This window comes from Taurulus bubalis (genome assembly GCF_910589615.1).
Source record: "Taurulus bubalis genome assembly, chromosome: 5".
Taxonomy (NCBI): domain Eukaryota; kingdom Metazoa; phylum Chordata; class Actinopteri; order Perciformes; family Cottidae; genus Taurulus; species Taurulus bubalis.
In genome coordinates, this window is record NC_136593.1 from 10,297,755 (window position 1) to 10,586,112 (window position 288,358).

The following is a 288,358-nucleotide window of genomic DNA, read 5'->3' on the forward strand; positions in this document are numbered from 1 at the left end:
ATTTTGACGCAACGACTCATCATCAGCTCTACACTTCACCTCAGATCAGATGATAATGACCCATTTATCACCGACACTTGCTGCCCCTGTCATTCTTAACAGCTCCCTGCCAAGACAGAGGAAGCTTTTACTGCTGTTCCTGAGATGTCGCTATTGTCTACCAATACACAAAGACAAGGTGTCCTGATGGCCCCTGATGGCCCCTGATGGCCCCTGCGTTGAATCCCCGGACGGCCCTTAGTTGCACCACTGAGGGTTTTCTCGCTATTGTCACCCCGGCTGCAATCATGGGGCATGGCCTGAGTATGGAGGTGCGGGTGGAGGGGTGTGTGGGGGGATGTGGCTTGTATGGTTGCTTTGAAAAGATGTGTGAAATAGGAGTATGGGTATTAAGGGTCTTGGCTCTGCTGGGGGTCCATTGTGATGAAGGCTGAGCCCCCTACTGGCATCCATGATCTCCTCCATTGACACAGAAGCTCCCTGTGTGTTTTTTTGTCAACGTCTCTCTCACTACTCCATCTCCCTCTCTCGCTTTCTCTCACTCTCTTGTCCCTTTACCATCAGCTCTCTTTTTGCTCTGAGCCAGAGCCAAAGAAGCTGGAGAGCTCTCTCTCCTATCTGAGTTAACTGGATAACCACAGATGCGTTAAATTGGCTGTGAATGGTTATCAATGCAGGCCACTGTAGCTGTATTTAACTGCTACTTTATCTGTACAATTAAGAACATATGACCATAAGTATGTGGACACCCCTGTCCTTAGTTAGGACTTAGTATTTTAGCAACTCTGAAATTAACTCACATCTTCCCAGCAGAATCCATCACCAACCAAACAATGTACAAAATGAGTATTCAAAAAAAAGGAAGCCTCTCTTTTGCAGGAACCCTCTGATCACATGTGCACAGTCACACACATACACATCTGGAAGCTGCCCAGTTCAACCACAGTCTGACCAGATGGCCACTGAGCAACGCAACTGGAGCAGTTGGGGTTAAGGGCCTTGCTCAAGGTGTGTTGTCAGAAGATATAAGTCCTCCTCATGTCACTAAACACCTCAAACACATGGGACTAAAGACAGGACATCTGTGTCCATAGTGGTACCTTGAGTCCTGTTTTAGTTCCAGTTAAGGAAAACTTTTTCATTTGCTGCTTCTAAATGAGTGGTAACAGCTAATAGAGAAGGTGTTTTTGTTTTAACATGAAATGCACAAAGCAAGGTCCATGTAGTGGTTTTTTGTGAAAGAACAAAATATAAATTCCCGTGTTCGCTCAAAATCTCATGAAGCGTCCACGAACCTTTAGACCTCATAGACTGTGTCATTTCTTCTCATGTGCATCCCCGTTCATCCCTCGAGGTGTTTCAAGGTTGTGTGTGTGTTTCGGACAGATTGGGAATGTGTGTGTACCTACACCTATTTGCACAGCGTTATCCAGCTTGTGTGAGGCCAACAGGAGTCGAGCAATTGTCAATAGCAGAAGTCAATAAAAACCCGTCATCGACAAAGAGAGAACAAACAGCCGCGGTTTGTTCAGGATTTCCTAACAAACACTCTTTGAGAATAGAGACAGACAGAGAGAGAGGGGAGACGTGCAGACTCGACTCTCCATGAAAACATCAAATCAAACGGAACTGTCAAACTCATCAGAGAGAAATTATTACAGTGACTGGATGCTAGTCGAACCCTACTCATTAAAACACAAAGTAACGACAGTGTTAAAGTACAAGTGCTTCAGTATTATCAGCAGAATGTACTTAAATATTAAAAGTAAGTAATGACCCCTTTTAGAGTGTAATTTGATATAGTGTACTATTGGATTATTAGATTACTGAAGCATTAATAAGTAAGCACCATTTAAATGTTGCTTATTGTGCTTCTGGTGTAGTATAAAGTAGTATAAAGTAGCACGACATGCACTCATCCACCTCTGCAAACATACTGTATATTACCACGAGGGTCAAGAGTTCACTGTGTCGTTCGGTTAATGACCTTGTTCTATAAATTGTTTGCACTTAAATCCTCTCCATAAAAAAGAAATCAAGATGTTGTCTTGTAAATGTCTTCTCCTGGTTCAGACCAGTCAGACTGGAACAAATGTGCAAGCTGACCACCTGTAGCCTGCGGAGAGAAAATGAGGACTGTGGGACCTCGTTAATAAATTAAAACAAAGGAAATCTATTGCTTTTACTCTTAGCACTGCGATTACTTCCTGTAATTTCCTTAACATACTTATTTCAGTGGATAGCACACTTGCACCTCCCACGACAATATGCTTTTACTCTCACTTTTTCATGGGTATTAATGCCCTTATTCTTGCTAAGAGAATCTGCTAATAGGTAAATGTGTGAAATGTGAATGACAACAGTGTCCCTGGCTTGCACTGTCCCTCGGGATAAGCCACCACAATAGGAGCACAACACTAGAGCCCTTATGCAAACAAAGTGTTCTTGAATGAAGGAGGCATTTAAAAATGATCGCACTCCACAAACAGAATGCGACCCTCCTCTCTCTGTCCTGCATCCCCCCTCCTTCTCCCTAAACTCTCTCTTTTTGTCATTCTCGGCTTCACTCTCTCTCTCTCTCTCTCTCTCTCCCAGTTCCTGTCTGTCCCCGTGCCTGTTAAACACATTTGGCCAATGCTAAACATGGAGTGACAAATACTCGCTTCCTCTCGTCATCAAAGGGCTATATCTGTGTCCTTGTTTTCTCAGCGCTTTTAAGGCGGTGATCAGTGGAGGAGTGGTAAGGGAAGAAGGTGATGCAGTGCTGGATATAAGTTGGAAACAGGGAATGAGTGGCCGGACTGGGGAATGAGATGGAGAGAATGAGAGAAGGGGAGGGGGGGGGACTGAGATCGGTGGTGGAGAGTGGAGTGATTAAAATTCATCCCACGGTGCAAACAAAAGAAGGAATGAAAAAGCGGGAGAATGCAGCAGAGAAGAGAGAGTGAGGGTTGGGGGCAGAAGGGGGGGGGGGGGGTAAGAAAGATTTGGGGTGAAAAGAAGATTGTAAGCCTCAGCAGATCCCTGAACAGCCCCCCTCCTCTAAATGACTGCCTTTGACTCACAGCACAATTATCCTCTGAGACAACGGAAAACAAGGGAAGAAGGGGGGTGGGGGTGGAGAGGAGTAGGAGATAGATAGATGAAGAGCAAGAGGGAGAGAAGGAGAGAGAACATTAATTATTCGGCAGGCTTTTCCTTGCAAGGTTTGCAGAGGCATGCTGAACGGGGTCAACAATTGACTCAATTACAAGACAAACTTTCCAAGGGCCCTACACCACCACTCACTGCGGACCCTGCAGCTCTCGGGCAGGCTGTTGTTTTTTTTTCTCCCCTTCTTTTCTTTGCCGGTAAATGTTTGCCCCTCTTCAGGTGCCCCTGGCAGACGCAGGAACTCCAACCCTCGGCTAGACTTTAACCTTTGCAGCCAATGAATGATTCCCCTCTTGCTGCATGAGGAGTTGGAAGGAGAGAGGGAGCGAGGGAGTGAAGAGGCAGAAGAAGGGCTAGAAGCGTTTTCTTTGTCAGGCTTTATAGCTGGTAATGAATAAGAAACGTCTGGTGACCCAAGAGGACCGCTTTTTCTCTATCACACAGGTGGAATTTTCTTATTTATTCTAGTCGGCCAGAAGCAACATGAATAAGACTCTTACAGACGCGGAAGAAATTCAAACAAATTAAACGTCTGTGCAAAATGCAAAGGGGATCTTACATATAAATGAGGGTTTACAGTATGTGTGTATTGTTTTTACACCGGCAGTTTCTGTTTGTGCAGCTGCAGTAAAACCCTGTAATCTTTTTGTTTGTCTTAATAAACTTAAAAGTGTATTATTCAACTGAAATATACTGTATAGCTTAAATTAATGATTATAATTAATTCGCAGTACGTTTCTAGAAAAATAAAATATGTAGATGAATGCACTGAAAGCATTATTATCATTAAATCATCATTAAAGTCAGAGAATAAATCCAAAACACTTAAAGTGATACTCTGGTGATTTAATGATCGGCACCCAGAAGAGACTGAAAAAAAAGGTTAAAATGTCATCAGCTGTAGTCGAGATGTTCTGACTTTTAGTTTTGGATCAAGCTCCACAAATAAACTAGATCCTACAATTCCCATAATGCAACTCAAACGCATCTTTCATTAGAACCTCCCTGCCTCTTTCAAACTCTACACCTTCAGTTTGTAACTGATGTGTTAAAAAATCTTAAGCTGCGATATCCATGATGACATCATCAATATTATTATTGGTATTAGAGGTCCAAACGACATCATGTACTTTTTCTTGATTCCTAAAAAGTTTTACAGAAACAACACCTGCGTTCTCTGTTTGCGGTGACACTGAACAAATGGGAACGTATGGGAGCGTTCTCTATTGTTCCCGGTGACCCTGCATTTATAAGGTCGGACAATACAGTGAGGAATGGGATTTCAACAATAGGTCTCCAGTCCCTCTCTCCACAGTCAAAAGGACTGCTCAAGCATAGTGCCGCTCAACACTGCTCTCTCTCTCTCTCTCTCTCTCTCTCTCTCTCTCTCTCTCTCTCTCTCTCTATCCCTCTTTTTTTCTGTTTCTTCCATCAACTTGTCTTTTCTTCACTTGTTTCTCTTTGTCACAATCATTTTCTCTACCTCTGCATTTCTCTCGCTTTCCATCCCTTCTGATTCACGCCATCCCTCCTTTGTAAAAGAGAAAAGCGGAGCATGAATACCACACACACAGAGACTGTGAGTCGGCCGCTGCACAGCAACTTTACTTGCCAGGTTCTTTCCATCTCAAGTGAATCACGCTAACTCCTTTTTTTTCTCGACAGGAAACAGTGGTAAAATTGGGCTTTCCTTGCTCTCTTTTTATCTTTAATTTTGATTTATTGAGGATTGTATCCCGGGAAATTATGCATACATGTAAATATCAACATCTCTTAAGATGAATTCAATTGTGTGTTTCTTCTTATTAGAACTTGTTTTTAATTACAATGACACTCCATGGTCGAGATATCTTTTTTTTATTGAATCAAAATGATAAAAAGTTACATAAGACAACCTTAAATCCTAGCTAACATTGATGACAAGCTATTGTCTCAAATACGATTTACTGCACTCCTTAAAGTGTATTATACATAAAGCTTTGTTTGGTAAATCGGTTTTCTTCGGGGGGCAATTGCTTTATTTCTGATGTTTCTGTGCAGTGGAGAGAATGACAGTAAATGAAGGGAAAGAGCGTCGATGTTGATATGCAACAAAATTCCCGTCCAGATTCAAGCTGGATAGGTTAAGGTTACGTGGTACGATTGATGTCTGTTTATAATGAGTGGCTCTGTTTGCCAACTTCAGTTTGCCATTGTTGTCTCACTGAATCAGTTGAGCGGCTTTAAGAGTCTATTTTTGCTATTGTTAACGCTACGTATCAGCGTGTCTCAGATAAATGTTGACATGCTTTTACTACAAGAGTCAAATAAGCAACAGCCAAACACATAAAGAGATGTTTATTTCCTGCTTTTGGTGTCGTTCCACTTGCTTTTCATTCATATCATAATGGGAAAGATGCAACTCGGATCTATTGAGTTTCAGAAAAATCTGATTCCCCCATTCGATTGTTGAGGATGACTACAAGTCAGAAACAGTTTGTTCATGGTTAACGCTGCATTAAGTAATTGAGTAATTGACTCTTGAGAAAGTTGGGATACTCAACCTCATTGTCACAGAGGCCGCTGTTGCAAAATCTCCCATGTCGATGAAAGCTCCAACAAATTAAAATGGCCTTGCCCAGAAGGACAGTTTGAAAAATCTTCCAGTAAAATAGCAGGACAGACACAAGGTGTGTGCGTATGTGTGTGTGTGTGTGTGTGTGTGTGTGTGTGTGTGTGTGTGTGTGTGCGTGTGCGTGTGCGTGTGCGTGTGCGTCTGTGTGTTTGCATGTCTTTAGTGAGCCATTCACAAGCTGCTGACACAAATTGTGCCCTTCTTATTGTGTTTGTTACATCAGGTCCCTGGGTCATCGAGGCTGTCAGCCACCCCCTCTCAATTCCCTGTATGTGTGTGTGTGTGTCTGCTTGTATATGTGTGTATCTGTGTGTGCATGTCTTTTCAGTCTATGTGAGGCAGTTTATGTGTAAATAAGTGAGCCTTGTGTACAGTTTGCCTTTATATGCTTGAGTCTGTGTATCAGAGAGAGTGTTTATGTGTCTGTATGTGTGTGTGTGTGTGTGTGTGTGTGTGTGTGTGTGTGTGTGTGTGTGTGTGTGTGTGTGTGTGCATGAGTGTGCGTGCGTGCGTGCGTGTGTGTGTGTGCATGTGCTCCCTGTGCATCGCTGAGCACTGCTTGGAGATAGACTGGAATTTAGGGCTGAGACGCAGTGAAAGGGAGCCCCTTCCTCATGCATGAGATAGGATCAGTGTTTACATGCACAAATAGCAGAAAGCTTCTGTGATTGCAAAACAACTCAAACACTTTTCTGATGTAAACTGCAGCCTTTGACAGCCTTTGACCAAATGTTAAAGGAAACCAATACGATTGATCAACATTTATTGCGTGTGGACAGTTATGCTTTGACAACTGGTTATGTTTCGTGAAATGTACCAATCCTTACCATTAGTTGTTTGCAGTTTCAAATCGCTGACTTATCTGCTAGCTGACAGTTGTTGTGGTCTTTATTAAGCTTCTCGGGCCACACCACTACGTTTATTTTAAACAAAAAAACAATCTCTGTCCAGACAAGCGTTATTGGCACAGTTTCAGAAATGATCCCTGACCATAATACCAAGTCTGAAAAATACATATCACATGATCACATCCACCATACTCTATGAGGGGCTGATAAAAGTGCTGGAAACGGGAGTTGTCGCAAAGCGTTCAAATACCAGTTTTCCTCCGGTGCATCTATGAATTAGTTGCAGAAACAAAAGGTCAGCGATTAAGGAAATAATATTAACCTCTAGTATTCTATGTTGTTGTTGTTTGTTTTCTTACGGAAAGGATCACGTAATGGGTACGTGACGAATAAGGAAAGGACACGTCATGACTGATAAGATCCAATCAAGAAGTTTTATGGGTATCTGCATCATCGTAAGAAAGGTCTCTGTTTCTTTCTGTCCAGACTAAAACGCAACCCTGGAGTTTTCAAACTGAATTGACTTCAGCAGCGTTTTCACACGACTAAGTGTGGACTCCTAGTTTTGCGTTTAAAATAAAGACGTAGTAGTGTGAACGTTGCATCAACCTGTTGTGGGTCTTTGTGAGGAAAGTGTTTCAGTGCAAACCGTTGCTTTTATCTCTTCCTCTACCTACAGCTCACATCACTGGTTCCGTGGCCCACACATACACGTTGACAGCGCCGTGCAAAAAAAGAAAAGAAAAAGGAAACACTACGAACCATTTGAGATTTGATGTGGGAACCGGCCTGCATCTCCTTTTTGTACGAGTAGATAACTCTGTCTGTGTCTGGCGCCCATTCTTACACACTTCACAGCATGTTAAACGTACGTTTTCACTTTAAACAAACACTGTTTTGTTTTCATTTTCCATTTCTCGGCAGAAAACATTGCATGTATCCTTAAGGCATAAAACACATTGAATGCATTACATGTCACATTTGCAAAGAGCTTTGAATGCTTTGAAACCTTCTGGTTTAAGTAGGGATGGTTCTTCTTCTTCTCCTCTATTATTGTCGCTTTGCTACCTTTTACAGGTGTGCTTATGACGTGCACAGCTTTTGTTATTCTTTATACAGCCCGATGAATAACTGATCATGGATGTTATGGAATAAAAACTCGTACCAGCTTTATATTCATAGCTTGGATACAAATCATGATTTACCTGTAGTCAGAAGACACACAACAAAGACCTGATGAATTATTCATAACATTTACTGATGGGGATATTTTTCATGGTACTCACTGATCCGACACTCACAAACAAAAGTCCTGCAAATTGCACGAACGCTCACCTTCAGTTGTCACTCATTATATTCTCCATCCTTTTGTTTTCTACTGAATGTGTAGTAGTGAGCACAAAACATATGGTGGGAGACTTCTGTCACCAAAAGTGGCCAAGAGAATCCAAAGACGTTTGAGTGACAGTTCTGAGATCAGTCTGAAATCTTGGTATTGTGTAATGTGAATGACATACAATAAGTGACAGTTTTTCTTCATATGTGAGGCCTCCCACAACTACAAATTAGTAAAATGTGCTCCCAACTAAAGGATTGATTTCACCATCGAAATGAGCAACAGCTCAGATTGTTGAAGTTCCTCATATGTTTTACATTTTGCAGGTTTGTGCATCTGTTTATCTGAGAGCAAAACCTAAAATGTGGTTTTAAGAAGTGTGTTTTAATTTGTCTGTGTGAATGTGTGCAAGCGTCAGTCTCTGTGTATGTTTTTCAGCTCTTCAGCCCCATCCAGTTCACAGCTGATTAGCTCATTTGTTGCCTTTTAGTTATGTTAATGCCACTTAATTACAGCCCTGGTGGGAACTAAACACACACGCACACACAAACACACACACACACACACACACACACACAAAAACGCGCGCACACACTAACAGTCACCGTGCTTGTGTTGATGTGCAATTTGTGATTTGATTCCCCTCTCCATCTTTCTATAGTATGCGTCTTTTTATTTCTCACTATAATAGTCAGCTCTTCAGATATCATGGCTGCTGTTTGGCGTCAGTCGGTCGTGGGATCTCCAAGATGTAACTCTGTGTGCGTGCGTGTTGTCTGCGTTTGTTTAGTTTGTAGACTCCACTGGACGACCATGACTCGTCTCTTCCTAACAGCATATGATCCTGAACCCAGCCAAGCCTTTCATTCGTTCAGGGAAAGTGTGTATATGCGCCTGTCAGTGTGTGTGGGGGCGCTTTTGCCTCTGTGTGTGTGTGTGCGTCTCAGTGAGTCACATGCTAAGCCCCAAACACCGGCTCAGGGATCCCAGCCAATTAAAAGCTAACGCAGGCCCCGGATGCCTTGCCCCTACCAACATCTGGGTATTAAACTAAAGGCCTGCAATATATTAGTTATGAAGTCAGCAGCTCTGAGAAGGACCACACAGGAGAAGTGCACAACTTATAAATGTCTATGTGTATATGATCCAAATAGCTGCTCTGTAATTTTCTCACTGTGTAAATTGATGAGGATTGTTTAAGTTAATGACAAGCAGATAGAAAGAAGAAGAACATATTTTTCTTCCCTACTGTTTTGCATCAACGGATCGCAGCAGTCATCAGTTCTCATATGAGCCTCATATGATTTAGAGTTTACTGCAGATTCCCAGAGGGCACACGAGGGGGATGAGTTGGAGACAAATTTGAGCACAAGAGGAAAGCATGTGTTGTTTCGCATGTTGAAGTTTAATAAACTATTCATCAAAATGAACCAGTTACATGTACAACGGCAGAAATTGTTTTTCTTTGAAACTTAAGGAAGGTGAGATGAGTTGACTATTGGGAGTGAATACAAGGACATGGGGTCAGAGGGAGAGGATGCAAGTTTAGGGGAAGCACAAGCGTGAAAGTGATGATAGAACGCGGTAAAATACAATGACCCTGATCAAGGCTGTACACACAAACACAGAGAGACGCACACAGACGCACACAACTGTGTGAACAGAGGAAGACAAGTCTCCACGTGTGTGTTCAGCTACTGGGACACATTTAAATACAGTTTACACCCTGAGGAGAGAACGACTGCTTTGATATGTAGAACAACATGATTTGTTTATGATGTTTAAAATGTGCAGTTAAGGTGACAGATAAGACTTATTGTGTGAAGGCTAACATTTTTGCACATGGCCAGGCCCAAAACGAGAGGTGACAAAGTTGGCATTGACTCCTTGGTCAGATTTGAAGTCTTGTTCATTTCGCCCTTAATCAGATTTGTTCTGTTTACACTAGGAACCATTTTAAAAATAGCTGCTTGTGTTCAAGGATTTTACAATTGCTTTGGCCCATCCCAACAATATTCGATATTCCCCCAAGGTACTGAAAAGCACCACCACATATTAGTATATAAATATTAGCATTCTATGTTTGGGTGAGGAAATTCACTGAGAACATAATAATTGATTTTGTGAGGAGGAGTTCACATGGTAGGAGCCGGTCTCTATATGTCTGTCTTCTCCATCAGGCAACTTGTCTGAGCGTCAAGCTCTTTATTAGTGTGTCTGCGTAAACATATGTTTAGCTGCCGGTCGTTGCAGCGACAGGATCTGTCTTTCCAAGGTTGACCTGCCTTGACATCGACACATCTCCTCTTTTTGAAGCATGAAGCCAAGTTATGAAAAATGCGCAGTGAACACATTCAACGTGTCTCGATTAATCCCGCCCAGTAGATTTTTTTATAGTTGTGTGATGGTTGTTTCTCTTCTGTGAGAGGCTGTCGTAGCTGCGGTCGCTGTGTGCGTCTGGTGGCCTGCAGGCCTCGTCTGCTGCTGTGGTCGTTTGGAGGAGCCGAGCAGCGGTTTCTCCCACACACCGAATACAAAACACACATAAACACTCTGCCGTTTTTCTCTCTGCTTTTCTTTGTCTGTCTTGCTCCTAGCCACACACATGCGATGGGTATCCGCCCACACACACACACACTCTCTCTCCCCCTCCATCCACCAGAGCCCCTCTGCCTCCCTTTCCTCTGTCTCTTTTTCCTCACGCGTTTTCCACCTCCTCTCTCTCCTCTCTCACTTCCAGCTGTGTTATACAGCGAAGGAATATAAGTAGCAGCAGGCCGGCTATAAATATCGTCTGCCCACCCAAGACTGTTAGGATTATTATTTTTCTTATAATCACTGCGGTCTTTCTATAAACCGAACAGATTATTATCTGTTTTTTGTCCCTTTTTCAATGCGCTGCCAGCTGCAGTGATTTTGTGCAGTCGACATATTCTTTTTGCTGGTGTCAGGGAGATGATTGACTGTAGAGGATTTACATGGCCTTGAATTGTACTTTAGCTTATGGACCAAAACCAGGAGGAGAAATGACGTAGGGCTACAAAAAGGGATGGGAGGAAAAGAGCAACACGCAGTTGGGTGATGTTCATGAGTGCTGGTGGAGGTGAAGAGAAGTGCTTAGCTGGATTTACAATGACAAAGCTCTGTTCTTTTTTTTCTTGAAAATGGGGGTTGGGCTCCTAGTTGTTTATAGATGGAGCATTTTCTACGCGCTGCCTCGGCTACAGCTGGGAGCCAGCTGTGTGAATCAACCTCTCCTCATCTGCTTTATCCATCCATGCTTCGCTCCCTTTTCCCTCCCCCCCTGTTTCCTCCACTTCTCCGCCTTAAAAGGAGCTCAAAGAAATATTTGTGGTTGTGGCATTAACTACCTGATACACAGACATGCAGCAGTAGTAGAAGAAGAAAAGGAGGAGGGGAAGACAAGACGAGAGTTTGATGTTACTTGGTAGACAGAGAGGGGAGGAAAAGAGGCTGGAGGTAAGAAGAGAGCAGAGGAGAGGAGGGGAGGGAGCGGGGTACAGGAAACCACAGGTATGTGCAGGATGGCGGGTGGGTGGCCTGGAGAGAGGACAGAGAAAAAGTGGGATTGTGGAGGAGTGAAGGAACAGCGATGTTATGGGGGAGACTGAAGAGGAAGGAAACACTCTCACATGCACCACGTCTGTCCTTCTGATAGAGTTGTTGGTTGAAATCCCTGAACTGACAAATGTTAAACATCTAACTTCCTTTGAGAAGCTGCTCAGCAGCCAGAGGTACAACCCTGTGCTTGTGCAGGCAAAAATGAAAACAAGGAGAGGCGAACCGCTCCTAATCCTAAACAAACCCTATCAAGTCGCTGACTGATCAGGCCAACAGTTAGAAAGCTTGAGTGAACTACGGTACTTTGTGAACCAAAGAGGTTCTCTATCAGTGAATTCGGTTAGTATTTTCAATGATTTGTTCTTCTCTACTGCTGCTTTGAGCATAACTTTTCATCAAGTTGAATAAAATGATGGCTTTCAGCTTCTTTAAATAATACTTACTTAATAAATAAGTTCAGTAAAAGCTCATCAGGCGCTGTTTTCCACTCTTTTTTTACCGGTCTAGCGTTGCTCCAGCGTCTACTGTTTTGTAGTCATGTCGAGCTGCCGCTCTCCAGCCCTCTAGTGCCCTGATGTCTGTCATCAGTCACTCCGGCTGTGTAGCAACAAGGGATCAACGTTTCATTCTGCCATTTTGACAAGGTGAGAACCCCAGTAGTGAGACATCTCAGCACCGCAGCTTCCTCAGCACACAGTTTACAGTAGAAGGTTACGTGAGGTGTGAATCAGCGGGGTTGAAACCCGGGCTACGGTGTTGACTGTATTAAACCACAGTCATAGTTTAGTAAACATTAGTTTAGGGCTTCAGGGATTCTTCTTTCTCGTTCCAACGTTTGTAGTCATGTGAGGACAGTTGCTCATTTTTGGGGGTGTCAATGGCAGACAAAAAGTTTACTGATTTATTTAAAACGTTTCGTATATGAGACTACATGCAATACTATATATATATCATATAAGGCTAGGTGATTTGGATAGTATTGATATCACTTTATTAACAGGAAAAATGACATGTTCGCAAAGTGTAAGAATAGCCATTGATGTTCCATGCAATGACCTTTATTTCTACGGTTTTGCTTTGCATTAGACCAAACTCTTTACATGTGTCAAACAAGTTCTTTCAATAACTCATTTAGTCAGTTTTTATTTACAATTTTCTCAAGAAAATATTTAATTACTGAACACTGTCAGCACTAGATATAAGTATGGAACCCCTCATGTAAAAACGTTTGACCTAAACTCAATACAATATACAATACAAAACAATATTTTTTTGAGATGCAGGATTTTATTTTCCTTCACACTGTCTACTAGGCGTGAAATAGACATCACTAAATTAAACTTTTGCTTTGGTTCTGATATATTTATGAGATTACAACACATCAGACTGAAGTTGGATGATAAAGTCTGAAACTTATTTCTACCTGTAGCCCTGACAAGCTTGTATTACATCATCACAATAGCACTGTAAGTCAATATACATTTATTTTGAATTAATTGCCAGCCCTCTGAGTACCTATTGTTTGTCTGCTCACAGTGATGCTTATTTTTGTTCAGTATTTTTTTTAATTGTCCGTCTTGGCGTAAGAACAATTAAAGCTGTTTAAACGAAACTCAAAGTAGCTGTTCAAGTAGATATGACATTAATCTTCCCTGCAGCAGGTCAGTGAATAGGGCTTATTGTACATTACAGTGATGTCTCCAGCCCTGTGGCCTTTCGGTGGTCACACCATTAGCCCCCATCAAATTACAGCAGCTGTGAGGAATTTACAAAGTCTGGGTAAAAGGGGTAAAAACACAGGGGAGGGTGTGTGGGGGAGAAAAGCAGGGAAGGAGGAGAGTCAGTGCTGGGTTGGGTGGGGTGGTGGGGGCGTGGGGGTTACAAAAACAAAGCCAGAATTTAAAAACAAAGTTTACCACTGAAGGAAAACAACGGGGCTAGAAAAGGTTGATGGGTTAGGAGAGAGGGTAAGGAAAGAGAGAAAAATGAAAAAGAAAACGAGGTAGAATCTGAACTGTGGTTGGCTGACGGCCCTCCTCCCGCCTTCGTCCTTCCCCTCCTCCCTCCCTCCCCAGCTCAGTCTCCAACCCTAACACAACAGAATCCCCCACAAGCCCAGCCACATCAGGAACGGCTGGCTACATTATAGCTGCCATTATCGTCTCTCAAGTCATAACAGCCAGAGAACACCCACCTCGACTGCAGCTCCGCCAGGAGGGGGAGGGGCGAGGGAGAGGTCGCAAGAGCAGGAATGAGCCGGGAGAGAGGGAGTGAGGGAGAGGGTGGAGGCAGCGGGGGAGAAGAGGGAGAGAGCAGGAGATAGCCAGAGATAGAGAGCAATAAAAAAAGGAAGAATAAGAGGAGGGAAGTAGGGAACGAGGGAGAGGGTGGGGGAGAAAGAGAGGAACAAAATAGTTTCAGATGGGTGTTTATACTGCAGGACATGCTCCAAAGATGTGTGCAGAGTTTGATTTCGGCTGTTTTGTATTGTCAAAGAAAGAGTTTATCCAGCAAACACACACTGTGTACTCACATTCCCATCTGTGAGTAGAGAAGAAATGAGGTTAAGAGGAGAGGGGCTGTCATTAAATGGCTCTTTCTACATCGGATGGGGAGGGGGAGGCATGTGCGAGCCCCAGTTTAGTGTTACACCCAAGAGTAAAGGAGTGGAGCGGCCGAGAGGAGTGGGCCTGGATCAGGCCTTTTGTCTGACACAACCAGTGACCTGTGGAAATGTCTGTCCTCTCTGGAGACTTCCTCAGAGGGAGGAGGACTGACGCTTTATGGGAATGTCACAAATGGCCAAACCCTGCAAGACTAAACAATGTTTCTCTTTGTATACCACAAACACAAACTTTTACCTGAGAACTGAAGTCTGTGGGACAAATACGTACCAAAAATCTGCAGCAAGAAGGCTGCTTCGTCTGTGAAGCGTACGGTGTTGATTTGCTGAGTAATAGTTGAGATAATATTACACTTTAATGTCATCAGAAATCATAAACATGTTCGCTCAGCCATGTTCCTGTCAACTTAGCAATGCAATGCAACTTCAATTTATACTATCACATTTTTTAGAAAGTAAACACATTTTTCCAGCCTTACTTGGTCTGGTTTGACCAGTCGCTTATGTTGGCTAATGTTAGCTAACTTTGATTAGATTTGGTAGAATGAGACTTTTCAACTTATTGCGCTACGTCAGCATTTATATTGTCCTATAACAGAGTGTAAATAGCGTTGATCCACCTAAAGTTTGCCAACATAAGCTCACATTAAACCACTTGAAGCTACAGGTCATACCAGACCCAGGAAGGCCGCAGCAACAAAATAGCTGTGTGTTGAACTGAATAAGGGTTTATTTCTTGAACCCAACTTTTGATTTTTAACGACAAAGAATATATTAGATATGCAGTTGTGCTTAGTATCAGCTTTACAGTGTTGGGTTTCTGACAGTGAATGAGTAATAGATCACTTGGGATACAAAGCCATATTTTATTTATTGCTGGTAAGCTGTTGGTTGGCGAGTAAGTAGGTTAACTGGAATGGAGATTTATGAGGCCAGACCACAGCCAGGACTTCTTGGGCTTGTTTAAAAAATATCCAGTAACTGAGGTAAACTCCTTTCCATCCAGGATACTATCTTCTAGCACTAACTTAACAAAAAAAAGATACCCATTAGTTGGTCTCTCTGATTTTTTTTTAAAATGCCTCAGAGTCATGCTTTACATGTTCTTTTGAGGTTCTTAAAGTTTTCACCTGTAACACCCAACATATTGTTGCCAGAGACTGGCAACCTCCACTTCCCTCAGAGGTGGTTTAAGCACAAAGATGTTTGGCTCATGTCTAATCATTCAGAGCTGTGATACCCAAACACAAAATGACAACATCCATGAACATTGTATGTTATGCCACACGATGTAAATAGTGCTTCTCCACTCTCTTCTGCCGCTTGATTTCATCTTGTACAAAAGGAGGAGACATAAGCGGACACATATACACCTTGTTTATGTTGTGGGGCTGTACATTGACCTGCAACTGTCTCCGGTCCCCAATCTGATGTTATCGCGACCCTCAGGGGCGTCACAACCTCGAACAAATTTCTTAATTGGTGATATTGTGGAGGTCACTTTGGGGTCTTCATACACCAAAATATGTGATCTTCCAGGCATTTTTTTATTTATTTTTTGTCAAAACAGGATGATTTTCTATATTCTGCTCACGCAATACAACAAACCTCAAACACTAGAATACTTTAATAAAGTGATAGCTCAGTTAATTCAATTAGTCGATGAGACATCACTGGCGTCTGTGATCTTGATGGCTTTTTGTCAACATTCATTGTTTAGAATAAATGATTAAAAACATGTATTAGCTTCATTTCTACAAAGCATGCAACTCTTCTTATTAAGGCCTACTGTTTGCCACATACTAATTATATATTCATGTTTTTTTCGCACTGGTTCCATACGATTTTTGACAGTTGACGATGCCAAGGCCAAAGTGGTTGTGTGAGGTTAGAGACGTCTTGTTTTAGGTGTGGCTAACTTGTGTGGGGTGGAGATGTAGCAGGCGTGTGAACTTGGAGTGTTTGAATGGAGAGGTTTTGGGTGTAGAAAGTGGCTGAACATCCTGTCCTCATCCTCCTTGGTTCCTGCCCGGCTCACTGTGCCGCAGCGGAGCAGACTTGTTTGGTTAGCCGTTTGATTTATGGCCTTGGGGTTTTTAATATGTTTCTGCCCCATCCGTCTAAAACCCAGCACCACAAAATTACACCGGGGACCAAACTCCCTGAGAGTTTCTCACAAGATATCGACCTAAAATAGCATAATGCTACGACACCTGTATCAGCAGCGTGCATAATGTATTCATCCATCTATATGTGCTGACACACTGTATACAAATAGATGTATAAATGCATATATGTCCACATCCAGCACATAGCCCTAGGTACATTCCTTATGATGCAAATTTAAAAAGTGCACTACAGGAATGCACATACTGTTTTTGTTTTGTTTGCTATGTTGTTCTTGTGTTGAAAATGGTCTGCAACTACATTTTGTTGTACATGCCTGTGTTACATAATGACAACAAATTAATCTTTGAATTTATGCAAGTGTTTACACATTTATACATGGAGTTTGTTCTTTGATGTTTTGCAAACATGTTCAGTATCAACATTTTGCAACTTGACAGATATGTCAATGTGAAACATTTCTGAACTATACTGATAAAAGATGTCATCTTGATGCATTAACTGCACATATTTAGTGAATAAACATCATTTTTAGATGACAGGGATGCTCAGACTTGGCAAACATTAATTATGTTGACTTATTCTATGTGTGCGCTTGCTTTACAGTAATTGACTGAGAGCACACTCTATGTTCCATGCAGATGAATTACTCAACACACAAATAAGTGTGTGTACACAGAGCTATACAACAGTCACACTCACACACTCACTCGCTCCCTGGAGAAGCACTCGCAAACATATTTTTCATAGGAATTCCAGCTCACTCACTCATGCACAGGTGGTCTCATACATTATTCACTCTTACTCCGAGATCTTCTACCATTTATCATGTCAAACACACACATCTCGAACACACACACACGCAGGCGCGCACGCACGCACGCACGCACTCTCTCTCTCACACACACACACACACACACACGCTGCGCTCCAAATACACTTGTCTCCAAAATTCTCTTCTCATACACACCTGCTACTGTGCACAGTACAAACTGCTTCGGTATATTCAGTCACACTCACTCTTTCACACACACATGCACACACACACGCACACACACACACACACACACGCACACACACCACACACACACACACACACACACACATTCTCTACAGACTTGGTGGCCACTAGATTATTATGCTACCCCCTGGCAAGACTGACAGGTGTGTGTGTGTGTGTGTGTGTGTGTGTGTGTGTGTGTGTGTGTGTGTGTGTGTGTGTGTGTGTGTGTGTGTGTGTGTGTGTGTGCGTGTGTGTGCGTGTGTGTGCGTGCGTGCATGACAGGCTGTCTGGCGACCCCTTCTCGGTATTTATGGGTTCTGGACAGCTGAGGTGCTCGGTGAGATCTCTATTTAGCACTTCCGGCTAATTATCATACACACATCCTAGGCAGGCGCTGAATATATGCAATTAGCCCCGGACCGCCCACATCATTTAGCCACTCGCTAACTCTGCGTATCAAATCCCCCTGGTGGCTTGTGGGCTTAAATAGGTCCCTACTGCCCTTTTAACACTTGTGCTACTACATAACTGGCCCGGCAACAGAGCTTTCATCTGCAGTGGACAGGAGCGGCCCAGTTTGGGTTGAAGCACTTGTTACATGAAAAGCAGCAATAGGACATTTTGATCAAGCAAGAGTAAAAGAATAGTGCAAGATAGTCAGATTTGTTTCCTCTTTTTTCCAAAACATTCCTAAACATTTACTGTTGCATTTTCTTTAATTATTTTGCGACAGATCATTCAAAAGAAAAAAATGTACACCCATGTTTATGATTACCATTTGTGGTCAACATGTAGTTGAAATCAACATGTAGTATTATTTTTTGTCCTAATTACCTGTGTAAGCATGTAAGAGCCCACAGTCTATTAGTACCTCCACTGATGTGGTTGGATGTAATAAGCAGGTGCTTGTTCCAAAGACCTCTCAGCTAGAATTACCTTACACATGCGCTCCTGCTGAGAGATACCATCTCAATATGAGTTTCATACAAAAGATCGCTTTGTTCTACTATCATCTTTCTCCATTTCTTTTGCTACCATCCTGCAATTTCTTTTTTTTTACGCTTTGAGGCAAACCCCAGAATTTCTTCTTCTGCTAGTCTTTACCACGGCGATTGCTACTTTCCAGGATGGGTTTTTAGTGTCATCCAGCAGTGTTTGAAGTGCACGACTTTGTTTGGAGAAGAGAGATTACAGCCAAGCCCACTGTTTGTGTCACAGGGTTTTGTCTTCTCTGTGGGAGTGTGTCAGGGCACATCAGTACCACCACATGACCTGCTTTCAATTTGTAGCACGTACGCCATTTTATGTTGCTATTTAGGGAACATTAATGTCAATTTTATGAGATCATATGTACTTAAGAATATTTCATTTATCCAAATGGCGCTTTAGATGCTTATATTTCTAATCATGTACGACTGCAGAAGGGCAACTCTAGCATTGGTTTCTCAATTCTCTGACATAAATGTATACGTAAACTACCTCGTAAGTGAGCTTTAAATCACGTTAACTGTCAACACAGCTGTAATGGGGTTTTCCTCTAGTACACCTGCAAACAGTATCTCATAACGTTACACATTGTATGAGACCGTATGTCTTTGAGAAGTGTTGTAGCTTTTATTTATATATGACGGAGTACAGTTATGAAACATTTTGCAATTCATATTTAATATTCCAAACATGAACTAATCCAATGAAATATGATGGATTGAAGCAGGTATAGAACCACCATTATCATTGCTCACTATGAGTGCTGTTGGTTTTTATTCTTACCTAAATAAACTACTTGTAATAAATTACCTGTAATTTACTTTATGCAAGTTATATTTGAATGCAAGACTACAGAATGCATTTTTATGATGTTAAACTTTATTTCTACTGTGGTTTCTACATTTTTACTTTTACTCGAGTGATGCATTTAGTTCTTTGTACTGGCTTTGTTTAGAATAGGTATGACTCAAGCTTTTCACAGGGAGATTGTTTTACCCTGAAACGGTTCGGTTTGGTTCGGTCTGTTATTAACAACCTACATCATCTTTTTCTCCTCCACCCAACCACAATTGTTTTTGTCCATTTGCCTTTTCTCTGCAGAGTAGTTTAGTTTAGTTTGGTGGGGTTTGTTTGGGTTTCCTCATTTCACCCTAAGCGTGTCCTTGTCTTTGTGTGTCAGGTCCAGGCTGTACGGGGAGCAGTAGGTCTCGGAGCTCCAATGCCAGTGGACATGCAGCCACACCAGGGGCTGTACCACTACGAGACCTCACCCAGCCAGCCCTCCAGAGGGTAAGACAGTAGTCAGCGCATTGCTCACTCATTGCTCTGTGGCTGCATTTTAACCTCCATTTGTCGTGGCGACTTATGTGAAAACAGTTTCAGAAATATAAGGAATAGTGCAACATTTTAAGAAATTCGCTTATTTCCTTTCTTTCCAAGAGTATCAATGATACGATTGATACCCCTCTCAATGAGAAGTACACAGCTAGTGTGAGGTTATCTTAGTCTATCTCAGCATATAGAGGGGAGGTAGGGGGGAAAGCAAGCTTGGTACTGTCAGCCTAAAGAAAAATATGTTTTTGTTATTATTGTTTTGGTTGTGCAGTTTTATTATTTTTTTATATTTGTATTAATATTATGAAGAATGAAAATGTTATCTTTTTACATGATCATTATATTGACATGACAAATTAATTTATCGCAATTATTTCGTGGATGATATTTCGTCCAACAAAATCTGTAGTAATATTGTGACAGACATAAACATACACAGCAGTTTCTGACAAAGGGTTGATTTTCAAAACCAAGATACAAATGTACTAAGTGTTAAAGCTAAACAAACTTTCAGTGCCATATAGAGGACACACGTGTAATGGTGACAATGTTGGAGTAACCTCATAAATATGCCAACAAATACAACACTAACAATATATATATGTGAGAGTTAATATCAGTCAACATAGGGGCCCAGCAGATTAATACAGGCTGACAGTTCATCCAGCCATGCAGCACTTCTATTGCGTGTGTTGACAGATATGGTCCACACAATGGTATAAAACCTGGCAAACTCACTGCGATAACAAGACTTCAACAAGTTGTGCACAGTGAACTAATAGCACTCCCCCCTAAAATCACAAATTGTTGTTTCTGCAACGTGGTCGACATCGTGACAATATACTTTCTAACTGTGGACAGAGCCAGGCTAGCTGTTCAGAAGCTGTACCTATTTTAATCACACAGATATTCTGAGGGTGCAGGTCTCGCTGCAATTGTTGTGGACGCAGCGCTAGCTCAGGCCCTCCCTCCTCCCCCTCTCCTCCCTCCCTTCCACATGCCACCCAGGTTGCGGGTGGACTCGGCCTCTCTCTGACAGCTGCTAATTACAGGCTGACCAGGCCCCGCTGCGCTCTGCATGACTGCCTCGCGCCCCGCTCAGGTTACCCAGAGTGAGGGAGAAACAGAGAGAGATGGAGAGAAAGGTGGCTGGTCAGTACAGAAAAAGACAGAGGAGCAGGAGGGAGAAGAAGGGAGGAAGAGGAGATAGAAAGTAGCAGAGAGAGAGAGAGAGAGAGAGGGAGGGGGAGAAACAGAGAAGTGGAACAGAAGGGGTGAATGGGAGAAGAGAAAGGGAGAAAGGAGTGAGAATGGGAGGGAGAGGTAGAGTCGGGGGGAACCAGCACAGTGGATTAGAGGGGACAGATTAAGCTCCTGTGTGGAATACACGTTGTGGTGAAAGAATTAAAGACCTGAAAGGACGACTTAGGAGGAGGTGGATAGATGAAGTCTGCCCCTCTTAGGAGAGGAGCGAAAGGGACAGAGGGAAGGAGAAAAAGAAGAGGAGAGACAGATTTTGAACTGACCAGTGAGACTGAGGGTAGGTCAGAGAAAACATTGAAATTCATGTGAGGGCTGGAAAGTTCCATTAAAGCTTCCCTTCTTTAGTTTGGAAGGGGAAAACCCAGATGAGTAAATTTCCACAGTGAATACCAGTATGAGGACTAGACGCCATCTAGTGGCGATAACCAGACATCACAAGGCAGCCCTCTGTGCAACACCTCTAAAGTTACTATAAATGTTTTAGCAAATAGATAAGGTGGTATTTATAGAAGCTTTTCAATTGGCACAATTTTTTTCCGCATTTATCAAGGCCCAAAAGTTCCATTTGATTATTTATTTATTTTCTGTATTTTATTTTATTTTAAAAAAATCTGCACACCTACCACTATTGAATATGTTCCTCTATGATGCTTCCTGCCTGTCAGATAGACTCTTAACGCTCTACTTCTATTTTGTAAAAAAGATTTAAGTAAAAAATGTTTCACACCTAAATTGTCTCTTCATCATGTTCAAGAGTAGGAAAGGAGAAACAGTAGTGTTTTAACATTCTGTTATTTCTACTGCTCCTATCATGTCTTTTTGCAGTTGCCATTTTTGACAATAATTGTATATTAATGATGCATTTCTATGATGTCTGCAGCCTGGTCCCATCAGACCAGTCTCCCTACACTGATGTGTCCTCGCTGCGTGGCCCGCTCCACAACGGCCCTCCCCAGGACTGCCGCGCTATGTATAATCCCATGACTCCCAGTATGGCTCATGGACCAGGACTAGGACAGGGGATTGGCCACTGCATGGATCAATATATGAGGCCCCCGCAGGCCCCGCCGCCACTCAGTATGATGGGCCACAGGGGCATGCCGCCCACAGAGGGTGAGTCAGAGTATCTTTTACATCTGCTTAATCTCACAGCTGCTACTGATTTGGATTTAAAGATACCTGAGAGACTGAGGAAGAAACAGAGACTACCCAGATTTCTACAAAAGGAAAGATCCAGTCAACAGAAGGCTGGTTGTACTGCTGAGATATAATGTGTTACTCAGAGAAACAGCAGCTTGTGCTAGTCTTAATCACTCAGTTAATTCACTTGAAGCGAACCTGATGAAGCAGCATGCGAAACGCGAATTTCACCCTTTCTTATTTTTTAAATGTAATTTGTCAATAAAATAGTGTCTATACCAGAACCCTGGTGTGCGCTGGCATTTTTATTTTATATAATTTGGTTTACCCTGCACCAGCTGCCGCCGGGAGAGAAGCATTACTCGAGAGAAGACAAGCACCGCTGTGCACAGGGTATCTTCAGCTTTTTATAGAAAATATACCCTTTAAAAACATAATATGTAAATAGTGAATCAAAGTATGAATATTGAAGAGATGCCATTCGATTTATGTTGCAGTGTCTTTGTGTCAATTCTACTTTACTTACTTTACCAGTTTATCCTTATTTTTTTCCTCAAAAAAAGAGAAAAAAACTCAGAGAAATGAGTCTAGACCCTAATAAATTGCAGGGCAGTTACTCGTTACTATTCCTCACTTGCCATTACATGAAAGCTAGATTTCACAAGTGCTTTTTGCTGCTGTACCTAGAGTAAACCTTCAAATGACTGATTCACGTGCAGCCAACCTCAATGCAAGTGTCTATCTATTCTTGCTCGACCATTCAGCTCTTGTCCGGTGCACAAGGCTGCAGGGAAACACGGTGCTTTAAACATGGCCACACGCAGGGCTACACTGTGAGTCACAGAAGCCCAGAGGCTGACACACTCAGAGATGTTCATGTGAATACTTGCAATGGTGTGTTTCAATATTTTTGTCCTTTATGTCCAACAGGTGGAAATAGCACCCCCTACTGTAACCAGAACAACATGATGTCCTCTCATCACAACTTTTGCCAGTTTCAGCCTGGCTCTGATCAGATTGGCTCAGGTGATGGTGAGTTAACACTCCGGACCTTTTTCTCCAAATACAAAGCAGGTCTCTAAAATGTGTTGTACCATCAACGCTAACCCTCCTGCTGTCCTCTGTTTCCCTTCAGGCTCGAGGTTCTCCACACCTCGTTCCATACTGAAGCTGAGTAAAAAGAGAGCGCTGTCCATCTCTCCTCTGTCTGATGCCAGTGTCGACCTGCAGACAGTGATCCGAACATCACCCAACTCCCTGGTGGCCTTTGTCAACTCTCGCTGCAACCCGAATGGGGCCAGTTCCTACGGCCATCTCTCTGTGAGCGCCATGAGGTCAGATATTTGATTTATTCCACCAAAAGCAATATCCATATCTGCTGCACATTCCATGATTTTAAAATAGCATCATGATATACAATGTTTTACTTTGAGGCATGAAGTTTGATGCTATCCTCTCCCCTCATTTGGCCACATTAGCACACCAATATGTATCACCTAACATCATCTTCTACATTTAAACACCATCTAGCCTGAGCTAACATATTTCAGTATTAAGAGAAAACAAGATTACCGGTGTTTATCCGTCCATGATGAATGTCCAAGTTCACATACATATTTTCATATTTCAATGGTTTCATTAATTGTGATTAATTTTGAATATCTCACCAGTTCCATCATCTTTTATGCTCCTAAAGTTGTCCTAATATTGTTTTCTCTGTTACTCTGCAGCCCGTCCCTTGGCTATTCCAGCAATATAAACTGCCAATCCAGGCAACATGTGACCATGTATGGAGGAGGCGGGGGGACCCCTCATGGTGGACACACACCAGGTCCCTGCCAAGCCTCCCGCTTACCGGCCCACAATCCTCGGCTCCACGCTCCACCCAAGCATGGACACGTAAGACGGCCCTCCCACTCACTTTACAAAGCACTCAAAGCAATGCATCAGTGTAAACAACACTTGATATTTCCCCGGAGAGGATGGATGGGAAGAGGGAATAGGAAGCTAAAACAGATCTATGACAGGGAGGATTAAAAATGTGTGTTCATTTTATGAATGTTAATGTCTTTGAGAGACAGAATCAAAAAGGTAATATGATGTGTGTTTTTGTTTTTGTAGCTGAAGACAGAGCCAGGGCTGGGAGGCGTGATGGATGGCATGCATTTAAAGAGCCTGGAGGAGAGGTCAGAGGGAGATGTGGCCAGTCCTTCTTCCACTGGCACTCAGGTGCAGAAACAGTCTTATTCTCACACCTTCACACGCTTTACATTTTTGGCATTATATTTGTGACATACACATGCTACATGTCAATTACTCATATTTGTCTGATATGGGGCCATATTGCAGGTGTTGTCTTGCTGACCATTTTCTAGGTATTACAGTCAGCATGCAAAAAAAGTACTTTGTTTGCAGCTTTCATGATCTGATTTCATCTAGCAATAGTTCATCAAGAAAGAACACAACTGGCAAATATGTAGATTCATCCGTTATATATGAGTTTGCACAGATGCAAAACCAGTTACACACTTTTCCGCTATTTCACATGTTCCACACAGTTTAACACAAGTGATAATCAATCCGACTGAGCGTATACCTGTTTTCCTCAACTCGCTATTATACTGCGGCCTAATTCCCCGTTTGTATTACCATGTTGTCCTGCTGCTTTCATGTTTGGTAATTTTCTTTAAAAATGTGTTTTAGATCATCGTATCATCTCCTCCAAATAACACACGGCAAACCAAAAATATATTTTACTTCGCACAACTGTAAGTGAATGACGACTTGGCAAACAGCCAAGTAAATTGCAGCGGGGCAACTGGTAATCAGCTTTACTTGTGACAATTTGTGATATTGCTTTCATTGCCAAAGAGCTTGGGCATTGTGGTTTTCCCACACCCTCGAGTGCCTCCCGACCCAAACTTAATTACACCATTATAAAACTATTATATCCAGCCACTTGTATAATGTGGTAGGATAATGATGAATAAAAACAGGAAATGTAAGACTTATTTAATTATATTAATTTCCAGCCTACCTAACAAACAGACTTTTCGGTTACCAGAAGGTGGGATTTACTTTATTTGTACACTATTTCCTTCATCTTGAGACATAAACTTCTGGTTTGAACCTCTGTATTTCTTCAGGACCCTCTCATGGGTCTACTGGATGGCAGGGATGACTTGGACAAGGATGACGGGAAGCCTGAACCAGAGGCCATCTATGAAACCAACTGTCACTGGGAGAGCTGCATCAAGGAATTTGACACACAAGACCAGCTAGTTCATGTAAGACATAGATTTACTGATTGAGAGCCAAAAATGCAGAAAAAATATATTATATTTTTAACACTTTGATTTACCTATTTTATTTAACAGCACATCAACAATGAGCACATCCATGGAGAAAAGAAGGAGTTTGTGTGTCACTGGCAGGAATGCTCTCGAGAACAGAGGCCTTTCAAAGCCCAGTACATGCTGGTGGTTCATATGCGCAGACACACAGGAGAGAAGCCACATAAGTGCACTGTGAGTGTATCTTTAGTCTCAGTCTATGTACTTTTTTTCTTTCTGTTTCTATATCTGTTTTCATTTGGCTTTAAGAAGTTGTGCTCTTTATTGGAACTTGGCTGTTGTTGTAAAACTGTTGTGTCTTTCTGTTTTAGTTCGAGGGCTGTAATAAAGCCTACTCTCGCCTGGAGAATTTGAAGACCCACCTGCGCTCTCACACTGGAGAGAAACCATACGTGTGTGAACATGAAGGCTGTAACAAGGCCTTCTCTAATGCTTCAGACCGGGCCAAGCACCAGAACCGAACTCACTCCAATGAGGTATTGTAATGTGCACCGTGGAAAAGTAATAAAGTACAATACACTAGTTTGAACATTAACTTGACTTGAGGCTTTTTAGGGTACATTACCTGTAGTAAACCATACTTTATCTTTTCAAGGAAAACAGATGAGTGCTTTATGTTTTTGTATTTGGTTAGTTAATATAAAAATAATTAAATAAGTTAATATACAAGTCTTGTAGATATTCACGCTACAATATTTTGGATGTCCATAATGTGTCAGTTACTGCAAATTAGGAAAATATACCAGGATTAGTTTGTATTGCGCAAATAATGGTAAACTTCTATTTATGAGAGACACTTTCATAAGTTGCAGTAAAGTCTGTTTTGGAATGCAAGACTGCACACAATCAATAATTTGTGTATTGACAGATGCTTTTCTCTTTTACAGAAACCTTATGTATGTAAGATCCCCGGCTGCACTAAGCGGTACACAGATCCAAGCTCTTTGCGTAAACATGTGAAGACGGTACACGGCCCTGAAGCCCACATCACCAAGAAGCATCGTGGAGACACAGGACCTCGACCCCTTGGTTCAGCTATGACCCCTGGGGGCCAGAGCTCTGAACTACTACTGGAGAAAGAGGAGACACGCAGGGAGGACTGCAAGCTGTTGGCTCCTGAGACTGCTCTGGTGAGTGATACATTTGATCTATGACCTCCTCTAAGATTCTTTAAATATAAGAGAATAACCAACGCTCCAATGTTAAATGATCACATTCATGGTTTGGTTAGAAAAGGGCTGTCATAATATTACTGTCGATCACTTCTTTCAGAAATCGCAGCCAAGCCCTGGTGGTCAATCATCCTGCAGTAGCGAGCGTTCTCCACTGGGGAGCGCCAACAACAATGACAGCGGGGTTGAGATGAACCTAAACGCAGCTGGCAGTCTGGAGGATCTCACAGCACTAGAGGATGGAGTTGCAGGTGGAGGAGGGGAGCCAGTAGGTGTAGGAACAATGGGATTGTCTGCTCAGGCTTTGAAGAGGCTGGAGAACCTGAAGATTGACAAACTGAAGCAAATCCGCAGGCCAACCCCTCCCAGCCGCTGTGCAAATAACAAGCTACCTGCACTTCCTGGTATGTCTGTGATTAAATAGCATATTGATATTCAGAACTCTGTTGTGGGCATCTTAGTTTATATTGGTGAAGTCTGAATTGTTGCACAAAATAGAATATTTCAACTTGGCTAAAGAATCTAAATTCACATTCTTCGTTTGTATTGACAAACTGCCTCTTCTGCCGTTTCTTCCCTCTGGATGTTCTAGGTCCGGGAGAGAATATGGGAATGTGTGCGCCTTCTCCACTGCTCTCAAATCGCAGAGTTATGGAGCTGTCCAATCACGAGTTAGGAAGTGGCACATCGATTGGCTGCTCTTCTAATGACAGGAGAGGTAGCGGCACCAGCAGCCTAAGCTCTGCATATACCGTCAGTCGTCGGTCCTCCATGGTGTCTCCGTACTTGTCCAGCCGTCGCTCCAGTGAGGTCTCACAAATGGGAGGAACAGGAGGGGGAGGATGTCACCTCCTCAGCCCAGAGCATAGTGGGGGAGACCCCCTCTCTCCTGAGACCAATCGCAGAGGTGCTCCATGTCCCGTAGGAGGAGGATTGCCAGGGCTTCCTAACTTAACACCTGCCCAGCAATACAGCCTAAAGGCCAAATATGCTGCAGCAACTGGTGGACCACCACCTACTCCTTTACCCAACATGGAGCATCCGGGCACACCTGCTAGAAGAGGTGTTTTGAGTGAGTACCAGGGACAGCCTCTGCCTCCCTTCCTTCAGCAAGGTGGTCCACGTCGGCACAGTTCCAACACAGAATATGGCACTGGTGTTATCTACCCTCACCAGGCTCCAGGTAACAACAGCAGGCGAGCCAGTGACCCGGTTCGATCAGTAGCAGATCCACAAGCTCTCTCCAAGCGCTTCAATAGCCTTAATAATGTAGCCATGATGGGCAGAAGGAATGCGCTGCAACACCGTGGCTCTGACAGCAGCCTTGCCCGCCACCTGTACTCCCCTCGGCCACCTAGCATTACAGAAAATGTGATGATGGAGGCCATGGGTATGGAGCCTCACCTTTCCCCTGTTGATGGCAGGGATCGTGCTATGATGCTGCCCCCTGGAGAGAGGAACTTCATGGCATACCAGCAACAGCAGCAAACTATTGGAGGAGTTGGAGGTTCTCTTGGAAACCAACTGTCCCCAAGCCATGACTCTCTGAGCTGCCCAGACCAGGGTTACATGCAGGGGCACTACCAGAACCAGGGAGGGGAAAACACTCCCAGGGCTGGTGGGAATCCAATGGGCCAAGCACGGCCTATTCCCTCAGAGGGCATGTCTAATACACTTCTCCAGCAGGCCGAGTACAGTATGAGCACCTGCCAGCTCAGTCCCTCAGGACCCCACTACCCTAGCATAGGCCAGGGTGGTGATGCTGGTGGCCCTTGGACTGATTCCCACAGCCAAATCCAAACTCCCAATCATGCTCTCCAAAACCAGCGAGGAATGCAGTATTCAGATCCTAGCCTGCAACCTCAACAGACACAGGCGCACTTCAACAATCAGACAGGCCTCTACAACAGTCCTGATGGAACCCACAAACTCATCATCAAGCCGGAGCAGCAGTTCCACCCTGGGATGGGAGGCGGAAATGCCTGTCAAAGTGCAAAGCTCCAACAGCAGCGGATGCTCCTCCAGCAACCTCAGGGTTACCCACAACAAACAGGCCAGGTCCTGATGAGGAACTCTAACAATCCCAGCTGTGAGTTTCAAACGCCGAACCAGAACTCCTTCCCCAGTGGAGGGGGCTTGAGCTTGGGCTGTGCTGGCACTGCACTCTCCGATGGGCAGAGGTCAGAAACCCCAATGATGCAGGTGAAGGAGATGATGGTGAGGAACTATGTACAGTCACAGCAAGCAATCATGTGGGAGCATCAACAAGAACAGCAGCAGCAGACTGGAATAAAACCTCCTCCTCTATCTGATAATATGGATATGAGTGCCCAGACAGCAATGTTGCAGCACAGTCCACAGCACCAAAATCAGAATCTTTACTCAAGCCAGCCCTACCCATCCTACCCCAACCAGAACCTGGTCATGAGCCCTCCAGCCCACAGCAGAGGGCCCAGCTCTGTGACACCTAAAGACCAGCAGCTGACAGCTCTCCAAGCCTCATGTTATGGCCAGGAGATGGTGGTCCCCAGGCCACCTCAGGGGCGTAAACCTCTCAGCCGTCAGAACAGCCTGTCACAAGTAGGAGGAAGCTACCTCGGTAGCCCACCCCAGCTCAGCCCTGTCCACTCCACTTCCAGCCCCAGGCGAGCGGTCCGACTTCCTCCCGTTCAGCATCCACAGCACCAGCAAAATGAAATATTCTCTCCTTCCAATAACAACATGTACTATTCAGGTCAGATAAGCATGGATATGGACAAACACATGGACCCTCAGAATGGACCTTGTCTCAACCAGCAGCACAGTATGGGGTCCAACCTGGACCCAACAGGGGGCACAAAGCCTGCCCCCATGACCCCCTATCCTGAATCTGGCCCCATCTCCAATGCCTTAGAAAACCTGGACCTGGACAATGCTCGCATAGACTTCACCTCTATCATTGATGATGCTGAATCTTCCTCATTCAGCCCAATCAACAATCCCCTTCAGGGGTCTGCCTCCCAGGCCTCATCCCGCCTCACCACCCCCCAAACTTCTATCAGCCTAGCTGCAGGCTCGGGGCTGTCCAACATGGCTGTCGGCGACATGACGTCCATGCTTACCTCGCTGGCTGGGGAGAATAAATATCTGAACACACTGTCTTAGAAGAAGACCTTGGGGCATTGTTTCCCAGACTAGCAATCAAGTCGAGGCCTTGGCCAGTTCTTAATGTTTTAATTGAGATCCCACGTGGAAATGTATGAAACCCAGTATTCAGGGGTAACCGGCAAGGGGTTTGAAACACTCAAATGCTGTTGCTTACGGGATATTGCAAGAATGTTAATTTTGGGTAAGACAGATAAACTTTTGAAAGGATCATTTCATATAGTGGATAATTATTCTGGGCTGTTTTATACATCCCTCATAAGCCTTCATACGTAAGTCCATCACATTAGGCCTTATTTGAGCCAGGCTCCTGAACTAAGGGGAAAGGGGTCTGTTGCAACTGGATACCAGGAATAATGATATGTTGTCATGCATTTTGGTTGCAAGTTGAGACAAAGCTATTGAAGTGATCCCATCACAGGTTTAAAAATTGTAAGAATCCCCACCCGAAACCTTGAAACCAAAGGTGCCTGATCAACCTCCCTCGCTATTTTGTTCCTTCGGTGCCTTGGTACTTGGTATTATTCTGTGCCTTTCTGTAAGACACTGAACTTTTTCCAAACAGGCATTCCAGTCACATGGTGCTGTGGCAACAGTGGAGCAGAGAAGGATGCTTGTAAATACGTTTTATATACATTTATATATGTTGTGTATATGACAATGAGACAGTGGATACATCATCACCCGTCTTGTGAGAGACTGCTTGGATTCTGAAGGCCCAATGTTCAGGCGGGAGTTTGTAAGATGGTTGTTTGAAAAGCTGAGTGAAGAATTTAAGTTGTGCTTTTAGTGATTGAGAAATCATTTCTGGGTGCTACTAAATATGAATCTGTATTGCAAGGGATTTCTTCCTTGTCATGAGCAACACACTCTTTATAGTGGCATATCAGTATTCCCATACCTGCAGAAATGCAGTCACAGACACACACGTAGTCCACACACAGACACTCAGGACTTGTTGGTGTTTGAATCTTTGGTGTTCAGATTGCATATATGTTGTAATTGCCTTTCCAGACAGAGAGTTTGCACTCCATATGTTTACTGTAGGTGTTCCTGAAGCAGCTGTGTACTTGTTTTTTTTTTAGTGGTGGTTATAACTGCAAAACAGAAAGTTCCTTGCTCTTGCAAAAGGTACACTCACAGGGGATAAAGAGTGAGGCTCAATTATAATAGGTGTGCAGCATTCCCGTCTACATTACAGTTGGTCTGATGTATTCAACCATTAACCTGACCCACAACTCGTACATGACTCATGCTGAGGATGGTGGCTATTTTGAATGAAACCCGAGTCAGCTGGTTTGTATCTATTAACAGATCTGTAATAGTTGCCCATGTTTGAGAAACTGAGGTGCATTCATAGTACAGTGCTGCTGCACTTCGGCTCTAATCCCAAAGAAGAGTTATAAGGAAAATGTTGCATAAGGGGATCACGAAGCAGAAGTTTTTTCAATCGCTGCCACTGTAGTAAAATACATATTGTCATGGGTACAATGAGGTACTTTTTTGCGACTATTGAGCTGTTTTACACAGCGGAAAGCTGCAGCTCTTGGTAGGAGAACTCATTTTACACTGTGGCTTTGCACTGACTACAGCACTGTGTGGAAACGTCTCTGTCTCTTATGACTATTCACAGGAACCTCATTTTGATAGCGATAAAGAATTATCACAGTATTTTTTAGTAGTCATTCAAGAACACATCCGAGCACAGCTAGACGTATTAAAGCCACATTAACGTATTGCGGAAGCATTTCACAAGACTTTTCAGAATAAAATAGTCGCGTCACTTCAAAGTTTACTAAGCATTAGCGGGAATGAACATTTCTTCATTTTGGAAAAAGTGTACAACCTACCAAAGACACCTTAAAATGACTGAGAAAAAGATGCACAAATAGTCTATTTTAACACAACACTAACACTAGCAATAAGGGCATGAACATTGACTGGTAGTGCTGTTCCTTAGAATGTATGAGATGTTTTGTATAAAATTATCTTTTTATATTAATGAACTTTATGGATGTTTCTATCTATGTGTGTGTGTTTTTTTTTTATAACTGTCATCCTTCATTCTGACTTTTTTGCTGGCAAAAGAATAATACCTTTAGCAACTAAAAGCTATAATAGTAGCATTAACTACAATAGACAAAAAGCCAAGTGTTATATTTTGTGTACAATTTTCTACATTTTTATACAAATGTGCTATATTTTACCAGTTTATGAATAAAGATGTTCAGCGGGATGGATGCAGAAGGTTTGTCAAACTTTTCTTTTTGTAAAGTGATGTTTTGATCCAACATGCAATCAATCGCTGTGATGTGCCAAATCTGCACATGGTTCACATTTAGGAGGTTTAAAGGAGAGACTTTGGTATAACGCCTGGATGACATTTGTTTCTGTGCCCGGTGGATTAATGCAGTGACGTCGTTCCTCCAATAGAGTGCAGTACAGCCTGAGAACAAGCAGCCAACAGCATTTCTCTTTCATTCACAACAAATGAAGCCCCGCAGCTAAACATGAATGCTGCACACACTGTCATCTATCACCCCTGTAAAATAAACTATAAACTATTTTCTGTGAATATGTTAGTTAAAGAAACAACTAATGTTCCAGCTGCTATAGACACATGAAACTTTGAAGTTTAAAGTTGTGCTTTCGATGAACCAGATTATCAGTACGCCACAAATAATCCATGTAAGCAGTTAAACTCTATTCTGCATAATTGTGATCCAACATTATCCCCCAAAATGATTGAAAGTCTAACCAACCGACCAAGCAGATGACATTTATCCGAAATCATCCTTCATTTTGTCCTTGTCCTAATTGGAAAAACCTCTTGTTATGACTATGATTTAGATCTGCATGTTACTGCAGTATATTATGAGCCACAGTGATCTGCTAGGCCGCTACAGTACGTAAGTGGATGAGCATTAAAAATGGCGGCTCCTGGTGACATCAGTTCTGGACGGGCTCTCTGTGGTCGGTGGGGACTGGCACTGTGGGCCGCTGGGTGCTGTAAGAAAGAGCAACAACATAGGGCTCATAAAATATTATCAGCATGACATCTAAAAGACATGAAATAAGAGAGTGGTGGGAGCGTAGTTTTATATGATACTATACAGCAGGGGTTTCCCAATATTTTTGGCTTGTACCTAAAATTAAGTCATGTTTATTTGTGACTTCACATCACAGGATATGTGGTGTGGAAGTAAGTTATGCGCAGTGCAACCAAAGAGATTTTTTTCAGAAAAAGACTAAACTTACTGTTGTGTATTTCTTCTCTCTGTCTTTAAGGCAGAAACATGTATGTACACTTATTTAAACTAGGACCATCACGACAAAGTAAAACTAATGTTCTAATTATAAATATTTACAACCTAATTAAAATTGAGTGATTACACCATGTCTACTGAAAATGTCCCAGGTCTTGTGGAGCACTTTGGATGGCAAACATAGTCATGGTCAATCATCAAGTTGTATTAATTGTCTGTAACCATAGCAACTTAACTTAACCGCAAGCAAACGTAAGAAAAATACATCCTAATGATTTGAACACACCTATGGTGAGTCACAAGACACTCAAATATGAAATCCCCTGAATAACAATATCCTGATATAGAAACTGAGAGACGTTTCCACCTTGTGCGTCCTTTCGGCACTTTGTACGACACCTCGTTGTGTGCTGACGTTGAAGTTTAAACTGCTGTGTTTAGTGAACTTTTATAGTAACTTCTTAATGTGATATTTTTAAAACAGTATCACCACCATTACTTTTTACAGCGCTGGCTCATATTTGGTTCAGGGGCCTCAGTGTGCTTGGACTATATTGGCATTGTGGTGTTGTGGCATGGCACAGTAGACTCACGGCAGCCACTACAGCCTGGCAGGGATGCTGAAGTTGACTCATTCGCTCCGAGGGAAGGGGAAGTTCTCCTAACAGACTACTGATCTGCAGTCTGGCATGTCCAGATTTGTTATTTAAAACAATAGCTAGATCTCCACAAAAGGGTCAAATAGAGTGTCTCTATAAGCTGAGAGGAGATTAGAGGGAAAATAACACAATTGAATAATTTACACTTTTATGGTTGCATGTTGAATACACACATTTGTGAACCTATTAGTGCAAGAAACCAAGTTAGAGATAATATCTATAGGCCTACATCTTGGTATGAAGAAGTACCCTTTAGATTTACCAGATTAATATATAAAGTTAGGCTACATCACACAGATGTTCACTCATTTGAAGCTACATTCCCCGTAGCAATGAGGTCAAACTTAAATAAATCAGAGTGGGCCGTGTTTTTATAGAAGAAATGATTGATGTAAATGTTGAACAGTGTTGCTGTGTTTGTTTAATGTTTAACGTAGCTCCTTATTTGACATAATTACATACATTTCAGATCAAAAGCACACTGACCATAACTAATTATTTTCCTTGAAGCATTGTCTTGTCTCTTGCCTCAGGCCAAAGTAATTGTTACGCGTAGCTTCTTTTTTTAGGGATAGTGTGTGTGTGTGTGTGTGTGTGTGTATGTGTGTGTGTGTGTGTGTGTGTGTGTGTGTGTGTGTGTGTGTGTGTGTGTGTGTGTGTGTGCGCGTGCGCATGTACTGTATATTTTCAAACCATAGTCTTGAACAGGTTTGAGTGAGTCTCTAATGTAAAAAGTTAAACGCCATTGATGCAATAACAGTGTTTTTGACTCGACAATGCGATCTCCTCTTTTCTGTGGAGTTACAAATGGAAATGCCAAAATAAGAGTTTTTTTCAAATGCAAAGAAGTGGGCAGCATAATGACTTTTCTCTTTTCTTGTCTTGCCATTCAGAGGGAGGCTTTTCTTTTCCTTTGTCACTTAGGTTGGCATATAATTAACTCCTGCTTAATATGCTGTTTAAGGGCTCTCCTCCCCATGCAAGAAGCTTTGAACCCATAGACCACAGTCAGGGACAAAACCCCAGTGGGACTGCTTCCTCCTTGCTCCTCCTAGTGTGCGTGTGTGTGTATGTATAGAAGAAGTAGTTGTTTTAACAAGACGGTAGAAAGCTAAAGCTACCACCGCTGCATACTTATTTTACACTGCACAACCATTATACCAAAATAAGAATGTGCACACACATTCACTTTAGGCCATCAGTAATCAAATGAGTTGACACTTCAAATGGTGCACAATTAATTGCATCGGAAAGAAGTGTATTTGAGTACAGGTGAGTAGTCGATACATGAACATATGTTATCTTTGATTGGTTACACCCATCATTACAATACAGTATTGCAACTTTTAGGTGGAATAAAAACCAAAACCTATGGCTTGAAGTTACATGTTGCATGTAACAAGTTGCAATTACTAAACATTAAAATAAATCAGGTCTTAGTCATAAATGTACAGTTTGATAGAACTCAATTTAAATATGTAATGAAAAACACTTAACATGAAGAACTGATAAATTGTGTTGCAGCATATGACCATAACTTTTTTTTTAACCGCTCCCAGGACCTCTAAAGCACCTCTGCACCTCCATGACCCTCGCCTGTAGCAAAGTTTATTGCCCCCCTCCTCATCCACCTCCTCGCCTCCCTCCTTTTCTCCTCCCTCTCCTCTATCCATCCCTCCACAAAGAGCCGTGATGACCCTTCTGTCCTTGTCTTTCTTCGGCCCTCCGCTCCCTCCCAACCTTCAGGATGCTTTCTCTTCCAGAATCCATTAAGAGACAAACCCCCAGCAGCCATGATGGGCAAAGGAACCAAGAGGGGAGAGTTTTGTTTTTCCACCATGAGCCGATAATTTGGGGAAAAAGGTTTTTAGTTCAAATGTGACCCTGAACTCATGCAGTGTTGTAAAACTAACATGTTTGAGGTGGTTGGAGTTTTAACCGTTGTACGGAGAGGCCATTTAATTATGATATGAAGTTGTATTTTTATTGATTTACTACATTGGTGTATTATATATAAAGATATAATAGATGCTAGACTATTTTATGAGTTACATTTTATGAGTCTAGTACTTTAAGGAATATACGCAATCATTTAGTATAGGCTTTTTAAACTAATCTATATGCTTTGATAGTGTAGTCAACACCTACAATCATTGTATAATTATAATCTGGGCCTCTCTTTGTGGGGGATTTGTGTTTTCAATTGAATCCTCATGCCTCTAAGAAATCCGTGCAGGTAATCGGTCTTTCACTTCTCTAATCTGTTTCACAGTGTCAGATCCCCGTTTGTTTACTCCGCTCACCCTCGACAGCAGGACACATTATGCGCCATGAAGAGCTACCCGGCTCGCCTTTATTATCTCGCGGAGTTAGGAAGAGGTGGGGGGCCCCTAGAAAGCCAAGGTGGGGGTCCTGAACGCTGCGCCAGAGTTTTATTTCGGATGTTTTTTTCAGTTGCAAAACAGATTACGGGCCAGGTTGCAACACAAAGGATCGTCAATGCACCACTTCCTACAGCCATCCAGGGGTGAATGGTGCGCAGGACGGGGTCCACTGCAGGGTACTCGAGGCGCAGGTGCGACGTGCATAACAGTCAAGCCATAAAGCATGAGGGGAGGGCCGGTGGGGGGGAGGGGTGCACATACCTGTAGTAGTAAAAGTAGTGTATTCCCAAACCAGGACCCGCTGGCGAGTCCACTGAATTGGGGGACAATGTTTTGTCAAAGTACATAACGGCGTTATAACCGGTGCACTTTGTGAGCAGGTCTTAGCAGCATGGACTAATTTGTAGAGGAGGAGGAAGGTGCACGCTCGCGATGCCAAGACTGACCTCAGGGCCAGCCTCTGCTGCTGACATCACTCCGCCTCACGGCTCGTCGCCTGCGCTTGGAGTCCCATCAAGGTCTGAGTCTCCCGCTGTGACCGAAGGCGATGCCTCATCACCATTCATTCTCCGGCAGGCACTCGGGGCAAACACACACTCGCGCACCGCTCCTTGGACAACTTAAACGTCATAATAAACAGCGAAATACAGCGTTATGATGACAGAAGAAAGCAGGGGCAAGCGACGGAAACAAGCCAACCCCAGGAGGAACCGAGGTAAGAAACCGTGCAGCGCTAAAAAGTTTTAATAAGTTGGGAGATGATAAGGCGGCGGGCAGAAGCCCTCACGAGAACCCACAGGATTTATTCTGCAGTTTGTAGAAAGACTAATTCTACGTGTTGTTAAATCGCTGTGTAGTTAGGTTGACTAGATTCATGTTTCAGACTCTATAATATGTTCTGCGTCCATGGCTTGTGATTGTCCTGCGGCGTAAATTGCAGAGCAGAGAATCATTCTGGTTTTCGTCAGGTTGTGTTCACTGGGATTATTCCACCTGGACACAAACACCTGAAATAAAAGCACACGAACCGATACACTCGTTCAGGGAAATCTCGTGAGCCGTGTGTGTTTTATACACCTGAAAATTCATTTTTGAAGTAAATTGTCATTCATCAATTATTTAGAAGGATCCACACTGTTTAAAACCTTCCAGGGAATCAGCTTTGATTTGATTATTTTAACTAACATGTTTTTGTCAAGCAACTGTCACTACTTCTGAGTGACTTGTATATTTTCGTTTTGTTGCTTCACCTGCTATGAGACTGAAACTTTCCAGGATCTTGTTCCCTCGTTATCTTCGATGTCGTGCTATGCAACCTGATTTAACTTCACGTTTTCTTGAGTTTGATCCTGTTTCATGAACATTTTTAAATAGAAAGTAGAAAAGTAATGAGAAACACTTTAGGTTAGATTATCAACTGATATGAACCCGAGGCTTATCTTGAACTTCATGTAAAACAGTTCTTAAAGTTAAAAAAAAAACCTTCAAAATCTAGATAGTAAAATAGAAACCTTTGTATTTATTTTGAAACTTATTTTGGCTATCTAGTTTTTCTATAAAATATAAGGTTTCAAAATATGATGCATTTATTTAAATCAGCCCTTCATGTGCATGTGGACTAATTTCTTCAGCACATTTGGACTTTTTTTTAACATGATTATCAATCACCTTATCAAGAATTAGTGGAAGGCGTTAGATGATAATATATATACAGCTTTAGATGATGTCCGTTAGCAGTTTCTGTGTCTCCTACAGCAGTGCTGAGAGGAACATCTATACGCTGAATTAAGAGACATTGTTCAACGGGCATCAGGTTGTGCCTTGTTTGTTTGTCTGTTTGTGTGTGTGTGTGGCTCTGAACTCACAAACAGAAGTTAGGATACACACATCTGTGCATGGATGCAATTGTACACAATTGTTCTTCATCCTGCTGATGAGGACTGAACATTTATGTTAGAGTCAAATCCCCAAATAAACAGAAGTGATCCACAACACGCTTGTTTAAGCCTAAATTTAACTTGCAACCCCTTTTTAAATTACTTCATGTAAACCTAAACTTAAATCCATAAAATCAAACCTTTTTTCTAATGGGGTTCCTGGATGATGTGTCTCAATAGTGCAAGGTTGTTGGGTGAAGCAGGGAAAGCTAAGAGATATCCTAAACATATATATCCCCAATGCAAACAGCGCCGTAAATCCACAAAAACACAGAATCACGTTGATTTCTAATGTTAATTTTTTTTTGCCATTGCTATCAGTGAGAGGATATTTTGACATACAAAATCACACAAATGCAAACATTACGGGCGTTATTGTGAACTCTTGCAAACCATGCAGAGTACAACCGCCATAAACCTTTTGTGAGTGCTCACTGTATTTAGTTTATTAGTTTGCTGTAAGTGTTTCCTCATTTTATTCAGAGAGGTGTGAAGCTCAGCAGAGTGTCCCCAGGGTGAGAAACTTCACTGGCTGCCTGACATAACGGGTAGTTGTGTGTGCATGCGCACACACGCGCACACACGCGCACACACACACACACACACACACAAACACACACGCACACACTCACCTTTGACTGTCATGTAGCAGTTTGTCGACCGACTTCACTCTACTTCACAAATCAGCACCGTCACACTACCGTGAAAGCTATCAGCGAACAGGCACACTTACTGACAAGGACCTGTCACTTATTAGAGCACCAGGAAAAAACTGTCCTGTTTTTTAAACTCCTGCAGTGACCTCAGAGGTGAGATAGACATCACCTCTGGTCACTTCCCAGTAACTTTGACCATTAATGATGAGTTTTAAAAGTGAACGTAAAGGCAAAATATTTATCTAAGAATCTGAAAACGGTAAAAAGTCAAATTCTACTATTATCTTAAATATATTCTCAAATATATTATCAATAAGTTCAAGTGACTTTTTCCCCGAATTGCACAACGACCTGTTAGTAATTTTGCGTGCGTTTGTGCCTGCGTCGATGAAGTGCTCATACTTAGCACACATGTTTGTCACACATTTGTCAGAGCATGTTTAAAGTCTGTGTGAGTGAGACCGTGTTGCGTGTGCATCCTCGTGTCAGAGTAGAAGTGTGTGTCTTAAAGCTCTGTGTTGGATTTGGAATGTGCTGGGCTGGAGGCGGCTTTGCGAGCGGGGAGTTAAAGGTCCTTGATAAAACCAAATGAATTTGGCAGGCCCAACTCATAAGACAGCGATTTGGGGATCCCTTCCAAACCAGAAGAAAGAGAAAAAAAGCATAGGCTGGCTTTTCTTCTCTCTCCAAGGCGCCTATTGATTATGTCTCTGTCTCCCCCAATAAAACTGTCAATGTTCCCCCATCTTAAGCAACGTGAGGAAATTACTACCCTTCGTTCCTGGCAGATTGAAAACAGCCCTAAGACAAAGGGAGGAAACATATCCATTTGAAGCAACGAGCCGTATTTACTGGCTGTGAGTGAGATATTTGAGTTTCAAAGAGTGTGAATTAATTAGCTGAGCAATGATAGCCAGCGGATCAACATCCCCCCATCAGGCCTGTATACACAGTCAGTTGAACCAATGCTTTCTAACACCATGGGTGGAATTCATTCCATGCTCAACTGTACTTACACTTTTTAAATTCTCTAAAATTACTGTCTCATGAATAGAGGAGAGGATTTATCTATTTCCCTCAAAAAATATGCTCCGGTTATTTTTTTGTTTCACAGTGAAACACATTCATGAAGAAACTGAAGACAATAATTTAAGACTCATTCCTGTAATTGGAAGAAAACTTGAATGAAGCAACCCTTTATAATCCATTCTCGTTCTTACTGATCTTCACTAAAGCCGTGTTGGTGCAGCACTGTTAGCATCTTAGCAAAATGCCCTTTATTTAAAGGCTTCTGGCTGGTGTTATGTGCAGGCTTTCCCTTTGCCTCAAACTCAGCAGGCATCCTCTGACATGCGATGAGAGTCATTCAAACCCTTGTTCTTTAATCAGATGTAAGTTTGCATTTTATGAGCACCCTCACAAACATATTTAGTCCCGTTGCCTTGCGCTTTATGTTTTGTTAGTACATGAAAAAAACCTCACTCTGTTGTTGAGTCGATGTGTCTTTTTAAGAGAGAGCTTTCTCTCTCCCTGTTTCCCTCATTCTCGTTTTTCTTCTTTTTTCAAGTGCCAATTTATTTAAACTCCTTTCCCCTTTTCTTCTTTCTCCTTCATTGATTTCCAAACCCCAGTCTTTGTATGCAGCTGGGGCCCAGCTGTGTGTCTGTGACTGTGTATGTGTGCGCATGTGTGTTTGTGTGGGTTTTTCTGGCACAGTGCTGCCACAGTAAGCATAGCACACTGTACACAAAGGACTTGAGCAGCACAAAAAAAAGGGAGAGAAAAAGCGAAAGAGAGAGAATAGGGGGGAAACATTTGAACGTGAACGACTGACGCGCTCGTACAGTACAGAGTGGAGGGGCCGGGCCGGGCCCCGTTGGACTGGGCCTACTTTAACGGCAGATGTATCGGCGCTCTGGGATGAGGGGTGGGGAGAGCGAGACAGCAATGAAGAGCCCAGGCACCACAGTTTATTACCAGGACTCTTCAAGGGGCTCAGCTCAGGCGTCACAACCAGCGGGTGGGAGGGACAGTGGAGGAAGAAAGGAGAAGAGGACGACAGAGATGGGGAACTGATGGGGTTGACAGGGCTGGAGACAGTTCCTCGGCGTCAGAAGACAAGAGATGGAGGGGCTGAGGGGGTAGAGACGGAAGAGACGGACGGGCGACAGAGTGTGGGATAATAAGTGCTTCCTCATTTGTTCCTTAACGTTCCCACAGCGCCAAATGTCACAGATATCTCCCATCCCCGGTCTGTGTGTGCGATGCCAGATCTGCACAGCAGTAATGGGGAATCCCTTGATTGAGTCCCTCTGGTATTTTTTACATGTTTATTCGATTATTGCTTCTTTGCGATGTTTCAGATTTAGCCACAGCAGTCCCATGTCTGACTGTACATTCCTGCCGCGTGGCTGCCACACTGTTGATCCACTCAAGAAGGAATTAGTTGGAAAGTGTTCAGTGCCATTGCAGGATTGATACACGCAGAGAGGGGTTTTCTGCCATATTCGCTGCACATGACTGTTTGGAGTTGGAGGATTTCTTTTTTCAAGATGTTACAGCTAACAAACAATTCTGATCTGATCTCTTTAGGTCAAATCCAGTGTAATCACCAGAAACTATTTAAAATATGGTCCTAATAGACTAAAATGGTTCAATGGTGAACACACGTCTTCATTATGAGGATCACACTCCATCAAACTGTAAGATCACGCTTATAGCCACAGAGCTCATGAGGTGTGTATAGGTGCGTGCGTACATGCACTTTTCACACTTTAACACTGTATTTCTTGTGGCTTCTCACTCACATGCAGGCATTTCTATTTTTCGCTTCAAAGGCGTTTTATCTGATAAGGTTCACGTGTATAGTTTGATGTTGCAAATTGATCCCTTTTAATTCTCCACAAAAGCCATTTGAAGCGCTATTATTGCATTCTTTGTCGTTGCTTTGGCAAGAGTCGTCGTCATTAAGTCTATTTGTGGGTCTTCCTTTTAGTGCAGACGGCCTGGATATTGAGCCTTTCACATGCTGCACATGAAAGAAGTTAAAGCTATCCAGATAGGCAGGCTCTCTGCACACAATTTATAGATATGTGCTTTTTTATCACACCTCAAATTAAATGTGGAAACCCTGCTTCAGCTGTCATGTATTACAAGGCCCAGATGGGTGGCAGAGAGCGAGAGAGGAGAGAAAGACAAAGAGACAGGGAGAGAGACAGAGAGACAGAGAGACGGAGGCAGACCCGCTCAGCTGAGAGTGTGCGGCCAGCGAAGGGTTCGACGAGGCAGAGCTGCAGGTTGAAAAAGGAACAGTTTGATATGTGGTGTGTGTGGAGTGTCATTTGTTGAGAATCTCCCTTTATCATCTATGACAGAAGACATCAGACCTGCTGTTTTTGGTGTTTAACACTCTTTATTTTGTTGACATGCTTCTCATCTCTTTTCTGTCTTTCATTCTCTTTAAAAAAAATCTCACACCAAGTCCAAATCCATTTTCTTATTTTTGTTAGTGTTTAAATGCCAAACAATGAGTTTCTCTTCATCTCGTGTATCTGTGTTTCCACTTAGCATTAGCACAACAAACCACTGTAACTCACTGAAAAAACACTGTAGAGCTCAATAGCTGTAGCGAAAGAAAAAAAAAATGCAGTTAAAATGTTAAGCTGTGCACTGAATTCACTTTCTGATGTCTGACAAACAAAAGGATCTTGTTTCTAAAGACCAGAGCACAGCGCTCTCACTGGATCTCACTGGTTGGGAGTCTGCGGAGTGGGCGATATGGTAGAATTGTCTTTGACTGTATGTAGTTTCATGATACCATTTACGGTGCAAGCTATCAGCGAACAGGCACACTTACTGACAAGGACCTGTCACTTATTAGAGTACCAGGAAAAAACAGTCCTGTTTCTTAAACTCCTGCAGTGACCTCAGAGGTGAGATCACCTCTGGTCACTTCCCAGTAACTTTGACCACTGATTTGACCATTAATGATGAGTTTTAAAAGTGAATGTAAAGACAAAATATTTATCTAAGAAGCTGAAAACGGTAAAAAGTCAAATTAGACTGTTATCTTAAATATATTCTCCAATATATTATCAGTAAGTTCAAGTGACTTTTTTTTTCTTTTCTTACCTCTGGCTCACACAAAAGTGGAACAACATCAACTGGTTGAAACTAACTGTTGAACAGAAGCTGAAAGAATAGTTCATGCAAAAGTGGTAAAGTGATCTCAAAAGTCTGACGTCGTGTGATATTTAAACAGTTTAATTAAATTGAAAATGTGTGAAATGTGAAAACCAAAAGTACAGGCAGGCTTTTTGTACCTTAGTGAAGATACACAGGGCTGGATAGGAACAAGAGGGTCTGAAACCCTTGTGATGACAATTACTTGGAAGACAAGTATCATATTTTGTTTGACTGAATTTAAGCATAATGAACGACACCAACATGTATAATTATTATTATGTTTAAACTGCCCGTCTTTTGTTTAAATTATTAAACTAAATAAATGTTGTTATTCCAATCAGATGCTATTGTTTTGTTATTGTGCCGTTTGTGCTCCATACCATGTGATCATGGTCCTGAGCCATATAAATACATTTAAAAAACATAAATCGTACAAGCCGATGATGAATTAACTGTCCAAAGACCAAATGTATTCCATTTACAGTGATATTAAACAGATTAAAGCAGCAAATCCTCACATTTGAGAAGCTGGATCCAGGGAATGTTCGGCATTTTTGCTTGATGAATTACTGAAGAGGATTAATACGATCTCAAAAATTGTTGACGATGAATCTTCTGCTGATCGAGTTAATAAGCTGCAGGCTCTAAACCAGATAAATACACATCAATGCAAAATTCTGCTATTTTTCTGTATCAACCTGCTCTGTCCTCCATCACTTAAAACTTGGACAGACAACAAGAAAGTCATGGGAGAGGTCAGCCAGCCGACTCCCCCTCTATCCCTCTGTCTCCCTGTACCTGTGATCACCTGGCACCACCTTCATCTGCACATCCCACTCACACACACACACTGCACATACACACACAAGTTACCTGGAAGGGAGTGAACACATTCCACGCTTCACTGATCTTTCGGCCCACCTGTAAAGGCCGAGGCTTTAGGTCTTACATTTTACACGCAGCTCTGTCTATCCGACTCCCCTTTTCTCACTCTTTTTTTTTGTGTCTCTTGCTGGTAGCGTCTACTTTTAACACTTTTAGGGGCCGTGAAGACATCGCCCTTTCAAGTTTCACTTCGGCAATAAATGTGTTCATTCATTAAGGCATTCATTAGTGGCTCATTTACGTTAATACCAGATAGAAAAACATCTTATCGACACGAGTGACAATGTGAGAGTTTTGCAAAGTAATCAGAATGCCATTTTTGTAATGGTTTATGACTGGTCCAACTCCAAGAAAGAGCAAAGATGTTGATGTTTGCTGGCTGCGTGCAATATGACTTCTGCAAAATGTATCTTTGGTAGCTCAGGTATGATAAAGAACAGGATCCATAAACCGGATGTATGTTTTGCTCGAAAGGAAGCAATGCGAATAATGTCAGCGATCCGCTCCGTCATTTATCACCGAGTAACAATCTAGTAAATAGTCTTATCTCATCTTTTTGAAAGAATTTCTTATGGTCCGTGACAGGTCATGTTTTTGTCGGTATTGCAAAATGACAAAACCTGGGAAGGTTTTTAATTAAAAAGGTCAGTCACTAATAAAAGAAAATGAATAGGCAAGGAGAACAAAAAAACTTTCTGAACTTGCACGGATTCAATTTCTTTTTCCTCCTTGGCTGTGCGGTCGACTTCGGTACCTCGGGGAAACAGTGCAGTTATGATTATACGGTACATGTGTCCAGCATGCAGGAGGGATGGAAGGGGAAGTATAAGTCATAAGGCAGCCTGGCAGCATATCAGAGGGAGGTAACGTCATCTAAATGATACAAGTACGAGGTAGGTGTGAATGTGTCCAGGCCTGATATTGGGACGTGGCTCTGAATTTCAGACACAGATCTTGAAGGTTGACTTTATTATCACTTCTTTTTTTAACTTTCCTTATTTGCAGCTTTTTCTTGCTCTCATCTGTTGCCTGTCTTTCTTCTCTCCCTCTTTGTGTGACTCTCTCTCTCTTTCTGACTGTTTCATTGTTCTGTCTTCTCCTCTGCCTCTGTCCTCGCTTTAATTCTTCTTCTCCTCTTCTTTGTATCTCAACTCTTCTCAATCTCTACTTCTTTCTCCTCCTCTACGTCCATCTATCCATCCTCGGCTCCTCAAGTCCTGTACGGTCGCCATCATGCCCCCTCCCCTTCTCTCCCTGAGCACCTCCCCTGTCCCACTGACACCACACGCTGCTCCCATCCCCCGAAAACCACTTCAAACAGCCAGCGCCATCAAAGCCCACAGTCAGTCAGCCAGGCAGCCAGTCAGCCAGCCTTCTGCTTCGACTTAAAATTACTGTCGTCCCAGTCGCAAGGCTGCTTTCCTCTTCTGATACACATCAAAGATCCTCTTAAACTCCCGAAGTTTGCTTTTTAAACCTTTCTTCTTGTTGAGTCTTTTTTTATATATACATTATTTCCCTGGCTGAGGTTTCTCTCTCTCTCTCTCTCTCTCTCTCTCTCTCTCTCTCTCTCTCTTTCTCTCTCTCCCTCTTCTTGCCATCATTTCTTTTTTTCTCCAACTGGGCCAGGTCAGTAATGACATGCACACACTCTCTTGTGCGGTTCTGCTGTCTTTGCATTTTTCTCCATAACTTTAATTAGTTTCTTTTTTCAAGGCGTTGGTTCAGGCGCCACATTCACAGCACACGCGTTCTCGCTCTCACATGCACGCAAAGTGCACCAAGCTGTAACTAACATTCATACAGATGTGTGTAAATTAATATGCAATATGACTCATACGTCTTCCTAATCAGAACTGCAAACCCACAAAAGAAACAGTTTAATAGCCTAGTGTGTGTGTTCTCTTTTTGTTGCTTGTATTTCTTTATGTGTGCGTGCTTAAGGCGCAGAAAAAGTGACGAAAGTAAGGCAGAGAGAGAGAGAGAGAGTGGATGGTGTGAGCAGACATGGGAGGGACAATTCAGCGAGAGACAAAGAAAAATAGAAACAGAGTGATACATTAGAAAGGAATCTTTTCTATGTTTCAAAGCCTCGGAGGTCACATGTGGTCACTTGAAATGCTTCGGTGTATCATCGTCTCCTGTGTGGAGGATGTAATGTCAACACACGCCAGAGGATGGCGCCCCGTCTGTAGTTTAACCAGGCAGGACGGTCTCATCTACGGGCTGTGTCTATTAAAACAACATTTGTCATTGTAAAACAACGTATATTTAGATACAGTTACATGCTACACTTTCTAATTTCACTGAATGAGTTGTCCAGCAGCAGTAGATACAAGTCTGTTGATGTCTTTTCATGTGTTTTGCTGACTATCAGGGCCTCCCCATGGTTTACATTTACATTTTTGTGGAATCAGTGTGAATAATTATTATTGTCAAGATTATTTAAGAGCTGTAATGGTAGTGGAATTGATGTTGCTGCGACTGCATGTGTAGTGAATACCTTCACATGCTCTGATCTTTTTATAACTTAATGTGGGTTTCTCAGAATAGTTATATCTTGTGTTTGAAATCAGCTTTGAGTGGTGAGACTAAGACATTTGGGGGTTTAATGCAGTAAATTGACTTTTTCAAGAACACCACATCACGGTAAACACCTCTAACAGATCTTATAGACGCTTGAAGCAGACAAAGTCCGTGGGATACCAGGCATATTTGTTTTACCCTCAAAACAAATGTCCCGTAGTGAGTAACTGAAAGTTATAGCTTGAGTTGAACTAACCAAATCCCACATTGTATAGCTGTTAAGCTCAAAGAGAAGTTTTATTTAGCATGCACCCCTATTAAAAAACTTCAGAACCTTTGTGCTCCGTCAGAGAATGTTTTAATATTCGAAAGGAGCCACTATTGTGTGGTTTCTTGAGCCAACGTACAAAATAAAGAGCCACATCACAAAGCTGGAACAGTCCCTGAGCATTTTCATGTGTAAAGAAAAAAGAGGGAAAACAAATTTGGAGGGGGGAGACAGGGGTATTTATAGAGTGGTGTGAGAGTCTCTGCAATGACAGGAGCCTAATGAAGTGGAGTTTGGGTTTTGATTCACAGTGCGGTGAGTGCGTGGGTCCCTCTGTGACCGTTACTGCATTCCAGCACCGATCCCTCGCTACACGGAAACCAGTGCGGGCCACAGGAGGAGGCGGAGGGCCAACTCGAAATAACGTGTTCCCTCTAACCGAGCTAACCTTTCCCATCAAAATCAGTCCTGCTTCCAGCGCAGCAGATGCACACGGGGCTCGATGGCACTGAGCTCAGACACGGCGACAAGAATGTAGTCGTATACGTACAAGCTCTCACACAGCAGCGCAGTATAGATACAGTAGTTAAGTCAAGGTGTCACTGCTGGTGAGTCATTGACACAGCAAATGAGTCAAATAACACACTTCAGCATGACATAATGTAGGGAAGTCCAGAAAGATATCAACAGTGTGTCTTATTTCATCTTTATTAGCAGTGGAAATTGTACTTTTTGTGAGTTTATTACAGATGTGAAATTAGGAAGCGAGAATAAGACAATGAATGAGATCAGAGGCTGCATGGAAGTGATCATCGTATGGTGTGGATGTTGAGTTGCTGATAGAACAACTCTAGAAAAATCATAAACTGTCGAAACAGGTTTTTCCCCTATGGCTTAGATAATCCAATTGAAAATACTTTATGATCTTTCAAGAAATATAAACTTTCTATATAAGGTCCAACAACAGACTCATAAAATATTGTCCTTTGTGCTGTAATACTGGTGAGAACACTTTGTAAGCTGCCCACAAAGTAAAAGAAAAAAGAGGCACTAAAGCAGAAAGCCACACGCATCTACTTTGAAGTAAAGGCCAGGGTTAAATACAGCTATACTTTTTGACAAATGTCACTGTGGTGGTCGAAAGGACAGGTGAATATGGCGGCAAACATGTAGGCGGCAGCATACAGGAAACCTCCGGAGGAAGAAGACAAGCAACCACAAGGGCTCTTTGCACACCTCTTCTCTCACACCTTGCCTCATTTGTGCAAAGAGAAAATACTGATTGCTGCACCTTTTTGCATAAAAAATGTATTCTCTGTGAAAGATACGCTAATTATCATTGCCTCTTTAAGCTCTACCTGTGAGACATGTAAAGCTATTGGTTTTGAAGTTCCTGTGGAGGCCGTTGAAGCTGAAATCATTACAGGCTACAAAAATATAACACGGCTGTCTCGAGGCGACTCGCCACAATCTAAGAATATATAGCTTGGGTGGGAATCTGCACGAGGGGATGAAAGTATGTAAGTAAGAGTGTTTCTCCGTCTTCTTTACATCGCCTCTCCATGTGTGTCAATAGCTGCAGTTCAGCGTACTGTACCTCTAATTTAGTCACAGCCGTCTCATCGTTTCACCAGCACGAATATGCACCTTCTTGGTGTGATTACTGGTGTAGGCCACAAGTTATTTGAGACTCCTTTCCTGTCCATGTTCACTCTAACTGCTGATTTATTTACTTCTGTCTCTGTCTGAAAAGCAAAAACACACACAGTACGACATCTTTGAGTTGTTTTTTTAATCGCAAAACAATACACATGGTAAAAAGAAATCCCATATGTTTGGCAAATTAATCCTTAAAAAAAGAAAAATGTGTTCAGCAGTCTTCATGAAGTAAATTCACACAAGCAAAGATGATACAGTACGCATGGTTAAAGTGCACATATGAGTAGGAGGAGATTCAACTTATCAGATGTAAAAACAAATACATTTAGTCTTAGACTGACGGTGAAAGATAACATCTGGCAGAGAAGTCAACATCCTCACAGTTTCATCACGAGGTAGCTTGTCCTGCACTAAGTTACAGCTTTCACATATATGTCTTTTTTTGGTGGTTTTGCTGTATTATTTTTGCTTATCTGCTGTTGGTTTCATCTTTTGAAGTCGCACTAGAGCCAGCTTCCACTAAGCAAATGTGGTTCACTGTTTGGTGCGGTGATGAGTGATGCAGATAGAGAATAACAGATCAGTGACTCTGATCTCACTCGATTTTCAGATGCCTGCGCCCTTTTTTTTCAGAGCGGCCATGGCAGCTGTACACAAGCCCACAGTACGAAACAGCCGCTGTCTTCGGGGGCTGTGCTTTGATTCGCAGCGGCTCCTCTGAAATCGTATTCACGCATGTGAATAATGAAACTTACACCGGCGCCCAGTCACACTAAAAGCGCAACTTGATGACAAATCAACTTTGTGAGTGTGGTATCAGTGAATAGCTTGGTGGCTTTGAGGCTAATAAAATGCCGAAAGCGATTCTGTTTTTTGGTGTCACAAGGGCCCTAATTGAACCGAATCATTAAAAGCCGCAGTGAACAAAGGCAAAAGGAGTTCCAGCGCGCTGTTCGTAGCCAGTTTTAAAGATCACTGCTTCGCGTGCAGAGTTGCGCTGCAGTTGTGCACACTCTTGTCTTTGCAGAGCCTTTATCAATGTGAGGAAATTGGCTTGGTGTTTATTTCTTGAGCTGATTGTTCTGTGTGCCTGTGAGTGTTTCAAAGTGCAGATGTTGCCACTGGGCTGCACATTCTGTGGTGGTGGTTTAAATGCTCTGACAGGGTGGTGTCTCCTAATGAGCGGGACATCTAAAAAGGCACAGGGCCGTGACTTTTCTGCTATGGCACAGCATGAGTTTTAACTTTTCCATCTCTGACTGCTTTTCAGATATTCATGGTGTATAACACACGCACACACACACATGCACGCACACACTTTCTTTGCTGTGTTTGATCATGCTGTAGCCCTCTGCAGCAGCAGCCCGGTCTTGCTCCCCATTTGTGCCCACAATACAAGTTGTGTTTGTTTGTTTTTCTGTGTTTCTCTGTACCCTAGTTTGTGTGAGTGTGTGTGTATGTGTGTGTGTGTTAAGGGAATTTCCCTCTGTAGCGTGTTTTTCACAGTTCAACATCAGTTGGAGGATTTGTGTCAGGGACAGTTTGACACTGTTATTTTCTGTCTCTTTCTCTTCTCTAATTCCTCCACTGTCTTTCTTTTAACTCTCTCTTTCTCCATCCCTTTTCATTCTTAGTCTCTGTGCAGTTCATGCACGGTTGCAGTGTTCCTCATTCACTGGTGTCTCTTCACCTCTGTCTCACTCTTGTCACCCCCTTTCTCGAAAGAAACACACCAGAGAGCACTGTGTACGTATGATGTGTTGCAAGAATGCAACATATCACACTGCAGCATACATCACATTCAAGCATCTCCTCCTCCACACCAATATGACCTTTATAATCCCCATCACAGTGTCATGATTTCAGTCTAATTCATTCTCACCAGCAGTCATTTGCAAAAGTGTTTTCTTTTGTGGCTCGCTGCCCACCAACTAAGAAATGACTGTAATCAATTGAACTAGAACTTGACTGTGCAATTTAGACTTTCATATCAATGTGTTTGTGGTTATTTTCACCATCATTAGACAAGAATGTTTGCACTTCCTCTACCCTGGCAACATAAATGCAATACAAGTGCAGCAAAACATCACATTACCACCATTCCTATTGGTTAACATGTCATTTAGAGCATTTAATCCTCAATTTGCTGTCAGCATTCATGATATAGGCTCACCTGTAAAACATTGAGATTAATTTAAACTAAGATGAGACCACGAAAAGCAAAATTCAACAGTGAATTTTCTATTAAGTAAATTAAACTCGCTTTGGAATAGTATTGTTATCATATACTCTTTCACAACATTTTGAAAAAAAATCCTCTATTTCTTTTTTTGTTGCAGAACGTGTCCAGGGTAAGACAGTGTGTTCATTATGTATTTGGTGCATGTGCAATAACACAGTTAGATTTAAAAAAAAAATAAAAAATTGGCCCATAGGCATCAGTGTTGTTAGGGCAGGTCAAACCAGAACAGGCCAAGGTTCCAACGTCATGAGGAACCACCACCGTAGAGAGAGTGTGAGTTGCTGCCACTATGGAGGAGATCAGGTGGGCGGTGTTTGCTCTTGGTTGTGGTCCTCCCCTGACTCATTCTACAAATGTCAGACAGCAGGTACGAATAGGAGAGCTGTCAGAGAGAGAGAGTTTTTTGCGATTTATTCAAGGATGGGTCATTGTTGGCAACATGAGCGAGTTCTGCAGATGAATGGGGATTTAGATCGTCTCTGAACTGCTCTCACAGGTAAAATGATAATACGCACATCTTCCTGAGCTTGCTTGTTGTTTAGCGTGTGGGTGTCCGTGACCCTCGTGGTAATTTATTGAGTTCAAAATAGCAAGTGTTGGGCTTCTTTTGACACCTGTGAAACCAGGACTTTTTTTAACAGCATGAAATACGTTTTATATCATGCATTAACTAAAACCAAATCATTTAGAAATATTTTTGGAAAAGCTTTTTTTATATAAAAAAGTTACTAAAAAAAGAAGTTTTTAGTTATGCCTCAGTGTATTCAGTTGACTTTTGCTTCTGAGTTTTACCACCTAACATTACCACCAAATATGACTGTGATGTGACAATATGTCAAATTAAGATCTACGTGGATTTCAATAACTCTTGATTGATAAATCACTTTAAAAAGTGATTTTATGTCAAACATGATCCTAGAAAATGAGAGTTGCACCCTTAAAAAAAAGAAAAATATCTTCAAATTCCCCACTTTTTTGTTATGTGTATTTAACGGTAGTTTTAATGCACATGGTGCATGGTTCTAATTTGTCTACTGAACTTAATCTGTACTTTTAGGACCCATTTAATTCAGACAAAAGGTATGTTTGACACAGTAGAAAAAAAATACTATTTATTGGGTTGTCTTTGTCTCATCTGAGAAATGAAAATCTAATAAATATTGTGATGTATAGCGATCTAAGAATCAAGAGAACGGTAACGATTACGTGGTGTGGTAAATTGGGCCTGGCCTTGTTAGTTGCCTTTAAATCCAAAATAAACAAACAAGGTAATTTCTAGGTAATTATTCTGTGTTTACCATTTAGCCACATAATTACTAAGTCAATACCAGATCACATGTGTGTGTCGTAAAATAAACTGCAGCTTAGCTTAGTTTTGCTGTACAGTAGATGCCCTCTGGGATATAAACAGTGAAACTGTCTGTGCTGTTGGGAGCCAGTGCAAAATTATTTCTTTCTTTCGGGTCTTTTTCTGTTGTTGTTGTTGCGGTTTGTATTTCACTGTAGTTGTGTCAAGATTTTCTCTGTTGGAGTATGTGCTTTTGAAGATATTCAGTTGTGCGTCTCTGTAAATATTATAAGAACCACTTTCGATGATAATTTTTTTTGCTTCAGATCACATTCAAGACGGATCACAAGAACAGTGATGTATTTTCTCCCCAGGCCTCCTAACCTGAGAACAGAAGACTTCTTTCTGGCAAGCAGACCGTCAGTCTTGGATTATAAATCACTGTCAGGCAGGGAAAGCGACAGATTAAAATAGTGTTGCAGTGTTCGATCTGATCACTGTTGTCGTCAAACCATCAGAAACAGTCCCCCAGCAGACAGAGTGAGCGACATCGTCAAGCATGATGCAGCACAGTTCGGTTACCACTCTCTGGATATGAGTCACATTCTTCCCACGCACACTACAGTGCATGCACACAATAGCAGTGTACTGTTTTCTTTACCCGAGCTCTGCTTTGTGTTTTTGGTGTTCAGCATCTTCCAACAAATTACACATTTGGAAACTCTTGCACATTGCATGAATTCATCACCCCTTTGTACCTTGACATACAATCTCTATTTGCAGGCAATCCCAAACCCCCTGCCCTGTTCAAAGATTTAGCTGTCCTGCTCCAACAACCTTTTAAAAAAGAGCAATTTGAAGGATGCGGTCGCTATCCAAATAAATAAATCAACAGGCCCGATAATAAAAGCCATCCCAGCGCGGTGCCGCTTTAATGACAGCACATATAGGCTCAGTGTCACTCACTGTCATGGGAGAGGGGAATTAAGGCCAATTTGATGCTAATCCGGACCAGATTGTTCTCTTTTCGGGGCCCAGCGGTATTTCCTATCAACCCAGAAAAGTGATAGGTCGACCTCAACTACATCATAAAACTTCATAGCTGTCTGTTGTAGGGAAACACATTTGATGACCAATTTCACCCCCCATAAGAGCAAGTCATTCCTCCCCATGTCAGTGGAGCAGCGAGGAGCAGCAGCTTGGATGAATCAGAGTGTTTTGCATGAGCTAACATTTTTTAGAGAGGTGTAATGAAGCTGGGGAAAGACATGCAACTTGATGATACAAGAAAATAGGTGTTGCACTGAGCTAATATGCTCATCAGGAGAGTGTGTGTCCATTAAGTGTTTTAGGTGTTTGTGGGCCACCCCTTCGGCAGCGCTGGGCCTCTTTTTGCTCTTTCAGTCACATAGTGAGTGTCTGTTTGTGTCTTCTAGCTGTAAAGTAGACAACATAGATTTGCAGAAATGTCTTTGCCGGTGTAGAACCATCTCTGGAATTTGTCATTGTGAGCTGTGGGCCGTGACTGAATGTGTCGAAAGCAAAATACTCATCAATTATATTGTGTCCACCAGCCAGTGAGGGTGTATGTGGAACGGCTCACACACAAACGGCAATCTTTCAAGAGTGACTGAGTGTTGTTTTGGCAGTTTAATGAATAAACTGTGTGTTTTGTGAAATTAAATGAGCCATGAAACCTTATTTTCACTCTGATCTGATGAAAAAAGGACAAAGAGGGAAATGTATTTAAAAATAATAAGAAGCATGTCGACGTAGTTTTGTGATCCTCGTTGGAGGCTCATCAGAAACCTTATTTTCAAAACAAGACAAAAAGAAGAGTTGGCTCTCTGTGTGTTGGCTCAGTCCAATGGTTTGGCTTCCTCCAATGATATATTCTTAAATGACCATTACTTGGTGGTGATTAGATATTGCCAATCAGGGAGAGGAAAACAGCAAGTCTTCAAAAAAAGCCTTGGAAATAAGAGCCTACAGCTGAAATCCCAGGCATGTGTTTGTGATTGTCATTTATTGTCTTTGCCATGGGAAAAAGTAATGCGCCTTTCCAGTTGTGCTGCAGTCTGGGCACCGAGGGTACACTTTTAAATTACAATATGTTATTTATCTTTTCTCCGTACTGCTGCATTACATCCCTGCCTGTTGCACATGTGTGACACATGTAGATGCACATTGTTCTACTGTCAAAACTAATTGTGTTCTTTAAGAGCAATTACAGGTACAAAAGTTCAAAATAACATTTTACCATTTGAGACAAAGAAAACTGAACGGCAAATGTTGTAATTACAATGATTAATACGAAGATAAAAATAATCTGTATTTTACTGCATTGGAGTTTGATCAGCAAGATTACACCTTGACAAGTTGGTCGTGACCGTAATCAAATCATTAATTGATTAAATGCATCTATTTAAATATATGTTCAGTTTTCATGAAAGCCACACACTCTAAGAGTAAAACCATCCCTTTGGAAATCCCACTGAAATTGATCAGAAATGACGATAAACATGCTCTATTTCTTTGTCTGAAGTTATATTTTGTGGTCATAGCTCATATAACTTGTATAGCTTAGGTTGGGAAATAAGTCGGGACCCCTTCTTTCACTGTTCTGGATCTCCTTTGCACAAAAAGTGTATGTTGCATGCTGAGCGTGTCTGCTTGTATTGATCCTAATCCGCACATCAAGCCACACAAAGGCATATAAAATATCTCATGATAAGAAACACATTGAACAACTTCACATGGGGACAATATAATTCCTCCTGCTTACAGAGGAACAACACTGAAAAAACACTCAAACAACATTTTGCAGTTTACAAAACATTTGTGTCTTTTTCCCCTGTTTGGTTTCAGTTACTGGCATATTTTTTTAATTATATAGCATTGTCTCTGGGTTTTTCTGGTCATTATCTACAGCTGAGACAAAAGGAAACTCAAAGATGCTGCATTTTGAATCATGTTTAAAAATAGTAAATATATCTATTTGGCTTCTCATTAAATGTAGCTTAAACAACACACATTTATGATTTCCAATATATTTAAAAAAGCTTTATATTCTCTATGATCATACTGTCTGTTTGCAGCATGGCATTTAAACAGGACTTGTCAACATGAGTCTCCTTTGTCTCCCCTAAAATGTGTCTTTGTCTGTTTCTGTCCTCCTCACAGTGGATGCTGAGCAAGTGAGTTCACTGGGATCTGAGGGGGAGGATGAGGTGGGCCTGTGGAGCATGGAGCCCCAGGACTGCCAGGAGAGCCTGGACAAGACAAGCTTGACACCTAGCGAGGGCACGGAGGAGCCTGTTAGTCCTGCTCGCTCCACGCGGCCGCACAGCCTCAGCCCTGGCAGCAGGAGCTACTGGCCGCAAGTGGAGCAGGAGGCCGAGGCCGCAGAAGAAGCCACCGCCGCATCTGCCACGGACAGGGAGGGAGACCAGCAACCATTGAGGATGTACTGTAAGTTCTCAACAAAGTATACAAAAACTGTAAAACGTTTGCCCTTTCAAGTTCAGTCTTTGTTTTCTAAACGATTTCTGAAGAATGAAGGCCGGGCCAAGAAAGTGTGTAAAGTGTAAAAAACTCGGAGGTGGAAAGAGGAGCCTACTACAATATTGTTAAGTTAAAATACTTTCACTCACACACAGAGTACTTGTGTATAAATGTGCTTCAGTAAAAGTAAAAAGGAACTCAGATTAAACATTACTGCGTTACATTTTTAAGGGGTGGGTGTTGATGAATGATACGGCTGGTAAATTAAAGAGTAGGCTACAAAATAGATTGCATTAAATGTCAACATACACAAGTGGAACAACATCATCAACCAACCAACTGACGGGTCTGCAGTCTGTCCATATAACTGATTATCAATGTTATATCAATTATAAATATACTTTTTTTTTTCTTCCTTAGTGCAGCCTGACAAGAATTACCAGAAGCAAGAGAAAACTCAGACAATTAAACAAAAATGACAAACAATAAATAAAAACGAGCGGCTGAAACCTCTTTCAGAATCAACAGTAGAATAAAACATCAATAACACTGACCATGTGGACATGTAAACAATAGAAACTAGGCAACGCTATTCCTCAATTTGAGTGTACTTGGAGTGCTGGGTCCGGCTCGCGAACTCGGCAGGTGAACGCAAAACATTTCTAACGTTTTATTTCCGGAGGGTCACCACTATGGACCTCCTTTATCTCCTTTCTTCATGAGACTTTTGTTTTGAATTTGAATAAATGTAGCGACGTACAACACTTATGATTAAATACTAGACTACTTATGTCCCCGTAAAATTTCAGATTCAAAAAATACTTCAGTTCACTTCAAGTTCAAATAGCCTACACATATACTGCATGAGACTGCTGTGTAGGACACCACTGTACAGTACAGTGTTTTTCTGATGCAAGACCTCGGCAGTCTCATGGTGCCTCTCACAGCCCTCTAGATACACCTTCATATCAGCTCCTTGTGAAACCATGCCTTCCCTACAAGCTGTTCCTTTTTTTTTCACTCTTCTCTTTGAAAAAGGCAACCTTCTGAAAGCATGACAAAAGAACTCTTCCCACACAATGTCACAATATTTCCATGCATCAAAGAGGTGACGTTACGGTACTGAAATCAGCACTGTGCGACGCGAGGCTTTCCCTTTTATTTAGGAGAGATCAAAGGCTCACGCGGCTTGCCTACTAACAATCACTTAGTTCCCTCGCCTCGTGTGATTTGGCCTTGCCTGATGAAGGCAAAGCTGAGTTTTTACAACACTCAACCACAAAGGCTCTTCCCTTCACCACATAAAAAAACAGCTCAAAATATGCCAACATCTGCAAACATTTGAAAAATCTTCCTCAAAGTCCCCTGTAAGCTGACGGGCTTGATTCATGATAGGAGACGCCCTCTCTTCTTCACGTGGCTTTCTTTCTCTCTGCCTTCCCTCCTGTCACTGAACTCAAGGACACAAATGAGAAAGAATTATTCGAGTCTCATATCTGGCCAGCTAGTTCCCCAAATGCATTGTTTTTACAGTCAGTCTTTAAGTAAACAATTTAGATAAATTAGATTTAATTAGTCACTTTACGATTCATCCCCACTCGCGCTGCACACATGACTAATTAAGCAAGACATGTATATTCACACAGTCAGAGAGCAAATGATTTCTCAATAATTTAATTTAACACATAGTTAATAAAATTGTAACAGCAGCAAAGGTTCAACCTCACTGACAAGAGTACTGACCAGCTTTAAAAATGATGAATTCAAAAGGAGAGGTCATAAAAGTGCTTTATATTAAACTGTCAAAACTTATAACGGGAAATTGTTTATGGTCTTTTATGCAGCGCGTGACAGTTATATTAATCTGTTTTTGTTTCCGGCATTGTATTTATTTTCGGCTTTTATGCCACCCTCGCTGCCTGGATTTTTATTTCACTTGAATTAATTAAATGGGAAAAAAATGGAATACCAATATTTTCTTGCAAATGTAATACAAGTGTCCGTGTATCCAGATTATGCTTTCTTTTTTATGAATAGCCTTTTAATTCATCTCAAATAAACATATTTCCTATTATTGATACAGTAATCTTTTTCTGTGTTCGCAGGCAAGAACTCGGACTCCCAAAATACGTTGGAGGACCTGGCCCACTATGAATTTCTAGCCCAGTTGAGGAAGGCCTCTACCTCAGCCAGTCTCTTGGACCATCTGAACCACAATGGCACGGCAGCGGCGTACTACCCGGGAAGCAGTCACGAGGAGCTGCCACCTGCCATCTGGTCACCAGGAGCTCAGCACCGCTCACCCGAGGGAGCAGGTAGGCTGATGAGGGAACGGCTGCAATGATGCTCAATAGAAAATCAACAAATCTCAAGTCACTGCTTTTGAGCCAAGCAGTATGTCGTTCGAGTGATGAACCGCTCAGCTGCAATAGCAATTATATGGCACATATCAGGTTGTATATGATAATATTATTCAGAGAAAATGGAAAGGAAGCGCTTTTAACACATCAGCTCATGGTTCAACAAAGGGCCTTCGACAAGACAACGCATTATTTTACACGTACATGTTCAAGCAATTAATTCATGTAACAGCGTGTGTTGTCCCACAATTTTTATATTTTGCTTGTGGTTCAACATTGTATATCACGTATACCAAGTAAATATAAAAGGTTATGTCGTAATTTAATCGTCATTAGCAAAATGTCATATTAAAAGCGTACGAAAATAGCTTTAATATAATATAACTCTTTAGACAAATAGCTAAAATTACAATGTCATTTTACTAGTACACAACATACTTAATCAAGACTTTCTTGTCTGTCCCTTTAAATAGTAAGTTTACCAAATACGTGAATGTACTACATATGATACAAAACATGTTTTGTGGTCTTCTAAAAAAATGTCACCTCTCTCTGGACTCTAGATGCAGGGAGGACCCAGCAGGCATGTCCTTTTTGCCACAGAATGTATCAGCGAGGCGCCTCTTTGAGGGACCACATCAAGTACTGTCAGGAGAGGGAGGGGGGCCACATGGTCTGCCCGCTCTGTGGATACACTGCCACCCTAAGGGCACAGATGGAGCGGCACCTCGCTTTTCATAACCAAGTGCAGGACAAGGTGAGATACAAACACATAGCAGGAGAAACTTTACTGACATGAGGCAAATTGTCATAACTATATTCTATGACGTTTAGTGTTTCAAAAGTTATTTATTTGGAACTTTGTGTTGTTACAAGTGACAGTCGTACTTGATCGCACACTGAAATTCATCCCTACATGTGTTAGACTAATAACATTGTCTTATCATCGTAGAGCGTCATCACTTTGGATCAAGGCATCGAGACCAGGAAGTTCAAATGTCTGCAGTGTGGGAAAGCCTTCAAATACAAACACCACCTCAAAGAGCATCTCCGCATCCACAGCGGTGAGACAAAATAACATCAAAACAGATGTAGTCACCCATCAATTTTCTATGTATTGTTTCGACTGTATCACAAACCCTTACTTATTGTGCCAGTTATATGGTATGAAATTATACCTAATTTGATGTGTTGACAGGAAACAAGTTATAAAAGTCTATGAGAGGACAAAATAATTATGAAACATGTTGAAAGTATTTTCAACCCACCCGTGGCATCTTTTGTCTAATATATCCCGCCTGCGTGTCATCCTTTAGGTGAGAAACCTTACGAGTGCTCCAACTGCAAGAAACGTTTCTCTCACTCTGGCTCCTACAGCTCCCACTTAAGCAGCAAAAAGTGCCTGAGTGGCGGAGGAAATGGAGGGGGAAGCGCAGGAGGAGCCAGTGGTGCATTTAATGGACATCACCACTCATTTCCAACATCTCCCTCTGCAGGTGTGGGGAGAAACAGTACTGACAAGGGCTCCCCGTTGGCTTCACCGACCCAAGATCTTACCGGGCCTCTATGTAGAGGCCCAGAGAATCCTCACCAGCTTTCCCTGCAGGACCCTACCCACAACCCCGCCAGAGCGTCAGACCTGGCTCGGCTTTGGGACCCCTCAGCAGAGCTCTCTCTGAGGGCCAGTATCCTAAAAGGGACGACCCTGCTGCCTTATCTGCACTCTGGGACCAAGTTTGAACAGATGCTGCAGGAGATGCTTCACAGGGAGGTGAAGAAAGAGGAGGAGCTGGACAGAGGGGTGGGAGCTGCAATGGAGGAAAGGAAGGTGATTTACAACGGAGGAGGGCCTGACAGGAAAGTGTCGCCTGACAGGAGAAGAGTAGCAGTGAGATCAGGTGAAGGGGAGAGAGGTGTGCTTGGGATGACGTGTCGTTGGTGCTCCCAGATTTTCCCCAACGTGGCGATGCTCCTGCAGCACGAGCGCTACCTCTGCAAGATGAACCGGGAGGTGGTGGAGGTGCCCGAGGGTCTCCGCAGCAAAGACCATCCCTCGCCACCTTTATTCTTCCCCAGATCTTCTCTCCAACCGGAGAACAGCAAGCCGAGTGAAGTAGCCAACGGCCTGTCTGGAAACAAATCACCATTGCAGAAGCCCAGCTGGCACTCTTTACCGCAGCAGCTTTTGGTGGCAATGTACTCCCCGCCACATCCCAGCCATGATGCCCCCTCCTCTCGAGTGTACTGCTCCAGCCAGGAAAAAGGAAGCCCAACCAAACCAATCCACCACTCCCCAGAGCTGTCATCGCCTCGAGTCAGAAGGAGGGTTCCTTCTTCAGGTTTCAGTTCTCCAGTCTGCATGGACCTCCCCAGCTGTCCTCCTGAACTGACCTTCCCTCATAACCTGGCCAGCAGCACCTGGTCTGCACAGAACGAGCCTCTGGACCTCTCCCTGCCCAAGCAGCTCTCCGACCAGGAGGGGAGGAACAAAACTGTAAACGGCAACTCAGGCAGAAGAGAGAGGAGGGAGCACGGGAACCAGCAACTCAGGAGACAAAGTCCAACGTCACACCTCTCCCTTCACCACCACCCGGTCTACAGTGGGGCCGGAGCTCACATGTTTCCAGGTTCCTTATATAATGGATTTCCTATCTTCAACCAGTCTGGTTTAGGGCTTTCAGGACATGATGGCATCACAGCGATTCCTTTCAGCCAGCAAGCTAATAGCCCAGGGTTTCTCTCTCCGATGGCTTACATGATGGATGCAGACGCAGAGGCGACCCTGAAAAAGATCCACCAGGAGAGACAAGCTCTCATGGTGAGTAAAGTTTCTCTTTTAAGTTTGTTTAAAAATGATGATGTGTATTTGCTGCAGAAGAACAACCTCAAAATGAATGCAGAAGCAGCAAGAAAAATACATTCAAATATCTGATCATATTGCATAGTGAATTTGTATAATTAGATTTATAGGAGTTTAAATATATCATGATTTTCATGTTTTCTCTGCAGGGTGAAGTATTAAGCCACGGAGCTCTCGACTACCTCTCCCTCATGGATGAAGGACTGGAGGGAGAAGGGGGTCCCGGGAGGAAAAGACTGAAGAAGACCAATGAGGGTCTTTACGCTTGTGACATTTGTGAAAAAACCTTTCAGAAGAGCAGCTCTCTGCTCCGACACAAATACGAGCACACAGGTCGGCAAGATTTACACATAAGTTATATGCCATTCCCTATAATTTATAGATAACTACAATACTTGTTAAAAATGTTTTAAGAAATCATTTTGGATGCTGATTTGATTTCTTACTGACAGATGGTGGTCTTACCTTAGAATAAAGCCAGGCTGGCTGTTTCCCCTTGTTTCCATTCTTTGTGCTGAGCTAACCGGCTGCCAAATGTTTATGATAATATCTTCTCTATTTAAAACAAATTACTTTTTTTTATTTTATTGAATATCATAGACAATTTCTCTGTATTTATTCCAGGTAAGCGTCCTCACGAGTGCAAGATCTGCAACAAGGCCTTCAAGCATAAGCACCATCTGATTGAGCACAGCCGGCTGCACTCTGGAGAGAAACCCTACCAATGTGATAAGTGTGGCAAACGCTTCTCTCACTCCGGCTCATACTCACAGCACATGAACCATCGCTATGCCTACTGCAGCAAAGACCAAGATCCAGACCAAGATAATGAGGAAATGCCTTTCAACCCAGAGGTGGGCAGAAATATCGAGGGCCGCCTCTCTGACGAGACCCCTCTGTCCATGGAGGACACTCAGACGGCGCACTCCTTCCTCAGCGATTCCAGTCTAGATGGAGCTGCAGAGGCCCTTAAGGAGGAGGAAGAGGAAGAAGAGGAGGATAAAGACGCAGGGGTTAGTGATGGTCATGTGGAAAAGGCACTAGAGGAGGCGGTAGCAGAGGAGCTGGGAGGTAGCACCATCCTTGGATCACCTACAGCGGAGAATGGAGTGCAAAACGAGAGAAATGGTTATGATGTGGGAAACCACATTGATGAAGCAGAGAGACAATTCTGGGACAGAGACACTGAGGGCCAGAATGGAGACTTGGACCACTGTGAACTTAGCCTGGATTTAACAGAATTACCCAGAATAAAAACTTAAGGTGACTTTAACAAGCCAATACAATGCATATACTATCTAAATATATATTAAGAATTTTTGATACACTTTTTCTTTCATGTGTCTATATATATATAAAACTGCTTAAAACAATTTACATGAGAAAATGCACAGAACCTCCAAAGCAGATGGCCTTGAAGTTGATGAAGCCATACAATACAAATTATAGTGTTTTATCATGCAAAATAGACTTAATGTACCTACAACGCCTTTTGTTTGTCTTTGTTTTGTTGTAATTGTTTTTGTTTGCCAGGACAGCTAAAACACATTTGGGTTGACTCATCTGAGGTCATGTATCCAGATGTGACATTGCATAAATCTCACTTTTTATTCGCTTGCTGCTGCTGACTGTTGCACAACCCATAAAGAAGAGGCCTTTGTATTTTTATGTCCAGGATCCAGTTTGCTTTGTTTGAAACATTTTGACTGTTCACATGTAGATGTACACCTGTGGGTGAATGAAAACACCAGGCTGTGCAGGAGAGGATTAAATGCAGTAATGGAAAGACATCTAGTATTACTTTAGCATGCCATTCAAGTTAGAGCTTAGATGTTACAGATACAGTCATATCAATCAGATTCGCTTGATGCTCAGTTATTTATTTAACAGTCAATATCCTGTGGTATTATTTCATTCATAAAACCCATACCTCTATTTTAAGAAGTGAGCAATAACTTGGAACATGTTTGACATGAAAATACACACATGTAGCTATTACTTTGTCCCAAAGCTATTGAGGGCTTGAGATTGCATGGAAGTACTCTTTTGTATCATTCATGCTGTGAAATAACAAGGTACAACCACCTCATCTCTTCAGGTTAATTAAGTTGCTCAGTGACTTTGGCTTATCAGCAGTCATTTTTCGCGGCAATTTTAGTAGTTTAGAGCAAGCAGTAAAAAGAGGAAGAACTGGAAGGTGGTTGTTTATTTATTTTTTAAACAAAGAGCAGAGGACTGCAGCTTTCAAGTGGTATGCTTCGCTAAGGGACAGTCATTTGTGCATCTCAGTATGTTAAAGGGAGTAAAAAAAAAAGGAAGTCAGTTTTGGGGGGTTTCCTTCGAGGAAGCAATCTAAACGTGCACTGTTTGTGGAATAATCACACAGAGCTGCTTCATTTCATCTGATGCGGAAATATCACCTATTTCTCGTAATCATTTACATGTGCCATTTTCTCACCCCCTGGAAACGAAAATAGGCCACACATTTGGGCTGCCTGTTGAGGTGTGGCAAGAGGGTCAAGACTCAGGACACATACAACAGCTCTTAACTTCCTCTTTCTGGCTGCAGTGTAGTCGGCGTGAAAAGTGCCTCAGATGTACTCAAGACACTGTGAGTAATCCGACAAAGCCTTGGTACGACGAGATAAGACGGTGGTGCATGAGGTGTGACTAAGCCTCTAGCATTTATGCATACCGTGACACATTTTGGTCATAATGTGTGTGTGTGTGTGTGTGTGTGTGTGTGTGTGTGTGTGTGTGTGTGTGTGTGTGTGTGTCTGTGTGTATTTATCACCAAAGATATGCAAACTGGACACGCCAACTGCCATCTTTCTCGTGCGTAGTTCCTTACCTGTTATTTCTATGTCAAAATATAGTCAAGAAATGGTTTACTTTCACTCAGTCGGCAGTCTGCACACTTCTTTTTATAATGTTACAAGCAGTGTTTGTTTTTTAATATCTTTTACTGGCACCCATGCAACTTTTGTATTCACTTATTATATATGTTTTATAATGAATATAATAAAATTGTACATACCTTGTCACAATAATGTTGTACTTTTCTTTTAAAATATTATCCTTAATCGGCATTTTCTTGTGTTTTAATGAAACACTTCTTGCTGTAGCTTTATATAACTGTAAACATAAGATCATTCAGTGGCTATGAAATAGATTGAATTATTAAGTTAGAGGGCAACAATCCGATGTGAGGTCCCGGGACACGGATGTCGTATGTGTACAGTTTGTAAAGCCCTCCGAGGCAAATTTGTAATTTGTGATTTTGGGCTATACAAAATAAACTGAATTGAATTGAAAATGATCACTCTTAAACTACTACTACTTACAATTCAGTGTAAAAACCTCTTGAAGCACAAGACCCTTCTGAAGCTTAGCAGAGGCCTGGCGACTCAGTTTCCCATCACAGTCAACAGTTTCCATCACCACTCATGAGCTGCAGACTGCTCTGTTTCACAAATGTTTTCTTTCGTGGCTTTTTGTATCTGTTTGCAAGATGATTCATCAGATGCGCTGCTTGGTGCCTGTCAATCTGTGGATGTGGCGAAGGCATTCAGGGGTTGAGCAGCTCTGCTCGTATTTGATGCACTAAGCTTTAGGTTAATGGTTGGTTAAGTAAACAATCGGCTAACCGTAACATTAACAAACCATAACGGGTGACGTATGTCCGATACTTTTGGATGCTATGCATCAGCAGCATGAGTCAGCTGTCGCCGCACCAATAATTTGTTAATGTTTTGACCTTTTCCTGAGTAAGATGACATTTAATTAATAATGTATTTGTCATATCAGCATCACTTGCAAGATTGCTGCAAGTCGCATCCACAAACAACAGGTTTCGGATTAGTTGCTGAGCATTTCAAAGTTTCGATTCCCCGTACCAACGGTGCAACAGAGCCAGCAGGCCTGCGTGTAAAGAATGAACACAGCGACACATGTCTCTGGTGGGCAGAGAAACTATTTTTCAGTTATGCGACTTATGTGTCTTTTCTTTTCTCTTCTCAAATATATTGTAAACAACATAAAAAAGATAAAAGCCATGATATGCAGTAACAAAAAGGCCCGCTGTTTGCCATGTGCCATCCCGGCTGTATTTCTTACACAAGAACAAAACATACAGTTTCATTAACATACAGCTGCTCAAGCAAATTACAATAAAGTGCACTTTCTAAAGTGGTTTGGACTGTGATATGTAAATCAGTCCTGAGAGTTACTTGGATGGAAAACATCTAACAGATGAACCCATTTCACAATCTTCTCGTTCTCTTACCTCCACGATTTCTTTATAAATGCACATTTAACGTACTACTTATCATACAGGATTTATATTTTGCATTGTTCTAGATTTAATAAGGAATATTCAGTCTGCCGTTAAAAATCACATGTGATTAATATGTCAAAGAAGAAAGAAAGAAAGAAAAAAGTGCAGCATTAAAAGACAAAGTAGAGTTTGACTTCCCCTGCCAACACTCTGCTGATTAGAAGCGAGTGTTTGATTGTGTCCCTGACGGACTGGTTCTATTTTAGGGAGTGATTAGCGCCCTATCACCAAGTGAAATAAAACACATCACAGAGCGAGAGGCTACAGCAGCTTAATGCCACTGAGTTTTTATTGAAGGAGAAATCCCTTCAATTTCAGAATTTGGCGAGAGAACAAAAGATACGGTATAAACACTTAATACTCAATATTTTATTATTTTGAGGGGTTAATATTATCTTTACACATAATATAATGAATGAAAACATTCAATCTAATGTGAGGAGGCTCTGGGACACTCAACTGTCAAAAGATCATAAAAAAAACTGGGAAACCGCAGTACTGAATGAGGGATACATGTATAAACTGTGATGATACGTTCATACAAGCATTTGGATCAAATAAACAAATGTGGCTGTTGGAGAAAAAATAATCTGTGCCAATCAAATATAAGGATGACCTTGGACGCACAATGATCAAAAGTTCAGATTCAGACTCCCCATCAATCAGCGACACATCATTTTAGCCCCTCCTCAATCACTCACAAGACCTGAAATAATATGAACATAAAAATGAATAAATACATCTAATAAAACTGCAACATCTGAGTGGTTTCCTACCCTCCCTTGTCCCTCTTTTCTGCTCTTTTTTGTCTTTTGCCAAACCCACAGTCAATATAAAATTACCAAAGCCACAGAGTAAGATGGTTTTGGGGGAAATCCACATTTTGAAAACATATGCATTTCTAGTTCCTCTTTTGTTCTGTTATTAAAAGCAGCATTTGCACCAATCACAGGGGATGCCTCCGCCCACTGCGCCTCAGGGACCCACATACCTCCACACACTTCTACTATCTCTCACGCGAACCCCTCACTCGGTGCAAACAACCAGACACATCCAGACCAAATGTCGCAACAATCAGTTTTTCCATTTTTCTTTTATTGCAGGAGAGTTAACAATCAGGTCCAAGCAATATTATAGCAGTTTGATTTTGGCTAAATTATAATGTTTAGGTTACACACTGAATGCAAAGTGCAACTAGTTGACAAAGACAATAAATTCACATATTTACAATGTCATATTTTTTAACTTAATCTGAGGAGTCTGAACTAATAAAAAATTTAAGACAGACGCACATTTGTACAATAAGGGAAACTTCAAAGGTCCACACTCACTACAACGTACTGTTTGGTACAAAGGAACATTTGCTGCCCTGTTGGCACTGAAATCATGCTTTTATCTTTATAGAGTTCCCTGTTGAACTTTACCTCTGAAGTCTGAAATACACAAACTTTTCATCGAAACACTGTATAACCTCAGCGGGAATGCGGTCACATTTACACGCACAGTTTGCTTCCTGCTTGTTTGCATATTTTACAGTATCCTCTCCTTGCCAGTGCAAGTGGGATCTGTCCAGTCTTTCTGCAGGAGGTGCTGGTGCATGTGCTTTCACAGTGAGATGGTTCTGCCGAGTTTTGTTTCAGTGCCACGTTAAGACGCATCCTTCGTCTAATATCAGACAGATTAATACTCAGCTAGCTGGAGGAGATTAATCACTTTTATGGCTTTTATTTATCCTGATCGAGTCTGAAACATAAAGGAAAAGTGACAAGGAGGCGTCCAGCAGTTAAGAACACCAGGGCTGCACTCCACATCTGCAGTAAAAAACACAAGTATTGCAGCTAAATTTGGTTTGTTTTACTATTATTGTTTTAACATGGCTTTATATGGAGGCCAGATGTCATGATTAGCAGCTTTCTGTCCTGGTTCTTTTTATCCAGTAATTATCTTTTGATGTGAAACCCATTTTACACCACATGAGTCAACGGGCAAAGGGGACAAACGCTGCACTACTTGTGCTTTCGACGGCTCTGGAGGAGCTTTTTGGAATCCCCCCACCCTCCAATCCTCTGTCCGAAAAGATCAAGAGGGGCCTCTTGTTCCAAAGATGTGGTCAAACTCGCTGAGGATGAGTTCCACCGCTTGGTTCTGGTAAACCATATTCACCGCCATGTTGCCGTTGTCCCGCTCTGGACGCATCAGGGTCGGTCCGAACACAATGCCGATGTTCTGGGTGGTCATTCGATTGGAGCCTGAACACTCCAACACCCTGTTGAGGGATCAGACACCGAGTGTAAGAGATAGGTTTAATATCTAAAATATCAACAAGAAATTAAAAGAACTAAAATTGTTAGATTGTTGAATTGTTGCAGCTTGTGGATTTTAATTTCTAGTGGTGTTAGCAGGATGGATCGAGGGATGACAGACCGCTGCTTTGGGTCCAGTGTGAAATATCTCAGCAAATGTTCAACTTTAATGATCTTCAGATGATGTATTCTAATGACTTTTGTTTTTGTTTTGTCCCCTGACATTTCCTCAAGCACCACCACCATGAGGTTGACATTTGTGGTTTTTGAGTGAAATGTCTCAACATTGGATGGATTGCCATGAAATTTGGTTGACACATCCAGATGCCCCTCAGGATGAATTTTAATAACTTGTAATAACACTTTTTAGCATGCTAATGTGTTAAACTACGATGGTGAATGTGGTAACATTTAAACCTGCAAAACATTGTCATTGTGAGCATGTTAGCATGCAGACGTTAGCACTTAGCTCAAAGCACCCCTCACAGAGAAGCTAGCGTGGCTGTAGGTCTTTGGGACTGCAGGCACAAAGATGACTTCTAACTGTGCATTCAGCTTTATTCTTGCAGTCAGCATGTGACATCTTTATATTCTTTACAAACTCAAGACAACAACTAAAAGAATAAGCCTCGACCAGTGAGATCTTTTATTTGCATGTATCTGCATTTTATAATCTAAATGTGTACACATAATAGGCTAAATCCACCGCCTGTATCCACCTATGTTGGTGTGTTTGAGTGTGTGTGTGTGTGTGTGTGTGTGTGTGTGAGAGAGAGAGAGAATGAGAGAGAGAGAGAGAGAGAGAGATTGGGGGACGCAGGAATGGGGTTAAGCCACAGCATGAGGCATTCTTTCTAAAAATGCCATTCCCACCAAGCCACAGAAGCAGCCAGCAATTGCTCAAAACTTCCACATTAAAAAGAGAGGAGGAAAAAAAAGAGAGAGAGAGAGAGAGAGAGAGAGAGGAGCGGGTAGAGAGAAAAGAGAGAGGTTCCAGTGGTGGCGGCGGTGGTGTTGGTATGCCTTCCAGCAGACGAACCACAAGGCTCCCATGGGACCTTCGAGGCAAGGAGGAGAGCGCGGGGGGACGGCGGAGGGAGGAAGAGGGGGAAGGAGGAAGGGATGGAAAGAGGAGGAAGAGAGGAGGAAGAGGAAAGGGAGAATACAAAGAAGAGAAGGAAGAGAATGAAGAGGAAGTAAAGGAAACGAAGAGGAGGCGGCAGGGTTGATTGAGCGGGGAGATAATAAATGAGAAACAGAGCAGAGGGGGGAAAGGAATGACATCGGGGAGAAAATGAGAGAAGGACACAGAGTTGACATATTCATTGAGCCCACCACACCCTGGCACAAACATCGGCCTCAGAACACGAACGCTCTCCCCTGAGTGGAAGGAAAAACCATAGGCGGTAAAAAACACACATTTTATGTACTGTAAAAGGAACTGGCTCGCAGAACATCGTACACCATTCATCTTCCTCCAGGCTTTTCATCTTCACAGGGACCCAAACTTAACAACAGTGTGATGCTGGTACAGCACTGGCATACTTTGAGAGCTGTGGCCAAAGAATCTCTGACAGAAAATGACTGAGACTGACAAGGAAACTACCCCCTCTTGTGGTCAGATTTACAAAGCAAAGTTACGAGGCGGAGATATGTTTTCCTACAAGGGGCATCTGGTTCATTCCTTTGTGCTGGAATATCCCAGAGGGAATATTCTGCATTATGAATTGTGCCAGTTTCAGGGCAGAGAGAAGTCGAAGACTCAGACAAATGCATGCGGTTTTATTTCCGCCCTCTCACCGTTTGAGATGGCAACACATGAACTGCAGCGTGTCGTGGTTTGGAGGAGGCAAGTTAAGCACCAGACACTTCAAACGATCGACTTTGTCCATGTAGTCAGACATTTCTGCAACACAGAGCAAGAGACGTGTCAGATCACAATACATGTCATCATTTCACGAGCCTAATTAGCATCGCTCGCAGACCTGATTTACACTGATATCACATGTACTCTATTAGCATCCACTATCTAATCTGATAAAGCAATATGCAGTTATCAACAATCATCACTGTGGTTTGATGAGAAACGGTCCCATGGATTGATAAGAAACAGGCAGTTCAAGTACCAAGATGCATTTACATTTGTTATCATGTATTCCTAATATGCAACTTGTCTTACTGAATGTAATTATTTTTTTAAAGCCAGATTAGCTACAGTTTTAGGATAAGTAAAAGATAGTATGATACACTGCTGCATCACAGAGGTTTATGCAAAAATAATTGATAAAAAGGAAAAGTTTGGCGATTATCTTTTTTTTATGGTCAAAAATGATGATCAGTGAATTGATTATATTAAGAAGTGTTGTATTGAAACTTGATTTGGTTTGTTCTTAAGTACAATAGAACAACAACGTTGTTCAAAACTATTAAAAACATAATTGAGCTCTACTGGACGACATGCTCCTTTATTGTGATGCCGTAAATAGTCACCAGAGCTTTAAACTAAAATATTATTTGGCCTTTAAAAAAAGATTCTGGCCTGTCCATGAAGGTAAAGTCTGCTGGATCGCCATGATCAAGGTAAGGAAGTCGTAAAGTAGGAAAACATGGCCTGACAAACTGTTTGTTTTAGACAAGAAGAAAAATATAGAATAACATGTATGAGTGGAGGATTATGGGAGAAGCGTGAAGAAACTGTAGCTAACGTGAGGATTTATATTGTGAGGCGTTTTTGCGCAGAACAAACTCACTTCAGTTAAATTCAATACTGCTCAATAAATTTCAGTTTTGTCAGTCTGTAATTATTCTTTTCTTGTGTTGGAACTTGACCAAATTTCTTTTTGAGAAGCATCATTATATTTGACTGTGTCCATATATCTTTCATGATATATGTGGTGTTGTGAAACTTTTCCTAGGGGTAGAAAAGTGCTGTAATTACAGTATATTCCATAATCACGAAAATGACTTTCACCACAGTTTGAGAAAGTGTGAAAGAATTCAAGTTGAAGTCTTCCTTTTTTTCCCTGTGAAAGTTTTTTTTTTCTATTTTGGGGGGCAGTTTTTCCTGATCCGATGTGAGGTCCCGGGGCAAGGATGTCGTATGTGTACAGATTGTAAAGCCCTCCGAGGCTAATTTGTAATTTGTGATTTTGGGGCTATACAAAATAAACGGAATTGAATTGAGGTTAAGAGGGGAGTAAACTCTCAAACCCAAACTGTCCTGGTTTTTAAAAAAAATAATAAGGTGAGATTTTTAAGTATTATATTATATGCAGGCATCCTCGTGGCTTAGAGGTTAAAAGATGGCGATCATGCAATTGCAACATTCCCACTTTGAGGCTGGCCCGGGACTTTCATGCATATTATCCCCCGTCTCTCTCTTTCCTCTCATTTCCTGTCCGCTGTCTACCACACAGAATCAAAAAAAGGCCAGATTAAGAATTGTATTTTTACTTCATACAAACTTAGTAAACCGAAGGAGTGTTGTAATTTCTACCTTGGATTGATTTCAGATGAGTGTCACTATGTATGAAGGGGGGAGGTTTATTCAGTAAATATAAAATAAACTGGGGCTGAAGCTTGTCACTCACTGACTGTCTCCACGATGTCGGTGAAGAAGCCGAAGGGCACGAGGGGCTCAGGAAGTTCACGAAAGAAAAGTTTCAAAGCTCCGGTGATGACATGAATGTCCTCCCATTCACTGTGGTCCAAGTTCAGCTTCTCCTCTGAGAGACATGGAGGGAGGAGGAGGAGAAGACAGACAGACAGACAGACAGACAGACAGGGTTAGAGGACGTGAACATAAGGCAAGGCAATGTGGAAAAGAGAGACAAAGAAGTAGTTACAGTCACAGTATTGGTTTAGCGAACGACATCAACAGAGCAGAGTGTGAATTCACGTCAGTGCTGAGGCGTAAAATGAAGGCTTGTAGCTGCAAGAGGGAGATAGAAATGGTCTGTGAAAGTCAGAGAACACACAAAAAGCACAAACACATGTAAAGCACACTGTTTCTTAAAGTCCAGGCCTGACCAATGCTTCTCAAATGGCATGATGAGAACCAAAAAAGAAGAAATTAAAGAGCTTAAATTTGACCTCAGAGTCAAGAAGTTCAACATATACGATACAAACAAATATCTAATGACGAGAAACATTAGTCAGTGAGATTAAAACACTACACAAGCTGCAGCCGATCCTCTGTTTCGTCCACTTGGTGGCAGTCATGCACCGCGTGAGACGGCGCTGTACAACCTGCTGCGTGTTATTACATCAGAAAACTTAAAGCAGAAAAGCCTAAGGGACACACATACATTAAGCAAATGGTAGCACAGCCAGCAAACTGCTCGGTGCACGCCTCAGCTCTGCGTGTCAGTCTGTGTGTGGGGAGTTTTTGACATTATTAGACACGTAGGGCACAAAAAACAAGCAGGGTGAGTAACACGTGAAAGCGTCTGTTTTATCCTCGCCAGTCTGAATCTACCTTGTACAAACTCCGCCGGGAACATGTAACGTCCGTCTGTAGTCACCGCTCGTTCTGTAAAAACCAACAGTTACTCGGTGGGCTTTCCTCGGCATCCACTTTATCAAAAGGAAGTCATGTAGTGGGAGTGAGGCGATCAGGTTTCAAGAAGGTGTACAGTGAGTGTGTGTTGGGGTTACACAATATCATATGTAATCAGAATGAACAGCATCCGATGGCATTTGTCTTGATTTTAAGCAGCTGAAAAAAAAGGAACCTGCCACCACTTCTCTCCTCCCACAACATGTCATTCATTGTCAGAGACTAAATCAATCAGCATTCATCATCTATAAAGATCTTTTTTTCCCCCTCCTCCCCTTCATCCTCACCGTGGTCCACCAGGAAGCGTAGTTTTTGAATCACTGCCAGGTTCCCTGACACTCTGTAGATGCCGTCAGTGTCCAGTCCTGCAACATACCGCTGGTTAGATCCCTCGTGTGTCTGAGCATCTATTAACACTTTAGAAGGTCAACATGAAAACTAAACTGACATTCATTGCATTATTTAAGCTCGACTGCTGATATAATTGTTTAACTTTTCTGCACATGCATAATTGAGTGTGCCTGGGAAGTTTGTTTTGTTGCATAAGTGCCCAAAAGCATGTGAATAAAGTCAAGCAAAAGCACATCTTGGCACATTTAGATATAAAAAAAGACTAAAGACTAAAAAAAGCTTAAAAAAGTAACGTTTTGCATGAACACGTGACCCCCTACTTCCTCACAACATTTTATAGCGTGATGTTTGATGAAGTGCAGTCAAAGTTCTGATATGACATTGACTTTCTGCTTTGTCCTCAATGTCAGACTTTGTAGAACAAGTCAGGCCCATTGATTATTAACATCCTCATATGGTAATATTCTGTGTTTTTTTCCACTTTGTCCGAAATGTTTTTCAGTCAGTCGACGCCTTGAATGTAAACATCTCAATCTGAAACAATAAGACAAGCTCCTTGTGGTCCAAACATTGATTTTTTTTGTGAGTATAAAATATGTAGTTGCAGCATTTTTTCTAAACAGTTTCTGAACAACTCCATTTTCTCTCATTTAGATCTTCTCCTCGGCTGGCAGCTGTCACAACTTCCTCTCTGTGTGTTTTTTTGTTGGCTCTCTGTCAGGCAATCACAAACATTTCCAAGTAAATGTTTGTCACGTGATTTATTTCACGGAGCTGAACAGTAGGTGCACAACTGCTGTCAAGTGACTGATACTCAAAACAGGATTGAGGAGTGTTTCCTCATGTGTCCCCTTTAAGTTGGGAATCCCATTAACAGGAGGCGGCTGTGTGTTTGCAGTGTTTGTACCTTTTTTCTCCACAGCGTCAGTACAAAGTCTGACGAAGCGAGGAACGGTGTTCTTCTCTCTCTCACAGAGCATCTCCAGGCGACAGCCAAACACCTGATCTGAAGGGTGATGACGGATGGACACAAACACAGAAACAAACACACTTTTTATGTCTGTTCAGTAGTTTTTCTTTTGCTCTCTCAGATAACTGTGCCAAGACATGATGTAAGAGCACAAGCTCAAGTTGATCTCGAGATAAATTTACTGTTCACTGGAATGGAATGGAATGAAACCTCAGTGTTCCCAGCGGCGATATAAGCGCCCCCTTGATGATGCAATGCAACATACACTGCACTGTATATCCTGAAGGGTGAGAATAAATCATTGGCAACCCTTCACTCCAGAGTATGCCGGCCTTATGTCATTTTGTGTTATCTCTGTGACGTACTTGCTTGTGAAAATGTCATCCAGTCAGTCAGTTTGACCACAACCTGAGAGTAGTCATCAATGTTATTATTAATCTGCCTCTACTTCCATTCATCTAAGCGTCTTCTTCGGTTACGCCTCCTAGTGGATGTAGTTAAGGTGACACAGGTGACACATGTCAAAGCTTTAAGGGAGCTGTAGCTTTTCAGTGCTAACCAAATAATTGACTGCTGGCCTTGGGATCGCTGAACATGTGAATGCAACATCCCCGGTTTGAGTCTGGGTGTGAACATTTGCTGTGTGAATTTCTTGCTCTCTTTCTGTCACCTCATTACTGCTCGCTGTCACATAATACAAAAAAATGCCAGACAAAACACTTTTCTAAAGTTACAATAAGAGCAAGTGTTATAAGAGAGCTCATGTTTGTTACAAGACATATTTCACCTTCTTCTTTTTCTCCTAAAGTGAATAGTTTTATTTTGCCATTTAGATCACTTATAATATTCCTCATTATTTAAAGATGCTGCTTTGTCTCAAAGCCTTATGGAAGTTGAACGTAAAATAATAATTATTTTACGAGTTATTGTTAAAAAAGTTATGAGAATAAGGAACAGCTATTCAAAAATACACATGCTAGAGGAAGTGTTATAGAAGAAGTTATAAAGGAGTTCATGCACAGATCGGTGATGAATTTTATGACAACATAAACAACATAAAGATGGTTAGTAAGCTGTTGTGTCACCATGAGTGTCTGAACTCCACTGAAGGGATGAACAACTTCCTTACAAAGAATATTCCCTCATTTGGTGCCGTCTGACACAGTAGACCAAAATCTTCCTGAGGTATTCAGTTCGGTTCCGGTTTGAGTCTGAAGGCAACACATAAGTTAGATTCTGATAAAACTATTAATAAAACCATTCAGTGACCCCTGAATGAAAGTATCTGCATTCATTGTGCTCCTCCACTAATATAGTCAAGTTTTTCCTTTAGTTTGTCACCCATTTTTATCTTTATTTGCTTAGAATATAGAAGAAAAAGACAAAGGAACGTTTCAGCTTTTAAGAAAGATCAATAAAAGTGATGGTTGGTACGGTTGTGGTTGAAGGCACTTATTGCAAGTCGCTTTAGATAAAAGAGTCGACTGAATAAATGTAATGCAATGTTACCGTAGCATTGTAATCAGTAGACAAGCAGTATGAAAAACGTCATGTTTTTGGAGAAGCTCTTAATAAACAGGCGAGGAGGATTGCGATGCATATTCACGAGGGGATGTGGCATCACCACAGCATAAGATCAGATTTCCAGCCAGCCATCACAACTATGATGTAGCTAACTCAGTTAAACAGCAAAATATATTCAACTTTACTCCAAAAGTTCAGTGTAGTCTTAGCTTCAGAAGTCTTAAAGTAAAATAAGGACACTGGCATTTGAACAGTGCAAAAGTTCAAAAGGAAATCTCACCTTTAATGAGCCCTTTCTCCTGCAGCGCCTGCAGAGGAGGTCTCCTTAGGATCAGCTTCTTCAACCGGGTCTTCACTCTCTTCCTCTCCGTGTTCTCCAGGTTGGACGACGAGCGAGGGACTGCAGAGGGAGGAAAGGAGGAGGTGGAGGAGGAAAAGGAAGAGATGGAGGAGGAGGAGGAGGTCAGTGCGGGGCGTTGGGCTGCGGCAGGGCAGGTGAGAAGATGAGACGGGATGGTGGTGAGGATGAAAAGCGGGAGGGCCGGGCGACGACGGAGGTGAGACAGGACTGACGGGGGGATTATTTGCCACGGGGGCCGCGTGAAAATATAAGTGGGCTGGATGGAGGAGAGGATGGAGGAGAGGATGGAGGGATGCAAGAAGCCTGTGTGGAAGTTTAGAAAAAAAAGAGTGATGATGACGATGGAGTGAGAGTAAACTGAGGTGGAGGGCAGGGGCCGATTCTATGAGAATGAAGGAAGTTGGAGTTGAGCAATGAGAGGCGTCGCGTTGTTACGACTTACGCGATGTTCTCCTGTCCTCCTCGTCTCCGCTGTGTTCCAGCATCTCCACGCTGCCCGCTCGCCTCAGAGAGTACAGGAGGACATTGTCTAACGGGTTTTCTCGGTCCTGGAAAGCAGGCAGAGTGAAATACACTCGTTGTGTTAACTGCGTCACATACAAACATGACACCACATGCTGTTTAAAAGCATCTGTTCAAAGTGGCTCCTCCAAAGTCCAACAGAGAAACACTTACACACCGACATTAAAACCCATCAAATAAAAAGAGAAGTGTGTAATTTGACCAAGAAACCAAGATTATGCTGTAATTCAGAGTTTATATGACACTTGATTTGTTTTGGCTGAGATTAGAAAGTCTACATCTGATCTAAAGAAAAATAAAGAAAATAAAAACATAAAGAACCAGTCAGGAAGGAGTTAAATTATCTGAGTTTAAGGTAAAGTAAAAGGCAGTGGAGATAAACGTTATATTCTGAGGTATGACTGATCCACAGGGAAAACATTTAACCGCTTATAGAGAAGTGGTACATTTAAATTACAACTGTGTGTGTGTGTGTGTGTGTGTGTGTGTGTGTGTGTGTGTGTGTGTGTGTGTGTGTTGTGAGTCTCACCAGCCGGTCGATGACGTTCTGGATGGTGCTGTACCACTCTTTGATAAGAGAGTCCGTCTCCGACTGCAGCAGGAACTCGTTGCCCGTCACTGTCCTCAGCTACAAAACACACATTTACAAACCATGTTACCTCAACGAACCGTCCGCACATATTTTTCTTATTCAATTCAGCTTTTCAGATGTCATGTGTTACACTCAATTATCTGAGATCTGACTTTTAATATAGTACATCCCTTAAATGTCATCTGCCACATTTCACTGGAATTTGTTTTACTGCTTCCTCTTCCTCACTGTGGGTCATTGGAGAGTGAACGGGTGAACGAAAGCTTCCCACTATCACTTCCCTCACTGATAAGAGGTTGACAAAAATATAATTCTACATTGTACTGCTTATCTGTTAGCACATCCTTCTCATTGTCCATCAGCTCACTGCAACGGTGTGAACAATAAAAAAAAACCTTGAAGACGTTCTTCTTGCTGGACAGGTCGTTGGCCCAGTGCAGCTGTGCTCCTCTTAAATCCACACTGCTCTCAGGGCGACTGTTTCCTGGTTTCTGTTTTGTTAACAAACAGGTACACACACACACACACACACACACACACACACACACACACACACACACACACACACACACACACACACACACACACACTCACACTCACACACACACACACACACACACACTCACACACACACACCCACACACACACACAAACCATGTATTATTTGGCTGAATCAACCCATATATGTTTCTAAAAATGTTTTACCCCCATTAACTGACGCTTACATAGTGGCCAACTTTCACACACAACACCTGCAATACTTGTTGAGTCGATGTGTGTCATTTCACCGCAAAAAAAACATGCAGAAATTGTGTGCAACATAGCGCACAGAAATATCCAGCTCTGTGCTCACTTTCTGGGTTTGTCAAAAGCTACTGATCTGACGGGAGTCAGCTGGCTTTCAAAAGTGACTTCACAATGTTTAAAACTAAAATTCACCATGCTGAAAAAAATGTAAATCCCATCTACACTTGTTTTTGCAAATATAATACCTGGACTAAAAGCATTAAACACAGAGTTTGTCTGAGCTATTACCCAGCTGGAAGGTGTCTGTGATTTAGGATCTTTGAAGAAAACCAGACTGTTCCCGACCAACACCACCCAGGAGGGGCTCCAATTCTTCCTGCAACCCAACAAACACATGCATACTTTTTCAGATAGGATTCATCCCAGCGAAGCATTCTCACTATTAATTTATTCAAACACTATAGAGGCAATCTAATTCAACTTGTTTTGTCCTTAATGGGAGCAGGCCCAGAGACGCCTCACCTCAGTTTCCGGCCTCCTTCTGCAATCTTTGTCTTGTTCAAGAGGCCGGCTTTCTCCAACTCCTGAGAACACATGAACAGCGTTTAAAGCACGATCTGCAACATTCAAGCAGTAATATTTATACTGTCACACCAATGCTTTCACTCAGGGTAGGCATGAAAGGCTTGAGTAATGAAATGTTAACAGTAAAGTAAAGCAGAGGGCTTTTCCTCTGTGTAATACACTGCATCCTGAGCGAAGCCATTTAGCTTGAATGTTGCATCATTAAAAAAATAGCGGGAGGGGAGTTGCTCTAAAATCTCCCACTGCGGTATGGCCCTGTTTAAGGTGTAAGAGAGAAGAATTAACACTAGCTATGAAGTCATAAGTGTTGAGTACAGCATATAAAGACAGAGGAACAAAGTGAGGAATAGCAGGAGTTTTAAAGATATACCAGAAGAAGAGAAAGGCTAGTGGTATTTAATGTATTTTATCTTAACAGGAATGAGATATCCACCGCTGATAATTAGTTTATTCGCTGTGCTCAAAGAATTAAAGAAATGCATTAGAAAAACTCAAGTGCAATGTATTTTTTCAAAATACGATTACCTACATTAATCCAAAGACCTCGCTGTGGATGGTTCTCTATTTCTTTTCTTTTTTTACTTATAGTTCCCAATTAAATCTTTTACCTGGGATGCCTATGGGATGTCTATGGAGTTACTGGATGACTTCATGACACCCGAGTTCATTCAAAATGATGGTTGTATAATTATTTTTTACTTCATAGGATTTAGAGTTGAAAAACAGGATGAGAATTCAAAACATTTCAGTTTTAAGTATTTTTTTAAATTGTATTAGTTGAAAAGGAGTAATTTAAAAGTTAAGAATGCAAAGATGCTAAACGACATCTTGTGCCCAAGCTGTGCCCAAATATGAAAAAATAAAATCAATAGAAGACAGGTATCAAAAGTAAAAGGCAGTGTTTTCTCACCGGTGTGCAGCCATCACTGTCTGGAGAGCTCTCAGGAGACGGAGGCTCCACGACGATATTGGCCACATTACAGGAGTAATCTTTGCACTGCTGGACCAGCTGAAAGACAGAAAGTGGGTGACATCAGCGGTGTTCGATTTTCTGTATGTGTATATGTGCACATGTCCAGTGTTTTGTATGAAAAGTGTGAAAGTGTCTCTGCAATTCCTCTTCCCTCTGCATGTCAGTGAATACTGTACACGCAGTTTGTGCTCCGGAGGCGAGTACCTTGCCGTTCTCAGGCAGGATCATAGATTGAGAGTGGCTGAGCTGCTGCTTGACATCATGCAGTGCGGCAGATTTATGGCTCTGGGCATCGGCATTGCTGAACGCCATTGTGCTTATGGTGTCAGAGGAGGCGGCGCGCTGCATGCTCTTTAGGGTTAAAGGTCGGGGTCAATGTTTGGGACAGTGGTGAACAAGGGAAAAAGCAATCACTATACAGTAAATACAATATACCACAATTGTATTTTACCATCTGTGGCTCCTATGGGAGCTGATACGTGTTGGGTTTCTTATAAATAATTCTACTGACACTATTGAAGAACCATAACTATATATTTAAGTATTTAGCTGATGCTCTTGCCTAGAGCAACATTAAATGAGTGCAACCGTAAAATCAGCATATATTTTGAAACTATTAAAATCACAAATAAGCAACAGAAAGGTCAAGGCCTTTTCAAAAGTTAAGCATGCAGTCCCCTATTTTCTCATTGGAGCTACGGCTGACATCTGCTGTTTCAAATTGTCTAAGGATGAGGACCGTTACTCTCCAGTGGGACTATTATCTCATTGGATCATTTTAATACAGTGGATGTATTGATGATAGTTTTGTTGCTCTGATTGATGAACAGCAGTGTCCACACTCAGGGCACTGGATTCCGGCTTGCAAATCATACCTGCATGGGTTTTAAAGGTCACCTCACCTCCCACTGCCATTGTGAAACATTGTGCAATGTCAGACTAACTCTGATTTAAGCTGCAACAGTTTTAAATAATCCCTCATTGGAGAAGAACAACAATTCAGCAGCAGCAGCACTACTGTCTGCATCATTACTTAATGTACATGTATGAACTGAAAATACGAACTGAAGCCTTCTGGCACGAGAAGAAATACTGACTGTAAGCATGAGTGCATATCCTGAGCAGTTCACACACAGGCAAATGAGGACAAATGGCAGCTTCCTTGATACATTTAAATAGCTTTTGCTTCGCCTCACAGGAGGAGCATAGAGGCAGATGCTTGTAGGTGCATATTTACTTTTATGCAAAATATGTATCTTTACAATCCCATGCACGTACAAATACAAGTGTGCATGTTTCAACTTCAACTTTTCATGCAGCAGCAGCCATAATTAAGTACCTATCCCAATCCTTGTAACCTAGTTTCAACAATCAGACTAAATATCCATCCTAATGTTTGCCGTCTTTTCATGCAAGGAGGATTAGCACTAAGAGCCAAATCTTCTCCGTTGCTAAGAGGAGGCCTTTAAAAGGGCTTACACCAAGCGCACCCACACCCCACTGTGATGCAACATGTTGCAGTAAGAACTGCTTGAGTAACAGACTTTCTTTTACCACCATGAGTTGCTATTTCACCACCTTAATATGCATAAATGCTGATCTCTGAGAATCTAAAGAGCATAGCTGGCATTACTTTAATGTATTCTACAGTAATACAGTGGAGATGCAGTTTTTGCAAATGTAACGACTTGGGTTCATTGATTTTCATGAGGAAAATACCCTCCATCAAAAGCCCTTTAAGCGCTCATAAAAAACTGAGGATTACCCTCCCAGTCAGGCATGCAATAAGAATAACAAGGAAAGAGTGTTCAGCTTTAAAGAGAAGAATAGGAAGTCTATGTTATCAATACTTGTATATAGACAGTTAATGATTCTGGTGCTGAATCTGCAAACATAATAAGTAGCAGGACTTTTTATTACACAGTGCAGTGTCAAGGTGGCAGAGTACTCCACCAGAGCTGTATGGTGTTTTGTTAAGCAAATGCATCCTGTTGTGCAGGAAGAATATTTAAAACCGGTCAAGGCCGATTATCGTTTACTTTACTCTTTGACGGGTTTTACAAGGTGAAACTCAAGATGAATAGCACTAGCCCTCTGGCGCTGAAAGAATACATAAGGGAAAAAAAGACAGGTTTCACCTGTTTCATCTGCCAGCCACTGCCAGTATTCCTCTGGTGGGTCCCGAAGAGGAAATCAGGTGACAGCTAGAGACAAAGACCGAAAAATAAGAAGACAAAGACAGGAAAATTCAATGATCAGGTACTATTTATAGTTAATTTGAATTTAAAAAAACAACTCAATTTTCTGCATAATAAATCAAGGTATATTTCACTTTCAGGCTTTCTGGACTTTTTATCTAAAATGTAAAAAAACAGGATGCTGTTCACTGTTAAGATAAGTCCTGATCCTGGGCTAATGCTTGCACCAACAATGAAACTACGCTTCTGTACATCCTGCTAGCTAAAAAAGCTCCTTGATTCACCCTCACAGCACACACACTAACACACTTACAGACACACTCATGCTCGTATTCAACTGATGTTAATGAGAGGCAGTTGCTTCCGTTGCTCAGTAAGACTGAAACACACGCTGCATGGTACTACTTTGAGTCAGGCTTGCTGGTTTTCAGTTATTGAACTGGAGCCACACGTCCACATATATAACCTGTCGTGAGAATGTCAAAGTCAGGATCAACACCTCTCACAATAAACAGCCAAGTCAGTGAACTATAGTAGCATGAAAACCTCATGAAACATATTCAGCTACATATTCCAAGCAAGACATTATCTACGTGCTGACAGAATCCCCCACCGGTAATGACATGGAATGAACACGACAACACAATAAAATAATTACTACTGTGTAAGAAATGAATATGAACTTACGACATAGGTCATTATCACGGATCAATACAATCCAGGTCAACTCCTGTTTCTGAAAGCTTGTTTCTTGTCCAGTTTGAGTGCTCAGCTGCTTGTCGTTTCATATCATGAGCCTTTTTCCTCTGAGTGTCAAAGTGTAAAAAACATTCATCTGTCCCTCTCGTCTCAGCTTGCTTCTACTTCCCCATTCTAGAGGGAAGCTGTTTTTATCAGCCAGTACAATCAGTCTCATGCATGACAGCTCAGAATAATTGTACCACAACTTTTCTGACATTCCCACCTTAACCACTGTCCACACTTCTGTTTGCACGTGTGGAGGCAAACATCATGGAACGCTTCGGTTCAAGAAACGTATAAGACGGTACTTAAAATAATCCTTTACTAGTTTAATTTTAGCTTACTTAAGCAAAGAAGTAATGTGCAAAAGAATAACCAAAAATACAAATTGGTGTAAGTTACAATAACCAATACACTACAATTACTAGATAAGACTTTAGAAGACACGCCTTGGACTGTCACATTTAAACAAACAGAGCCCTGCTTGTACAAATCTGCATAAATATAAGACAGGTCCTTATTTGCAGTGCATCTCCTGAAATAAAAATAAAATTGTGCCAAAACGTTTTACCCAAAATTAAACTTGAGAGCACTGCTTTCACTTTCACATTGAGCTACATTCCTGCTGATGAACACATCTTAAAACAGACTTAATAAGGCAGCATGACAGCTCCCCAAACGTGAAGCCTAAACAGCTTAGTTGCCCCCTGGTGGCTGGCTGCTAGTTGAGGAAGTGCTTCTTTTGATTTGCACTAGAGTTTTTCGATGAGCGGATCACATCTTCGAAATGTCAATATTGGACTTGATTCATTTTAATGAACCACCCTACCAAACAGTTGAATATTTAGTTTGAAATAGTAAAATAGCAAATCCTCACATTTAAGAACCTGAACAGCTGATGTTTTTACTCAAACATTAAACTTAAACTGACGATCAACTTTTTTTTTCTGTTGATTGACTAAGAAATTAATCATCTAATCGTTTCAGCCATGCTGTCAGAGTTAAAAGTACAAAATGTCCCTTAAAATGTCACATCCTACAAGCATGAAGTTAAATGGAATTACAGCTACATTAATGTACTTGTACACTAACATTTTTAAGCATAGAGTAAAGCTCACAAAGAACAAGCAGAATATAAACATGAAATACAAATCTAGACTAGACACTGTGTGCAAACAAGTAATATGGGCCACTCAGACGATGAACACCTGGGTCATTAACTTCTGTGGCATGCAGTATGCATTATATATCATTTCTGGAGTTCCTGTTTAATGCATGTACCACTGAATAAAAAGTGACACATGTAGGTCAACAGAAAGCATCTCAAAAGGACTTGATGGGGGAATCACTGCTTTGATCATGTGGGTATTTTTTTGATGAGCAACATTACATTTGAAATACTGACGCAACATTGAGGCAAGCAACCTTGAGATGCAAAATGCTTATCTCTGGCAATCTGGATTATGCAGCCCGCGTCGCTTTACTACGTAGATGTCGTTATTGATTCAGGTTCTTTTCGGTCACCAATGGCCCCGGCAAAAATTCCCAAAACCCTGACGTCAGAAACAACAGATTGTCCCTCGTGGATTAGAAACACTGTTGTAAAATTAAGTTTGCAAAAAAGGGGGAAATGAATGACACAGTGGAAGTTTGACCACGACAGCATCTGTGAGGTCAGAGAGGGGTTTAACACTGATGAGAAGTTTCATTGAGTGGTTTAAATTTAGCAATGTTTTGTAACGATTTGGATTTAAAAGAGTCCTCTGCCTCCCTCTGCATGGCCTTAATGGCTTCTGCTCATCTGCATCAGATCAAAAGGCATTACCTTGTTATTCCCTTCAGGGATTAGCCCAACAAAAACACCATTTGAGAGGAAGTGTGTGTGTGTTAGTTCACAGATAGATAAATAAATAAGGCAGTGAGACGGTCAGTAAACAATGGGGCAACTAGAAAGATGTAAGCCCCTTTTTAATTTGGCCTCTCTCAGCATTTCTTCCTGCTTTAATCTGGAACACAGTTCAGGTCTGGACAGCGTGTGCACTCTGGAAAACAGATAGACGCTAACAATAAATTAATTTGCATGAAACCAGCCAGAAGGCGTGTGCTTTTTATCATCTCACTGTGGTTTGTTCTGTTGCCAGTTGCCAAGCACAGCTGTTTGCACTGAAGCAATGTTCCATTGGAATGATTATTTAATACTATTGATACTCTTTTTCATGAGAGCACAGAGCAATAGGTTAAGAATTTAAAAGCATCCTGACAGTTTTGAAGAACCAAAAGGATGATGGGAAAACACTAAACCAACCAATTAGATTCACTGACTTGGCACACAATCATAGACTGTATTTAAGAAATGGACGTGGTCATTTGACGTCACGCAATGGTGTGTGGACTGCCATTTTAAAACCTTGAGCTCGGCGTTTTGGCCGTCAACATTTTGTTTTGTTTTTGGAACCAGAAGTGACACGAGAGGGTGGAGCTCAAAGAAAATGCTACAATTAACTGTAATGAACTGAAAACACACAGTGAAAGGGTTAAAGATGAAAGAAGAAAAAAAGAAACAACCACCAGACCAGACAACGCTGTGGTGGCAGCCTGTCAATCACAAGGTAGCCACGCCCTAAAGCAAACTCTGTTTTATAATCTATTTAACTCTAAATGGGACCATCATTTACAAAATGAACACCATGATGTATTGAAGATGACTTGAAACTAGCGATCAAAACCATAATGACAATATTTACTGAGGTAATGAATCAAGAAGTAGAGTCATTTTCTCATAGACATTTTCTCTCGCCCCCTGATGGCCATTAGAAAGAATGCAACTTTAAGGCACTTCCGCATTGGCTTCACTTTTCAGACACGAAGGTTGAAAAGTGATCAACACACAGTTGTGTTGATCACTTTTAACTCATAACTTCCTTATCACAATGAAGTTATGACAAGGAAGTTGTTTAATTTGGCAGAGCCAGGCAAATTGTCTAAACTAAGCGAAGCAAACCGCCTCATCAACATATTTCTCAAATTCTCACCAGCCATAACTTCCTTGTGACAGGGATCGTTGAATAAAAGCTAAATGCAATGCCCTTTGTGTGGTTGGATTTTAAAATACATAATTTAGCTAATTAATTAATAATAAAACATGAAGATATCATATTCCTTTAATATTACAATATAATATGATAAATGCATGTGATATTCAGTGGGATAAAAACAACACAGGTGATTCAAAGTGCTCAACAGCGCAGAGGCAAAGCACAAAAGAAAGAACAAAGAAAACAAAATATACTCAAAAGGCCAAGATGCTTTTCTTGGGTGTGCACTTTCTGTGGTTACAGGTGAGGGTGGAGAAAACAACAAGAGCCAAGTCTTGTGACATCGTTGTGTAAGTGGACAGTTACAGCAAACCTCATCCTCATCTCATCACCCCTAAATATATCCCAGAATTACTGTCGTGAAAGATGTTGGAATTACGATTGTAGATGATGTAAAGCTAGCTAAATCACTTAAAATGTCACACTGCATGCTGAATTGGACCACTTCTTTAAAATTGTAGTAGTCTCACCGTGTGCCTTGTTCCATTGCCAGCTTCAGGAAGTGGCAGCGACAGATGGCTGGTTTCTCTGGGTAACGTCTGAGGTTGAAATGGATCGGCCTGCTGGAGAAACAGAATGTGAAACAGGAAAGGTTTTAAGGATAAGGATACATTATTATCTATTAACTACAGCCACAAATTAACTGTATTGTTGAACTGTAATGTTGAATCCACAAAAATATTTAAGGAATAGTTTGCAATTATGGCCACTATACTGTTCACTTATTTGCTTTCTTTCAGAGAGCTGGATTAGAATATCAATACCACCCTCATGTCTGTCCATTAAAGGTACAGCTACAACGAGCAGCCGGCTGGTTTAGCTAAACACACACTAGCATCTAGCAACTAGCATCTCTCTAACATGTAACAAAATCCGCCAACCAGCACCTCTGAGCACCGTTTTAGGGTGGGTTACGATTTCTCGGCTGAAAACTTCAAGGACTCTCTGGTGGTTGCCTGAAAACTGCTCGTGCTCAAGGCTATAAACCTCCCATAAAACAGTAAATTGTGTTTTTTCCGCTTTAGTTTTTGTACGGATTAAACAAATAACGTACTGTATAACCTGTTACTGTGTGAGCTTTGAGGTGCTGGGAGGTATAGTGTTTCCCTTTGACAGAGCCAGGCAAGCCGTCTAGCTAAACAAAGCGAAGCACACCGCCTCATGGCTGTAGCCATATATTTAACGGACAAATATGAAAGTCGGATCAACCTTTTCATCTAATTTTCAACAAGAAAGCAACAAAAAAAACACATCACTATAAGTGTGTGTGTGTGTGTGTGTGTGTGTGTGTGTGTGTGTGTGTGTGTGTGTGTCCATATCAGTGACATTGGACAGTTACTATGTAATATTGAGGAACTCTCCAAGTGTTAAGTTCAATGTGACCCCATCCCAAAGTGAGCATACATGAGTGACTGCCACTCAAACTCATATACGAGTCTCCCCGCGTGCTTTTGACTTCAGCTTCCAGCTGTGGAAACCTGCCCTGTGATCACTGTGTGAGCAACCTTCCCTGCGTCACCTCATGTGAAGAGAAAATATGCCAGTCAGGGTGCTCTTCTTTAGTTCTTATGAAGTTCTTTGGCTGAAAAGGTCTCTTTTTTAGTGCTGATCCAGTCAAACTATGCAAGCATATTAATGAGCCGACTATTTTATTCTCCACCTTGACCTTTTTTTATCCTTCCCTTTGAGAAAAGAAGCTTTCATGCCGCTCTAAAAATGCCTACCTAATCAAATTTAAAGTAATTTCAGTGAAAGACAAAAAGAAAAACACGGATTAGTAACAAACATCGGCTGTGTTGGCTGCTTTACTTTGTTGGGGTTGTGTCCGCGAGCCCGGCGAGGGGGTTTCCAGGACCTCTCCTTGGTGATGCTGTTGACGTAGTAGACTCTCCCTGTGGGCAGGTCCGAGTACTGCTCCCATAGGTCCTTGACTTGGAGAGGCTGCTGACCTGGGCCGGGGTTCGGGGGCTCCGGCTGCGACAGACGTTTCTCTGGCTGCATTTCAGTGTAGAGAGGGGAGTCCTGCCAGGACAGCTGGGACAGATAGGATTCTGTTGGGACCTTGAAGGGAGAAAGAGTAAAGAGGGAAAGGAGAAAGAAAGTCGTGGACATGGAGGGAAAGAACAGAGTTAAATGCAAATGTAAAATGTATATAACAAAATATAAAATAATATGACTCATCAATTTATTAAATACATGTTCAATGATGCTAACTGCGACTTAAAGGAGAAAGATGGCGGCATTCTATATTTTTCTTTTTTGTATTGAAACAGGACATAAATACAAAACTTAGTTTTTTGAAATGTCTAAATATTTCTTTTAATAGATGGATTGATGAACTTTATTAATCCCAGATTGGGATATTACTGTTAAACATCTGAGTGCAGTACTATTGAGCGAAAGCTACTTCAAGACTATTTTCAGCTGCGGATCAATACACACTTGGTGCGCTAATGAGTATTTAGAGCAGCAGGATTGTGAATAACAATAAGAACAATATTGAATATTACCGGCAGTATTTTTAAATTAATGAATGAGTAAATGTATGAATATTTGTTATTCTTTTTGTGCATTACTACGGAAATGTGAGCACATGGTTCTGTGTATGTAGTACCACAACTACCACGAGAAGCAGACAGCAGTGACTCGTACAAAACCATCATCTCAATGTGTAAAGAAGAGACAGAAATGACAAAGAGAAACAAATAAATCCCTCCACCTCTTATATGTAATAACCCGTCAGACTTTGGATTAAGACAGAGCTTATAGAAACGCTTGTGCTCACACAAGAGAGGACATCTACAAATCCAATGAAATTAATTGAAGAGATATGCATGGAAGATCATCTTTCCACGAAATATAGCTGAGACATAATTCACTAACTGATTGACTGGCTAGCTGGTTGATCCCTGTTATATAAGACACAGTTGTTTCAGATAATGACTGAGGAGACATAGTGTAGAAATGTGTGTGTGTGTGTTGAGCTTCCTCTTTCACTGTTTCCTACCATTCACCTCAGTAGCTACATTTAAACAGTATGCCAGTTCTACTTCACCCGCTCACAGTTTGCAGAATGCAAGCCAGCATGGTTTTCTACCAATTCTGGCCCACAATCATCTGCACAACAATTATATGAGCAAGAGGGTCAAAGTTAAAGGTGCAATGTTATGACGAAGTAGCTTTTCCCAATTGAATGAATAATGCATGCATCAGTACTTACTTTGTAAGGGCAGCTGCAGTATGTACTAAAAGTAAAACGAAAATGTATGTGATTCGGAACGCAGTGAGAGTTTCTCAAAAGGATCAAATGGGGCCATGGCTGAATACAAATATGAAATGTAGAGCATTTTAACATCATATCAAAATTATAATTTGTCATAAATTATGAGTTTCTTGAGAAACTGGAACAAAACCTGTATAATACTGGCTATGATCTGCTGCCATAACACCAAAGGGATGTACTGTTCTGCAAAATTAGTCTGGGAAAAAACGTTGATAGCGTTGCATAATGTAAGGAAGTTACTGTTTTTTTGTGTGCATGTGTATTTGTGTATGAGTTATTGCCATTCCAAAATCGTTTTCACCAAACCTAGTTTGCAATTTGTATTTTGGCTGCATTAAGAAGGACATTTGTATTTAAATTTGTATAAGTACCTGAGGACGCAGATCTAAAATTCAAACAGTGTATTCACACTCAAATAGACTTTAGGCAGTCAGAATCTCTTCGGTGATGAAGGTATATTAATAAACCGGTCAAATAGGATATAGCTATAAAGAATGAAAAAATATTACAATAATTACTTCCTGAAGTAGGACTCCAGTTACAAATGAACAAATATGGAAATGATATGATTTTCACTGACATCATCACCTGTTTGTTGTTTCCAGAATAACGCAACCACTCTGTCCTGTGTGTGTGTATGTGTATGTGTGCGTGCGTGTGTGTGTGTGCGTGCGTGCGTGTGTGCGTGTGTGTGAGAGAGAGGTTCTTCCGGTTTGCTATTCTCAGCCTAATCAGAGCTATATGTTTATTCAAAGTTGTTTGTCGGCTTTTTGTGATTTTACCACAAAATAGAATGAGCAACACAGAGAAGCTTTATTCTATAGACCAGAGAACTGGTCGGCGTTGAGCCAACATAGTAATGAAAATATTGTGTTTAGACCTAGTTTCAAGTGTGAACTTGTATTACATTTCATTACTCTCTTTCTCTGCATGTGTCTCTCTGTCATACACTATATGGCCAGAAATATGTGACACCCCAATCCACATCATAGTACGGTTCTGGGACACTTTGTTCCAATTAAGGAACAGTTTCTAACTTTGTGGCAACAGTTTGGTGAAGGCCATTTCCTGGTTCAACATGACATTTCCACTGTGCACGAAGTGAGATTCATAAAGATGTCTGGCGTGGAGAGAACTCAACTGACCGGCACTGAGCCTGGACTACTAAACAATACAGCACCTTTAGGATGAATCTGAGTGGACGTCATGGACGACCTCACTACTGCTCTGAAAGCAAATCCCTGCAGCCAGGTTCCACAATCTTCTCAGAAGAGTAGACGCTATTATAGAAGAATATTCTCATAGCAAATTCTCCAGCATATGCCCAAGAGATGTTACTTATTACTCATTGGCATACTGTTCAGGTGTACACACACTCTCTTGGCCATGTGGTGTATTAACAAAGGCAAAAAAGTGCCATAAAAACAACTTTTGAAAAATGAATATGAGTCAATTTGATCTCTTCAAATTCAAATGGGAGTCTGCCCCCTGGAGGACAAATATTAAATATAATTGAAATGCAGAACTGTGTGACAGAACTTAAAAAAGACCTGGTACAAATTAATGTTTTCTGGTTGTTGTGGCTTGGATGTTTCTGCCATTATCCTGCTCACTGAAGGCTAGAGCGAAGAAGGTCCTCAGAGAGAGGGACCGATACAGCAACAGACAGGGAGGAAGAGCGAATGAGAAAGATAAAAAGGAGCACTGTCATTTCTACTGAGATCACAGCGATCCGAAGTCGGAAGTCACCGTTGCATGCACGGTTCAGTGGAAGCAAAACTCGGCTGTGGGAGCTTCCCTCAGCTGAGAGACCTTATAACAGATAACCTTCAGTATTTCTCTCAACAACGACGCCTTGTGTAATCCCCTCTGATGTAATACAGGGAAGCGCCGACGTCACTACAATGACAACTTGATTGCTGCTCTAGGAAGATTACAGCGGTCAAGTACAGACGTAAATCAAATACAACCTCTGCTGCCACAGTCGTCTGGTGGGACCGCGCAAGGTCTTTTAAAAAAATATTTTAATCAGTTTTGTAGATTTATTTGTTTCCACCTGAAAAAGCTTCTCTGATTGAATGAAATGAAACAAATATCTCAATATGTATGCTAAGATCTAAAGGCAAACACAAACTATATTATACAATTAAAAAAATGTGTTTCTCAAGTTATACTTTGCACAGTTAAGGCTAAAAACTAACAGCTGGTTTATTACAGTTTGGGTGTTATGACTTGTAAATCCATCAGATTAGGGAATTTGCTTGTGAGAGGAAGTCAAAATGAATCTAATCCCACATTTCCTCAAACACCAGCTACATGGGATGGATTTGTTCGACCTATTTTCCATAATTTACCTCACTTTAAATTTAGGATCAGAGGAAACAGGAAGTAACAATTGAATATACAGTTGAGACTTTTGTTCGACCATTTTCCAGTGAGTTATTGCTGCGTATCAGATGGAAATATTCATCTCCTTAAACCTGCAACACCTTGATTTGAGATATATTTGTTCTACCTTTCCTGGTGTAACTAAAATCAGAAACAGTTTCATTACCTTGTACGTTTGTGAGTACAATAATTGTGTCCTGCAGTTTTGTTGCATAACGATAAATACAATGCAAAGTCAAGATATTGATATTTTATCAAATAGAATATATATATATAGGAATCTGTTTTTAAAGTGGAAGAACTATGTCATTTGTTTAGACATGTGTAAAATATTGACCAGGAGACGTACAAAAGTTCACAGTATCACAGTATAAGGTACAAAGAATATGTGCATGTGGGGAGATAGTAGAGATGTAACGGAGAGCGTCGGATGTGAACACAAACTGACCACAGTCAATATATGCAAATGAATAAAACACCTGACATGACTTCAGGGCATGAATTTGTGTATGGATGAGCATAAAACATCACTGCTACATTTTGCATATTGTGTTGTTTGCTTCATTGCTCTGTTGCATTGCATTTATTGGGGGCAATCAGTACTGTGAGCAGATCTTTGGTCAGACTTCTGCTGTCAATTATTTTGTGCAAGGTGTTGATCTCACTGGGACAAACATAACTGATGTGAACATGCCATCCTAACATGGTAATTGTCAACCATACGTTTGTCAATTAAGAATATTGGTCACTATGATTTCTAACTTTTTCTCACCGCCTTTGTTGTAAAGATTTGGAAAACACGGCATTCAACTTGAATAACATTAGAATAACACTAGAGGAAAGAAGCGTCAGCCACTAGCAGCTTTGCAAAAAAAACATCAAATCATCATAAATCATCTAAAACACCCGCTGAAGTTAAAAGTAGTACCCATGTTATAAAAATGAACAAAAAAAATAACCAGATATTTGAGTAACATCTGTTGGAGGTTTTGGGGGGGGCTTGCCTCTTCCTACCTGTAGATGGGTTTTCTTGCTGGCGGCTCCCACCATGTCCCATTGGCTACACGACTTCTTGGGCATCCTGTGGATGACGCGGCTGCTTAAGCCGCCGCCTACCTCGTCGTACGGGTTCTCCATCAGGTTTTCAGGCAGGTTGCTGGAGCTCTGGCTCCGAGTGATCATGGGGACCGCCCTGGGGTGTGGTGGTGCTTTTTGTTGTGTCATGGAAGTTGCAGGGCACCCAGGGACCATGAGGTGGCCTGACTGGGACGTGGGAGCGTTGGGGGTGAAGGTGAAACCAGACCAGAGGGGCAGGGTGGGGAAGCGGCCTCCACCCCTGCTGGTGTTGTTGTCCAGCCCCTGGAAGGCACTGTTGGAGTTGAGGTTTTCCATGGAGCGGAAGAATGGTTTGTTCACTGAGGGAGGAAGACAAAATACATTCTTAATTTACACAGATCAATACGGAACATGTTTCCCTTTATAATAAAAACAACAAAAAACATCAACACACAAGATATATTACAGAATTAAACTGAGTAATGTATTGATTATCTATCAAGACATCGTGATTACGTCATCTACATGGCTGATAACAAGCACATGCTTTTTTTTCGTTTTGCACTTAACTTTAATAATGAGAAAGTACTTTTCATTTGAAATTACATTTACTATATCCAGATAGAAGATTTCTGCCATATCGCCCCAGCCTAAAATGAAAAGCACACACCAGATGTCTCCTCTGTCGTCCCCTCACATGTTACCTTGACGCTGGTCATGATAGGTCGTCGCTTTTGGGCTGGGAGAAAGTGACACTCTTGGCAGTATCCTGAGGTTGGTGTTGAGCGAGGCAGATACGACCAGGCGCTGTGGCGAGGGCATCGGTGCGATGGGCACCTCTGTCACATACGTAGCAGGAACATACAGTGGCTTTGTTTTGCTGGCCGCACCGATCCGCCGCACCTGTCAAAGAACAAACAGATTTCCAAATGCTATTTTCTCCCACATAAATCCACTTAGTTCAACTGAGCGTCAACCAACACAGCTGAGGCCTGAACGCTGTGCAGAAATGTGTTACAGTTCCTGTCACGTCCGACAGATGCAACGAGAAAACCCACTACTTCTCTTTTGAAACACATACAGTAGTTTCTCTTTTTTTTCACACGAGACTTTAAGGTCTCAGTGGTTAATTAATGTCACTTTTTTAAATGTGTTTCTGCAATTTCATAGATAGATATTTGAGAGATTTTGGAAAAAGTAATACACACATCAAATTTAGATCCAAAGTTATTGGAAAATAATAACTAGATATTTTTTCAATTTATTTGTGGTACGAAATTGAATGTTTGATTGAAGAATGTGTCCATATTAACCCTATTTAAAAGTGAGTGTACTTGATTGACAGGTGTCTCAAGCCCCCTTTCACACAGCTTGTTCAAGGCGTGACTGTTACGCCGACATTTTTGCCTCGCTGTTCTGTATGGAAAGAACGGCGGCCCTAAGTTGGGACAGAGTTGTTCCACCACTGAGCTGAGGTAGTCACAGAGCCGAGCTGGTACAGCCGGCACGGCAGAACGGGTGTGACGTTTAGACGAGGGTACGGGCTAGTTGTGCTTATTCCTCTCAAAAACTGCCCAAAAACGGCAAAGAAAACATCAGTGATGGGTGATCATGTTTCTTTATTCAGATTAACAAAGACAATGCAGTTTATTTTAAGTCAATACACTGCAGTACTGCCGTAAATACTTGCTTGAGACGTAAATCAACAAACAAATGCATTAAAAACAACTGGAGCTGGAGTCCTTTTGTAAGAGTGTAAGTATACGTTATTGACTGCTTTAAGTATTTACGTTAGTAAGAACAAATGGACTTGGGCATAAATAGGGTACAGCCAGAAAGTATTGAGAGACGAATCGCATTCATTGGTCTTGGTCTTTTCATGGGATTTGATGACAATGAAAACATTTCACATTTTTGGTGAATAAGTGCAGTGTTTTTATTTCAAATTCAAACTCTGAAACCTCCCTCCAGAAACCCATAATGCGGAACGGCAGATGCTACGTCCATGTTTTTGTTTTAATGTTTTTTTTAAATGTTTTCTCACCTGCCACCAGTCAGTGTTGGTCTTTTTCAGGAGAATAAACCGTTCGCCCTCCCTGATGCAGACCTGCCGCCCATCAGCGCCGCGGTAGTTGTAGTCATACTGGGCCTCGAGGACCACCGTGCCGCTGGGGACCCCGCACACTGTTGTGCTTCTGGGGGTCACCACAGGTGCTGCAGCAGGCTGCTGGTGCCCCACCGAACGGCGCCAAGTCCCAGACAGCATGGCTCTCCACACAGTCCTGTTCAGCAAGCTGTTCTGGAAGCGTGCTGATGGTTGACACTGGGGATACTGGTCAGTGTAGTACAGGGCAGGTGAGACTGGAGCCAGGCCAGTGCCATGCTCTGAAACTGAGGAAAGATAGAGAGCGAGAGAGAGCGAGAGAGAGCGAGAGAGAGAGATTACTGAAGCTGTCAGAGAACAATGAAAAAATGTAACCTGGCTGTTTGCCAGTTCAAAGGGAGAGAACATGAATCCATTTAGTGCTAAAAATGGAAGTTTATCTGGGGGAAAACGGCAACATGTATGACAAGTTACATTGGAAAAGAAGGTTGGAAGAAGCGTATTTCCACAAATGTTGAACATTTGCTCTGATCAACTCATTGAGAAAATTAATTTCAAATTAATTAATAATGAAACAATCTTTAGCTCCAGCACAATGAATGAATCAACCATATTGGTGGCAAGCTATAACTACTGCGTTATAATTATAAAATGACTGACCCCTCTTTGTACGAGGTTATATATATATATATATGTATATATATATATGTATATATATATATACATATATATATATGTATATATATATATATATACATATATATATAATATACAAAGAGGTGGAGCTTCTACAATTATTTCCATTCACCCATTTACAATTATATAAAACAGAGTAAATCAGAAAATCCTCAAATTGAAGATACAGAATGTGTCAATCTGTGATTTCTTCTTGATATATGACTAAAACAATGAATTCTCAAAAGAATGGACTATTAATTTTCTGCAGATCGACTAATCGACTAAGTAACTGACTGCTTTTGCCAATATTTAATAGCTCCCAATCTGATTGGACTTGACAGACATGAGGATAAAATGTCACTGCACATATTTGCACAAAATCCCTTTTCTATTGTCCTTTCATCCTGGTAGAACTAACAGACACGTGTGAGTGAATAACTCATGCGTTTGGAGGATGTTAGGAGCGCAGTATACCCAAAATAGCATCTGTCTCCATCTCTCCACCTGAGCCAGCATCCCCAAGCTAAACCCTTGCTCTACCCAGCCAAGACTCGCTTACATAAGAGAACATCTAACTTTCTGCCAGACACATAGCAATAAAGCGTCACACAGTACATACACACCCACCCCCACACACTTACAAAATACACACACACACACACACACACACACACACACACACACACACACACACACACACACACACATCGCAGACATGGGAGCATCCCTAGGCGCTCTTCAGTCACAGTCAGGCCCAACCCATCTCAGTCTGGGTGAGAAGAGGAGAGGCAGCAAACTAGAGAAATACCAGAAATGAATAGAGACATGCCTGTTTATTACTGAAGGATTGAAGGGAATTTGAAATTGTAGATGGACAAGACTAAACAAAAGAAGGAAGGTCTGAACACCAGGGGTGTACCAAAATGAGTGCAAATAGAGCAGATAGGCAGGACTAAAATAAAAAAAAATAGAGAAACTGAGACAGAGAGGGCTGGATGAAGCTGGATGGAGCTGTGAGCCACGTGAAGGCGATGGCAGAGAGGGCAGGGTTAGCTGCTGAACCTTGATAATCCCACTGTTATTAAAGCACAGGAATGAATCTGTGAACCCCACGGCTAGAGAGAATTACAGTGAAATCCCTCAGAACCAGCACACAGGCTGAAGCACTGCAGGCCTGTTTGGCCAGCTCGCTAACACTGGCACAGTGGAGCATTTCCAAGGCTCTTCATGAAAATGTAATGAATCAGAATAAATACCATTCTGCATTGGGAATACGTATACGATCGACTAAACTGGCATCTGCTGAGGTCTCAACACTTAGGAGTACAACTGACATAGGTTGTGAGGTAGCTGCAGACCCATACATGGATGAACTTAAATATCAAGAAGGATGTGCTGGATAAAAAAAATTAAAAAAGAGAAGAAACAAACAAAAGATCTGCACAGAACATGCTTCTATGAAAAAGGAACTAAAATCACGTGATCTCTACCAGTCAAGCATATATTAAATATAGCATACCAAATACTTAAAGTGTTCAAAGTACTCACTCCAAAATAAAAAATAAAAATTGTAGGTATACTAACAAGTTTAATATCATAATTGGCAGGATGTGTATTGAATTGTATTACCTACAGCACAAACAAGAAGGAAAGACAATGAAACAGGAGGTTGCGTCAACATAAATTAACCCCTTAGGACCCTGTAGGACAAAAAACAACAACAACCATGCTGCATATTCACTCTGATCAGAAGTGTATTTATTGCTCGTCATTTATTAAAATAAATATCTAAACGTTTTCAGCTGGTTCACAGCCGAGTCGTGTGGTGTGCAGAAGCCGCTTCATTTTTTGTAAATGCTTCTATCACTTGCTGTAACACTGAATGTCACAAAATGACCTTTTGTATATCAATCACTCACACTGTGTTACCGGGAAACTTTTGTTTTTCTCGCATGCCTCCACAGTGATCAAACCGAGAAATGTCTTCATATCGTAAAGTAAACGTTATTTGAATCTTCATTCAGGTAAAAAAAAAAAAAAAAAGGCTTCTTCAAGAATTTAAAATAACATGGCCGAGTAATTGATGTACAACAATTCATTTGGTGGGTGAAGTATTCCTTCGGGAACGAAACTGAATACACTGCAGCTGTCTATGTTTGTAATACTGTGCGCTTAATTTATTCATGTGTATTCTTCCTGTTCATGTGAAATAGAGAATGCTTGTGACGCAAGACACATTTTAAAGTGTAATCTGATCTAATTTAAAATAAATGCAGCGTAGACCTTGTTCTAGGGAAATTACAATAAAGCGCTCAAAGATGTTTCTGTTGAGGATCTGTTGGTGCTCAATAGCGCTCTTCTAAGAACTCCAGGAGGGACAGAGGCATAGGTCAGAGGTACAAGGCGAGCAAGCAAACAGGAAACTCCACAGACGCAGCAAGGTTCAACCACAGTTTGGGTCATTTCCTCTCTACCTTGCCATTTGTTCTTCTGATGTGAAACATCTCAGGCAGTTTAGTTCCAGTCTGTAGCCAATAGAGTCTGTTGTGGTTAAATGCAGTGAGTTTTCTCTGTTACGCCATCTGACTACTGTGCATCTTTTTGAGAAGCATTTCTGACTACCAAGCAGAGAGATGTGTTTGGCTTACCATTGCTGTGTGGCTTCAGTAGTGTATAATGCACTATTTACATTGTCAGGGAAGAATTACATCATGCCCTGGGTTTGAAGAAAGGAATATTCATACAACCTGTCTACAATATTTATCATGAGTTCTTCTCCCCACACAGACAGGAAGAGCTCTTGCTGCACACCTGTTTGTCTTTTCCTGTCTCTCTTCACTGCTCAAAAAAACAAATGTCGATCAATAATCCCCAGCTAATGTTGTTGGGCTTTATCTCACTTTATCTAAAGTAATATGTGTTGAGTTATGGCTGAAGTTAGACACAGTTGCGGGGTTTGCTCAATTCATCAGCACAGGTACAAATGTTCAACACGTACACAGGAGGCTTTATTGAGTCATGTGCAAATGAGGCTGCTACAGCAGGGTTAAAGTCCCTTGTTGTATTATTCAGAGTTTAGGCACTTCAAAAAAGATTCCAAAGGGCAACGGCTCACACTGCTTGCTAAAGGGTGACAGGATAAGTCAGGAATTGTGCAACCTTTCTTCGCTCTGTGATTTAATTATAGTATTTGTGTCGGATTCACAACCTAATTTGCTATCTGACTATTTTACCACTAAAAGCAAAAGCAAAATCCACCAACGGTGAAAATGAGAAGAAAATGAAAAGAAAATGAAAGAATAAATTCTGATGATGACAAATTAGGATCTGCAAAGGAAAAATTAGGCCAGACTGTGTTTCCATTTGCAGGTCAGATGGCAGCGGACAGGGCGCTGGCGTCACATGGCCAAACACACAGAGAGGCCCATATGGTGTCAGAGACAGACTCAGGCACACCGCCATGCCTGTTGAGAGGGAATGATTGTTTTTGCCAGCGGGCACAGGACTTAAGTTGTTGTGTCAACAACACAAATGGAGTGAGGGAGTAGAAAACATGGAGGGAAGGAAAAATGAAACATAAGAATGGTAAGAAATGAGAGCAATAAAGGCAGAGGAGAAAAACTTAGAGAGAGCTTCATGTTACAGTTTTTGTCTGTCTGGCTTTGTTTAAAATCTTTCACTCCTACGTGTGCACGCAAGTCAGACTGAGCTGAAGAAATGGAGAGTATACAATTTGTGCAGAGAGAGAGAGAGAGAGAGAGAGAGAGAGAGAGAGAGAGAGAGAGAGAGAAAGAGAGAGAGAGAGAGAGAACTAGCAACTCACCATGGTCCTGAAGTGAGATAGTTAGTCAACAAGGTCACCAGCTCACTCTGCAGTCAAATCCATACATGCAACCCCATCGGTAAACCTTAAAAACAAATACAAAACCATTAGAAAAGTATTCAAATGGATTTGATCGGCTACCCTCCAGCACAATAGAAAAAAAGAGTCATTGCTGCCGGGCCTGACAAAGAATAGAGAGCAAACACAGGGGGGTTATGGAAAAGGTGGGGGAGAAAACCACAAAAATGGACAGAAGCTTGCAGCTCCTTCCTGCAGACAATCACTCAATCTCTCTATCACTCACACACACACACACACACACACACACACACACACACACACACACACACACACACGCACACACACACACACACACACACACACACACACACACACACACACACACAGTTAATCCAATGTAGCGAAATTATCCTGCCTCTACTCATTGAACCCCTGCTAACCTACCTTCCCCCATTTAGCCAGCACTTTGCCTGGGAGATAAAACCAGAGGAAGTGACAGAGAGAGAGAGCGTCAGCTGGTTGATTCATGCAAATAAACCACGTTTGAACTTAAGAAAGAGGAGCATAGCAAGAGTGGGAATCAGAGCCAAAGAGATCTTGTGCGCTGACCAAACAAAAGCAACCAGCAGCCCAGTGTATTGATTGGACCATCGACCCCTGCACAGAGCTGGCTGTTCAACAGAGCCACTCATCAGAGATCCAGCACACAGTTAGCGCATCCAAATGGACATTATGTTCACCCAAGTCATCTCAGGCTTTGTATACTTTTAAGTTTCAATATAAAGTGTTTCACATATCAGATACAATCATCAGTACAATGAATGTGATGCTTTTCAACCAACATTTTACATTTTTAGTCAAACCAACTTTCCTAAAAGGCCACTAGAGTAAATACTTTAGGGAGGATTATAGGCCTTCCTGGTGTTTTTGCATGTTTTAGTCAACCATTTTCCAAAGCATACATTCATTTTTCGATTTACTTCACAACTTTCAGGCAGTCATGGCTTTTGGCTCTTCCCACAATGGGAAAACCCACTTGAAGCTTACTTGAGATTGATAATCCATCACAGAGTGAACATTTAGGTTAAAATATTAAAGATACCTTCCAGACATGTTTTTGAAAATATATATATATATATATATATATATATATTTATTTTTTTTAACAATAATTTGGTTTTAACACAGAAAGAGTTTGATTACGTATGAATACGCAAATTTTCATTTAAAAAGTTGATTCAAACAAGACGTTTCCTACTTTACTTAACAGCAATTTATTTGTGTTTATGTTGGGTTTCACGTTTCCACATCACACTAACCAAATCCTGCTGGTCTATGTGCACATGAGAAACTGGCCCCTTTCAGAAGATTCATGTGAAAACAGCACATACAACAACAATAAAATACACAGCACACACAATGCAACCTTCTGCACAGTGAAGGTCAACCATCCATGTGAAGTAATGAAGAGAAAAATACATTTCTTTGTGAGAGGACTCAAAGTAGCAGTATCATCACACTGTGCAACAGTTAGGAGCAACTTTACAGGCAGCCTGAGATTTGAGGGAGGTAAAAAAAACTGTTATCAATATGTAGCTTAGGGGCTTAGGCATGCATGCAAAACCTCCTTAAGATAACATTATCATGACATTGTGTAAAATACCCCAAGGCTGGAGGACACTGAGAGAGAGAGAGAGAGAGAGAGAGAGAGAGAGAGAGAGAGAGAGAGAGAGAATGCAAATTACCATGTAATAAATGATATGGCTGGCGGATGAAACGAGCAGCTGATGTTTCAAAAACATTTACAAAGCTGACAAAGGACACAGAGCAGCTGAGATGGTGCCAGAAAAAAAGGGCAGGACCACAAGCTTTATCAATAAAATGACAAAGAAGTTGCGACGTTCCCCTGCAGCTCCCTATTAAGCAATTTCATAACTACTCCAAATAGCGCATGCGTTAAGTCCCTGAATGACAAGTTTAGCGCCAACAGAGACTGTTTAAGATGGCATGGCCGATCAAACTTCACCACACAGCAGGACGGAAGAGGAGGGGAGGGTGTCGGACGTGGAAAGTTTGGTGTCATATCATATCCATATTCATTCCATACGTTTGAAGTGGAAAGAGGGCAGCTTTAATAATCATGGCTACATGGTCTTCAAAGAGAGATGAGACATGGGGAAGAGGAGCATAGAGTGAATGAGGAACTTCAAAGGGCTGTTGCGTGCTCTCCCACATCCGTATACACTTTGCAAACACACACACACACACACACACACACACACACACGTAGACTGTACTGTATTTACATATGAATGTCTATAACCAAAGGGTTCGCAGGAAAATGAGAGAAGAGAAGTTGCTCCACATGATACACACTGTTCAGTAACTTTAATCACCACAAAAATAAGTGCACCACTTAAAACTAACAGGACTGCTGATTTAATATCTGTGTCAGCCAAACAGCTGCTGCTAGCTTTTTACAGTGACATGATGAGTGATGCTGCCTGTGCATGGTCTCCATTGTTTCACATACAAACAAGCACCCAATGGTTTGTCGGTTATGAGCCCCAATTTAAAGCCAGGTAAGGCTGTGTGAGGTGAAGCCTTGCATCATGTGTCCACATCATTATGGGTCAAACCCAGTTGGAACACAGCAGTATATCTTGGATATTAAGCACAGAAGTGCCTTGGAACTTTTTGTAAAATTATTAAAAAATTGCGCCATTGCCTATACGACTAAGCCACACCTGAAACAGATTAAATGATCACAAAATGAAAACTTTGAGAATACTTTGAAATTCGCAATCAACAACTTTAATGTAAACGCTGCTGCACTAAAAGTCAAGTCAAATTCTTCTAACCTCTTTGTCTCAGATGGCTTTACAGTATGTACAACGCACAACACACTATAATTCTTAGATCCTCAATACAGACAAAAAAACATAGTATATATATATATATATATATATATATATATATATATATATATATATATATATATATATATTTTTTTTTTTTGCTGATATAAACAAATTAAAACTATGGTAAACATTTAGGCTGACATTAGTCCCCCATCTGCTTCAAACACATCTACTGAGGACAGCATGGAGAGCCATTCACTTTGTCTATGGTACAGTTATAGCTACTAGAGCTGATGTCTCTCTCTCCATATGAGACACATGCCTCAAGCCAAAACAGCCTTTCATCCTCCCAACGCCATGCATTATTGATGATTAGACCAGAGAGAGACACTGAAATACACACTGCTTTTCCCAGTGTGACAGCTAGCTGCCTGTGTGAGCGTGTGTATGAATTCATTTATGTGTGTGTGTGTGTGTGTGTGTGTGTGTGTGTGTGTGTGTGTGTGTGTGTGTGTGTGTGTGTGTGTGTGTGTGTGTGAGAGAGAGTGTGTGAGTGACTACACAGGTGGGCTGGATTCCTTCAGTGATTAGCTGTGTAAATTGTCAGAGAGCCAATCAAAAAGCAGATGATGACAGTAAAGCAGTCATTGGCTCATGCTCTCTACTATCATCATGACAACAACCTCTGTGACCAACTACCATCTCCAGTGTCTCCAGTATGTGTGCTATTTGTTTCTTGTTGCACATAACAACATTTCATATGTGTGATGCCATCATTTCAAGCATTTGCTGACGCAACACTTGTGTTTACAATGAACCCTGCAGCCTGCATCGACACATAGCAAACTTCTTCAGAGAGTTCACTGGTATAATATTCAAGTTCTCATTCCTCTCCATTTGAACATTAGCAGCAACCACAGACCAGCGCAGGATTGCTTAGGGGGCATTTTAAACTCTGGAAAGAATTAATTCAAGCATTACATTTTTAATTAGCTTACACATTTTATAGAAAAAAATGGAAGGCGAAAAATATGCTGCTAGAAATTTGCTTGGGAAAAATGCTTCTTATTTTTATAAGCAGCTTTTCCTTTGTATGTGGAAATACAGCATAAAACATGTCACCTAATTTTGAGAAAGAATTCTACAAAAAATCTACAAACTGCTTTCCAAGATGATTGAAACATAAATTAAAAGATTTTACTGATTATCAAACTTTTAAGCAATTTCTTTCTGCTGTCAAACAACTATTCGTTTCAGCATTAATGGAATGATTCATTTTTTCAAGATTTTTACCTTCACGCCCTACTCAAAATAACTAAGACTATTTAATGACTGAATATAGGACCAATCTTGCCATGATATGGATTCTGCAGTGCATTCATTTCTGTCTGCAGCAGTCAAAGAGAATAAGAAGTGTTACACATATTTGTTATTCTATGTGATATAAATCGGAATAAACAATAATGTTGTATAATGTTTCATTCACATTTAAGGTGATGTCTGACCAACATGGTGCACGTTGTTGATAATAGTTTATCAAGTATCAATTAATGGCAAACAAACTATTCCTCTTTCACCATTTTCTCACAATATTCTTCAATTAAAGAGCATAAAATGTTACACAGAAGTCAAGAAGGATCTTTTGGAGAATAACATTATAAAGCTTCACTCTCTGACTGGGCTGGAGGGTTGTTGCTGAGCCTGTGGGAATGTGCGGTACATTGATGTTTCTAATGAAGAGCGCTGAGCTCCATTGATCCACCGGGGATGAGAGTGAGCTGTCAAAAGCTATCAGGCAAGTCAAAGACCCACTTTCAGCCGTGTGCAGCTGAAGAGAGCACGATACTGTTGAGGGACAAGGAAGAGCAGCTAAACCTCCCAAGGCAAACACCAGAGGCACACACGCAGACACAGCTTTGATGCTTCCACAGGGTTATGAGCTATGTGTTCAATAAAGGAACATTACACAAATAACAACAAGGGGTTAGTATGTGTCAGGCATTGGAGGAGTGTTTACCCATGGTGTCTTTAGGTTAATTCAAGTATTCAATGTAATTATTTTTCTAAGAACGATTTTCCTTCAATTTTATTTCTTCTTAAAGATATGATTGTTAATTTTGAGAAGCTAGCAAGAGAACACTAGATAAACAAAAGTATCTCAAACTCAGTGTTGCCAACACTTTTTTATTGAAAGCAGGAAGAAACCTCCGGTTCTGACAAGTGAAACCAATGCGGAAGTGTCTTAAAATGTGCATTCATCTTCTCTGTCATCTTCTCCTCCAGCTGAAAAGAGTCCAACTGTGTGGAAGTCAATGAGAAAATTACCCTACTTCGCACTTGATTTATTATCTCAGTTAACATGTTAAACATGAATTTATGGAGTCAATCGCTAGTTTCAACTCTTCAATGCAGTATGATGTTTATTTAGTAAATTATGGTCCTGTTTAGAGAAAAATAGACCATTAAGCGGCGTATGCTTTGGGGCGGGCTTACTGTGATTGACAGGTTGCTGCCGTTACCAGAGCTGTATACGGCATCTCTACGTCACTCCTCCACGTATCAAATATGTTAACTTCCGTTCATTGGTTGCAAAAACCGAAGATGTTGGCGGCCGTAATCCAAGATGGCGACGGCTAAATCGCCAAACTCAAGGCTTCAAAACGGCGGCCCGACTACTTCTTATATACGGTCTATGATTGAAAGTAGTTAGCAGCACTAGCTCTAAATGTGGCTAACGCTAACGCTGAGAAAGGTGGCAAGTTGAAACCACTAACGCGTCCCTTCAGGCCTCCTTCCAGGCCTCCCTCCAAAGTCAGTCCTTCAAAATGATCATAATAAACGTAAACTACAAAGATGGCTGTTATTAGTACGCACAGCTGTCAAGCTAGCAGCTTGTCGAAAACTCCAATGAGGTGCAATGAGTGCATGGGCAGAATGCAGGCAGGTAGACAGCCAGGTAGCCCAACCAAATCAACTCATTGGACGGGCTCATTACAGTCCTGCAACAGCCAGATAGCAGATTTGTTTCTTTTCCAAAATATTTTCTGTCGATTAACTAATCACATAATCGACAAATCATTTCAGTCCTGACACAAACTTTGTCTCATTTTAACATATGAGAAACAGTGTGGCCATTGATCAAATATGTGAGTGCTGTTTTAGTCTCACAATGTCTGACAATAATATTTATCATCATCTCAATTTCTGGGTTGATGCATATATAGCCTTTGCATAATGCTAACTAATAAAAGCACTAATCATTTTACGGATACAAAAAAAAAAAATACTGGATTAAACTGGATTAAAACAGAGCACAGATGTGAGTGTAGGTTGAGATACACTGTACCGTAGTTGTGACATGGTAAGCTGCTTTCGTACAGTAAATAGGAGACCGGGTTTAAGTACTGCAGAGCTGTTGTATTAAACTGCATCAGTTATAGCGAGGTGTACTAAATAAACCTGCAACTGATTTTACATACTGATATTTGTGGTATATTTTAAATGACAATTTATAGTTTTTAAACATGGCATAAGCTTTATACAATCTGTCCCCCCTTGCTCTTGAAAGTATGCCACATGACAACTTTGGGTGACGAGTTCTTTTTTGTGACAAAGAAATGGGATCACAAGTTAGAGAAGGTTGAGAAACTGTAGAAAGATCAGATGTCATTGACAGAAAGTTAAAAATGACGTTAATCACAACTACAGTACACTGGGGGAAAAGGCCACAAAAAAAAGTTTTTAAAGAATAAACAAACAATGAATACAAGGTGTTTTTGCTTTTAATAAGTAAAAGGGAAATCCAAAGGAGCAAGGGACAATTTGCTTGGTAAGATTTCTTCATCAAAATGTAATTTTTAGGCCTTTCGAGATAAAAAATAAATCTTGAAATTAGCTGGGAAAACTCATTCTGATCGTTATTTTACTATCAGGAAGTTAGCCTGTAAAGCTCAAAAGATATTCAAGATGTATTGTCTAAAAACAAGTCAATACATATCACTGAACTGTTATTTTTAGATGATTGTGTCTTAATTAAATGTTTTATGAGATAGTTTGACAATGCGATCTGACAATGCGATCTGACAATGCGATCTGACAATGCGATCTGATGAGACAAACGAGTACATCAGTAACAAAAAAAAATCTGCCAGATCAGATGTGGTAGTTTTTAGTTTTATTTTGAAGGACTAAATGACGCAGAACTGCATGCAGAGACACAAATGTGTTGTGTCTGTCACCTGGTCTGTGTAAACATCTCACACCAGATAGACCAGACTTGCTCAAATAGCCCAAAGCAGCAGAATAATCTCACTGGCAACACACCACTATGTAAAACGCTTCAGTCTCTAAAGCTGTCTTTGACGCTGTATCCACAGCAGCAGTCTGTGAAGCACACTAGCAATTACAGCCGACTTGTAACCCTCCTGCTAATACTGCACTGCACACAGGGCACTTTTAATCAGCAAAAGTTGCAACTGGAGAATAATCTTCCAAGCCAGTGTCGACACAGGCTGGCGAAAAGGGGAGCAAATCTCCTGCTTTGCATGGACTTAAGAAAGATTATGGAACAGTAAAAATGCAATGCGTCAAACAGTTTCCATCACACCCTGTGGTTAACCCATCCATGCACTTCCTGAGAAGCATGTAAAGGCGGAAACACGCTCATAGTACCATCTAAATGTGTCTGTATGGCAAGAGGTCTGTCATATGTGTAGTGCTGAGATCAGCGATTATTATCATTGTGACATTAAATGACTGGGAAATGGAGATGACCACAAATGAGGTCATGGAGTCAGCACCATTGTAGTGATGAAATACGTGAGAATACATCATCCTCTGAAGGATTAGGTATACAACAATCAAAAGAAAGAACAAAATGCATTAGATTTTCAAAAAGTCTATGTGTATATATATATATATATATATATATATATATATATATATATATATATATATATATATATATATATATATATATATGTGTGTGTGTGTGTGTATATATATAAAAGGTGTTAAATGGTTGGAGGTGTTTTAAGTGCATGCTGGGTCTCAGTTGAGTTTGAGCGGTTGTGACAGTCAAGGCTACATGTGGTTTGATGTGGAAAAAAAAGTTGTTTTGGAAAAAGTTGGCTTGCTGTCAGATTTGAAGCATTGGTCTAGAATGTTTTTGCACAAACTTTACAGTAGATTGAATAGATCTTCATATTGTAATCATATTATAATTGTATCCACTGAAGATTTTAAATAAATCAGTTCGTTCTTTTAGATAAAGCAACTTCCATAAATGTCCAGAATGGTGATAATAAATAAAAGGACGCGTTGCGACAATCGTTTTCATGCTGATAAAAGTTGCTTCTGAATGCCTGATTAGTTTGAGTGATAATGTTGTTGTTTTCTAACCAGTGGCCACATGTGGCACGTGATAAAATACTGTGCTTTAACTTGAAAAGTATTTACTTAAATATATCTGCATCACATTTCAGTGTACTATTTATCTAATGAATAACCTAATTTACACATCCAGCCCATAGTTTATACAGTTGTCCTAACAGTATAATAAAATACCGATGGTGAGTGGACAACAGCAGAAAACATGTCCTGCGGTGGTGTGATATTTCGCAGCAGAAAACAAGTTATCTGACCAAACAAATAGAACATACATCTCATCTTTGCATATCAGGGACACTGCATCACTCACCTTGCAGCGACGTGATGACAGCTCAATTGAATGTTTTGGAGTGAACTGCAGAGAGAGCAGGAGTTGCGCCTTTTCTCGTATAAATATTGATAACTTCACATAATTTAGATAAACGGGAGCACAGAAGAGAACTCCGTCGTGCACTTTTGCACATTAACAGTCATACATTGGCACTAAGTTGCCCGGTGCAGCCCATGATGATACATCCTCCTGGCGCTTTAAGCGGATAAAAAATAGCTTTCGCTGTGTGTGTTTGATGGTTAAAGATTGGCTACAAGCGCGCGATATGATTTTACACACGACCAATAAGATCGCAGGCGGCGTTGTGGTGCGCTTATTTAAAAACAGAGCGTCGCCCGGTTTGTAATGCACAACGCAGGCGACGCATCCCGCCCGGCGCTACTAACGGGCAAAGAATAAAACGAGCACATCTCGGAAATGACGAAGTTACGATCTACGCAATGGTTTGTGGGAGATGTAGTGCATTTGACAGACAGCTGCCGTTTCTATGCACGACACAGACAGAGCTCAAAAACTACATCTTCGCCATTTGTAAAAATACCAACTGTTCTTGCATCAGCGTGTGGACCACACTCACCGGCAAAGTTATAGTTCAGCTGCTCCTTGTCCTGTTTTAAAGTCAAATACATATTGCCACCGTTAAAGCCAGTAATCAGTCCAAACATCCATCGGCCAGATGAAGCTCTTCGTCAGTGAAGGCAACCCGCACTGCCTGAAGGTGTTAGCTGCTTTAGAAGTGACCGGAGTTCATTGTGACGTCCAGTATGTCAACCACGAAGGTAAGACAGCATGGTTAGCCAAACATGAAACCTAATCTAATTATAATGGTGACTAATAACTGATTATAACGTATCCTTAAGCATAAGGGGGTTTGTCAAGTTTGAGCTGAGTTTGTGCTGTAACTGACGTTTATATCTGTAACCTTTAGGTTAGCTAGTTAACTAGTTGAAGTCCTGATCAAGCGCTAACCTAGCTGTCAATATCGACCTCCATCTGAGAAGCAGCGAGAAAACGCTCTTCCTGCACACCACTGCTTTGTTTGTTTTGTTAAAGTGCAGTTTTTTTTCGTGTAGCTTTTGTTTCGCAGTGCAGACCAACATATGTTGACATCCAACCTATCCTGTAAACAACAGCATGCCTTTCATGCCTGGACCAGTCCCGGGTTTACTTTGATTGGGTAACACTGTTAACTTTCAGTTTTGTGTCAGACACAATCAAATATCTTGTTGTTTTTTCCACCTGGTACCTTGACACGAATAGTGTGATTATCTCTGAATGATCATTGTTGCATTCAGGTTATTACACTAATGACACATTTGGAGAATGACACATTGATTCATTCTCTGTTTCTTTCAGTCAAGGCCAGTCCTTTTTAAAAAGGGGAACATTTGCCACATTTTATGTGGATGTCCAATCAGGGCTGATGAAAAATGTAGTCCACTAAAGAAAAAAGTGCTTGCTATATTGATAGAGAAGGTGTATTTCTCTTGCTTTTGAACCATTCTTGTGTTGTGCCAAGAACTGTTTTCCCCAACCACGGCTATGATTTCAGCAATAGGCTCTGCCTATATGTACTATGATGTATTGTGTGCTAGGGGCGAATTCACTTCCTCTAATGAACAAAATAATCTCACAAAATGTAAATTAAGGATATATCAGTACACCAAAACAGAAAATCCTGAATCCAAGTTTCTCTCCTGCACCAAATGAAGACATACTTATGGCCTCTTTAACTCGTTAGCAAACTTTCTTCAAACTCGACAGAAACAAAATAAAACTCGCCACTAACAATAATCCGTTAGTCTTTCCACTCTTCCAAACAATCAGCAATTCTGGTTTGGTCGAAGTACATCTTTAATTCACGGAGTAAAATTAGAAAATAAGTCGGCTCTCCACGCTGTTTTCCCGCGCTGTTTGTCTGCAGTAGTGGCTCATTGGCGGCTCTCGCTGCTTCTTCAAAGGCGGACCATTAGATTGGAAACACACAGTGATAAAAGGCCCACCAAAATCGATTGTTTTCTTTATATTTGTCAGTTTGCACTACGTATTTGCAAAGTGTCTTTTCAAAATAGACTTCCGTCTCCAGAGGAAGTTAGGTTTAGGCTACAAAACAGCTTGGTTTGGTTTTGGGAAAAAACCTTGGTTGGCGTTAACTTGACTAACCAATGACTTACATCATGATCAAGTTTGTAACTTAGCACAAATGGCAAATTTTACACAAGTGAAAGGAAACATTGGAAGAAAACCAATAACTTTTTGTTTGCGCCACACAGCTGTCAAAGCTAAAGTAGCACTATGAAGCTCAAAATATGTTGTTCTTCCTTGCCTCCAACGATGTCAGTGGATGGAGGAAGAACAACAGATTTTGCAGCTTTGCCAAGCCCCAAGGAAGAGCACCAGGCCATACCATGGATGTAGAAAAAGAAAACTTAGTTGGAGGCGGTTCGCCATTTTAATCCTACGAAAGTTGCTCAGTGGTGCATGAAGCAAAAAAGTTTGACTTCCATATTAATAAATTATCTAGACCTTCCAAAGATCTTCTGTATGTAAACATTCGAAATAGTAGCCAACCCGTGGAAATACAACTTCCAGGTCTGTCACGTAATACCATTGGGTCCAAAAAGTATTTTTCCCATAGACCTACATTCAGAAGCTCTGTAAATCAGCGGTAAATAAACTTCCCAGTAAGAACACTTAAATAATTAGGTCCTAAAAGCTGTAAAGTAACTATTACATAAAAGTATCACATTAATGGTTGAGTGAAAAGTACAATATTAGAAGTGAAAGTATAAAGGGGCATCGAATAGTAATACTCAAGTGAAGTACAATTACCTTAAAGCTGCACATAAATACAGTGCTGGATGTTATGTTAATGTACTTAGTATTTTCCACCACTGGTCAGGCCCAATAACTTGCATGTTTAAAACGTTGTACCACTTAAACTCTACGTTAAACACAAGTTTGCAATGCTGGACTTTTTTTCACTTAACCATATATAAAAACCAAACAACAAAAAACATTTTCTTTAATAACCTGAAATAAGACCTAAAAATCCATTTGAATAAAAAAAAAAAGAAAGAGGCTAGTTTATGATGAGAGAAAGGAAAGGAAAAGTCTGTATGTTGATCTTTATTTCAACCAAATCACCCGCCCTTCCTTGTGATGGGGGTCCATTAATGGCCACATGACTCATTTCTGACCAATAGTTGAAAATGTGTTCCAAAGAGCAGCTTATTTTAATGCAATGATGCAACTATTTCTAAGACTTGTGGTACCACTGTGGGTATTTCTCACTAGATGCATTGTCTTGGGGAGCAACATGTAGATGCTGCTGTGTAAAAGAAGATTCTAATTAAACAGTAATACATCCCGGCTTTGGGCTTATGCTGTGATTGTTTAGGCATGTGAGAGATGTGCGTCTGTGGGAGCTGGATCACAGAGATGAATAACCAAGACCATCTGGCATGTAGCCTCAGTTTATGAATGAAGGGGGTGTACTCAGAGACACATTATGTAAACAACATTAGGGGTGTGGAAGTACATTGTTTTATATAAGTCACTATTTATTTGAACAATACAGTAGTGGGTTGATTGAACTGAGATTATCTCAGATGATCTGAATTTTCTTATTCATCAAATTATTCATTACAAAGTCTTAAAAATTGCACGTTTATTTTGGTGAATGCATTGAAATTGTAATTATTTCTGCTGTATTGAATTCACCTTGAAGTGAAGACACCAGTAAAAATGTATTGAGATAAGATAATCCTTAAAGAAAACATCATGTGGTAATGAATTACAGATTAGGAAGATCAAATCCATGACCCTCTAATTGACTATTGTATTCTGAATAGGTTATTCTAGTGATTAGTAAAAGTATTGAGGCTGAGAATTTGATCACCGGATTATCCTTGAGCCATTTGGGGAGTCTTGTGTTATTAGTTCGCCTTGAAGATGCAGCGTTGGATTCAAATATAATATAAAGAACTAAGGATGTGTTGACATAAATTAGATATAATGGATTTAGACTTTTCCTCTCTCTCTCTCTCTCTCTCTCTCTCTCTCTCTCTCTCTCTCTCTCTCTCTCTCTCTCTCTCTCTCTCTCTCTCTCTCTCTCTCTCTCTCTCTTAAGACCTACACATTAGAAAGGTGGTTTTACAGCATGACGATCACTGTTATAGAAAGTAGTTGAACTCGTCTAGAAACAGGCTCATCTCCATAACAATCGTGTCTGCTGCTGTGTGTATACTATACACTATTTGTTGTTATCTAAGTAAACATTGTGATTTCCTTTTTCTTCCAGAGAGAGTGGTGCCCTTCCTTAGCCGTCCAGCCTTGCCAGCCCTGCTCCTGCCCGGTGGTCTGCACCTTTTCAGCCCTAATGCCATCTGCCGGTCAGTAGACTATGGACCTTTCTGCTTGGTCATATTTGAATGCCAATGCCAAGTTGGCATGAATGTGGTAGCTACTAAGCATTGCCTCTGTATAATGTTTCAGATATGCAACATCCTAAAGGGTCAGTTAAAAAATGTAATTATATTTTCACTTATCTCAATTGGTGTCTAGTCATGCAGAAAGCTCAGGCTGTAACTGCTCAGACTTTTGTGCTGTGAGCCCCATCAATTACATTTGAGTTGGATTTCTCAAAACCTGAGCAAATAAAACCCAAACTACCGGAACACTCTATACCTCGATACCTGCAATGGCTCAGGGACAGAGCAGATAGTCTTCGAACCCCAGCTCCTTCTGGTCATGTCGATGTGTCCTTGGGCAAGACATGTATGTGGTGTGTGAATGGTTAGTTAGTCCTCATGGACACGGCCCTGCCATCAGTGCAAGAAGGGATGTGAATGGCTCAATGACATGTAGTGTAAAGCTTGGTCGGAGACTAGAAAGGCGCTATACAAGTACATTTACCATTTTATACCAGTCTTATACATCCATGTGTAATTTAATAAGATGAATCTGACGGATCTGGTAGCGTATTGATGTGAAAATATGGCAATTATTCTTTAAACAGAGCCCTGGAACAAAATCCGTGAAATGTTAATGCTTTAGTTTGACTGAATGATTTCATGGCAAAAACATTTTGAGGCCCACTGTAATTAAGTCGTAAATGTGAATATGTCGTCTATATTTTATGGTTGTTTGTTTGGCACATAAAAGACACATTCTTTATTTACCAAACAAGCTGAAACTGATTGGCAGGACTTCCTTAATTTTTCCATTTTGAAACTCCTTAGATACCTGTTTGAAATAAGTGGACAAGACGCCAGTGAGCTTTGCAATCGGTGGCTTGAATGGGAGGCCACAGATCTCCAGGTAAACCGTAATCGTAATCTGTTATATAAAACATTCCACTATTTTCATTTCATGCATTGGTACATTCTCTTAACCAGAATCCTCTTACTGTTCCTCAATGTCTTGCCAACGGGGACAGGAATCCACACAGCTAAATGATTAAAGCTCATGCTTTTAAAAGAACAATGTACTGGATAAATCTATCAGCATGCTCTGTAGGGTTTAAGAAAACAAATTGTTTAACCTCAGTCATGCCTTTTTGGCTTACAGCTTGATGTCATTCAATCAATTCTCTCTTTTTTTGTGTCTTTCTTTATTTGTGCAGCCTGCACTGCTACAGGGCCTTCACATGGCAGTGCTGCAGGGAAAAGGATCAGAGGTGTCCAAGGTCCTCCAAGGACCCCTAAACTACATGGAGCAGAGCTTGAGCAAGGGGAACATGCCATATTTAACTGGGGTACAGCATCAACATCTCCTGTTTAGCTGGTGCACTACCACTCTTTCAGTGCCTATTTGGGTATCCATGTATAGCTTGAGAGTAACGGGAGATAAAGACAAGCATACTCCGTCAAACGAGGCTGTTATAGGCTATATACGACATGAACAAGTCAAAAGTTCATCATGCCTCCGTGGAAGCTCAGCCGAGCTAAACTGAGCATCTCCTCTGTGCCACATCAGGCTCCTCAGGCGACATTTCTTTTTCTTCCTTTTTTTTTTTTTTTTTCCAGCTGCTGATGCACTTTTAAGTTTAAAAAGACTCATCTGGGGAGGAGCGCCCTCGTGTAGCAGATGTGCCTGAGTGTGGGTGTGGGTGGGTGTGGGGATCAGCTCTCTGCAGTATTTGAAGCCCCTGTGGCAACAAGTCATCTGTGTCTGTCATATATTTCACGTGTACAGAAATATGTTTTGTTAAGTCTCTTGGTGATTGGCATGGCTTGGAGGAACCTCGTGTAAAGCTAAAGAAAAACTGTGATAAGCACACACACTGAGGCAGTCACAGCAGAGCACATGCTCCGCATTTAGTGAGATTCAAGCACACAAAACAATCACGCTGAAAATAGCGGCTAGGTATTTGATGGGATGACAAGCAAAGGACACATGACAAGTTCAGGAATAGTGTGTGTTACCGTAATTGCTGAAAGAAATTATGTTATGTTTCAGGATGCTGTTTCAGTTGCTGATGTTGTTTTGTGGGCTGCGCTGTACCCCGTTTTATCTGACTCTTCACTAGCATTGGGTAAGTACCAATAAACCTTAAAATGATCTGTTATTGGCCATACATAAATGGTCCAACCGTGATTTGAACCATTTTGATTTATCATTTTTCGGTTCTGTTTTCCTTCATTATCTTCTTCATTTATTTTATTTTCAAATTCTAATTTTGCGTTCTCTGTGTTTTAACAGTCCTTACTGCTTCCCTTTAATTTCCTTTTTGTTCCCTAATATCTTCCTCTCCCCCCCACCCCCCCCCTCCATCCCCAGAGCGCACGTCTGTGAAGGCTTGGTTTGACCGCGGGGCTGTCATGCACAGTTGCCAGTCTGCTGCTCAGAAAGTGCTGCAGGGGAAAGGCCTGCAGGGCATGAAGAGCTTCATGCAGAGGCAGCCTGTCCCTCAGAGCAGCCAGTGCAGAGGCACGCAGCCATGCAACAGCAACCCTGCTGAGGTATCCGATCATTGGGATAACGATCAGACTTAAAGCATTCTTACTGAACACAAATTTGAGAGGCTTCAGTGACTAACTACACTTGTGCTTTCGCCTCAGGAAACATGTACACTCTGTGAGGTTTCCAAGAAAACGTCTTTCTTATTTTCTTCGTGCTCTATAGATGCACAAACACAAACAGCACCTTGCAAAACACATGTCCTGTCACACGTATCCTTTCCCACATTCTATGTCTTCACCTCACCGTAGATTTTAGGAAGAAAGTTGAAGCAATCAAAGGGTTGCACGTCTCGGATTCACTTCACTTAAACTAAGCAGGGCTCGTCTGTAAAGCAGATGCAACTTCTGTGTCAGAGTTAACCTGGCTGTATGAAAGCATGTTGAGGTTACATCACTTTTTCTTTATCCTCTGTTCTCTTTCTTGTGTAATCATGGGAGGATTTGAACAGGTGTCAATCAAATTTTAGCAGCAGCACTCACGGCTACCTGTCAGAGGAAATGGCGGGGTATGCGTATCTCAGATTGCTTTAGGCTTCGGGCTTTGGGTTTGAGGTCAAAAGATCAAGTGGGAGTTAGTGGTACAATTCTATAACATTGACGGTTCTTCATAAGGATTACCCCTGATAGAAAGGAAAAATCTCCAGACAGTAGGACTATGGTGACGGACATCAATAAATTCGTGAACTTCTCTCTTCAGAACCATAACAGATGTTGAAAAATACTGAACACGATACCATCACTTTGGATATAATGCAGTGCTTCTTATATTATAAATTCAGTCTTTGTGAGACATTCTAACACTTTAAATTATTTCTATGTCATGGACATTTTTCGACGTACCATTTGGAGTGTTTTGCCACAGCAATAAACAAAACAAAAATTAAAAGTTCTTCAATCTGCAAGGTTAATAAATAAATATCTATTCGGGGAGATTAATAACCTTTCAAGCTGGTCTTTGTTTAATTCCCAGCTGATGACTCTCTGTATCTAAATGCTTATTTAGGCTGAAGAAAGTGAGCGTGTGGTGTCCGTAGAGGAGATGGAGGCCGCTGCTCTAACCTGGAGCAAAGGTTTGACCGCCGGTCCGTTGACAGAAAGACAGCACCCCATGTAAGTAATGGCAAGTGCCGTTTCCCATGCTAGACACTAAGGAGAGGCTCTTATTCAGGGTCATTTTCAGTGAGTGTGTATGTTGCAGTTTATCAGTTTGTTCTTTGATGTTGTGGTGATCACATCACCGAAGACCCACAAACTAAAATGTTCCTTCGCAGGTGAAAATAACATTTGTCACAGGCAGACAAGTCAAGGGATCTGGGCTGTAACGTGTAGAAATATGACCCCGAGGCTGTAGACAAAAACTCTGTAGACAAAAGTTATAATATAGGAATTTTGAGGTGAGACATGACAGGCAAGAACTTATTTTTTCATGCTCTGGTTAATTTTGAGATTTAAAACTCTTTTTCTTCCATAACGTGTGTCTTCTTTCACAATAGTGGAAAGTAAATCAATTGTGGAAATTTCATGGTGTTATCTATGAGTTAAATTGTTTTACCCTATGCCTGTGATGTGTAAAATGTATGGAATTTTACAATACAAGTCTTTAAAGGCTGATTTCTCTAAATTAGTTTTTTTCTCATACCAAGTACTCACTTTAGTAGTATTTGCATACGCCACACTTTACAGCTACTTTCCTGTCAATATTCAGTTTTTACGATGGGGTTTGTTCATCTATCATTCATAACCCGATTTATGGAACATTTTTTTCTTAAAAACATGGAGAAAATTAAAGAAACTTGTATAATTGTTGACTACCTTCTGCTTAATAGAGTGGAAGTTTCAATGGTGATATCTATTATTGAAACATTTACATATCTGTTTATTTCCCATCAGTTTGCCGCAGGAAGGCAAGCGAAACCTCCTTGTGGCCAGTGCCTTGCCGTATGTCAACAACGTCCCCCACCTGGGCAACATCATTGGCTGCGTCCTCAGCGCTGATGCCTTCTCCCGGTATGGATTTAAAGCTTGTGACTCCTTTTTTTTATTCTGTCTACATACTATAGGTACTGATAATCTTTTACCAACATATTTTTAAATTACATTTTTTTTTTTTAAGCAAGAGCATACACAGCCTTGTGCATTTATGGGGCAGCTGTAGCTCATGGGGGGAGTGGTTGTTCTGAAACCACAAGGTAGCCGGCTCGATCCCCAGTCCCCCCCATAGTTCGCATGTTGAAGTGTCCTTAAGCAAGACACCTAACCCACAGTTGCTCCCTGGGCGCCTCACGGCAGCACGCTGCTCCTTAATCACTTAGGATGGGTTAAATGCAGAGAATAATTTCCCCAAGGGAAAGGATACTTTCTTCTTTCTTATAGTGTACAGGCTGTCAGGCATATGCAAACCTGGAATGTATGTAAAGGCCGTTTCAACGTTCCAATGAAAAGGTCTCCTCTAACTGCTGGTTATTCATTCTCCACTTATCCTACTTTCTTTCTCACACTTTTAATTTTTTTTCTACATTTCTTTAATCTTCATTACATCTTTCTCTGCCTTGAAGCTTTGGCCGCCTGCGAGGCTGGAACGTCCTGTATGTATGTGGCACAGACGAGTACGGCACGGCTACAGAGAACAAGGCCAGAGAGGAGGGTCTGACACCGCAGCAGATCTGCGACAAGTACCATGCCATTCACTCCAGCATCTACAAGTGGTTCCAGATTGACTTCGACTTTTTTGGCAGAACCACAACCGAAAAGCAGACTGAGTAAGTGGAAGCAGGGAAGACGCCTTTAGTTGGCTTGTTTTAAAAACAAATAATCCACGGTTATGTGAAAAATGTAAAGACAGGGCATTTCTTTCATCACACTCAAAGTTGAAAAAACAAAGCTTATGATAAAGCTGAACAGGGTCTTCTCTTGGGTGGCATGTGGTTCTGATGCTGCTTGGCTTTGGTGTGAAAGGGCAAACACGTTTCCATTCGACTATACAGTTACGTAACGTAAGATTACTATAATCTTATAGTAGATACTGGTGTGGATGTCTAGCCCTCTCAAACATAAATTCTACTCTCCTTAATCTCTGAGATTATTCACCGTGATTATAGAATGTGGGTCATCGGTTATATTTCTGACATTTACCAAACAAAAGAATAAAAGACAACAAGAAAGCTTATTTAAAAAAAAAAGTATCAATGTGTTTAGAACTACAGTTATCATGTGTGACACCCACCTCTGCTAATAACTACGGCGTGTGCGTGTGCGTGTGCGTGTGCGTGTGTGTGTGTGTGTGTGTGTGTGTGTGTGTGTGTGTGTGTGTGTGTGTGTGTGTGTGTGTAAGTAGATTCAGTTAGTGGGGCTTCACTTCATTTCACTATTAGATTGTATGTATGTTTGTATGTCAGCAGAAAGGAAAGGCATTGGCAGACTCAATACAAGACAAATAATTTGGACGTTTCGTAGTAAAGTTATCTACTTTAAAATATCGATGAGATAAGTCGAGAGGAAAAATTCATTGTTTCAAAGTTATGGATTGTTGCTCTACGGAATTATTGAAAAAGCTGGTGGTTGGTGTGGCTTCTTGTTGGAGTGTGTATGGATAAAGTGTCAGATTATGTTTTGGTTGTCTGGGTCTTTAAATAAGATGTGGAAAGATGTGTTTTTATTATTAATTTATATACATTCTTTAGTGAAGATGATACTTTAATCCTTGAGCTTGTACATAGAAAGGGATTACAAAGATAAAAACTTGTGTTGTTTTGTGGGCTTTTCTTTGATGAGTAAAACATAAAAGGCATCAAACACCATGCACCAGAATCTTTTTCTTTGAGAAGTAAAAACGGCCCACAGATTAAAGACTTTTGTCTCGATTCATGAAAAGTACTTTGGATGCTGGGTCTTATATTTGCAAATCCAAAACTAAAGGTTACCATAAGCTTTTTGTACCATTTTACTTCATGTTTATTTTTCACAAACTAATTACACTCTCTTATAGGACATTGCTGCATTTATTGCTGTATGCTTCCAAGTTTACATCATTTTCTAGCCACTTTTCTGAGTTGGGAAGCAAAAATGTTGTCGGAGTTTATTGACTAGTTAGTTCCCACATTACACACTTATCAGTGTGTTCATGCACCTTTTTAACTACAGTGTTGTCCTTACATCCCGGGCACAACCCTCTAACTATGTTTGTCCTCTCTTATCCTTTCAGGATTGCCCAGAATATTTTCTGGAGAATCCACAAGAATGGTTTCCTCATGGAAGACACGGTGGAGCAACTGCGTTGTGAAAACTGCAAGCGCTTCCTAGCCGACCGCTTCGTAGAGGGCATCTGTCCCCACTGCAGCTACCCAGAAGCTCGTGGTGACCAGTGTGACAAGTGTGGGCGGCTCATCAACGCTGTGGAGCTGAGGGTGAGTTGGAAAGGAGCGTGTTGATGATGAGAAGCTCATGATGAATCTATGCTGAGTATTGCCATTAATTGATTATTAGAAAGAGAATGATGGCATTAGCGATTGATATAACATTTCTGTTCGATCAGTATTGACAGCTGTCTCTTTCAGGAACCCCAGTGTAAAGTCTGCAGGCAGACTCCAGATGTACGCACCTCCAAACATCTTTTCTTGGACCTGCCAAAGGTATGCTTTTCATACTGCATTGCATAGACGTGGGTCGCCCATTCTGCGGTTTAGACAACGTTTTTTTTGCTCACAGAGTTAAGCCTGTTTAGAAAGTACAAACATCAAGTGTATTGTAGATTTCATAGTCAGGCAGCTTGTTATCCCTCTTGTCATTTTGTTACATAAACGGCTTCACTCTTTTCCAGAGCCGTGTTTTAGCGTAATGACATTTGGTGTTTTTGTCAGCATTTTCACTCTCGCTCATTCTCTCGTGCAGCTAGAGGCTCAGTTGGAGCAGTGGCTTGACAAGTCAACCAGCACAGGAGACTGGACAGCAAATGCCAAACAGATCACTCGCTCCTGGCTGAGGGATGGACTCAAACCTCGCTGCATCACCAGAGACCTGCAGTGGGGAACGCCAGTACCGCATCCTGACTTTAAAGATAAGGTCTGCTATTGTCACCCAGAGTAAAAACTATTTATTTTCCCATTACAAATAACTATTTGCTTGTTGATAGTTAATTATAGAGTAGAAAAGATGCACACTCCACTTTGTTTTTTACTGAAGCATAATGAAGCCCTACCGCTCGGCTAAATTACCTGCTGAGAAGAAATTAGAAAAATGTATGCGAACACTTAATATCTCAGGTCAGGTTCCTAATTAAACATTGAAAATGACGACGCACTTCATTAGCTGTTTTATAAATGCTTCAGTTACTGATGATACTGCAGTGCTCTCTAATAGCACACTGGGAGACGCTCTGCGTCTGGCATGTCTAAACATGTAACACTGACCGCTTCTTTTAGTGCTCCCTTCTAAATGTCTCCTAACACTAATACATAAGGGACATTTAATGAAGTTACATTGTGCATCTTTAGGATGTTTCCTTCCTCCTCCGTTATTTCCTTTTTTAAGATTCAAATGATCCCAAATCAATTTCTTTAACACAAAGTCTCTGGTGCTTCTGCAGGTGTTCTACGTGTGGTTTGACGCCCCCATTGGTTATCTGTCCATTACCGCCAACTACACCGACCAATGGGAGAAGTGGTGGAAGAATCCTAATCAGGTAACCAACCCTGCCCTGGCTCCTCCCCCCCCCTCCTCGAACACACACACACACACACGCACACACACACACACACAAACACACACACGTCAGGAGTTATTAGCCGAGCAGAGTACTGATGCACAAAGTTGGCACAGATTGCGTCCTCTTTGCAACACACAGTGGGTCTGATTGCTTTTTTCATTGCTCCATCTGGTCTTTTGCACTCGTGTTAAAAACATTGTGTAATTTCTGGCCCCATATAACCCTAATGTGAAACAGATGAAGACATAACCGCTTTGATTATAAATAAAATGCACAGTCAGGTTTGTAATCACCGCTACAATACACACGCAGTATAATGTGAATCGACATTGCACAGCTTTTGTACTCTTCCCCTTTTAAGATGGAAGTCTAAGCATGATTAGTATTCCATAGCTTTACTTGGTTTCTGTTGGTCATGATGCTGTCATTAGCTTTACTTAGAAAGGGGAAACTAGTTGATATTTTGTGTGTACATAGAACATCCCACACGTATATTAACAAGTGTGTTCATTTACATGTGGACTTCATTTAACCGTAAGATCCACCATATCTTCCTCACTCTCTGACTCATCTCATCTCTCTCCATCTGAAACCTCAGGACTGAGCTTCTCGTGTGTGTGTGCGTGCGTGCAAGGGAGAAAAAGAGAGATGGGGGTTGGGGAGAGCTGATAAGTCCTCTTTGAACTTGATGAGCTCATGATGATCTAATATGATGTCATCCTCACAGTGCAGTGTTCTGTCTCTGTCACTAGGTGGAGCTGTACAACTTCATGGCCAAAGACAATGTGCCTTTCCACAGTGTGGTGTTTCCCTGCTCCCTACTGGGAGCGCAGGACAACTACACTCTGGTCAGCCACCTCATTGCCACTGGTAAGCATTTATTACACCAGTTGATGTATTATTTGACTAATTTGGGATTCATAACTGATCTTAAAATGGATTGTATCCGTTTGGCAACTCGGACTTCGTGAATGAACACATTCACACTGAGGTTCATTTTCGAGAGTAATTTATGCTTCAACTTCCCCACAGAGTATCTGAATTACGAAGACACCAAGTTCTCCAAGAGCCGTGGTGTGGGTGTGTTTGGAGACATGGCCATGGACACGGGCATCCCGGCAGATGTGTGGCGGTTCTACCTCCTCTATGTGCGTCCAGAGGGACAGGATTCAGCCTTCTCCTGGGCTGACATGGCTCTGAAGAACAACTCTGAGCTGCTCAACAACTTGGGCAACTTCATCAACAGGTGGACGATAGTCATATATTTTATAATGAATTCCTTCGTTCCATATGTGATGATCAAAGAGTAGAATGTAGACTTGGGTCAGAATTCAACTAATGACCCTAACAAGGTAACCTGTACCAAACTCCTCATGCTACTTGTTCCCAGCCATCTGACTTTTGGACATTTTCTTATTGTTTTATTTAAATGGTTTTGATCGGTTAAAATTTGTCACCAGTAAAATAAAGAAAATGGGTCAATCCACTCACATTTTGTTCATAATAAGTTTCACTGAAAAAGTAAATATGGAGCAAAACTGTCATCTAGTCCAATTAACAACTAAGTTTTCAGATTGTTGTACTCAATGAAAAATAAAGTCTGTTAGAGCAGTAACTATTACAAGAGACTCACCCTACTTTTCTAAATTTGTTTGGGATGGCGTAATTTAGCCCCAATTACATCGCCTCAAATGATTTTATAAAAGATCAGGGTTAAATCCCACATCAAAGATTTTTCTCAGCAGCTTTTTTTCAAAGTACCTTGATCTTCAAAATTGGTCTCGGGCAGCAACGTTGATGCCTAATTGGTTCAAAAATATCTTGTAGATTGCATCCAGCCTGAGGTGTTGGAGGTAAAAAGTATTCTGCTTCAGAAAATAATTTCTGTCCCTGCCTGGATCCAGTTACTGAATCACTACATCATTAGCGACAGTGTGTCCATCTTGGGCCCGCTTTTTTCTAATTCATAAACGTTTCCGGGCTGTGGTGTTCCAGCTGATCGCTGTTGTTCAGTTGAAGCATCGACTGTCCACTTTGTCAGATTGACAAACTGGCTAGATCCTTTTTTACCAGCGGCAAATATGACTTTATTGATTTATGATGTCTCAGTTATTGAAAGAGTAACAATGTTGGTCTTTATTATCCCAAGAGGAAAAATCTCAAGGCTTTAGTTTGACTTTGTTAATGAGTTTCACTAATTAAAAACTGATTAAAAATGTATCACGCAGGGCACTAAAGGTTCATGCTCGCGCATCAAAATCGCAGTTCATTGTACATTTGACAGTGGTCTGGCAGACCTTCCTCAGAGGCTGAGAGATGTGTAAAATATAGAACAGTCCGTTGCATCAGACATGACAAAAACGTTCTCACTACCAACATCTTCCTGATGTACACATAAAATTCCTTTTAAAAATCACTGACTCCAGACACAGCTACAATGTAGAGGCGATGAAGGAGCTGTGGTGAGGCTCGATGCAGCACACTGTTAGTTTACACTAGCAGAGCACTGTATTTCATCTGGCAATACAATCTATAATTTATAAACAATTAGCAAGTCAAGCAATGTGGCCTTTTCTCATTTTGCTCTCCCTGTTTCTCTCACTGCCTTTCTCATGCCTTTCTCATATTTTTCCCTGACCCGCATTTCTTTTTTTTTAATCTGTCTTGTTAAAACCTCCTTCTCCCTCTCACCTCTAGAGCTGGCATGTTTGTCACTAAGTTCTTTGAGGGCAGTGTGCCTGTGATGGAGCTTCAGCAGGAAGAGAAGAAGCTCCTGGCTCTGGTGGGCTGGGAGCTGCAGCAGTACATCCAGCTCATGGACAAAGTCAAGTAAGACTCATGGACTCCCTGTCAAGCGGTTGATGTTGGGATATGACTTTATTTAATCTGGCTTTTAAGAAGTACAACTCTGCTCATCTTTTAATTACACAAGTTTGAAAATGTATATGTAAAGTATGTTAAGTAGATTCTGAATAATAAGTTGACTGTCTGTGTCACACTATCATCAATTTTCCACCAGAATCCGTGATGCTCTGAGACACATCCTCAACATCTCTCGCCATGGCAACCAGTACATTCAGGTCAATGAACCCTGGAAGAAAATTAAGGGAGGAGACACAGAGAGGTGAGAAGGCCTTGACCAGTTTAACACAATCTGTACGGCTGTAGAGTCGCACAAGGGAGATGGATCTGTGTTGCAGATGTGTGAATTCTCATTTCATATTAAAATGTAGACAAACGGCTCGCCTTTTGAAAAAGGATTCCTTCATTCACAATCATGTAGTCGTGTGACATTTGTTTGTTAAAGAAATCAATATTTGTAATGAAAAGTCAGAAGAGGAGTAGCTTGGATGTAATTTCGATCCATTGTAAGTTTAACACAAATATTTAGACTCATGCTCTGTCTGACTGACTGAGCGCCGTCTCTCCTCTTCAGGCAGCGTGCGGGCACGGTCACCGGTCTGTCGGTGAACATCGCCTGCTTACTGTCCGTGATGCTGCTGCCATACATGCCAGCTGTCAGCCAAACCATCAGGGATCAACTCAACGCCCCTCCGTCTTGCGTCAATACCATGTTGCAAGGCACTGGCACCTTTGTGTGTTGCCTGAGTGCCGGCCACCGCATTGGCACCGTGAGTATGACCTGAAGAAGGTACACACACACACACACACATACAGCTCATGCATTCAAACCTGTGGAACCTCCTGCATGTTGATGTTGGGTGATACAATGAGGATGCAACAGTCTGTCAATATTTTAGTACTCTGGAGGACATTATATTTGTGTCATCTCAGACACACACACACACACACACACACACACACACAAGAATAATAGCCTCGAATAGATGGTGTTTTGAGGGCTCAGCCTTCGAACAGCAAGTTTCTCTCGGGCCACTTGTCCCTTCAGGCCTAATTGTGGTGACCAGTGGCTATAGTGTCTCCAAGGCTATAGTGATTTGTGACTGAGCACTCGAGACAAGGAGCAGCAGACGACACTGTTCTAATGTGAAACTAACACAAGGCGCACACAACTTCTCTGACAAATCACATAATGCTGTTTTGAAAAGAGTTGTAATCATGATCAAAACTCTGCAAATTTCCTCAGACGTAGTTATCTTCCTACTTACTTGAATAATGCTCTTTGTTCAAAGACGAGGGCAGAGTCTCCAGTTTAAAGCTTCCAGCAACACCGGTCTTCGGCTGGATCGACAATTGCAAACTTTAAAAATAATTGTGCATATATTCTTTTGAATTTCTCCCTTTTCGTCCCCCCTGCCAACCCCTTTTATTCCCAGGTCAGTCCGTTGTTTCAGAAACTGGAGGTGGACCAGATTGAGGCTTTGAAGAAGAGATTCGGTGGACAGCAGGTATTTGATTGTGATGTTTATGATCTCTAATGGTCTGTGCATGAGTTCATACAGGGCTTGTAGTAATATAGGTGGACTATTTATGAATAATGAAATGAGAAAGAATTGATATTGCGTTGCCATTCAGGGGCTTTTGTCAAACTGTCACCCCGAATATGAATTTGTACGTGATTGGAGTATCTGTCTTTTGAAACATGACGCAGCGCTCCATCGACAATTAAAACTGACTTTGATTTTACCAGTAAATGTTTAAATGATGTATTACGCATCCATCACATAAATACAAATAATCCCTTTTTCAAAACCTCTCCCCAACCGCCTGCCTCTAGCCTGAAGATGAACCCCCCAAAAAAAAGGTATCTAGTGGTATTTGTTTGTGGAGACTCACTCCTCACTGGTTATGCTGTGTTAATATTGATTACGCCTTCACTAACACTCGCCGCTCATCTAACGTACTCATACTTAGAATATTACCCTCATCTCTGTGTGTCCAGTGTGATTCACTGTCCATTCACACTTCATGACTCATAAAATCTTGTCTGCATTTTGAGCGAATAGTGGTATTGTCTGAAATGAAGCAAGTCATCTCTAGAAATAATAACTATCAAAACGCCACAAATTCTAAAACATTTTCATCTGTCTGTTTGCGGCCTCAGACGACAGCTCAGAGGGCTGGCGGCACCCTGCCTGCCACTGTGCCAGCTGCTGCTGCCGCCGCCGCTGCCGAGGTGGCGTCGGTGAACGGAGTGGACCCGGAAAAAGCCAAGCAGCTCACACAGGCTGTGACTGAGCAGGTGAGAATCCCGGTTTAGTGGCAACACACCCAATTCTTAAATTTTGGAATCAATCTGTCATTTGAACAGAACGCTAGGCTAAATGTTTTCAATAACATTATTAGAATTATATTGTTTTTTCTTTATAATAATCTTTATGACAGGAATAAAACGGATGGCATCTTCCGTAAGGAACAAAAAAAACGATCTTCGTGAAAAAACTAACTACGCGCAACGAATCACTGGCCGCTGAAATAAATAGTGGCTAATTTTAAGAGCTACATATAATCGGTATCTATATTTGTATAGTTATCTGGTCATGTTTAAATTTGTAATCGATAGAAAATTGTATTTTCTCCAAATTCATGATCTTTGAAATTTTACGCTTTGCAGCAATTTAATTGTTGGGGATCAATTGTTTAAATTCTTAACATTTCCAAATAAAGACAAACGCGTATAATAACTAACCCACAAATTGACGGCGAACTTAATTGCTTACTATATTTGACAAGAAAGCTGCCAACCTCTATTTGTCTATAAAAGCTAAAGTTAAATGAAAGGTGTGAGAAATCTATTAAACCCTGACATTTTTGTCTACCACAGGGGGAAAAGGTGCGAGCACTCAAAACCCAGAAGGCGGAGAAGGCTGTGATCACAGCAGAGGTGGCCAAACTGTTGGACCTTAAGAAACAGCTCGCTCTGGCTGAGGGGAAGAGCCCTGAGCCTGCACCTCAGAAAGGCAAGAAGAAGTGAGACCGGAAAGAAGTGAAAGCAAAATTGAGGTTAGCAAGAGGAAGGGAAGAAAGAGTAGAATGGTTTGAGGTATTGTGGTGAATGGGAACAAGATGTACACTAAAAGAGAGATGAGGGTATTACCTTAAGGCAAAGCCGTGACAGGATCTAAGACAATGTGGTGTTGGCACTGAGGACTAATGAAATGCTGGATGGGCCGACGGGGAAATGAAAACACACAAAGAGAGACTCAAATGAATACAGCTACAGAATGGAGGGATTTTTCCAAATCCCTACACCAAAAGAAACTGATTTTATACTCTCCCTGTGATAGAGTCAGCATACGATATTAGTGTTGGAAGGTGTGTTGTACATTTTAAAGATGTTTTTTTTTCCTTTTATCCCCCTGGATTTTATTTTTTATCCCCATTTGCTACAAATACCTTTTTTTTGGATCCGGAAAATAAATTGATTAAGTTCACCTGACAATTGTCTTTACTCTTCCCCTTTGATTTGTTTTTTATAAACTAGAGATAATTGACAATCATACACTCACGCAAATAAACATTACATGACACGAGAAATTGCACAATATTTTCTTTTATTGCAAATTGGGGATTACAATGGAGGATAACATAATTGGTGTGGTAAAATACATGTATTTGATGCCATAAATGATAAAAAGCCATGCATATTACTCTACGATTACCAATTTATGTCTGCAGTGAGAAAATAACAGTGGATATGTTGGCATTTTACAGTAAAAGCCATTACAGTACAATTGTGTATATAATACAGCGTTATATAAAAATAGTATATCAAGGTAGAACATCTTGTGGTGATTCTTCCACAAATTCCCATATTGATAGAAAAGGTCAGCTTAGAAAGTATAGCCGGGTCCTACTTAATTTATCTAAATACACACACACAAGCCATGGTTTATAAAAAGTAAGAAAGATTAAGAATTCGCTCCCAAAAAACTGAATCATTCTCTCATACGCACACTGGGCACTTTCAGACTTTTCCTGAGCTCCTAAACTCTCCACAAATTGGGGCAAATAATCTCTGCTAGTCAAATTGCAGCCCTTAACATAGGAGTTACAATTATTGCAAAATGGTGGGAATGGATGACGATGAAATGCACTCAATTAAGTTCCTTTCTGTTCAACATACAAATCATCAAATGCTCGTAACTGTTTCTGCCATCCTATTTGATGGAACATGTCAGGCATTGTTAAAAAAGACAAACATTCGTCAAAACCACGGTATCATTTGCACTTAGAGCCGTCTGTTCTTCCTTTTCCTTAATACATGCTGTGTCTTTATTTTGCCGCATTGCTGTTGCAGCCCTTTCTCTCTTTTCCTTTTCTTGTCTCGACTTTCATCACTTTCCTATTTCTTGCCATTTTGAGCTCTTGTGTTCAAAAATCATCTTGCTTATAAAATATCTTTGGTTTCCATTATTTCCTGTCCAAGAGGCATTTCATAACCACCATATTACATATTTACCCACCACTGCTTATTCCAATTCATTAGGACCTGTCATCTTTTATTCCCGTCTTTCACTTTCCCCTCATTTCCTGGTGTTAACTAGTCTCTCTATCAGGGCTCTACGTGTCCTCTGTACCTCCTCTCCCAGCCTGTCAATCTCCGATTTCAAGCGCTCGTTCTGCTCAGTCAGCTCCTGTACCTTCCTCTCGTTGTCCTGCTCTCTTTCTTTGCGACTCTTTTTGGCCGACGATGATGTGTGCTGCGTGGAGGAGGCGAAAGAGGACAAGGCACTGTTGGTCCTCTCGCTGGTGGTCCTCTTGCGTTTTCCCAGGCAGGAGGACGGGTAGGCGGAGGGTGAAGAGACGGGTGAGGAGGGAGAAGAACAATTTTGAGATGGCGACTGGGAGGCTGAGGAGGAGCAGGATGGAGAATCTGGGACACAAGGCAGTTCCTCCTCGCTGGCAGAGGGAGACGCGGGATGGACATTATTAGCTTGGTGGTGTTGATGGTGGTGGTAATAATAGCCACCGCTGATCACCGCTCCACTCGGATCCACCATTCCCACTCCTCCTTCACTCAGCAACTCGAAAAACTCTGGAGGCAGCAGATCACTGCCGCCTCCTGTCGAGCCATCGCCCCTTCTCCTACTCTCAGCCTCTGTCCGCCGCTCTTCTGCAACAGCTGGACTCATGCAGGAGGAGGAGGATGAAGAGGATGAGGAGGTGGTGGTGGTGTGATGCAGAGGCTGGGTGTTGTGGATCTCCTCTTTCGTCCTCTGGACACCCTCGCCCCACGTCTGGCCTCCGTCCGTCAGCCACGTCAGAGAACAACTCTCCAGAACATCCAGAAACTCCGGCTCTTTCTACAAAAACAAAACGTCAATGCCTTCAGAAACAAGTCAAATATCACAGTATAAGCTAATTTCACACCACTTAGTATATGAATGAGTTTTGTTTCCAAAAATGGTTAAACAAACCTAAAAATGTAAAAAAGGAAATAAACCAAAATACAATGGACTACACACACACACTCACACTCATCATGGGTGTGATATCCATGTTGTTCTTCGAGCTACTGACCTCGGTGCATGTGGGGGCACGTGCCAGTTTTGCCCCTCCCGTGTCGGAGCCAAGAATATCCTGCAGGTCCTCATACCACGCCTCCAACTCTGCACCACACAACGGCCCCACACCAGGGGGGTATGGCGGGGGTAGGTGTAGCCACTCGGCAGTCATCTCGCCAGTCAGTCGCAACACACAGGTACTCGGCCACACGGTTCACACTGGACCTAAGGGAGGAGGAGGGCAGACAAGCCTGGTTAGTTTTTTTTTTTACTGTTCTGCAACTTATGTTCTAGTTGTTAGGTATGCAGTAAAAGGGATCGCTTGTATCGTTACTGAGAGTTCTGGAAGAAGACCTTATCTGTATAATTATTAACTAGGCCAAAGTACAGTATATTGTGTCAACTACTTAGTTGTGATAGAGTGAGGAAAAGACTGCGGCACTAAAATTGCTGATGAAGATTGAAAATATGTATACAAAAATTATTGATAAGCAATATGTTGTATTAAAATTAACAAATTGATTAAGTCTCAATCTTAACTTCACCAACATGCAGCATTTAGAATGTCAAATGTGAGAGTTTACCTTTTGAGAACGTCTCCGTTAATCAAGTCCGCCAATTTGTTGGAGATAGATTGTCCCAACAATTCTGTAGGGGAAAAAAGTATTTGATTTTTAATTGATGCATATGAAAAATATCTCTTCCTAAAATGAGATTTCAGAATTAAAGTGATGATTTGCACAAATACAGAGCTTCAGGGAACCTTAAATGTAACATGAATGGCAGATTTGGATAATGGCAAAAAATTGTAATAATGATTTATAAAATAAATTGTCAATGATTGTTATGATCAAAAAAAGATTGAGGAAATAAAATGCATGTCTCTTAATTCTTGTAAACAAAGACCAAACTGTTCTCTAGTGCGCCCCCTGCTTCCTGCGGTCCTCAAAACACGCTGGGATCGATAAACAAGAGGTTAAAAGCGACGATCTATTGATCTCTCCAGGTCTGACAGTCAGCTCGACTGATTTTTTTTTTATTACTTAAAGATGTCTAGAAAAAAAAAAGACTTTACAAAAGCCTAATCATGACTACGTTTAACGTAGACAGCCTGGAACTGAATAGTTAAATTTAATAAAGGGTTTTAGTTTTCTCCTTTTAATTTGCAATTAGAGGGGGAATTAAAACATAATTCTAACATTGTTGGCATGTTGTGTATTAATAAATTACAAGTGATAAATAAAAGAAATCTCCTCAAGTTGTTGTCAAATGTTAAACTTGTTAGCGCAGGCATTACACACTTTGGTTTTGTAAATCGTAACCAATTATTTTTCTGATGCGATTATTATTATTATTATTTGTATTCTAAATTGTAATATTTTCTTCTTGAGTTGGGTTCCATGTCCACTGTCAGCCAAGACAATTACGTCATGGAAATGCATGTCCAGCAGGAGAATGGGCGAAACAAAAGAAAGGAAAAGAGTGTGTTGGAGGGAAGAAAGACAAACAACACAACATATGTCCATTCATTATGAAATATGTACTATAAACGTGTTTGTTAAAAGTGAGGACAACACATATAACGTTAGCTGTCAAAAAAATAAAAGCCGTGTTCCGTTTCGAGTCAGCAGTCCCTCCATTACGGCCAGACGTCACACGGAGCAATGTTATTTTAATCAAATTAATTCACACTGAAAAAACTAAATAAAAACCATAGGCTGTTGTTGCTTCAACACACATTTAAAACGTGTCGTCACACTCAACAGTCAAAATGCTTCTTATAAAAAAACTTGGTCGCTTAAAGTCCGCTAGAGCTTTGACAACTTGTCAGTCAGAAGCAGGCGACACATAAAACCACTTTGTGTGAATGGTGATGGTTTAAGACGACTGTTATTCTAAAAAAAAGACACTTGTATAGCTGCTAAAACCATATATTTTTCTTGTTTTGCTTCCCTCTCCAGTAACGTCACATCAGACCACTTCAAGTCCAGTAACGTGAGCCGTTACTCCCCGAAAGACTGACAAAACACCGACCGACTAGTTGTCAAAACTATCGAAAAAAATAAAATGTCCACTTACCCTTTTTTTTTTATTCGCTCGCCTTCTCGACTGTCTTGAACTCGAATGTGGATATTTTAGTAAAAATTGGTGATAGCTCATGTTAACCATTGTTCAGTCTTCACGGCTGAATGTGATTTTTCGGAAACTCCCGGTGGTGTTTATATCGAGAGAGAGGCCAACCGAACTATGCATGGAAAGGTAGTTTCGTCACAGCCTAGCTTGGATGTGGGTGACTGACGTTACAGCGGTCCAATCAGGAGGGCGGAGTTAAGATCTTTTCCTTAACGACATCCAATAGGGCGGCCCTAAATATAGCACCGAGGCGGGGTCTCGTGTCGTCTTTGCTCCTGGTTCTCTCTCAAGCCCGTGCAGCCTGTATAGTTTGTACGAGCAGCAATTGTGATGCAGTCATAAGACGGCCAGGACGAATTTGGGGCGTATGGGAGTCACATGAAAGGAATGATGCAATGCTTGGCAACCAATTTCTAGCTGGGGATAACACCAGCAGAATCGGAACATGTTTTATTAAACAGTGTTGGCTCTAACTAAAATCTAAAAATATACATATATGCATGGATATCTAATGTCGAAGAATTGTTTGTTTCCGGAACACAAAAGCTCAATCGATTTTCTCACGAATTATTTTATCGTGGAAAAAAAAATCCATTTAACGCTTTCTTGTTTTTAAAATGTAAAGTGTAAATTCATTGTATTGTCATCTGCATGTTTTCACCTGGCTTTTGATTACAGGTACTTGGGTTCAGTTTGTTGATTTACATTGCACACACCCCCCTTTACTCCATAATCCACGAGGGGGAAAAAATAATAACTGATCCTCCCTTGAAAAGACACTTTTCTACCGGACCAGGTGTGATTCTGGACGACACATCTATTTTATTTGTCCGGTATTTGTAGTATGCAGCAGACCAGACTGTATGTGCACATGTGGTGTCCTATTCTCATTCATTTCATACCGCGCGCTCTATCGCAGCTCCGCGAGATATCAAAACACACGCCCGGTCGATGGAGCTGGGTGTGATCCCACAGCAGGCTGTCCCCGGCTAGCTGTCCGGTTATACATTCAGCTGCTGGTGATGGAATTCGGCATACATTGTTTATTAGGCTGTAATAATAATGATAAAACAACTTTTAATACATGTTTTTGTCTCTGATAGGTGTGTTTACCATTCATGTGTTCTCAATTATTACTCATTTATTTGGCTCTTTTTTAAAACCTGTAAATCACTCAAATACAAGGTTGAATCTTACAATAATATGATAGGCTGACAATACCAAAACAATAATTTCATACTTAGAATACCCACCCCCCTTCCCCAAATATTGGGGACCTCAGAAAGGCTGTGAAATATGATGTTTATGAGAAAATGGCATTTATGGATCAATGTAACTTACAAATATAGCCTTCAAAAAAGATTTCACCACTCATAAGGTTCACACTACCACGATAGCTTTGTTTCACTATACGTTTACTGATGAGTACCATTGTGTTAATAGATAAATTATATATGAAAATAATCACTAGGTCTCTATTGAAATGTTCGTTTTACTGTTTAGTCTAGAGTTGTAGACTCTTTGTTGTTCTGTACTGTCACATTTATAGAATAGCCACTGAGAGATGATGTTATTGACATAAATTCATTCACCCACATTATAGTTTTGTGACACCATCATTGATAGTCAAAGCTCGTACATAGACTACCACACATACAATAAAACTACTTCATAGAAAGTGATGAAATATAAGATTAAAACCACAAAGTTCAACAAGGTCACCGTATCAGACACAGGCAGCCAGACAGTTAATGTGATCCTGTTATAGGCACAGTGGTGAACAATGGAGACTAATAAGGTAAACAACAGGCGAAATCAACAACAACAACAAAAGTGACAACAAAATAAAACCACGTTTCATCATGCGCTTCACCCAGCTCCTGACACTTTCTGCCCTAATCCCAAACTCAGCACACACACACACTGTTCTCCACGCACGGCGCAGCGCGCGCGGCTCAACATGCACAGCCCCCCATAGCAACAGCGCCAAGTAGCGAATAGAAAGCTCAAATACTGTCTCTAGGACCCGGGTTAAAGCGCTGCAGGAAGCACCGTGAACGCGTCACGGCTTGAGTGGCTGTTGCTGAGTAGTTCAGCATACTTTCTCCACACACCCCTCCCTCCCGCCCTCTCCACGCCTGCTGTCTGTTTATTTTGTCGGTCCCGTCGTCTGTGTTGTATTCATTATAAAACACTGTTTACAACCCCGGATCGAGTTTGCCTCTTTTTTTCGCTGTTTAGTCTGACGACGACGGTGTTTTTTTCTAATTGATTGTCGTTTCTATTGACATCCTTGTTAACCCTTTTACATCTGTAATTTTGACAGTCCCCCTGGTCCTTTTTGTCTTGTTTTTTTAATCAATAAATGTCAGAAATGGTCCTTTTGACTAAATTATTTTGCTCCTTTTTTCAGGAGAAATGTAACTTTCAAAATGTAACAAGTATTTGCCATTATTATATGTTATAAAGACTTAATAAAATGAGAAAAACTAAAATAAAGATGCAGGGAGTTATAGATAATATCTGTTATTGATCCTCTATTATGTCATTCTCTTATGACAGAGTGTAAACAAGCATTCAAACAACTAGCTGACTGCTGTCTGGTGATGTGGATCAGCTTTTAGGTGAGATTTAGGTTTTTTCTCAACGTTGAATCTGGATATATCAGTTTCTGTGATGTTACTTGCAGTATCTTAATCTCACTAAATGCATTTTGGTCTGCCTTGCCAATGTAATTATGTTCTAATTATTATGTTTTTGCATACCTACATAATACCTAAATGTCATATATGACAGTATATAAAAGCTAGTTATATCCACAAGTCCAGTTATATCCACATCATTTTTTACACGCTGTAAAACATAATATCCAAATGTATCTAATATAAACACTAAACAAGCTAAACAAACAGTAAGGAACTATATCTAGATAATTATCTTAAATGTTTTCAAATGTGAACAGAGAAAATATTTTTTCTGATCGTCTGGCTCTTTGTCGAAAAGCTGGTGTTTGAAATGTCACCAAATCAACAATGAAAAAAAAAAGAAAATGTCTGTGGCTGTTAATGTTTGGAAATTTTTTGGCTATTGTTTTATTTGGTTTTAGAGACAGAAAGAGTCTGGGAAATTTCCAGCCACCACACTCTTTTCTTTCTGTCCTGTGCCCTTGGTCAAGGCTCCACACCCAGTGCCCCCTCACTCTCTCACACACACACACACACACACACACACACACACACACACACACACACACACACACACACACACAGACCAGCTGTCGGAATCCTTCCCTTCTCTGAACTGAGACCAACTGATACAGCTGTTAACATGTACTAGTGATACAGTAAATCCCTCTTTTCCCTCTCTCTCTTGGCTCGCCCTGTCTCATTGTGTGCTTTAGCTCTTTTTCTGGGTCCCAGACAACCAGCAGACAAACCTCCTCACCTTATCAGACATTCTGGCCTACTGGTGAAAACTGGGAAAGAAATATAAAAAATAAAAAATAAAAAAAGCTCTGGTTGCGTGTGTGGAATGAAAAGTGAAACTTGAAAGTGACAGTGATGCATAGATATTTTATAGCAATATAAATGGGATATTTTGCCAACAATTATTACTTACAGTGCTTTGTCTGCAATCTTTTCGGTCCCCATTGTTACTACATTCATCTCTTTTGCCAATGCCCATCTCAGCTGAGGCCAATAATGCCCTTCTCTATTGTCTGGATGATGCTCATTAATCAACTCATTTGCATTTTTATTTCCTCAGAAGGTCTCCCATCTATCATCTCCTGAACAAGTAAGATGTCCTGCATTCACGAATAAGGCAGAGAACTACGATTTCAGGTTTATTTTTGAGTGCTTTCAAGTTCTCCACTCAATCCCATCTTTTCTTGTCCAGATTTAACAGCTAGATGTTACATCCACTTGTTGAGATTTCTATGTTTGGATCTTTAGGACGACTTTGGAGACAATCTCATTAGTCCCTTATTAAAACCCTGTTTACGTCTCACCCCTCTTTACACTACAGTCTGCGTCTCCTCTTTTTCTCATTCGCTGCAAGCTTCTCATTCTGCCCCACAACCGGTATCCATCCTATTTTACTCTGCTTACCTCCGCCCACTTCTTCTGTCCTCCTCTCTGCTTCACCACAGATGCTTCACCTGTCCAGACCCATTCAGGGAAATTTGACAAACTGATGTAGGGGACCTTTGTGTGATTTCCTTTTTTCTTTTCCAGAGCTTCTTTTTCATTCCTGATGTCAGTTCTTTCTCTCTGATTACTTATCCCTGCTTATCCATTTTATGTTCAGAATTGTTATTATTAGTCATTTTCTACTGTTTATCAAAATAGAGGAAATGCAAGTCTTATTGATGCAGTAAAGCAAATACATTTGAATTTTGTTAAATGTGTGTTTGTATTTGATACCACGACACTGTTATCAATACATGTATAATAATGTGCTTGTATCAATATCTAAACGGCAACCAGTGCCCTGACTTCTTCATTTCTTGGCTCCGACATATGTGTCAAAGATGAGACATAAGAAAAAAGGCAAAGGCAAAAACCACCAGCTCAAGCAAGAGACTGTAGGGCATTACGCTTTAAAGGCCTGTCTGAACAGGTGGGTATACTGGCAGCGAGGCACACACTCCAGGCATCCTTTTCTTCGTCTCCACTTAGTTTCCCCCATATCAGCACCAGAAACAGATTTGTGAACAATTGGTGCTCCCTACAGCCTCCTCTGTGTTCAGCTGCTCTGTGCTGCCTGAGGACTTGAATATTTACTTTGTCCAGTGGAGGAAAGGAGGGCGGGGGGGGTCTGACATATAGCTCACAATAGCAATTTGACTGTTAGAGTAAAGAATGACTGGAGCCTAAATTATGCTCAAAGACTTCTGAGAATTTTTGTTTGAATTCATAAAATCTAAAATTGTCTGTTTTATTAACCGGGGCTGTGTTTGTCCTTCGTGCTTTTATCCTTGTTCATATTCAGGGCCACATGGAGAGCCGGGGTCTAAAGTGTAATTGTAATGCTCATTGTTAACATAATTATGGTCTGACCTCCTGGTAATCTTCACTTTGTTATAAGTGTTTAAATGAGTGTTAACCGTTGGGCCTGAGTCGACCAAATCGTACACCCAGAATAGAAGGACAAATGCAGTATAACATGATATACAGTATACCTCTGTCCTCATCTGGGGCATTCCCTTCTAAATTGAAGCTCTGGATCTTGTTCCCTGCAAGTCACACTTGGTATGTCCGGTCCAAGCAGCCCAGTGTTGAACTCCCCCTCCGTCAGGGAAAAGGAAAGCTACTCAGCAATTTGTCGTTTTCTGTAATATAAGAAAGATGCAACACAGGCAATGATATGCAGCTATGACAGTGAGTTACCACAGAGGAGAAATCCACAGGCTCTGTAGCAGAGGTTTGTATCATGAAAGTAGCCTCTGGATTACGTTTCCATTGGCAACTCAGTGAACTTGTGGCGGCTATGAGCGGCAGCTACTTAACTCACATGAGCTGCTGTGGATGGATGACTCATCAGAAACACCTGATCCTTGCCCTGTTGTGTTACCTGTCTGTGCCTTTCTCACTAATACCATCAACTGACATCAGGCTTTTTGTAAAGCTGTTAATGCCAGATGGATTTGAAGACTCAAGGAGTGCCTTGTGTTGATTTACTATGTAAATGACAAAGTATCAGAGTAGTCCTGACACCTTTAAAACCATTAATTTGATAATACTGATGCTTCATAATCTCTTGTATGTCTTCATTTGTTGTAAGGTATAATTGCGGTTGTGTTAATAAACGTTTGCTTTTTAATCTTTGAAGTCTTCTCGACTTTTAAAGACACCTCATCTCAATCATCACTGTTTGGGGCTTGTTTATGCCTTTATTAGATAGCTGACAGTTTTAAGTTACTTTTAAATGTAGGTTTTCCATTGAAGACAATGGTGAACAAATACAGTTGGTCAAGAATGTCAAGTGACTCTCCTTTTAGGGATTACCAGAGCAAACACAAACCGGATTGTTGGTTATTCAACATTTAGGAGCCACAGAATGTATTTCCACAGGGAAATGTGATGGGACAGAAATATGTTAAAATATGTCAGCATAATTCTCTCTTATGGAGTGTATTTGGTAGTATCTTTGAAAGCTGAATAACATTGAACAATGTGTTTGACCTTTTATTAATAGATGCTATGCTGCCACCCAGTGTCACACATGGGCATAACAATTCCACATAATTAAGAAACCACAAATGAGTATTTATTTTAAGATATTAAAATACCACCAGCTTAGAATTAAATTAGGCAATTTTTTTCATTTTATATTCTATAATTTGTGCTTTACATGATAAATGGTAATATTTTGCAACACGAACAGCTGATGAGGTGCTGGTACCTTGTTTAATGTCAGTATGCAACCTTGCATCATCCACTACATTCATCTGTATAACTGTTCAGGGATCTGCCAAGACACGTCCACATGCTCTATTATGATGAAAGAAATAAAGACTTCAGCTTGATCCATTAGCTTTAGAGATTTGGTGTGATAATACAGTAATCCCCTTTTTAATTTATATTTTCCATTCAACCAAATGAGTATGATGTGGGATCCAATTTCCTTGATTAAGTAATCATAAAAAAAACGATCTTTACCTCATGAAGAAAAATAAAAAGGTGGCAAGCTTATCGCACTTTTTATTGATCCGTTTCCAGTACAATACAGTTGACTTGTAGGCAATGACAAGCAGATTAAAAGTTTGTCTGTGGTGTCTGGTCTCAGTCATAATAATATAGTTACAAGCGACTGAGCGTGAAGAAACAATAAGGGACACAGGCATATTTACAAGCTTTCCTTCCGTGACCCGGCCCTGACACCTCGCACAAACGTACTAGAAGACAACAGATCTTGATTTTTTTCTTTTTTACAGTTGACTACATCTTTAATGTGTGCTCCATCAACCCCAAATGATCTATCTCATTTGACCAGAGTACAGTACAAAGTTTGAAAGGAATGGAGTAATTTCTTATGTTTAATACTAATAATAAAAACAGGGGACTGCAATCAGTGGCATGTTTAGAGTGGACAAATGTGTTTTCAGTTGATATCAATTTGATGGAAGAGAAAGGAAGAGGAAAGGAGGGAGGACAATAACATTTAATCTCCTTTTGTTTTGTTTGCTATTCCATCTTTCTAACATTCCACTTCGTGAAAAAAGGCAGAGACGAAGAAGAGCGCAAGAGAGAGACGGCCAGAAAGGACAGAGTTAACCCCCAAATCCCTCCTCTGTGACCTCTAGTCAGCTCACATTTGTCCATGTTCTACACTCTTCTCCTGGACCGGTCCAAAGTCTGCCACCGCTTATTCGGAGAGCTTCTTCATCCTCTGATCTAGTGCCCCAAAGTTCTCTTCTACAGCACCCAGATTTTCCTTCATTGTCTCGTGGACCTTTGGGAGAGGCGGGGAAACAAACATGTTTGTTAAGAGGTGAAAGAAATGGAAGTAAAGTTGAAGCTGTCAGGAGGGAAAGAGTGGATTAGAGCTTTCAAAAAAACAAAGAAAAAAAAAGGCAGCATCTGAGGAGGTAGAAACAAAAGGCATAATGCAAATCAACGGTGCTCATAGAAGGGAGAACCTTGTTAGATAGGCAGGGAGATTATTGGTCAATTTATTGATTGAGAAAACTTTAAATCAATGAATCGGTTACGTTTAAAAAAAAAAAAACATTCCAAACATTCACTGGTTCTCTGTCTTCTATCATCGTGAATTGAATATAGTTGGTCGGACAAAACAAGATATTTGAAGACTTCAGTTTTGGGAATGAAAATAAATACCTACTGGTAAATTAAATATTATAGCTGGAACAAATAGTAAATTAGTTTATACTATTGGGCTCTCAAAAAAAGTGCCATTGTTGACATTTCATCGATTCAATGATTGAACAAAATAATGAATACCTCCCTGATAATAAAAATAATCATTAGTTGACACCCTATTAAATATATTTCCATAGTTGTCATGGATGTGTACAGTGACGTTCACAGGGAGTTAAAAGGCCGCGTTGTTCCAGGAGGCTATAGAAGACCTTCCTGTGATGCATGTCAATGCCAGATTTAACAACCTTCTCAAAGCCAAAGGGTACCTCACTTCAGAACACATTGCAAGTATGAAGAGTGAGATCACACATTTTCTGAAATTGAAAGTTTCAACAAAAATAAAAACTTGCCAAGGCACCGTTTTGTCCATCTAACCACAAATCTTTAGAGCCTCAGTCCTCATGATGGGTAGCTGCACTTTGTTAGATTCTTACTTTTAGCCGTTTAGTTGTTCGACTACAGAAAGAGCCCCATGGCCCTAAGGTTGTAGTACATTTTCCCAAATGTTCAATGGATCTTGAACTTCCTACCTGTGTTAGCAGAGTGTTATTGTCCTTCAGGGAGTTGTTGATCATCTGCTGAGTGGTGTCCAGGTGGGTCAACAGCTGGCCAAATTGCATGGCTACGAGACGATGAGTTTGGATGAGGTGAAATTGAGAGGCAATGGAAAAGAAAGGGAGAAAGAAGCAGTTAGATGAAGGATTAATTCTCCAATATACAAATTTCTGGTAAAAAAAAAGAAACTTAAACTTAAAAATGCAATGTTGTCCTTGTTCTGAGCCAACGTGAAGGGGAGTAAAGCCAAATATGATCTGAAGCTGATGAATGACTGAAAGATTAAACAGTATTTTCTTTTACTTGTCTGCCTTCATTGGTAAAGAAAGATCAGGAGAGGAAAATAAAATCAGTGTAGCTAAACCCCACTGAGCGAAGATCCCTTTTCGCTGCAGACTGTGACAGATTGCTGCAAAGTGATTCTGGATGATAAATGACCTCTTTCAGCGCCCAGAAATGAATTATCAATATAATCTAATAATGCCAAGGTTCTGCTTTCATGTGCTAAATAATAAAAATATGATAATGTGATATATAATATCATGCATCTCTTTCTCCCTGAAGGGATGTTTAACAGTATTGCTATTATTTAGTCTAATTCTATTACCATTTTGAGACTCCCTTTCAGTGATTTTTTGCCCTTTGTTATAATGGCATGGTTTAGGCTAATTCCACTATCCGTTTGAATCCTTTTTTTGCTTAGTTTTCTTCTTTTGTCTCCGACTCAAGACGTCCCCATTGCAAATGCAAATCTTTCAGGCCGCATATTACTTACTTCACAGCACAGATGCTGCTTGAAACATGATCCAGGTTCACACCCTGTTATGTTCTGTAGCTACATCCTACATATCTTGAATGTGTAATGCCACTCCCCGCCCTCCCACTAACTTACATACATCCTCTCCTTGAACTCCCATGGGTGTCATTTCAAGGTTCTTTTCCTCTCGCATAAAAGAACAGAACATAAATTACAAAAGTTTTCATTGTTATGATTAGGGTTGGGTACCGACACGTTCCAACACGTCCGGTACCTACCGGACCGAAAAGCGTTGCAGATTTCGGTGCTTCCTTCCGGTGCCGATTTAAATACTTTTTTTTTTAAACTACTCTGTAAAGTTGCACGGTATATAGATACTTAAAAGGTAGCGCGGTGCCCGCACGCTAAAAACGATTATTAAAATAGCGCGGATCAGAGCACACTCGCTGCTCTGCTCTCTGTCTGCCTGCATGCAGAGCGGGGCTGGAAGGGGCGGGGCTTCAAGCGCTCACACACACACACAGTGCGCGCACACAGAGATCGCTGGAGACACGAGCACGAGCTTTTGAACGTCCGTCCTCAGCTTGATGGAACAAATCTCTCCAGTTGATATTAATGATGACGTGTAGTCCAGTAAAGCAGCAGTTTTAGGATCCAACAGTGTCTGAGTTCTGTTGCACACGGTCCCATCAGGCCACCTGATTGGACTGGTGTCTGTTCTTTTTTTAAATATATATTTTTATAGTTTGAAGTTAAAAGGTTTGAAGCTGTAGTTTGAAGTGTGTTTTGTATGTACTTATTTATTTATATCTATAGTATACTTTAAACAGTTAATAATATTGTTCAATTTGAAGAAAAAAAATTGCCTTGGCAATAAAAAAAGTATCGGTTCAGGCACCGTTTAGGCACCGGTATCGGTTTAAAAGTATCGGTTTAGCACTGGTATCGGAAAAAACCCAAACAATACCCATCCCTAGTTATGATCCTTACTGGGGTGAAATCTGCCCCTTGAGCAATATTATTTTAATAATTGCAATATAAACCAATTACTATACACCACTACATTCATATAATGTTATTGTGTGAAGCGAAAACAAATATTGTCTCATGGCTGAGAGTTATGCGAGGACGCACAGCAAGTCTTGGTCTGCCACCTTGTAAACCAGTTTCCGTTCCTGTGTGTTACCTTGCTCATGCAACTCCTTCACAGCGACAAGCCTCTGCACCACCTGAGGTACAGAGGTGGACATGGCATCCCACTTCTGCACCACGTCATACAGCTGCGACACCTGACAGGTAAACACATACAAGCACGTTTAAGACCAAGATAAACCCCGCCAGCTAAAATAACCCAAAGTCACAGATTTTACCTTAGTTTACTGATGCAATATGCAATAATATGTAAATTATACCTGCTTTTATTGTAATAAGCAGAATTATGTCACATTGATATATGTGTTATATTAAAAAACAGAACTTTTTATGGCTGAAGACTTAAGTCTATTTGGGGGTCCCATTAGGTTATCAGACAGAATCTCACATCAAAGCTTTTATAGTTTTAAATTCTTATTTTTACTAGTAATGAAGTCATGCATCCAATTTACTATATCACAATTACAGTCTCTCAAAGAATCATTCAGCATTGTGAAATAACCTAATGTATCAAAAATAAACATCTTTGCATGACGTCATTCAACATACTCGTATGATTAACATGCCCTGCCCTCTACTGGCCTTTTAAGCGTACAGCAGGAGTTGATGCCAAAGACGCACAAGATTGTTGCCTGAAAATCATGCAGATCTCACAGCGGAGTCCAACATGAAAACCGGAAAACAAACTAAAAAAAAAAACCTGGTGATAAAACTTTGGTTTGCCTCCGACTACTTCAAGGCTGAGCCAGCTGTTTGTTAAAAGGCAGCGCTACATTCACATTTAACATGTGGCGCTACTCTTCAGGCTGACGGCCAGGCTTTGTGTGTGCTAACAAACGTTTTCCAAATTAATATCTTGTCACTAAGACTGAACTAGCAAGATTATTACTGTATTATATGACTTCCTGATAAAAGCTTAACCCTTATGATCGTAGGAATCTTCCAGAAGTTTTTCTATCTTAAAATGCTTGGTAACTTTGAGTGAAAGCATCTGAGATAATTACTGCACTTAGCTAGCGCGGCTGAATGTGCACACCGCGGGGATTACAAACCTTGTTTTGTGTCTCGGCATCTTCAATCGCTGCCTTGTGTTTAGCGATTTCATTCATCTTCCCGAGCACACTCTAAATGGTAGAGAGAGAATACAAGTAATTTATTCTTTTTGTGTACCGTTTTAGAGGCATTCAGATACATTACAGAAAAAAAGACAAGCATAAATTAGATTCATGTTAATACTGTGGTAAATTGACACAAACTATTTCAAAAGATACAAATACATTTTCAAATATTTATCAGTATTCAAAGCCCCCTCACTCTCTCCCGGTCATAGCTGAAATCCACACAATGACCCCAAAACTTTCTTATGTGCGTTTTGATTCTTTTTAGCTGGCAAGCTGCATAGATATGAATACATACACCAGTCAGAGGAAGGGCTGTGATCTATATCTTATTTTATATTTTAACATTTGTTTGACACACGAGACGCAACATTTTTAATAAGCTTTGGCTTTGCTGGGTTAGCTGTTGCACCATTTCAACCGGACTGAACGCAAATAGATGAAATATGGAGCTTGTTATAGAACTCTCTCTGTAAGACAGCAAAACAACATATTTGTTTTAAAAACACAAAGTTCCTTTGGGAACCATGAAGTGTGAATAAGAATGCAGTGCTGATTAGTTACCTGCAGTCTGGCCTCCACTTGATCCAGAGTAGCTGAGTCCAGTGCACTGACCCTCGCCTGCAGGAGCTCTATGGTGGCCTGAGTCAAACAACCACACACACACACAAGTCATACATAAGCACGAGCAAAAAAAACGTAGTGTTCTTCTCTTGCTATTGGCACAGCAACAATAAACAAACTTGGAGGAACTGATGTCATTCATCTTTGAAGTATGACCCAGTTCTCTGGCTGCACATCAGATAAAACAAACTTATGAATATAGACAAACTCCACTCGCTTGATTTCTTACCATCAAACTGGATCCTTGTACGCCAGAACTCAGAGGTCCCTGCAACATAAAGACAAAGAGGGGAAATTAAATACAAGAAGCAATGAAGGCATAATTTACATAAATCAAGTGTAAGATTTTATTTCAGCTTCAGTAAGTGGATGGCTACACGGCAACTGGAGCATGAAAATTCTACTTGTGTGAGAGTGAAAGAGAGAATAAGATAAACAGAAAGAATGCGAGTGATAGAAAAGCATTAGAGGATGTGTGTGTAAAGACCGTGTGTGTACCTGCTTGTCTGATCCTGAGCCAACAGCCATCTCCAGCTCAGCAAGACGCTTCTCCAGTTCCGCCATCTACAGGGACCGAACAACGCATCACATGGCTGGCAGTGACAACAGCATCCCACAAGGCACACACACACACAAACACCCACACACGCAGGCAGGCAGCAAGCCTTTTGTCCCATTTATTTACCATTAAATATTCTGACATTCTTCTCACAAGAATGAAAACAAAAAGGCGTCGAGCAGATCAACATTTGCTCATTTCACAAGTGCATTCGTCCCAGACACTTTCCTCTGCTTCCCTCCATCTCCCTTTACCTTGGCAGATTCATTGAATTTTTCCTGCTCTGGTCTACTGTGCAGCTCGTAGAGTACCACTCCATCTGGGCCTTTAGCGGATGCCGTCACCTTGCTGTCCCCCGCAGCGCTGCCACGGCTGCCCTTGGCCACTTCCAGCTGGGTGAGCAGACGCCTGGAGGAAGGAAGGAGAGGGAGACACAAAAGGATTAAATGCTCAATATTGTTATCAGCTCCATGTGCTGTTGTGGCAACCCTCCCCCTCTCTCGCTACAAAGCTTTTTCACGCTCTGTTGTAAACTGCAAGGTCAAGGCGAGCTCGGATCCTTTTAGAGCCGTTTTCATCACCTTTTTTTTCTTTTCTTTCTCTTGTCTCTTTACCTCCCTATCTTCAGGACAAAGTTGTGGTCTGAATGAACTGTAGGTCTCTCTCTGGCCTTTGTGGTAAGCTCTCTCCTCCCATTTGTATTGGCCAATAATCTGTCCATCAGTTCTCCCCAGGTAGCAGGGGGATTTCAAGCTTCAAGCTACCGTTTCTCTTATCCCTCATTCCACCCAGTCCCTGCTTACTACCTCATCACTCTGCAACAGTCTGATTAGCATCAGCTTTCAGATTCCAGATGTTTGTCCTCTTGCTTTATTGTCTCGTCCCCCAGCTCACCTGGCCAGTGCTCCATCGGGGTCAGACAGATTAATGTGTGCATGTGGCCCCAGCAGTGAGTCGAGATGGGCAGAAACCAGCTGCTGTTTGAGCTGGGCAGCGTGCTGGGCGAGCACCACCGGGGTCAGGCGCTCCTCTGCATTAGTTTCCTTTGTGGCAGACTGGAAGCAGATGAACACCGCCGTCATTGAGCAACTGAGTTCTACTGAGTTCTACACAGCAGCGACCGTTTGAACAACAAGGCAGAGGCATTCAAATAAATAAATGAATAAAAAAGACATACTGTATATGTAAACATTCACTCTTACACTAGGCATGGGAATTGAATTTGTTCTGATATTCCATTTCAGTATCACAGAATTACAGACAGACATTCCAATTTTTTTCTTCTTCTTAATTTGGATTAGCTACTGTAGTTTCCTGCATGGAATATATATTTGAGGGGAAACAAATTAAATAACTAAATACAAAACAGCCACATTCAAGAGAGGAATAGGTTTAAAATGCCAGAATCTTCTTTTAATATTAACAATGCAAAAAATAATGATCTACAGTCAGCCACATCTTTGACAAGCAGTCAGATTTCTATTGTGATCCCTGCATTCTAATTTATCAAACTCTGACATTATTTCATTATTCTCAAAAAAAAATCGGGTTTACACAAGTAAATTACAGTATTCTCACCCTTGCATTCAGCAGATGACTTTTCCCTTCAATACATTCACCCTGATGAATGGCCACACTTTAATTTGGAGTGAGCCAATTACTCCAAGGATGTCTTTCACAAGTTTAAATTTAGACACTGAAACAGAGAAGCAGGCTGCATATTCTGCCAGCATGACCTGCATGAGCTAAAACCCATGGATTCTGTCACAAACACTGCCAAGTCAGGTTGAATTTGATGTTGGACTCATGGAGCAGCAGACCCTACTCTGTAAGTATCCAAGTTAATGACACAGAAGGTTTAATTAGTTTTGGGGTTGCTCAATTTCTTGGACTGTGTTTTAATCAATTAATTTTCAGTTAATTTAGGGCTTCAGTGCACACACTGTACAAAGCTCAAGCCTCTAGTGCAACAGTACCAATCGGACATAAATATTCCACCTTTGAAACCGTTTCAACTAAAAGGTTGCCCTCCCATGATGATGTGGTCAAGGAGCAGAGTGGCTGAAAATACCCTTTGTGACCAGCTATTGAATCTGTGTGCAGACAGCTAGCTAAAGGCTGCATAATCAGAGCGTGCTATTCCTTGCCAAATCCTGTGGAAAAGGGAGAGTAGTGCTCGAGCTCATGCGTGTGTCTCGCTGTCAGTTCACCTGGATGGCATCCACCTCCTGAGTGAGTTCCTGGATCTCGGTCACCAAGCGCTGGTACTTCTGCTGGGGCGTCTCCTTCACTCCACCGCCCTCTCCAAGCTAAACAAAGATGAGAGAGCGTTGGGAACATTACACAACAGCAAAGTGAGTCTGATACAGAGAGAGCAGATGCTTGACCTTATCAAGTGCAATGAAAATCCTAATGGTGTTGTTAACCTCAAATGGAACATGTTCTAAAAAGAATAAATAGGGAAGTCATTATTTTTTGCAGAATAGAAGGTACTCACGATTTCAAATTCTCCTGACTCATAGCCCACTCTTCGGCTTCTACTGATTCTGTCCGAGAAGTCTGTGAAAAGGAGACAAATGGGTCGTTAGAAATCAGTACGAAGCCCAGTCTGAAGATTTGGGGTTTAAAATGGACACATTTAGTGACACATGTAACAGAAGAGCGAAATTTGGAAGCAACACCAACCATCAACGTATGCAGTGTAATGCAACAGTCTTGCAATAAATCCTACCTTCGGGAAGAATAGAATATATTATAATTTCTAAGAAGACATGGTGTTGATTCAAATGTATGGTCATTTTGAAAACCATAGTTTGTGGTGCTATTGAACAGAAAGGTGTTTCTATTATTTTGTCCACCACATTAATATCAATGAGGAAAAGCTAAATAGCAGGAAGATAATGTAGTGTATGGACAGTCATATTTTTTAGTCATATACTACACATTTACTGAAAGTGATGTTACCTTTCTGTTTTACCTTAAAAAGTTACTTAAGTTAATAGTGAAGATTGACTTATGATCCACTGTGTACTGACCAAGCCCCTTGGTGTTGACATGCTTGTCTTTGAACTTGTCGTAGGCTGCGTTGGGGTTGACCACAATCCTCTCCACGCTATCACTGCAGAGCTCCTCCTGTCATCGTGAATATCAGGAAATAAAGTCAAATGGACATTAACAAAATCTTCAAAAGGGCCATGTTAGACTCTACAGACAAAGACTTAAACAAATTAGCCGTGGTTTATTGAGTCAGTGAGCCATAAGTCTTGAAGACCAAGATAGACTTGAAATATGTTGTATGTTTGATCATTGCCCCAAAATATGATTTAAAAGAAAATTAATGATGTGGTTAAGTCAACGAGCATATTATGAATTACAAAGGTTACACACCGACAGAAAAAAGAAGCCATTGTAGCCATGAATCATGAAAATCTGCAATAGCTTCACAGACATAATTTGTGACCGTCCAGAGTCAGATTATTACAACAGAGTACCAGCATTTAGAGTACCAGCAGGCAACATTATGTGTATCACAGCCAAGTCAGGCCAAGTCTTTCCTTGGCCTGACTATAGACTCTTAAGACCTTCTTTAAAAAAGGTTTAATTATTTATAACAATGTGTTATCTTGAATGAAAAGTTGGAAGCCAGAAACACTTTCTTTTCTAAATGACAGTTTGATTAGTGATTCTATAGAGCAAAAAACTTAAATGTGAACAATTATGATGAACTAAAGGCAAAGGTAGGATTAAAACACCACTAACACATACAGATAGATGACATGAGTTCGGGTTCACGTTTAGATTTTTTTTTTAAACAGCACAAAACACACAACAGTTAAGCAGATGAAGGGAGGAGGAGGAATGGTGAGGAGGAGAGTTAGTCAGGCTCTTACCAGCTCCTTGGGTTTCCAAAGAGAGTTAGAGAAAGTAACGGAAGAGCAGAGGGAGAGAAAAAAAGTGTGTGTGTGTGGGGGGTGGGGGGAGGAGAGAGAGAGAGAGAGAGAGAGAGAGACAACACAGATTAATGTGGTTATCACATGCCATGCACACAACAAGAATAGTTGGCCAGGGTCGGGGAAAGATAAGAAAGAACGCAGTGTTCTGAGAGTTGCTGCTAAAAACCCTGGAGACACGACTGCTTATGATGTCTCCAGTTCTTTCTCTCTTCCCCGATTTAGGGTCAGATGGTCCATAAACAGCAACAAGGTACGTTCTCCTTTGATACCATACTGCACTTTATAATGCAATGTGACCATATGCTCTCATGGAGGGCATTGTAGGTCTCAAAACAGTATGCTCTCGATGCAGGGGGTTGGTGTTTTAGAAAACAATCCATAAGACAGAATGAAGGGCATGTTAGAGAAATTGCATTATTTCTTAATATCATGCTGTTTATCCTAAATTAATTTGCGAGACTAAACCAAGGCTGTTCATGAAGTACATCCAGGTTAAAGCCCCTATACACAAAGTGTGTTTGGTCTCAAACTAAATAATGAGGCCTTAGATAGCACTGCGAGAAATATCCATTAATGGCAGATTTAGGGCATTGGTGACCACGGAGGTTTGCGTAAAGGTCTGAGAAATTTGGGCCCTAATTTATGAGGTCAGTATTACAAGGCAATGCCAGTGGATACCAAAACAATGCATCTCTACACGAAATGATGTAGATTACACTAGTCAACACAACATACTTGAATTAAGTAAATATACAGGTCAAATAAAGGACGTTTGTGGAACTCTGGCTAAGAGGAATATTTTGTGAAACATTTAAGTAGCAGCACCACGGGCAAAGCGTGTCTTTTGTTTGGCTGCAGAAACTTTGCACAAGTTAATGCATGTTTCTGATTACATTTATCATGTACGCTAGGATTCACCAGGGATTCATCAAACAGTCTGACGTGTCTCAAATAAAAAAAACATAAGAGTCTTGTATGGCGATTTTTTCCAAGCCTGACATGAAATGTGCCAATTAACCTTCAAGAAGTTATTACAGCCTATAGGGGCCTTTAAAACATTCAGTTAGTCAAAATAGTGTGGTTAGGCAGGAAGCAACTGTTAGAACACGATGATGGGTTAAAAAAAAGGAAATATTGAAAACAAATGAACACTTTTCTAATACAAGTGTTGCTGTGCTGAAGACCCATCAAGATAATTTAAGAGTTTCACTTGAGCAACACCAATAGGAGGAAAATAATCAATTCGTTGCACTTCAAAACAATTGGAAATTGATGAATTACAGGGCACAAAAAGGGTCACTCCATCAATTTATTTTTCATTTCATCCCAATCAGTTAGGAGGTAGGAAAAGTGGATATGAGATTAAAAATACATGCATAAAAAGCATGGCATTAAGCTCGCTAAGAGTCAAATGGAGCCAGTCTTACTTGTACAAACTAGGGTCCCAGGAGGGATGGGGAAGAGTCAAAACAAGGGCAAGGGTATGGGAAGAACGAATGTGGAAACATGGAAGGGAAAATGCCAATTAGGATTCACTCAGCTGGTCAGTAAACCATCTAGCATAACAATACAGCATTTAAAAAGACTGTACTCTAGCAACGCAACCACTAACTCTGCTTAATGTTAGAGGTGGTGGGCAGTAAGAATAGACTTTTCTAAAAGTCAAAAAAACATCTTCATGACATCATTACAAAAACATCCACAGTAGATTTTGCTCGCTGACATCTCAAAAGATAATGGTGTCGCATAGGACTTAAAAAAAAAAAAAAAAAAAAATGCTATACTCCTTTCCCTTACTTAATTATTTCTATGTAGAAATCAGATATACCAATATGTAGCTTATAATATATGGTAAATAAAGCTAAACAGTAACCTGAAAAGGACGTTTTTAACATAAATTTAAATGTATTTATGAAGCATAAGGGGTGTCATAGATCACATCTTTTTTTCCCCAATTACTAAGAAGAGCACAAATGCGGTGACAACGTTTAGATTGTTGAGGTAAGATTAGAGCTGCCGTTAGTTATTTCGTGGTTAGACTTGTAATCGTGGCAGGTAATAATGCGCAGTGAAGAAATGCATTCTCCGTTATAACAAGTGTGAACCCTTGTTTGCTAACGTTAGTTCGGTTAAAGTGCAGCGAATCAAACCGAAAACAGAGAACAGAGAAATCCAGGCAATATAAAAACATACACTTACCGACTCAAACTGAGCCTGGTCATCTTCTGGAAGGTCGCCGGTCTCGTACACATCCGGCTCATTAAAGGCCTAATGAAAGAGTCAGGTAACGTTAGTTAAACAACATAATAAACTATCACACATTGCGTGTATTGTCGTTAGTCTGGCCAACGCCCCGGCCCATCCAACAACACGTAGTGACGAGCCGCAGCTACTTGGTAGCTAGTATCACAAGACACAATATGAACTGAACATGTTGCCACAAATAATCTACAATGTTAAAGCTAGCTATCTCGTATTTGCAAAACAATCGGCAGACAACAAATTAAACAGCAGGGACGTTGTCTAGCTCAGCTGTCACGTCTTTTGTGCTATTAGTAGCATTCTAGCTAACCTGTCTGCTAACAAGAGCCACTTACAATTCCTGGCAAATTTGCGTATTTGGGATCCGCCATTTTCAGCAAAGAGCAAAAACGAGAACAATAAACCACGATGGAATACAACAAGGGTTCTTTAAAACGTGCTAATGGTCGATTAACTAAATGAAATCGTTCACACAAGCTAACGGTAGATGAGCCAACTGTCTCTCAGCCGGCGGAGGCTTCCAGGCTGATATCGTGACGTCACCACGCTGGTGATTTGACGGCGTGTACGTTGGGTTTCATGGAAGAGCGGTTGACCGGGCGGTGTTCGCTACATCGAAAAGAGGGGAGACTTCAACGGCGCACCGAAACCAACAAATCAAACACTCCCAACAAAGTAGATCGTCTTTACGCATGCGCTCAGTTTGACATCAGTTTTAGCATCGTTGTACTATTGTTTTTTTCCTTTCACTGTCGCAGTCATTCAATACTTAAAAACTCATTCGCTTAAACAACTCAATTATTCTGTTTTTTTTTTCTAAAACGATTTGGTTGAATGGTCACACGGTGGCGCTAAAGGCTTGAGCATTACCAACTCAATCAACGGGCCAAAGACAGTCGACTAAGAAGATGATTCACTCTGGCGGAAAAAAAGATGATGCTGCTTATCTAAAGTGGTTGTTAAGTAGGCTATTCCATATAATGCAGTAAATAGCAATATAAAGTATGATAAGGTACTGCTGTATGTTTCTTGTTTAAATTAACTAATCTACAACATTTTTCAATGTTTCACCAGCTTTTTTACATTTTTCATTTTTACCACTGCACAAATTATGGGCGTTTTGAAGGCTATGTTGGAGGGAAGCAAGTTGGAGGACAAGCAACGATATATTCAAACAACTATGTATATAAACTTCTTATAATTACATAATATAATACTATGTTCACGTAATTTACATTTGTTTTTCATTGTATCACTTACTATAACACATGTTACATACTAGATATATACATAGCCTACTATACATTACTATTTATTGAATTCAACATACATACATACATACAATGAATCGTTAGTGTCAACCAATCACATGATTGGTATAGATGACTGCGCATCATCTGAAGGCCCATTAATCTACATCTGAAGACACATATGGCTTTGTTATCCAGAGCCTATATGGCACGCAACTCTGGATATTGTGGTCTATGTCTTGGGGTGTTGCCAGTTACATACAAGGCTTGCCTTAGATTATTGTATAATTCTCATTAAAATGCAAATACATCCATTTTAAATGTAAACCTATTGTAAGTGCTATGAATTTATTTTCTCTTACTGTGTTTCTTGTCTATACATTTTACACCAAGAGGAGCTACTGGCAGAACCCACATATCTTTTTTAAATTCACTCTGCCTATTATACAAATAAAGTCTGATACTCATCATTATATAATTATCCCGTGAAACTGTTGTATAATGTCTATTGTGGCTAAACGTCTGGGGAAATAATATTTAGGCAGGGATAATTTAATGAAAATTGGGTAGTCTTTTAGGAAACGTCTTTAGGCCTCATAAGCGTTTTGGGGGCGTGATGGACTACAAGTCAGAACATTTTAGATGGATCAACTTTGACCAGTCTGTCTTTTAAATCAGTCTCTCTCAAGTAAATGCAAGTGCTGTGACACATCAATGGATTCGGCCTACCCCTTTAAATCTCCGGGTAAAAATGATGGAGCCTTGGGTTTTCACGTGACTACACAATTTTTCATGCATGGCGAGCAGTCTGGTTCAGACCTGACAACAAAATAGCCTAGATATGCTCTGCTCAAAGGCAACTGTCAACATAAATCATCTCATCAGATGCAACAAGCCGCAGCTTCAACTTTCTGTGCTCCACCTGAAACTAAAGTGTTTAATGGTTCAAAGTCAACTTTTTCCTGCCCAGGCCAGTATAGTTTTGGGAATAAGAAGCAGAGTTGGAGCTCCTTTCCCTGCTCCTCGGCCCCTCTGCTCAGTGGTGCTGATGAGGGAGGATTTTGAGTCGCTCCTTTACCACGCCCCGCCCCCAATGAGAGTCACTGGCATGACAGTGATGCAAGGCATGCCTCTGAGCAGCCACTGCCGCCCGGACCAGCTTGGAATATACTCACCATTCACAACTCTCCATCTGTTCTCCGCCGCTCAACTGTACCCGAGTTGGGTTGAGGACATTTGAAACAGGAAACTCAAACGGTTTTTTTTTTTCCTTTACGTTTCTTTAATGAATTCGGCTTGAGTCTCCCCCAAAAACTCGTAGTTCATTCTTCCAAATGTTTCGCTTGCCGGTCTCGCTTTGCATGCGGGCATAGCCGGTGGTTTCAACCTGCGTCCAGGTGGTTTACGGGAAAACGTTGCATGGGGAATATTTTGTCTTTAATTTAAATTCCTCGTTATCTTTTGGAAGCGCGTCTACTATTTTTTCCCCACTACAATGGCAGATGCTAACGCAGAATGCAATATCAAGGTGTTGTGCCGGTTTCGTCCTCTGAACAAGTCGGAAATTATCCGCAGAGATAAGTTCATCCCAATATTTCAAGGAGAAGATACTGTCAACCTCGGGGTAAGTTATCTTTTCACGATCTCCGTCCTCTTTGTCGCCGCATGTAGTCGGCGTGCGCTAACGCTAGGGTTACACTTCTCATCTCACACATCAGATATTGACCAGACAACACTGGTGGCTTGAAGGCTTCTGAAAGGGATCAAACTAAGTATAGCCCCTATCAATATTCTGATCAGCATCATGCATCATTCAGATGAGTGTTGCAGTGCAACAAGGTGGACTAAACCTTGCAGCAAATAAAGCCAGATCAAATTGACGAATAGCCTCTCAAGTCATGTCCTCAGATGAGCTGCCAAAATCATCCCATTTCTTGTTGAAATGAAGCCCACAATCAATATACATTTCACAAGGCTGAGCTTTACTATAGCGTTGAGAAGATCTTAAAAACTCATCATTTTCTTGACCCCACCTCTGTGATCCCACAGTCTCATTATCGGCTTCTTCTGTGGTATTGATTTGCTGGATTTTGGTGTGTTTCCTGTATCAGAAGATCGTGAAGGATGGGTTGATCGTTGTTGGTGTATCTTGCAGTCAGCTTCAAACGAATTGTTGCGGTATCAGGTGCAAATCTAATGGAAGTCATAATTAGTCTCTGGGGGTTTCTGTCCAGTCAATATATTTGAATAGCTGCTGCTGATTACTGTCACTGCCACTGTAGCAGCATGTGAAAATGAACCGAGCTGTAAAACATTTCAATCTGATGGATCTGAGGTTAACAGCAGGAGATTAAGAGTGCTCTAAATGCAAATGTTCCCGTTGTTTAGATGTAAAGCACACCAGGGCCAATGCTAAAACACACACACACACACACACACACACACACACACACACACACACACACACACACACACACACACACACACAAACGCACATATGGCCTGAGAGTTGAGTTCAAGTGATGATGAAGACAGCTGAAAATCCCTATCAGCTTACACACGCACAGTTTACACAAAACACACACACACACACACACACACACACACACACACACACACACACACACACACGCACACATATTGAAATGCAAGACAGCATTGCTGTTGTCTACGGTGTAAGCAGCACGATATCTTCTTCAAGCAGATTGAATGACTGAATGCTCATTATCTCATCAGTTTGATGTTATTTGGGAGTGGCAGGCTGACAATACAACAGCTTGAAATCATTCCCGCTTCAATCTTGGTAACTGCATTTAAATATATTCAGCGTGTGTTTGAAGGCAGCATAAGAATGAAAAATTCATACAGATGTTCTTTCTTGTATATTATGATTTATTTAAAACTCAGTTTTAAATTCTAAAGAGTATCTTGAATCATTGTCTTTCAATCACGTGTTTGATGACGGTGCTTCTGTTTCATTCAGGTTGCAGTGTTTTAGTGTGTACTTACTCTACATAGTAGTCTGCAGATGATGACAGCTTAAAGCAGTGTGCAGGAATTGAAATCCTGTTAACCAATTAAGGGAACTGTGATCTGTCATTATGCCAAGAAAACGTACGCGCTGCACGGCTGTTGTTGCCTACCAAGACTTCAGTATGGCAGCAGGAGCCTTCAAAACTGATAATGTCTGGAAACAGAAGCGTGCAGTTCTCTTCTTATATTTCCAGTCCCCTCATGTACGAACCGCCCATCAATTTCCTTCCGCTCAGATGACTATGATCACAGATGCATGCACACAGTTTTCATCTTTCTAAATGTAACTGCTTGGGAGGTATAATGTGAAGGGTTTTCAGTTGTGTAACTGCTATCAGAGTGTGTGGTTTCCTTCCATAGCATCTCTCTAAGAAGTTGTGAAAAAAAAAAAAGTCTCCTGAGAGTTGAAATGCTTCGGTCGTCAGGTTGGATGAGGATTTAGAATATCAGGCTGGCAGGCGAGCAGAAATGCTGCAGGGATCCTGTAGTGAAAACTCAGCGCTCGCATTCTGACGTTTGATAAAAATAATTTGCATCTGGCCAGCCCTGATGGCCCCACATTTGTCTGCTTGAGGAAGGCTCCTTACAGAACTTGTTTACTGACAGAGGCCATGATTTCAGCTCTTGAGTGATGGTTTGACGGCACCTGGGTGGCAGGCAAGAGGAAAGATTAAATATCTGGGAAGATGGCGTGTTGGTGTGCTCTGAATTGATGAAGCGTCTTAAAACATTGGGGGAAGTCTGACTGATGTGCAGAGATTTCATTGCAGAGTCAAAAAGCAAAGACAACTGAAACAACTTGGATGTGAATTTTGACAACTTGAACTTTACACATCAACTTCAACATTAGCTTTGCATCCTCTACTCGAACAGGGATTACTTCAAGCAAGGTTACATAACTATATCATTGAAACACTGAATTCCCTGCATTTTACCAAATTATTTTCAATTGGTGCCAAAAACGTTTAGTTTATCTGTTGCTTAAACGCCTGTAGAGAAGTCCTAAAGATAGCAAAGAAATATTACTCACACAGCAATATCTATCTTTAGTTATCTGACATAAGCCTCCATGAGCCGGTCATACCAGACAAAGTAAGTGTGCAGAAGCAAGAGTATTGACTAAGGATGCATTTTATAGCGTGTGAATTCGACTTTACATTTCTTAGAGAAAGATTGTGTTTTTTCTCAATTCGAACATTGACACAACCTTGTTTAAAAACAAGAGAATATTTAGATTTAGACTACATTTTGTTCTCCACTAACTCAAGTGAAATGTCTGGCTCTTTAGCTGCTAAACACTGCCATATGTTCACCAGCTACACACAACCTTTGTCGGTCTGCTGTTTTCTGCTGAGCAGGTGCAGTGAGTTTATGCCAGTTATGATTAGAGCGATGAGACAGAACCAAAAGTTGCAGATTTTAATATTGAGTTGAAAGATACTACGAGCTGGGTAACTTGAGAGTCTGGTGCCAGTTTGATTGCAACCCCTGTCATGCTATACATTCAACTGATCCATTGCCAATATAGACATTTGATTTGTATGTCTTTATAGTACTAAAAACTCAACTCAGTTGGACTCAACTCAGACATCACCTCAGTGACTTGGTGCATTTCAACCTTGAGCGCTTTAGACTTGACTTGAACTTTAGGTTTTGTGACTTCACTGCCAAAATACAAGAAGTACTATTCTGCATTCACTATATCAGGAATCAGTGCCGTTTCTCTGAGGTGCGGAGCATTAGTGCAACAAGCACAAACACAACTGAGCAGAATCGCTCATTCAGGCCTGAAACCTGTAATGCAGCGAATGTCGAATCTTCAGAGAAACACTTCACATTTATAGAAGACATGTAAAACAGGTAAACTCGCATCCCTGAGTTAGACATTCAGGTTCCTGAAGAGTTCCTTGAAGCACTTTCAGACATTGCATTATTTAAATGACTAGAGCAATATGTCAAACACAACAATCAATGTGTTAATTAATATGAGTGTGTTTCTTTCGTCTTTTTTCCTCTCACATGCCACCTGTGGAGCCTCGCAGCGCTCATTGGCTGTGTGACAGTAATGACCATACTCAGCCTATACTGTCCAAACCTCGTCCTTTGTGTTTGCTCCACAGTGGAGTGACACAGCTGTCTCTGCTATTTCACTGTCTGGAACAATGCGGCGTCACAGGGGCCAGATTGCCCCTCGTAATCTTCTGGCAGGCAAAAACGACAACCACGATGAATCACGCATTGGATTCAGTTCTATGAATAATAAATAATCATGGTCGCCTCCGAAGCAGCAAGATATGGAATTTTCTTTCTCTTGCTCCGAGGCAGTGACATATAGATATCTCGAGCTCGAGCCATATGAGCTGTACACATGCTAGGCTTATGAAAGATGCATTGTATGCAAATACGCATCATACCAGTGTCAGTATGTAATGATAAGATTTGAGTTAGGAGTCTATGTGAAATAACTGCCATTTCCGACCTGCGCTATTCCTCCTGTGATGGTTTGTTGTCATATCTCCTGGAGATGCGAGAGCTTCTGAGCCTCAGTAGTGCTGAAGAGGCAAAACAGCATCATTTCCATTCATTTTGTCCAAAATGAAATAATTATACGGTTAATTTGGCTGCTGTTGTTGTAAACCTTTGTGAATATTCTTAGCTGCACGCTTAGTCTGAGTTTAGCTTCGGGGTGTAGTATGACATAACTTGTAAACACAGATTATTAGACCCCTCTCCATGTCTAACTGTTATAAACGAGCAAGAGGAAATGCTTTACAGAGGATTTTACTCTGCAGTGCCTCTTCAACTATGGGTCATTGTGTTTCTGAAACTAGCAGTCCCTTTAACCATGGACCATTACTTTCCAATATTAGAGGTACAAATTTAATGAGCCTGCATCCTGGAGCAGTGACAGACTGTTTTGCACCAAAAATACAAAAACAACAAGAAAAGCCTCCTTCCTCTTGGTGCTTGTTTCCAAAATTGCCAGCCATCATCCTCTTTTATATCCTTTTTTAATATATTCTCCTGTCAGACTCAACCTTGGGGCGTGAGCATGTGCCTCTGCATGTGTGTATGTTGCTATATAGCTTCAAATTAAAACTCTCATTACGTCCTTAACCTCTACACTGACCTCCTTGTCATTGTCTTTTGGAGCCGTTTGATCTTTTGTTTTTGTTGACCATGATAGATATGGAGATAGATGAACTTTGCGGTGAATTTAGTTTCTCCTCGCTTCACATGTGTTAGCGAGTCCAATTGAAATGTGCACATTAAAGAACTATTGATGCTCTATTTTCTGCACCCCATTTATAATTCTATGGATTACCTCTCCTTGGTAGCTGTTCCCTTGCTTAGTTACACGACGACCATAGAAACTCTGGGGTGCTAAAGGCTGATGTATTACCTGCTGCAAACAAATCTTGCTTACAGGAAGAATAGAGGATTAAAAAAGTCTTGTCAAAAGGTTCACATGAGATGGAGTTTATTCTGCACGAAAGCTCACCATTTTTATCCAGGCTTAGCTACTTCCTCATAAGAAAGCACTTATTTTCCCCTAAAAGCTTTTTCTGAGATTTACAACAATGAATTAGGATCTTTGCGCTACTGTTGCAGAAAATAGGCATGTAATAGTTTTAGAAATTAACCGATTATTCATGACCGACCAATCTAAGATGTGCGTCTGAATTCTTTCCATGTCGTGCTCGGCTGAGGGCTGATTCTCTTTTTTTCTCCTATCCGTTTCTTGATTAGGCGCCAAGACGGGAAAACAGCTGCTGTTAAAACAAACTGTTGACAGTGCATGCGTGGTGGGCGAAGAGTAAAGTCATCTACCTGCCTCGTACCTTTTGTTATTTACAGAGTCACTCAAGCTGTTTTCTCCTCGAGGATATTTCTTTGCAGTGGCATTAACTGCCCGCAGACGAAAACATCACAAATTGAGGTCCAAAGGGCTCCCATCATCCCCATCCTGCACCCTTTAGTGGTCTAATTCTATCAATGCAGTGCACACACCCTATCCAATTAGGCCGTGTAATGGGATTGCTGTGCAGGGTCAAGATCTGCACTCATTTCTCCCGTTGAATGGCGTCATCACAACAGCTACCAGGGATCAGACCTCCCATCGCTCTCTCTTCCTAAATACACACTTCACTGTATTTCTCTCTGCCTAGCTGTGTTTCATGGTATAATGATTCTGCGACTCATTTTCTTCATGACTCAGCAGCGGTTTTGGGAAGATGTGAGAGGAGAAGCTCAGCATCGTCTGTCATCTCATTAAGTTAGACTGAGTTTTCTATAGTGGGTTTTAAAATGGTGTCAATATGGACGCGCCTGTCAGTCAGGAGTCAGGGGAATTTTAAAGGATCTTTGTGAATCTGGTATATGGGTTATTTTACTACAGTCGGTCCAGATGTGTGAGAATCCTCAAAATAAGAAACATACTCGCTGAGATTAATTTTGCTTTATTTCAAGAGAAAAATCTGCAACAGTGTATTATTTTGAACTGTAAAGTGCCTAATCTATCTAGCCACACCCCATACCAACATGTGCTGCCACCCCCTTCTCATCTTTCCCTTAATATTACCATTATACTGACTCCAATTTAGTCTGCAGCCACACTCAACAGCATATTAGCTGCCAGTTCATCAGCTCATCTTTATTTTTACTCAGCGCACACACATGCCAGAGTTAGATAAGCTTGTGCCAGTTCGTCAACACGTTTCCTGCCCATCTCTCTCCCTTTATGACAGAAGTGGGCTGTGACTAGCAGGCTTGTAGCTCCGGGGAGCGTTAATGGAGCATCCTGTCCTCATTAACCATGGCCCTGCCCAGGATGCTGCCTCGTCTCCATGTCTGCCCTCGGCGCCTGTGGTCAGTACAGCGTAACCGCCTGCACACGTGCTTGCACACGTGTGTGTACATGCCAAGGCCACATGGGCAGTTGGTGCTGTATTTGCCTGGAAGTAGATCAAGAAGGAAATCCCAAGGCGACGAGAGCAGCATCCCTGCACTTTGCCTGCCCAGTACTATGTTTCCACCAATTAATCACAGTTCAGTTTATCGATCTGGCACTGTTATAGCACATTGACATCTACCCTGGGTCACTGTTTCCCTCCTTTCTCAGGAGAGCCATGCTTTAAAGAAGATTTTCCATTATTGCTTTTAATCGTGAATCTAATGAATGATTTGTATACTACAATACATAAACAGAGACTTGGAAAATCCTGGCAATCCCTTTAATTTTGACATGGCTCTAGATTGGTTCCAACCCCAACTTTTAAAAACACTTCTCCAGCTTTGTGGCTCCTGGTAGATACATTCATAAATCACAACATACTAATTATTTTGCTCTTTTACTCCCCTCCCCCTTTTCTATCTCCCTGTGTTTCAAATTAATGCCATTTTATGCAAACTCCTAATACCATTCACTTTTTTTCCTGGAGGGCTTTTATTATCCAAATTACCTCGCTGCACAGCTTCGGTCGTTAGTTGTAGCTGAACAAAATCCTCTTAACCGTGTTGTTGATTTTTACAGCAAATTCAAGTCATCGCTCACTACTATTTCTTGGATTGCTTCATTTTCCATTCAGCTGTTCCCATAGTTTCACTTGTTTTAATAATTGCCGCCAGCGTACACAAGATGATAGAACTTTGTGCTTATGTGTCATATTTTCTTTAGTCTTCCATCCTACCCTTTTTTATAATTCATTCACTGCCACGTGTAATCATTAACAGGGCACATAGTCGTCGATGCATAGTTGGTGGATTACTGCCTGTGTCTTCCTCTGGCTGCTTCTGAGGATCAGTCACAGTGTCGAGGGTCTGGTTTCAGATTTAATTAGAACTGTGGACCAGGACAACACGAAACATCTATTTCAATTTGGCACAGAGCGTAGAGATGTCTGCATTATAAGTTGCCTGCATTATCATTTCATTGGATCATCACTACTAAATTCAGTTTTCTCATGGGTATATTGTATGTACTAATTTAATTACTGGTATAGAGGAATCAAGGGCTTCTTGAGAGCTTTCTTTCTGAACATGGCTTCGCTCTCAAGAAGAGAGGGGCATTACTGAAGTTTTTGTTATTCCTTCTCACGAATGGTACAATAAGCCTCCTTTTTTTTACAAGAACACATTCAGGTAATGTTATACTGGTGATACATTAATGCAATGTCTATTCCTGCATTGGCATGTGTTGATTAGATTATTTCACACATTCAGTGCTACATTAGCACTTAGGCATGATGCTTTAAGGTAAGCCTGCTGCCTGAAAAAAAAAAGATTTCCTCTGCATTTAATGCTAAATGTGTTTGACTTTTTCTGTGTCGTGCCGAAGCAGCGCAGACAGAGACAACGCTGCTGTCAGGAGTAATCTTGTAATTTATGTGAATTAATTTTTACTGGATTTGCTTATACGCAGGTTGAGCTGAATGCAGGTGCCTGCCGGATGAAATAGAGGTTGTGACTTTGAGTCCACGAGACCTCAGCTATTTTCTTTGACATAAAATATTCCCTTTGAGAGTCCACCTAATAGCTCAGGTTGGGATCGAAACTCTTTGCTCCAGGCTGAGGTCGCTGATCCCAATTCATGTTAATCTACTCATCTCTATCGCAACGTTCATTTCTGTTTTCTGTACAATTTCTATAAATCTATAATTTTGAAGGCCAAAGACTGGAGACCAAATCCAACGTGACATTGGAGACGAGCACAGAAACAGTCAAAGTGTTCCCTCCATGATGAGGCATCTTTGTTATCCCATTTTCCTTCACTTCTTCATTCAATTATTTTGTTCGCTCAATTTCTGCAGTGTCTCCATTGACAGTCTATTTGAACTCTGTATCATTTTCAGTGTGCTTTGCTTTTCTAAGTTGTTCTGGGCTTTAGCTCAGAAGTATAAACATATATTTATATAAAAGCCTCTCACATCTAACAGTATTAGCCAGAGCTCTCAAATGTTACATGTTTTAAAACATAAACTGGTGTCGAAGAACTTTGTCCAAGTAAAAGTGTTTAGTTGACAGAATAATCTCACCTCTGAATCCATTTCATAGATTCTTTACTTATTACATGATCTTCAGCTGCAGATGGAATTTGTTCAGTTATCATGGAATTGGAATTGACATTTTCCTGCACACTTTAAATTAATACTTTGTCTTACATTCTGCCTCTCTCTCTCTCAATCAGGCCATAGCCCTACTTCATCAATCCCATTATGGCCATTCTCCACCTGTCCACCAGATGCCATCTGACCTTTTCTCCTGTCCCAGTCACTTCCCTCCCTGACTTTCCTTGCCCACCTACTCACCTATTCCCACTTTCCTCATCAGCCCTGCAGATAGTAAACCAACCTTTTTCACTTCTTGCCAAATCACCAAAGTTAGTTGCTTCTTGCCTGTGCTTTCCAGCCTTTTTAATTTCCCAGACACCTGGACCTCTTTCTGACCTAATTTTGTATTTTCTGCCTGTCCCTTTGCATTTGTTTTCCTGTTTGTATTCCATTGCGGTTTTTGACCCACCTCATGATTCTGTACGCTTTTGTTCCATCATTGGGTCAATGGTTAAATTGCTGAACTGTATCCGGCTGCCTAGCTGTCTACATTTAGCTCTTGGTTAGCGGTTTTTGGTTAGTTTCAGCTGTCCGGTTGCAACTTTACTCTTTTGGTTCACTCACACCGCTAGGCATTTTTAAAATGCAGTGGACAATCTTTGAGATCTGCACACACTTAGCATCAAACAGCAAACACATACAATTAGCAGCTAGTTGGTTAGTGAAGCATTTAGCAGCTAAAAAGCCAGATATTTCACTCACTTTCGCATTTCATTGGAGCACCGATTCCCGCCTAAATTCAGTCAATACAGGTGGCTCACAGGTTAATGTACAAATAGACTTGGAGGTATAGAGGATTTGATGGCTCTGTTAAGAGCTTTCTTTCTAAACATGGCTTCACTCTTATTTTCCTCAGGAGTCGGTGGAGCCCAAAACCAGGGCTTAAAGAGTTTAAATATTGAACTTGCATTCATCAGGTGGACAGAAACATGACTCAATGAAAGATAATGTTGCTCTGTAACAGCTGTAAGAAACAAACTAGTACTGATTGTGTTCCCAACTCAAGTTTCCAAAAACATTATTGCAAATTTAAAGGGCTTAATGGAGGGCTATTTCACAGGCCCTGGGATGAGATTGTTTTACCAATTGCTGTGTCAAAGTTCAAGAAACATTTCAAACTCAACTGGCAACATTTTAATTTAAATCAGGAACTACCTGATTTAATATAAATTAACAAGATTATGAACAAGCCAGCTTTCATACGTTGGGCCTTAATGCTCAGCCTTAACAGACAGGTGGGTAGAGCTGCGGTAGCACTTCTGGAGTGGATGTCATTTCCCAGACCTATTCAGAGTGGAATAAAATAATATTCATCAGCATGTTTATGGTCTTCTCTCTATCTGTGCCTATCTTTTCTGTATTTTTTCTGTATCTGTCATAGTTATAATTCTTTCACATTGAATGTTGATGTGGCTCCAATGCTCTGTTTCTCGCTCCACTAATGTCCCCCGGGAGATTGATGTTGCTCCTATTTTCTGGTCTGAAAATCTGTGAACAAAGCCCAATCTTCCTCTCCCTCTGTTCGCCACTCCTCTGTCTCCTGTTTCTCTCCCTCATCCTGATAAATTATGCAGAGTTTGATGGGGGACTAATTGCTCCACTTCAATGTGTGGATCGTTAATAAACAACTTGATGCAGGGAACTTAATGTAATTATTAGAATGTTAATAATGTGATGTTGGATGGTAAAGTTTTGTTCTCTTAGCTAAGGATTGAGTAAAACGGCAAAAAAATAATTTGCTTTGAAAACTACAAAATAGCTGCAAGACAACTAAAAGATAATACCGCCACCATCGCAACTCAGCAATCAGTGCTTTGCCCTCTCGAGGCAGTGTGTGCCAGTTGACTCTGCCTAGACTTGTCAGCAGAGTGAATTAGGAAATGCAGTTATGTTTGGTAATATTGTGTGACTGGAGCTTTTGCAGCTGTAAGGGGTTTCTGTTGTTGAGAATCACTAATGATGCTGTTATCTGGGGCTCGAAGCCCGATTAGCTTGACGAATGGAGCAGACATGGCAGCATGAACTCTGCTTGTATGTGCATTTATGTGTGTGAGGAGAGAGACAGGGAGTTGATGAGTTTGTGTGGGGGACTGATACAAAGACTGAGACACACACAGAGTCTGATGAGGAAAAATAGGACCCCTCCTGCTTTTCCTCCTCTACCCTCAGTCGAGCTCACATGCCAACACCAAACCACTGCAAAAGAGCCATGGAGCAAAGAAGTGAGCGGCCTGTCAGCCCACCAATGTGTAGGAGGAGGAGAAACACATGCCTAATCTTCTTATCTCATCCAGCTCTGCCTTTTAAAATATGTAGTGTCTCTGAGTTAGTGGGAGGGAGGCTTTGGTGTGAAAATAGACTGAGGAAGAATGTGACAAGAATTAAACCTGTCTAAATTAGATCAAAATGTGCATGATTGTGTTGGAAAGTAACGTTCCCTTTCCACAAGTAATGGCAGGCACTAATTATTCCCCATATGCAGAGGGAGTTGTTTTTTGCTCTAGCCTTTTCTTGTGTGTGGCTTAACTACCTTCAAGACTGTCCTCACCAGATAAATTAAGGCATTGGCCAATTGCTCAACTTAAAATCAGTTGACATTTTCCTGACAAGTGACCTTTTGTGGCTGTGTGAATACAACCTTTTGTCTGTCAGAAGCAACGGTGAATGTAGCTTGAGGTCATTACAGTGCCGCAAAACCTCAGGAGGTTGGGGTGGATGGTGGCAATAACACCACAAATTGTGACTTTATATCAGAGAGTGTTGTTTGCATCTAGTCTCCTACATTATCAATGTTGATCTTGTAACTGCGACTGATTTGTTTAACCATTGTTGATGATGATGATGATGATGATGAGCTCTCCTTAAATTTAAAGTTACCCTGTGAGATTTTCTTGCAAAACGTTATGTTCACATCCATGTTTGCAATCTACTGTAGCAGTATTCTTCTTTCTTGCCTTCATGGCGCAGTGCTGTGTTTCTTTGCACAATACTGCCAACTGTCAATCGTTTAAACAGCATGAAACTGGCAACATTTTACTTGACGTTTTCCGTAGCTAGCATAAGCAGGACAGCTAGCAAGCTAATAATCACGTTGCATGGATTTAATTCACTCAGCAGAGTGACCTAAATCCAAGAAAAAGCTCCTTACCAAGCTGAGTTATTAAAATAACTATACTGTAAAAAATCAATATTCTAACCAACGAAAAAATATCCAAGAAGAGAAAGGGCCCCTCTCTCAATCCCATTATGGCCATTCTCCACCAAGTCATTGTTTTCAGACATAAGTACACGATTTAGATGTGATTGTATGTTGTATGTGTCTATTAGAGGTCTATCCATGCCAAGCCCTCTGGTTAGAGAGGGGCCTTTGTGGTCCTGGGGATAATACCAGAGGACTTCTACCAGAGTACCAGAGGACTTCTATCTAAATTCAACAGCTGCTGCAGAATCCCTTCATCTCTCTTTTTTTTCTTTCTCTCTAGTTAACTCTTTTTCTTGCCTTTAGGTGTTTTTAAATTCTCTCTCGGTCTCTTTCTCTGTTGGTCTCTTTCTCTCGCTCTTTGCCTGCAACCCACCACATCTTTTGTCTCTTGGCAGACAGCAGCAAATTGCAGGCTGGACAGGGCATGTGGGTGTTTGACATCACACATAAAGCTGAGGGTACGATGTCTGCATGTACAATCATAATTTATTATATTATTTGCACATGTTTACACACACACACACACACACACACACACACACACACACACACACACACACACACACACACACACACTAACATATACACAAAAGAACGTGCTTCCTGTTCCAGCTTTCAACATCATCATGCATGCACATAATTGAAAAGACATCCGTTAAATTACACAAACAAGTGTTCCTATACCTGCTCAAACCAACAGGGCTGAGAGATGGACATGCAGAAAGAGAGCTTACAAATTGTCTTGTACATTTATGCTATTATTATTTTCATGCAGCACAGGATCAGATTAGTGTTGTAACGGTGGAGCCAGAAGAACAAATGATTGGCGAAGGGCTGTTTTTCATCCAGCTTATATAACTGACTCATTTTAGTTACCCCAATGAAGACCACATCATGATTTCTCCCCCCTCTTGGTGTGGTTTGTATGCACATACTGTGTTGCATTACAAATTAATCATTGGAAGCAGATTCAGCTCTAATCAGTTCAAATGAGAAGCTTGTTTGTACCTGCAGTTGTGATTACAGCCCTTGAAAACAACAGCTAATCAGTTCAGCATATTAAGAAATGGAAGAGAAATAATATATTTAATTGAAGCTTGGATTCTGCCAAACTGTCCCCGCTGTCACAGGCAAATTATTGTATGCAAGGCTAGCACTGTAGCTGTCATTGTGGAAATGTTACATTGCAGTACAGTAATACTGCCAGATATTTAGCTACAGCTTTTGGGAGTGACACAAATTGCGTTTTCTCTTTGACTTTTCTTGATAAAATAGGTTTAACAGAAGCACTGAGTGGCAAGAAAAACATGGCATGTCTCATCTACTATATTAATATTAATATATCATCAACTCAATATATTTTTCGTATAATATTTACTTTAAAAATTGTGGAAAAAGGGTGAACTATTGAAATACTATTTTTCTTGATTTTAGTCAATATTAAACAGCAAAACTGAGGTAAACACCAAACAGTGGCTGGACTGTGGTTGGGTTAAGCTAACTGTGAAGATAGCCACGGCTTGCCTTGCAAATTGACCAATACCTTTGTACTTAGTTAATGAGGTTTTCAGAATGCTGTAAATTATAGTTGTACAAATTAAATGTATGTTACACAGCTTGACTAAATAGCCTTCAAGCAGCAAAAATGTGTTGTTACTGCTCAGTCCAAACAAATAACTCTATATAAGATTCATTTATATTTTTACTCATCATCACTTCCCGTGATTCATTAGTGAAATCTGTCTGCATGTATATGTCCTTCTTATATCTCCACAACCGTTTCTCCGATCAGCCTCTGTAGGCGCGATCATGTCATCGGCCGTTGTGCATGTCCCACTGGCCAGCGTAAGCTAATGTCCGCTGCTCTGCATTGCGCTCAAGGTAACATACCGCTGGTAAGCCAACACTGACTGATCATAGATATGCTCTGAATGCTGTTTACATCTTATTTAATAGCAAAACTATTAAGTCTATAGATGGTAAAACTATTAATGCCACAATAGCACATAGTAAAAGTCCAGGAGAGTCAAAGAGAGGCGTTAAGTACATTTTTTCATGGAAACATCATAATAAATTTCTAGGGCCCCCAGGTAGTTGCCTACTTTGCCTTACACTAAAGTCTGCCTGTGTGTATTTTTTTCCTGTGAACCAGACTGTTTTTCACAGGTGTATCTGACCGTAAGCCACAACTTGGGTATGTGACGCAGGTGTCTTGGCCAACGGAAACGCAGTGTTGGGCGGGAAGTTGTTTGTAAGAGCTGTTCTTGAGAAGGATGTAAGCACTGTACTAGTATACATATTACAAACCTTTACTGTCACACATTATTACCTCCTATAATGGTAAAGTATTGTGCACTAAATGACAGAAAGGCTTACAAAGCGTTGAAAATTGAATGTGACTAGAAAACCAACGTATGACAGAATAATACATCCTTTAATGTCAGAAAAAAGAGCTTATTATTCAAGCTAAGTTGTGTGCACTGGGATTTTGTGTCAATCTTGTTGTTGAATGTGTCATTTAAGACTGAGAAGCAGCGGGGCCCATATATAATACTTGCAGGGGATTATGCATGTATTATATCCCAGACTGCTGGTGCAAACATAATCACAGTTTAGAGCATCCCCGGAGTTGTATGGCTTTTAAGTAAAGGGCAGAAGAATGTCATTTTCTTTATTGTAGATTATGTAACAATTTGTGAGCATAGTAAGACCAATGACAATATATAATGGGCAGGACCCATGGAGCTTGTATGGATTTAATGACTTGATTATGTAACATGATGACGCTCCCACGACTACTTTACTCACTATACAACCCTCTCAACAATACGGATAGAAAATAAAACCTATATAAATCCTGTCCAATACACAGTACATCCATGTTACATAAGATACCTGTATTGTCACTCCAAAAGGGAAATACCATTTGAGAAGTCTGCAGCGCTTCTGTAGGCGTGACGGAGAGCTGAGTCACTTTTCTTTGGTACATTAAAGGTCAAGAGCAAAAATGAGCTCCAGGTCCGCTTGTGTTATGTCCCCCGCACTTTTAATAAGTCTTACTTTTAGTAAAATGATGCAATTTGATGCAATGCACATTTGTGAGGATTAAAGAAATAAATCGGGCAGTTTGCATGGTTTACGCGGTTGTGACCATCTTGGTTTGGCTGGGAACCTTTTGTTGCACGTCAATAACCGATCTCTCATTTTATTTTCTCTGTGTCTCTTGACTGCTGTCAAATAATTACAAATATGCCTTTAAATGAAGGGAAGTTCACTGACTTGCATGGAAAAGTTTAGAAACGTATAGAAATGTTTCATCATCAAAGTCAACATACTTACATGTCAATAAGTGTTCGCAATTCAACACAAAGAGCAGAGTGAAAAAAGGTGAAGGTTAGATAGCCTCCTTTACAGTGTATGTCTGCAGGGTTTGTGGGCGGTGCAGGCTGTCTGCACAATTGCACAAACTGCTTCTATGAATTTTATACACATATGCATCCCTCTAGCCACCCACACGGATACATACACTGTGACTACTAGCAGTCAGACATGTTTTATTTAGGAGACTAGACTGCTCTCAGTCGCTATCTTTATCATCAGATTTTCGCTGTATGTTGTTAGTATGGAGTGGTTGACTGAATATCTGAGTGAACTGGCTTTTCAGCGGAATGATGCATGCTGGTTAATTAATTGGTTGAATAGAAACTCAAGCCTGTGTCGGTTCAATTAGTCTATCTCCGGTTGGCTGTGTGACTTGTTTAATGGCTGATAGTCAGCTGGTTGGCTGACTTGCTGTTAACAGCCTTGTTAACTGACAACATGATAATCTGTCTTTGTGTGTGTTATTATTCACTTGCTCTGTCTTTCTCACATGCCATCCCTGGTTTCAGGTCATGTAGTTTCTTTTGCACTCTGCATTTCCACTCCTCTGCTCTCCTCCTCCACTCTATCTCTCCACTCTGCTGCATCACTTTACTCGTCAAGTCCTTGAACGATGCCTCTAATGGCTTCACCTCAGATGTGATCTCTTTCCCTGTCTCTCCAGGGGTCGCACAGCCTTTTGCCCGATGCTTCACGCTGCACTGCGCTCATTCAAAACACCCACTCTCTCTCAATACCACAAAATACACACAAATAAAATCGGACACAACTACAGTAGACATACGACTCAAATAAGACAGATGGGCCTCTAAATGTGATATATGCTGCTATTCAGGGCAAAGACGAAGATGAAATAAATATTGATGTGGCACTTTTTTATCGTGGCAATATAATGTTTTAGTGATAAGCATGATGTATGAAGTCTCCTTTGCTCTCTCTAACACACCCATGTGGTCTCTGCTTCACAAACTTCCCAAGGCAGACTCAACAGGGAGTCACATGGGAGAACGAGGTGTTGACAACAATCTAAAACAGTCTCTCAACTGTCTGTGTTGTCGTGTAGCTGACTGCGTTTGTGTTGCTCTTCACAGGGGAAGTCCTTTGTGTTTGACCAGGTGTTCCCCACTAACACCACACAGACGCAGGTCTACAACACCTGCGCCAAACAGATTGTCAAAGGTGAGTTACATAAACGGGGTGAGTGACTCAAAAGCTGAAAGAGAAAGCCAATACACCTTGATTGAATATATCCTACTAGCTTTGTCAGTTTACGCTGCGAAAATCCATTTCTCTGACATGATGTGGTCACACGACTTATAGGTATGAGCATCGGCATGCACAGATTAGCAACATGCATGGTTATCACAGCACAGCGGGACCAGCGTATCCAGAAGTCCCGAGATCAAACGATAGAAAGCCAGAATTTAATCTTATTTCCTTCACCCTTTCCCTCCGTCTACCCCTATTAAGATCTCGGTTTTGTGCCACCTTTAAAGCGAGTGTGGTATTCCATTCAACAACTCCAGATGGAGCATAAAGAACAAGATTGATTTGGTGGGAGAGATTACTTACAGAGTGGGGGATTACCAAGTAGGCCAAGGAAAGACCAAATATAAAGGCAAGATGAATTGCAGTGCATGGTTGAAAGAATCCGAGGTTAGGGATGTAGCAAAATGAAGGAATGGGAAATTTGAAATGTGTCAGGGGAAAAGGGTAACAGAGCAAGACCAGAGAAAGCTGGTTTGCAGACACATCCATGTTTACACTTTCTCTCCCTTTTGGTCTTTCTGGCTGTCAGTCTCCCTGTTTCGCAGCCTCTTTTTTTGCCGTTCTCACCATCTTTCTCTCACACTCATGCTGTCTTTCCTCTCTTTCTCTTCTCTTCTTTTCTGGGATTCCCTTTCAGGTGGTCTCTGATCTTATTTCGGCTGTCTTTATTTCCAGACAGACTCTTAATTCTTTGTTCTGTAATGTGTCATGCTTTGTTTGGGTTTCACTATGACCGGTACGGAGGCGGTGGAAGATATGATGCTGAGATGAGAGTTGTAGTAGAGTAGTGATTTAAGTATTAGTCTAGCGTAAAGGCTAGACTAAAGTAAAGGAGATGAGGAGAGGAGGAGAGGAGGAGAGGGGGGGAAGGGTGCCTCTGTGTTTCAGCTGAGAACATTTGTGATTAGTGTTTGGTCAGTTGACCGGTGGCAGCTGGCCTTTCAGGGTGAAGTGTTTTTCTTTAATCCATGTTTGCCTTTTACCTTAGGGTTTTTGTTAGACTGTGTTAGCAGTATGACATACAGCAGTGAGCTTCTATAACCTCAACTGGTGGGTTGTCCTATCAGATGAGTGTAGAGAGAGAAAACTATCTCTGTATTTGATTGGTACTCCTGGTGACTTTAACACAGCAGATATGATGTGTTTTTATTGTGTACCGCCACAGAGGTCACTTAGCAACTAACCAAGCTTGAATACCATGTATCTCTTAGTGCCCACACGCTTCATGTGGCACAATCTGATCTGTTTAAGACAAAGGTCAAAGATATCTGTATTTGTGTAGGTGCTTCTCTGCCTTCCTGTCTTATTGATTTCATACCTGGCTGGCTGAAATTCTGTCAGATTGCTTTTTTTCTTTTTCTTTAAAATGCTCTTTGTGTCTTTCTGTTTTTAATTATAGATGTACTGGGTGGATACAATGGGACTATCTTTGCCTATGGGCAGACTTCTTCTGGAAAAACGCACACCATGGAGGTACAGCATCATTAAATTATTCAAAAGATAGACCTCTTGCTCTGGTGCACACACACATTTTCTAAGAGTATATCCTCATCTGCTCTCCTCTGACTGTACATCTCCCTCCATCACTGTCATCGCTCACTATCTTTCTTTCCCAGGCTTTTGTGGGCACTAACCTCCTTTACAGCTCTGTCTGGGAAACAACCCTGTTCCCTTTCAAGTCAAAAGCCTCTCTGCTCTTCTTTCTTTTACGATTCTCTGCACTTAATTCATCCCCTACATGTTCTTATCGCCTCTCTTTCTTCTCCTAGGGGAACCTTCATGATCCCCAGGGAATGGGAATCATTCCCCGGATCGCAGAGGACATTTTTGAACATATATTTGCAATGGATGAGAACCTAGAATTTCACATAAAGGTTGGTTTGAATTTCTATGTGTGCCTGGTAATGTATGCCTTTGCATCTCTTTTTACTGTAGTATACGTTCAGTGGGAATTCAACTTGGGCCTCTGACGTAATCCTCACATGGTGGGCTGAGTGGAAGCAGCCAAGCATAAATAAATCATGACATATATACTTTGATAATCCTACTACCGTTGTTGGGCTTTTTGCCTTTTGCACAACAGTATTCTAATAGTGGATAATACCTCGCTGGACCCACAGGATGACAGATTACTGCGACATCATTTTGCATATTTGCACAATGATCATCCCTTGCATCATTTCTCTATCTGTATCACTTTTTGTCTCTCTGTCCTGTTTATTCCAAAGATTACCCGCCACATGTGTTTTGTCACATTGAATGTTTTTTGGTTTTGCTGCAGGTCTCCTACTTTGAGATCTACATGGATAAAATCCGGGACCTGCTGGATGGTGTGTTAATGCGCTGAACACATGGCTTTGAAACAGTGAAAACACACCTCCTTTTTGTTAATACTGTACAGTTTCCCTTGCAAATACACAGTTGAAAATTCAAACTATACACCTAGATACATAAACGGTAATGTCGTCATGAAGGGTGTCAAAATCCTATTATGACAAAAAAAACATTATGACAAAAGAGAGGAGCTGAGAAAATATATTACCAGGCTGTATCAAGTGATGGTCTTCTTTTGCACTATCCTTCGACCCTTCGGCTACATACAGTCCTACCTTATTAATGGAGGGTGTTGGCGCTGTATGCAGCTTGGGAGGAAGACTGCAGACATAACTCAGGGCTGATAAAAGTACCTGAAAATGTCTGCGTGTTTCGGGAGTAAAACATTTTTTTTTTCAATTTACAGCTAAGGTTATATTATAAAAATAGTCCAGAATTGAACATCAATCAAAAGTAAGGCGGTAAAGCAAAGCTCTTTGTACTCACCAAGCAGCTGTAGTGCATTAACAATTCTGAGTTTTTTATTATTATGGAAAGCAGAATGTTTATACTGCATACCTTTTTTCTTCAGACCATAAAGCTTTGTAGAGTTATACACACAGAAGCACCACAACATTGAAGTTCATAGTCTTATCACTGAGATACATAACAGGTTTTAAATGATGGAGAGGCCCGGACAAGGAGCTGTAGCCAGCATCCTAGAGATTTCATCTTTCATTGAGCCAGAGACAGAGGTGAAAGTCTCCATTTGTATGCAGGGGAGTTAAAGCTATGAACACAAAAAGAGTCGAGGACAAGCGCGATGAATTGTGGCACAGAGAACAACACGCTGTGGAGGTATTTCCAAAGAGAAAAGGTGGCTGTATGGTGATAAAACACATAAACACGGACACTCACAAGCAAAGAGCCTCCACAATACTGTAAAATGTAATCATCATCCACTAGACAGAACTTTCCAATGTGAAATGGTGCATTCGCGAGTTGTGGCCAGAAAATGGCTTTGCAAAGAAAATAGTATTTTACTGACAGCCACCTCAAAAATAGTTCAGTTGCATTAAAAATACATTGATAGCTAGTCACGTGTTTTTTTTACACCACATTAGCAGATTCTGACTCTCAAAGGGAACATAGTCAGGTTGGATTATAGTTGTGCAGAGAGTGAAAACACATGCATTACACACATGCACACAGAGATTATGCTTTGGGTAATACAATGACCTCTTTCCCTTTCCCCACCATAGTGACAAAAACCAACCTATCAGTGCATGAAGACAAATACAGAGTTCCTTATGTGAAGGTGAGTCATCAGCAGTTTGACATGATTCAGTTTGATTTATTTCCCTTTACAATGCAGATACCCTATATGTTATGTTATATGAGTGAATGTTGGGTTGACAGTATGAGAAATATGCTCATCATCATCTTCATGTTTTTCTAAAATAAGTGTTGTGTAACTGACAGAATGAGCTTGATGTGTGAAGTATTTTTGGTTGCTGTACGACAGCAATGTTATTTAATCATTTTGTAGCATCTCTTTTCACTCTGTAGACGGTCCCTGTGCAATTGTCTCACAGCCGGCTGCACATAAGAGACAATTTTTTGTATGTGTCCAGCTCAAGGACGACTTGTTTTGTAGTAGCTCGTCGTCTACTTTACTGTGGTTAGAAAGAGCCGCCGTTTGTGTTTGAACAATGTGTCGTTTATTATTTATTGATCCAGAAAGTACGAATCTCTGAATATCTTTCCAACTTTACCGAACTGAAATAGTTTCAGATACAACCCACTGCAAAATGGTGAATTGTAGTTTTCACACTTACATTTTTGTATAGTTTAAACAATCAAAAAGTAATCTGCTGCAAGGTGGGTTTTGTTACTATTTCACAGAGCCAGGCTAGCTGTTTTCTCTTGTTTTCAGTCTTTGTGCAAAGCTAACCGGGTGTCAATGTTTTCATCTAGCTAGCTAACGTAGTTGAAAAACAGGAATGTCAAACTTTTGCTTCAGAGTTTGAGGATTCTGATTTAAAGTAAAGCAAATGTCAAACTTTTGTCTTTGTTGTTAGACTTATGTAAACGTGGGTGTTTCTTTGTGCAGTATAACATGGGTTTTGCATGTCGGATGTTGTGTGTGTGTGTGTGTGTGTGTGTGTGTGTGTGTGTGTGTGTGTGTGTGTGTGTGTGTGTGTGTGTGTGTGTGTGTGTGTGTGTGTGTGTTTGTTTGTTTGCACATAGTGTATGTATAGATGGTTAATTTCGTTCTTCCCAGCATAAGTGAATGTTTGTTCTTTCACTCAGGGCTGCACAGAGCGCTTTGTCACCAGTCCCGAGGAAGTGATGGATGTGATAGATGAAGGAAAGGCCAACCGACATGTTGCTGTCACCAGTGAGTCACACTGTTGATCTTTGCTATGTTCGTGCACTCACTCTGTCAGGCGTTTCATGTCGTATGTTTTTTTCACACAGTTTCAAGTTGCAAAGGTGAGACAGGTGTAATGAGTTGCTAAGGGAACATCTCTTAACAAGTCCGTCTGGGAGAAATGATGAATCGAATGTCATTTCATACAAGGAGTCTGAATAAGAGTCTTCCTCCTGTCTCCTCACTTCATTCTTCAGACATGAATGAGCACAGTTCCCGCAGTCACAGCATCTTCCTGATAAACATCAAACAAGAAAACGTGGAGACGGAGCAGAAGCTGTGTGGGAAGTTGTACCTGGTTGACCTCGCCGGGAGTGAGAAGGTAGGACAACTGGGGAATTTTCTCTTAAAACATTAAAAGTACAACAGGGTTTTGCACTGCTATAAACTCTCAGCATTCACTGTGAGCAGTATTTTGTAACGCAGGCGTATTTCTCTGTCTGTTTTCAGACATCAAAGAATTTAGATAATCAATGCAGTAAAGCTCTAAACTTAACCCCTTAAAGCATTTTAATTAAAACACTCACTTTATGGCACCGCACTCAATTTTCATTAAATTCTTCATGATAAAGGATCTCTCTTAGAGGGTTTTGTCAGTCGCTGATGCAATATCAGGGTTAGTTTACTTTGAGGAATCCAATTGGTTCTGCCGATGGAGACAAAAAATTGTTTTCAGCTGAGATAGAGGTAAAATTGAGGAGAGCCACAAACAACTAACTGTCTACTTGTTTCAAGGCCTTTTAGGTGAAACTCGGTGGGGAGTCAGCTCGCATCATCGCACTATCTATAAAACAATGTATCTCCAGGACATAGGTCATGCTCTAAAAGACAGAAGACATAAAGACAGAAAATACATTTAGAGACAGGGCTGAACATGCTCCTGGCTCCTGGAGGTAGTCTATTGTTAATGGTAACTATGCGAAAATATAGAATTGTGTGCGTATTAGATGGCCAAAATGTCTACATAGATGGTGAAGTGCTGATGCTTCATCTTGATCATCCCATGAGGTGAAACACTGAATCAACACTTAGTCAATATTATTGACTGAGCAGGACGCTGTTGTGTATTCCAAAGACGGCTTTGATAAGACAACGCTCTCTCTCTCTCTCCTTTATAATTATTAAGCCCCTCATTCTCTTGCTGTAAATAATTGTATCTCATACCGATTATGACAGAATGTGGTGTGAATTTCCTATTAAAGTATGTCTGGGATATACCTCCTCAAACACCTTCTCATCTGTTTTTAAAATGGCATTTTCTCTATAATTACCACCAAATTAGTTATTGCCATAAACCTTCTTATGAATTCATAGTTACAAATAATTTAGTTTGTTAAGCAAAACTACTAAAATATAACGTTGCAAAAAATAAATGTGTTGGGTTTTCTCACAGACATTTTTATGCTGATAATGTACTTTATAAACCAATTCCTCGTGTGTGTGTGTGTGTGTGTGTGTGTGTGTGTGTGTGTGTGTGTGTGTGTGTGTGTGTGTGTGTGCGTGCGTGTGTGCGTGTGTGTGTGTGTGTGTGTGTGTGCCAGGTCAGTAAGACGGGTGCAGAGGGAGCAGTGCTGGATGAGGCCAAGAACATCAACAAGTCTCTGTCGGCTCTGGGGAACGTCATATCAGCCTTGGCCGAAGGAACGGTACGGTGGAGAAATTATCTGTAGTCTTTCTTATCTATCGTTTACATGCCCATATCCCCACTTTAAAGGAATAGTGAAATTTTTTTGGGGAAATATTTCTTATTTGCTTTCTTGCCGAGAGCTAGATTGAATCTGCCTAATCTTCTCATCTAATGTCTTTTCATCATATTAGCACTACACTGCCAAAGTTCCCATGCACAGATATTGTAGACAGCTCAAATTGTACAAGGTTGTTACTGAACATGATTCTGGCTTCTGCAGAATCCTCCCATATTGTAATTCTTGTCTTGTTGTTGGATTGGATAAAAGTTGCGGTGACATGTTCGGTAGGCTGTCCCCCTTTTCCATAAACCATAACACTGGTAACCTATTTCCATATTTCACCAACTTCAACCAGCAAATTCAACCACCTGATGCTCTCTGCCCAGTCCATACTCCTTTCAAGCTCCATCATCGTAATTAAAATATTCAGCATCTCTTATTATATAACTCGGAAGGCTTAGGGAACTCCTTATAAACCTAATGGAAAAACTCAGAGACTGTAAATGCCTCACAAATCTTTCATAGAGCAACCGGCATTCATTCTTTATTCATTGAGCAAGGAGACCTTTTGAAGGCGTTCCAGAGGTTAAAAATGTAATACTGTGAATGGTGCAAATGGAGAAAAAACCTCTTCTTTCTTTGTTTTGTGCTGATGCTCACAACACATATATTTAGCTCGTATAAAGAAAGGCATGTGCATGGTGGTGTACAGTTCTTCAGAATATCCTCCAAGCTCTTTTAATCGCCTTCTAACAGTCTTTTTTAATTCCTTTCTTCCTTCCTCTCTTTATGTCTTTGTAGAAATCCCACGTGCCGTACCGTGACAGCAAAATGACGCGTATCCTACAGGACTCACTGGGCGGGAACTGCCGCACCACCATGTTCATTTGTTGCTCTCCCTCTAGCTACAATGATGCAGAGACCAAATCCACCTTGATGTTTGGCCAACGGTAACATGCTTCCATGCTAAGAAGCCATGGGCTGCTGCATTGTGCATGTCTGTCTTGCTCAGCTGCCGCTGTTGGGGGATGTTTTTCTGCTGAAATGTGTATTACTTAGATATGCTGTTCACATATTACTGCCTCCAACTTTGCTTTTTGGAGGAAGGGTTTGTGTGGCTCCAGATTGTGCTGGGATTGCTTAAAGAGTCGGTTTTCTTTGTAATCGTAAGGGTAAGCTGCACTTGTAGAAGCAGAGATTTGATGTGCTTGCCAGCTATCTACTCCTATTGCTCATGGTCCATACAAAGAAACTCGGATTGAAAGATCCCCGAAAAAGCCTCCTCATCCATCTCCAGCCTTTTTCCTTCTCAAAATAAATGCCTTGAATAGTGACTGACACAAGAGTGTTGTCGGTTACAAATAAATAATGCATGACTGAGCAAAAGGAGAAACGGAATCCACAGCAGATATTTGACTTTTATGAAGAGACGGCTTGGTCTATTATCTGTCAGCCGCAGTCGCTATTTAACACATGATTGATCTCTTTCTTAAAATCAATATACTACAAACAATGTGGAATGTGCAGCTCTATGGTCTGACTGTGGATTTGGGAATTCAGTGCATAAATTTGTCATTACTGCTTTGTTCAACATTAACCTTATTGTCCCCTGATGTTTGAGAATCAGCATTTCACTATCTAAGTAACTAAATTCGGATGTGATGAAACAATTTTTAGATAAGACTGTTTGTTGCACTAATATCAAGGAATAAATTAACAAGGACAAGAGTGTTTACTCACTGGAGTGTGAAATTAAGCGATAGCTGCTGATGTGAAATTCACAGCCGGAGCTGAGTGCTGTGGCTGTAGCATCATGAATATTTTAACTCTGTGACGCCACTCATTTGCGTCATAATTGAGCAATGATTTATAGTACCTTCACATTTGTAGCTGTATGAGTGCTATACTGTATGTCGATATGGTGAATATGTTTAAGCAGTCAGAAGGGTATTTTACATTTTTAATTCTTGCTTCAGTTTACCTTCCTCTACCTACCTACATGCACCATTAAACACAGTTGTCAGAAACCCAATTTGCATACAAATTAATGAGATGCAAGCCCATTTTCATTGCGCAGCCACGGCTAGAATGCCCTCGTTGACAGTTCCTCTGTTCTCTGCCGTTCTCTCACACACTTTCTTTCCCCCCCTCTCTTTTCTGTATCTTTTCCTCTTTCTCTGTTTCACCCTGCATCCCTACAACTAGAGCAAAGACCATTAGAAATACTGTATCGGTGAACCTGGAGCTCACAGCAGAGCAGTGGAAGAAGAAGTACGGAAAAGAGAAGGAGAAGAACAGGTCATTGAAGGAGACTGTTCAAAGACTGGAGACTGAGCTGAATCGCTGGAGGAACGGTAATACTCTTACTGATATCACGCTGCAGCTCATAAAAACATGGAATATCTTAAGTCTTCTGCCACAGAAGAACTCTGAAACGTGTTTCCCAGGCATTTACGCATCGGTTGGTTAGTCCACCACTTTGGTCCAGACTGAAATATCTCAACTACTAGTGCTGTACAATTTGGTACAAATATTCATTTAACTTAAATCCAGTTTCTCAGCTGCGAGACTGACTGTGGACTTAATCATAATTATATAACAGTTAATGACACGAAAGGTAATTGCTTTAGTGTATGGTGAAAAAGACCAGCTTCCTGTACAGTGAAACGACAGAAGTGTAGTGGTCCCCTATAGACAAATCTCTACAGATAGTTCTTGTCCCCTTTTCATGCATGGAAGAGCGCTCAGTAAGGAATACAAAATATACCAGCCAGCTAGCCTGCAGACATTATTTATCAGTCCACCTAAATGCAGATTTAACTTCATTTGATATAATCTGAATAAATGCCAGTGGCGCTATGGGAGGATAGCAGCCAAACAGACTTGCTGGACTTATGCCCAAACACTTTGGCCACTTCTCCTGGCTACAAATATTCAGACTTTTACACTTTGTATAATTGGATTCCCCTCTCATTGTGCCGAAGGCACAAAGTGCTGGAGGGTTTATTTTGTATAAATCCTTATGTATTAGCAATCCTGAGGCGACAAGAGTTAATCACTTCTACAGAGAAGTCATAACTTCTGCCATGTCAGCACATCTACCTGTATAAATTCACACGCAAAGAAAACAACACAAGGAGGAAACACATTGACACTTAATTACAAGCACGCACACACACGCTTCGAGGCATCCACTCCTGCTGAGCTGTATGTCAATTCAAATATTAGTGCACTCGATGGTGGTGATTGGCTGACATTCACACCGTGTAATGAATCCTGTTCAATGTCTATTTTGGATAGCATCCTTACGGTGCTTGACCGGAATTTAAAAAACGCTGTAATACATCTTTATTGAACAGAGCTCAGTGAAAATTATTCCTTTAACTGTTTCATCCCTCTCTGTAACTCTCCTTCTCTCTCTCTCTCTCTCTCGCTCGCACACACACACACACACACACACACACACACACACACACACACACACACACAAAACCTCTCCCTCCACTGTCTCTCTCACAATTTAGTACTTTTAATTTCCTAATGTATCATTTTGACAACATTGTTGCCCCCATCCCCCCATCTGTGCTCCCTAAATTGTTTCCCCACCTCAGGCCAGGAACGAACACTGTTGAACTCTTAAGTCAAGGATGAACTTGTGCACCATCAGCATACTGAATTTTCTCACTTTTTTTTTGCATTTGGCGGTCGCCCTCCATTTCAAGACAACTGGCATTTTAATTTGATAAAGGTCTGGTATATTATACTGCTGTTTAAAAGGAAGCTCCTTTATGGCACAGAAAGAACTCAATCCTGAGATACAAATGTATTAAGGACCTACGGTAAAGATAAGTTCACTAATCCCTTTTTTTATGCGTTAATCCACAGTGGAGGATTTGCCAGGGATAAGAACATTGCATTTCCAAAAGAAATCCAACATTTTGTCACTCGTCTTTAGGTGAGGATGTTGCTGTGTTAGAGCATCTGAGCCCAGAATCCGAGGATGTCCCCCTTGTGCCTCCCGAATCCGAGGAGGTACTTCTCAACATCTGCAGTCCCTGCAGCCCTTGCTCCATTGCCTCCTCAATTGTGGTTCACATCTCTGAGGAAGAGCGGCAGAAGTATGAGGAGGAGATCCGCAAACTTTACAAACAGCTGGATGATAAGGTGAATAAGATGCCGCACTAGGAGCCTTCCTGTTTATGAATGTAGAGCTGTTTACACACAATGGATGTAATGGTATACACTCATGAACATAAAGAGCAGAACATACCTATATTATTTATACTAATGAATTCAGTATCAGACACATAGTAGTGATTGATGTTGTAACTCTTGGGAATATAAATCATTGGGGAAATAGTGTTGTTATATGTTAAATGTTATACACTGAATAGCATTTAAGCTTTGATTTATTGAACACATGATAGATGCACATGTATGCCGTGCTCCACGGTACTGCAGTGTGTCATTTTATTGCTTTTATGAACAGATTTTACATTTAATATGCAGAACCAGTGGTGTATCAATTCAGTTCCACAGGTCACATAAATATTTGACATTTTCATTCATGGAGGCCTATCTATGTGTACTGCACACACTGTGCAGGTCAAGCCATTAGGATGCATACTTTTTTTCAGTTGTGTTTAACATAATAATAAACTGTGCTTTTGTCCATGGTTCTACTCTACTCATGTTTTTTTTGCCTAAACTATATCTCCCCCGCAGTTAGAGCAAGCTCAACACGTATAGTTGTTATTGGACATGGAACCTAAAATACACACAATGGCAATGTACAAAGTATCTGTACAAGTTTGTGTCATGCATAACACTGTAAATGTACTATTTCTATTCTCTTTGCCTCTGAAGGACGATGAGATCAACCACCAGAGCCAGATGGTGGAAAAACTGAAGGAGCAGATGCTTGACCAGGAGGAGGTAAAAGACTTCGGTTTTACATCCGTTTATCAGTTTGGTTAATCAGCTCACAGTAGGCTGCAAGTGGTAATCTATACCACCCTTTGAATAGAAGTCAGCCGAGAGAGGTTCATTTCCTCGCCCTTGAGACGGAGGAGAAAACACGTTTCAGGTGCCAGAAAGCACTTGAAGAAAATCAAGCATTATTGTGTAATTGTCAGTGTATTTGCATGTCAACAGCAGTTTAGAATAGAATGGGTTTTTCAAACCTCAGATTCAAGAGGAGCAGTGCGGATTTCGTCCCGGGCGTGGAATAGTGGACCAGCTCTTTGTGTTCGTATTCTCTGCAATAAGTCCGACACGTTCTGGGAGGGTGTATCACTGTGGTGTAGAGTTCAGTTAGGTGACAGCTGAGGGGAAGAAGCTGTTCCTGAGCCTGCTGGTCCTGGAACGGAGATACCTCCCAGCTGGCCTGGGAACACCTGCGGATCCCCCAGAATGAGCTGGAAAATGTTGCGGGTGAGAGGGAAGTCTGGGTTTAGCCTGCTGGGCCTGCTGCCAGCGTGACCTGACCCCCGATAAGCTGATGAAAATGGATGGATGGATGGTTTCAGTGGCTGCTCAGACATGAATGAGTGGCGGGAAGGATCAATACAAAGATTGATAATGGATTTAAGCATGATGTGCAAGAAGAGAAATACCATTATTGCCTATTTTAGTTGGCATGGCTAACAGTGTAGCTGTTAAGCAAACAAACAAAAGCTCTCTAATTATTTAATATGTGATCTGGGTGAGCATGACTCCACCATCTGTGTGAATTTAAAGACCTTTTAATTAATAAAAAATGTGTTTTATTTTTTATTCACATAAAGCTTTAAGTAAAAAGGTTTGTGTATATGCTACTTATGGGAGGAACAGCAATTAAAGGACTCTATTAAAATGCAATTACGAACAGTATTTACAGCATTCATATCAGTGGCGCTAAACAGCCTGAACCAAGCTTTGGCATGTAGTGCACTGCCAAGTAAAAGACTCCACATTCATTCATATCCCAAAATGAGCCTGCTGTGGGTTGAGCTGACATGATGGTAACTACCCAACCGTAGCTTTGTGTACAGTAACATGATTTCATATTAATTTGGCCTAACAGAAGCTGAAGGCTACAGTTCAAACATGCAGGCACCCTGGGAAGAGCAATATCTACATTTAATGACATCCATCTAGTAAAATGGCCCACAGTGGGCTGCCGCAGTGCACACACACAAAAACACTACAATGGCAAAATTATGTCAGCTCTTACAGCTTCAAGTGATAAATAAATATTTTAAATGTGTTTTATCTGTTACATTACAGCTGTTTTTTAGTAACAGGGTGTGTAGTGTACACAGGCGTATGTGTTATTACCAAGAGAACAAGATAAATTCCACAATTATGTTTTATTAAAACCCAGCAGCTCTGCCTTGTGAATAATAAAGACGCTGCTTGTTGTACTTAAAGCTGTTTTTAAATCAAATCTTTCTTTATTTACAGTTTATATGAAGTTGTTAAACCTCTGTGTCCCCCAGCTGCTGGCATCATCCAGGGGCAACAGCGAGAGGGTGCAGTCGGAGCTCGGCAGGCTGCAGAGAGAGAATGGATCCGCTAAGGCCGAGGTGAAGGAGGTCCTTCAGGCCCTGGAGGAGCTGGCAGTCAACTACGACCAGAAGAGTCTGGATGTCGAGGAGAAGAGCGTGCAGAAAAAACTGCTTGCTGAAGAGCTCGCAAAGAAAATGGTGGGTGTTGTTCTTTGGAGGCCCAGTTTCTTGACCTACAGGTGAAAAAACATTTATGCTACTGTAAAAATGACCGATCAGGGAAGGATGGAAAGAATGATGACGAGAAAATTAAAAGAGTCAGCGACAGAGAAGGATTAGTTAATAAAGGCATGGACACAATGTGCTGTGGTATTTATGTATATATATATATCTATAGATATATATATAGATATATATATATATATATATATATATATATATATATATATCTATATATATATCTATAGATATATATATATATATATATATATATCTATAGATATATATATCTATCGATATATATATATATATATATATATATCTATAGATATATATATCGATATATATATATATATATATATATATATATATATATATATATATCGATATATATATAGATATATATATATGTAGATATATATATAGATATAGATATATATCACAACACATTATACAGGACTGTCTCAGAAAATTAGAATATTGTGATAAAGTTCTTTATTTTCTGTAATGCAATTAAAAAAACAAAAATGTCATGCATTCTGGATTCATTACAAATCAACTGAAATATTGCAAGCCTTTTATTGTTTTAATATTGCTGATTATGGCTTACAGCTTAAGAAAACTCAAAAATCCTATCTCAAAAAATTAGAATATTTCCTCAGACCAAGTAAAAAAAAAGATTTATAACAGCAAAACAAAATCAAACATTTGAAAATGTCCATTAATGCACTCAGTACTTGGTTGGGAATCCTTTTGCACGGATTACTGCATCAATGCGGCGTGGCATGGAGGCAATCAGTCTGTGGCATTGCTGAGGTTGTATGGATGCCCAGGATGCTTCAATAGTGGCCTTTAGCTCATTTGCATTGTTGGGTCTGGTGTCTTTCAGCTTCTTCTTCACAATACCCCACAAATTCCCTATGGTTCAGGTCAGGGGAATTGGCAGGCCAATCGAGGACAGTAATGCCATGGTCAGTACACCAGTTACTGGTGGTTTTGGCACTGTGGGCAGGTGCCAGATCATGCTGGAAAATGAAATCCTCATCTCCATAGAGCTTTTCTGCAGACGGAAGCATGTAGTGCTCTAAAATCTCTTGGTACACAGCTGCATTTACTCTGGACTTGATGAAACACAGTGGACCAACACCAGCAGCTGACATGGCACCCCAAACCATCACTGACTGTGGGAACTTCACACTGGATTTCAAGCAACTTGGATTTTGCGCCTCTCCAGCCTTTCTCCAGACTCTGGCGCCTTGACTTCCAAATGAAATACAACACTTGCTTTCGTCTGAAAAGAGGACTTTGGACCACTCTGCAACTGTCCAGTGCTTCTTTTCCATAGCCCAAGTCAGACGCTTCTTCCGTTGTCTTGAGTTCAGAATTGGCTTGACCATGGGAATACGGCTATTGTAGCCCATTTCCCGGACACGTCTGTGAACAGTGGCTTTTGATACCTGGACTCCAGCTTCAGTCCACTGTCTTTGAAGCTCCCCCAAATTCTGGAAGCGACTCTTCTTCACAATGCTGTTAAGGCTGCGGGCATCTCTCTTGGTTGGGCAGCGTTTCCTGCCACATTTCCCCCTTCCAAGAGACTTTTTGTGGATGTGCTTTGAAACTGCACTCTGTGAACAGCTTGCTCTTTGAGAAATTTCTTTTTGTGTCTTACCCTCCTGATGGAGGGTGTCAATGATGGTCCTCTGGACAGAAGTCAGATCAGCAGTCTTCCCCATACTTGTGATTTAGTTTACTGAACCAAGCTGAGTGTTTTTCAAGGCTCATGAAACCCTTGCAGGTGTTTCGACTTAATTAGACGATTCAAGTGATTAGTTGAATACCCTACTAGTATACTTTTTCATGATATTCTAATTTTTTGAGATAGGATTTTTGAGTTTTCTTAAGCTGTAAGCCATAATCAACAATATTAAAACAATAAAAGGCTTGCAATATTTCAGTTGATTTGTAATGAATCCAGAATGCATGACATTTTTGTTTTTTTAATTGCATTACAGAAAATAAAGAACTTTATCACAATATTCTAGTTTTCTGAGGCAGTCCTGTATATATAAATATATATATATATATGTATATATATATATATATATATATATATATATATACATATATATATATATATGTATATATATATATATATATATATATATATATATATATATATATATATATATATATATATATATATATATATATATATATATATATATATACACACATTTAGAAAAGAAAAGAAGAAGAAGCATTTAGGTATGATTGAATCTATCCATCTATCCATTTAAGTCCCTGCCTTTCAAGAATATGTGGAACTATCGGCTCAAAATGCAATTTGAGAGATAATAAGAAATAAGAGAGCGGCGTGAAAGGAAAGATAAGAGAGAACATTTAGATTAATTGTGCAGCCAGCAGACATGAATAGATGAATCTAGGAAAACTAAAAGTATTAGAAAGAAATATACGCATATAAAGGGTGGAAAGAGAGAAACTCACTCCAGACATTAATCAACAACTTTACATAAATTCACCAATATTGTTCAAATTACAGCCAGCACTGGCATTTCTTTAGCTCAATCCTGAATTTGCTCTCAGGCTCAGTCAATTTCATGAGATGTGGCTGGTTGTTTCGCTCTATGAAATAAGCAGATAAAAACTAGATTTCTGTCGGAGTCTGACTTTTGAGGTCATTTTTCAAAGCAATCTTTTAAAGTCACTCTAAAGCCGTGATTTTCACTGATTAGTTTGTTCACAATAGGACAACATTCAATGTTGACAAATAATACATTGCGGTTGATTAAATCTGACATAGTTTATCTGCAAAAGCCTGTGAAATCAGTAATTAATGATATTCCACTTTAATAACACAATCCTTTCAGTGAATACATATAGCACCAAACATATTCATGTCAGTTGTTGAGGCTTAGAAAATATTTTTTTAATTATTGATGGTCTGAAGATGTTTTCAGTTTAGAAGTCTAGAGAACTTAAATGCTTGGAAACTTTTCGGAGTGTTGGGATACTACATGGACTTGCTTTTTATTTATTTACAGTTTGGGTTATTTCACATTAGATATTTCTGTATTTATTTATGTTTTTCCTGTGTACTGGTTTCAAGTGGGCGGGGCTCAGGTGTATGTACAAGTACGTGCACCATTCAGAGTTCAGTTCAATATTTAAATCAAAATCTCTTAAACTTCTTAAACTTTGATTTTTTTCTTACTTGGTCATGAATATTAAATGTTATTGAGAAATATTCAATTTCAAACCCAGTTTTCAGGGGCTTTAAAATGTGGAAAAACATCAGAGAAGCAGTTTTGAAATAGTACAAATCTACTTCCAGTATGTTTTGATGATTTCAAAGGTTTGTATTCGACTGGACCTTTATGCATGGAAAAAAGAGACTAATGTCCGAGCTGGCCAGTCGTTAATGAAGTCATTGTGACTGACTCAGTGGACAGAGAGGACCATTATTCACCTTCTTGAAACGTCATTAATATTTCATGCACCCTTTTACACGCCACAGTGTCCTCTCCTCCCTCTCTGTCTCTCTCTAAAGCTGGTCCAGAAATTGATAAAAGGAGCTGACAATGTAACTACTCACTGCCCAGTTTAGTGTTCTAAAGCTAGCTGAAACCTCCTTCTTTCCTCAGTCATATAACTTAGCCTTCTCTCTAGATGTTTGAGCCTGTCACCTCACACGATGTCTTCTCAGAGATGCTCCATTCCCCCTGACTCTTTATTACAAATTCTCTATTTTCTGCACTCCAGCTGTTATGCTAATGTGCAGTGTTGCCGATTTTTTATTTTTTTTCCATATAAACAGTAGAATTGGAGCGGCATTGACCTAGAAAAATGGTGCAATGGAGTAGATTCATCACTGTCCTTACCCCACTTTCTTCTCAGCTGCCTTCATCTTGCTTTCAGTGGAGGCTCCTCTCTTCTTCTGCATGAGGCCATGCCATTGCTCACTGTCACTGCCATTCATCTGGTTCTTTTAAGCACCTTCTTTCATTCATCCGTCCACTTAAGCCCCTTTCTATCATTATGCTTCATTCCATTCATCATTCATCATTCAACAAATCATCTATTCTCTTCCAAATCTCTTCATCCGTGTTTCTTCAACAAGAATGAACATTTTTCATTCACCTCTTTTGCTTTTACTTACTCATAAATGGATTGATATCAGTTAATTACTTACTACCTATTGGGCTGAGTTAATGTTTTGACATGGGAAGTGACCTGGAAAATGATCACACGGCTTGAAGTTAATGAGGGAGATGAAGATGGAGAGGCTAATAAAGTATTTAATGTTCCTGTATTCAGGTAGGTGGTAAATGGTTAACTATTCTTTCACTTTATTTTCAACTGTAGAGTTATTGATGGAACCCAAATGGTTTCATCATGTTCGAGACATTAGGCCTCCAATGGTACAGCGGCCTGCTGCATAAAATTGAGCTCCATCGTTCACTCTCCCAGATCCTTTCACCTAGGGCCGATGCCATCAGCCCCTATCTCAGTAGTTTATTGATTTGTAATTTAGTGGTCGTTCTGTTTTTGCTACTCAGATTTCATGGATGAGAATAAGTTCAGGTTTAAAGTGGGTCTCGGAGCTGTGTGTGTTTGTTTGCGGGTTAAAATACTCTCAAGCCCTTCTTGTCGCTATCGTCTCCTACAAAAGGTTATCTCCTGGTGTTCCCCTATGTTTTCTGAACTCCTCTCTCGTCTTCCTCCGTGTTCACTCTCATTTCGTTCTCCTCCTCCAACAGGCTCAGCTCATGGCTTTAGAGGCAGAGCTGTCTCGCATCAAGGAAGTGAGCAACCACCAAAAGAAACGCATCACTGAGATCCTTAGCGGTCTGATGAGGGACCTGAGTGAGTTCAGCACCATCGTTGGAAACAAGGACATCAAGTTGGTGAGTGAGAAGCAAAATGCAGACTCGGAGACATTGTATCCATTCCCACATAGTCTAAAAACAAACAGATAGTGTCTGACAAAAGATGATTCATTTGATTTTGTCAAGTGAATGTAGTTTTAATATTTCTTACTGTTTTAACTTCTCTACCCAAATATTTGAATCCCCTTATTCCCCCACAGTCAAAGTCAGAAGAAACATTTCACTATTTGGACACAACCGATGCAATTAACCATCCTTCTCTCCCTACTTATCTTAGAGTAAATATTTAGAGCGCATAGATGTCATACACAGACTTCTGAAATCAGCGCATCTTACACTTTCCAGGGAACATGTCATGGCTGAGAATAAATGTCCATACATACTTTTAAAATCATTTTAAAAAAGGTGTTACTTATTCATCCAGATCCTATCAAATGTACAAGAAAATTGTTCAAGTAGTATTAGACTAAAAAGTGTAGCCCATAGCTGACTGACTTCCTGCTTACATCTCCTCAACATCTATATATGTTGTTTTTGTATTTAGTATAGTTTAGTTTTAGTTCAGTTTAGTATGCAAAAACCCACATATTTTAAATGTGTGTGTAATCTCTCATTCTTAAGTCTCATAAAATGTGTACCAAACACCTTCCCAACCAAGGTGATTTGTACTCAAGAGGGTAGCTTGTGAATGAACATAACTTAAAACCAATTGAAAACCATTGTCTTGCAACATGTATAGGTCCACTCACATGTCAACTTATGAACTGAATCTCCAAATTAGTTCTGTAAATAACAATATATGAAGTGCTTTGCTCAGACATGCAGCCTGTAAATACAAGAAAACAAAGCAAGAAAGCGAAGCAAAAACAGATAAGGGTTCAAACGTTCAAACTGGACAGCAATGTCAAATACATATTTATATGTAAATACAGTAAAGCTTTATCAAGCATGCTCTGTGTGAAACTTTAAAACCTAAGTGGAACGTTTAAAATGTCTCTTACATAATTATATACATGTTTCTCTCTAATTCAACATGTTACGCATCTGTGGGAATTTGAGCATTTAAAACAAATATCTTTGTGTTTGTGGCTGTGTGTGTTCCAGCTGCAGGGTTATGCATTATGCATTATAGTCAGTATTTGCATTTCCTTTGACTATCAAGATGTTTATATTACACCTGGGGATAGATAATGGGCATATCCATGATATATCCTAGCTGTTCATTTCAGAGCATCTGAGTCACGGCATCTGCTAAATGATGCTATAAACCTAATGGATGTCCCCACAAAATGTCAGAAAAACTCTCTAAAATGCCTCCCTCCCTTTTTTAACTTCCCAGCCGACTTTAAATCGTCCTGGCTCAATCTTAACTGAAAGTCTCCACTACTCTATTAACAGTCTCTCCTCCTCCCTCTCTCATTTGTCTGCAGACCGTGGAGATCACCGGTGCGATCGAGGAGGAGTTCACAGTGGCCCGCCTCTACATTAGTAAGATAAAGTCAGAGGTTAGGTCCATGGTGAAGCGCTGCCGCCACCTGGAGAACCTACAGATGGAGTGTCACCGCAAGATGGAGGAGACGGGTAGAGAGCTGTCCTCATGCCACCTCCTCGTTTCACAGGTCAGGGGCTGAAAAGAAAAAAGATGGTCATGTTGGCTGTGGTAGGTCAAATCTACAGATCATTTGCCTCCACGGCAGTTAGGAATTGCTTTAAAAAAAATAATACATCATAAGGAAGACCTTTTTTAAAAATAGTCAAATATTAAGGTACCTGATATATTCTATAGTTCTACTGTCTGGTACCTCACACTCAGTGTTGACAATTCTGAAGCGTTTCACATTTGAATTAAATTCCCGATTGGATTATGACGACCATACAGTATATATTAAATGTAGATTAAATCCATTTCACAGTGAGTAAAAAGTCAATTTCATCCTCTGTGTAAAATGAGGTCCTTTGCTCATCATTATTACGAAACGCTGTCCTCAACTTTCAGCACAAGGCAAAGATCCGCTCTCTAACGGACTACATGCAGAATGTGGAGCTGAAGAAGAGGAAGCTGGAGGACAGCTACGACTCTCTGAACGAGGAGCTGGCCAAACTCCAAGCTCAAGGTAGACTATATAAAATATATATTATTATAGTAGAACAAAAAATAAATCAATAATAATTGAAGTACAACAGTATCTTTCTCAATATATTCATCGAGTTAACCAACAAGACTAAAGGCCTCCAGCCATTTTAGGTTTTAATTTAGCACAGAAGTGCTTTGAGCTGAATGCTGATGTAAACATGCTAACATGCTTACAAAGACAGTGCTAACATGTAGCAGGTAAACCATGTCTACCATCCTAGCTTCGTCTGTTAGCATGCTAACATTTGCTGATAAGCACTAACCACAAATTAGCCTATGCCTGGTGATGTTGACACTGTTGGTTTTGCAGGTATTTGTCCAAAAACCAGAGAACTGTACAAATTAAAATGTTGACCTGGTGATGAAGCTAGATCAAAAGGGAAGGGATCAGGATTTATTCTAAGGGGGAATGAATGTGTGCACCAAATGTAATGACAATCCAACCAATATTTTGATATTTAATTCTGGACCAAAGCGATGGACTAAATAACCCGACTCTGCAATCCACTGAGCCATGTCGGTAGTGTTAATAAAGGGGCAATTGATATACTGTATAATCTTAGAGTACTGAAATACTTACAGATGTTAAAATACACAGTCAGGTTGGGGATGCAGCATATTTGTAAGAGTACATGAACCAAGCATTTGAAGGGAAATCTAACAATCTAGCCAAACCTGGGGTTCAAGGGTCAATATTGAATGAACAGTCAGTGCAGCACATATAAAATGTACCAGTACAGTTTGTAATATAAATGGCTTTATTCAGGCTCGGGTTGAGATGTTTTATCTACGTGATTGAAATAACAAACCAGGAAATGTTTAACGTTTATTCCGACTCTAAGGTGAAGTAGGAAAATATTAATATTGTCAGTCAAGTAAAACAACAGATTTATGGTTGATAAATCAGGCTCAGTGCAAGGTTCCAGGTGCAAATCCCCTCAACACTATTAAAAACTTCTCAATAATTCCCAAAACACTACAGGTTTAAAGTAGAACATGTATCCCGAAGAAGCACAGGTTTGTTAGGTGACATGTTCTAAAGGGATTGAAGTGATAAATAATGAGGTGCTTCTTGCTCACCGCACAGTGAAGGACAATATGTATACTGAGCTACATTGTTAATCTTGCTTAATTGCTAACTTGAGATGCCAAAGTCAAATAAAAGTGTAATGTTTTGAAGACAGCGAAACAAAATCATGTCTAGACAAAGTGAAACATGAAAACAGCAGATGTGTCACTGCATTTAGGCTCCACCGAACTGGCACTTTGAGGAAGTGCTGATTAAATTAATTGTATTGGCTTCAGTGGAGAGTTTTGGTCGGTGCCAGGAGCCTTTTTGTCCTGTCAAGAAAAAGCAAGGGTAAACACTGATGAACAGCTTCAGCTCCAAAAACCTTTCATAGCACCAGCTCGAATAGATTAATCGTACATTTGGAATTCGTGCTAAATCAATCTAACGGCAGATATTCCCACGACACTAATGCAATTCACAAATCAGTCCAAAGGCAATGTAAGCCATTATTCCTAAGGAGTTTCTTGGTGGATTTAAGGGCAGGTAAATCGATTCTGGCCCTAATCTACGCTTGAGCCATGAGGTCTTTGAGTCCAGACAGAAGTAGATAAACACAAAGTGCTGCAGGTCATGTTGATCTCGCAGCCCGATGCGAGGTATCATCAGACACCCGGAACAGCAGTGAGGTAGCATCCGATCAGTGTAACACAGGATGTCACTTTCAATAATATATATTATTACACCCATCATTACACATGACTTGGATCACACTGACCTTCCTGTCAACATGAAGCAGCGGTACTGCTGTGCTGAGGTCAGGTGACTGGCACCCCATTCATCTTCATCACTGCCTTTTATCTGCCTGCTTTTCTTATAATTTTCTCTTCTATTTCTGTCTTTGTTCCTCTTAAATGTGTGTGTTTTATTGCAGAGAAAATGGCAAAGGTGACCAGCGGGGAAAATCAATCGTCTGCCCAGGATTCCTGTGATATAAAGGTAACCCTGACTACAGTGAGAACAACAAGGTGTAATGACCTCTTCTCACTCCGCCTCAGTACCCCGCTAACTGCAGATGGGATGGGTTTGTCTGCCTCCATGAGTATGTATTCATGTGTGTGCACACTGTGTCTATGCTTGTACATCAGATCATGAACTTATCATGAATTGATCCACTTTTCTTTTTTTTAAGAAATAGTGTAAACATTTGGGAAATCAATTTATTTCGTCTTCCTGACTGCTAGGCTCTATGGTTTTCTGTATGTAGGTATTTCAATTAAAGACAACTTTAATTCGGAAAATGCAACATGTGAGCACAATATAATCTGAAATAATAAGGGATTGCGTAAACATACATGCAACACATGCAGTTTTCAGCTGCTGAACACAGGGCTTACTGTACATGTTATATATATTGTGTGTGTGTGTGTGTGTGTGTGTGTGTGTGTGTGTGTGTGTGTGTGTGTGTGTGTGTGTGCGCGTGTGTGTGTGCGCGTGTGTGCGTGTGTAAAATACCCATGTGACCTTCCATGTCCACACTGGTGTGTGTAATGTTATCCCCTCTTGTCATTTAGTCATTGAGATTTCCATTGGCTCCTCTACTTTCTCTACATGTCTGTCTCTCACACACTCTTGTTGCTTGTACCTCAGAGGGCTCTGGAGCAGCAGATGGAGTCACACCGGGAGTTGCACAGCAAACAGCTTGGGCTCCTGCGAGACGAGATCAATGAGAAGCAGGAGATCATCGACGACTTAACTGAGTCAGTGCTTCGTGATTATTCACCTTCTCTGATATACTGAAGCAGGCTTTCTCAATTAGGGATCCACTTTAGAAATAGGCATTTTTACTTCTATCTTTGAGACCAGACTGTTTGGCTCTATATAATGCAGTTTGTATATGGTTCCAGAAGCAGACAGCTTACCCACTCTGGGAGCTGTCTTTGGGCTCAAATCTGAAATTCAATTCTACCCTTATAAGCAGTGTGAAAATGCCAAAATTTGGGATACATGGTCTCAGTAGTTGAGTTCTCAAAAGGCTCTACTTCTCTAAGCCCCACCCAGGCTGCAAGAGGGACTGAATTCAATATGTGTGGGTGGTCACATTAGGTTACTGCAGCTTGTGAGGACTTTAGAGTCAATCTGCTGCAGAACCACAATGTGAGGAGCAACTAGGCTTGTGTGGGCTCCTTGAAAAAATGCCCTTTCAAGTGCCTCCTTGTGAAGATGCTCTGTAGCAGGCATGACCATAAAGGAGCAGCCTGCAGGGCCGACCCTCTTCTTAAGGGACTAAAGTATGTTTCCCAGCTGACCAGGGAGTGTCTGGTAACACCCAAGGAGCAGCTGCAGACAATTTCTGAATAAAAAGACTTTTGGGGCTACTCTGCTTGTCCTGCTAGCATGGCCTGATTTGGATAAGCAGCTTGGAAATGGATGGATGGAGGGATAAAGTGCAGTAGAGTGGTGCAGAAATCCTCTGTAGCGGGAACAATGTGGCGCTTAAGACTATGAAGGAGAGCCGGAAAAGCTGGTGTGCAATAAATGTTATTTTTAAAGAAGGGTAAAATCAAAAATGGTTAAAATTGATAGGACATGCAGTGGCATGTATAGGTGTGCACACACATGCTATAGTCTTAAACTTCCTTCTAGTGTAGTTATATTTTGAAACTATCCAATGAATTGAGTGAGCCATTATTCACCTTTTCAGTTGTAACCAGAAGCAGCAGCTGGAGTTGGAGCAACTGCACTGCGACTTTGAACATCTCAGGAGCCAAGAGCATCACAAGAGCCGGCAGCTGGAGGAACTGACGTGAGTCTCTGCTTTACCGTCCTGGCCAGCTTTCAAACACTTCCCCATATGGAAGCCCTAGGACGAGCTGCCTCTTTTGATTCACATCGTCATTTGTGTTCCCTGAGTCTGTTTGTTTTCCTCTCACTCTGCAGCTCTGTCATTCTATTTTCAGTATACGTCTCTCCCTGTGGCGTTATACAGTCAATAGGTTCATGGTTAAAAATATATGGAGGCTTACCCTTTTAACCCTCTCTTTGCTTCTTTCTGTCTTGGTTTCTCTCTTTCTGTGTAAATTTCTTTGCATCTTCATTTTGGAGTTGAGTTAGGGATAAGGTAGCAGCTGGTGGCTAATAGGCCTCTTTCTGCACTGACCTTTGCAGCATATTGCATCAGATGGCAGATGGGAAACAGTCCATGAGCGGGGCAGACAGTCTATGATTGCGTTTGTTCTTTATTCATGAATTATTCTTGAAAGAAAGTGGTACTCATTTGAGTACCACTTTTAGTTAATTTGGAATTTTCTAAAACACTTTCTATATCTGAAATGCATTATAAACAGCTAACATATTATACATAATTTATAATGCTTCATCATAGCTTGTCACAAATCTCTCTGTTTTGCAGGGGTCATAGAATATTATAATTCCCATAGTTGCAATACATTATAATATTATTATAATGCATTATGATCACTGTTATAATGCATTATAAGATGTTATAAGATGAGTTATAAGTAAAAATGAATTTGACAATGTTTCCTGTGATGGTCCTATGTTTTATAATGCCTTATTATACATTGGCATCATAGAACGTGTTATAGAGTTTTCTATCTATCTGTCTGACCATAGATTTCTCCATGAGCGACATGAGCAGTCAAAGAGGGACCTCAAAGGACTGGAAGAGACTGTTGTAAGTCATTATTTACTGGCACGATTCACTTGGCTCCCTCAGAGGCCACTGAGCCACTAAATACTCGAACTGCTTTGACTGCACTACTTCCTTTCTCCCTTTATGCCAAAGGGTCGTGAACTCTACACCCTGCACAACCTTCGCAGGCTTTTCGTTCAAGACCTCACGACTCGAGTTAGAAAAGTAAGCCAGACCCAACTTAAATACACAATACACTTAAATATTTAAGCTAGAGTTCATGTGGATTCACGTAGACTGATTTTTCTTTTTGAAACTATAGTATTTGCTATGGTGGTGTTTTTTCAACGCTAAAAGATCTGTACTGTTTCTGTCAACAGAGTGCACAGATGGAGCTTGATGAAAGTGGAGGTTACATCACCCAGAAACAGAAGATTTTCTTTCTTGAAAACAACCTCGACCAGCTTACAAAAGTTCACAAACAGGTAACAATGAGCAGCAGATGTAAACTATAAATCACCGTGAAGGAGACAGAAAAAAATTACATTTTACCCGTCCACCAGTTCTTAAAAGAATGAGGAAAAAGTTGACAGTTTTCCTCAGCTTGTAAATCTGATTTTGAATGTGGCGTGACAGCTGTGAGCCAGAAACGCCTTCTTGAATAGAATATGAGAGGAGGACAATATGAACCAGCCAAATTAAAAGACAGAGCAGTTAACGATGTTTGTCATCTCCTATCGGCAGAAGTAGTGCGAGCTTCATCAATCATCTTACTCACTGAAAGTCTCCTTGAATACAGACCAAGGGGTGTTAAACCACGCTGCCTTCGGGAAAAGGAAGCCACACAGCATAAAGTAGCTACTCAGATTTGATGAACACGAATGAATTAATCATACAGTTGCACACAAACACGCGCAGTCTTTCTCCTATCTCTGCCTGATATACACAAACTCTCAACTCTCTTGTGCTCAAAACGATGAGACATAAACACACACACACACCCACTTCCCATCTTTCTTTAATATTCCTAAATGGACTACAGCAGTGGAGTGAGTGTTTATGTGCAAAACGTTCAGCAGATTGGCACATCTATTCCTGCTGTCAGATTGGTGAGAGCTGCACTGCAGCAGTGTCAGGCAGAAAACCAAGCCTAAAGTGGCTGCTGGGAATCCCATCCACCACCTGCTGATACTGTGGGAACAGAAGATGAAAGTCATGGTCATAAATCAGAGAATACTCCCAGTGGAAAGTGATAAGACTCCCAAAGACGGGCAGCGGAGAGAGTGAGGGAGCTGTGGATGAGTTTCTCTGCCCCTGTACAGATATAGTCATGTCCGCCTGTCTATCCATCTGCACATACTCACAACTGTCATGATTTCGCTCATCACTTTCCCCCCGGTAGAAATCTTACCTCCATTTTTTATATATTTTTCCTTTTAGAATGACTCACTACCAAACAATAAACTAGTACCGCCAAACCTCCTGTGATGCTTTTGAACTCCTGAATCCTTCGCCTGTTAGATAACCGTACCTGTTTGCTCAACCCGCTGGTCTTGCACTCAGGATCCCTGCAGGATGGGGATTACTTTGCACCATCACGGAGCAGCAGACAGTCAGCTCTCCATCCCTCACTCAAAAATGCGAACTTTTGGGGACAGAGCCTTCAGTGTGACAGCCCCCACACTTTGGAACTCTCTCCCCATAGAGCTCCGCAACACACCATCTCTGGACACCTTCAAAAAACTCCTCAAAACTCACCTCTTCACCAAAGCCTATGTCCTCTAGCTACTGTTGCATTTGTTATGTTTATTTATGTCTTTGTTAAGCGTCCTTGGGTTTCATGAAAGGCGCTATATAAATCCTAGCTATTATTATTATTATTATTATTATTATTATTATTACAGTGTTTAAGGTGCTCAGTCAATATTTTTTCCCCACTGCTGTGAGCAGCAATTTTAACAAATAACATGATTTTGCTTCATGAATATGACCAGAAACAAATAAGACTGTTATCAAAAAGCAACCAAGTTGTGCTTTACATCATGTGCCACAGTATTTTTTTTAAGACAAATCATAGCCTACTTTTACTCGTTTGCAGGAGTGTAGTCATTTTTAAAGAAATCCAACTTTGTTGGTGCTTTGTTGGTGAAATTGTAAGTTAAGAAACATGCATTAAGTTGTATGTACCAACAATTATTTAATAGTCTCTGATGGTTGAGCTCTGCTCTTTAATGGAGGTGGGTGGTATATCAGACGTAATTTTTTTTCCAAATCATCCTGTTCCGGGTGCTCCTGTTCTACGTAAACTAATAACCTATGTGGGCGTTCCTGTCACGTGCAACAGGAATGATGACAGGAGCGCCCCAGTGGCTGCACTCACACCCATCTAGAAGGCGGTTTTTCAGGTGAGCTAGCCTTAAATTTGAGAAAGTCAATCTTTACTTAAAAGGCAGCCTGGTCTTTTTCACGGACAATTTCCCATCAGGTCACACTTGACAATCCTCTGTCTCACCCCGCTGCACCTATTTGGCTTTAGCTGTCAAAAATGTTCCGGTTCAAGGGTTCTGGTCACTTTGTACTTCCATTGTTGTGTTACTATATGCACTGGCCATAGCTGTATCGTGCCTTTTTAAAGCAGTGTTCTCGGCACGACTGGTTGTACCCGCCACACTGCAAAACCGGAGGATGGAAGTGGTGAAACAAATGATATCAGAAAAAAGAAAATACACATGCTTAATCTTCCTCTTCAAAACAAACAAGCGCAAAACGTCATATACAGGTTTCAAAATTGTACATCGCAATGTTAAAGCAACACAATACAATTATAATCCATGACAGAAAGAAAATTATTTTTAGAGAAAACATTACAATATTGTATATCATTAATATATTTTTTTCATTTGAATGGATATATTTCATTGTCACTGACATGTACAGTTAATCCCCTGGGCTTACTGTATATGTTATATATATTGTGTGTGTGTGTGTGTGTGTGTGTGTGTGTGTGTGTGTGTGTGTGTGTGTGTGTGTGTGTGTGTGTGTGTGTGTGTGTGTGTGTGTGTGTGTTGTGTGTGTGTGTGTGTGACAGCTGGTACGTGACAATTCAGATCTTCGCTGTGAGCTTCCAAAACTGGAGAAACGTCTTCGGTCTACAGCAGAGAGAGTCAAGGCACTGGAGGGTGCGCTGAAGGAGGCGAAGGAAGGAGCCATGAAGGACCGCCACCACTACCAGCAAGAGGTGGAGCGTATCAAAGATGTGATGAGGACTCGCAATCCCTTCCGAAGGACCCATGCTGCACAGATAGGTAACACACGTACCTCGTTCACAGATTCATCAACGGCCATCAGCAGTGAACGACATACATTTACATGTTGCTGCATTTGTTATTTCAGTAAAAGCTATGCAATCTGATAAAAGTATCCTCTAATCTGCTGGCAGGTAGTGATCCATTGAATCCAGCCTTTAACATTTGATCCGTGGGTATTAACATCCAATATTCCAGAGTTACTATTACATTCCTGTCTAGGACATTAATCACTTTCTTATAATTCTCACAACTGCATTTCCTTGTCTCCGTAGTTTAGGTTTATGCAATCATGCTGAATCCAATCTAATTATGTCCACAATCACATTAAATGTAATCTAATCTAATTGAGCCTACAATCAAATCACACGCAACTGTTTTCATGTCTGCAATTCCTTCTATTAAAGTTTCAAATTAAAGAGTCAAATTACAGTTTTTCTTTTATGAATGTTATTCTAACATTAATGTTAAACGGAGAAAAAAAAAGTAGAATGGAGATACATGTCTCAATAAACTGGTACGATTCATTTCAATTACGATAGAAGCTATTGTAGAAATCAAACAATGTCAAACCTCTCCACCAACGTACTGCTGAGGTTGCACATGTCAACTCTCTGGCTGCATCACTTCATCTTATTCTTTGTCTTTGTACGACACCTTGAGAAAAATCTTTTGGCCCTTTTATGTCTCCGCTGTGTGATTTTCACCACAGGCAACATTCATTGATGGATTTGCTGTATCTGTCATCTCCTTCCTTCCTCTCAACCAGAACACCACATATTCACCTCCTCATGCATGAGCGATATGTGAGAGGAGTTTTCAGCGCCAGTCTTGTTCGATATTCAGGAACTGAAAGTACCAGAGACTGTAAATTGTGACAATATGTATGATAATACCTAATGATTATATGTTCACATATTTGCAGTTATAGTTGTGATGGTTGGCTGGAATATTTTGGCAAAGGATTTACGCAGCGAGCTCTTCTGAGAGAAATACAATTGATTAGAAAAGCAACGTAATTTTTAATTTTAATTTTAATCACGAAGATTTACTCCATCCAATAGCACTCATACATTGAAATTCTGTGCAAAATAATTGAGAGAAGACTGTGAGAAAATTTGCTATTTATTTGAGTGTTTTTAGAATACAGATTTTTATTTGAGGATTATACTAAAGCAACTGTGTGTTTTTCAATGTATTGTCAAGAGTTCTTATGAGTTCATTATGCAAAGGAAGAATAAAGGTCTCTGGGGAAATATAAATGCTTCTTTCCTCTCAGCTTGTGAGGTGTGTGGGGTTTGATTGACAGCAGCTGGCAGGCTGCCAGAGTGTTGCTGTTAAACCGTAGAATAGCGTTCGCTCAGAGAGACAAAGCACACAAACTTTGTGTTGCAGCCTGCATGTCATGACAGCAGGTCTTTAGTGGTGTACAACAAGACCTGTGTTCATGTGTTAAGTTTGATCAGACTTGTGTTGTGTAATTGGTTGATAGAAAGGTGACGTTACTGCTTTATGCAAGATTTGATTGGCTGTATGGAAACACGGTCTCCGGATCGCTATTCTGTCAAATCAATGGAGAAGACTAAACCCCCAAAAATACAGAGAAAATATATATGCTGTAGCAGCAAAATAAAAATGTATTAAAGTTTCACTTTGATATATCCGCAGTAAATCATTTAACATTTAAATGTATTATCTTGTGCTACAGACAACTGTGTGGCAATATCCCTTGTGGGCAGTATACCGATAAATATGTTGTTTTTGTCTTTTCTGGATGAATGGGTCAGTCAATAAATCAATTCTGTTTTATCGCGAACAGCCAAGCCCGTGCGTGCTGGCCACTACCCACCGAGCTCTCCCAGCAACCCCTTCTTCGTCCGAGGCCACAGCGATCACCCCGTTGCCTTCTGCAAACCGGATTTCCACAACATCAACAACCAACAAGCTGCTGCTTCTGCTGCTCCAGCAGCACCAGAGAGCGAGCCCAGGTTACCTGAAACCAACTCCAACCAGAACAGCCCCACCAAACACCTCGACTCCCAAAACAAGGATTCACCAGACAGCGACGCTCAGGACAACGTGTGAGTAATACACAATCCTTGTACATAACAGTTTGGACGACTAAACTTAAAGTCCACTTCCTAGTTTTGTCCAGAGGTTTCTACATCAGTGCAGTTGTCATAACAACGATCCACTGATGTGGACTGTGAAATGCAGTGAATGCTTCAGAAACACTTCCAGTAGAAACGTTTTTCAAGCGTTTTACATTCTAGCTTCTCAGTTTGGACATTGACTTAGTGATTCATCATTTAGTGGCTGAGTGAACACTTGGGTACACTTATAATGTACCGCTTTTAATTATATTATATTTAATTTTCATCTAGAGATTAATATTTTGATTCATAAATCCCATTGTTACATTTACATGAATGCCTCTTGCTCCTGTTTGTAGGCTTCGAGCTGAACCACCGAGCCAAGCAGACAAGAGCACCGCGGAAATGCTCGATTCAGAGAATGGTGAGCCCTGTTCAGATGATGGCAGTTAAAATAATGAGATGTTATTTTTTTTAGTGGTTGCCATTATGCAATCACACCAGCCTTTTTGTTTGAATGTTGTTTAATACTCTTATAAAGCGGTGGTTGTTTACAGTAATTGCATTGCTGCCATGATAACAATTCAGCCCGCTGTCTCTCTTTTTTCTTTCTGCTTTCATCTTCTTGTAATGGGCTCATAGTCAGTATCTTAACTGTAATCCGTTGGTGTGCGAGGAAAAGGGTTTTGGTATAGGTTTGCTGTCTTTGGATAAAATGTCCAATCATTTTCAGAAATTCACTAAGGATAGGAGGATCCTGCTGCTGCCTCCTCAGGCTTTTCTGCACCTCCATGTTTGTGTGTGTGTTTGTGTGTGTGTTTGTGTGTGTGTTTGTGTGTGTGTGTGTGTGTGTGTGTGTGTGTGTGTGTGTGTGTGTGTGTGTCTGCTCTCATCAGAAGCAGACAACTCTTGAGGAGATAGATTAGGCTTGCTGTGTCATTACTCAGCCAGACAGAGAACCAGCCAGACAGGCTGAGTGCCCACCTCAGCCTCTGACCCAGTGATGGCCGTTGTAGAGTAGTGTAACAACACCACCACGCTATGATTCTCAATCAATAAAAGTTGCAAACTGGGTCAGAGACAATATATCCATCTCTTGCGATAGTACCGACCTTTTATTAAATAACAGTTATTAGAGATGTTATCCGGAGAACCCTTCAAGAATTTAATCAGGCTGGTTTTAGTTATTGCTTCCCATGATGACGTTTCAGAGAGTTTTCATTGCTGCCAACAAGAACATGCTGAGAAAACACATGATATGTGTCTCTTCTTGGCAAAAGGATACTCACACTCAACACTGGCAGCTGTTCAGATGCTTTAACTCGTCTCGGAAGATTTGTAAATAAGTGTGCAACTTCTTTACGTTTATTTAATTATGTTTAATTTAATTTAATTTAATTTGATTTAGTATTCTTACCCAAAGTGCACATATGGCATTTTTTTGGAAAGGATGTGTTTGTGCACTCTAATGCAGGGATTCCCAAAGTGTGGTGCTCGCGCTGGGTGCGCGAGAGGAAAAATGTAATGGTGGTCTAATGGTGTAATAATTAATATTAAACATAATTTTGAAAAAAATTAAGTAGGATTTTTTAATCATAAAAATTCCCTTTGTAAGATTTACATTTAATGGTGCGCGCATCCCTGGAGCCTTCTTTTTTTATTTATATCCGTTTCTGAGCTTATGTGCCACTCTTTGTTTTTTACGTGGCTTACTGTGTTTAAGTGAATAAATGTGAAATGCAATCTGCCTCTGAGTCTGTGCGTGTGTCCTCGCCATCCTTATTGCTCTTTAAAAGTGACGCCTTGTGTAACTGAAATTTATACAACGGACTAAATCTTGTAACAAACGCCACGCGCGAGCAAACAGTTCTCGCATTGGTCCGATTTTATGCGGCTATAAATAGGCTCTGTTGCGTTTTTTTTTAAGGTGTGGGGGATTGGGTTTGCGTGAACCCGGTCGAGATGTAAAAGGGGGTGCATGGCCTAAAAAGTTTGTGAACCACTGCTCTAATGTATTGTGAAGTCAAACTCGTAGGGAAATTTCCTTCTGGTCCCTCACTTGAAATTTTCTCTCTGGGATATGATTCTACTCGCTGTTATGCATTTCAATAAGAGCTTATGCAAAAGTTTAAAACTCAAAGCCAAATAGCTCTGCTAGGCATATACCGTACCCCAAATATCTACTGAGGTGTCGCCTTGACAGCTCCTGTTAGGATAAGCTTTTCATTAGCCACCATACCTTTTTCGAAGAGATTAAATTGAGCAGCCTTATAATCCAGTCATGCAAGGCTCCTTGATTTTCACCAGCTCATCAAGATGAAGTACATAATTTAAGTAAGCTTTCTGCCATGAATAACAATTTATAAATGCACATACTTGTTTTTAGAGATTGATCAACTGTTGAAATAGTTTGATACGTCTGGGTGTCAATATGTTGTGCCATATAAAAAGCTAAGTAAATATTTTGTGTCAGGGTAGTTTCAAGGAAAGCCAATCATCATAGAGTTATAGTTCTACAGTAGCTGCACGAAGAGGACTTTTGATATTGCCCTTGCCATCAAAACCTTGAAAATATATTCAAATAATCCAAAGAATGTAACTATGATCTGTTGTGCTTTAATGCAACGAAGCTCTCTTGGTGGGAGGACTTCTTTTAAAACTTGTAGCACTTTGATATTACTAGTTGTGTCAGCCTGTATGAGAGTGAGAAATGGTGGTTTGTTCAAACATTGTACAATTACTGATGTTTACATTTTCCTAACAAGCGAGCGCTGGCAGTCAGGCAAATAAAATCCTCTCCAGAATAACAACAGCATTGTTCATTCGTTCAAACAGCATGAAATGAATGTTTACTTTTCATTGGATATGTTATTTTACCACTGAGAAAACTTTCTGTTGCATCTTCTCTGAGCTGATTGAATTCAAAAGAGCAGTATGAAGCACTCTGTCTTTTTAAAATGACACACACTCTATTCAGTCATTTGTGTCTGAGGACTTCTTGTTTGAGAACCAACACAATGTGCAGCTGCTTGTTTCAAAGCCATCTATCTCCAATGGCTTTGGGCTGTTTCAGTGAAACCCATCTGTGTCTGTGATAAACCCACTTCTTCCCTAATTTACACACCACCAACCCTCTCACGTGCACCTGCCTGCCTCCTTATGCACCTCTTTCTGTCTGCAGGAAACACCACAGATATCAATGACAACAGGTAAGACTACGGCCCCCTCTTTGAGGAATGCAACCCCCCCCCTCCCCTGATGTTTGGTGTTGTCTTACTGCAGGCTTCCATGTTGTCATTCATGAGCAGAATTAACCACTAGCATGTAAGTTGTGTTGTATGTTGTATGTCATTTGGGACTCTTTGATGATGGGCTAACAACAGTTTGGCTTGTCAAATTCAGAATGAATGGCAGAAATAGAGCTAGGTGAATAAATGTAATACTCTATCATGTTTGCTGAAAGTCAATTACGGGCAAAGAACAGGTTGAAGTATGTCATTGCCACCCTGACCTTGCATGCTCTGTTCTCCCTGTATTTTAAGACCAATTACTGTAACATTACTGATTTGCTTCCCTTACTGCTGTGTTTCTCTGCTCCATTGTGTTCCCCTTGTTGCTGTCCTCGCTCCCGCTGCTGCTGCTGCTGTTCCTCCTGCTGCTGCTGTGTCTGGTGATGGTTCTGCGTTGGATAGCACGTGTCTGAATGTAAATTCTGTGTCCAGAACTGACGTCTGTGACAATCAGGACCCGGCAAAACTCTACAGCCTGCAGCCGGAGGCCTCAGCCAGCTAATAGTCCTGAGCAGGTAAGAACACAGGAAAACAACTCTTCTGTGTTTGTGTTACAGAACACAGGTTAACAAATCATGTGTCAAAGAGCAGTCTGTCAAAGCTTTACTTCATAACATAAAGAATAGATGAGGTATTTAAACAACATCAATTGTTAGTTTTAATTATTATTATTATTTGTATTAAACGTAAGCTCTCAAATAAATAAATAACCACATTTTATATAAACCTGAAGGCTTTTGTAATATTGAGTAAACTTGCAATTCTTACGACAACGATTTTGATGCTTTTTCAATTAAAATAGCATACAGTGGGATGCTTTTCCAGATGCCCTTCAATACTAAATGTGTACACACATATATTTTCTGAAAAGCTTGCCTCAAATGGCAACATTAAATGTCAGTGATTGCATATAGATTCACATATATACATAATTTAAATTCAATCGAAGGTGTATCACGAGAAGCATGGGCCTGTATCCTGAAGGCGTTTTACAAGCACTGCTTACACGGAAATCGCAAAATGATGGCAGCGTCAATCCTCACAAGTAATTGTGGCTCGCAAACGGCAGTTAAATTTGTGAGACCTACCGAGCTCTTGCATGCTCGATTGCAAGTATGCCAATGTCAAAATTAACAGGAAAGGAAATAATCATGATGTTGCAGCTTGCATGTTGCATAAAATACAACAGCCCTGCTGCTAATCAAACATTACCTGAATAAATGCCATTTGAAACAGAATATTTACATGGAATAATAGATATTATAGATCGATAATAGTGATTTTCTTATCCAAACATATCTAGCAGTTAATTTATCTCCGGTACATTACAACTCTAGATAGACTCTCGAGTGTATTGGTTTGGGAGCAGACCTTGTCTTACGAAACATCACTATGACTTTAGAGTTTATTGGGTCACAGCCCTCAGGTGCAGAGATCACTGCCAGCTGCCAGGGACAGCTTTGTTTTCTTTTGCAGGGCCCAACACTAAAAATACCAAAACTCACAGAGTACACTGTGAGACACTTGCACAAAAATACAAAACAAACGGCATCTGTCTCGGATCAGCACCACACGCTCTTTTAACTCTCTCTCTCATAAATCCCAGCGAGGGTCAAAGATTATACAATATTATAAAAAATACTCCTCTAGGAAATACATATAGGAGAAAGGGGAATTAAATGATCAGTACCTCTGCGCTTTTACTTCATCCCACACATTTTGCTGTCACACGCTTCATTCGGTTGCCTTTTTCATGTATTCAAGTGAATATTATTCAGCACCACTTGTGAAAGGGACAATAGCGAATTAATTTGGAAACCATAGTCCTAATTTGCAGAACTAGTTTTGCACAGTACTGGTGAATTTAGCATGCTATGTAGTATACATGTATCTCCAGACTACTACATGCAGTTCCCAAAAAACAACTAGGTCTTAGTGAAGACACCAGAAATACAATTATTCTAGACAAGATCGTTCTGGCAATGTTGCTATTACCCACTGTTTGCTCTTTCGTTCTCCCTGTTACTCACAAATGTATCTGACTGTTGCTTTTACTTTACTCTCTCTCTCTCTCTCTCTCTCTCTCTCTCTCTCTCTCTCTCTCTCTCTCTCTCTCTCTATTTCTCTCTCTATCTCTCTCTCTCTATGCAGAAGTTTTTTCCTGAGGCCTCCTCTATAAATCTGCATGCAGCTGATCATTGTCCTCCCTGCCTCTCCTTCCTCTCTCATCCTCACCTGCTGTAAACAGACCCTGATCTCTCCAGTGTCCCCTTTCCTTCCCCTGCTTGCTCCTCTTCAATCTCGTCTCCTTCCTTTACACTGGTGTGGGGTGTGTGTTGGTATCAGTAAGATCCATGGCATGCACTGCATCTCAAATGTCTGACTTGGCAGCTTACACCCGTATTGCTGCACACTCTCCCCCATGAAGGTGTGGAAGAGAAGGCACTGTGCTGAAGGAAACCACTGCGGGGTGCTGTTTGTCTCAGTGAGGGTGTCACAGTAAACAAAAAGGGAACAGTACAATCAACAATAAGCTACGTCTTAATAACTATTATTTAACATGCGTATGGAGCTGAAAACTCAACAGTGAACCTCAAGACCACTTAGTTAATATTTATACGTTACAACTGTGCATGTTCATTTTTAATGTTGGTCTTAAATACAGAAAATAGTAAGGGAGCAAGTGAGTCCACATCACCATGAAATGTTTCAAGTCTAAAATAAAAGTCAATGTAAATGGGGAATTCAGTCTTAAAAAAATAATTGTCTTTAAAGGATAAGGCTTTAAAGGCTGGTATTATTGTTATCTGTTTGTTGTAAAATAACAAGGTATTATTGTGTCTCAGTATTTTTCGACTTCCCCAGCCTGTGGTTCTCAGTCTCAAGCAAACTAAAGATATAAAGGTTTAAAAACAGCCCTTGGATATATTGTTGTTGTTTTTTTACCAAAAGGCTCTGTAATTTACGAAGAAAAAAATACTTTTTTTTTTTTAAACAGAAGTAAATAGTGAATTTATTGGGGACCATTTTCAGCTGTGCATTAATACACATTTGGTGTCCTCGCGAGTTTTTACAGCAGCAGGATGTGTAAGTGGGACTGTCTGAAAATATACAGCAGTGCCATCAGGCTTATTACAACACTGTATGTTTTTTTTTTTTAGAAGCAGCGTCAGTAGTCATAGCAACAATATAGTCCATAATGTTTTTTCACATATAGACTGCAGTTGCCACGCAGGTTGACCAACGCACAGAACACAGACTAAACTAAAATACAAATACACTCTTGAAACTTGGCCGAACCTTAACTTAGACACGAGATTTGACAATTTCTTAAAATAAATAAAGGAAATAAAGTTTAAATATAGTATACAGTAAAGTATTTAACTGAAGTCACAATAGTTTTGTATTTTGGAACCCTTAGAGGATATCTTTCAGATACATAGACAAGATAAATAGTCACCCAATTAACCCTGATATCCATATAGAGCCCAGCAAGTTATAGATCACACTTTTGGTGAAGACCGTGTCATTTTTAGAGAGTCAGATGACTCCGATAATATAATGGCACCTTCTCACCAAGCACATGAGGAACCATTGTGCTAAGTTAAGAAGTTGATCAAAACATAGTTTACTCAAATTTTCAGGCGCCTGTCGTATGTCTGACCGTTGGTCTACTGCACTGGTTACAACTAGTCTGAAAGGGAACTTCATCTGAGCCGCCAGGAGAGTCAAAAACACATGATTTCAGATTTTATTTTAAAAGACTGATTCTGTCGTAGTAGAGAGACTCTTAAACTGTAAATCATTCATTCAAAAAACAGCCTGTCAGGGATCGTCTGTGAGATATTCAGTCATTGTCATGAAAACCAAAAGCATGGCAAAGTGGGAAAAAATAATTGTGTAGCAACTATTTTTATACTGCTAGTTCTAGTTTAAAAGAAATATATATACATACAGTATTTACAATTCGCTCTATTTTAACATTTTCTTTTCATTTGCTATTAATCAATGTAGCTATTCATAATTTATAGCAGATGCTGAATGTGAAGCATTTGTTTCGATGTGTGCTTTGAATGTTTTGGAAGCATTTAGTCATTGAATGAAAATGCATGTAGCCGTGCAGCTGCCGTTCCAATATTAATGAGTAATCCTCCGGTTCTTCATGAAGCACCTCAGATTGAAACCAAAGCCCTGATTGTCATGATTCATCGAAAGAGGTCTATCTATGCCCCGACAGTGACATAAACCAAAGGTTACTGTAGGGTATCAGCGGCTGTAGCCCTGTTTTATTCCTCTGACTCACACACAGATCGCTTCATCAAACAATGAAGTGTTTGACCTTTGACCCCAAATTACAGCGGTATCACATATATACCGAGTCCCTTGGGTGCATTCTATTTTATCTGAGCAGATAAGTTCATTGACTGTCTGCACACACGCTGCCGGTCACGCCGCCCTCAAAGTCTCCCATTGAGCTCCTGATCAGCCAGTCAGGATGAGAGAGTCAAGGGTGACAGTAGACGGACTTTGTGTGTGTGTGTGTGTGTGTGTGTGTGTGTGTGTGTGTGTGTGTGTGTGTGTGTGTGTGTGTGTGTGTGTGTTGTGTGTGTGTGTGTGTGTGTGTGTGTGTGTGTGTGTGTGTATTTTGGGAGATATGGAGCTGTATCTTCTGAGCAGAGTCTCTCACTCTTTGACTTTTCTGCAATTCTTTTAACAAAGCAAATCAGTAATGCTTTAGTTTACAGCTTGCAAATTGCAGTGTGAATATTTTGTGATGCTAATGGTGTAGTGGGGAAGCACAAGGGAAGAAGTACATAAGAGAGTTACACATTTGTGTTTCAGGGAGGGGAGCTAGTGATAAATCGTACTTAAAGTACTTCTTTAATTAATGGTAGAGACATGGGACCAACAGAAGTGAGGCCTTTACACACCGGGAGAGTGCACACACTTGAAAAGCGGGACTAGCTTCAACTGTGTCTGCTCTTCTTTAACATCAGTTTGGATTGTCAGGTGGATTCAAAAACTACATTGCTGTTTTTCAGTATCTTATCATAATATTTTTTGAAACCATTATGTATAGCTGTAAAGGCTATAAGGCCGAATGTTTTGTTTTTCAGGGACATTAAATGTAAACCATATCAATAATTAATAAGTTCTCTGCATTTTAATTGTTTTTACTCTTTAAGTCCCTCCTCAGATGTGTCCCGTGTAGTTACCATTTTACTGATACTGTTGATTTACTAAATTATTACGTTACGTTACATTGTGGGCTGTAATGTCAAGCGTTACCGACACTTCTATTTATATTGAGGTTAATCAGACATGCATGAAGCACTTTATCACATTATTTTCTTCATGATTTCTCTCTTTGTTCCTCTTCACAAGACTTTACACAGAGTGTCTTCAGCCGCTGTTAAGTTTGACTTTCTTAAAAAGGTCAAAAAGGACATTGAGAAACTTTACACTATCATAAAGGTTGAGTGTGTTTGCATAACCTAAAGAAACCTTTCGTTGAATGTGAACGGCCTTTTTATTTGTAATCAATTTTGCTGTTAATGAATTAAAACCACAGAGAAAACATGTATTCCTCTGTCATGCCCTCTGGTTGTATACTGAGCTCTAAATGTTTGGGTGAGTGGAGAGTTTACTTTCATTCGTATTGTTCTGTTTGTCTGACAGTCAATGTAACCAAACGGAAAATGGTCTGGTAAGGTAAATAATATGTGAAACTGTAGCCGAAATATGCAGAAATATAACTGACAAGAATGGTATGGTGGTAAAAAAAAAAAAAAAGATGCAAAATATCTGTGTTTGTTTGTACACGTGTGCGTTGGTTGGTTTGTTTATAGCGTGGGATTTAGTGCATGCAGTACTTCTGTAGCTGCTGAGAAACAGTTCTGTTATCTCCTTTCAATAAAGATGATCCTATGTCGTATCATTATTACATTGTCTTGTTCTTATTCTTTAGTCATGTGAGATGTTTACCCCGGTGCTCTTTGAAAAGGTCCATTGAGCAGATGTTGACAATCACATGTTATGCAGGAATTATTTGCTCATTGTGCGCTAATCAATCTTTTGATTTTACGTTATTTTGCGTCCATAACATGTCTTCTTTGAGATTGGCAGAAAGAAAAGATACAAAATACACATTTAGGTTATTTTGCTAGAGTTCTTCTATTTGTGTATGTAGATTTCTCCTAAATTCACCAAAGTTTAGCATTAAATAATGACTCATTTGCATATGTAAATATTTTTCAGAAAACCTCCAATACGAAAAGGAATTGCCCTAATGTAACTAATCATTTTGGAAAGTTATATTTAACATACACTCTTATATACAAGAGTGCATGTATTCTCACCACGTTATGTTTGCTGTCAGTCTGCACTCATTTGTTTATCTTTGTTACTTTGGCATGGATTTCATAAATCGGTCACAAAATCGGTGTATAACTCAAGTGACTAAGATTTAAGATCATATGATGATGTATTTTGTGTTTGAGCCCACCCTCGCACTAAACTGATCATTTTCATTCTTGTGTGCATGTAAGATGCTCGTAAGTTAACCCACTGTTCCAAACTCTGATTTGGAAAACTATTTTTAGTTTGTTCCAAATACTGTTTTTGTTCCAAAACACATTGAGAAAGTGGACAAACATCTACAGTCTGTTTGCTTGGGTTCAACTGCTAAAAACAAACACACTTTTTTTTTAAAGTTGTGGTGTCAAAGAACACCACAACACAAACACTGTATCTTAATTCCTCAGTGTTTTCACACAGTATTTTCTCCTGAAATTATACAGCTAAGCTTTTTAATATGTTTATTCCCAGAGATCCCTTCTGTACATCTGTTAAGATATACAGAATACAAATATTGCTTCTGCTTCAAATATTAATGTGTGTTAGACATTCTTACAATCACATGTTTTCCTTCTTCCACATTGGATAATCCAGAATCTATGAGCGACACAACAACGAGATGTCTCGTCTTGTGTCATCTCACATGTACTCCTCTTAAAAGGAAATTTAAGGTGAGCACAGAAAAAGTTTCTCTTTCAGCAGATGAATAGTCTTTGCACTTTCTGCACAGTGAATGTCAAATGTCCAAGGGGAGCAACAAAGATGCATATTTTCAAGCAAGCGCTTCGTCAAAGTAGCTATTCAATGTTTTTGGCTTGACATTCCTTCAGTACTTGTAGAAAACCTTTGACCTTTGACCTTTGTCGGGGAACCTTTACAGACATATTCAGCGATGGCAGGTAGAAAGTGCATAACATTAAATCATGAAAAATCAATAGTGCTCTGAAAACATTTTGCAATGAGTCATTTTCTATGAATAGACAAAACGTCAGGACAAACTCCACTGCTCCAGTGCATGACCTCATATATCAAGTAGAGGAGAAGGTGGACCTGTCCTGCCCGGGGCCAGGAGCCAAAAGGGGCAAAGTGCAAAATAGCAGCAGAGGAAAGGAGAGGACCCGGATCACAAGAACTGTGACACAGACGTCCTTAAAAACACACTCTCTCAGCAGGGATCATCAATTGAAACGCTGCATCTCAGCTGGTAGACCGCTGACTGAGCGCCGAGGCTGGAAGTCTGTGTGAGTACAAATCTGACACAATGACGAATGTTTCTCTGCCTGATTTATGTATCTGACATCTGTCACTTTTAGGGTTTTCATTCCACAGTTTCTTTGATCTACGATTTTGTAGAAGTTATTTTTTAAATGACAAAATACAGAATAGAGAAAAATCAGTGACTTCTGGAAATTCTTAGTCGTTTTGTCGTTGTTTGTTCTGTGAATTTAGACGACTATAAAATAAAAGTCCTTCCATCAGCATTTAAAGAAACATTTTCTGATCACTTTGTTAGGGACTTATAATTAAATCAACTGTTTGTAAACATTATACAATCATGCAAAGCATTACTTTAGTAATTTACTTTCAGAGATTATAAACCATCCAACTAAAAGTAAAACATCAGGGAGCAATTTTATAAGTTTGTGTTTGAAATTTGACCTCAAATGTTTCTTTTATTCCTTCTTTCAACAAACCTTGATAATGTGTTTCTCAGACAATCCTCAGCTGAGCTCAAGATGACTCAATCAATACTTCAATATGGCTCTGACATTTGATTAGCATAACATCAATAAATATTGATTCTGAGTCTTTTCTCAGAATGATTGAGTTTTTTCTATGATCATCTTACACATGGAAATCCCTCTGAAATAGTGATGATTGTCGTCATCATCATCAACCTTAATTTAACTGTGGTTATGGAGACACTAATTATGGAAGTAATGATATCAGGCAAGTCAATGATCATCAGTGAAAACATAACTACAGGTTTAAGACTCCCTGAAGCTAACATACCTCTCATCCTAGCTATTACCACACCCGTCCTCCACTTTGTTTCACTCTGGATGTTCTTGACCTTTTATCTGCACATAGCCATAAACTCAAATCCAGTTTCATGTGGGTGATGACACCATGTCTTTCTAAAATGTCCAATGAGATTGATTTAATAATATTATTGAAAAGGCAATCTAGTGGAATTATTATTTGGAGTCAGTGGATTCATTATTTCATTAATTATCATCACAAACAGCAACTATGTGAATCAAAACTTGTATTTAATGATAAAGTCAGTCATTCATTATCGACAAATGACAGAAAAATAAGCAGGCTGCAAGTGAGTAAGGAGAAAAGAAGTCAAGCCAATGAATAAGTCTGATTTCTTAAGCAATGTACAACTTGCTTTGCACTCAAAATGTATAATTATGGCATTAAGTCTGATCTGCTCAAAAACATGTTTATCTTCATCTCTTTCTCATCATCTGCAACCACATAATGTATAATCTGTGTATCTGTGGAGAGCTTATCTGCTGTGTAGAGCTATTTCTCCAGAGTATGATCAAACAGCTTGGATTATAAAAACGAGGTCACTCTGTGTCATTTACTTCTCCGTCAGTCCTCATGTGTATCTTATCTATCGTGCATGAACTTCCACTGGGGACAGGTAGACCAGCTTTATCATTTGTTTACATTGCTTAGCTCGAGCTCAAGTGACTCTTGCTATGGAAAAGCCGTGTAGGGTAAATACCGTTCAAGAACCTTTGACCCTGATATGTTTCTGCATTCAGGTCAGGCACATTTTCAGTTTAGGATTCACACGAGAAAGCTCACCTCTTTGGGACTGAGGCTCATCAGGAATATTAATGTTTTTTTTGCATGAGGCAACCTACCAGCAACGGGCCTGTGACCTCATTTAATCTCTCAATTCATAGATTAATATTCTCAACTTCACATCGACGAGCCTCAACAAAGGTTAAATTCACAGTGAATAACTTACTGCCCTGCCCTCCAGGGATTGAACGTTTCAAGCATGTTGCTCCTCTGTACTGTGATGTCACGGCTCTTTAACCGGTGAAAACACCTGGTTTGACATCACTTATGGGATGTCTCAGTCCATAGAGGGGAATGCTGTTATGCGGGAACCGAACAATGTGTTGATCAAAACTGTGGTGAGGAAGGTCAAGGATACATTTAATAAACTTTACTTACTTACTATTTACTTACATTGTGATATGCAACTGGCTTTTTCTGCCAGGTTTTCTTTTACCAAATCTTTTTGTTGGTCCGATAAGGATTGGAGAATATATATAACGCCAGGTTTTTAAAAAAAGAAAGAAAGAGGAAATAGCACTCTTTGTACATTTGTTTCACAGGGCATAGTTCATTTAGATGGATGCATTCGTCTCAACGTGTCTTATTCCGTCGCGTGGTATCGCGTGGTATCCTGTGGTGTTTTGTTAAGGATGTAAGATTAATTTAGCATGTAAGATTAATTTGATACAAGTAAGATGTAGCCATGCTGATTTGATGCGATGGTGTTAATGTGCAATGGAATAAACCGACCAACGGATTGAAAGAGCGCACTGGACATTGATTTGAAAACAACGTTAATTGATTATCTGGTTTTGTTGAATTTTATATACTGTGTATTAGTACTGTGCAACGATTACAATTTTTAATTGCATTGGTATGTGCAGAATTCAATAATGAATTGAAAAGTAGTGTATTGCGCACTTATATTTTAAAAGTACTGTTATATGAACAAAAGTGCAATAACATTTGTTTTGCAAACACTTTAAACAAATAAGGAGCCAGTGAAGAGACCTGAGAATGGCGGTGATGTGATACGTCTATTTGTCCTCGTCAGTATTCTGGCAGCAGCATTCTGGATTTACCTGCAACCGGTTAATCGCAGATTTACTGAGTGAGGAGAATAGTGCATTACAATAGTCAATACGAGAAGAGATAAAAGCATGTATGATCATCTCTAATTCAGCTGTTGATAGTCCAGATCTCAGTTTGCTAATATTTCTGGAGGAAACAATATCTAGACAGCTGCTTAACATGGGGGTCAAACGACATGGATTAGTCAAATATCACCCTGAGAGTACGCAGGTTGAGGTGGACAGCAGAGGAGAGTGGACCAATGCTCTGCTTGATCGCATAAAATCAATATTTAATTTCCATCATTTAACCTCAGGGAAGCAAGATAATGTGTGTGAGACTAACCTACGACTTGTATATGCACAGGATTGTCCACCTGAGTCCCAGTAAACAAGTGTTGTGGCGTGGTCCTTCGGTAACCATGACGACTGCAGAGCCACCTAACGGACTGTCGCACCGAAACATCAAGACATGTCAGCCAGATGAGATATCTGGTCATGGTATGGCCAATACTATATGCGTATGCTCATATCTTTATAGAAAATAGCATGTATTTGTTTTATTGGGTTATATTGTGAAAATCATTGCATATCTGGTTTATCTTGTTTTTTTTCCTTTTTTTGAAATTGTAAATTCAAAGTGCTTTACATTTAAAGATAAAATATAAAGATACTGTCTAGGCATGAGCATAATAACAATATATATATATATATATATATATATATATATATATATATATATATATATATATATATATATATATATATATATACAAGCATACATCAAAACCACACAAGTTTGTATTAATTAAACTAATTGTATTAGTTGGATTAATTAATTCAGTAAATTGTGCTGGATAATCTGATGCAAGTTATGTTTTTCTCTCTGCAGTTGAAGATCATAATAATTCACAAGAGGAAGATCTAAAACGGTGGCAGAAGCATGCACAGGTAACCCACAACCAGGATCTTAACTTGCCCAACAGTCCCTCAATTATGCTGTTTCTCTCTGTCAAATCTGAGAGCTGCCAATCACTCCCAGTTAATTCAACAACACACCTGTACTCATGTGTAACTTTTACATGTAAGGTTTTTATTGTGTGCTTTATTGCATCTTGCTGTATTCTGTCTAACCTTCTTTTACTTCACTGTTCTAATCCCCTAGTTTCAGAAAAGCCCTTCTAGGGATGGGTTTTGCAAATTTGCTTTAACTTTAACACATTATAATACCTGCATTAGATACACAGAAAAGAAAAAAGTTAAAAAGACAGTGAATACAAGGTGTTTTGCTTGTTATAAGTAAATAAAAGCTGCCATTGGAACAAGTGAACACTTGATTGGTAAGATTTCTTGAAATTAGATCAAATGAGATGTAATATTTCAAGATAAAAGAGTATATTGCTCAAAAGTAGTATATTTTCACATAAAACAAGAAATTCAAGATGCATTGTCTAAAAAAAGTCCTTATATTTCACTGAAATGTTACTTGTTGGATGATTGTGTCTATAAGATATTTCTTAGACCAGTAATATTACCAATATACTTTTTTAAAACATTTTTGCAGTGTCACTGTCCTCAGTTTGTCTTGTATATTGTATCTGTCTCTCTCAAATAAACCATAAATAAAAACTTAAAATAGACACTAGAAAAGCTAAGATTGTGCAGAGTAAACAGGATACCGCATAACAGTTATATTTTTAAAATATGGGATGGAACTTATGCTGTGTTTCGACTTTAAGGTGAAACATGTCTTTCTCCTGTGTGTCTTGTAGAAGCTCAAGAGGAAAGTCCTGGAGCAGGTCCAGGATCAGCTCAGTGATTTACTTGACAAAACTCTGACTGAGTCCATCCAACCTTTTACCCAATTGCAGCCATCGGTTAACGGAAAGACGTCCAAAAAATTCTCATCCAGGTAAAGAGGAGGAGGAGGAGGGAACTCTTACTGGCGCACATTTTTCTCATTGATGTGCGAGTTATGTTCATCCTCTTTGCGTGCCTGCATTTGTTTTAGTTTTCAGAGAATGGACGACGGCAAAGTGTTTATGGACCGGCCATCGCTGTTGGAGTAAGTGTGAAAGACAAGTCTTCTCCAACATACTATGACCAGATATTGTTTTATTTATCATGCTTTCATCTGCAATATTTAAATGTGACTCCTATTGTAAGTTCTTATTTATTATAATTCTGATATATATTTTTACAGTCATTAAACGACACACTGCAAACAACTTCAAACAGTAATACTCATCATGAGAGAAAGAAATCAGAAAATGTTTGAGATGTATAGATGTATACATGATAAGTTGGAGAGGAGCTTAACAACTTGTTAGACAATCAGAATGTGGACCTCATACACATGACTGTGTAACAAATACAGATCATTCAGATATTCCCATGAGCATGTTTGTGTATATTCTATATTAAATAACCTCTTACATGTGTATACAGCACTACAGAGATTCACATTAATACAACATAAAACTAATTTAACGACAGCACTCCTCCTCTTCATCAGTGAACTATTTGAGATCAACCATATCAGGACCATCTACCACATGTTCATCGCCGTACTCCTCATCTTCTGCCTGAGCACGCTGGCTGTCGACTACATCGACCAGGGCAGGTCAGTGTGACGTGTGAGTGTGTGTGTGTGTGTGTGTGTGTGTGTGTGTGTGTATGGGGGTGGGGTGGGGGGGGGGGGCGCATGTCTCCAGCCCTGTGACCCTGAACTAATAGAAACTAAATTAAAACCAAAGCCTTTAAAAACTTCTTATCTTCTTCTTCCCTTATAGCTTCTCTCCCTCCTTCTCTCCGTGCCTGTCCGTTCATCTGGCAGCAGATAGATAGAGCAATCAACCCCTGAGTATTTCTGCTGTTGCTTCGGGGAGCTATGTAATGATTCGGTTGCTGTTTTCAGTCACGCAGGACTGTGAGCTAAATTCTTATGTTTCTCCATTCTGGAAACTCGACTGTGTGCAAATTATTCGATACATCCACCCACAGTTGACAGAAAATTGATGATTGGTAGTGTTGAATCACAAAACCCCTTTGCAGTGAGTTGGTATATTACATCTATTAATGTTATCACCAGAGGGGTCTCTTCAGAGAAATAAATGGGTAAAATATTCAATGCATTTAAATATGACTCCCCATTTATTAAAGCCAGTCATGCTTTAATATGATTTAAATGTTTATTCAAAGCCCTGTTCAAAGCTAAAACAGACCACAGTGGCAAATAGAGTGCATCCTCTAAATGTCCTTTCTAAAGTTGAGTCTTAAAAAAATAAAATGTGCCCGTTGCCTTCCTGATTGTAATGCATTTATTTTATGCAATCTCAGGTTGGTCTTGGAGTTCGACCTGCTGTCCTTCGCCTTTGGGAAGCTGGGGACGGTCACCTGGGCCTGGACGGTGATGTTTGTCTACACTCTGCTCGTCCCCTACTTCACCATGGTGTTTTGGGGATCTTTGTACCACAGCTTTCCCTCTAATCTGGGGCTGTCTCTCGCCACGGGTCTGGTCCTGTCTGCAGTGCAGACCTGTGTACTGGGAGTGTACCCCATCTACGTGGCTGTACACTACCAGCTGCCACCAGCCTCACGGTTGATTGTGATACTGGAGCAGGTGAGTGTTTGTGTGTGGATTACCTCCCGTCACATTCATTGAGAACAGGTTGAAAAACTGGACTGGCTCTAGCCTCACTGAGTGAAAATGCCATCCACGTTAGAGCCTTACTGATACGTCAGCATGTATCACAGACTAAACGTATATTTTCTGATTCGTAACAAAAATGCAGTACAGAAATGCCAAAAAAGTGTAATTTATAAAACATGACTTTTGTCCATCAGTGTGTGCACTGAGCAGTTTATTTTTTAACTGCTAAATATTGTGCTGAAGACATGTCTTGGTCACAATATTTAATGATGAAATTTAAGAGATGTTATGTGTGAATATTGGTGGATACAATCACTCCTGCTATTTATGAGAGGTGTTGCTTGAATCTTTCAGGAAAGCACGAAAGCAGACTCAATTCCACACAGTAGGCAGCAAACAATTCACTGCAGAGGAAACGGAAAAAAAACATCTTTGTTTTGATGAATAAAATAAATGGCATTTATTGGAGCTTTATTAATCGTATTTGGTGTAGCAAAGCTTATGAGCCAGCTCAGGCAGCCCAACTCTATTCTGTTGCTTCATTCACCTGGCACACTCTCAAAGGAACAAATATCCAATGCACACTTTCAATCTTGGTGTTGCACTTAAGCAATCAGTGCTCTGTTCACTCTTTTGCTCTGATGCTTGCTGCTACTGCTGCAGCCGTTACTTCTGTCCATAGGGCATTTCAAAAGCCTTTTAGGAACACCCTGTGCTAGAAACACCCTGGACTGTAAATAAATTATAGTAATTGGAAATCCAAATCATAAACGCAGCCCTTCATTGACAGTCACAAGAACATTTTGATAAGAGATGCTTGCTGGCCAGAGATGTGAGTCTTCTAGTTGGAAAGGCACCAAACGAGAATGTAGATCTCAGCCAACGTTTGAACATCACAGATGCACACTGTAATACCTTCTCATCCTCTTTATCACAACGGCCCCGGTCTCCCAAAATTGTCTTAGTACTACGATCACTTTAGCTCTGTTGGATGAAGTGAGATAATCCCAGGGCTGAGGAGATTTTGAGAAACCTGGTCCTGATCTTCATCTGAGCTGGGACCAATCAGTCTGATTATAATTCTGAAGCTGTCCGTCTCATATAAAGTGTGTAATATAGATTGTAGACTTTTGGTTCTCTGCTGTATGCAGATTGATCATGTCTGAAATTAGTTCTCCAACTGTGTTTCTCTCATGATACAGAGTTCCCTGTTGTTGTACTTCCTCCTGATTAATTACAGAAGTGAGCTAAATAATGCATCATTGGGTCGATATACACAAAAGCAGAAACATGAGAATGAGGCAACAAAAGATGTGGGCTGTTCATTTCACTTTGTCAATTCATGCAATAAAGAGACAATGAAGCTTTTAGAATTGATACATTGTGTCTCTCTCCACCTAATAACTGTATCCATTTTCCCCAGATTCGATTCCTGATGAAGAGCTACTCGTTTATGAGAGAAACCGCTCCTGTTATTATGAAGAATACACCAAAGGAAGGTACTGTGCTGAATTGTATTGATGTCAGGTGTATTTACTCCTCAGGCAGTATCATTACTCAAAGTGACACTCCCAGACAGAGAAAAATGACTAAAACAGACTCCAGCAGGTTACCACCTAATGATTCATGCTGAAGTTAAAACTAACAATGAATATACAAATGCAATAAATAACCTCAAGTGTGTGCAGCCCCACGAGATCCAATTGTAAAAGGCTGCGAGTGGTGAATACTAGTGTTTCTAGTAGCTTTTACTCTTAGCGTCATAGTTGTATATGTGAATATGTGCTGCAGTAAAATCCCTCCAGGAGAAAACTGTATAGTCCTCATTTAAAATGGTAAGACCAGGCAGAGAATAGCGTCAAGTGTCCATAGTTTGAATGTGGTTTTGGAAAGAGATTGAAAATACATTCCTTTTTTGACACAGATTTTCACAGCAAAAATGCTGAGAAGCTTTAAGACACAGATGGAGCTGTTAATTGATGGTATTATGTCACATAATGAAACTAGAGAAATTCAATGACAAACATATGTATAACAACCAAAACCTCTGAAGAAAACTTATTTTTTAATCATTCAAAGCAGCATAAGACTGCTAAAAGATATTTAACTGCCAGATTTTAGGACTAAAAACTGTACCCTCTATTTGATAGTCATACTTACTGAATTGTCTTTGCTTTCAGGAAAAAGTCCAAGATTCCCAACATTTTCCAGCTATCTGTACTTCCTCTTCTGTCCAACACTCATCTACAGGGAATCATATCCTCGGTAAGACAAATTGTCCCTTTGACCTGGATTCCTTTAGCTTATCTTTCATTGTAATTAGTGATAATACAGTCATGTTAGTGCAACTGACATAGCCACATTTTGGCATGTAGCAGTTACAAAAGTGCAGATACATAAAAAATAAAGGCACTCAAAGTAAAATGTAGATCTTATCTCACAGCTTTCAACATGGAGAAGAAGCTTGAGCTACGAGCTCGCAGCTAACAGTGCTAACACCATGAACAGTGCTAACACCATAAACAGTGCTAACACCATGAACAGTGCTAACACCATAAACAGTGCTAACACCATGAACAGTGCTAACACCATAAACAGTGCAAACAACGGCAACAGTGCTGACAGCGCTAATGGCATTAACCAGAGGGTTGGCGCTACGCTTCTGCGTCAGTCAAGATGGCGTTAACTTATCAGCTGTAACCTCCATAGAAGCACAGTGCAGAGCGACGGCCACGAGCTAGCCAGCGTCACATGCACTAACATTGACTTAAAAAAAATTGTGCCAAAAAGAGTAATACCATATATAAGAAAAACCACCTGTCATGCGATACAATTTCACAGTAAATATTTGTGTAGTAGTGACAATGTGTCTGCTCTTTTCAGGAATACCCACATAAGATGGGCGTATGTTGGCACCACACTTGGTATGGTAAGATTAAACTTTATTTGGGCTTCTGAGAGTTCACGTCATTTTCACACTTATCACCTTTCAGTCGGATTGTGTATGAAAACGAAGAAGGTTTTTGTGGGGTCAATGGCCTTGAAAGGTTCTGCCCTAGAATTGCTCATAGCACTTATGTATTGTGTGATAACCTGAAGCGATCATAAACTACAGGTGCTTCATAGCTTTAATCTCTCCTATCTTAGATCTACCCACAATCTCCAGTTTTTTTGTGCTGATTCTCGAGTGTGCTCTATATTTCATTTCCTTTTCCTTTTAACACTGAATTTGCAGATCTTAGGATGCCTGTTTTACGGCTACTTCATCCTGGTCCGCCTCTGTATTCCCGTCTTCAGACCTGCTGAGACCAACCAGCCTTTTAGTAAACGAACAATGGTTCTGGCTGTGTTCCACTCAATATTACCAGGTACTGTACTTTTTACTCTCCACCGCTGGGGAACTTGTTGTGGAAGATTATAAGGAAGTCACGTGTAAAGCAAATGTAAATTAAAGTAATTTGTAGCAACACTTCTGCTTACAACTTATATTATCTCTTATCACTTAATATGAACATAGAGGAAACAAGTCTCTTGTGTTTTGAAGTCAGTGATAATTGATTAAATATGCTATTATGTAATCAGATAAAGGTATTAAAGCCTGGCATGTTTATCGCTCTCTTGAAGTGAATAGCTTTTTGAAGTGCTGATATAAGAGCAGTGTCATATTACAATTCTTATGAGAAAGCTGGGAGCAGTGCTCAGGATGAAAGTGTCATGAACTCTCTCTCTCTCTCTCTCTCTCTTTCTCTCTCTCTCTCTCTTTCTCTCTCTCAGGTATAATGCTCCTATTGCTGTGTTTCTTTGCCTTCCTGCACTGCTGGCTCAACCTCTTCGGGGAGCTGCTACGTTTTGCTGACAGAATGTTTTACAAGGTGTGTGTCATGGCTGATTTTGTGTGGCATCATCTCTCCTGTGAAGACATTATTTTTCAGATGTGCTTGCTTTTCCAGATGGGGGGGATTTTGATTGAGGACGAGTGAGTTTACTGCAGGGTGGCCTGATCCCTAAACAGTTAACAGTAACTTCTCCATCATTATATTGATACAGTTTGCCCCTGAACAAGCCATGACCTAGTTTTATGCTCATGTGCTTTGACTGATGTGTTGCTGCAGGTTGTGATTGCATTTCACCAGCAGATTGATTTATGTACAATAACAGTGAGTTTAAGCTCTTCTTTGCTGTATATTGCTTTGAAGATAATGTGGCCACATAGTTTCCTTGAAATCTGCTCCAGGTGGCCTATCTCTATGATGGTGTTTAATTTAAATAATAATGATGTGCACCTGACACCACGTATCTGTTTAAATGAGGTTGGATGAGCTCTTCAAGACTCCAAACATTTTATCTCTACAGAAGCACCGTATGCCATCAACGCTATGAACTCGTGATGAGTTCTAAGGCCATGTTTCATTTAAAACCTGTACCAGTATAACTTATAATTACCAGTATTGTTTATTTGACAGCAGTCGTCTCAGTGTTTTTCAGACGCCAAAATTTAAGTGATCCATCTCTATTCTGTCTTTTAGTTTGAACCACACACTCATTTCACTACCCTGTGTTGATTTTCCAGGACTGGTGGAACTCAACGTCTTTCGCCAACTATTACCGTACCTGGAACGTTGTGGTTCACGACTGGCTCTTTTACTACGGATACAGAGACTTCCTCTGGGTGAGCAGAGCGCCAACACAGAAGAAAAATATGATTATATACAATCGATCATATCAAACAAAACAATAGTGTAATCAGCAGCTTGTCACATGATGAAGTGTGTATAGTAGTCCTGTAATACCCCACTGAACCAGCCTGACCTCTGAACTTTGAAACCCTTTCCTTTCTCTGATCCCTGCAGCTGTCAAACAGGAAATTCCGAACAGCTGCCATGCTCTCCGTGTTCATCGTCTCTGCTGTCGTCCATGAGTATGCCTTGGGCATGGCATTCGGCTTCTTCTACCCCGTCATGTTCTGTCTCTTTGCCTTCTTTGGAGGTGAGAGTCACATTCATTATTCAGGGAAGAATCGATACCAACCATGAAAACGATACCAACTAAAATTGTTTGGCATTCGGTGCTGCTGGGGGAAAGCTTTTGATCACATACATGCCTTTTAAATAAAGGAAGAAAATAAGATGGAGATAAAAAAAAGATACATGTCTCTGAATACAATGGCTTGTTAAAAATATGTAAATGTTGCCTTCTACGTTCTGGACTGTGCCTTCAAGCCTTCAAAGTCCAAATATGTGATTAGTCACTCTAACACACATTTAATAGCTGTTTTCAGGACAACTCATTATATTTAAAGAGAGCACACTTGTGCAATGTGTCCTCTTCCTCTAAGTATCAATAAGTTGTCATCTGACAAAATTCCTTTGCGTACTCGTACTATTTTTCCCAATCCTTACAAGCATATACATCTCAGGCAGATGAACTGTCACTATAGATAGCCTTCACACAGACAAAACAATCATCAACAACAGCATTCCATCATGTCGTCCTTTCACAGTGGTGTTCAACTTTACCATGAACGACAAGCGGCAGATGCCCGTGTTCAACGTCATCGTGTGGGCGTGTCTTTTCCTGGGTCAGGGTGTCCAGGTGTGCCTGTACTGCCAGGAGTGGTACGCTCAGATACACTGCCCTCAGACAGGGGTATGTACTCCACCTACATGTACTGGTACTAGAAGGCCAAAAGGAGCAATGCCATGATCACACTTAAGCTTGTTTGATTCATTTGTTTTATATCTGGATGATGTTGATACTACTCTTTAAGGATAGCTTTATATTTTATGATGCCAGACCTGTTTCTTTCCAATTCTAATCTGACAGGAAATGTGTTTTGTGACCCTTTTTTCTGCAGAAGACATGAAGACATTATGTTTTTATACTGTGAGATTATGTATTATGTCGTTTGAGGCCTTGAACAACTATCCCTCTATTGAAACACATCAACATCCTTTAAATAAAAAGAACTGCAGATATAAACAGACCCCATGTGACAGGGGCAATGAGGATTTAAAAAAATCTTGTTTGTTTGTAGTGTGCTGCACTACGATGACGTCATTAGACAGCACTTTGACCCCATTTTCTGAGATACTTAAATGGAAAATAGGCCAGCAGGGGAATGAACTTCAAATACAAATATATCGACTAAAAAAATGATTTGTACTAAATGAAAACAAACAAACACACTACATAAGTACATCACATGACTGGTACCTGAGTACATTGTAATTGGACATGGTACAAATGTCAGTAACCAGATGAATGTGACTAACGCCTCACTGTTTCATCATCCTGGCTTTGTCTGTTCCTATCTCCAGTCATTCATAAGTATCTGTGACTACACGGACTACATGCCTACGTGTCCACACACATATATAACGTGCATAAACTTGACGACACACCCAACTTACACACATAAGCCCTTACTGGAAAGTCACACATTGAGTAACAGTAGGTTTGTAAGAGTCTGATACGTATTTAACACTTGATGAAGTCACAGATGTGAAGGATTTGTCTGACAGATGGACACAGATGTACTTAACATACTTATTACTCATAAGGCATCCTCTAAAGCCAGTGGCGTCATTCACACACACACACACACACACACACACACACACACACACACACACACACACACACAATGGTTTAACACACACAACTACTGTCTAAAAATAATATTGACATCCGTTGAATGAGATTATTAAGTGATGATGAATGGAGGTTTAATCATGCAGATGAGATGTATGAAAGGATTATCGATGATTTCACCATATTTAGACCAATTCTTCGACTCCGTCTCAACAGAATAGCTTCTGGGAGTTGGTGACACCTCGGTCTTGGTCCTGCAACTACCAGAGTTGATGCTGCCTTTTTCCTGATCTGGATGGATGAATGATGAAAGTATGGAGGTCTGAAAATCATGATGGACTCAACACAGAAGAGAGCAAGGAACTAGAAAGACATGTAAATATACATTTTATGTATGAATTTCTGCTTTTATTGTGTAAAGATTTCTTTTTTTACTTTTATCTTTATGTTTTTTTTTCAAATGTGTCGTGATTCGTATGTCGCTGATCACTCACCTCTGAATTATTTAAAGTTTTTAAACATACTTATACTGCTTTATTATAGCAGTGTATATGTATAGTTATAGGTATTACATATTCTGAATGCTTTATAACAATAATCATATCAATAATTACAATAATAACATTATAAACATTTTATAATGACTTGATCAGTGTTGTGATTATTTTCATAAAGCATTATTAATATTCATGAGTGCTTATAGCTAAATTTCTACAGTGCTATAAGAAGTATTTTCTGTATGCATTATAGGCATGGGTATCAAAGAAAGGGTTACCAAACTTTCTTTAAAAGTTATTGTAAAATACTGATTTATTTGTATTTGTATCAAGTGTTCATAGAACATCTCACTGTAAGCAAACTGTTGCACATTAATTGTTTATTAACAAAGTTTAGAGAAAACGTGAAAATGTTCTGTGTACGGGTTAAACAAGCAGGATACAACACGTGAATGGGTGAGCTTTAGAAGTGCTTGTTGCCAGGTCAGACTAGCTGTCCCCCTGTTACCAGTCCTAATGTTAGGCTGGGCTAATTGCCTCCCAGCTCAATCTCCATGATGTACAAAATGTCATATAGAAAATAATTAACAGGTTAATGGTTACTGTATATTTTTCAAGTTATAAGATATTTTAGTTCCTGGATCCAATTATTTGAATTAGTAAATCTATTTACTGTAAATGGTATTGATACGCCCTCAGAAACTATCTGCAAATACAATCTGTCATTGCATTTTTTCCCCTGCTATATTTATATAATACATAATATAATATATATGTATAATATGATCTGGACATTATTGTAGAAAACGCTTCACAGAAGCGTGCTGCATGTTTAATCCTGCCTTGGTTGACATTCGGTGGGCGGGGATTGGTTGGGCGAGCAGGTTTGGTAACCAACCAACCAACCAACCACAGGCATCTTATCAGCCTGCCACAAAGCCTCTGTTTGTCTGCCTGCCACGTCCCTCTGAAGTCATACAGGAAGAAGAGGATTAACATCGGTACAGTGTTTGCATTAGTGATGTAATGCGCTGTAAACTGATATACTGTAACACCTTGGCAGCTCAGAGAGGAACAGCAGAACAGGTAGTTACAGAAGCTGTAGAATTTGATATATTTGTGTCTACGTTTGACATAATTCATCAAATGTTATACTTACAAATACAATCATGTTTTTTTGTTTTCTTTTTAATTTGACATTTTGTTTGACATCTTTTTTTTATCACTAGATTTCTTTTAATGTATACACGAAAGGGACTGCCACACATTTGATCCGTTTGATGTCTTGTCTTCGGTATGTCAGCCATTAATGAGCCACATTGATGGGCCAATTTGAAATGTCATCTTTTGCCGCATGAATACAATGGGGGAGAGGAGAAATATTTGCAGAAATAAAAATGTGCCGTCATGTCCACGATTATAGCAGAATTTGGTCACTTTAGTTGTTGAGAAGTCAACAATGAAAAATCGACATACTGTATAACGTTGTTTTAGAAAACGTTTGCCTTCACACATCCAGCAGATATGGAACAACGTTCCAAATCTTTTGTTGCGTTTCTGACCATCTGACAGACCAAGTATTCCCTCATCTTTTAGTGCTGGCTAAATGCTCCTTTGTTATCACCAGCTAGTTGACAACTTTGTCTGTTTGGGGAGGGGCAGGAAGCACACATGTGCCTCTTAGCTGGAAACAGCTGTTTATCTACAGACCGTAAAACCCAAGCAATGAGCTGTGACACGCTAAAACACTGTAGAGCTAAGCAACTGCAGTCAGGTGATAATTAATTGTGGGTTTGCCACTGAGAGTCATGCCTCTAACAGTCATTTGATACATTGTCAAATTTAAAATATTTATATGTATTTAATATTTATATGTTGTGTTAATTTAGCTTTGAAAATGGATTTGAATCTTACAGGAACATATTTAAAAATGTTTATTCAGTATACTGATGGTAGAGGGGGAGATATTTTCATTTGTTAACTGTGATGCACTCTAAATGACATGATAAATGGTTAAATTACACAATAAATACATTAAATGAAATTTTTTATGAGATATTGAGCATGTAATGCAGCCAGGATAAATGTTCAACCATCAGGCTTTTACAGCTTCTTCTTTCCTATTCTACAAGAGAAGCTTAAACCAGTGGTTTTGTCCTGGATGAGATGTTCTGTTTTTCTTTTCGTGTTATTTCGTCAGGAATTTCTCAACCTAGCAATCACCGAAATTAAAGACCAAGTTATTCAATTAAATAATTGTGCTATTATTTGGATTGCATGCGCACATCTTATTCTGTCACAATATAAGACAAATGTTCTGCCCAATTACCTCTAATATGATAATATACAAAATGCTGAGAGTTAACTTGAAGTGAAATTCAAACCTCTGCTTGGCTGGTCCGAACATGGAAACTGCAGCAACCACAAAGTACGTTTTGTATTTTTCCTACTGAATAGATGGAAAGTATGCTTAAAGCACACAAACACTTTTTTCCCCAGATAGATTGTATTATTTCCTTCCATGCAGAATATGGAAATAGTAGGAAATAAAATGAATAAATAAAACCAAAGAGATGTTATAAATCCAGAGTGGTTTATTGTTTTTACAACTGGCAGGTTTGCCAAAGCACCATAAGAAACTTAGCAATAACCAGCCTTTGTATATTTCAATGGCAGCAAAATGCATTCAGGAACAGTGGTCTTAAAGCATGATTAAAACAGTCCAACCAAAACATGAGCCCTTCGTGAAAGAGTTTAATACATCCTCAAACAAAAGCACAACTTAGACAGCAGCTTTGCACGCTATGTGCTACACTTTCTACAGCCGGCTGTATTTCTCAGGGAACAGAGATTGAAATAAATCGAAATACCAAATTGACTCTGTAGCACAGAAAGAGAGAGAGGGGGAGGGTAGAGGGCAGCAGGACACAAACTGCAGCCATAAACAGGGATTAGAGATGAACACGCAGATACTCACTATCTTGCATCTGAAATACCAGCCAGCAATACTGCTGCTGCGTGCGCTGTGTGCGCTCGTGCATCTGTCCGTGTATGTGTGCAACCATGTAATCATGTGTGGGGAATATGTGGGGGAACAAATCAGCTTTGAGTAGTTGATCTGGAACAAAGTGGCTCAGGAAGCAAGCAGAGCTGTGATTTTATACCCTAATGTTCGTGAAGGACATTTATAATCAGGGTTTATAGTGCACAGGTTAGAGGGACTCTCACATTGAAAATCCACCAGGAGACAGACAGAGAGTAAAGACAGACTGAGACAGAAAAGTATAGCTCAGTGCAAACACATTCAGAGAAGTAGGAAAATTAACTGCCCACAAGCTGGTTCACAAGTAATTTTACTTTCTTCCTCCTGTCGTCAAACACGTCTCTAACTTTAAGTGATCTCACAATGTGGGCTCGCTTGCATGACCAAACTTTTCTTAAGTGTTACTTACACAGGAAGAGGAGGATGGATTTCACTCATAAGTGTGCAAACACACTTAATCTGTCCAACAGATTTCTGGAGGTTAGCAGTGGCGGCTATAGTCATAATAAGTTGGCTGCATGAATGTGTGGCCTAAACCCCATGATGACTATGAGGACTATCAGGTCATATGACTGTGCTGCTAAGGAGCTTTTAACCTCGGGGACAAGTTACCTAATCAGTATGAAACAAGGTTTTTCTTCTGTGTTCCACTGTCATAAATAGGACTTTTATGTTGTACTGTTTTTCCTGTCTCAGTCACAAGATCAAAAGGAACAATTTATTGCACAAAAAAAGAAAAAGAAAAGAAAAACACTCAAAGGTATTCACTCAAATAGAGCAAAGAAGTGACTTTTCAGCTGGAAGAAAATCAAGTAGAGGAAGAAAACCGAGGGGCTTTGGTCCCAGTCCCATATGTGTCTTCAAAAGAGCAGAATGCTGCAGAATGTTAAACACTGGTGCTTTGTCAAAGACAGCACAGTCTTATTCACATTATGAAAAATAAAACAGCTAAACTCCATACAATATTTACATATTTTAGCTCAGTGCACAATGGATCTCTCTTCCATTTCTCTTTGTCAACTCTATACAAGTCCGTATGGAAAACTCACTTCAGCATGAAGTGTCACAGGCGAAGAATGCTTGTGTTTAGAATTGATTCTCAATTGGTCTTGGCATCAGAAAGCCCCCAGCCAGCGCCTTCCTTATTAAGTAACAGACAGAGACTTTGTTTACATGCAAAGTGCTGCTGGGCTGCAGATGAGGGAAGCTCCCTGCACATATTAAGTTTGTGGAGGCGGAACTGCTCCCATCAGCATTCATGTGACTGTCAGTGGCAGTGCTCGAGGCTTAACCATACACAGACATTTAGATAGTTTTTGAAAAAGAAAAAGACATGCAGTTTGAGGGAAGGAACAGCTGGAACAGTTTTGTGAAAACACTGAATATTCTTCATTTGAAAATAGAGCCATTACAGGGTGAAAACAGTTTGATGCCTTTAGACTGTAACAATCAAACTATGCTTTCTGAGAGGGCTTGGGTTTTCTGTAGAAAATTAAATGTTCCAGTATCTATGAGGTTCCTGACATTCGAGAGACTCAAAATAATCCTGCAGTACTTTATATACTTTTGACTTTACTATTTGACTTATTTTTACCCGTTTCTATTTGAAACAATGCTAAGCTTGGACAAAGGAATCATCAAAAAGGGGGGTTGAGCTAACATAAAAAAACGTATTTCTACCACTGAATGGTGACTTCAAAAATCTAGATTATTAATCCTACTGGTGTGAGACGCAGCAATCACTAAAATACACTCAGAGAAGGTTTTGGATATAAAAATACAAGAGAATATAAAACAATATTTTGGCATTGATTATTAAACAGGTTGGTCAAAACACAAAAAAATAAAAATACGTCAAACAGGATGAGTCACTTTTTCATTTCAGTTGTGTCCTGAAAGTGGTTTCTTTGCCACTTCCTCCATTATTTTTAGTGCATCGCCTCTTTCGTGCCTCTTTGCGAACATTCAGATTTCAGACAGCGGACATCTATTTTTGAGCGCGCTGCCTGGCTAGTCGCTTCATGAAGCAGCAGGTTACCGTTGCGATGATGACGATGCCCACAAACAAGGCAGAGGACACTCCGATGACCAAGGGGATGAGGACGAGGTCAGCCGCTGAAAGATAATAGAAGGGAGCAGGATCCAGGGATGTAAATTACATTTGTAAAATAAATTAAATTATATTATAATCCACTTTCAGACGGGAAAATGTACATTTGTATTACTCAGTACAAAATAGTCTCCTTTGGGAATAACATTGATTTGTTTGGTTCAAAACAATACAGATACAATAAAAACTTTTTATATAATACTTTTGACTTTCAGGCAGCATTGATATTGATATCGATGAAAAGCAGATCAATGGACTGTCCTGCTGGATAAAGCATAGTAAAGCCAAGTTATCTTCATCTAGTGCTGGATGACTGAATCTGAAAAGATAATCATGTTGTGCTTCTGACAAATCTTATGTACATATTTTAGATTAATTACATTTTGGATATTTTTACTGAAACTGGATGTGATAAAAATGCATAAAGATAGAAATCTACCACACAAGCTCCATTCACGATGTTCCCAATATGATATATTTTCCCTTGGGACAGTAAACATGCTCCTCTTGATGCTTGAGTTCAAAGTCCCACTGTATTAAATTACAGGAATGTGCTTATGTGACATAAAAGTGCATATATACATATTTAAGATGTCAATAAAGGGGGACCAAGTCCTGCTATCTGCTACTTAAAATGTACAGACACTTCTCAAGGTCAAGAATAAATATGAATAAAATAACATTTACACTTGAAGTTGACACGCTCCCCTCCAGCTTGTGACTGAAGGTCAGTGGTTAAAGAAGTATTCAAAGCACCAGGATAAATCTGGATAGAGACGGTGAAGAGCAGCACTCGCCTCTTTACCCTGAATTAGTAGTTGCACTGGGCATCTTCCAAATGTGAATGCATGTGTGCTGGAGTGTGAATAAGATCTAGGATGTCAGCAAAACCACTTTAAAAATAGTTTAAAAAAACTGATCTGCTTGTTACATGTATCCACGATCACTTTGATTATTACATAAAAACAAATCCTGGGAGACTCTTACCTCTGGCATACAGGTAGACAGTCACTGCATTTGACTCGGCTTTGGCCCCCGTGTTGTACCAGCCTCCATGCGGGTCCTGACCCCACGCCTGGGCGTAACACGCATACATGCCCTGATCCTCCATTGTTGCCGTGTGGACCCTCAGTCTGTAGCTGACAGCCGACAGGCGGTCGACGCTAACCTCACTACCGTTGGCATAGATCTTCGCAACACCGTCGTACATGATGGCAGCTACCAGTCTGGGCTGTTTCTCCACGGAGGGGTCTGGTTGAGTCACATCAGACGCTGGGCTCTGTACCTTCTTGGTAACGCGTTCAGGGATTGGCCACCGCAGCCACTGCACCTGTGCCTGGGCGGGACCTGTGGTCGTCACGGTGGCGTTGCAGATTAGGGTGATGGTGCTGCCTCTTTTTAATAGGGGGCCTCGAGGGAGCTGAGCCACAGCTGCAACAAGCACATCTGTGGAGTGGAGTGGTCCATTGAAAGAATAGTTTGACTTTCAGTTTGACAAAAATTAAAGTTTAGCTAGCATGAGTTTCTGATGAATATGAAGAGAAACGAACCAGATTCCAGTTGGCAGTTTACCATTAAGCATCAGAATGCTACACTAACTTATTGGATTTCCCTTACGTTCAATACTTTAAATAATTTCTTACACCAAACAAATGCAGAGGTCCTCGACCGAAAATGCAATCAACAGTGGAACAAAATGAGAATCCCTGTTTTAGATGGAGCCCATGTGTCACTGGGAACGGGAGTAGCAGTTCTCACCTTTGCTCTTGAGGTTGACGGTGACTCCCTCGGACCTCTGGGTAAGTGTTGCAGGAGTAGACACGTCAGGGTTTCTTCTTCCAGCGTACACACTCACCACACACCGATAGACCCCAGAGTCTAAGGGCTGGGCTGAGAACAGCTTCAGAGAGTACCTCCCCTCTGACACTTTCTCCATAGAGCCCCCGCTAGCTCGGCTGAGGTCGTCCCCCCAGCTCACAACACCGTCTGGGCTCATCCGGGCCACCTCCACCTAAATAACGTAAAATACAACGTCCCAGTATGGGTTGGATTAAAAACTGAATTGTTATTCATTGTAGAGAATTTGCTTGAAGCAGTGAAATACTGGACGATGTCGATCAAATGCTTAAATCATGAAAAACATGTCGATTTGTGAGTGCCGCTGCGGCCTGAAAGACAACTCTCTAAGTGTCCCTTATCCAAATGTTGCCTCCAAATCACAATATTTCAAATCTACATGCTTTGCTTATAGTTGTAAACATGGCATGACATTACTAGTTTGAATGTTTCATCCTGACATTTGTTCAAGAACTTATGAATTCACTGAAGAATAACGTGTTTTACAATATACAAATCGCACACACTGAGCAATAAACTATCGTACAAATTAAAATCAGTACCTCGACTCCACCACTCGCAGCTACGTCGCTGCTTACTGATCCCCTCTTCATCCACTGAACCAGCAGACCAGAGTTTACTTCAGCTGGCAGCCCCAACACCTCACAGGTCAGGATGAGAGGGGAACCGACCTGCAGCGTCACCTCCCCCTTGGGCGAGGACGTTATACTCAGAGACTCCGCTGGGGAATGGAAGAGGTAGAGGGAGACAGCTTAGTATTAATGAAACTACCGGAAATCCTCCCCGGTGGAAAACCTCAAACAAGCACTCAGACTGTGACAGTAAAATTCTTCACAGGAAGCAACATACTGCGGGTTTCATTTCTGTGGGGAAGCTAGAGTGGCCACTCTAGTACATTACATATTTAATGGCCACCATTTTATTTTCTATCATTGCTGAAATAAAAGAAACTTGAGCATGTTAACAAAATGACTGTGTTGTATTGTGAGATACATTTAAAAGCACTACAGTAGAATATGCAGCACAAATGAGAAGAGCAACATTGTTTAATGAATTGAAAATGTTACTAATGGCCTGGTATACATGGAAGATGAACACTGAGTCATTGTGTGAGCAAAGCCTCATTTAACCACAACACAGATCTGCTCAATAATAGACAAAAGGAGACGCATCGGACTATTGTATTAGTCAGACAGCAGGGGCCAGAAAATACAGCGCTTGCCAGAAAAACAATGCATGCATTGATTCGATTAAATGCTTCAACTTCAGCTCCAATTTTAGTGAGACTTTTAGCTCCAAGTTGTCTGCGCCTCTAATCAGCAACACAAGTTAATTAAAAGAAAATGTATAAAAATGTGGTTAGAATAATTCAATATTAAACTTAAAATGCATTTTCATAGAAGCAAACCTAAAGACAAGAGGCCGAGGTGGGAGGAAAGATTGCTTAATCCTTCAGACCTACACAAGCTCTTTCCAATTTAAATTGAGCCAAGCAGCGAGGCACCAGGCAGTTATTCTGCTGCTCTGCCAGCCAGCTATCGACCCATCAGATCCAGTTGGATAATCATTAAGAGCTTAGCATCAAGTTCAACCGTCAGACAGTTTGACAGCGGACACCATACATAGCAAGTCAAATTTGTATAGTTTCAGGTTCTCAAATGTGAGAATCTGCTGCTTTTTGTAGCCTGACATTAAAGTTAACAGTAAAGTAGAGTAAAACAAGACATTTGACAAAGTCCCCTCAGAGACATATTGTGATGGGCATCGTTCACTGTTTTATAGATCAAAAGATGAATTGAATAATCAAGAAAATAATCGGCAGATCAAGCGATCACGAGAATAATAACATATAGTAGTACAATAGTAAGATATAATAGTAAGATGTCCGTCCATCCACCCAGCAAGGGAGGAAAGCCATCCAGGCAATTAATCATAGCCCAACACTTGTTCAGCCAACAAGCTGATTACAGATGTGTATCCAGTGACATGTTTAATCAGCCCCCCTATCTATCCAGTCAGTAAACTGCGCAGTCGGCCAGCCAGCAAGCTAGACCTTCAGTTAAGCTGTAAGTAACACAATCATCCAGAGCTTCAGCCTGAAACCTGGAAAGAGTCCAATGTACTCAACAGCACTACAAGTCCAGGCCGACTGACGCCACGGAGAAAGAAGAACCGTCCCGTAGAAACCAAACTTCAGCTGTTTTGCTTTTATTGTCTCCGGTTTATTTTGTAACTGGAGCAGCCAAGTGTATTTTATGTTTTTCTTTTCTCTGTTTTGTAAGATTGCATTACTAACTTCAACAAATCTTGTTTGAACAACAATCCGCTAAATAACTGTGCCATAAGCTTGTTGCAGTATGATCGTGGCACTCGCCACAAGCAGTCATCGTTTTAGCAAATGTCAGCACAAACACTGGCCCAGTTTCCCAGTCACACTGACCTAGTTGCTGGACGGTCAAATTGCCAATATCCAGCATCCTCTGTGCGATCTTCTGCCACGATCGATCAGGGTCTCGAATCCACTGGGAGGCCTCGCAGAAATACGCGCCGCTGTCTTGTGGCTGCACCGCTCTCATCTTCATCACGTACACGTCCACTCCAGCCTCCCCGTTCCTCTTCTCCAGCGTGATCTCTCCACTATCGTAGCGCTTCTTGTACAAATGTCCGGGGACGACCCCCAGCAGCTTGTCGATGGAGATAATCTCTCTAACGTTGCTGACCTCTCCTCCCGCTTCACTCCCCAAACCCTCTCCGGCGGCGCGTTTCCCAAACGTGATGGACAGATGGGTGAGCTGCTCCGATTGGATGCCAGCTGAGCATGTCAGCGTTATTTCGGCCCCCTCTGGCACGGGCTGGCCGGTGAGTGAGCGGGAAAAACTGATTTGGAGTGTGTCAGGGATCACTGCAGGTGTATAAAGAGACAGACAGACAATTACATTACATCAACAGGAACCAGGTGGGAGGGGAAAAAAAAGTACTTTCTATTGCCGTTTCTATGGTTAGAACACTAAAGCAAGTCTTAAAATAGGGTTGCTGAGAGTGACTGCAAGCCGTTTACCAACCACAGCTTTGGGCACAAAGCAAGATTAGTCGCTATTATGAAGATAAAACTCTTCAGCTGCAAAACAAACACCCAGCATCCGACAAACATAAACTGCTGAGCGGTAGACAAAGAATAGAAACCGGATTGGTAACCATGTCGATGATCTAAAATTGCCCAAATATTGTGGATAGCTCGAGCAGATGGATCTTTGTCGACAGAAAGAAAAACTCCAGATGGCAAGTGTAAATAGGAGCTTAGACATGGGGAATGTCATTGAGCACCAAGTTAAACACATAGTATGATTAATAAATGTCATCCATCTGGCTGATGGAGAGCAGAGATGCAATAACCCCTGTGACAAAAATACAGTGTGCTGGTTTCCACTAAACTATGATTGCCATCGTGTTGGGACTAGGACTGGGTACCATTTGAAGTTGGTGATACAATACAAGGGTTTTGATACACACAATAATTGTTTTAATTTTTTTTCCCCCGAAGAAACCATTTTTTACAATTATGAAAAGAAGCCAGTGTTCTCAGACGTCGTCATCGAGCACGAGTCGCTGAAAAAACAAACCAGGAAGGAGCTGGAGGCTGAACTAGCTCTGGTTTAGATCATTTTATTGCACTCATCGGGGTGGTTATGTTTTATTCATCCATTTTACTCATTTAGTTCATGAATTTCAATGTTTATTGCACCTCTGTTTTCATATATTTCTGATGGTTACAAGTAATATGTTAATATTCTATCAATTTTACTTAATCCCTCTGATCTAGTCTGTATTATGTATCCCCAATTACTTTCGTCATCTGTTTTATGTTCTCAGACAGGTCCCTCTCCAGTGATCTTCTCCATTTTCCTTATATTCAACAAATTCCACGAAGGGACCAAAACCAAAAATGTATTTCAGAAACAAGTATGATGCATCATATTACTTTGCGCCATAGAACTCCATTGCTCTTCCAGAAACTACTAAGTTTCTATATATTTCTTACCTTTGACCGGCACTGTGGCGCTGTAGTTCCCCTGGTAGGTGGTGTCCGTGCTGGGCGTGTAGCATTCATACTTCCCCTGATCATCAGCTCGGAGCCTCTGGATTACGAGCCGGACTTTGTCCCCCGATTCCCTCTCCACTCTCACCTCCCCATTCCTCACTCGGGGCTGGAAAGGGGCGTAAGGGAAGCCCTTGTCCCTGGTGGACACTACTCCCATCTGCCTCCCGCCAGCATCATCCCTGATCAGGAACCACTCAAAGTCCTGCGTACGTGAGCCTTCGAATCCTGATACAGAGCAGGGCAGGGAGAGGGGGAACCCTGCCACGCGGTAGAGGGTCCCAGGAGGAAGAAATACTTCGCGACACACAGCGTACTGGAGCCCTGTGAAAGAAAGAGGGAGAGACAGCAAAGAGTGAGAAAGACAGAGACAAACATGGAATGAAAATGGTGGAAACTGTAACAATGTAAACTTCTGTGGGCCACAGCTTCGCCTCGCGGCCTGTTTGCTACGTGGTCTCACAGATCAATATCCTGAGCTGATGACTGGCTAACAGGATCGATACCTTAAATAGCGTAGGAGAAAAACCACTCCGGCTGGGGCAGGGCAATGATACATTTAATAAATACAATCATTTATGTGAGTCCCTTCGCTCATATTAAAGCTGCACAATTTAATGAAAATGTAATCAAAATCCCTTAAATTTGCAAATCTCAGGAAGCGCATTATTTGTTGAAAGAGTAATGCGTGTCAAAAATGTTGAATAAAATATTGTCCTGGCCCACACATCATATTCTACAGACTTAAGAAAGTATCTTTGTTTGGTACAAAAATCACACTATAATGATTTTTCATCCTTTTTCCAATGAAAATGACAATAGTGATGTTGTGATGAAGTGATAATTACCTCTAATATCGCAAATCATACCTCGCAATTGCAACATCCGTCAAAAATAATCGCAATTACATATTTTTTTCAAAATTGTTCAGCCCTAGCTCATACTTTTTGATGAATTTAAAAAAGGAACAGTTCACTAAAACACAGAATAAAAGTAGTTTGTTTTCTCACAGTGAGCTTGTTTCAGTAAGATTAGATGAAACTGGTTGTCTCACTTCCAGAAACACTGGACATTAAAAAAAGTGCTATTGCTAATTTTCAGTGCTTAAACTCAGCAGAAACTGATGATCATTGAGTACATTGTTTTAGAAGAAGCTCATCTTGAAACTGCAAATCCCAGAGAAAGGGAATGTAATTAACTATATCCCGCTGTCCTTACTGTTTAATAGAAACCTGGTAACATGGAGGATTTTATGAGTAAGAATATTCAGAGCGAATGCCTCGGGGGTTTCAAGCTTCCAGGTTCAATGATATTTCACTGAGTCTTATTGTCTGGCTGGCAGCTTCATAACCAACTTCCCCAGAAACCCTGAAATAGTCTCAAGGCTCAGACCGAGCAATTTAAATACTAAAACCCTCTTTTAGCCGCAGGCATTGAAACTCTTCACGCCATTGCTATTCTCTCATGATAAGGGTATTTACGCAGAGTAATAATTTCCTCTTTTAAAAGAAGGAAACTGAGACATCATTAAGCATGTTTTTGGACTTGCTTTCTTAAATTGATTTAATACACAAATTAGTTTAAATTTTAATTCAACATATGTTTTGTATTAAGACTTATTAATTAGGTAATTTAACCAATTGATAAACAAGTAAAATGCTAACAAGAAGAAGACCACAAGGAAGAACATTTGAATAAAGTTAAAAGAAAAAATATCAAATGTAACAAAACAAAAATATTTAAGAGTTTAACAAACTATGGAAAGTGTATACAGTAAAAACTAGCAATGCAATTCAGATGCTTAATCTCAGGTTTTTTGCCAATACCATGTAGCAGTGCTCTCTTTTCCCACAAAGCTGAGATATAAACATCAAATAAACAATGCTAATAAGATGTGATCATCCCAACAGTCAATAACTGACACTGAACAAAGGATCAGGATCAACTAACACACACCCTTTAACCCTCACCTACAGCTGATAAAACTACCTGAATAACTAGAAAGACTAGATGGGTGCGTTTTGGCACACATCTCGTGTGTGAGAGTGTGAGTGTGTGTGCGTCAGACCTAAAACAACTGGAGTGTTCTCACAGGCGAGCCACGGCCCGACAACAACATGCCCCAACCCAGTGACATGGGAGATGAGTGGGAGGCTTAAGCGGATCAAGTCCTAATTAACATTGGGCTTGGACTGATAGGGCTGGGGGACACCACGGCTCGTGACAATGCTCCATACTGTCTGGAGTGGATCCTGTGTGTGCAACATGGAGGAGCGGAGCCCCCATTGCCATACAAAGAACCCACAAAGTGATGCATGTTGGACCACAGGACTGATACAACGAGCCCCTTCTACTTGGTTATTAGATAAGATTATATGATTATTAATACCGTGAGCAGGGAGATTAAAGAAAACTGTGATTCAAGCTGATATCTTTTAAATAATAGTATTATATACAGTATATCTTAGACGTGAGGTACAAAAACAGAAGACATATTAATGCATTCAGCTTTATCTGCTCTGCGTGTTTGGGTTGTGTTCCCTATTCTCAATATAAACTCTGACTCTTGATAATGCCAGCTGGTCTTCCATCTGCAAAAGGGAAGTAACAAAACAAAAGAAACACACCGAGGAGATAAAACAGGTGATGAAAATAGACAATGACTGTAGTCAAAACAATAAAACCTTGAAAAGTAGGACTTTTATTACTACCTTAAAACGACTGTGACCATTGACGTACCATTACGTAAAAACCATAGACAGTACGTTTGATGTGGATACTTTTGCTTGAGACTTCCTGGATCCATCCCATCACAAGAGCCATTTCTTTTTTTTGTCCCAAAACACCTGTTTCCCTGACACAACCAGCTCCACATCCATCAAACTGTGGTCCTGGGAGATGTGTGTCTGGTGGACTGTCCTATCTGCCACTTCTCCATTTGGATTGGAGGTGATAAACTCAGAGACAGGAATGTGATCAAGTGCACTACAGAAGCTTTAACAGGCCTCCCCAAAAAAAGAGGTATGAAAAGGGGGGCCCAAATAAATCTAAATGAATAGTCGGATTGGTCTGCATAAAGAAACAATCATGCAAATGCATTCCCATGTGACAGATGGCCAGGCGGTTTTAGCCATTGTGTGCAGAGCAAACAGGTACAGCGCAGCAGACTGCACGGCCGGCTTTACTCACCCCAGAGCAGACATGCGAATAATGTTGTTTTCAGCGGAGCCATCGCGGTCCTCATCTTCTCCCCCGATGTTCAGCAGGATTATGACTCAGATTTCTCTCTGCGTGTTTATCGTCGCACATACTTTCATCCCGTCGCGCAGGCCAACTGTCTTGAAAAAACAAAAAAAACAACAAAAAAAAAACAAAGACAGGATTATTATTTTTTTACGATGAAATTAATGCTACATTAGTTTAATGTGCAACAACATAAATGCACGGACAGCAGAGGATAGTTCGGGTTAGCGCAAATCAGCTAACTGCAAGGCGGCGGATCAATATTCAGCACAGCAGAGGTGCAAACGTGCAACGCGGCAAGTTTAATTACCTTTTTCATGCACCTTCGCATCTCCGTCAACACGTCGTCTGCGCCATTATGTATATCACGGTCTGGGTTATAGATTATATCGCCTCGACAGACATGCCGCCGTCTAGCAATGGAGCGGTTGGCATCACAGGGGGGTTGGTGTGTGTGTGTGTGTGTGTTGGTGGAGGAGGAGGAGGAGGAGGAGGAGGAGGAGGAGGAGGAGGAGTGGTTGGAGGGAGGAGCATGCATGCACAAAAAAGGCACCGAGAGAAGAAGTCAGACTGGTGCCATTGGTCAAGAAACGACGGTGACATTTTGAACCAATGATAACAGAGAGTTGTAAAGAGGTTGAAACAGAGACGTTACACCGCAAGGGGGCGCCACAGCAACATCACACATACGTGTACAGTATGTGTATACACGTATGATAGTATATACACATGATAGTATGCCATAGAAGGGTTTCATAAAATTGCTCATAGTGTATGGCAAGTAAATGTCAAAGGAAATGTACAAAAAGTAATACAATGTCACACAATAGTATGAGGTTCTTAATATTCCAGTAACAAAACATATTCCCACTGTTAAAAAACACTACTGGAGAACTTTAAACAATATAGTAAAACCAACACAGCATTAAAATTTCTCCAAAGCTAAAATAAATTAAAGACAGCCACATTTCAGTAATACAATGTGATAAATAACAAATGACTATCATTACAATGGGTGGATTTTATTCCAAACATTTCTATATTTTTTTTACTTAAATGCCACAAATTCAAAGATGCTATTATTTTGCGTATATTTTACCTAAAACATTATTTACAATCTACATGACCTACAAATGCATTACAGTCTAGAAGAGCGACAATCCATAATCAATGAACTGGGAAATGAATATGCAGACGTCCTGCCAAAGAATTTGTGAGCAAGGACAAGACTAAAATAGATGACACAAAAATATTATGGAATTAGATGACATCATGTCCTTTTATGTCTTGGGGGGGATAAAGGCATTCAAAATCCTGCTTATGTAAAAGCACAGTTGTATTATCATCAAATGTACTAACAATAAACAATACATAATAATATAAACATAAATAATGAAGTAATGTTTCTGCAAAAAAAGAGGCAAAAAATTGCTGTTTTTTGGCACTTCTCTTTGCTCCACATGATGAAAATCAAAAGCTTGAAGCTGCAACCTTGTAATCAGTATTTAAATGAAAACTAACAAATTCCAGTTTCCTTTTCATGTTTAAAAATGCATCATTGCTGCCCAAATTGAAAAATGTAATTGAGACTCGATTGACAATAATAGATAATAGAGTACTCCCGTTCATTTCATAATGACAAGATGCAAGATTATGCAGACTATACATAACGTTAAGTTGGCAGAAGTGAAAGGCTTACTGTCTATTCATAATCACAGTTGTTAGTAACTTCTAACTTCTTCCTGCTTATTTTTACCCCCTCCGTATATCTATACGGTCAATATGTGATACATGCCTGTGAAACCAGCACAGTGTTTCATTTCTAGACTGAAGAAAATGTTCAACCCTTTTAGCACATGCTATGTGTTTGCATGTGTGTGCATTTATGCTTGCATATTAGGTCTTTTTTGCTAAAGACAGTTGGATATTTTACAGTAAAAAGCACAGGTGAGATTCATAAAATGAATGATGGCTGAATTCCATTAAGATGCTGAAGTGGTTCACGCTGGTTCACTGTCACACTCTTGTGGTTTACTGGGGCACTTGAATAAAACAGAGCCATTGTTAATGTTAATAGTAACAAATGTGCTTTAGTCAAAATGCCTGCAGAGAAAAATACCTTAGTATTTCTCCGACTTAGCTCTGCTCATGTCTATGTGTGCGTGCATGTATAGTATTATTTTTGTATTTGTGGGGGTTCATATTATTTCTGTATTGTTGTGTGTGTATATGAATGCAAATGTGTGCATCACATACATTTGCATTCATGCAAATGCTCAAGTGTGCGTTTGTATATATTTCTTATATTTGTGAGAATTATTCACATGCCGTTTGTGTCGTCATGTATTCGAATATGTGTTTGTGTGTGCGTCATTTATATAAATAAATGATTTACATAGCTTTATTCAGCCACAAGATGGCGGCAAACAATTGCCATAGAGAGTTCAAACCATCTGCAACAAGGACATATACTGTGTATCAATTAATAAAGATGAAACAAAGAGTAACAGATTGGTTGTCTTGCAGTGTTACTATCAGAATGATAACATATAAAGATGCTGCTACTTCATGAATACAACCTTTTGTGAAGGTGTATTCTCCCTATATATTGATTTCCATCTTCCATTATTTTTTGTTCTTAGTTCCTAAACTCTGAATCATCCAAACAGTTTGAGGTTTTTTCAACAACAATGTTCACGAGCTGACAGTGATGTAAAACAGCGATAAAACCCAACTAACATTTCTGTGGCCTGCAAAGGCAGCGCACATTCCCGCCTACTGTCTCCTTTTTTGTATTACTCTCAAAGAACAGGCAATAAATGAGTCTAATCAGTTATTTGACTATTTTTCCATTATTGAAGTAGAGTCTGGAGAAATATTAAAGCTTTGAGTAAAAAAAAAAGGTGAAACATTGAGTGGGGCAGGATATGCTCCTATATGTGGTTACGAGTAGGCTATAATATATGTTCATTGGGGGATAACGTCTCAGATGCTGCTTACTCTAAAGAGGATTTATGCCATCAGAGCACACCTCATTAGTGGTACCAGTTGTCCTCCGTCCCGTCTAGTTTCCTTTCCTCTCCTCCTCACTCCTCTTCTCACTTGAGGCTACATGGAAACATGGATGACTTCACAGTGTGGCTCGGCAGTGAGAGGGGAAGTCATTAGGGTATTCTGGGTTAACAAGGCGGCGAGGGGGATATGCAGACTTCAGCAGGAGCCTACACCAGCAATGAGAGATGGCTCTCATGCAGAGTAAACTTCCTCAGCCTCTACGGCTTCCAAAGCATCACAATTTTTTAACCAAGTTGGACAGTTAGAGCATGATGTAGTCTGATTCACTTCCAGGGAAATAAACCTCTCAATGCTCCACACTGTTTCTTGTGCACATGTCTGTGTATTACTTATGACAGGTAATCTTAAAATCCCCTAATTGTTGCTGTTAAAGTTTACGTTCTCTTGTTGTTTCATTTAAACATTAACTTATTCTAATGCGTATCCAATGTCATCACTTTTTCACCTTCAGTCAGAAAGTAAATACTGTATTGTTATATCGTACTTAAGAACAATGTTGAGGGTTGTGTGCTTTATTTGAGTATTTTCTTTTTTTGCTACTTAATAGTTCTTCTGAGTATTGTACTTTAAAATGTTACTTTTTACATCTCATTTACTTGGCAGTTATAGTTACTAATTACTTTACAGTGGCAATTTAAAAAACCTTCTGTTTGTGTGTAAAATATGATGCATATTTACGGCAGATTTAGCTCATGCGCAACTTTGTATTTGATACTGTTTTTGCGTTTCTTGTTTTCTTTCACATTGTAGTATCACTAGTTTTACTCAAAGCTGTTATATTTGATTTTCAGCCACGTGAGGGCAGCAGCAGCACCTGAAATCACAATATTTGACATATTACCACCATATGAACTTATGACAAAGATTTGAGAAAATAATTGACCCTTCGCTACTTTCTTTATCAGCTAGTCGCCAACTGTCTGTCAATGAATTGGTGCTGAACAGGTCATGTAAATGAAGTTCATCAGATCTTTTCTTTTACTGAAAACAGGAAATTAAGTTGATGCATAGTGGAAAAACTGTAGTCAGTAATTCTCTTTAGGTTTGTCACTACAACTGACACCTCTCACAATACATGTAGTCATTTGTTTAAGGAAATATATCAAATAGTGCAGCTTAAAGGAAAGAAAGTTAATTCCAACATCGAATAAAGAACACAGTTTTGCACTATATGATGAATGAACTTGTACTACATCTTCCTTCCAGTTTTCATACGTGTTATTCTTCTCCTCACCTTCTTTGTGCGCTCACTCCCACTCTTCGAAGGCCACTACAGACTAAACTGTGACCGATACTGGAGACAGTCTCTAATTACCTTGTACTACAGTCACTAGTCAGGCAAACACCCCTGTCATCGGTGGGACCTCACCATAACCGTCAAGAAGATCCTTTCACCGTGTGTGGCATCGGTTGATGTTATAGGTACAGACACAGATTGGCACCTTTTGTTCATTCATCTTCTCTGAAATTATTTTCATTGGCACAGACAGACAAATGTCAGCCATGGTTTTTGAGAATGACTTGGTCTGAATGCTTCCTTGGTTTATTTCCCTCACATGTAGATACAGTACATTCAAACAAATCCTGGTACCGACTACAGTTCATCCTTCCACAAGTCAAACACATGTACTCACTCTATATTTGAGCTCCATTTGTTCTCCACTTCAGTCTGCAGTTGTATACCCATGCTTCAGGGGACACACACTCAGCCAGTGGTGCTGATGGAAGGATGACTGCTAGACAAAACAAAGAGAAGGAGCAGGGGCATGTACACGTACGGCTAATTTACTGCTGGCAGGGTATTAATAACTTTCTCTCAGAGGGCCTTTGGTTTTGTAGGTTTCCTCTCTTTATTACAGAATGCAACAATGATGTTTAGCTAAGCACTTGACCGCAGCGTTTTACTTCTTTTTGTCACTGTCTGGGGCTGGAAATGTGTGAGGTTGATCAGTCAGTTTTTATTGGAACAGAGGACTTTTCCCTTTAAAAAAAGAAGGAAAAAAAAGCAATAAGAACACATTTAGAACATATATGAGGGTAAAACCAGATGTCATGTCTACCCTCGTGAACTATGTTTTAACAGTTTTATGTTCAGCTACATGATGAACACATAAATCCAAAACAGGACAGAGAGTTTATCTTTAGCTTTATTGTCTTTTGTCCAAATCAGTTATAGCCATTTGCATTTATTCCTTAAACATAACCAATCTATTTATCAGACATGTTTTTTTTTCTATCATTAAAATATGTGGGTGCCACAAAAATACAATTAAGCAAAAGCATGTTGTATGATCACAATAAATAGTTTCTTCGACACACATGTTTGCGTGTGTAGGAAGTCGGCCTCTAGCGGTCATGTAGCATAAAATGTTACAAGTGGTCTCCCATGGTGTAACTGGCATGGACTGGAGGATAGTTTTAGCTGGCCACTACACAAACAGGCGGGCCAATAGATAGAGAAATAGAAAGTCTAATGGGAAATGTGGAGAAAGGAAGAGAGGAGAGGAGAGGAGAGGAAGCAAGGGGGGAATTGGAAACATATGTGGTAGTCTGACTGCTGGTCTTCCTCCCAATGCCTCATCCAGACAACCACACACAACAAAGACAGGCGATGGGCCAGAAATGGTGTGAGGTTGAGTGTAAAGGTGATGATACATGAGCAGTGTTTTGAAGCAGACTGGCAGTTTTTTATGGAAGAAAGATGGAAACTAGCAATCGCTAAACTAATGCAGATGACAGAATGGGCCATAAGTATCATATGAAAGTAATAATTGGGGTTTCTTATTGCACATTGTATAGACTTCAAATGTGGAATGTATGTATTGTTTAAAGACCGAATAAAACAATACAACTATTGTACAGGGTAGAAAAAAGGCTGTTGGCAATTGTATGCTGCACAAAAACAATTGTTCATGTAGCAAGTATACATCTACGGTCTAATGTGCATTTCCAATAATATTCCAACCGTATCTAAGCGTGAAAATAACACATCACATTTTGATCACAAGTCATCATTCCAGGCACAAAGTATGGTAAACATGCATCTGACAGGTAAGGAAGTACAACTAGTGAGGTAGGATTCAAATGATACTGGCAGTCTCTCAGTTATACTTTAATCAATGTCATGTCAATATTTTAAGATTGTCAGCTCTGTCAGAATTGAAAAAAGGTCACCCTGTCAGTCGCTAATGTTATCTCAGGGAGTTAAAATAAACAGCAGCCAACAATGTCATTTTTGACTTTGAACACCCAATGTCACTTGTTCACAGATTGTTCAGAAAACATTTGCAAAATTTTTATATTTTCATAAATTACTGTGCAATCTGGCAAAAAATGTTTTCTGACTGGCTGCCACGTGAGTAAACATTCATTCAGTGACTTCACAGTGGGTCTTATTTAATTAGGAAAATCCTTCATCTTGTTATTGTCTGCTTTTGTTGTTTTGTAACAAGGTAGGAACTATAAACAAAACTGCTCCCAACCCCCATAGAGGGCAGACACGCTTGGGACTCATGTGCTAACAGAAGCGTCAACTGATGGCCAGAAAACCAGCTTTCCAACCATGTGTTTCTGTATGTGGCATAACGAAAAACATTATGGGAAAGAAAAAAAGAAAATAACAAAAGAGACGAAAGTTTACTTACAATCTGTAGATTACCAAACTGTGAATACAACGTGATGGATAGTCAAGAGGTCTCCACTGTGAGGTCGAAAGGGAAGGAGTTTGGCCGAGTATGAGCATGATGAATGACACAGGCATAGTTGCTTTCTAACAGAGCCAAAACAAATTACATTTGTATATTGTATAAATATATATACAAGAGGTTCTGCTCTGCATCCTGTTGCTAGTTTGAGTTATAGCAGTAAATGTATATTAATTTAAATCTTTATTATAAACAAAATATATTTTTAACAAAGTGTTATGAATACTTGAACAAGGCTTGAACCCAATTGTACACGTCTGAGGAAGCAGGATTAATTCTGAGGTTTATTTAGGAATTTACAGGCAGCAAGAGTCAAAATAGGCAGTAGGAAACAGCAGGTAGGAAACAGCGGTATAGGAAACAGCAATGTAACTACAATCTAATGAGGAAGAAAGGGAGGTGAACTAGAGCGGTTGACGAGGGAATGAGATTCAGGTGAGGGCAAAAGGCCAGACAGAGCTGATGAGGGAAATGGCAACAGGTGTGTGGATGGGAGCGGCTGTCAGGTGAGCAGGAGAGAGTCTGAGGGCATCTGGTGGACGGTTAGAGGATGGCAGGTCCGGGCAGTGAGAGGAGTGCATTGCCGCGAGGAAGTAAGCAGACGAGGACAGATGTTTGACTTGTCTTTGTTTTCAAACATCTAGAAAGCTTGAAATACATATGTTAAATATAAGGTTTACTGATGTACTTAACTAATATAGATTTCATTGTGAGAGCAATTTGGAGATGAATGTTAAGCATCTCACAGTTGTGTGTACTGTTGTATTTTTTAAAGCATTTATCTTCAAGTTGTATTCTATATTATGACCAGTCGTGGTAGCTCTTCTAATACTGGACGGATTATGCATCAAAGTCAATCTTGGGATTTACACAAATAGTGAAAAAACATGAATGCATTTGATCCTAGAAACTAGTTGACTTGTTAATAAATAAATAACTCGCTGTTATATAGTTAAATATTCATGCAGCACAACTGTGTGGCTCATTACAGTAATTAAAATGCTTGCTGAGCTAAATTTTTCCTCTGAAATCTAATATTTTGCACCCCACAATCCTTTTGTGTTGAATTTCATATTTGATGCTTGATCTCTTTATGTTCAAACTGTTTCTCTTATTATTCACTAATTAAGGTTGTCCTAATTCTCCAGCATATATAATAATTTTAACTGCTTTCCTGTAAAGGTTGGTAAAGTAATTTTTGAATTTGAATTACCAAAACCCCAGTTACCATCTGGAATAGAATTTAAAAGTGGTTCCTTTGTACCACTGACTTACTGCATTCATGTAAATTATTGTGGCCTTTTTCTTGATTCACAACAGTAAAACAGAACCAAAGGCGGAAATTATAAATTATTCATGTATGCTTAAGCAAAATTATGCCAGCGTGTGTTTACAAGCATGTGTGCATAAATGTAGCAGCTTGCAAGTTGCCCACCTGTGTAAAGCGTTTGCGTATGCGTGTGCACTTGCACAAGTGTGCGGCGGGAGTGCGTGCAATGATTAAAGGCAGGTCTGCAGCGAGAGAGTGAGAGAGAGTATGTATCATCAGTGCGGTGATGGTGGTGGTGGTTAGAGGAGGAGGAGGAGGAGGAGGAGGGGATCGGACACAGCGAGACAGACGCCAGCCTTGGTTTGGAGCTGAGCCTGAGGAGGGACTGTGGCTGATGGAGAGTGCAGGGACAGGGGAACGAGGGAGAGAGGGAGAAGAGGAAGAAGAGGAAAGGCGGAGGAAATTTGGGGACTGAAATGCTGAAATACAGATTAATGATAGAGGAAGCTGTATTAGCGATGAATGAGCTGAAAGAGTGGAGAGAGGCAGCAGCAAAGAAGAGCGATGTGAGACTACTGAAGTGTGGAGAGGCTGGCGGTGAGGAGGAAAGAAAGAAGGAAGGGGGGAGCATGTGTCGTATGAGCTTTCCGCTGGAGGGATGCCGGGGCTGGGAGAGTGAGGAAGAAGAGGAGGAAGGGGGGAGAGGGGGCTCATTAACCAGTGCGAGATTGGAGCCTCAGTGGCTTGCTCGCATTCAACCACACTCTGCCTTTGATGAGGGCTAGATCCTCAAGCTCAATCAGTCCCACATGAGTCCAACTGAGAGGGAGAGGGAGACGGAGAGGCCAGAAAGACTGGGAGAGGGAGACAGAGGGGGGAGATAGAGAGACTGAAGGAGGGATGGATGACAGGAAAGGAGTAAAGAGACAGGAAACGGTAGATGGTATAGAACAGGAGGAGCTGAGGGGGAGTGACAGCCTAGGGGGAAGAAAAGAGCAATAAAAGAAGCCAACGTCAGGATATGGTTAAACGGGTGCTCACAAAGAGCCACAGAGAACTGGTTTTGGGACCTTTTTGAAAAACAAATACTGTCCGGAATTAAATTGTTTTCATAATGCAAAAATATTGCAGTGCATACATGAGTCATTGTGAGGCAGGATTCATACAACGAAAACGCTGAGAAGTTTGTGACTTTGCATATATTTGCATCACACAGAACAGCATTACTGTGTACTGGATCTCTGTGTGTCTTTTTCTGCAAGTTAAATGCAATACAAGTATTTATTTGATCGAATCGGTGCATGGAAAATCTTTCTTGAGTCTGTCTCTTGTTGGGTTTTAGTGTGTATTAATGCACAGAAATACACATGTGTGAGTGGTAGCCGAGACAGCTCAATAGGCTGCAACTTGAGAAAACAAGGTTACAACACATCGTATCACTGCAAGTAAATAAAACCAATTTGACAACACATTGTACATGGCAGAAAATACAGAAACGTTGCAGTCTTGCACAAAAACGAGAACCGGGGACCAAATAACAAGCCGAAATCTCAACAAATCCTCCACATTAAACTACCAAGTACGGCATTTAGAACGACACATAGAAGTGCTTTCTGATCTGAAGATTCCATCTCCAGGACAACATAATTTTTCTCTTCCTTAAGTTACAAGTCACGGTTGTTTGATGATGTGACAACACAATGGTTAAGGTTTGGTTCGGTTTAGGCAGAAAAACAACTTGGTTAGATTTCGGGAAAAATCATATTTTGGGTTAAAGGAGACACATCATGCTCATTTTCAGGTTCATGTATTTTGGGTTTCCATGAACATTTCTATTTTAATGTTGAAAAACACTTCTCTTATACTGTCTGTCTACCTGTAAAACGCTCTTTGACCCATCCCTCGACCCTGATCTCCTCCCTACGCAGACTTCGTCGCTGTATGATAACACCGCCTTCCCTATTTGGCCCAATCATTATTATTACAGTGATGTGGTAAATATGAATTATGAATAGTCTCCTCTGGTGCTGAAGACCATATATTTTGTAAAACTATTTGTCTGCTAACATTTTATTTGTTAAAATGGTGCACATGTTTTATTTATTTGCTTGTGTGCATTATTTGAGCTCTTTCAGCCATCATGGGTGTTTGTAGGCTACTGTGCATGCTTTATAGAAGGAGAACGAGAGAGAGTGTGTGTGTGTGTGTGTCTGTGCACGCATGTGTACGCGAGTGTGTGGCTGATGGTGGGACTGGCGTGCGGCATGGCGTCACTGCCGTGGATGAATGTGGCAGCATTTAGTGGTTCTCCTGAAGCTCAGGTCTCTCTCTCTTTTCCTTTCTCCTTTGCTCTCTCAACACCACATCAGCACCAGAGGGCCACAGAATCATTACCCAATTACTGTGTCTCTTCCAGAGGCAGAATTAAACTTACTGCCTCATCTGCCCCCTTCCCTCTCCTCTCTGCACAGCATTCTACAGGAACCAATTTATTGCAGCAGCCATGAGGGTCGCAATTAGTAAGTGTTTAACTAAATCAAAACATGTCCCTCTCTCTGATCCACTGTGAGTTAGCTGGATGTAAACATTGACTTACCTAATGAAAGGATATTATAACTGGATAAATGATAATGTCTGGTGGAGAAACACTGAGATAATAAATCAACAATGGAACAAGCTCATCCCAAGTGCATGCCCGGTTTTATGTGATGTCCTGCTTCTGTAAAGAAAGAGGCAAGAGGGACATATACAACTGGATGATGTTATCTGGATGATAACCTAAAGGCTGGATGTAACTCTATCCTCTCCAGTTGAATCCCCTCTACCACTTGGCAGACTTATGGAACTGAGGTTACTTTATTGGTTTCCCTAATTGGTGCCAGTTTCCATTTTCATTTCCAAAAATTACAGTGGTATAGCGTTCTGTTCATTTTGTGTGCATCCACGCTGTGTGTGTGTGTTAGAGAAAGAAAAAGAGAGAGAGAGAGAGAGAGAGAGAGAGAGAGAGAGAGAGAGAGAGAGAGAAAGAGAGAGAGAGAGAGCGAGAGAGAGAGAGAGAGATGAAAAGGGGGTTTGGAGTGGGGGGGAGCTAAAAACACTGTCGTGCTGCATGTGTAAACGTATGCAGTAATTCTGTGATGACTGTTTGTGCTTTGTTCTGTTTATGTGTGTATAATGAGTCATCAGTGATTGGCCAAGTTGATGTGGTCAGCGATGGAGGCAGAGGGAACACTTTACAGTAAGTGCATCAATGGAAAAGAACCTCTCTGGGAGGGGAGAGGGGGGGAAGATGCTGGGCAGAGCACAAGAGCACATCATTCGTCCAATTGTAGGAGTACATTACACAAAAATACACAAAACTCACCACAGCTGAGCACAAAAAGCCACCGTGACGGAGGAGCAGAAAAAAGAGAATACTTTAGATTTGGATAAACACACGTGCAGGGGCTGCCGGAAAAGTAAACAAGGCAAAGACATTTTTGGCTGGGACCAATGCATTGCTGTAGACAGTCGGGTTGAGTTGGAGGTAAAAAGAATTGCATGGAACTATGTTGTGTGATCCACAAGGTCACATAATTAAGATGTGATTTGCTTTAGTTTAGAGCAACGTGTAATTGCTGCTCGCTATTCAAAAGTTAGCTCATTGTGTGATTTGATATCTGAGCCCTGACTGTTGATCAAACGTCCTCAGGTTTGTCTCTCGCAGACACACTCCCACACACACACCTAAAACACACACACACACACTGGGAGGGGCCGATCAGGGAGGATAAACTGCCCTGCTGCTACACCCACTGTGACCCATTATTCAGCAGCTCTTCCCCGTAAATGTGATAATTATATGCTTGCCCATTCACAGTACAGACCAAATATACAAACCATGCTGCTTCTGTTTATTCTCCCTGTAATTCCTCTTTATTTCCTCCAACACTGAGTTAATCCATTATAAACCAACATTGTTACACCATTAAGTCGTTTCCTATGTGTACTATTATATGGTGGCTTGTGAGTGGGAAAAAGCAAGAGACAGGAGAATAAAGAATGTAAGGCTATTAGAAAATGTGAATTTGAACAATAATATACTTAGTTTGGGTAGATGTATGTGCATCTGGTTTTGCATCCGATCAATGTGCGTATTCAAGTACGCATGGCGCGCTTGTGTGGGTGCGTAGGTACGTCCATGTGTGTCCCAATGTGTGTGTTTGTGCGTGTGTGCTGGCAAGCCAAAGCACCATTGTGCAGCGGCAACCACAGGGCCTCCTTCTCCCCCAACCCGCCACAACAAAGAGCAATTAAACGCCGCTGCCTTGCCAGCTGAGGAGCCAACCGCCAGCCACACTTCCACAAACAGGCAGATCTGTTTAAAACCAAAGGAGAGAAGCAATAAAAGCCAACCTACCGAGCGCAACCCCCTCCGATCCCCTTCCCACTGATTCAAACCAGAAGGTGACTGACTGGCTTCACCCTATCACTCACTATCACAGTTCAGGCGGCATTACCATCAGATGTGCAGTTTTACATGCAAAACTCAACCCATGCAATGATGTATTACACATGGTTAGTGCGTATCTACGGTACAGGCCGGGGCGTTAAAAATCAGCATAAGCGGCATCTGAGAAACTTGTGATGTGTTGAAACGTAGTAAGAAAGGCCGGAGCTCCATTCAAAACTTGACTTTTCTTTATATTACAGGGCTTTTATGATGTAAAAAAGGAGCTCAAATGGACAGGGTTTGTTTCTTTCAATGACAGGCTACTCCTCTACAGGATGCGTACATGGAATTGCACTGTGTTTGTTTGACCTGCCAGAGATCCTTTTAAGGATTAAAGCCTTTTCTTCACCACATTAAAACAGTGGAAATGGTAGCACATAGCGTACCACCTCACCTCTTTCTCTCATTTTTTGGCGTCAGTCTTAGCTGGGCACCTACTACTGACTGCACATGCTGTCTGTGTTTGTTTTTACTTTAAACGTTGCATTGGCTGAAGAAGTATTCAGATATTGTTGCTAAAAGTAGCGACACCACAGTGTAAAAATAATCAAATCAGTAAATCAGTCCTTTCAAAGTTTTACTCGGGTAAAAGTATGATCAGAAAAATTCAGTGTTAATAATGAAGTGTTTTTATTATTATTATTATTATTATTATTATTATTATTATTATTATATATTGGATTATCATTACTGATGAATGTGTAAACTGTTTTTTAATGTCGGCAGAGTTTTCACTAATTAATTTACTGTCAATTTAAACAATAGCAATGCATGATATTACATAGACCAATCAAATGTTTTGTATATAAAGTCTTAATCTTCAAAGTAACTGGTGACTGTAGCCATCAAGACAAATGTAGTGAAATAATTCCCTCTGAACTGAGGTGGAGCATAAAATGGAAATACTCAAGTAAAGTAAAAGTACCTCAAAAATACTTAGTGTACACTACATGTGAAATGTATTCAGTAACATTTCACCACATTGCAATTGTATAATCAACTGGCATCAGTAAGGTTTCACAACAATAAGTAAAAACATTTGAAAAAATGTATGCAGTATTACTTTATGAATTGAGAACATCACTATTTCATAAAGATGAGCAAATAAATACAAATAGATAAATAATACATACACACAAGACACGGCCGTGTTTGTCAGGTTTTCGTAAAGCTACATCAAGATACAAATCTTGACGGACTATCTTGTTTTGTACGTGTTCTCTTTCTTGACGTCGTATTTCTCTGTGACCCCAGCAGAGGGCAGGAGTGCAGGAACCTGCCGTGAAGCAGCTGTAGAGCTTGTCCTGGCCCTGGCCCGGCCCAGCCCATCCTAGCCCGGCTCGGCCTGGGTTCAGCGTGGGCCGCATCGCGGTGTCTCTGGTCAGGCAGCCTGGAGCCCTTGGGCGCTGGCAAGGGGTGCGGGCGTCCGGGAGGGGCCCCCTCAAAAGCCATCTATGAGGGGCCACACCCACACGACCATTACGGTGGAGGCTGTTCTGGGCTTCTCCCGAGGCCGCCCGCCTGCCATTTTTAGAGCAGCAACAGAGTAGACCACATGCTGTGGCTTCAGGCTAGTGGGGGGAAGGAAGGTTTCTTCTTTATTTTCAGTCGAAGCACCATGGGCTTTGGGAGAATTTCTACATTTGCACTCCAGTATCCAGTATCTTCGATTGAGTTTCCCATCTTGCTTCCTGATTCAAGCTTTGTCACAACTTTTTGTTCAGGACACTTCTCATTCAAGAGAAGTAAAGTTACACAACCCAGTACCTTTAATCAGTCTGTTTTTAGTTGTGTGGTTTGGTCTCCCGAGCATGAAAGAATAGATGAACTGAAATAATTAAACTTTGTTCCAAGATCTTGTGAAATATGTGACGTTCGGTAGACTTAGTCCTGCACAGTCTCACTGTGTTTTTCAGGAGTGTGTGTGGGTGAAGCGTTGGGTGGTCTAAAGGAGAGAAGACATGAGCTTCCTCTTGCACACATATGGTGCGGCTTGGCCTTTTTGTTTTGATTTTAGGGTTTTTAGGTTATAAGTAATAAAGTCCCCTTTAGGTACGGCCTGCTTATTTTACCTACCTATAATGTCCTTCTATTTCTGTATTGCATGCCCTGCCCAGCCCACTTCCCTCACCGTTTCTATGAGTTCTTACAGCCTTTTTTCCAGCTACAGCCTGCTGCACATTCACTCTGAACCTTTTGCATCTATCAAGCACCACTTTTGACAGTTTTGAACCCTGCTTTGAATCGACAACCCCTCTGTTTCTAACCCTGTTTTGATCCCCCTCTCTCTTCTTGATCAGTATCACCAGGAAGTCCCCACATCAGTCTCCTCTCCAGAGGAGGAAGCACAAATCAAGCACACTTCACTTCTGTTCCACACAATCACTCAATAGACGGGGACATCCGATACTCTTGGTCACCCGTCTAGAACATAGAGATGAACGCACTCCTTTGACCCACTTGAAGATATTATCCCTCTCCTGCAGTGCAAAATGTCTCTCATAAATAAACAGTCCTCCAGACCACATCGTTATGGCACTAAGACGTAAAATGTAAAGCTTTGAACGATTCCCTGTTAGAAGTAAAAAGGATGGAAAGATGGAGATGGTCTTTGTCTTGTAAGTCGCAGACAATGGAGTCTTAGTTGTGCTATATATCCTCACAGTATTTGAACTTGGTACGATTCCTTAAGTAAAGCCTGTAAACGTACAAGGTAGAGGATCTTTTACTTAAGTAAAAATGCCAATTCAATAATCTGAAAAATACTGAATTAAAAGTGAAAGTCGTGCATTCAAATACTACTTAAATAAAAGTTGATAAATGTTATCAGCAAAATGTACTCAAAGTGTCCCCTGTGACTGATCTATTATAATATATAACAGTGAATTGTTAATACTGATGCAATAAGCAGCATTTTACTGTTGGAGATGATTGAGGTGGAGCTGTTTTAACTACTCAACATACAGTACGGTATTTTTTTTTCAAATTGTTTCAAATAAATGAAACAATCTGACAAGTTAATTAACAGGAAAAATTTCTCTTTGGTGGAACTGCTAACAAACTATAAATATCTAAAACACAAAGGAGGTAGCCACATTTTTTGTAGGGTTAAAAAGTAAAAATGATCCGTTTAATCAGTTTTTTATGTGCAAAGTATATTTTGAAAAGCAATTAGTAATTGTTAGATACATGTTTGTAGAGTAAAAAGTACAATATTGCCTCTGAAATGTCATAAAGTAGGAGTGCAAAGTAGCAAAATATGAAAATAATCAAGTAAAGTTCAAGTACCTCAAAAGTATTCTTAAGTGCAGTGAATGAGCAAATATTATGGAATATGGATTGTTAGTTGATTTAAGTATTTAAGTTATATTAAAGTTTTATATGAGACTGTTGGCTGTAATAATTTTAGTAAACCATAAAGTATTTCTCCATAAAACTAAATAAATTGTAATGTCTGAGGATTTTAAGCCTAAAAAAAACTGTCAATAGACAGAAAAATAGAATAGGTAATACTGAGTTAAACTCGGGTTATTTCAGTGAAATAAGCACATCCAATAGGGGAGTTCATTAAAACTAGGAAGTTAGACGGAAGTTATTTCCAGGGCGAGGAGACCATGATGACTGCTGGTGGCACACACGCGACACATGGAACAGATCACACGACGCATGGATGGAGTCGGATTTGCCCGTATGAAATAAAGTAACCAAAAAAAAGAAACCCCTCAATTTACTCCCTTTAAAAAAAAACTCCCCTCCTTTTGGCGGGGCTCCACCAAGGAGTAATGAGCTCCCACCCAAACCTCAGCACCAGCTGCTGTCAGGGTCTGGGGGCACTGACTAAATATGTATAAACCAGTGGCGGGAGAGGGGGAGATGGTGGGCTGCAGCTCGGTACCTTCCGACACAGCAGTGTTCAAAGAAATCAATCAGAGTTAACATGTGACGGCAAAGAGCAGCTAATTGATTAGAATCACAGCAAGGAAACAGCCTTAACTGATGGATAAGTCAGACGAAACATGTGAATGCTTATGTATGTTAACATTGACTTCAAACATACATACAAATTATTTCCGCCTCCCTCAGACTCAACCACACACACAAAATTAGTATTTGGTGTTTTCTTATGGGACTTGGTTTGCCCATGAAGCCCACCATGCTGAATCATCTCGAGGGGTTCTGATCATTTTTTCATCTTAAATGTAGCGACCGCTCAAGTCATTCAGAGAAAGTCTCAAGTCAAGTGATTGGCTGACATTCTTTATTCTTCATGGCTGTTCCAAATATTCACACTTTAAGCCAGGAGTTCAACGCCATTTGTCTGTCTTTTTTTATTTCTTTAAAAACTAATTATGTAAATGTAGGTAACGGCAAATATCCTGACAAACCCGAAATAAACAAATGAACAAATATCCATTTAGTTAGCTTCTTCTTCTTGGCAAACCAGATAGAGGTGCATACACCAACTGGAGTGGAGTGTGGAATAAAACAGGAGCATGTACGCTTGCTATATGTGTACAGTCCACGTGGTTACAAATGTTGGGCTGCTCATAGTCCACTAGAGTCCACACGGATACTCACAGACATGTGCAGATGACAACATTTATGTCACACAGAGGATCTCTCATATGACACAGTTACTAACAGAAAGCCAAACAAACATGTTATTTCACTATAGGGTCCTTTCCATAATGTTGCCAGACACTTAAAATATCAAGTCTGTCAGAGGCAAAGACAAGCATTTTTATTGGACGTAAATTTTAAATGAAAATTTGCCCGATGTGATTACATTACAGTCTGTTAAGTGGGCTGCCTGCTGTAGTGTACTCCCTCAATAGTGGACCAATAAAAAAAAAAACCTTTTTTTATATTTCCCATTTTCAGGAAAATCTGTTTAATAGAAATCCGAGTGTGCATAGTGTATGAAAAGGTTTTTCTAAGATTCATATTAAGGATCAATGTCCAACCATGAAACACTACATGTATGTTTCTCCCCAGACAACCTGCAGTGTCCAGTAAAAAGCATAGCACTTCTCTAAGTCCCTCTCATTTCACAAAGTATGTATAAAGAGATATTGAAAGAGACTGTCATTGCACCATCCTGAGCAATTGCATGCATGACGCCTGTCGGGGTCATTAGGTGGCCGCAGGTTTCGTCGACAGACGAGGAGATTACAGACCAGATGTCGGCTTGTATACAGCAAGAAGGCGGTGGACTGGGATTTGTTTGGGAGTCGATGGACCTCTGTGTTTCTAGAGCTGATACTTGCATGTAATACTCTGTACAGTGACATTTGTAATTCCAAAGTGGGATGATAACTCTTTCATTCTGCGAACACTGAAAAATGAATGTCGCCCCAGTATCATGTGGGAATATTTATGACGTGTGGTCACTGGGACATCACAGCGAGACGGGAATGTATTTTGCTGGCGGTGGAAAAGATGTAGCTCTTTCAAAACAATATTGAAAGTACTAGCAGCAGTACACATTAAGATTCCTTTGTATTTGCATTGATATAGGGAAAGAATGACTTTCTCCTCATGGCTACTTGTGATTACCACCATGTCTGCTGACTGAATATGTTCTGTCCGCTGGTTGAAATGCAGCCTGTTGGTGGTTGAATTACTCAAAACCACCAACATGCCCCAAAGTAGAGGCAGACCACTCGAGCCGGGCAGGTCACTTTTATTAAAAGCATGTTGTCGCTTCTTATGTCTGACTCAAAAAGACATAAATGACATCAGCAGCATCAACAGCAGCGCAAATGAACACAATATTCACTGGTGTGTTGTATAACCCACCACCCAGTCTCCCCCCATCTCTCCCAGTCTTTCTGTCTATACGTCTCCCTCTTTCTCTCCTCTCCCCCACTTCTTTTGCTCTCTCATTTTCCGTTGACAAGCTCTCTGAATCTTTGACCACACAGCCTGGAAAAATAGCACAGAGTCATGCTGCAAGGCAAGTCTATCCCTGACCCTGATTCCCTTTCACCACATTTCCATCAGCAGCGAAGTAAAACACATCTAATCATTTCAATTTTCCCCCTCCGTCGCAGTATTATTAACATTGTTAATTTTCTGAGGGTTGCAGCCCAGAGGGGAATGAAAAGGGAAATGCATTATGGCGAGATATTCCATTGATCCACCATTATACACACTTACTTGGTTGCTGTAATGGCCTAATGATACCAAGAAGCCAATTTAATACCAATGTAGAAAACAGAAGGCCATTCGCCCCCAAAAGAAGGATGCTTTAAAAACCAAGCATGTGATGTCGATGTATAGACACAGCCTAACATCTAGGCTAGTTTGTACTGTGGCTGTGCTTTTGTGTTACCTCCAAGACAAACTATCATGGCAAACCTCTCACTACTATTTAAAAAAGAGTTTCCTGTTGAATGAACTTGCATGTACTAAAACTACAGGGAGTACTGCATGCCCGCAGTGCTTGACGACGACTGCAATTTCCTCAAGTTCGTACTCTGATATTTAATGTACTTCATAAGTCAAAAACAGAGCAGTCATAGTCTTCACCAGCTTAAGAATAGATATCTAAAATAACTCGACACCATGATTCGGGAGGTTGAGCAGAAAGGGTTCAAACTAATGTGTTACGTGAGACCATCTGGAGTTTAAAAAGAAATCAGAAACAAAGACAAGTACACTAACACAACAAATTATACTTTTTTTAAAGACCAATTTAAAGATTCTATTTTAATTTAACCAAACGCTCAAAACTTCCCAAATGCAGCAGTGTTTAATGTTGTCTCAACACAAAGCAGCCTCTCAGAAATTAATGTAATCAGGCTGTTCTCATACTGTTTGTACTAATAGCTACGGAGATTAGAGCACCCTCGTGTACAACCATCCGTGAGCCAGGACAGGTAACGTAGCCGAGCAACACACTCTACAAAGGAAAGAGGTCCAGGTGGATGGGTGAGACAAACAAACACAGGACCAGAAGACTGCCGTTTATGTCTCGAGTGAAATCATGTGTCAAAGATAACTTGTCTGTTACATAACTTAAGTAAGGCCACTTTCCGCACTTATTTGAACCAGAACCACGATCTTTCCCGAAATCTAACTAAGTAGTTTTGTTGCAATAGAAAAATGCACGGGCAATAACAAAATATGTTTTTGTGAGATATCATACGAACCTCTGTATGATGATACGTGGATTTAATGCAGTCTGAAATTCGCAAAATGATGCTTTAATCAGGAAATGTCTGATCAAAGAGCAACTTAACAAGCCCAATCCTTCATCACGAGGGTTGGTATCAGACAGTTATCAGTACCAGGCTCTACAGACTTACAGTATTTAGTTTGTAACTCAAAAGGTAAATACGGTTCGATACCGAGCCCTAAGAGGAGTGTAAGGCTTCATCTTCTCTATCTTCATAATCAAACACCTGAGGGTCCCTGGCACGAAAGACAAACAACGTATGTCAACACCAAGTTTTTAAAAGTAATGTGAGACAAGGAGTAGTAGTCTATCTTCACTGTGGGAAAACAAACTGCGCTCTCACTTCAATCAAACATGCAACTGGGAGTGGTTTAATTTTCTATGGAGCTGAGCAACCAAAAGAGGATTTTTTTGCCAGGGTGAAACGGCTCGACCAGAAGGTTTGCACGGAAAAGTTGACCACTGGTGAACATAACAGAGACGGTCTTATTGCTTCCTGCTCTTTACCAAAGTAAAAAAAAAATTGAATACAGAAAAAGGCTAAAAATTTGCTAGTGGCAAAATACACAAGAAATTGATGCCAGGCTTTGGAATACTTTATAATTTATATCCAATAACAATAAAATACAGCAATTAGAAAACTATGTCTTTCTTGATGGTTGTGAAAAATGTTGACTTTGAACCTTGGTTAAGGAGGGTTTATTGTTTTAGGATGTGCTTATTCATATTGCTAACGGAAAAGTGTCGTCAGGCCTAGCTAAGGTTAAAAAATCCAATATCAAAGGAATTGTTGGTCAATGTGAAGCTGACTACAACAATACAAGTTACACTAACTATCAAAAACACTGATCATTCAAAAACAAAGTTCTGGTATATTTGAGCATCAAGCACTGAGACACGGAGGTCTTTACCCAAAATCCTTTGCGGGCAACTAGCTACACGAAAGGAAAAAGGTGCAACATGCTTGCTTGGGTTATGCCATCAATTGCCGAGAGATGGTCCAGAATGACATAGTAAGCCTAGAAAACCACTGAGAAGTTGAATTTTTTGTTAATTCAACAATCACATGCCACTTGCTGTTCAAACTGGATCGGGCTAATGAGCTAGAAGCGACTCTACAAAAACCTGGAGCTACTAATACAACTGATAGCTGTCACATGGACAATAACTATGAAACATATAATCAGGCCCGGGGAACATAATGGTGCCCACCCAACGCCCCGAGGTTCATCAAGCCTGCAGTGCCTACTGTACGTATACAACAAGTCTAAACCACACAGAGCAGAAAATAGTAAATAGAGCAGAGAAAGCTTTTTGAAGAGGCTGTTAAGAGCTTAACGCATTCTCTAATTATAGATCTCACTTGCTCTCTTTTGAAGAGAACTGTAAAGGGGAACACGCCAAAGTTTTAGATTACTACAAGTCTTATAAAAATGAGGAAAAGTGGTCCATTGCGGCCCACTTTTGCGGCAGTATAGGAGCTTTTATTCCTCCCCTCTCATTTCACTTAAGTGTAAAACATAAAGTATTAATGAACGCTAAGAAGAAAAGGAACACTTAACTTAAAGATTTACACCAGTAACACACCATGTGTGAAATGAGAGGGCAGGGAAATGCCTAAAAAAGTGTGAAAAGACTGCCACGTATAGCGCACGTATCTGGATGGAGACTGATAGACAGACAGACTGACAGATGAAATAGATAGCAGGTGTTGTAAAATTTGCCCTCCTGTGACACTTTGCCTTGAGTTGGAGGTAAGGTTTACAGGTTTATATGACTGCAAACACAACCCTGCTGAGTGTGTGACATTGTGTACTGCTGCATGTAGCAGCCTTTGTTCTTCTACTCACACCACTTCTGGAATAAGAAAATAAAGGGATGAAGGTCAGATGGAGAGCAGACTGCCAAATATAGCCGCTGTGTTCATGTGAGGGCCAGACTCTCCAGAACGACAAGCCCAGCTCCGACCGTGCCCTGTAATTGAGGAGAAAATAAGAACAGAAATTATATGTTTATTTTTGACAACAATTTTAATCTTCTGTGCTCTCCTTCAGAAAACTAGACGCCCACAAAAAGGCGCTGAGAATCTGTCTCACCCGAGACTGAGAGTTGAGTTTTTGACTCTTTCAACCAATATATGACAGACTAAATCTATTTTATCTATTGAAATCTATTCTATCTGCAGTTCATAAACAGCACACAGTTTGATAATAGAATATTAAATAAGATACATTTTAACTTTAAGAACATATTTTTTACTTCTTTTTTAAATAACACTTTTTGTCAAAATAGTATGTATTTCTTCTTCTTTGTGTGTTCATTGTGACAAAGATGTTACTGCAAAAGAATAAAGCGGTTTAAAATTAATGCATTCCATAAATACATTTTGTTGGCTTGTTTCTACGGTGTTTCTATATGTGTTTTTTTAAATATGTAAATGTCTGCAACAACAAAATGTGTTCAACAATAAAATAGACTTTGTGTAATTATTTTTTATCTAAAAAAGATTAAAGTATTTGATACACCTAAAGCTTTATAATGAATCACTATGAAGTTATGATTCTTGTCATCACTTTAAAATGGTTTACATTTAGTTTATCAAGCAGAGAGACCACTGTCATTAATTTACTTGGAGTTTGAGGACTAAATATATTTTAAAATGGTAAGTCACCAAAAAAAAGGCCATACACATCTGAAAGATTTCTAAACAAGACTCGAAAATGAATGAAATTATTTGGAACAATTTAAAACTGTACCTCTTGCAGCAGTCTTTGGCTAGACCTTTTATTTTTGACACTTTCCAACTATGTCAGTTTTCCTTCTTTTCTTCATCTTTTCATCAAACGTCTTAGTTGAGAAAACAATCTTTTTCCCCCTCTTAATTTCGCCTTTCAATTCATTTTATTTGACGTGATAATCTCTTCTTTATTTTATTTAATGACTTGATCCTTTCCTGCCTTGCTTGTCTATGTAGTTCAGTCTCTTTAACCATTACAGTTAATGTCTATAAAGGCAGTTAACTGCGTTTAAGAATATTGGAAACAGAGGGCGGGTTGAAGCCAGAATAATAAAATCTCAGATGGAAACCACAGACTCGGTCAGCTTATTTTCTTTTATTTGTGTAGCACAGGCCGAGTCTACTTGTTCTCTTGTTATTCTTCCTATCGCAGGAGGACAACGGAAGAGAGCTTCAGCTGGTTTTTCACTTCTTATTTACAGTGCTCCTGAAGTAATGCGTCGAGCAGCATGAACACAATTTACAGCATGTCTAAATCCGTCATCCGGCAATGTAATTCTCTGTGAGATGATGTTAAACTGGAGTCTTTCCCCTCAGACTCCACTGAACTAATCCCAGTGGAAAACATAATGCCAGTGAAACTGAAATAATGTCCACATGGTGATTGATGAGTAACCCATTCATGCATTTAACTTGAAAAATGATTCGACTCTGTGTTTGGGGAGGTGGGCTGTCCTCTTTCTATCCACCAATCTCCTTCCAGTTTCCGCTATCTCTGGGTTTGTATTGCCTCTTAGCGGTCTTCAAAGAGCCCAGAGCCTGTAATTAGGGGGCGGGCTTCCCGTGCCTCAAAACACTTCCCCGCGTGAGTGCCCAACTTCTTCCAAACTGTCCTGGGACTCCGAGCTGCGCTTCACTCGCTCCCCTCAGCTTCCTTAGGATTTTGTTTCTCAGGGATGGCCGCATCTATTCTGGAGGTAGGGAATGTAATTGTAAGTAGATTTTTATTCCTTCTTCTTTCCTTAAATACAGACTCAACTTGTATGATGTTTAAATTCCAGCTAGACTTTATGTTTAAGTCATGCAGTTGTACATTGAAGTGAGGAAACCTAAAGCCTGGTTTGATTTGAAGGCATTTGAAGTCTGAAGAATAATATATCCCTGATAATGAATATGTAACATAACAAGATAATGATAATCATAATGTGCATTAGTGAAGACAGATCTTAAGTCTTAATGTGATTTAAAGCATTTTAAGAGTGAGATGGTGACAGAGTTTGACTCACATTTGAACTCTTTAGCCTGGGATTTACGTTTCCTCCGAACATATGGTTCCTATATCATGAGCAAATAGAAAAGTACAAATATTTACTATTTAAGAGTTTTCACACGTGGCCATGAGAAGTGCAGATGTCAGTCGATGGAGCAAGAAGTTAAGAGAAGTGCAGGGATTGTAGAAGCAGTAAAAGACCTACAAGTATGTGATGAAACATGATCAACCTGAAAACTGGGCTGACCCTAGGGCTGTTTAGAAGAGAAGGAGATGACCACTAATCACCAGAGTCAGAGTCAATCTGTATAGAAAGACCATGATTACATCTTAAAGATATGATAATATTCTAGTCACACTTAATTAAAGTTATAGGCTTGGAGTAAAAAGAGATGTAGTGCGCCTGAACTGAAAACAACAATGGTACAATATATTTATTTCACATAGGATTATCACAACAGTCTTATATTTATTCCACAGCTAACACACAATTGAAAGTACATTACCATCAGTAAACTAACCATTACAAAATGAACACTGTAAAGCTCTATTGAAATACAATATGTATTCATGAGCTATATCCACTTGTACAGTGTGTGGTAGCAAGGACAGACACAACGCCTCTGATATGTTGTGCTATGGTGTTTAGTTACCTGCACATGGAAAAGGGAAATACAAAAAAAAATTATGCAAAGTGAAATTCCTTTGGGAATGAAATGTGGAAAATTGTTTGATTTCCAAAAGGAAAAATGAAGATTCTGAAATTTGACATTAAATTTCATACATTGGAAATCATTAAACAGCACAATAGTGAGACCGTTGTGGCACAATATACCATGAGTTTGTCAAAAATCTTCAATGGCAGAGTGACTACTAAAGATACATCTTAAAAACTGCTATGAATTAGTCACAGTTAACAGTGCAGCGGCTACACATGATTAACAATGTATGTTTATGAATGTTGGAGACTGTGAAGACAGGTGGGCAACGTTTAAAGCAAACATGAATGCAAACATAAACTTAGCTTGTGGTAAAAGTGAAACAAAAGACTAAGGGAATTCCTCCTTTGCTGAGCAGAGCAGAACCTACACAAGCATAAACATTCACTGCTTGAAATTGCTCTGACCACTTTGAAAACGGAGCGAGCAGGAAAATCCAGCGGTGGCCGTCTGACATACGTTTTTTATTAGAGTTGACACTGACAGAAGCAGCACCAGCAAGCAGCCATTTCCTGCAGACGGACAGTCTCATTTTCTCCCTTGTCTCCTCCTCTGCAGGAAGACGCACGCTATGGCTCCAGTCCTCTGGCTATGTTAACTGCTACCTGTAACAAGTTTGGCAGCACAAGCCCCATCAGGGATTCGGCTACACCCGGTAAGATTGGCAGCGCTATTCCAGTAAAGAAGCTCTACACCATGACCTCTGACCTTCAGACTTCGAAGAACGGACGGACCGCAGACGGCAGTGGCCTGGCAGACTCCTACACTGGCTCCTTCACCACAGCTGGAGGAGGAGGTGGCGGGCTGCTTACCCCCAATGGAAGCCCCCCTCCTTCAGCCGGAGGCTACGCTACAGAGTATAACCCTTTCTCCCACTCCTTCCAAACCTCCATCTCCCAGGACCCGTCTCTTTTAGTGTCCAAGGGCCACGCTACAGCTGACTGTCTCACCAGTGTCTACACCTCGCTGGATATGACACACCCTTATGGCTCCTGGTATAAAGCCGGTATCCACCCTGGCATTACTGCTGCTCCGGCTAATGCCACGTCCTCCTGGTGGGATGTCCACCCCAACTCCAACTGGCTGTCATCAACCCAGCCCCAGGACGGAGGTCTCCAAGGCTCCCTGCAGCCTGTGGCACAACAGGCCTCCCTGAGCCCACAGTTGCCCAGTTACAACACCGACTTTACACCACTCAACCCGGCTTCTTACCCTTCTGTGGGGCTGGGCTCCTCCTCACACCTCCTCCAGCCCTCTCAGCACATGCTGCCCCAGGACATGTACAAGCCCAAGCCTGTGCCAAGTGGAGGGATGATTGAGAGTCCCATGGGCCTAAAGCCTGCTCGGGGATCAGGGGGCTACAGCGGAGGTGCGCCCACCCGGTCCTCATGTGACTGCCCCAACTGCCAAGAGCTGGAGAGGCTGGGGGCCTCGGCTGCATCCCTGAGGAAGAAGCCAGTCCACAGCTGCCACATCCCAGGCTGTGGGAAAGTCTACGGCAAGGCCTCCCACCTCAAAGCCCACCTGCGATGGCACACTGGCGAGCGGCCCTTTGTTTGCAACTGGCTGTTCTGCGGGAAGCGTTTCACCCGCTCAGACGAACTGGAGAGGCACGTGCGCACCCACACGAGGGAGAAGAAGTTCACCTGTCTACTGTGCAACAAGCGTTTCACACGCAGCGACCACCTCTCCAAGCACCAGAAAACCCATGCAGAGTCTGCAATGCAGGGCAAAGCCGTGGAGGGAGAGACAGATCCTCGGAGTGAGGAGACCACAGAGCTCAACGCCAGCGCTGTGCCCACCAATGCTGTCGCTGACCAAATCACCAACGGAGATGAGAAGACTGGCACACCTAATGGAGTGGAGAACAGCAGTGGACTGTTGGAGATCTGACTTCATTAAGTCTTCTATCTAGTACCTAGTTGAGACATGATGGGTTTGTTTTTTTATGGTGGAGAAATTCGCCTTTTCAATAAAAAAAAAAAAAAGACACTTTTTTTGTTTCAAGACATACAAAGGATATCAGCTCATGTTTGAAAAGACTTGATATGATAAATGACTGAGCATGTTGCGGGTAGCAATCACTTCATTTTCTCTGGACCACACGCACAAAATATGAGCAAGCCAGCAAACATGAACCAATGCACAAATGTATGCAGGCAGACACAAATGCACACATAAATATGAAAAACCAAGCCATGGTTGATATGGAAACAAATAGAATGTGCGTATGTGCAAATACAAAAGCACGGATATAATATGTGCAAGCATATATAATATACACACACACCACACACACACACACACACACACACACACACACAAACACAGTCAGTGCACACATTTTCTGCCTTTAAAATGAGGCAAACCACTGGGGAAATTTAATCTGCAAAAGCAGAAGGAAAAGAGCTCTGAAGCCGCAAAAGGAAAGTAGTTTTAGAAGGAGACTTATGGTTAGGATGATGGAGTTGATGGAGCATTGCATGCCTAGAGAAAAATCAGATTTACAGCTGTACTTTGATACTTATGCATTATTCTTGGAATAATCAAAGGACAGTCTTACTTACTGCTTCTTGTTTCTGAAGACATTTTGATGTAAAGGGTTTTGCATTTCACTTTTGTTTGCTGTTTGCTTCTTACGATGTCTAATTTAATTTCATATTTACATAAATAATCTAATTTATGTCTTAAATTATACACATGGGAGATTATCTTGCACCCTGCAGGAAATATAATGCCTGAATAAACGCAAGATGGTTAAAGTTGGCCAATAAGAAAGTAAAATGCATTAAATTAAAACTTTTTTCTTATTTATTAGTTATAACGTGGAGTTTGGGACTATGTTTTTAAAGATTTATTTATAGATCTTGATGTTAGATGTGCGTGTTAACTATTTCTATATAATCTTTTAATTGTGAAATCTTCCACACCTTGCGAAGTAATGATTAATAAGGGATTCTCCTTGTTTGTACATACTATATATTTACAACAATATATAGATATTGTAAGGTGTGTTATTTTTCTACTTTTTATTATGTATTTTCTATATTTTCTGTAACTTTCCACGATGAAAAAGATCACTATGTTGCATCAGTATAAAGAAACATAAAAGCATAAATTGTTGTTCATAATTTTCAACTAATTCAACTACCACTGTTTGCTGACTTGTTGTGAATTGAGTGTATACAATACTGTAAATAATGATAAAGCATTACACCTCATAAAGGTAAACATGTTGTAAAAGTTGTGGTGTGAAATCATGACAATATTGGTGCTTTCAAAAGTAAAGGCATTTTAAAAGCATGATCTCCACTGGTGTTATTCGTATTTGTGAAGGTGTTTTAAAAGGCATAAAATGAGAAGCTCTCTAAGAATGAAGCTCACTTCTCCACGCCTCATCCTCTCCTCACTTACTGTTGTTCTTTTCATATCTTACTATATTTCCAACTCACCCTGGCCAACCAAATACTTTCATTATCTTTTGCAGCACAAACAAAGCCGTCCACTGAAGTGAAGTCTTAACTCCACACAATGACCCCCTTTCAGAGAGCCACTGTAGTTACACTCAAGACAATTACTCCACTCTCAAGCTTGAGAGGGGTAATTACTGAGAGCGATGCTCCAGCAGAGTCAGGAGAGAGGAGAAGAGGGGATTAGGACAGGGGAGTTGTGGTTGTATTGTTTATTGAGGGAGGCAGTTAAACAAAAGACCCCAATTAAGGCAGGATGCAGGACGAAAGACGTGATGTGGAGATACAAAAGCGGAGGAGAAGCTGAGCTGACCATCAAGTACACTTTAGTCCGTCAAAAATCTCCACTTAGAGGCTGGGCTGCCAGTGTAGATAACAAGTTGAAGTCCCGACAAGGGAAACGCGTGTGTCTTTATGTCCAGTCAGGTTATATTGCAGGAATAATAAAAATACTTGAGCTGGGTGGAATACCCACTCACACTAGCTAGCACCAGACAAAGAATTACTCAAAGAGTGATTCTTTCTTATATGTGAAGAACAGGTGGACAGGTGATGGTTGAAATAAAAGAACAGCAGCTAAAACAATTTCAGCAATATGTTAACATTCTAAACTACATAATTGTACAAGTTCTAATAATAAAAAAGAATAAAAAACAACAAGATAACATTCCTTCTTAAATATAAAAATAAAGAGTTACATCACATGAGTGAGGACCTGTACAGCTGGAACCCCCCTGAAGCTACCGACTCTCCTGATGTAACATTTACACTTCCCAAGCTGCATGGTTCCAATTTAGGGCTTCTAATGAGCTGTAGTTGAGGTCAATTTATATAAAACGTCCCGGGGCCGACTCTGTCATCAGGGACCGACATGTTTATGGTGGTCTGAAGTGGGCGCACGGTCGAGTCCACAACATAAAAGGCAAACAGGGGGAATGGGGTATGAGTAGGGTGTGTCAGGCCAGTGACTGAGGGTGGGGGGGTTAAGAAGATGGTCAGTGGCTTTTAAAACCTCTGCTGCTACTGGTAATTTCTGCCTCTTTTTTTTTTTTTAAATACACTCCCTGAGCATTGGTGGTGGTGGTGGCCTTAACTTTATTTTTACTTCTTTTATTTAGGAAGCCAGGAAACATTAAGTGTTGCTTCAAATAAGGCCATAAAAAGAAATATATACATGCAGTGACACATCGCGGCAAAAGAAGAAGAAGAAGAAGCTGGAGAATCTGTTCCATATGGTTTGCCCACTCATGCCCCTGTACTCCTTTTACAGAAATCCCTGCAATATACAGACTTGTTGGGACTAAAAAGTGTAATCCAGAGGATCCCAGACACACAAGTTAAAGCCATCACACAGCCCATTTCCGACCTAACCAACACCAAGAAGCAATTTTAAAACATTCACTCAAGCGATGTTTAGTTTCGCCATAAGACTTGACGAGCGCCATAAACTTGCGCCTAATGAATTACTGCAGTTTCAACTCTCTGAGGTTCCAGCGGTTTTAAATGAGAGCACAACTCATCATGATGTGTTGAAGAAAATGCTAATGAATCTCCTTTTCCTGTTATTATCTGGTTCTAAATGAATAGTGAAGTGAAACAATGGGGCCGTGCTCTGAAATGGCCACAGGCACGGGGCGTGCAGGGCGGGGGTTTTCTGGGCGGCATGAGGCAGGACAAAAGCACAGGTGTCTGCAGGTGTGACTGGGACTCTGTGGCGGAGCGGGGGAAGAAAGGGAAAAAGAATGTCAGCCCGCCCAGAGGCTCAGCAGTCAGGCCATAAGTAAAAACAAGATAAGGCTTTTTTTTGCAAAGGGGAAAGGTAAACTGACCTGAGTGAACCATGACGTGACCTGAAGAGAAGGAGAGGTTGGGCTAAATAAAACAAAGCTGAAGAGGAAAACTGAACAGATAAGAGAGGGCAAGAGGTAAAAAGGTCAGGCTATCATGCAGATGTACTTTAAGTTTAATTTGCTTATCGTCTTTAGCCATCATTTACAACAGCACCATGTTACAGAAAAGTACAACAGATGTGCCTCGTTGATAAGATGATTAGATTTTCTTCATACATGCAGTAAACTCGGTAGATATTGTGACCCATGCTGATGCAACAATCTTGTATCTTGCAGCACAGCTTCCTATCTCTCCTCACTGAGTCATTATTACAACGGTGATGGAGGTTAGACCATCCTTTCGCTTTTGACGGAACATACAGCAGTACAGTCTGTGTGTCTTGCATCATCAAACTTGGAGTGCTTTTCATATTTCCCACTTTAATCATACAATGTCACATCCCTTTCCAGCCCAGAGCTGCCTTTAAAGTTTAAAGGGAGTCCTCCCTCACTGCCCAGTGCTCCAAATGCGGCACTAAACGAGGCCATTTTGTTTATAGGAACTGTGGGAGGGTTGTGGGCGACTCTGTGCCCCTTTAAAAAGATAATATGCTTCCCATTTAATGGCCTCCGGATGACAAATTGCTTCCAGGGGAAAATTAAGTTAAGAAAATTGCACGTGTGACACGTAAAGACATATCCACTCTCAAGATGTTTGACATCCATAATTCAATTACACGGCAGTCGGTGCAGTTTTTTAATAACCACATTTGCCCATACAGCATGAATAAAGTGCAGCCATAGGATTTATCAGTGATCACAAGTATTTCTCATTATGTAAGAGTAGTGTATTTAATCATTACAACATATTTATTATTTATATTTATCTTTCAACCAGTTCTCACACAGTTTGCACAACTGGCATGGTTCACTTTAATTTTGACCACAATGGAAGGTTTTTTCTGTTTTCATTGACAAGAACAATAGCCTTATACCTCTTGGAGATGGTTGGAAAAATATGTGATGGCCAAATACAACCTAATACCCTTATAAATATCTAGAGCACCCCTAAACGGTTCTTTCCTTTTGAAAATGCTTACTATCTTGATGGTATGATGGTATTCTGACATGCAGCCCAAACCATTCCAGTTTGCGTTTTTCAAGCCACTAAATACTTCCTTGGAACATTTTAAGTGAAGGGATTTAGAGACAATGCAAAAAGGGGGTGGAGGATTTGTGAAAACACAAAACACTCAGAAGAAAAGGTGGAGAAAACACAATCAGATAGACCCGCCACTTATAATGCAGCTGGAGGTGAGAAAAGAGAACGCGGCCAAATAGCAAATTAATCTGGAATTGGATCAACTGAATGAGGAAACTGAAGAAGGAAAAGGAATTAGGGAGGAAGGAGGGAGAAGCGAGAGAGAGAGAGAGAGAGAGAGAGAGAGAGAGAGAGAGCGAGACAGTAAGACAGACAGAGAGAGAGACAGTCAAAAAGCAAAAAGAGAACTGAGTGATTTGGGTTGGAAGCGGGAGCAGGGAGCCTGGGTTGGCAGGGTTTTGGTGGAGGAGTGTGGTGGTTCAGAAGTCCTCCAGCGCGAGGCGCCACTGTGTCCGGCGGGGGCCCTGACCATGAGCTGCCTCACCCCCCCAGAGCCACGGCCACAAACCCCTTCTCCCCCTTCACCACCAGCACCGCCACCCATCCAACCCAAAACCCACTGGCAGGCAGCGCTTCACTGAAGCTGCTGCTGCTGCTGCTGCATGTTTATTTAATATTCTGAAGAAATTGAAATATCTTTGTGGGTTAACACACATACATACGCAATTACACATCACTCACCCGCACACACATGCACGCACGCATACATTGACACACATTACCACCACAATATATAAATAAATAAAGTCAAGCAATAACGTTCTCTTGATCTGTGGCCAACAACAGAGTTGGAGAAAATCTTTTTCAAATGGTGTTTTCAGAAGCGTAGAGGGAGGAGCGTGAATGTCTGACACTGCATGTTGCCTGAGCGGGCGGCATGTCTCGGACTGACTCCCACAGAGGAGAGAGAGCGATGCCAAAGTGGTTGAAAAACAAGAAATAGGTCCCATGTGACAGGAACTGGGTAACTGTGACGAATAAATAAGGCCAAACCTTTAAATGTGCTGGTAGATTCAAACGTCGGCTCCATCAAACATGGATGCTGTTGATTCTATTAAAAAAAACTAAGCATTTCACATGTTAAGCAATTTAGCAACTATGTGTGGTCTATAAATGAGAACGCGTATATGAGGTGTTTGTGAAGTGCTAAATGAACAAATGTGCATGCCAGTCTTTTTCTGTGTGCGTGTATTCATACATGCAGGGTGCACACACGCACACATCCATAATGAGTTTCTGATCATTACAAAGCAATTCCTTCAGACAAAAATCCCTTAAACAGCCTCGGTTTTTGGGCTTCATGCGATCCCCCTCCTGTCTCCTCTCTCCTCAACAGCCACCAACCACTGCTACTGCCAAAAATAACACAGGAGCGCCACTCGAACCCGCGCCTCACCACAGCACAGCTTGGCTGCAAAAGAAGGATCAAAACACACACAAAAAAGGAAACACATCATATTGTGGAAGGAGGGAAAAAGAGCATTCATACAGCTCCATGCTTCAAGATATCCTACTGATGATTTTGGCAACCAAAGAACCACACATACTATCGCTTCAGGCCAAGACAGGGAAAAGAAAGTGTGTTTGTGTATCTGTGTGTGTCAATGTGTGCATACATTTTGGATGTACCATAGCTGCTAAAATGGTATTCATTTCTGATCTCATTTAGTCAGTGATTCAAGCACAAGCTCAATAAAAAAAACACTTACATTATCACGTTATAGGTCAATAAACCCGGACTCTCAACTGACAAATGAACAAGACTTCAACGCTGAAAGAATGAATAATGAGTTGGAGGGGTACATTCTGGTCACAGCTAAATCGTGGTTTTTTTTATTGTAGTTTTGAGAGTTCAATTGGGAGACAACTTTACTCATTGTGATGGCCAGTTCACTTTGTGTTGCACTTGGCAAAATGTGCTTATCCACACGGGCATGCTGATGCCAGTGGATGAAGCCTTCAGGATATTTCAACGGTGGCCAGCAAGGGTTTACAAGCAAACCATCATGGGATTAATTGTCGAGCCACGGAAATAAAGGAAGTGATGGAAAGGTGGAAAATGGACTGACATATTTTATGGAAGTGCTGCTGCATTAGTTAGAAGGAGGTTCTGAACTTGTGGGTCCAAAGGATTTTAAGGGTCTGCACGACTCCTCTGAGTATTCACCAAAGCAAAAAGGGTCCAAACTAAGCAAAGACATTCCATCAAAATTAGAGTTGTCGACCCTTTTTTATTCATGCTATAAATAAATGCAACATTACAACCAATCCATTGATGCAACACACACAAAAGGGTCACGTTTGGTCATGCCACGTAGACTATAGGGCTGTTGTCTTCTCAACTGATTCTTACTTTTATATTATTTCATTGTGTTTTTTATTTAGTCTTACAGAGCTGATTGTCGATTAGACCTGCAGCTTTCTATTGTATTTATTGTTTTACGGTAACTGTTTGATTTTTTCTTAAATGTGTTCTATGTACCTCTGCTTGCTGCTGCCATACCCAAGTTGATATGAATAGTATGTATCCTATCCAATAGCATAATCTTAATCTTGATTATTTCCCTTAATGTAAAACGGTGTACCTTTGTTTTGAAAGGTGCTTTACCTATTAAGTTTGTGGTTAATATAAAGATGTGTCCCTGTTGGCTCATGGTGGAGATGACAGGTGGCAGGCCATCCAAGGCCCCTGAGTGCACACGGAGGCCCATCAAAGAGGCTGGTCAGAGGGGCAGTTCAGTGACTGACTGTCGCCCTCTGCTGGTTCTTTTCAGTCACAACACGTGACTGCACCGAGAGCCAGGAATGCAATGAAAGTTGCAACAAATGCTCGTTCATTGCTGTCGTGTATGTTTAAGAGAACCGTCCAGTTCAACTCGCTTTTTACGCAGAAAACATGATACATTACAGGAGGATGACTTGCTCACGCGCAGAAAGAACTAACATTTACCAAGGTACAGTTGACACGTGCACTTACTTGAATACTCCAATTTCCTGGTACTTTTTCCTCCAAATGCAGTTTAGCTACTTGGCAGCTACATTCATAAAGTAGGTTTGTTTTTACGGTGATTCAGCGGTGCCCGTATGATTTGCCACAATAGGTTTCCATATGGTAAGTTAGTGCCTTTACGTTAATTTAATTAATTCGACTGTCACGTGCATTAACACGTTACTTAGTTATACTTTATGCACAATTTAAAATGGATGACTTTCATGTTTGATGAAATATGTTTGAGATTTGTTTTCCACACCTGCAACCTAAATGCTTTAGTCACCTGTTCCTGTTGTAATGAAACCTGGATATTTGTATGTATTTTCGCCCTCGAGCCTCGCACACTGTCCGTGAAGAGACGTTTGCAACAATGGCGGTGTTTCCCGGTGTTTAAAACGAACCGACCTAAAGCACCCACGGACCAATGGGAAGTCGAGTTTCGAGGGACTCCGTCATACGTCATAACTGTGCTCCGACAACAGGACCCCGCTGCATTCTGTCGGCGCGGAGGGGTCGTCTGCTCTTCACATGTCGTTGCCTCGTTATCTGTTCGGGAAAATACCGTCTAATGAAAACGAGTGTCTGTTTTTGATGTGGGGAGGGGGGGGATCGATCACCCGATACCGATCGGCTCTGTCTGCGTGAAATAGGGAATGAACGACGAGACAGCATCGGACAGCTGGAAGAGAAACTCCGGGTGCTCCAGGTGTGAAGCCTCACAGAAGCTAAGCTAGGCTAGCACTTCGGCTATCGAAGGGGGACAGGCTGATGAGTCACAACAAACTTGACTTGGCTAGCTTAATAATAAGGTGCCATATATGTGATTACAATAAATCCGATGTCATTGATTCGTCTTCAATCGAGACATGAATGGCCTATTCTTGTTTTTTAAATCACTGTTGATATCTGGGTATTGCTGGTTAGATCCAGACACCATACTATTGGTGCATGCAGCCCAAGTGACAGCAACAACAATACACTTTATTGACACGTTACACCACTGTAAATAGTGTGCACAGTACCCCAGAGAACGAGCACTGCCTTTTAAGTAGTAAGCTGTCCTAATTATTGTTTATTTGGCTCAAGCTTATGTTATTTAGCCTACCCTCGTTGATCAAAGTAATAGAAACATATGTCAATATAACACAATTCAGCAGCACCACAAACTGCAGCCTCTAAAATGACTATACAGTTAAATCAACACTTCCCAGGTTGGGTAATATTTATTGCAGGACTGCACATTTTTTTCTAATAGGAATTGTTTCCCTCATATGTTCTTATATACTTGTGCTTTTTGTATAATGAAATAATCATCCTTGAAATTATTCTAATTAGTGTGACGTCACCTATAATCTGTACTCATTTATTCGCCTAAGATTTTGGAGTTGAGCTGCTGAGATTTCCATTGCCACAATATGAAGGAGGTAAAGGACATTTTTAGTTTATGGTTACTTTCGCAATTGGTTTTATAGATTTGAATAAGATGGACATTGTTTCTGGATAGACTGTTAATGCATTTTGAAAAGGGATTGTCTTATATGGGCTGGTGTATTGGATATCTCAAAACCTTTTGTAATTTTGGTGAAGGGATTTTTAGTAAGGCTAGCCTCAGTTCGGTGCACTTATTAAAGTATTCAATAGACAGACTAAAAAAAAAGCTTAAAAACGAGAGCACATTAATGACTAACAATCATGCTATAACATGTTTCTAGAAGGGTACGGATCCTTTTGTAAATTAATTAGCAGTCCTTCTAATGCTGGGTCTTTTCTTTATATTTAGTATTGAGCAAATGCTGGCTGTGAGTCCCGGAAAGACGCCCATCAGTCTGCTGCAGGAGTATGGAACGCGGATAGCCAAGACCCCAGTGTATGACCTGCTGAAGGCCGAGGGACAGGCCCACCAGCCCAACTTCACGTTCCGCGTGTCCGTCGGAGAGATCAGCTGCACCGGCCAAGGGCCCAGCAAGAAGGCAGCCAAGCACAAAGCAGCAGAGGCTGCTCTGAAGATGCTCAAGGGAGGTCTTGGAGGTCCCGTCGGAGTTGGTGTTGGTGTTGGAGTAGACGGCTTCATTGGGGTTGACGTGTCTACTGATGCGGACAGGTCAGTTTTTCTTTAGTTTCTTTTTCTTCATGTCTCGACACTGTCTCTAAAGCTAAAATGATACACAGGCAGCTACATTGGGGAAAGATTGTGGTAGCATCAGCCAATATAACATCTCAGTATTCAATGTACATCTATGCACTAAATACATGTGAGATAAGAGGTCCGTGTGGTTTCATTACTACCGCTTCTTAGTTTGCTCTATCTCATCTTCTGTACAGCTCCCAGTCAGAGATGAAGACCTCAGGCAGTTCTCAGCAGTCTGAATGTAACCCTGTCGGTGCTCTGCAGGTGAATATACAAGATAACTCATGTAATCTAAGGCTTTATTTTGCTTTTTGACTGTAAACTAAGGAATGTTGTCATTGTCAGTACTTACTGTTTAAAAAAAAAAAATAATCTGCCTAGTTTATAGTTGTATGCCTTTTTTTTTACAAGTTTTTGTAAGTATTTGTCTGTGTACTTCTCTGCCAGGAATTGGTGGTGCAGAAAGGATGGCGTTTGCCAGAGTACACAGTCACCCAGGAGTCTGGTCCTGCACACCGCAAGGAGTTCACCATGACCTGCAGAGTGGAGAGATTTGTGGAAATCGGTAAAATGCATAATGTTTAATTATTTGAGATTGTTCTGTGTGTGTGTGTATTCTGCAATATTAAGATTTATGTTAACATGCCACACCTACTCTGTCCCCTTAAATACCTTAAAGTTTGGTCGTCGGTGATAAAGCATTTAGGCACTAATGAAATAAAGCCGATAGGAATCAGCAGAAATTGAAGAAAATCATATATTCTGTCTTTTATACGGGTGCTATGTAATTGCTGACATTTACTGAATTACAAGAGTAATGAAAGGTCTCTGGCGCAGTTTTCAGCGGCTTCTAAGATGGAGCATTTAAGAGCAAGACATAGATTAGACGAGCTAAAATAGAGCCGATATCAGGTGACTGCGGTTGCTTAGCTTATCATTGTCATACTGAATGAATATCAGTCTCATCAACAATCAGTGATCATTACTTTAGCAACATTAAACAACATTTCTCAACCTGTTCTTCTCCAGGAAGCGGAACCTCTAAGAAGCTAGCCAAGAGAAACGCAGCAGCGAAGATGTTATCACGTATACACGATGTCCCAGTCGACCTGAGAACCAGCAACGAAGTTGACGTGGAAGAAGACACGTTCAACATGGTGAGAAACAAACAGAAATAAACTCACTCTGTGCACAGTTGACAAAGTTGCATGTAACGTTACTCACATCGCACATCACGGGAAAAGATGCACAGCACTGAATAACATGCAGATATTGGTTTTGCATTGCATAGTGCAACCTTTTAAAAAGGGGAAGACTTTGAGATTGTTATATAAAACTGTAAGTCATAGGTTGTTTTATTAATTTAAAAAAATAAAAGCCCCAAACTGCTGTATTTGGATGTATTGAACACCATAAGTAATATACAAGTGAAATATATGGTTTGGTACATGAGAACATTCAAATAGCATTCAAATAGCCCCAATGAGACCTCGCCTGAACTATCTGTACTAAAACCCTCTCTAACTTTGTTCTGCTTCACTTTATCAAAGTCACCTTTGCAGAGAGAATGTTCACATATTGTGCTATGATTTGGGAGAGGTTTATACCTTACATCTGCATGTAAGGTATTCATTTCAAAGAAATAATCACCCTAAAAGTGCTTTTGCACAAATGCACCCTTTTTAGTTTGGGTATGCAATTTTCGAGCAGATGCCTAAAAATATGTTGTTTTTTAAAAGGGTAATAATGTCTGCCAATGTTCTTTAAATGTTATACAGAATAGCATAAGCTATGCACTGGACGCCCCATCTCCCCTTTTCTTACTCATCCATCTTAATAGTGTTTATTAACTGCTGTGAACTTCACCTTCCCTGCACACACAGCACATGGGGAGCAAAACTGAGACGGGCAAAAGTAAAGGCTTCAGTTGCACCTGGGACTCACTGCGTAACTCTGCTGGAGAGAAGATCCTGCAGCTCCGCAGCCACCCTCTGGGCATGCCCACGGACTCCAACTTCTGCTCTTTGCTGAATGACCTGTCCACCGAGCAGTGCTTTGACGTCAGCTACCTGGATCTGGGTGAGTTCACATTCACAAACGGTAGCTTTAGAATAAATTACAATTGCATTCCCTTCTGTCGAGCATCAAAGTGTGACTACGGTGGTGTTTAAGACTGATAAGTGAAAAATAACATGGACATCACTGGTTATGTGTCTGCATGCATGAAAAGATGCATTTTAGTTAGGAGCATGCCCATATAAAGATTTGGTTGAGCTTACACTGCACATATGATAAACCATTAGTGTGCATAGTTTTCACACCATCTGCACAAACTTCAACAGCATTATGGATACACATTAATGGCAACATATCACAAAACTGTTAATGCGTGCTAATTATTGGATGCCTGGTGTAGCCTCCGGAAATGTTGTGTCTTTATTATTACTGTCATCAGATATGAGAAAGTAGCCCGCAGCTGCATGTTGTCACAGTTTAATGCAGACAAACCATTCTATCTGTGGACGGCACGTCATAGAATGACTAGAAGATTATTGATATTAATTTGGTATTTTTGCTTTATTTGGTTAACTAGCCAGCGTCAGTGAGTTTTAGATTAACACACTTGTGTTCATATAACTTGTCAAACAAACATGGATCAATAAATTCTAATTGTACTGAGTGATACTACCAAACATTCACTAGTTTGTCTTAGTTCTATAGCCTTACAACGTGTAATGGGTAATTGTCATTAAACTAGGGCTGCAACTAACGATTATTTTAATAATCGATTAATCGGTTGATTATTTTTTCGATTAATCGGATAAAAAACTGTTTTTATCAAAAAAGCGTTCATTTCCAACCCTTTATTCAAAAACAGAAGTGACAGTGCGAAACATCTTCAGAAAGCACACAAACAGGTTGCTCCTTGAACATCCCTGAGCTGTTAATTAAAACAACAAAATGGACTAACACTAAAAACATACACATGTATGCTTTACATCTGCCAAATGTGAGCTCTTTTCACTGTAATTGATCCCTCCAGAGGCTGCATTTAGCATACCCTGCGTTATCAATATGTATGAAATACTGGGACAGAGGGAAGCTGTACTGCTCCATATAGAGTCCTCTTCCTTAAACTCTTTCATTCTGGGTCTCTTATGACCACGACGTCACGTTGTTGGCTAAGCCCAACTACGTGATTTGCTTCGTTCTACTTTGAGTAAAAAAAAAAAAAAAAACCTGCCGCCAGATCCGCCGGTGTGCCGGTTTAACGTTAACGAGTGACAGCGTGAACTGAACCAGACCGGAGGGTGACGGCATGTTTCATCACGTTACGTTTTTTTACAAGCAAGACTGAACTGTAACGGAACATAACGTAACTTTAACGACAATACACAACCCAAACACGTTAGCTAACGCGATAGCAAGCTGACTAGCTTCCATTAAAAACAAGTTTGAGGAACATGAAGACGCTGATTGGCCAAGACTCGACTTGTCAAAGATCTTCTATTTTTGAGAACATCACAACCTCAGCTTTTCTCGTCTCTCACTCCAATCTCAGAAACGCTGGCCGGCCAGTTGCTCTGCTCCGCTCTTTTTTTTCTTCTCCGCGACTTATTGCCCGGCGTAATAATCGCGCGACACAACGAATCAATAATGAAATTCGTTGCCAACACTTTTGATAATCGATTTTTATCGATTTTATCGATTCGTTGTTGCAGCCCTACATTAAACTACCTTATCTTCCAAAGAGCATATCATGTTTTAATAGTTGCAGTCTCATACTTAATTGCAGCAGAGTAATAATTTTTCAAACACTAAAAGAATAAAGCCGCAAATGAATTATTGCTGATATCTAAGTTACATTATAATTATATCATAAATGTAGTCACTGACACATTTATGGAAAGTGAGAGTATAAAAGAAGAGTCATAACTGTATCAACCTAATCAAATTAGTTTTGGAAATAAAAGCCAGAAAGTCAGGCTGTCGATTTAAAGAGACTCTTACATCTAGAGATTTTATCGATTACTTGATTTAACAGATCTGTAAAATGAGTTTCTCCACAAAGATGCACCATTTTAAATCATGCATTTATCTGTGCTGTGCTCATACGTTTCCTGGAAATAAGTCATTCATAATAAAAGCATAAAGACAACTCATTGACGAAAGTGGACTAAGTGGGTGCAACGGTGCAGCCCTATATAAATGTGCTGTTGTGCTCATATGGAGCATGAGAATGGTGTCTTATAACTTCCAGAAACATTTCCAAAGCAGCAATGATGGTGGAAATAACTTTGTTTTATTCTCAAATCTTGCTGAACAAATTCAATGTTAAAAAAGACTGTTGTTTGTTTCTGTTTCAGAGGAGCGCAGTCTGAGTGGCCTGTGCCAGTGTCTCGTGGAGCTGTCCACACAGCCAATCACAGTGTGCCATGGCTTTGCTTCGAACATCGATGCCGCTCGAGCCAATGCAGCCCACAATGCACTGCAGTACCTTAAAATCATGGCTGGGGGGAAGTGATGTCATCTTCCTCCTCACTGACTCTCTTTTGCCAGGATAAATGTCCTCTTCGGACAACAGAGGCACTTTTTTGATGAGTTCAAATAACGCAAATTACCTCAAATGTGGAAATAGAGACTTTTTCTGTCCCCAAATTGCCCCCCAGAGCCATATGGATTTCTTATTGTTGCCAATGAAGACTTAGTTGCTCAACAACTCATGTACCCCTCTCCTTGGCATTTTGCATATTTGTCACAAATTATAATATTTGTTTGCTAGTCATCCAATACACGGCACTGTATTTTCCCAAAAATCTCAAGTCTTTATTTGAAATCATAAATTGTGACAAATTGTGATGCAACAAAAGCTCAAAGGAGTTTGTAGAAATTGGACTACATAATCAACAATTATCGGTGCTTCGTTTAATCCCAGATCGAGGAAGGATGAACGGAAGAAAGAAATTCCAGCAATCTGCGGAAACGTGGAGAGAAAAGGACTCTGCTGAAAAGAAATCAGAGGATAATTATTTTAAAGACTGCCCTGTTTTCAGATGAACTTGTATGTGAAAATGTGGCTTTTGTTGTATATTAATCTGGACCCTAAAAAACTGGGAATTTTGAAAACTCACCATATTATCTTTGTTTAAAATGATGAACTCATAAGGTTTAAGATTTTTTTTAAATTAAAATGTTCTAAACATGTTACACTTTGGCTTTCCCAATGTAGAAATGGAAAGAAGGATCAGTGGACTCGGATGACTGAACATTATTGATTGATGAATTGTGTGCAATTTTTCCCCTTTATAAACCTCCTCGTTAAGAGTTAGGCTCATGTTGATGGTTTTCAGAACAGTAATAGAAAAAGTACTCATACTGCATGTCTTTTTAATTCTGAGGATAGTTAAAAAAAATACTCTACGACATTACAATTCAATTAAGTCCCAGATACTTGTGAATTTGCAAAAAATAAATGTTTTAACATTACCATTTTTTCAAAAACTCTGCTTTTAGCACCCAGTTTTTGCACAGTGAGTAAATGCATTTCACTGTAAGATAACGATGAGTTAACAATTAGGGAGGAAAGGGAAGAAAGAGTACTGTGAATCTGCATTGTTCGTTACTTGATTTTGAATATCAGAGACCAAACAAAGAACCTACCACATATTATGTGGAGTCTCAATGTTTTTTTGTGTCCATTATGCCCGGTATTGTTTCATTTACAATCTAAACCCTTGTGAATCTTTTCTGTCAAAGTGACTAATTCCTGTAATTAAAATTGATGATGGTAAATTTCCAGATTATTTTCTCCAACTACTTGTTGTGTCTTGGTGTAAGGATTAATTTCCCGCCCACTGTGCACTCAGCTGGAATATGTATTGAAAATAGTGGATAGTTTGCACTACTTGAAAAGATAATGTCCTTTGCACAATGCAGGCTGACCAAGTTTTCATACATCTTCCACCGGTGTGTTTGATGTTAACCTCACTCTCTGAAAAGGCAGATCTGCATCTTGTTTTTCTAATAATTCAAATCAGGAACTTTTGCTTGTTTTGTTGTCGCTGACACTATTGACATTTTCTATACTGACATCAATACATTTGAGATACTTATTTGTTGTGGTAATATAAACTGTTTTTAGAGAAATGTTGAACTCAAATGTGAGCTGCATTGAATTTGTTTCCAATAAAGCATTTTTGTACAGTTTACTGCCAACTGTTGTAATAACTTGAACATTTAATTGCCATTTAAATAAAATATGGTCCACACAGTATTTCAGCAAGAAATTTTAACTTGAACAGTTTTACTATATTATTACTTATTTACAATGTTCTATATTCAGTATGAGCGCTTGGGGGTAACACTACTTTTTAATGTAGTTTACATGGTTTTCAGTCATCTGCTTTGTGTGCTCATTGAGGAGCTGACTTCTTCGTCTGCGTAGCCGCTGCTGTCTGACTGCATGCTGTCGCCCCGGACCACCTCACCTACACAGGGACACAAACAGTCAGGCAACAACTCCATGCACTGTAAACACATGCTCACACATTCATCCTATGACGTGTAAACAGGTGCTCACATATTCATCCTATGACGTGTATACACTTGCTCACACATTTATGTTATGTTGTGTAAACAGGTGCTCACACATACATCCTTTTCTATGTACATTTGTCTAAAGTATTCAGGACCTGGTTACGAGACCTACACTGGGCCCGAAGTAAAATAATCAAGTTTAGCAACGCGTTTTTTATACACATTTCAGCAAACATCCTTGTATAAACTGTATAAACCTTTTCTTCACACATTTAGAACTGTGTGAATACTGTCTTTGTTGTGAATAGGGCTCTCGTGAGATCACATTTTCACCACGCGATTAAAAGAATACGCGATAACAATATTAACGTGCCATTTATGGAAAATTTGAGAAAAATAATGCTATCAGTGAAATTCATCTTTAACTTTGTTTGCTCTGTATTTAGTAATTTTTTGGCAAATTAATCACAACAAAAAACAGTCAAATTCCTGTTCACATGTTCAGCTGATTTTAATTCTGATCTGATTCTAAAAAGTATGGCAAGTCATATGTTACTGTTAAATATGAAGTGTAACAAAGCAGCAGTTGTAACTACCATATAGGACCTGTGTTCATATAAAAAACGGCATTCACACAAATAAAATATAAATGTACCTTTGTCTTGTTTTTTGGACAACTGGGAGGTTGTTGTTCTTGTAGTCTCTAATTGTCCAAAATCGTCCTCACCTGCACTGTGCACCTGTATATACAACACGTATGAATATGTTATATAACCTTTGTACACCATAGAAAATGATACACTATAAGGGCTGAACAATGTTAAGTATTGTTTCATCATTCAAATCACAATGTATGCTTTTAAACATTTATATTTTTTGATAGAATAGTGTAACAAAGCATCAGTTGTAACTACCACATAGTTAGCCTGATCTAATTACATTTTGTTAACTGTTTTTTTTCAAGCACGCTTTGCCTGCACAAAAAAAAAAAAAAGAAGCAAGAACAGGCACTGTGAGAGAGGGCTTTGCCATTGTTGAGACAATACAAGGCAACTCAATTGATTCATTGCACCATTACCCATAACACCACACCAAAGAGCAGTGGATGATGAGCCGGAACCATCAAACACCATCCACTGAGGAAACAGTATATTTTGCAAGAATAATTATATAAAATCTCCTGTTTTATGGCAAATTCTTTCTAAGCTTGTAATTAGTGATGTTCGTGGACTTTAATATGGACTGATGGGTCTTTCATAAAATTGCTATGTTGAGTCAACCAGAAAATGTTTGTCCTATTTTCTGCGAAATCTACCTAATCATGGCTTGTCTGATTAATTATCCTTAAAGGGAACTACAGAGGCAAAATACAATCTTTTTAATGTTGTATTTTATACTGTAACAAAAACGAAATACTATGACTACATTACCTCCTCCAGCTCAAAGGAGTTAACCTGTTGCAGGTTATTGGAGTCGCGCCCGAGGCTCTGGTGCGTCCGTGGATTCAGGAACCGGCTTTTCCCCCCGTTGAATGACTCCTCACAAGCCTGGACAGGAGGGACAGTAGAAGAGACGTCTTGCCCCTCCCAGCTAGTCACAGTGATGCAGCACTGGTCATAGCTACCACTGGAGGCCAGGACAGGAAGGGACCTGGATGCACCCAGCTGTCCGGCATCAGATTCAGACAAAGCGGTTTGTACATCGGGTTTATGTGATCCAGGACATGATCTATCGATGCTCCCAGTCTCAGAGGAGATAGGAGGTGAGGTGTTTGTTTTTGCACCATGTGTGTGTCGACAGCAGAAAAGCGCCTGGTGTACACTCTCCACTATCTGCGGACAGATTAGATCATGCGTAAACTTGGCAACTGGTTTCAGATCAGCAGTCCTTGTGTCACTTTGAGTTGAGATAAACTGATGATCTGTTTCGATCACAGTTTCTCCTGACAATGAAGACGCTAGAGATATCCTTTCACTGCGAGTCCTTCTGTCAAGGTCTCGTGGTTTGACGCCCTTTTCATCGGCATCAACTTTATCTGTTTGTGTACTGCCCTGCATCTCCTTATGACGGATCGTATTTTCATTTTGAAGAATATCTGTGTCCGCCGCGGTCTGCTGTGTTTGCTCCTCTTTCCCACTGTGCCAAGATTTATCATCATCCGTGGCCAGCCTCACATCCACAGCTGATTTACTCCCATCATTTACCCCTAAATCCAGTTTCTTGGTGGCCTCAGTCTTGACTTTCTCCAGGACTATATCCACAACATCGGGGAGGCTGGCCCTTTTTCTGGGCGAGGGCTGTGGAGAGGTGGAGTCTGACCCCCGAGGAGACCCTGTGTAGAGACACATCTTGGAGACGGTGTCCTTCAGCCTCTCCACAGGAGAGCGTGGCTCGCTGCGGACGCTGGTCCTGAAGCGTTCGATCCTCTCTACGGGAGACGAGGAGAAGGAACACTCTGGTGGGGCCAGTTTCTGTAGGGGAGTGCGGGACACATGAGAGTAGAGGGAGTAGAAAGCGTTGGCCATTGCTGTGAGCACTTGCACTTGTCTGAAACGACCTGTGGAAAGAATAAAATGTAAATTAGATCAGTCATATAGATCTCATCAGCAACATGCAAGAGTTATTTCTTCTCATTACCCACCAAACAATGATGTATCATTACAAAAAGATCTCCATAGTCTTACTAGCAAGAGAGAGGCTGGGGTCTTCCTCTCGTATCCGCCGTAGCTGTGAGTCAAGGAAGAGGCGGAAGTTGATGCCCCGAGACAATGAAGGGAAGGTGAAGAAGCGCGGCGGGATGCGAACAGTGACCTGCGGCTCATCAAGGCCGAAACCCAGCTCGTATAGCGTCTCCTCAGCATCCTCCGAACACAACTGCAGGATCTCCGATACACTATGTGGTAAAAAAAGAAAAGATATGGTGGTTGAAAGATTTTTGGAAAGCCTATTGAGTCAAATTTGTAATTTGTTTTATAAATATAACTCAACTTGTGTGATTCTTATTAATTACAGTGGCAAAGTACTCTACAAAATAATTAAACTAATAAATACAAATAAAAACAATAAATGAAGGCAATGTAACAATGGAGTAGTTTCAAATATAAATATATATATAAATATCTATTATTCAGGTATAAAGCCAGAAAAAAAAGATAAAAGAAGGAAACTGAAACCTGTAATTTGTCAAGCAGGTCATTCAAGATCAAAGAGCCTCATTATTACAAAATAATAAAGATTTTTGAAAGCTTTGAAGCTTCACCTTGATGTACTTGTACAGGTGGAGGAGGAGAGGCCGCTGGAGGCCATGCTGTGGCCCAAGTTCAGCGACGGCGGACATAGTTTCTGACGAGGGGTACTGTGAACAAGAGAGGTGAGAAGTTGAAGAAACATACAGTGATCTCAACTTCCTCTTAAGTATCATAATAATAATGCAAACCTATAGTTTAGTTAGAGTAGTTCATTTCCTGAAGCTAAAAATGTTGTTTTGTTGTTTCTTCTGTTGTATTTCTTTGAGCTGAGGGAAAATAAGTTGTCCGCTGACCTGGTGAGTCTGCTGGGACCTTGTTTGGAGGAAGGATGCTGTGCGACGCTTCATGAGAAGAAGAAGAAACAGAGCAGTCCATTCTTTAGTAAAGTAAGAAAGTCACGTCCTCAAATCTCCTTTCAAATAAATAAAAAAGTATCTATCTGAGAATCAATTGATATTTGAGCGCCAAATTAGTTCTGTTCTTTTGTGTAAAAAAGGAAATTGAGTTAAAAACACAGTCAATGATTAAAGTAACATGAATTCATATGAACTAATATTCTCTCATTCAATAGCAGGACATTCCTTGTTTCTTGTTGTTTTATTATTACTAAAACTATAGGAGTGCAGTTGCTACTCACCCAGCTTCAGATGTACTCTCTCCAACGTTTAACAAAGAAGCTGAAACAACAAAGAAATCATTCCCGGATAAAAAAAAAAACAAGTTGATATGCAGCTGAATGTGAATTTCATCAATTCTTTTGAATTTGTTGGTTGGGTAAGTTACAGGCCGGAGGGTTGAAACACAAAGGCAACAATGTTAACCACTGCACCAACGTGACGCCCACACACTGCAGGGTGTCATGTTACATTAAGCTTTTATTAGATACGTCTAGATATTAGACGGACTACTTGGGAAATGATATGATGTTTTGACCTTGAAATAAATTTTTTATATATTTTCTCATGTAAATACTATATGTATATATATATACGTATATATAGATATATACGTATATATATACGTATATATATATACGTATATACATATACGTATATATATAAGTGAGGTTATATTTCATATAAAAAACAGAAACCTTTTATCAATCGTTAACTAACTTTTGAGATAGGAACTCTGTCCCCACTATTACAAACAAAACGAATGAGAGCAGATGATGCACACCTAATTTTCCTACATGACATTTGCTGCTTTGTTACTTCCTTTGCGTGCGTGTGTGTGTGTGTGTGTGTGTGTGTGTGTGTGTGTGTGTGTGTGTGTGTGTGTGTGTGTGTGTGTACTTACCATCAGCACCAAGACTGAGCTCATCGTCAAAGTTGTTGGGTTTCAGCACAAATTCTGAAGAAAAAACACACTTTAAGTAATTTCACACATGGTTCCACATTATCTTAATTTTCAGAAATTATCAACTGAAGAATGGACAAATTCCTATTTTTAAACCTTACTTGTACTGTATTTGTCGTTGGTGGAAAAGTACATATTTACTTGAGTACTGCACTTAAGTATACATTTGAGGTATTTTCATTTCATGCTACTTTATTCTACTCCACAACAATTCAGAGGACATTTTTACTTTTTACCACTATAGTTATAGTACAGTTTAATTTACAGATTAAGATTTAATTTACAATGAGTTTATAGAATATAATGCTGCTACAGCAATATTGTATTTTTAAGACAAGTACACTGTTGATGATACTTTGATACTTTTACATTCAAGGGACATTTGTAATGTGTTAATAATTTGCAGTACTTTTACTTTGCTGTAATGGAGTATTTGTTAAGTGCAGTAAAGGATACAAACATGCAACACCGTGTATTCATGCGTCACAGATTTGGTAAACTCATGACTTTGTTTCAGTACATACTCACCAAAACTCAGCTGACCGTTCTTCTTTGACCTGTAAGATATATGACAACATTTAAAGCATGAATACACACACACTCATAGTGTTATTTTGCATGCCGCTTCTGTCAAATAACGAAGTCATTGCGTTTGCATATGCCTCATACGATAGCTTGTGAGATTGACTCCCTAATCGTCTCTTAACGGGCTGCGGGTGTTTGTCAATTTCCTCTTTTGGAAATGAGCACTTGTTGAGCAGCATGAAGGTCAACACCTCCAAACCGATCTGGTCATTTTCATGTTGAGTTCTCAGAATGCATAAACCATCACGCCACTCCTTAGATGCTGACACGCAGTATTTAGCACATCACTGACAACCAGTCTCCTTCTCAGTGACTGAAATAAAAGACATTAAACAATCAATTTCATAACAGGAACTGTTATTTCCTTCTAGTTACATCATAATATTACTCTAAACCACAGGGACATATACAAACAAATTAAAGGTCTTTAGTTTTGTGCTTTCTCTGTGAGACAGACTTTAGAGAATTTGTTGAAAGGTCTGCATCTATACCTTGACCTTTTTCTTTTTAACCATATCAACATTGCCTTGAAATGTTGTCTGCATCCTCTAATGGCCAAGAAAGACATCTGACTTCAGAGCACTCTAACATTATGGTTTTAAAGAGCTAAAATAAACTTATTCTTTCCAAACTTAACTTTAAAAATACTTAATCTAAGACTATTGTGGTGAATCCAACACTGTTGCAAGCTTAACGCGCCAACTTCCTGGAACACCTGACCTCAGAGAGTTTCCACTTTTCTACTTTCCTGTTTGTTACAGTTTCCAACAACTGACACCTTGTCCTCCAGAGCCTGTGCTCAAAACAAGTATCATCTTACAAAAAAAGAACAAAAGTAGTGAAGCGATTTGACTCACCCACAACCCAGGAGCCAGTTCTCAATCTTTCCTGTGAAGCATCCTGTGGAAAGCACACATGCACAACACTTTACAAGTAATCCTCATTTAATAAACAACTCTTTAATTTTTTTACTGTTTCACATTTGCCTTCCTTTAAAAAATATATATATGTACCACTTTTCAGTTGGCAATTTGACAATAAACTAGTCATAAAATCACTCACTACTTCCCTTAAAAAATCTATGCTTGATCATAGGCATCTTTAGGATCAATTCACCTGTTGTTACATAAACGGTGGACACAGGAGGGATCCCTCACACTCTCCTAAGTTTGGACCTACCGTCAGAAAAGACATCGTCATCTGCTATAGAGGCCGAGGGGAGGTGGCACAGCGGGCCGTTAGGGTCCAGCTCCTCCAGAGTGGGCTGCTGTCGGCTGCTGTTGATCCAGGCTCGCCGCCTGACTGTGGACGCCGGGCTCTCCATCGCCTCAGTTCACAGACAGCCGGGCAGCATAGTGGGGTCGAAGCTACAGAGGACGATATTTGGTTTAAAAAGGCTGTAATATTCACTGTTTTGTGCTGGAACCCTTCATTGGTAAAGTTGAACTTATCAACAGGATGCTCTCTCATAAAATGTATTATTTGGCACATTGGACAAGCCTCTGATACAGCCGACTATGGTGTGACAGATTAATATCTATTATTTCACATGGATTAGTAGCCACCACCATATAGTTAAGGAATTACTCAATTGCTGCTTTTAAATTAAATATATGTTCTATCAAAGCACATTACTAAACAAATAATTAGGTTCAGGTTCTAAGTCAAGTTTTAGTTAAAAAAAATAGATCAAATTAAATATTACCAACATAAATACACATAAAGCACCTGTATAGTGTGTAGGTGCATGAAAACGTGTCTGTGTGTTCAAATACAGTGAATATAAAAGAAGATATACTGTATTCAGTCGCTATAGAAAATGATGTGAAGGGTCTTACAGTGAAGAAAGGCAAACATATATAAACACATTGACAGGTAGATCCATCCAAATCCATGTATATCAACATTTGCAAAGGATACATATTAAATCATTTCAAAACCAATAATAGACTCAACCACCCAGTTAGTTTTGAATACATACAATTATAGTGAACAGATCAAAACTCCAATATATGGATATCAATTATTTATACAGATGTTTGAAAATAGGGATGTTTCACACTTTGTGGGGATCAAGTGTTTTGTGTTTGCCTAATGTCATCAACGAAATTATATTTTGCTCCTTAACCAGCGAGGAAAAGGTGGCTGGTTATTAGTTGAAACTTAGAGTTTTCCAAGCACACATTTTAAACAAAACAAGTGAACTTGAGAGAAGAAAAGCAGCTTTACCTTCATGGACGCAGGTTTCAGTTCTGTCAGCGTCGCCCTTTCTCTCGTTTCCTGTTGTCGCAGGCTGAGATATCTGAAAGTGATCTGCAATCTTTCGCAAACTCTCAACCTGCATCCAGCCTGCTCTAGTTTCCAATGGTTTGCTTCGCTGTGACGAGCGTCTGGTCGTTTCTTCTGAGTTGTGTCAGCTGTCCTGCGCGCGCGCTGCGGATCATTACGGGCTGATGGAGTCTGAGCTGAAGGAAGTGATCGCTTTTATCTGCGCGGGACGCAGCTACAGGAACTAAATAAAACAGACACACTCGGAAGAGGTTTTTGGAAATGTCAGAGGTACATAGCACAACATAAGTCATCATAATCATTATTGTATGCAGTAGTTCTCAAGTATGGCCAACAGACTGCAGAGCAACTCCTACATGACACCAACATGTTGATTTATTTTCTTTGTAAAATTATGAATGTATACATACAAGACATATTCACAGCAGCTTTTTAATTTGGCTGATTTGAGTTTTTTAGTTTTAGTTTTGTTGATGTCGACCTTCAACCCATGAGAGCTTTGTATGCTTAATTTGTTAAGTTTGTATCTGATATCATGTGTTTGACACTGTCTCATATTTCATTTATTTGTGTTTTCTCTTGGCTCTGTAGGCTAGAATCAACTTCAACAGCAGCCATTTATAGCATTTTGAATGGAAGCTATTAAGGAAATAGAAGACGAATGAAGAATGTAGACTTACAGGGCCAAAGGAATTTCACAGGAGGAATGTAAAATAATACGTTAAACGACAGTGATAGGAAGTAACTACTGCATTTAGTCAAGTACAGTAGCTTCCTTTGGTACAATTGTTAGTTTGTCAGTTAGCTACTTTACTTGTTTTATGTTTATGTTATGATACTTTATACTATTAGACTTTTTACACCACCAGTTGAGGTTACTCGGACACAGGGTTTTAGACAGTTTGACATAAAAAGCAGTGTAAATAAGAAAATTAATGATCAATGAATTCCATTTTGGCCTCAGTTTCAGGGTCCTGGTATTGTGGTGCTGCCTCACTGTCGTGGCATACTAGGACCTATAAATACAACAACGCCATTGTTAATGTTATTAACACATGTACTTCCAAATATCTGCTGGTAAAAATGCATGCTGTACATACAAAACTATGATACACTTTTAAAATGTGAAGCTTTGTTATGATTAAACTACCCAACAATGTAAAAAGTAATTAGAATTAGCTCCATTTCAACTACAAGAGTATAAAAATTTTATTTATGTTTTCAAATAATTTATTTTCTTATTTATCTGTACTTATTTCTGTCTGTTGCTACTCACACTTCTGTTACTTACATTACGCTGATAATAACATACTTTTATTTCAGTAAAGTTTGAATCGCAGTTTTCCTTGCAGGGCAGTATTTACATTGTGATATTCCTATTATAATTTATCTTTAAGCTAAAAGATCTCAATACTTCTTCCACTGCTGAAGGGTATTAATGAATAATGCACTGCATCCAGATGTTTTAGGCCTTTTGGCCCACTGAAACAACATATTGCTGTGTGTGTGTGTGTGTGTGTGTGTGTGTGTGTGTGTGTGTGTGTGTGTGTGTGTGTGTGTGTGTGTGTGTGTTGTAAATAATAGAGGAAGAGTCATATCTATGACTAACTGTAGTAACATCAGGCCTGGCCTGCGGATGGACTCCACCCTCTGTCCTGTTTACATGGGCACATGTGCTGCCTCACTGACAGCCCACTTGCACATCCCAGTAATAAAAACCCTCCTACAAGCGAGCCATTTTCTCCACCCAGCGCCTTTTCAGCCAGTGTTTGCGTGTGATAGGGTCTCCTCTCCTCCACCCTGGCGGACTCCTCCCGCCTCCTTGCTGTTTCCCAGCCCACAGGGCGCCACCAGGGAGTGGCCAGTGGCCACGGAGGCAAGACTTAAATACCCAATCGGCCTTCCTCCTTCCCCACCTCCGTGTTCAAAGCAAGACATGAGCCATTACATCTTTATACTGTGGTATGATG

General features: G+C 40.6%; 12 protein-coding genes across 12 annotated transcripts; 7 read left to right on the plus strand and 5 right to left on the minus strand.

Moving 5' to 3' along the window:
- Nucleotides 1-19,492: 19,492 nt before the first annotated feature.
- Nucleotides 19,493-29,680, plus strand: gli1 (GLI family zinc finger 1; the record flags this gene model as incomplete). Its single annotated transcript, XM_079218582.1, has 12 exons — nt 19,493-19,563; nt 21,752-21,984; nt 22,942-23,043; nt 23,147-23,345; nt 23,742-23,910; nt 24,133-24,240; nt 25,158-25,298; nt 25,389-25,538; nt 25,676-25,840; nt 26,252-26,494; nt 26,637-26,940; nt 27,129-29,680. 12 exons carry the CDS (start codon nt 19,493-19,495, stop codon nt 29,678-29,680), a joined length of 4,437 nt encoding a protein of 1,478 aa, XP_079074708.1.
- A 6,963-nt stretch (nt 29,681-36,643) lies between these two features.
- LOC306737201 (zinc finger E-box-binding homeobox 2) lies at nt 36,644-61,621 on the plus strand (the record flags this gene model as incomplete). The annotated part of the gene is made up of 8 exons (XM_079218907.1): nt 36,644-36,704; nt 54,819-55,106; nt 57,245-57,454; nt 58,063-58,256; nt 58,452-58,563; nt 58,816-60,317; nt 60,509-60,692; nt 60,984-61,621. The coding sequence occupies 8 exons, from the start codon at nt 36,644-36,646 to the stop codon at nt 61,619-61,621; spliced, it is 3,189 nt and encodes a 1,062-aa protein (XP_079075033.1).
- A 4,177-nt stretch (nt 61,622-65,798) lies between these two features.
- On the minus strand, nt 65,799-93,208 carry arhgap9 (Rho GTPase activating protein 9; the record flags this gene model as incomplete). The annotated part of the gene is made up of 20 exons (XM_079217952.1): nt 65,799-66,961; nt 68,799-68,904; nt 70,589-70,723; nt 71,476-71,529; nt 71,844-71,921; nt 72,815-72,913; nt 74,682-74,801; nt 75,205-75,310; nt 75,814-75,912; nt 76,272-76,367; nt 76,912-76,999; nt 77,146-77,207; nt 78,119-78,217; nt 78,386-78,532; nt 80,320-80,385; nt 84,686-84,778; nt 86,025-86,276; nt 90,901-91,301; nt 91,647-91,845; nt 92,987-93,208. The coding sequence occupies 20 exons, from the start codon at nt 93,206-93,208 to the stop codon at nt 66,775-66,777; spliced, it is 2,709 nt and encodes a 902-aa protein (XP_079074078.1). The 3' UTR covers nt 65,799-66,774.
- Nucleotides 93,209-106,824: 13,616 nt separating this feature from the next.
- Nucleotides 106,825-125,183, plus strand: mars1 (methionyl-tRNA synthetase 1; the record flags this gene model as incomplete). Its single annotated transcript, XM_079219000.1, has 22 exons — nt 106,825-106,927; nt 110,452-110,542; nt 111,392-111,470; nt 111,775-111,906; nt 112,611-112,686; nt 112,932-113,113; nt 114,117-114,223; nt 115,004-115,120; nt 115,669-115,872; nt 117,315-117,516; nt 117,667-117,741; nt 118,001-118,171; nt 118,695-118,790; nt 119,567-119,684; nt 119,847-120,060; nt 121,512-121,643; nt 121,834-121,938; nt 122,251-122,446; nt 123,113-123,184; nt 123,514-123,540; nt 123,841-123,978; nt 124,561-125,183. The coding sequence occupies 22 exons, from the start codon at nt 106,825-106,827 to the stop codon at nt 124,708-124,710; spliced, it is 2,787 nt and encodes a 928-aa protein (XP_079075126.1). The 3' UTR covers nt 124,711-125,183.
- Nucleotides 125,184-125,282: 99 nt separating this feature from the next.
- On the minus strand, nt 125,283-129,418 carry ddit3 (DNA-damage-inducible transcript 3). Its single transcript, XM_079219001.1, has 4 exons — nt 129,323-129,418; nt 127,828-127,891; nt 127,260-127,468; nt 125,283-127,042 (listed from the first exon to the last, which is right to left on the minus strand). The coding sequence occupies exons 3-4, from the start codon at nt 127,413-127,415 to the stop codon at nt 126,263-126,265; spliced, it is 936 nt and encodes a 311-aa protein (XP_079075127.1). The 5' UTR covers nt 127,416-127,468; nt 127,828-127,891; nt 129,323-129,418; the 3' UTR covers nt 125,283-126,262.
- Nucleotides 129,419-135,779: 6,361 nt separating this feature from the next.
- dctn2 (dynactin 2 (p50)) lies at nt 135,780-148,692 on the minus strand. The gene is made up of 14 exons (XM_079217980.1): nt 148,575-148,692; nt 148,177-148,245; nt 145,060-145,156; nt 144,522-144,583; nt 144,235-144,333; nt 142,919-143,079; nt 142,279-142,432; nt 141,964-142,029; nt 141,695-141,733; nt 141,406-141,483; nt 140,776-140,847; nt 139,758-139,860; nt 137,790-137,881; nt 135,780-136,831 (listed from the first exon to the last, which is right to left on the minus strand). Exons 1-14 carry the CDS (start codon nt 148,608-148,610, stop codon nt 136,745-136,747), a joined length of 1,215 nt encoding a protein of 404 aa, XP_079074106.1. The 5' UTR covers nt 148,611-148,692; the 3' UTR covers nt 135,780-136,744.
- Nucleotides 148,693-150,984: 2,292 nt separating this feature from the next.
- Nucleotides 150,985-201,520, plus strand: kif5ab (kinesin family member 5A, b; the record flags this gene model as incomplete). The annotated part of the gene is made up of 28 exons (XM_079218657.1): nt 150,985-151,113; nt 167,306-167,393; nt 168,883-168,956; nt 169,253-169,357; nt 169,765-169,813; nt 171,059-171,114; nt 172,110-172,197; nt 172,428-172,552; nt 173,772-173,876; nt 174,720-174,868; nt 176,124-176,272; nt 177,874-178,082; nt 178,785-178,853; nt 180,398-180,604; nt 185,404-185,550; nt 186,963-187,151; nt 187,529-187,646; nt 189,610-189,674; nt 190,326-190,435; nt 191,380-191,481; nt 192,312-192,372; nt 192,484-192,555; nt 192,711-192,815; nt 195,419-195,635; nt 197,455-197,716; nt 198,088-198,152; nt 200,910-200,937; nt 201,421-201,520. 28 exons carry the CDS (start codon nt 150,985-150,987, stop codon nt 201,518-201,520), a joined length of 3,243 nt encoding a protein of 1,080 aa, XP_079074783.1.
- A 10,155-nt stretch (nt 201,521-211,675) lies between these two features.
- On the plus strand, nt 211,676-221,769 carry soat2 (sterol O-acyltransferase 2; the record flags this gene model as incomplete). Its single annotated transcript, XM_079218137.1, has 15 exons — nt 211,676-211,754; nt 212,146-212,204; nt 213,026-213,165; nt 213,265-213,318; nt 213,769-213,876; nt 214,593-214,875; nt 216,329-216,404; nt 217,086-217,170; nt 217,789-217,834; nt 218,141-218,273; nt 218,680-218,777; nt 219,476-219,574; nt 219,756-219,891; nt 220,406-220,551; nt 221,713-221,769. 15 exons carry the CDS (start codon nt 211,676-211,678, stop codon nt 221,767-221,769), a joined length of 1,599 nt encoding a protein of 532 aa, XP_079074263.1.
- A 2,806-nt stretch (nt 221,770-224,575) lies between these two features.
- Nucleotides 224,576-236,769, minus strand: igsf8 (immunoglobulin superfamily, member 8). The gene is made up of 8 exons (XM_079218951.1): nt 236,653-236,769; nt 236,289-236,437; nt 233,043-233,423; nt 231,444-231,905; nt 229,546-229,724; nt 228,905-229,157; nt 228,134-228,592; nt 224,576-227,151 (listed from the first exon to the last, which is right to left on the minus strand). Exons 2-8 carry the CDS (start codon nt 236,341-236,343, stop codon nt 227,024-227,026), a joined length of 1,917 nt encoding a protein of 638 aa, XP_079075077.1. The 5' UTR covers nt 236,344-236,437; nt 236,653-236,769; the 3' UTR covers nt 224,576-227,023.
- A 22,987-nt stretch (nt 236,770-259,756) lies between these two features.
- Nucleotides 259,757-262,682, plus strand: sp7 (Sp7 transcription factor; the record flags this gene model as incomplete). Its single annotated transcript, XM_079217762.1, has 2 exons — nt 259,757-259,777; nt 261,348-262,682. 2 exons carry the CDS (start codon nt 259,757-259,759, stop codon nt 262,680-262,682), a joined length of 1,356 nt encoding a protein of 451 aa, XP_079073888.1.
- Nucleotides 262,683-270,199: 7,517 nt separating this feature from the next.
- On the plus strand, nt 270,200-277,060 carry tarbp2 (TAR (HIV) RNA binding protein 2). The gene is made up of 7 exons (XM_079218703.1): nt 270,200-270,204; nt 272,023-272,343; nt 272,565-272,634; nt 272,818-272,935; nt 273,400-273,527; nt 274,254-274,449; nt 276,738-277,060. Exons 2-7 carry the CDS (start codon nt 272,033-272,035, stop codon nt 276,893-276,895), a joined length of 981 nt encoding a protein of 326 aa, XP_079074829.1. The 5' UTR covers nt 270,200-270,204; nt 272,023-272,032; the 3' UTR covers nt 276,896-277,060.
- Nucleotides 277,061-278,720: 1,660 nt separating this feature from the next.
- Nucleotides 278,721-285,423, minus strand: tespa1 (thymocyte expressed, positive selection associated 1; the record flags this gene model as incomplete). The annotated part of the gene is made up of 10 exons (XM_079218290.1): nt 278,721-278,858; nt 279,563-279,647; nt 280,338-281,464; nt 281,592-281,800; nt 282,167-282,262; nt 282,793-282,832; nt 283,455-283,508; nt 284,043-284,071; nt 284,957-284,999; nt 285,279-285,423. The coding sequence occupies 10 exons, from the start codon at nt 285,421-285,423 to the stop codon at nt 278,767-278,769; spliced, it is 1,920 nt and encodes a 639-aa protein (XP_079074416.1). The 3' UTR covers nt 278,721-278,766.
- Nucleotides 285,424-288,358: the final 2,935 nt, after the last annotated feature.

What these genes read in the sequence shown, in the direction of transcription:
- igsf8 (XM_079218951.1), bottom strand. Translation starts at nt 236,343, where the DNA reads ATGAGGACCGCGATGGCTCCGCTGAAAACAACATTATTCGCATGTCTG. An exon ending in CGCCACAGTGCCGGTCAAAG is followed by an intron (nt 231,906 to 233,042) that starts GTAAGAAATATA and finishes ATACACCTGCAG; the next exon opens with TGATCCCTGACACACTCCAA. An exon ending in TTTGACCGTCCAGCAACTAG is followed by an intron (nt 229,725 to 231,443) that starts GTCAGTGTGACT and finishes TCCATTCCCCAG; the next exon opens with CGGAGTCTCTGAGTATAACG.
- ddit3 (XM_079219001.1), bottom strand. Translation starts at nt 127,415, where the DNA reads ATGACTGCCGAGTGGCTACACCTACCCCCGCCATACCCCCCTGGTGTG. An exon ending in GTGCCCCCACATGCACCGAG is followed by an intron (nt 127,043 to 127,259) that starts GTCAGTAGCTCG and finishes TTGTTTTTGTAG; the next exon opens with AAAGAGCCGGAGTTTCTGGA.
- tarbp2 (XM_079218703.1), top strand. Translation starts at nt 272,033, where the DNA reads ATGCTGGCTGTGAGTCCCGGAAAGACGCCCATCAGTCTGCTGCAGGAG. An exon ending in GTGTCTACTGATGCGGACAG is followed by an intron (nt 272,344 to 272,564) that starts GTCAGTTTTTCT and finishes TCTTCTGTACAG; the next exon opens with CTCCCAGTCAGAGATGAAGA. An exon ending in CGTCAGCTACCTGGATCTGG is followed by an intron (nt 274,450 to 276,737) that starts GTGAGTTCACAT and finishes TTTCTGTTTCAG; the next exon opens with AGGAGCGCAGTCTGAGTGGC.
- dctn2 (XM_079217980.1), bottom strand. Translation starts at nt 148,610, where the DNA reads ATGGCGGATCCCAAATACGCAAATTTGCCAGGAATT. An exon ending in CCCGATGGAGCACTGGCCAG is followed by an intron (nt 142,433 to 142,918) that starts GTGAGCTGGGGG and finishes TCCTTCCTCCAG; the next exon opens with GCGTCTGCTCACCCAGCTGG. An exon ending in AATTCAATGAATCTGCCAAG is followed by an intron (nt 142,030 to 142,278) that starts GTAAAGGGAGAT and finishes CGGTCCCTGTAG; the next exon opens with ATGGCGGAACTGGAGAAGCG.